Below are 247,095 nucleotides of genomic sequence, written 5' to 3' on the forward strand. Positions count from 1 at the left end.
TCCAAGCAAGAGAAATGATTGTAAAATGCGCGCGTTTTAAACATACAGGCTATGCTGTACATGTACGACGAAAACCTTTTGGTGCCTGTTGGGCGATGCCATACATGTAGGACGAAAACCCTAAAAGGGGTTAAGTATTATTTTTATCTGTAGAGTCTGTGTTCTCTCATCAGAATAAATATGAAAACATTCCATTGCAACATACTTTATACAATGTGGCACCATCTGTCAGCACCATTTGAATAAGAAAGTAGGTATGTTAAATTTTTTTTTTTCAGCCAGTGATCACTGCAGATAGCACGCATGTCTGATTTGTTCTTGAAGTTATACATACATATAAATAGCCAGTAAAACTGCCTTTCAGACTTGGCCAGGTACCCTAGCACCTGAATTGTTGCTCCCAATATTTCATTTGTGCTGTTAATAAATCGTGGTTTATAATGTGCAGCATAATGACTGAATCTTAACACCTCTAGCGCACAGAAGGGACAGGAACACACAGAAACAACGTGGACGCAGCGCTTCTGTGTGTTCCTGTCCCTTCGGTGCGCTATAGGTGTTAAGATGGATTACCAACATGCCCAAGCTCACGTTCGTTCAAGATATGATAGAAACTTTAAAATGTCATGAATACCAGGATGTTTTAACTATTTGATATTAATTATGAGATAGTGTAAACTGTTCGTAAATTGCTTGAAAACTATTAGAAAACTATTTGATATTCAATTCGGTCTTAAAAGCTACTCTATGCACACCCATACTTATTTCTTTCTTTTTTGATAAATTAGTTCTTGGGGCAAATGACACAGTGTATTAGTGAATTTTTTCGTTTTTCTCTAAGGTAAATGGAGGGAGGTAAAGGTAATGGTAAAGGAAGGGAGGTGGAGGGCACGTGCTTTGAAGCGCCCGCATCGTTTAATTCTTTACCACATGTGGGGCCCCGATTTGAAAACTGCGCTTTCAATGACACCAAAGCTTGAGTGCACGTGATCTTAGACGCTCCCCTGATGTGGGGTGCTAGTTAATTATGTTTTTTGAGGCGGGCGTTTCGAACTGACGCAAAATTGTTCCCAGTTAACGATGCTAGCACTAATTATACAATACGTTAGAGCATATACGATTGAATTTCAGGATTACCAGACATAAACCTACAAATTACAGTAAAAGAGTCACAAAGCTTTCGCTGTCAGGGGTCCTTTAAGGATTGCATTGCTAGACCAAACATCCTGGGAAGGGCAGAGCTCATCTTTTATATTTTCTGCAAGGAAATCGTTTATGAGCTGGGCATGTCTTCCCTAGTGAATGAAATAACCTGTCATATTGTCTGAGTGAACTTGGACTTGGCTACCCGTGTTTGCAGGTGTGTTCATTTAGTACAGTGTAACTTGATACTGGTGATATGCTTATCTTTGTTTGTGAATTGCGTGCACTGAAACATCATGATGATGGTTGCTTTTGCAAAGTCCTGTATACTTGGTGACATTTTCATCTTTCATTAACTGTGCCATGTTTGTTAAAATAAGGTTAAACTGGGATCACCTTGCTCAATTTGTTGCAGAAACTGACTGCGACCATTGGAGATCTTCTGCCAGGAGACACGAATGACACTGTTTTGTCACCTACATCACGGTGTGAGCTCGACTCACAGGATGTAAAGGATAACCTATTGCTGTTACACCTTGTCGAAAACTTTGCTGATTTACTGTCTGAAACTCTTTTACAAAATAAGCCTTCTCTCCTGGAATTTATTGTGGTAAGTAAGCTGCCTAATACGCACAGTTATATAAAAAGATAATCAGGGTTTCTCTCTCTTGCTATGCTCCTACAGGAAACATTAAATCGAGTTACCCAGCTATCAAAGAGTACCGAAATGAACAGTCTGGCCTTACAATCAACCCTATTCTGCCTTACACTTCTGAGCCTCCTGATCTCCACAGAAGACATGGTATGTGCCTGTTTACAATGTATATATGTGATTGGCAGGTACTAAATGGCCATATGGGTTTTCAGCACAAGGAAAATATTGGTTGGGGATTGGCATGCCCAAGGTGCACACTGTGTGGGATTCTGTAGTGGAAGGGTGTATATAATTTAGTTAGGGGTGGGAAAGGGGGGCTAGGGTTGATAGAAAATTGTTAACATAAAAAACTGTGATAGTTACATGTGCACAACCAACTTCTTGTATTTTGTTGCTTGCTCAAATTCAGCAAGCTTGGAAAGTCTGAAAGTATACCTGCACATATGTAACTCTTTGCAGTCCAAACCATTACCCCCTTTGCGACTGTTCTGGTCCGAAACTATTTCGGCAGTACTATTGGGCACCATGGAAAAAAAAAATTGCACAAGAAAAACTCAGGATATTTATTTTTGCTGTTTATTTTTATGCCCAAGTCTCATCAATATCTGTGCACCATGTGGATGTGCTCAGAATACACTCCTGGGTGCAGTTTTGTAGTATTGCTGCAAGCTTATATAACTGTATAGCATATATAGTATCAGTCATATAGTCAAAGCTGAAGCAGAAGTTATTTCAAAAGTATTTTACACATAGTGAGTAAATTTGGAAAATGGGACGAAGTTCTTGTACTATATGCATATTAAGAGTACATCTGGTGTGATGTAGAAGAAGGATTACGCTTAACTCTTGTACTGACAACTACATTTTCATTTTTTTTTTCTCTCAAGGCTGCAGGAAAAAATACAGAAGTGTGGCAACAGTGCTACAAGTGCCTGGCATCCTTGGCAGGCACCACAGCAGCACTGAGATCAGGAACTTAGCACACCAATTACAGGTGTCAGTAGCAAGCCAAGGGGTGACAGCAGCACCACAGAAGTTGAGTGCTACAAATAATGCTGGCTGCTCTGCGCCGCAGGTGGCAGATGACAAGCAAGCCAGAGCTGGACGTCAAAAGAAATTGGCTGCTATTGCAGCTGGATTTAACATTATGTCTCTTGATGACAGCCTTGGCTGTGAAGCAGAGGCTGCTGTAGCCTCTCAACAGCGGTTGGGAGAGGAAATTTCTGGGGTGGCGGCACAATCATCGGGAGTCCCATCAGCTTCTGGAAGCACAGAATTTGAGCAGTTATGGTGCGAGCTGCACGATGGAATGGCACCCATCCGAGGCCATGCTTTTATACAATTGCGCCGAAGGCTTCTAGAGGGTAGTGCAGTACTGTGGCAGCAGCGAGACAAGTTGCTTGAAGCTTGCCACTCGGGCATTCAAGATGAAGATTCATATGTCTATCTGAGTGCCATTCAAGCTCTGTCTGTTCTTGTTGAAAAAGACCTAGATCATCTACTTCGATGGCTGGCAGAGCAGCTCTCCTTGGAGCAGCTCTCAGTGGAGGCACGCCTCAACTTGGGAGAGGTCCTTTTGCGGGTCACTAAAAACTTTGGTGAGTGCTCACACCGCATGCTTTCAATTAGTACCTGGCAGTCTACCTTTTCTGATAGTCAAAGAAGTCTATCAGAAAAGGTAGCTGCTGAATGATTAATTGGCAAGGTTAGCCATTTTGCGAGGCAACAAACATATGTTTGCACATTTAATTGATTTTATTACCTCAAAGCCTCCTAATAAAAGGGGTACAACATAAGGGGTGGATATGTAAGTTATACATAACCATTAGTGAATACACATGCATTAGTGAAGTTGAGAGTTCAACAGAAACCCGTCTAGTCGGGATGAAACATGTTGAAAGAAAGATTGTATCTCGAGTCTCTCAAGATACAGTCTACAAGACACACTTAATCGCAATGATGGAAATCTTCCCTTGTCCTATGCACGGTGCTTGCGTCACGTGCTGAAACCTATATAGGAGACACTTCTTGTCGATTGGCCTCATTGTGAACAAGGCTTTCCATATGGAAACCGAAATTTCTTTTAAACTTTTATTTAGTTGATGTAGTTTCTTTCTTTCATCATATGCATTAGTGGCGCATGCACATGCGATACATGGATAATTATGTTGAATAGTGATCATAAGTATTGCAAGATGCAAACAGGCTATACATGCATTATAGACAGCTGTGAAAGAAATGAAGCAAATGGAGCAGACATATTTTCACACTTCTGAATGGCAGTTCTCTAGAAGATCCATAATATTTTCTGAAGTTTCTATAAACAGCAGTTTTGTCATATTTTTGTTGACAAAATAAACGTTTAGGTTACAATAATCCATTCACATGTGGTAAATCTAAAATTCTTACATATCAGATGTTACAAGTGGGAAAAGTGAGTGAACAAAATTCTGAGTTCTAGAAGGAGCAATAAAATTGTCATGAATACTGTCAAAATATAAGGTTAGCAAGGGAAAATAGAAATAGACATGATGGTATAGAGCGAACTGGGATGGTCATTCATGCGAGCTGGATGGCATCTTTTGGTGGCGTAAAACACATGGCAACTTTTCTGGAATCATGGTATGACAAGTGTAATGTCTGGTGAGACAGAAATGTCCTTCCAGGAAGGTTAAATTACATAAGCAACGGAGTCATTGCTGAGGCTGGTGACTGTGGCAGCAGCCATCATACCTGGCCGTACCTGATCATTATCTTCTACTGCTAGTTCGTGATATGAAGTTCTCTTAAAATTTTATGTCAGTTAAATTTGAGTGTGGTTCTCAACAGAATGCCTTGCTTAGCTAGGTGGAATATAAGTTGCCTCAGAATAATGTTGGAATTTTTTTGCTTTAAAATCGCAGAGACCATTAGAAGCCGTTGTCCCTCTCATGGTCAATATAAGTACTTCAAAAAACTGTTTTCTTGTAGGATAGGTAGAGGTTGCAGAGGAGGCTTGTGTTTTGATGTTTCTTTGTATGACTACAGTAAATTGTTCTGTGTTGCTACTTAATCTTGTACAATAAGTCGCACTGGCTTGTACATTTTAACTTTTGGTATGATTAGCAAATTGGGCAATGTAGCACTGTAGGTCTAGCGTGATGATATATGTGGTGATGACGCTGTCATTGTCTCTTTCCTTAAACATATGTGAAACTTGTTTTTGCTATATGGAATAAGTTGTTGCTCATGTGCTGTTTTTAAACAGAAACTTTTCTGCCCTCGTTGTTGTAGTGCATATACAGTAGAGTCTCATTAAACAGAACCTGAAGGTAGCAGATTATGTTCTATTCAACAGGGGTTCCATTTACTGAGAGATGAACAAGGGTGCAGACGAAGTACAAAACCAGTTGCATCAGAGGCAGTTGTTCCATTTAAGCAGGAATTTCGCTTAAGAGATTTCCCTGTACTGAGAGTCTACTGTATTTAAAAACTTACAGACATATATTTCTACTGTTATTCTTTCACATGGCAATGTGTTTGCTTTTTTTTTTCTTTTTTGTAGGTGACATCGCTCCAAAGTACAGGAACTTGCTGCTGAATAGCTTTTTGTGTGCTGTAAAGCACTCTGACCAAGTCATCAGATGCTCAGCAGTATCAAATCTGGGCGAATTGTGTGGAAAACTTGGTTATTCATTTGTGCCAATCACACAGGAGGTAAAGGCCGTTTGTGTATAGTACTTACTTTACTTTAAAAAAAACTAATTGGTTTTAACTTTTAACTACTTAAACTTGCATCTTTCCTTCTGCCAGATCCTTAATTGTCTTCGTGGCCTCACTAGGGATTCTGATGTCATGGTATGCCATGCTGCTGTTTTGGCTGTAGGACGTATTATTGAAGGAATGGGTCAAAAGATATTTCAAGTGAGTATTCCTAATGTGTGATATCCTCTAATTTAACTTGCAGCTGTGTCACTGTTCTCCTTCAACTGGTGCAGCTGAAATCCACAGAGATCTGAAATGAAAGAGAACTAATAATTTGTTTCCTGCATAAAGTTGCATATATGATACCCCATGTGTTATTGCAATCTCAGGGATTTCATTTTGCAAAGGAAAATCCAGCATTATGGGAATGGGCTGGTGCCTCAACAGTGGACAATATTTCATCACTCACTGGGTACCAAAAGCCGCTGTCTGACGTCTGGAGACGTTGCACGGTCTGCAAACTTTTTCATGAACAGTGCTTGCCATTCGAAATTCTGATCCCCTTCCAGGAGCAACAAGGCATTAGTGCTGCAGAAGAGTTTTGGGCAAGCAATATCTTCATTATCTCCAGGCCCCAATGACATTGCCGTCTTCTCTGACCGCTCCGTAGAATTTCGATTTACCAAGGATGAGCGTGAAGTGGTTCTCACTCTTTTCAGGCATTTGTCATATTGTGACTTGTGCAACTTGGGTGAGTAGGCATGTAGAGAACTGTTTATCTTCCCAACATATCCTGGCAGGATGGCCTGAAGAATAGAAGATGGGCCACTTTTTGGTCCCACTCCTGAAGCATGACAAATCTTTTTTTTTTCAATTTCTCATCGTACTGCCCAATAGCACTGGCCAGGTGTGTACAAAACATAATGGAAAGGGTGACACTAGCACATTTGGTCTAGTGTCTAGAAAGTTGCATCATTTACCCAGACTCCATGGCTGGTCTTCACTGAGATTGTTCATCAGTAGATGTGATCGATAATGTATCATACATATATAATATTTTCACAAGTGACATTGCAACTATCTTCTGCTGAATATGAACACATTTATAGCAATTTTGAAATCTTGGCTCCAGTAGCAATCCTTGTTCAAGCACTGTTGATCACTTCACGCCTCCATGGTGTGTATGATAACTACTTCACGAGGCCATTCTTGATCCTGTTCACATGGTTGGCCTTGGGGGTTATTTAGTTAGTAGTTCATTCCGAGTTAAATGTTGAACAATAGATGCTGTGCTAAGTCTTCAGTGTGCAGTGCCATTTAATGTAACATTGCTTTCCTTCAGTGAAATCAACTTAATGTACATGTACACAGAAACGCAACACTCTGCTAACCAACTAGTCTAATTGTTGGCATAAAGATAGACCCGTGATTAGAACGACGCTTGTACAAAAAGTAAGTGAGCTTTTGGTTATTGCTTTAAATGTGCTGCACTGTAAACGAACCGCGCATTCTTCATCGATAAAAAGCTATTCTTTGTATCCGAATCCACCAGGCCAGTGACATTGTAGGCACAAACGAACATCAAAATGTACGCAGTGCATGTGCTACGAAAATGTTGGATATTCATATATAGTACACACGTGCAGTAATATGTTCTCTTCCAATCATCGCCACACGTGACGGGATCTAAAATCGTGTTGACTAATAGCGTAAGAGTTTTGGTGATTGACGATAAATATTTACCGTCGTACTTGTTCAACGGCCACTTATAAAACTCCCCCAAAAATAAATAATTGCGATATTATGACCAAAAAAAAAAAAAAACGGCCAATAGCGGCCGTTCTTAGGTGCGCACCGTCCCGCTATCTAAGAAACCGTCCAGGCCGATCTAAAACCAGACAGTTGGCAACCCTATGAGGTCATTATATTTGAGTAAATACCTAAGGTGGCACAACCGCATGGTACTGCATTTACTGGGGCATTCCTTAAGGCAGATTACTAAACCTAATACTGTTGATCCTTGCACTCCATAATGTCAATATACGTAGACAACATTTGTCTTGTCTTTGAATGTGTCATGCCCTCAAATATGTGCAAGACTTCAAAATGTTTTACTCTGACAACTGTGTACAATAGTATTGAAAGTTGGGCTAGTTGGTACGGTAGCATGTTTGTGTACAGCGCGAGGATCGACGCAGAGAAAGAACAGAAGGGACACGGACAAGCGCTGACTCGCAACTGAAAAGATTTATCTGAAGAACGCATGGATGTAAAAGCAAAAAAAAAAAAAAAACATATCAACATTGCGCAGAAGTGTGAAAAAACAAATTGCAAGAGTAACATAGCGTATCACCTAATGGCACACGAGCTGAGAAGATAGGCGAACTTCTTGTCCGTAAGAGACAACGATGCCTCACTTATGCATGCATCACCCATTCGATTACTAATATGGAATGCCTCTATCACTTCTCTAGTTGTCTGGGAACTATGTTTTGACAATATCTCTGCATCGGCAAAGACAAGTGTGCAGCCACATGGGTTGCAATGCGATGCCAGATGTGAAGCGTTAGGATTTTTTAGACCCACTTACATGTGGGCGGTCATACATGGGCCAAAGCGGCCGATGCATTAATGTGCGCTTAAGAGAGCACAAAAATTTTAAATCCTAACGCTTCTCACCTGGCATCGCATTGCAACACGTGTGGCTGCACACCTGTCTTTGCCGATGCAGAGATATTGTCAAAACACAGTTCCCAGACAACTAGAGAAGTGATTGAGGCATTCCATAGTAACCGAATGGGTGACGCATGCGTAAGTGAGGCATCGTTGTCTCTTATGGACAAGGAGTTCACCTATCTTCTCAGCACACGTGCCGTTAGGTGATACACTATGTTACTCTTTCCATTTGTTTTTTCACACTTCTGCGCAATGTTGATACGTTTTTTTTGCTTTTAAGTCCATGTGTTCTTTAAATAAACCTTTTCAGTTGCGAGTCAGCGCTCGTCAATGTCCCTTCTGTTCTTTCTGTCTTCGTCGATCCTCGCGCTGTACACAAACATTCAACTGTGTACAGTACGGTACACTGTTAAAGGGAACACTCGAATGTGCACCTTTCAAATTGTTGGCCTCCTAACTACAAGTACGTGTGAAAGCATTGGTCGTTCACTGCACGAGTCTGTCGAGAGAATTCAGAACTGTCAACAACCAATATTCTTATGCAAATCGACGCCACTGTGATTTCGCAAAAGATCGAAATCCGGACATGCCCTGCACGCAAGTGTTCCCTTTAACAGTGGACCCGTTTGCACATTTGCATCCATGTCCTTGGAAGTTCTTCAGTCAAATTGATGCTGATGATGTTCACTAGCAAGCCATTGACATCTTATGCAGTTTCTATTTGTGAATAAAATGTTTACTGTGCTAGGAATCCCTGTTTTTTGGTAATAAGCTTTAATAAAGACCCCTCATAGAGCCCTCACATTTTATTAAACAGTGCCTGCACCGAGATCCTGGGCAGAAAAAAGTTAGGGAGATCAGTATATGCAATGTTGGACTTGTACAAGGCACTCTTGCTAAGCTTTTTAAGGTACAACTTGCTATGACAAAGGCTTGTGGAACTTTCAGGTACTTCAGGCTACTCAAGCTAAGGCTCTCTGAGTTTGTCTTGGTTTTACAAAATACACGCCGACAGCTGCAACTGTGTATTGCCTTCAATTACACTGGACAATCCACTACAATTTTGCATTACCCTGGAAGTGCTGAAAGTGTGCTTTAGGCACATTACCTGAGCCTCTTCTCATCATCCCGCCTCATTGCCTTCAGAAAAGCTGCAGACATATTTTTGCTACTATTTTTATTTCATGAGCCTTCCATCAGGTTGTAAAACGTGTGGAGGTGTTGCACAGAGCTTTCATTTGTGTGACATGTCAATTGCATCTTGCAGGTAATGCCCGATGAAGTGAAAGGCATCTATCGAGATCTAAAGCATTTGTACGCAACTACATCTGACAGTGTGACAAAAATACAGGCTCAGTTGGCTATTGAAAACCTCAACGCTGCAACACAGGAATTTTTACGCTCCCAACCTCGTATGGAAAAGCGTATTCAAATACTGGATTTGTGCAATCCCAGTGGAAGCTGATTAGGTATGTGCCTTGAATTAAGTTATTTTTGTGTGAATAAACTGCTCAGAATGAAAAGCCTATGTTCCTTTGTTATATTGATAAGAGGTCACATTGCTATTGTCTTTTGGATTCAGAATGTGTCATCTTATAATAATCACTGTTTTCTCATTGGCAATATAATACCATTCCTGCCTATCTTGCTGACCTTTGACTCGAAACTGGTGAAAAAAGTTCGCTACAACTGAAGGCAGTGAGCTGGAAGCATTTCTGTGCTTTTTGAGAATCAAGGTTGAAGCACGAGAAATCATACAGTGGGCTGAAGCACCAAGGGACAGGATTTTCAAATCGCCTGTAGAGAAGCGCAGAAGCAGTGTGGAAATAATGCCTTCTGCTGTAGCATTGCTCGCCATGAGCAAGGAAAGCACAGGATGTTTGTTTTGTTCCTCAAACTGCCACTAAACATGTAACCATGATGCAAAGATGTCAGTAGCAGATAAGAGAGAAATGCCAAGTGTGAAATGAATAAGCGTGAAAATAAATGTTTCTGGTGCAAAAAAAGGGGGCATATGTCAAGGGAATGCCATAAAGTCAAATGGCTCCAGTGTGCCCGTTGTAACGGGAGGCACCTGGTGACTGTGATTCTCATTTCAGAAGACAGTGTAGCATTGATGAACGGAGTGCACCTACTTCACCAATGTCTGAGCAAGCCACATTGTAATGTTTCCTTAGGCTCAGAAGAGAACCCTATGTGCACTGGAGGGTAACGCTTTCTCCTACAGACGGCACGAGCTTGGACAGAAGGACCACACAAAAGAACATTTGTCAGGCATCTCTTCGATGGTGGTAGCCAGAGGACTTTTATTCACCGCAGTCTATTGAAAAGACTGCATTTAAAAGTGCTTGAAAAAGAGAAATTTAAAATCTTTGCCTTCAGCAACAAGTCGGCTATAATACACACTAAAATGCGTCATGTCGAGCTCTGGGTCTGAAGCCAGTATGATGGAAAAAGGGTATGAGTAGAAGCTCCCTGCATTTGTGCAGATGCCATGGCTACTCCATTAAAGTCAGTTCTACTTAAACTTTTGAACTTTGACTTGCAAGTCGTAGACGCTGTGCAGGATGGTGAAGGTAAAAATATTGACCTTTTGATCAGTGCTGATCATTATTAGGAGATAGTCACAAGACCCACTGAGTGTCTGGCCTCCAAGCTGATGGCAGTAGAGATTGTATTCGGGTGGACAGTCCAGGGCCAGGTCAGCACAAGAAAGTCGACAGGAGTCTGTTCCTCTACTGCAAGTAGGTGTGAGCAACAATGCAAGTAGGAGTGAGCAAACAAACTGGCAAGGAAATATCAGCACAGCTCAGGTTTTGCTAGGAGCTCGAGCACATAGGTATCGAGGAACATGAACCAACACGCCACCAAGACTGTATCCTACAGCCTACAAAGAAACAGTCAAGTTTGAGCATGGTCGGTACAAATTGTTGTTCCCCTGGAGGCCAATGGTCAAGGAGCTTGACGACAACTATGAGTGCACCGCGGAGTGACTTAGACCCCAGAAAACGCACCTCTTGATCCTTGATCATGGAATACGATGCCTACATCTGAGAGTACCTCAAAAAGGGCTATGCAGAGCCTACCTACAGGTATTGCAGCACTATGAAAGGTCTGGTATGTGCCACGTCAAGCAGTTCTTTGTCACAAAAGCCAGACAGCAAAAGGGAGGATAGTATTCGATGCACCATCAAGCGCCGAAAATCTCCTCACTGAACAGTGTTTTGGAACAGGGAGGAACTTCCAGCTCTGATGACCTACTGGATGGCTTGAAATACAAAGTTTGACGGCAACCCGTCTGGCCAGAGAAATACATAGTGTAAACGCGAAAGGATACACCGACCAAAAAAGAACACAGTTTACTTGACGTTTCAGCCCCCCATACGGGAGCCTTGTTCACAATAAAAGCCATAAGGATGGCACAACGTATTTAAGTACGCCTAAGTATGTGCCGTGTGGGGGGCCGAAACGTCACGTAAACTGTGTTCTTTTTTGGTCGGTGTATATTTTCGCATTTACACTACTGGATGACTTGCGTGCCGTTCGGTGTCATGTCGAGCTCACATCTCTTGGCAGCATTGTTTCAACATCATCCTGAAGGCCAGCTGGAACAGTATGCCTAGATGGCGAGCATCCTGCATAGCCTTGGCAAGGGTAGAGTTCTGTGCCGAGTGTTCAGAGATGTATCCCAAGCAGGAATGCGGCTACACAACTGGATGCCGAGTGACCGTAATCTCGTCATCATAGAAAATGGGGATGTGGAAAGAAAGAATGCTGCCGCCACAAAGGCATTGGGATTGGGTTGGAATGCTCAGAGTGGCCACTGTGAATGCAACTTAACTTCACTCACATACTTCCTTTCTGCAAGAGCGGACCACAAGAGATTTGTATTACAAGTCTCAGCAAGAATTTTCAACCCCTTTTGGTTTATTGCTCCCACAACATTCTGTGTAAAGATATTGTTCCAGAGGTTGTGGGAAATGCTGTACATTTTCTGCGATACCAGCCCGAAGGCTTGCAGTGCTGTCTCGTATACCATATGGAAGTTTCAATTCAGGAAAATCAGTGTGAGCTTAATCATTGCCAATCCCGAGTGGCTCCTCTGAAAAATTTTGTTACCCTGATTAAAGCTCATGGGAGCCCTTATTGGTGCTTGACTGTGCCACTACATTACCAAGACCTTGATCCTGCACATCACTCCTAGTATTTTCTTAGGACTGATTCTACAGTGGCTATGTACTGGATCAGGGGAAACCAATTCTGATGGATCTTTATTGTGGAATGGGCAGCTTGGTGGGGCAGATTCTGGGTGTGCTTGGTGTAGTTGGTGAAGATAGCACTGCGCAAGGTGTTAGGTTGGAGCAGTTTAAAGAACTCGCAAATACTCTGTATGAAGTGAAGCAGGGGCGTAGCCAGAAATATTTTTCGGGGGGGGGGGGGGGGGGGGGGGTTCAACCATACTTTATGTATGTTCGTGCGTGCGTTTGTATGTGTGCGTGCCTATATACGCAAGCAAAACTGAAAAATTTCGGGGGGGGGGGGGGTTGAACCCCCCCCAACCCCACCCCTTGGCTACGCCCCTGAAGTGAAGTGACCAATACAGCTGCTCTATTTTCTAGAGGTCGCTGGACAGTGAGCTTAAGTGTATTTTCTCACATTTTGAAACACCACACGCTCTTCTTGGAATTGTTAATGAGCAGGACATAAACAACGACAAGAAGAGGAGCATCCCAGGGGACCGAGTTTTCGGGGTTGTAAACGCAGGAACCTGCAGTTTGAATGTGAGAGGCGGCGAGTGTTCAACACCTCGCCTCCGATGGACATTCACGGGAAGAGTGGAAAATGGCGTTATCGTTTTAATGACCCAGACGGCCCTCCCGTGAAGTGAAAGAAAATGGCGTGAAAGTGACAGGGACTTATATCTTCAATAAAGTCACCAGGCCTGCTGCCACCCGACACAATGAACCAGCAGTTCCCCCTCTGTTAGTGAAGTCGCACTTGCATGTGTGGGGTGCAACAAAAACTCTGTTAACTCTATTTGTGTTCTATTTTCTCTCCCTCACTTCCATACCTCCTTGTACAGAATGAATAAACTAGAGCGTTCTTGACGTGCTAGAAGTGAGTGGACGTGTCCTGTCTTCTTCCATCCACAAAAGTTTGTCTCTTATTCCACAGCTGTATTGAAAGACGAATTATAAAGGCTCTACGGACAGGTTGTGAGAATAGTGACCAGCCGTTATGACTTCACCATAAGAAGCTCACAGGTTACGTACCATTTGGGCTGGAAACAACTGCAGTTTCGTTGAACATTGCAAAAGCTTACGTTTCTGTTCAGTTTTCATAATGAGCAAATGGCAATAGAGAAAGATAGGTATATTAAGCAACCATTTTATGTATCAGCAAAGCATGACCATAGAAAAAATTGGGAAGTACAAGTGCCACCCTGATGTATTCAAGTTCTCATTCTTTACTCATACTATAAGTGTTTGGAGTGAGCTCCTTGTGGAGATAGTTTTGATGCCTCACTTCATCAGTACGATTGAGTCTTTTATGACGCAGGTCCATTTTTGTAGCGTTATCTACACTGGCCAAGGCAGAGCAGTTTCACATGGCAGTTTGAGAACCGTGCTGCGCATGCGCAAGGAGCAGTGACGTCACACGGCGCACCAGAGCCGCCGCCGCGCGCACCTCACCGGTCTGCACATTCCAGAGGAGTGACGTCATAGCCGTGGCAGATGCATTGGCGCAGGCACGTGCCCAGCTGTGCGCCTCCGTTGCGCAGTAGCCGCCTGACGCTGCACTGGAGCCGCTTGAGAGTGCCTATCATTTTGCGCGCATACGCAGACATATCAGTGGGGGTATACATATAGCGGCGAGGAGGAGGAAAGGAATAACGGAAGCGCAGGGAGGTTAGCCATTTGTCAGACCGGCTGGCTAGCGTTTTCCATTGTGGTATAGCCATGGAGAAGGAGAGCGCAAATGCTGCTAAGCGGCACAGAAAAGCGGAGAAGCTTGACAACCAGGAAAGCTAAGAATAAGCAGCTGAACCTTAGCTAACGCTACGTATATCCTGGCATAGCCGAGCTAAGCCACTGCAAATGTTTTACTGTACTGTATTTACGTTGATATTTCCGCTTTTCTTTATGCCCTTGTCCTCTTTCTTCTAAGATGCTTTCATATGCAGTAGGTTGTATTGCAGTGCAGTTGGCTCTGGCTGTCAGTGTTTGTACCCACTGCTTTCTTTTCTTTCTTTTTTTTTTCTTCTTTCAGACCCCCCCCCCTCGCAGCAATGCGTTCAGGCAATGTAGGTATCACTACCACATAAATAAAAATCGCAAATGGGCCATGGGCCATGAAGAAATAAAAAAATTAATGCGGTTTATTTACATTGCTGAACCAATCCAAGAAAATTAGCTGTATCCTCCACCTTGGTGGTATGTTGCACTGTGCTGCTGACTTGTGCACATGTGAAAGTTTTGGAAGGCAAAGGAAGAGACTGACTCCATAGAACACGGGAGACAGCAGCTGATATTTTTACATAAAAATCAGTTTAATTCTATACAGCTACATCAGGCATAGCTCAACAACCAACTTAAGCACTATTTCTAGTGTGTGTGACACCGTGTGTGATGCTTTGACACATCTGAGCATGACCTCACCTCTTCCTCCATGCTTTTATCATCATCCATGCCAAGTAAAAGCAAAGTGAAAAAAAAAAAACTCTTGAAATGGAGAGGTGCCTGAATGTTTGGAAATGTAAAAGTTCACAGTGATTATTAAATCATTATGAGGTTCATTTTTCACAAACTGCCCATTGCAATTTACTGATAGCACTGCAGAGACATATAACATAAAGCTTTGTTGTCAATATGTCGAAATATTATAAGACAGTACTTAATGCCTAGTATACAGCAGATGCAAATCAACGAAGTGGCAGGTCTTGAAGAAAAATGACAAAATCTACAGTGCTCTAGCACTTACAACCAAACACATCATTTCCTGTTCCACACAGTGTCTATCAATTAACCATAGTGTGAGCATATGTAGTGAGCATGCGGCATTATCAACAGGTGTACAATTAAGGGAACCTCGAGAACTACTCAAGCCCAAAACACATTTATATCCTATGGAGCACAGTGTCTAGAAAAATGCTAAAACAGGGTGTCTAACCAAGAATGATTAAAAAAACCATACCTGAAATGTAATTCTAGCTGGAACTTAATTAATGTGAACCTTTATTAGTATGTGCAGGGACTAGAGTTGAACTTGAACCGAAAAGATAACTCTTACCAGTTGGATACGAAATGGTTGATACAGGACCAGTCTTTTTATCATTAACAGGTTGTACAACACAATCCTACTTTTTGTGGGCCTTAGAGGATTGAGGTACCTTCCTGTGCCTCACCTCTCAGCTCGTGTGTTGGTATGGCTATTTGCGAGCTCTCCAGGAATCTCCACCCCAGTGCTTCCACAGTACTGCAGGGAACTATGTGCTGAGACAGAGTATAGTAAGCCGGGTGAAAATGAAACATGTATTTAGCAGACAGCTGTATACTAAGTAGCAGAAATGAAATATCTTTTTGGCCTTTAAGTATGAGAAACCATCGACTAAATGTTGCTGGAGTGAACATTTCAACAAGGGGGCTTGGCCCCGCCACGGTGGTCTAGTGGTTATGGCGCTCAACTGCTGACCCGAAGGTCGCGGGATCGAATCCCGGCCGCGGCAGCTGCATTTTCAATGGAGGCAAAAATGTTTGAGGCCCGTGTGCTTAGATTTAGGTGCACGTTAAAGAACCCCAGGTGGTCGAAATTTCCGGAGCCCTCCACTACGGCATCTCTCATAATCATATCGTGGTTTTGGGACGTTAAACCAAAGATATTATTAAACAAGGGGGCTTGTTTTCATAAGGGCAGTAAGAAAGAACAAAGAGCACTGTTCTTTCAAAAAGTACATAGAAACCATGAATGACAAAAATTTACAGGTAAGTAGGCACTGTTAAGGTATGATGCATGCTATTCTGAAAACACAGGAACTATGCCTGTACTGACTGTACTTCAAGAAAGGCTGAGAGGAGTTGGGGGGAGGGCAGGAGGATAACAAATAACCACATTCAGGATGACCAGTGCCTGTCTGTAGATAAAAAACACATAGACAACAGGCCTACAAAAATGAGTGCAAAGCAACCGATAGCTGTACCTGTGCATAGCTGGTGTGGACTCTTGTGCATGTAGCATGCATAATCACAGGCCTAGTCGCTCTGGTAAAGAATACCGGCATGAATGTACCAGACTATACACTGCTGCATTAAAAATGATTCTCTTTCCTTAATTTATTAACTGGGGCCACGTTGAAGATGCCCCTTGCATGTTCTTTTGGTTGCACTTCGTTGTCCTGTGGGTACGGGCTGCGTATGTTGCACAAACATGTGGGCCTCGAGCAGTGTTTTCCGTATATAATAAACATGTTTGCAGCAGACACCCTGCGACATGTGCAACATGTCCTTCACAAGTGGAATGCCATCTTGGCAACGTCAGATACAGTAAAACCTGGATTTAGCAAACTTGAAGGGGATTGCACAGCATATTTCGGTGTTCAATGCAACAAATGTGAAGGTAGGCAGGAATTCGATATGTATCTTCATTGTACAGCGCTCTATACTTTAGTGTTAACTACTCGATATTGGGATGAATCTAGTGTTGAACTGTACATTGTACATCATGAGTACATATGCCCATGTGTGGGGAAGTGTGTTTCTTCCTACTTTAGGCTCGCTGCCAGGCACTATATGGTGGCTTACTCAACTGAATTTTTAATAAAAATAAATTGTGTCAGAAAATGTGCATATTACATTTTTACATGAAGCAGAAGCTTTTTATTCATTCACTTGTGTAAGTACATATACACAGCAGCAAAATGTAGAAGAGGTGCTGCCAAGCTTAGGGCTTTGGGTACAGAGTAATTAGAAAAAGGTTGGGGGGGGGGCGGAGTGGGGAGAACAAATCGGGTAAATGCAAATGTAAAACAAAGTTGCTACCAATGAAACAAGTGAAATGAAATAAAGTAAAACATGCATAACAAATGATTGGACGTATAATAAAGCATAAAAGCACAAAATGACATACAGGTGAAGTGATGTAGAGTATATAGACATCATTAATATTTTTTTTAAAGCTGCCTGCCCTAGAATGGCTTTACGTTGGCTGGAACACAGCTCCAGAAGGTTTGCGTTGTGAAGTTGTGAACATAGAAATGAATTTTCGATTCTTCATTATAATTAGGACTATGAGAAGTTATTAGTTGCAAATCGAGTTTAATGGTGATTACAAGATTGTTCTTTCTCAAAAATCATTAAGAGAATGTTTAGGCGAAGTAAAGTGTAGGCGGAAATTGGCATGGTTTATTTAAATAGCTTATGAATTGCGAGAATGTGACAACATTACAAGAAAACACATGCGCTACATTGGGATGATGCGGACGGCGAACTGTTTACGTATTGTAAAAGAATGACAAACATGACAGCTTTGGATCGTTTCTTTAAGTACGCCATCGAGCCGGGGTACCGAGCGCAGACTCGCTTGCACGCAAATAAACTGAAATATGTGCGGCCAAGGTGAGAAGCCGGGCGATGTGCGAAGTCATGAGCTTTTCGTCTGCTTATGCAGACGACTACGTGTAGGTTGCTCTGATTGGCTACAATGCAGAAAGCCAAGTGCAGCCATGACTGCAGCCACAGCTGCACCACATTGCCTCTGCGGCCTCTGCCATTTCTAGGTCACTCTACTTATGCGCTTTTGCCTTTTACCTGCGTATAGTGAGAAAAATGTATTCTAGGTCACTCGAGCATGCACCGTACGACCACGGCAACTCGTGTCCCGCCTGCACGACCATAGGTAAACAAAGAAAAAAAGCCTTACTAAGTCGCATTTGCACGTTGTAAAAATTGCACCATATGGCACGCATTGCTATATTTTATTTGTGTTTCCAGGATGCAGTGAAACGGTAGTTTCATAGTGCAGCTAGTGGAAAGAGCATGATGCGCCAAAGCATCTACTCAGGCAACACTGGGTTCAGGTTGTCCAAGTTTCGTTTTTATCATGCGTACGATAGTTTGGTAACGTAGAGACGTAGATGTTGTTTGCCAGTGTTGAACTAAAATGATCAAGTACTCTTGATATTCAGAAGGCGTTGACATGTGTTAACGTTTTGCTTGTGATGCAGCCAAGTCAGGAGGCAGCTTGTGGACTACGCGGAATTCAATGGATAACAACAGGGCAGATTAAACAGAGCAAATCATGGGTGTGATCGAAGAGTGAGTACGGTTTCCATTATGAATGGGGCTTGCGCCTCTTGCAGAAAGAGGAAAACAAGGGGAAAATGTAGTTACGCCACGCAGTTGTTATTGTTCGATCGTGACATCAACTATTTGACACTGGCGCTGCCCTGTCACGCATGACGATTGTGTATCGTTTTCGTGTTTACTTTGCCAGAGTTCAGAGTTCGCAGTAGGAAACGTTTGTTGGCGTCGCCTGATATCATTTTGTTTGCAACCATTTAAATGTTTCATTTAACTTTAGACTATTTGCTCTTGCTAAAGTCACCTTTGTTGACAATGACAGAGAATGACAAGGCTCGCAATTCCATACGGCCAAAAGCTCACGACGCCTTGTGTATGATATACATTCGTTACGTAGTGCATCTATATCAGTACTGTAGGGTAATGACCCCCAGATAGGCGCAGTGCTTTGTAGTGGCACACCTGTGTCCGTGTTTAGTAATATGCTGCACCCGTGAGACTTTCTTGTGCATACAAGTATTTTCTTGACATATTTGCGTCTGTCTAGATCTTAATATTTTTCCAAGTTTGGCATTTTTGTGTGCTTTCCACAGTAATGACAAACACGTTGTGAGTATATTTAGCAGAAGTAACCTTTGACGGTTTCTGTTTGCAGAACACCAGATGAAGACAAATCCCCCGAGGTACAAGGTGTACTGTGGACATGCAATAGTCCCCTGTCATCCATATCCATCGGCAAATATACCGTGACATTCCTTAGTTTTGGCATTCACCACTGCCTTTTCCTTACCGATGATGGTGCAGTATTTGCCTTTGGGAAGAACAATTTTGGGCAGCTTGGCAGTGGAAACACTGTCGAATATTCAACAGTACCGTACCATGTTACTGGAGTGAAGCATACTGCTAAGGACATAGCGTGCGGACCAAACCACAGTGCAGCTCTTACGATTGATGGCACTGTCTACATGTGGGGACTAAATAACCAAGGACAATGCGGGTTTGTTGAGGACACTGTTCTTAGCCCAAGAAAAGTTGAGGTTGAGGAAGAACTTGGGAAGTGCAAAAATTGTGGTTGCACAGTTATTGCTCGTGCACGTTTCATCAGTGTTTCATGCGGACCTGTTCATACACTGGCTTTAACAAATAACCATAAAGTATTTGCTTGGGGTACTGGCCCCCAGCTTGGGCTTAATGCAGCTACAAAGAGTCTACCAAAGAGAATTGACTCTCTCAAGGAGAGAAAGGTTTTGTCAGTGGCATGTGGTGCAACACATAGTTTGGCTGTGACGGAAAACATCCCACCCGTTGCTGATAACAGTCCTGTCACATGCAGTAGTTGTGAGGTAAAATCAGCCACCTGCCCACTTGGTTTGCCTTGCGTAGTCCCAACACCTGTCCCTACACAAGATGAAACGGAAGCACTTCAACTAACAGAGGAAACTACAGACCGTGCAGCAGCTATAATGGGAAATCAGGGTTTGGTAGAAGGGTTGGACTCGCTAGGAATTTTGGCAGGTTCAACAAGTGTGTATACAGACAATTTACCCAGTGCTGACCTGCAAGTGCAAAGCCTACCTTGTCAGAACACTAATGGCCACAATGATAATGTCCAGATGTCGCTGATTTCTGAACCATCTGCGAATGCTGACATCACGAATAACGCTAAAGAAACTGCTGTGTCCACTGAAAAGGAGAAACAAGAAACTAATGCTGGCAACGGCCAAGAAGCTGTTCACGATGAATTTGAAGGGATAGAACTAAGAAGAGGGCAACTTCCCATGCAGCGCTTGAGGTCAGCATCTGTGCCTTCAAAGCGGACATCATCCATCCTCAACCCCGAACATGCTATGGAGTTCCTTGACAGACAGCTTGGTCACAAGCCACACTCGAAAGCACGACAGTCTCTGGCAGAGGACTCAGTCAGTGAACCTAGCAAGGGAATTTCTTCAAGTACCTCGTCAATTGCTGTGAAAAACATGTTCTCCCGTGTCACTTCGCTTTTTGTCGACCGCCTAAATTTCGTCTCTTTTGCACCTCAGGTCAGTACAGCGGGATCTCGTAGTGGCTCTGCTGAATCATTCGAGTTGGTTGAGCCTGATCAGATTTCGGACACTTGCCATTCTGAAAAGACGGAAGGCCATTTAGAGCGACCGAAAAGTGTCTCACGATCGTCGTACGACAGAGAAGTACAGTTGCCCAAGCAGAACATGATCACTCAAGTTTGGAGCTGGGGAAAAGGAGCCTATGGTCAGCTTGGACATGGTGATGACCTTGACAGGTAACACTTTTTACTTATGTGTGATGACCTGCTACATTTCAAGCTATGAATAATTGTACAGGGCACAGTTATGGCAAGCAAAGAGTTTGATGTTGATGGTTGGTATGATACAGTAGTGTTTCAGTACTGCAAAAGAAGCTTGCCTGTTCAGCCGTTTTGGCAACAAAAATAGAAATGTCTTGTATGTTATTGCTACTTGTCTAGATAAGGTGCTTTATGTAGCATCTTGTCTCCTCATAGAATATCGTTATGTGGAGGTTTGAAGCTTGGCTTGTTTTCTGAATAGTGCTAAAATTGTAGGGTGAACTTGTTGGCTAGTTGGCTGAACATATCGTAGGGGAGCAGCGCGAAAGACAAGGACAGAAAAGGCACACATACAACCACGCATAATGCTGACTGGCATACAGCACTACGCGTGGTTGTATGTGTGCCTTTTCTGTCCTTTTCTATCGCGCTGCTCCCCTATGACGCTCTAGTTGTAATTAAAAGCGTTCATGCAGCTTATTCTCAGTGTCATCTGAGTTCATTTGAACTTTATTTTAATGATACCTCCTTTAATACAAAATATTTTTGTTGCATATTTGTTATCTGCTGATATCGGTGGGGGAAAAAATTATTTTCTTCATTCTATCCAATATTGTGTTATATCCTAGGGTATAGGCAGAAAGTTTTTTTGCGGTGGGTCTGACCCTCCTTCATGAATGTTCGTGCGTGTGTTTGTATGCATGCACCTATACACAATGTAAAAATTATGGGGGGGGGGGGGGGCTGTTTGGTTTGAACCCCCCTTAAACCACAATCCTGGCTACACCGTGGTTATATCTATTTGTTATATCAAGGTTCTACTCTAGATGAAATGGGACATTCTATGAAGTGAGGCTCAGCACAAGTTAGGCTGTACTGATTAGCAAACTTACTTTAGGTCAGGGCAGTGTTCAGTCCTGTCTTGCGATAAAATGCTTCTAGTATCACACTAGTCAAGTAATGCTTTTTGCTAGTCTGGCATGTCTGCCATTTTACAGAGCTTGTAAGGTTCAACTATAAAAAGTTCTTATTTGTATTACTACAAAAGTGTACTGCAGCAGTCAGTCACTGGAAAAACTTTAACCTTCTTCATAATGTTTCTACGTTGCGAATTTCTTCAGATTTTTATTTACATTTTTAAAATACAATGTCTCGTGACAGAAGCTCGCATTTATTAGTCGTGCAACCAGAAATAAAGCTTAATGTGCTGTAAGCACATAAGTGTCATAGAGCATTTGCATCTAAAGCGGTTAGGATGTATAACATTTCATTCGGTTTACTTGTTCGTCGTGTACTGTGTGCCTGTTAACACTGCACTCTATGAGGTGGGTAAACATGGCATAAACAGTCTGGGGCAGAGGGCATCACTAAATATAATATTGCTGTCTTTGAAAGACTGCAGTGTGTTCATTGTAAAAAAGACCTTGCATTTGCATGAAGGAAAGCACTTTCCACAAGTGTCAAGTCTACATTGTGTTAAATGATGAAAAAAATTTTTTGCATTAATTTAATATTCTATTATTGGAATATTAGTTATCTTGTATGACACCTTGTATGTCTAGATATTCAAATATACAGTGATAAGCATTTTGCGATTGATGTGTAGGTGTTTAACAACTTAGTTGTTTGTTATAATTAATGTTAATTTTGGCTGTCTTTGCATCAGCCCTTATGTGTACGTTATTTTTTTTTGTAGTTATAGTAGTTTTTAAGAAGCCGCTCGCATGCCAGTTACATGTACTGGGCCTACCAGTTTTATATGCCACATGTTTGCGAAGAGATGCGGTCTGAAAAATAGCACGTCACAGAGTATTGTGCAAGACGAGAAATTATTCCTGGGACAAGCTGCTGCAGTATGCAATATATATATATATATATATATATATATATATATATATATATATATATATATATATATATATATATATATATATATATATATATATATATATATATATATATATATATATATATATTGACTGCAATGAATACGAAGCATAACTGCTTCACTTAATGTGGTGCGAATAGCTGAAATTTTTGTTGTGCTGATTTGGCTCTCTCTCTCTCTAACACTGGCGATCAGCAACTATACTGCAGTTTATTTAGAAGAAAAGAGAACCTCTGCCGATGTTACGTGTGATTCACACCTATGTTGTATTTTGATTTTTTTACACGAAGCAGCAAGGTACGCTGCATAATTATAACCAGCACTAAAGCACTGTGTTGGTGAGGAATTCATATTTTTTAGAAACATAGTGCAGAAATATAGCCTTCTGAGTTGGAAAAGGGACTTTCGTGTATGGTCATCTCAGAAGATACACCACATTCAAAGGCGCTGCTGCTGCTCTGCTGCTACTGCTACTGCTACTGCTACTACTACTACTACTACTACTACTACTACTACTACTACTACTACTACTACTACTACTACTACTACTATTCTACTGCTGCCAACAATCAACAGTGTCCCTTCGGCTGCATATCATTTCTATACTCTTGACCATATTGAAAGTTAGTCTGTCATGATCAAAGTATTACTTTTCAAAGTATGCAGAGTATGCAGGTTCTCATTCAGCCCCAAATAACCATTATTTGGCATGCACTGGTAATCAACTTAATTGTAATTCACTGTAATATCAACTGCAAAATTCAAAACGCCTAGAACATTTTAAAAAGTGTTATACCTGTGTGTGTGCATGTATGCATGCATGCATGTGTACACTCAAGTTGATGATAAAGAAAAAAAGATCTAGATTGTAACTTTATAGTGTTATATGTTTTGATTTTTGGTATTTTTCTCACTTGCATTTGCCATATTTTTTAGTTAATTTGTTCTGTGCAATCAATCCATACCAAGCCAGTGTTAGGTACTTACCTAAATGTAAGAGGAAGCTGCTAGGTGCAGCTATTACCTGCTATACTCTGACATCAACTATATATTGACAGCATTTTGCATTAAGACTGTTTCTGCCATTGTCCACCAAAGTATAGTACCTGTGACTTGTGGAATTGCCAGAGCAGGTGGAGATGACCTCTGAGTGGTGTGCCTCTCACATTCTTCAGAATGCAGCCCTGCCTTATGAAACACCTGAATGACTCCGGCGTGTTGAAAGTGAGTGCTGGCCATGGTCACTCACTGGCTCTCACCTGCAGCTTCAGCGTGTTCAGTTGGGGCTTGAATGATGTTTCACAGCTTGGCCACAATCCTATTGCCAAATGCATTTCCACTCCTAAACTGGTTGCTGTAAGTTTTGAATAATAACAGTAGACCATTGTTCCCTGCATGCAGGTGCTTGTATGTTTGCATGAGCTTTATTGGTGCTGTATCCTTGTGGAGACAACATAATAAAACAAATTTAATTTTTAAAACTCTAAAACCAAAAAAAGAAAATTCTACTTTATTATAGTCTGTTGAAACAATACTGTAAAACATATCTGAGCTTCTTGTGGATTTGCTGATTAAAAAGAATAGTTCTGAATTCATTATATTTTTATGTTTTATTTGGGAATTATATCTAATCAAGTGTTACTTGGGATATAACTGTGCTGTTTTTATGTAGAGACCATTTGAAGGGATGTTCGATGTTATGCTAACGACATCAGTGAAAAAGAATTATTTTTTTTTTGCATTTATTGTAAGGAGAAGTTTGAGGCTTGAAATGATGAGAAATGGTAGTACAGGAATGTTGCCGGAGCAAACATTTCGACGAGAGGATTTGTCTTCATTATGGCAGTTGCTTTCCTGATGAAGACAAGTCCACTTGTACAATATATGCTAAGCAGCACCCTGTCGCCTTAACTTTCTTTGAATGAAGTGTCCAGTGCCTCGCAACAGATTACTATTACAAATTTGATGCATTTATCAAAAGTCCATAATAATTCATGCCTGAAAATGCTGTCAAATTGCCACTAAGGTAGATACCTTGCTTGGGGAACAAGGCAGTTCATTTACTTGAAATTTTGGTGAATGTAGTCTACAATAGAAAACCAGTATGGGACATGTAGCAGCCTTTGTACAACAGCTCTGTTGAGTGTCGGGCAAGGTTTTTATGTGTTGTGGGAACCCCTTCAAGAGCCGACAGCTGTAGTTACTTATCCACACTTCCCCATTTCTTCTTTATTACAAACACTTTCATGTAGATTTGACTAACATTTGGAAATGTTCCAGTTGCATCAAGTGTGCACAGGGATTAACAGCATGTGACACAGAATGTTGATGGTGGGCAGGGCCATAATAAGGGAGGGGGGGGGGGGGGCTGAACCTCATTACACTGCAAACTTTTCTTGCTTTAACATAAATATTTACATGCCTTCATAATGACCACCAGATGCCAAGATATTTTAAAACTAAATTAAAGCAACTAATGGAAAAGAATTCTCTAGTTATTATATTTAAGCACTGTGCTCGATTCACACACAGAAATAAGGCCATATAAATCTTTCAAAATGGCAACCATTTTCAATGCAATGCCCCCGCCCCCCTGAACAGAATTTGTCTGTACGGCCCTGGTGGTGGGCCTCTCTTATTTTTTTTTCACTCATATGGGGTGCATATGTTGGTTATATCCCAGTAGCTAGATGCAGCAAATGGCCATGGCTACGAGTGGCACCGACTAACACTCCCAAATTTAAATGCACAGATATACCCGATAAAGTGGATGGGAGGACGACCGCCGCCATAGCTCAATTGGTAGAGCATCGGACATGTTATTCGAAGGTTGTAGGTTTGGTCCCTCTGGCGGCAAGTTGTCTTTTCATCCACTTTAATTTCTTGACATTTATATCATAATTACTACAAATAATGTTCCTTATAGTTTCCATGGCTTGATTGTCTGTTGGTTCTCATTAAGCTTGTGTCTAACAACATCATGGCTGTCACTTTGCCATTTGCCAGGTTGAGCCGATTTTGCATTGGTCTGTGTGTTGAAAGGGCATCCTTATTGCTATGACAGAGCTTTGCCCCTATTTACTAGAAAGTAAACTACCCTGCAGGGTTAGCCCCTACAAAGGACGAATACTTGTGATTCCTGCCACACATAGTGTATTTCCCTATCATATATGAATGATTTTCAGACCAAGCTTGTCTAACTTTTTGTGCAAAGATAATCCGTGTATTGTTTTCTACATGGCTTATGACCTCACTAACAATAGGGTTTGCAACGTGTGGACACATTAACGTGCACACTCAATATTTCCTAGCAAAGCAGGCCCATCAGAATCGAGGTCATCTTGGAGGAGTTTCTGGTGAAATAAGGCAGCTAACTTCTTTGTCATGGAAAAGAAAGAGTACAAAGGCAGGACAATAGCTTGGAGACTATGTATGCAGTTTCCCTGTCATCCTAGCATTCTTTGCCATTATAAATCAGTGGCTAGAGCTAGAACATGTGTCTACGTGCCAGCAGTTGAGTTCTTTGTGCTTCAGAATCGAACATGCTGTCTTAATGCTTTCTTTCTACTTCCTGAGAGATGTGTATCAGCTGTGGGCCTTTCCAAGACCAGTATTTTACAGCTCTATGTGCTTGTATTTAAGAAACTATACTGCATTTATGTGCTCTTTTTGGCAACAGTCAAGCTCAAGATTGCCTGCATACTGCAGTAAAGAATATCGTGCCTGTGCACGCTGTGCTTTTGCATAGGATTAAGTGCTTATGGGACAAACCTTGTATATTTATGTGTATAGTATGTAGAACGACCGTGTATTTTGACTTTATAAGGCATATTCACAAACTACTTGAATCTGTTAATGTATGACATGCTTTTGCTCATTTGGTCACTGATCTTTTTTTTTTGTTCTTGCAGCTAAAAGTAGAAAAATATATGCATACAGCTTCCCTATCTTTTTTTTATTCTTCTAAATGCATTTACATTATTAAAAGGCACTCTTTCAAGCTCATAAACTATGAGGAGATGGATGAAGTTTCAGGACTGAATTCTATCAAGCTTGGGTTTTATGTGTCAGTCATGTAGCACAAAAGCTGTAGTCACGTAGTGCTGGTGTTTGACAAAATTGGTGTAATTGGACGGAGAAAATGCTGGCAAACAAAGACAAATTCATGTCCTCATAGTAGTGGCTATGATACAGATTGAGATCTTGCTTAGGGCCAGCAGCAGCTTTAAAATTCAACTTAACTGCATTGAGGAACTAAGTTATGAGTATTTGTGGTTTAATGTTAGAATATGTTTGCGGCGATAAGTTGTTGTGTCTACTTTTTGCCACAGTGTGCCCTTGTATTTGGTAGTCAGTGTTTGTGCTGTCTGGTACTCTTTCTCTTTTGTTCTTGTCTGCATGCCTTACCTTCTTTCATGATGTATTCTTGCTAACTAGCTCAACTTCTTGTCATTCTGGAATATGTTTTCTCTGCCTTGTCTGTATCTAGCCTCATATTGATGCAACTGCAGATATTTGGTGGAAGTGAACCTCATATCTCCTTAAAATGTACTGATGGGCTAGTTGGTGAGCCATGATTCTCGAATAGGCAGCGCACAAAAGGCAACGAACACGTACACAAAAAAGATGCAAACACAAGCGCTGTACTGCAACTGGTGATTTATTGTCGAAAGTTGCAGTACAGCGCTTGTGTTTGCGTCTTTTTTGTGTACGTGTTCGTTGCCTTTTGTACGCTGCCTATTCGAGACTCATATCTCCATTTCACTTCAGTGTGCCTCAAAGAGTTGAGCTGTCTGTCACTTATGTTATGCATTTGTGTTCACGTTATTTAAAACTGCCTAGTTATTGCGGAGTGTAAAGACTGCAGATGCATATGTTTAATTAACTGTCTTCTAAAGGCACTATGCTATTTCAATACCAGTATTACACATACATTTCTCGTAACTCTTATGTGAAAGTACTTATCTTTCTGAAGTTGCTTTGTGTTTGTCCTTACACTTGTGTCAGTACTCTTCAGAGTGTAACTCGGACATGCTCTTGACATCTTCAACTATCATAGCTTGCAAATCTGGAAGTATAGGAACATTTAGTTTCATATGTCTCACTAAACTCTGTGAGTCTAGTAAAGTGGCTGCAACGCGTACTGATGACTACAAATTGCATTTTATAGATGATTTGACATTGTTTGCAAATTTTTTTTCTAAATCTTGGTAAGCCTATGTCATCAGTGCCTTCATTACTTTTACAGACATTGGCACATTTTTGGAAGTTTATTGTGACAAAAGCTGTGGCCTGCAGATCAAAAATAGCTTACATAGGGCGTGCAGTTGTGCGACTTCGTATCAGATAAACTTTAATATTGTCTAACAAGTTGGGTCTTTTTATGAGTTCTTTTCATGACTACTGCCAACATGGCTTTGCAGGCATATGCTGCAATCCATAGGTTTTGGATGGCTGGAAAGCAAGAAGCTTTTTGGGTCGCAAACATGTTTTTTGCAACTTTTCAAGGATCTTGTGAAATTGGCGATATTGTAAATATTGCATTAAAAATATAACGGTATTGCTCTTGATTTTTTAGATGCCCAGGAACGACCTGGTTTTTGACATTGCAGCTGGTCAAAGCCATTCTTTGTTTTTGGCTGATGGTGGTGGATCTTACCCTGTGATGTATGGTTGTGGACAACATCAGTAAGTGCCCTTGCAAAGTAATTTATTGTTCTCTATGTACAGCAAATTTAAGAACAGTATGTACGAGTTTTAAGTTCAGAAGCAAAATGTTGTGACACCCTTTTTTCTGTTTGTAATCAGTGAACATATGATCAGTCAATCCTTTTGGTATCTAGGGCTTTTATTATTTTAGTGAATCATTTTTCCTGCATAATTAGGCAGTGGGGAGCATTAAAATGGGACATTTTAATAAACACCGTACACACAAACAGCAAAGTGTATTAAGCTCGATAATTGAAAATGTACACAATGTTCAAATGTTTTTTTATAGTGTCTAAAACCTAAATAGACATTGCAAATCAGTTCTGCGGAATCCTGCAAGGTGGCGAAAGGGTTAAGAAAGGGAAAATAGACAACCACCAGTTTGTAGCATGAAGCCACAAGGAAATCCATACGGATTTCTCAGAAATAAAGCCTCTTAGTTGCCGAAAAATTCGTCCTGGTCCGGGGATCGAACCCGGGACCAACGCCTTTCCGGGGCGGTCGCTCTACCAACTGAGCTAACCAGGAAGCTAGCAATTGGCCACGCGAGAGCGAATTCGACATGTTTTATATAGACATGTTTTGTATAGTGTCTATTTGCTTTGTATTTGCCAAGTCATTTGTGAACCCACAATTTCAGTACATATTGCATATGTGGTACTCTACCGTTTGAGCTACAATGATGATCTTCCGCCCACTTTCTTTGTTGATATAATGCTGCATTTGTCATGCAGAGGTAGTGAGCTTGGCTCCCCTTCTCAACAATGTTGTCTTTCGTTCCACTTGCCTTCATCTTCATTGTAAAAAGGGACCCTGAAACGATTTGAACAGTTGTGTACAAACCAATTGAGCTGGTAGCGTGACTCCTTTGGACCAATAACAGACTAATTGAAGCACTTTGCGCAGAGGGCATAATTTATTATAAGGTTCAAACATGCACATATGCAGCAGTGGCACCACACCATGTTTTCAGTTGCCCCTGTGTTTGGGATGGGGCATTGTTTTGTGAATAATTGGCTTTTTTAGCATTGGTACTGGAGGAGAAAACATATGTGACCTAGTTTGCAGCAGCACTAGGTGTCTGGTTGATCTAGAGATCAACCAGACACCAGAGCTAACTTCCACGATCTTGTGTGTGCCGATGGATGGTCATGGAATCCAGAGCTTAGTCTTGACCGCTCAGCGAAGAAGTTGATGAGGGAAAGCATGTCTTAGGAGAGAGAAGGGTAATGTTTAATCACCAGTAGGTACCATGAGACAAGGTACTTTGCTTAAATTATGTTCTGAATGATTTACTCTAGCTGTAGCCTGGCTGTTCACATATTTTCAAAGAAATGTATTGGGGACCCCTTTGTTGAACATATTTAGATTACCACATATTCAGTTTTCATCTTTATTGCTTTTACTGTTCACTAGAAGAATGCTCATCTTCTTCTAAGCCTTTCCTAACTCAGTTATCTTTTGGAATCCTAAAAGCAGGGGGTAAATGATGTAGAAGTTTTTGTAAACGTAGAGACTACAGAAGTTCCATGTGTTTTGAATTCAAGGCATTCTTTCCCTCGTGTCAGGCACATTGCAGTAGGTAGGTGCGTTTCTGTCTTGCCTTGTCTAGTGGCTCTTGTAAAGAGAATTATGTGTTTAATGGCAGACTTCAGACTAGGGTCCCCCAGTGCTACCCATTAGGCCACAGAAACATGCATGCATGGCACAAGTGGATAATAACCTTATCGCTCTCCTTCACCACAAGCTAGTGCTTTAAAACAGTAATGTGTGTGTGTTGTGTCACATAGCACTATAATGTGATTATGTATAAAAAATGGGTGTGCTAGTATGCCCACGTTTCTCTTGTGGCAGCCGGCGCTTGAGATACTTTGTGATCATGCACTGCTTTTATCTTAAGCCAAGTTTATCCATTCCACTGGCTTCAAGACTGGTGCAGCTCATAGTGCCGCAGGTGGTAATACTATTACATAGACTTGTTTCAAATAGGTGACATTTAGCGGCTGTGTAGGATCAGTTATGATGAAATATGATAAATAAATGCTTAAAAAGTCTGCATATTTTGGAGCACTGAAATACTATGGCATTTTTCAAATGTCATTTTAAGAAAACACTTCTTCCTACAAGGAACTACTGAGATGAGGTCTAGTTATCCTAAATGGGGAAATGAGGAAACCTGTCTCGGCTGTCATGTGTAAAAACTTTGTTAAAAGTAAAGGCTAGCCATCTGACCTCTGGGTTTGGTCTCTGAACATACAGTGCTGTTACCTTGTTCATCATACTATCATCGTCATCCCTTTGGTTGCTATTGCTGTTGTCATCACACATGCGCTCATGTGGCACGTGCCATTGCTCAGTTTGCATGAATATGTTGCACCTTCTGGTAACATTTTGCAGAACCCCGAATTATGTTAGGTATCGGTAAATACTTCATGTAACATCAGATGCTTAAGTGTGCAGGATCTACGTAATTTTGTGCATAAACTGTGCGTGGACGTTGCTTAGTTATAGTTTATGAATGAATAGTATGCTTATACTGCATGTCTGTCGGCTTTTTCTAGGTGTGTGAGCTCACCATATGGATGCCAGAAGTCCAAGAAAGTCTTTCCGGTGATGGCATTGAAAAAGGTGTTTCTTCTCATGCTTTTAGACAGACACTGTTATTTCTTTACAATTATTTGCCACTTTTATATTTGACAATATTCTAGTTGCTCCTAACTACCCTTGAGCCCGTGCAGCGGGCTATTAGAATTAGAATAGAATTAGAATAGGACATACACACAGTACACACGCACACCTTCTGTCCGGTGGTGACCCACCCATGTGTGAAAAATGCGGCGCGCCACTTGCTGTCCTGCACATCCTGCTTCAATGCACGCATCTAGAAGATATTAGAGAAAAACATTTCCCATCATACCGCCAACATCTCCCACTTCACCCTTCAATGTTCTTAGGCAGGGAACCTATTTTTAAACAAGACTCGCTCTTTCGTTATTTCAAAGATATACATAGTTTCAATGTTATTTACCCTGGCAACCACAGCACAGCTTCTCCACAGAGGCCGCTGCTGCGGTAGTTATTTCAAAGAAAAGCACTGGCCTCCCTGCCTTTGGCCTCAAAGGCCTTGAGGAGGTATTCGTGCTCACGACGTACCCTCATTGTTTTATCATCACGACCTCTTGTTATTCATTCTCTGTGCACATGTTTCACGTCACTCCCATGATTTTATTACTTATGTTTTACCCGCCTTTAGCGCGAGGAATTTTAGGCTCCTATACAGCCACTTAACATAACCATTGTTCACTTTCCCTATCATGTCTTGGCGCTCGTTGGCCATCAATGGCCCTTGCGCCATTGAACAGCATATATTATTATTATTATTAGTTGCTCCTAACTCTGAGAAAAGTAGACATTTGCATGAACATCAAGAAACAGGGCAAGTGCAGCAGTTCTAAAATTTTTGTAGTTTAGCAGTGTCCAGATATGTTTTTTTAATAATCTTGTGTATGCATAAAATTTTTAATTAGTTTCTGAATCTTCAGTAGGCTTTCCAAATATTCCATAAATACTATGCTATTAGTGTACTGTGTGCAGTGTTACATTGAAACAACTCTAATTGGAATGAATTGTTTGGATTCGCAACAGCAACAAAACAAAAGCTTACAACAACACTTGCCTACTACTGAATCATTTTGACATATAAAACCAGAATGCATTGTGGAATAAGGTAGAAAAATATTTCTAGTAAAAAAAGTGTATTTAGAATAGAAGTAAACATACATGTGTGCACCCATCAGGAAAAACGCTGCTGTGTATGCGTATCATTTCAGAAAGTTGGAAGTTTGGCATGTGATCAAAGACCAAGGCAGCATTGGAAATTTGGCTTGCATAGGTTGTGCATTTCTAAATAGTTACTTGCAGGGGTGGCTGAATGAGCATTTCATGTGTCAACAGCACTCTTCGATGTGAGGTACAATGCTGGCAGGCTTGCAGGCTTTGATGCTTAGAATTACAATGAGTGATTAAAGACTGCTTTCTTTCATGATGTGAATGGTAAGTATAGTCACTGACGCGATCTTTTTTCAATGGCTTGCACTGCAGATGCTATAGTGTAGCGGGCAGCATAGGTCGGCAACAATTTTGGAACTCACTCAGACTCACTCAGGAAATATATTTTGCTGTGAGCCCTCACTCGGACTCAGATTCACCGAAATTTTCCTCAGTCGAACTCACTCGGACTCAGACTCACTAAACTTTTTCTCAACCAGACTCACTCGGACTCAAACTCACCAACATTTTGCTCAGCCGTACTCACTCAGACTCAGACTCACGGCTTGGCCTGAGTGCGCCTGAGTGAGTCGACTCATGAGTCCGCTGGCATTAAGTGAGCTATTCCGATCATGGTGTAAATGCTCTAGAATGCCAATATCTCAAATAATGGGTCTCTACGATACACCTTTGGGTCTTGTACCTTCAAATACTAGATTTCAGCGGTTTCAATCTAGTAAGGACGTTTTATGAAATATGCGACTCACACTACATATTTATATTAAGAAAGTCCCGTGAAAGAGTTGGGAGGCCATAGCACCTCCCCCCCCCCCCCACTTTACTCACGCCTCTGGTCAATAAACATTGAGGTGGTGGTGCATGAACGCTAGTGCATTGAATTGTGTGGGAATAAATCTGAGCATAAACGTAAGCTGATATAAGGCTGATAGTAATGCAGATAGCTGAGTGGATAGGATCATAGGTCGGCAATTAAAGGTGGAGCTCACTCTGATTCACTCATGAAATATATTTTGCATTTAGGGCTCACTTGGACTCACACTCACCAATACTTTCCTCAACCGGACTCACTCGGGCTCACACTCACCAAATATTACTCACTCGGACTCACTCAGACTCAGACTCACAGATCTATCTGAGTATGAGTGAGTGTGAGTGAGTCGACTCATGAGTGAGTTTGCCGACCTATGGTAGGCAGTAATGTAGTTGTGGATATAGATGCGCCTTAACTTTATGTGCTGGGAAATCATTGTTTCTCATTCATACTTTTGTAGCATTCTCGTGCATTAGTTTCTTACATGCCATCGAGTCATCATTGCCTGCTTTCATCTCCTTGTGTGTGCATGTTTGTGTCTTTGTTTTCTCATTGCTACACCATCTCATTGCCGTTTCCCTCTCTGGATGCATGGCAGCATACTGTTAGGTTTTAAACGTGCAGCTTTTGAGAGCTCTGAGCTTACTACCATGTAATGCAGCATACATTTTTTGTACTCAACTGTCATTGAAGTGCCTATGCTTTCAGATGGGCACAATCTGTTGTTGTCACTGAAATGGTTCTCGTTGTTCTGTGCGTGCTTTTGTATAGTGAGCTTTCTTGGCATATGTACTATCTGTTACGGAATAATGTCGTCTTTTGGGCTACCGTAAAATCCCGAGCAAGCCCTCGCCCCCCGCGGAGAAAGATAATCCGACAAGATTTGGAGGGGGCACCCTTGCTCAGTCACGGATCATAATTCAAGGTGGTGGCGGAAGAGCTGCGCCTGCTTTCAGTGAAATGCTTTATTGAATACGCATGCACTCACTGCCGTTAGTCGCCTTCGTCGGGCGAACGAAAACAGTGAATGAAACAGTGAAAATGGCAGGAAAGGAGGGGGGGGGAGTGTTAGCTCGGTCATTGGCACGTATTTCGAATCTCCCAAAAAAGGGAGTGGGGGCGCTTGCTTGGGATTTTACGGTAGTTGGTACAAGTTTGGAAAGGCCCAAGTAAGATGAAGACTGAAAAAAGAGCACTTGTTCGTGCCTTTCTTAGTACTTCTCTTATTTTGCACCTAAAACTTCTGGTCTGTTACTATTTTTCCTGCCTGTGCAGGCTGGACTGTGGCATATTTGTTGTTTACTGTTGAGGCACAGCGGTGTAACGGCTTGACTGTGCATAGTTGCAACTGCACTGTCTGCATATCACAACGTGCCAAGAGTTTTCTACTTTCCATTGCAGTTACAATAACCTGGACCATAGCTTCACTTATGTGAACTTTATTGCCTCATCTGTTCTTGTGTAATGACGCAGTTGGTTTTAGCAGTGAGGATTTTTGGGCGAGTTGTTGCGCATCTCAAGGATAATAGCAATGAGCACAAAGTTTAAGAGGGATGAGTGAGGACGCACAGCAAGTGCTTTGCTTTCTACTGATTTTCTTACAGTCACCCAGTGTCCTCCCTCGTGACCATTAAAATTTGTGTGCCTGTTGCTATTATCTGTGACATTGTTGGCATTGTTTGGATTTTCTGGATTTTTAGCATGCTATGATAAATGCTCAGCATGTCTCTTTTGTTACCATTATTACTGATTCACATTTTTTTCAGGGTGGGCTTGTTACTGGTGTATTTGCTGGTGGACCTTCTTCTGGTTGCCTGATTAACCTGAAGGAGACAGATGAAGTTCAAGCACTTTATGAGTTTGGGGCATCAGAGCGACGTTGCCTTAGCAACCTCTGTGCAGTGCAACACAAGGTTTTTCTCCATCTTGTGAAAGACGGTACTTGTTCGTTTCTATTTGCGTCAGTATTGTTATTCGAAGTAATTGACATCATTGGTGTTGTTAATTATGCTTTTATTGTGCGAATAAATATAGGCATATGCAGTATAAATACATATCTGGCTTTTGTGAGCTAATTAAGTCGAACTTTATGAAAGTGATTGGTCTTTCTAAGAGTATGATGACGTATGACTTGGTTTTTCTGAGGGAATGACAGTGTAACTACTCTGTTTACTCGAAAATAGGTCGAGCATGAATATGGGTTGATCCCTATATATTGTGCTCTAGGAGTAATTAAAAAAAATTATTTGAATATAGATGGACCCATATCTTTTGTAAAATGGAAAAATTGGAACATGACACACCTTCATTTACAATAAGCACGGCACACATACGCGTGCGTGTGTGTGTACAAAACTTATTACGTGCCAGTTTCCCGGGAGCTAAAGCATACCCTGGGAGGTCTGCATTTTCTCAACACTTGGTGACAACGGAGTAACGTACAGTGATTATGGTTCTGTGGATGACGCTGCTCTCATTTCCATGTTTTTATCAGTCGACAAAATATCTTGATTGAGTGTGCTGGCATGTGCAGCTACAGTGGTGGAGCCTTTCGGCAGCATTCATGGCGGTCTCCAAACGTTTTTATTTAATGCCATTCTTCCCATTTATTTTTGTGGGGTGTCAATTTACTGCAACTACTTATACATATGTGAAGTACCAGTGTAGGTGGCGCTGTTTGAGGAATGGCAGGCGCGACAGTGGAACTCCATCATCGGAGTACTTTTTCTAGCTTTGGTAACGTATATAGGTTGACCTTATGTGGTCACGAGTATAGGTCAATAACTAATTATAGTCGACATTTCCGAAAAAAAAGATAGACCTATATTCAATTCAATACAGTGTATTAATGAAAGTTGAGTTCATGTGGTTAATAACTTAATGTGTAAGCAGATTATTCAGCAACAATATATAGGCCTATGCATAAATGAACAAGAAAGCATATCGACACTAGTTCTTCTTTTGCACGAACAAAATGTATTTGTGAACTGCTGTTGTGAGAAGTGAATATGTGCTCTACAGAAACACATCCAACCAAATAAATATGTCGCAACTATTGGGATGTGTTTAAGGGGTATGCTTTATTATTTAAGTTAGGATGATGAAAACTTTGGTGATTATGTATTTTTGTGTGCTCTTTTTAAATATGAGCTCAATTTTTATGTATACCATACCATTAATTCTTAAATTAGCTATTAAAGGGGTACTGACACAAAATTTCGCGGCCGAGATAGCCTGTGGGATCAATTCCCGTGAACATGCGTATATCATCTGCGAAATATCAACAGCGAACATAGCTTGGAAGGTATTTTACATGAATTTTGAAGTTTGCGTGCGTGATCGAGCACCGCCCCCCCAAAAGTTACTCACGGTGACCCCCCTACTTCCCTCACAACACCACGCTGCAGTCACTACGAGTTATGATGATGTCATAGCCGCCATTTTTCTTTTTGCCCCATTTGCTCCAGCAGATTACTACACGGCGGCTGCTCGCGAGTCTGTGGCTGTGGCGCACGTGTTGGAAGTTTTGTGTTTGGCAACACTACTGTCCCGTTTCCTGTTCGAACGGACTTCTTGATGCATACCGTGCGGAAGTGCGTCACAGTTCTGTGTGCTGATGCGGTCGAGCGTTGCACACACTAGGTGGTGATAGTTGCACCCGATGGCTTGTCATTTTTGGAGCTCTCTCAAACTAAAACTGAGACTGGTCGGTAATGAGGAGCCTATAATTAATGATCTGTCGCACGCGGCAGCAAACGATGTGCTGTGTTAAGACTGACAGGCCCCAAGCAACACATTGCAGCAAAAAAACGCGAGGCCAAAATTTTTGTGTCAGTGCCCCTTTAAGGAAAACCTCAGTTAGATCCTGCTGAATTAAAGGTCATTGAATTCTACAGATGCCAAAGATTGCAACACGGGCAATTTTTGGGTTCTAGCTTTCCTAGAACAAAAGCTATAAAGCTTCAAAGTTCTCATTTGGATGATTGAGAAAGAGCAGTTTTCTTATTTTGCACTTTCGGATGCTGACCCACAAGTCACGGGTTCGATCCCGGCTCCAGTGGTCACATTTCGATGGAGGCAAAATGCTAGAGGCCTGTGTACTATGTGATGTCAGTGCACGTTAAAGAACACCAAATGTTCAAAATTTCCGGACACCTCCACTATGTCGTGTTTCATAATCAAATGATGGTTTTGGTGCGTATGAAATTTTAGATATTATTGTTATTATTATTATCACTAAACACCCAGCTTTTCAGCAAGACAGAAATGATCAAAATTGTGTTGGCCAAAGCTGAGAAAAGCTTCTCAGAAGATTGTAAGGTTATGATAAAGCCAAACAGGGAAAATAGCTAAGAACAAAACATCATTGGTTGCTGATGTGATATAAAAGGCTGTTATGGCTAAAACAATGATCTAGGATGCATAAAAATTAGTCTGGTTATGCATCAGTAATGGCAGAATAAAAAAAATAACATTTCCAAAAAATCGATTTTTTTTGGCAATTTTTGTTTTGAAAAGCAGCTTCACCCAGAGCAGCTTTATTTAATGTAACAAATTCATTGTTTATACTCTTTCTATAGAACATCTCTGCTTCAGCACACAATGCAGGTGTAGAAATAGTATGCATTTTCACAAGCATGTTTATGCTAACTGTGAAGTTAGTTTCCGTTGTTAGTTTTTAAATCTGTTTTATTCATTTGTGCAAGGTAAGTTTTCAGCAATGATGTTAAAAATTTGGCTGAAATGTACTTCGAAAAAATTTCTAACCAGTTATGCCGGTTTGTTTTTCTAATGTCGAGCAAAGCCTTGGTTACAAAATTGCTGCTGAGCATACACGTGCTCATCTACAAGGCTTCTGTAACTCACCTGCTTGAAATGTTTAATAAAGCTATTCTGCTTTATGTGTTCACAATCAGTGGAGGTTTCAGTGCTGCATATTGTTATGATTTTTGGTACACAGAGGTAATTGGTTATCATTACATGCTTCTTATCTCTCACTTGATCGCGGACATGATTCAGAATTTGCCGTGCTAGTGCTGCTCAAATTACACTGCATAGATAAGGTGTTCTGTAGGAAAGGAAAGCACTGTGGCTTTTAAGCTTCAGCAGCAAGTAGTGCATACGAGAATGACAGAAGTGCTACTATGATGAATCACTTGCAAAGTATGAAAAGGCAGAATTTGTAAGTCTAAGCCGCATTGTTGTGCACTTTGTAATAACGTCTGTGCATATGCCACTGGAAGAAAGACTAAATCAATGTATTGTGCCCAATCTACTAATTGTGTGAATGAAGTGTATGGAAAGATGAAAAGGAAATTGGGAGACAATGTTTAATACAATGTGAGAGAGTGTTGTTAAACCATGCACCATGCATGCTTCCTTTTTTTTTTTTTTGACGTTTACAATATATTAGAGACACAGTTGCATGGGCACGTGCAAGGGCCTGATTTTTTCTTGTGTTTATTACAATAGGAGTTAGTAGAAAGTAGTCAAAATTATGTCTAAATAGCTTTTTATAAAGTCTATTTCTCTTTGATAGGTTGCTGTTTACATGACCAGCTACTTAATTGTTTTAAACAAGGACAGCGTTGTGGAGTGTAGATGCCATAGTTAAATAAAATGGGCTGGAAACTCCCATGTTATAGATAATCTGCTGAAAGACGAGACTGAGGATGCTTGAGCTCGGTCTTCTGCGAGTGACTGTGCATTAGTGCTTCGATAGAGCCACCGGTCAATAGGAGTCAGCATCTTTACCTAATATTAATTACCTGATGTTAGCAGTAGTGGTCGAGGTGTGTCTTACATTTCAATGAATCGTTGTACTCTAAATGACATGTAACACTTTGCTTTTCCTTGTCCTCTTTCAGGGAACATAATTGCGGACATTCCAGATTATGCTTGCAAGCCTCTGAAAAGCATTATTAGTACCACAGAAATGGTTGTCTCACTCCTATCTGCAAATGCTTATGACTTGACCTTGCTTTTGCAAAGCCGCCATTTTTCTTGTGCCCTCTCAATCATGGAGAAGAAGGACACCTGGATTGATGTCTTTTGGTCTTACACTAAGGCAGTCACAGATTTTATGGCAGTCGGAGGCTTCGCATCACTGTCTAGAATGCTGGTGTGAGTGATTAGATCATTACTTTATGCTTTATAAAAATGTGTGCAGTCTTTTCCATTTTACTGCTCTGTGGACCTTCTTAATTGTTAACCAGACATGTAAGCACATTGGATACAGTATTTGCAGTTTTAGCGGACCTAGTACAGCTTTTATTTGGTGCAGCAGTTTTGCATTTCAGTATGTTTAGTGCTTATCATTTCGGCAAACTTTGCCATTGTTTTTAATAAGCACTACTGAATGAATTAGTCATTTGAGTATAAAAATTTAACAGCCACTGTAGTGAATGAGAGCACAGAGTAAATGTTTTTAATTATTGAGGAGCATTAATTCTATGCTTCTGTTGATATTGTTTAAAGGAATAAGAGTATTTTGTTCATATTTACATAAGAAAGGGAAGAGAGTAAAAGTGGAATCGAAGTTAATACACCACTAGGAGATTTAAACCGATATTTTCAATTGCATGTTATACCTCTGTGCGACCCATGTGCCTGTTGAGTATTTGTTTATATGCTTATGTTAATGAGCTTTTGGGGGAATAAATTAGTACTATCACTGACAATGGCAGTGTACTTTAATGGTCTTGGTAGCTACATCACTCCAAACTTTTATTCTGAATTTTTGTAATTGGTTTTTCACATCTGTTTAGTACTTAACCCTTTCCCTCTCGAAGACGAGCTGAGCTCGTCCACACAATTTGTACCTCTCCTACCGAAGATGAGCTGGGCTCATCCACGCTGAAAAAAGCGTTTGGGGGCAGTGCAATTAAGCTACCCTGATTCACTTTGCTGAGTTCTCTTTGGCTTGAACAGATGGTGCAAGAAAAAATTTAAAAATGGGCTGAAAGCATGCATTTTGGTCAAGAAAGGACTCGATTCTGGTAACCGGAATTAGAAAATGGTGTCCTCTGAGCACAAGCGGCACGCACATGCCGGCAGCAGCTCTTTTCAGAAAAAAAAAAAAAAGAAAACGCTTGTTTGCCAGGGTTTTGTGGCATGAATAATTTCAGTTATCCTGCGAGTGCAGCGGTGACTACAGAGAGCGGCATATTTTTTCTAAATCATCATATTCAGACGACAACTGCATCCCAGTGTATTGCCAGTGGATGCCGATAGAGGTAAAAAAACACCCCACCGACGCATCCACGGTTTTTTCCCACAGGCTCCCTTGTACCTGCGCATTATTTTTTTAATTTCAAAGAAACATTTTCTGCACCGAAGACGGGAGAGGTTAGGGCACTTTTCGTGGTGCGGTGCAGTGAAGCCAATCCTTTGCACATTTGCAACAAATTATTTTGCTTTTATGTTGCGAATAAAGCACCTTTAAATAGTTTTTTTATTTGTTTCAAGACACGTAGAATAAAATAGGTGAATAAAAAAATCAGTATTTTTGTATCGTTTTGGGCCAAAAAAACACGGTAGGGAAAGGGTTAAATAACAAATGTGTGTAGTTGTATGGCATGATAATTTCACATAGCATTTGTTGGAACTGTAACTCTGAATGAAGATATGCAAGCCTTCTGTGGCACAAGTAATTCATGCCACATCCCGTGCTCACAAAGCTACATGTGAGCTGCTAAGTCAATGGCACCAAATAGCTCGGCATGCATTTGTACCTTGGTGCCAAAAGGTACCAAGGCATGTCTCAGTAGCAATTAATAGTTTGTACAATGCAGGTATTTTCTTTGTATATTAACCCTTTACTGCCGGTTGTCGCGAATTCGCGACATACCGAAAGACGCCGATTAAGTAACACACGAAACGCGTTGATGCCTTCACCGGCGGCTGTCACGTATTTGCGGCGAAAGTAGCTTTCAGCACGAGACATCTAGCGCCATCGCATGTAAGGTATTGCACGCTGGAACCCAGTGTTGTGTATCAGTTGCCGGAGAGCGCGAAGCACGTGCAACAGTTCTCACTTCCTCGTTGTTTTCTGCCCGAGGGACGTAAGTTCCATCTCCTATAAAATTTTTTCGATGTGCACGCATACAAGAGGTTGCACACGACACGTTACGTTGTTTTGAAGTACATTATTTTCTGCACGATCGTCGCTTCTGTGGTACGTCGCGAATTCGCGACATCCGGCATTTGAGTCAGTCAGTGATGACTGCCGGTATGACAAGTTCATGATGGACTTCCGCTCATTTTATGGGAAAAAAAGGCTTCACACGCGCTTGCCACCTGAAGATGAAAGTGACGATAGCTGTCTCAATGACAGCGAAGGCGACGATGTCGATGTCAATCCTCATGCACAAGCACGAGTGTCTATCTATCGAGCAGTGAGGATGAAGACGAAGTTGTGGTAGACCAGCCAATAGTGCCTCTCTAAAACATGCTGTACGGTGAAAAAAAAACTGCCAAGAACAGCGGGGAATGCCACACTGGGAAACCGCTCATCCTCATTGTGACACTGTCCGAGCTCCCATTGAATAATTCAAGGAATTTTTTATGACACCTTCACGGAACACATCGTTCAACAGAGCAATCTGTTTGCGACGCAGAAAAATCCAAACAAAGGACTGGTTCTGTCTCGTGGTCAGCTAGATCTACTCCTCGGTGCCGTCACCTTCATGTGATTCTGTCAGCTCCCAAGAAGTCGGCTATACTGGGGGGCGGAGTCTAGGGCACACACTGTGGCCGACACGATGTCACGTGATTGGTAGGAGGCAATAAAGTCAAACTTGCATTTAACAACAATGACGGCACCTAGTTACGTCACCCTGAAGAGATCCGCTTCATTGATGCTGCGATGCCATACTTGCGTTGCATTGAACATATTGAGCTACTATTGGCTTAAGTGCCGGTTGTCGCGAATTCGCGACATACCTAAAAGTATGCATTAAAGTTGCATTTTCGATAATACAACTGCTCATTTAAGTTAAGGTTGCTATTTAAAGTTAAAAAATGGAAAACAAATTTTTTTCTTCGGCGCTTTCATAATTCAGGCATTAAAGGGTTAAGAGGTATGGTAAATGAAAACATGTAATTGCTTGTTTGGTAGTGGCACCTTCTGGCACAGAGCCGAAAGAACTTAGAATTTCACCTTGTCATGTGTTGGCTGCCGTAATTTGTAATCTCTTAGAAAAACAGATTACGTCTGCTTTCTTGATTAAAAAAATGGGGGAAAACTGTTACTTCTTGGGCACCTACTTTATGTAATGAATGAGGTCGACAAATACATTGATCAAGTTTTACGAGTCTAGCTGCAGGTTGAAAGGCGTGCAAGTCACTCAGCTATATTGTGCATACATTCTTCATTTGTGTCAGTCACACAGGCAGAGTTGTGAATCCTTCAATAAACGTATGAATCAGTTTAGTGGAAATGCATGCCATACAAAAAAATGCATTGGAGGAAAGCTGATATCTAGATTCAGTAATATGCATGCAGACCTATGAATAATACTTCTAACTTGAAATGACTGTTTTCCACAGTGCTAAATTCAAAGAACTGGAATCTCCTTTGTAAGTTTTTATTTTGTGATATATTACTATTAGATGTTGCATAAATCATCGTCAAACCAAAAGCAGCATTTTATACTCTATCTCAGTAGTTCCTTGCAGCACTGTGGAGGGTGTAGGACTTCTGAGTCAACAGAAAAGGTGAAAACACCTCATGATGTGTTCATTCATGCCACGTCATCTGCTCAGAGTCTCTTCATTGCCCTGTGGATACACATCCCCCTAGTGTGATGTTGCAACAAATGTTTTGGCACAGTAGCTATAAGCTGCATATACAAGAACATGACAGTGAGGCGTCAACTTATCTATACTTTCCCTCAGCTCTGCCTCGCAGCCTTCTTATCCAGCAGTAAGGGGTGAACGCCCCTCTAATTACATTCACATGTGTGGCATCGTCTGCTTGGTGTCTAGTTGGTGTTTGCTTTCCGACATCCAGACATATGTACTTGGGTGAAGTAGTGAATTAACAATGCAATGAAGAATGTGACTTCTAGTGCGTTCCGCATAGTCAATGCATGACCGATGCTGACACTGTGTTGCCATCTGTTAACAGTAAATCAAACCATTTTTATGGCTTGATGTTGCCTCAACAGGCCTAGCAGCGTCAAAACACGCAGCTCATCTCAATAACATTGTCAAAACATACCCGACACTTTGTCCTCTGCATGAGATGGCAAGAAGAAATGGCTGGTTTCGTCTCTTATTTCTTACTCTCAGAGAAATGGGCAAGTAATTAACGCAAATTCAGATATTAAGTTAATACTTGCATTTCTGTGCGTGCAGCTATGTTGCTCGATAACTAACAGTACGAGTGGTAATTCAAACAGTATATTAAAGTTATGTGACGTATATGCAAAGCACACCTAACATATTGCATATCCAAAGTGCGTTGGCGGGCTAGTTGGTTGTTCATGCTTAGTTTCTACAGCGCGACTGGACGCGGACGGAGAAGGAACACGCAAACACACACACAGCGCTGACTTTCAACTGGAATGTTGAAAGTCAGCGCTGTCAGCCAGTTGAAAGTCAGCGCTGTGTGTGTGTTTGCGTGTTCCTTCTCCGTCCGCGTCCAGTCGCGCTGTAGAAACTAAGCATATTGCATATCGTAACCTAGAATATACCAAACAAACTTGTAACTCTCAATCCTGCCAGTGACCAGGCAATTACAACTAAAACTGTGTTCTGCTACATCAGGATATGGCTTGCGTACATGTAGCTTCAGCAATGCTGCAAGTTACTTGCGAGATGGAGTATAGCATGCTGGTTAATAAGCAGCATTGCTGGCATGGGCTGTTGGTTTGGTGCATGTGGTTATCTTTATGGTTTGCATATGTCAGTCATGGGCCAAATCTAAGTTTTCTGCTCATTTTTGGCTACGTGTGGGGAACCTGCAAAAGCCTTTTCTTCATGCATGCCCTACTAAATGTTTGGCACCCCTGATCCTTTAGTTGATTTCTTCCTTTCTCATATTAATGTTATGAATGAATGAAAGATGAGCATTAAGATTATGTGATAAGCTTTTTAACTGAGCATGACTTCTTATTGCTGCTACACTAGAATGATGTATTTATCAGAAGAATGAAGTTCATAGCACGGTTTCGCTGGGATTTAACATTATGGATTAGACGAGATGTGGACCCTAAATGGCAGAGATCTGTTCTCTTTTTTGATGAATATTTGTAAGCAATGCAAGCTTGCATATCTAAGGAGGCACATGTTCCAGAAAGTGTTTGTGATAAGGCAGAGTAGACAGAAGGGCCAAAAGTGATGTCGATACTATAGTGACTTGTTAAGTTAGATTGAAAAGGTATTCCAAGTTACTTGTTTGTAACATCAAATGAAATATAAATACTAATCACAGCACACGTTTTCTGTCAGCAGGCAGTATAGTGCTAAGTTCACTAACTTCATTTTTAGATTGAGTGTCATTAATCTTTCATGCATCAATGACTTATATATATAGTGCTAAAAGACCATTGACAACAAAATTTTGTTTATGACTTTCTCGCTTTAATGGCTATGTCTGTGTTTAGTAATTATATAATCAAACTGCGCATATATAATTAGTACTGGCATCGTTCATTATGATCATTTTTATCAACACTTGAAAATGCATGCCAAAAATCATAAAGTAGCACTTCACTGCGGCGGTCGCAACCTACTGGACGCATAATTATATACTCTCAAACTTTGGTGATGTTGAGAAGCATGTTTGTTGGAATGGGGCCCTGCATGCACGAAGGAGTTAAACAATATGGTTTAGCTGAGTTAGCTTCATATACAGCAGATAGACTGTAAAGTTAGGAAGGGGTCTCAAATAGTCATATTTTAGTTATTTCTTGGTTAGTAGCAACATATCTGTGTGGGGTGCAGGGTTGATTTCGGTGCCTTCTTTTGATTATTCATGTTGCTACATGTTGCCCTAGCTGGCATTACAGTAGCCGAGGATTGACAAAATAATGTGTAGTGTGCATTATACACTATGTACTTTTTAAAAAATCTCTCCCATGTAGGCATTAATTCAATAATTATGGCGGACAGGGCATGAACTAGAATTGCTAAGAACGAAAGCAAGGTAGTGGCCATGAAGGAACGCGCCACTGTGGCTTATTGTGGGCAAGTTTATCGCAATAAGCATCTTCAGCTATGTGCTTGGCCGCACATGTGGCGTAGCACTATTCTAAGTGCACTGCCCACTTTTAAGTGCGCGGCGCAGACGCCAAGAAACAGCAAGCATAGCACTGTTGTTAGCGTACTGCGACAAACCAGACTCGGTGCTCCTCCATCCGCTGCCACCTTCTTGTGCAGGAACGCTAGAGCATCACGGAGACGCTGAGTGTGCTTCGCTTGCAGGAACATTTTGGTCACCATCTTGAATCTTGGGCAGTTCCGAGCACGAGCCCCCTCCCCAATGTTCCCTGCAATATTCCCACATCAAGGGGGCACTTGATCGGTATTGTACGGTAGTTAAGAAACAGTGCATTCGTGAACATCTAAGTCAAATATTATTCCTTCACATGCATCAGGGTGTCAATGGTCTAACTTAAAATGCCGCTTGCCCTTTCCTTCAACATCCAAAACTCTCAACACGTTTTTTTTCTAACTCTTACTTTAAGATAAACATGATAGCTAGTATGGATTTGAATTATTTGAAATGCCCTAATAAAGTGGTGCCTCCAGCATAAGAAAAGGCAAGGCAGTTTCATCACTGATGAGGTGGTCGTGTAGTTCATCAGCACTTCTCACCATCTGCCTACCGTGGTGAGCAAATAAACAAAGGGAACCAAAAGACTTGACCTTTTGTTAATTACAAATATAAGAAGCAAACCATGAGTGGCGCTGGCTGACACAGCCAAGGCTAGATCTAATACATATACTCAACTACACGAAGTAAACAAATGGCTGCAGCACTAGCTGAATGTAAGGCACCACACTCATAATGTGGAAGGTGTCTGTTTAGCTCCAACCTATGGCAAGTTGTCTTCTTTTTCATATTTATTCCCTCTTATTATTTTCGGTGTTTCAGTTAAAATTAACACTTAGTTTCCCCTATGCTTTCTTTGGCTTCAATGTTTGGTTGCTTGAACTGTTTCCTGTTTGATGTGTTTTGTTGGCAATTATTCTGATGGCAAAAGTCAGTTGTCTTTTTCGTACAATTATGGTCACTTGTCATGGTAGCGACATGATTTCGTGATTGTTTGATGCATGACTTGTCATCACTGTCTTGGAATGTTCTATGTGTATAAAAGATTACACCCTGTGGAATATGTGCTTATCATCTTGAATATTTGTTTTATTAGGTTTTCTCCAAATGCTCTGAGCCATTTTGCAAAGGATATTGTTGGTGACACAAGTCGGCTGAGCTCACAGAGTATTCTGCAGCAGCTATTCTGTCTTCCATTGAAAAGAATTGGCGAGTACACACGACTTTTCAGTAGACTGCTTGCCAGTATGGACCAACATGTGAGTCATACTTAGTTTTTGTCTGGTATTGCATTACTGTTTGTAGCATTCGTATGTTGCATACAATCTATATTCTTGAATAATAAAGGCGTCCCAAACAGCTTTTCAAGTAATTAACAAATGACCTCAGTATCGGAGTCTGTTGACTGATGAATCGATTGCCGCAGAAAGTTTACAAATACTATGTCAAGTATGAGCGTAGTGAATTGCCGCACGCCTTAAGCGCATTTTCTGTTATTTCGTCCTGATAAGGATGCTTGAAGCTATACAGGGAGGGATGATAAAGAGAAGAGAAGCCACGTCAGTGTGCGTCATGAAACGTGTTCGCTCACTTCTGGTGGGATTGTGATGCACGCCAGTGTTGCTACAGTATAATTTATTAGCACGCTATAGAGCACGGTGCCAGCACGTGGGAGCACTCCACGACAAAAAGCGCATGTTATTCAAGTGCTGCTCTTGATTTATGCCAGCTATTGGCCAATAGCAGCAGTCTGCTAAATGACGAAATAGAGCTGCCGCTGGCAGCTTCGAAGAGAGTGAGGAAGGGCGTCTGTACGATGTGGGAATCGAGTGCGCCCTCCCCTTTGGCGCCTCGTTCTCCAGCTAGCGCGTGTGTTGGCCCCGCGCGGCTCGAGCGCCGGGGACCGCCTGTCCTCATTGGCCGCCAGTGACAACCCCCTTCCCCCTTGAGCTCGCTTCTGTCTGGCGCGGGCTTGCCCGCGGGAGATGCACTCAGGCCGGCACGAGAGGTTGACGCGCTGCTCTGGCAGGCGGCTTCTCGTCAGTGCGCTCGACTGCTGCCCTTTGTGTGATGGTCGTAGCACCGCCGGCAAGCGTACTCGATCGGTCTTGCGGAGTTCCCTTTACGGCCTGCAAGCCCGTGACCGTCGTACTGTGCTGCATCTTGGGTTAATAAACCCGTGTTGTTTGTTGACATCCTGCCTCGAGTGCCTTTTCTGCGCCGTGCCGGAGAATCGACGAACCCGGCCGTAGCGTCTTTGTTCGCTGCGGCAGTGGAGAACGTCGCGTCCCTTGCCGGTCGCCTCGTAGGGTAAACGTCTCGCAAACCTATCTCTGGCGCGGAGAAAACTGCGTTCACCTCTCACAGAGGTCTGTACGAGTTTACCCGCATGCCTTTTGGCTGTTCAGGAGCTGCAGCTACGTTCCAGAGGCTGATTGACCGCATCCTCGGAGACGCTAAATGGCAGTTCGCCATGGCGTACCTGGATGACATCGTCATCTTCTCTCGAACGTTCGAGGAGCACCTCCGCCACTTGGAGGACGTCCTCGAAAGGTTGCGTGCCACCGGGTTGACCTTGAACCTGAAGAAAGCTCAAATAGCTGAGACTCGCATTTCGCTATTGGGCTTTACCATCGAGAGCGGTCGCGTTCTGCCGTGCGAGGAGAAGGTACTACGTGCCATTGTGGAGTACCCTACGCCGGCGAACATTCAGGGCCTGAGGCGCTTTTTGGGCATGGTGAACTACTACCGACAGTTCATCCCAAACTGCGCGGACCTCCAAGCGCCCTTGACCGCGCTGTTGAAAAAGTCGGCACGATGGAGCTGGGGGCCAGAGCAAGAGCGAGCCTTCAAGGCTCTATCTCAAGCTCTAGTGGCCACAGCCGATCTGAAGCTGCCCGACCTCAACAGGGAGTTCGTTGTCCAAGCGGACGCGAGCGACCTGGGTCTCGGAGCGGTGCTGCTTCAGGAGCACGACGGCGTCCTCCGGCCAGTCGCCTTTGCGAGCCGGTCACTTAACGCCGCCAAGCGCAACTACAGCGTGACTGAACGGGAATGTCTCGCTATAGTCTTTGCTCTCCGGAAGTTCGACTGCTATGTCGACGGTGTGCCATTCGTGGTGGAGACGGACCACATGGCACTCACCTGGCTTAAGCGCTTGCGCGAGCCCTCGGGCCGCCTCGCACGCTGGGCGTTGACCTTGCAGCGGTACAACTTTGTTGTGCGCTACCGGAAAGGGAGTTCGAACGTCGTGGCTGACGCCTTGTCGCGTGCCCCCGTTTTGGCGTCTGACACTTGTGTCCGCCACTCCCAAGAGCAGTCACACCAAGTAGACTCAGGGGCCCCTGGCTCCAATGGGTTGAAAGGCGCGAACCCCGACGGCGCAGTGGCTTTCAAGTCGACCGCCTCGGGTGAGGGCGCATACCTGGTAGACCCTGTCACGTCCGCCGGTATCGTCTTCAGCAGAGAGGACCTACTTAAGGCACAGCAGGACGATCCGTTTTGTCAGCAAATTGTTGACGGGCTCAAAGAGCTGAACTCCCAAGAGGAGCGGGGCGGTCAAGCCGCCGGGCGCAAACGGGCAGCTGGTATTGCTGTCGGCGCCGAGTGCCGGACGCAGACTGGTATTGCTGCGGGCACGTTGGATTCGTATCTGCTTGATGCTGATGGCGTTCTCCTGCGCTATGTCCCATCTGAAGAAGCTCCCCAGGAGTCTTTCAAGGTGGTGATACCCCGCAGTCTAAGGAAAGCCACCCTCGGCTATTTCCACGACTCGCGGTTGGCCGGACATGCGAGTGGCCTTAAGACTTTTCAAAAGTTGTGCCGCTCTGCTACCTGGCCTGGCATGAAGCGTGATGCCCTTCACTATGCCCGCTCATGCCGCGTGTGCCAATGCGTGAAGCCTCGTGGTGGCAAGCCTCCCGGGCTCATGCAGCCGATTGACAGCCAACAACCCTGGCAAGTCGCGGCCTGTGACATTATGGGACCTTTCCCAAGAAGCCGGAGAGGCCATGTTTTTCTCCTGGCTGTCACAGATCACTTCACGAAGTGGGTCGAGCTGTTTCCCCTTCGGAAGCTAACGGCACGCGCAATCTGGGACAAGTTGACCGAGGTCTTTACCCGCTTTGGCTTTCCGGCGGAGTTGATCACGGACAATGCGTCCTATTTCACGGCCAAGGTGTTTGTGGATGCATGTGCTGCCTTTGGCATTAAGCACCGCAAAACAACCACGTATCACCCACAGGCCAACCCGACTGAGCGGATAAACCGAAACCTCAAGCCCTTGCTGACAGCCTTTGCGCAGCAACACAGGGATTGGGATGCCTGTCTTAACGAGATAGGCTTCTCCTTGCGGTCCACGGTGAACCGTTCAACCGGGTACACGCCCGCTTTCCTCAACTTCGGGAGAGAGCTGCCTAACCCCATGGACCGTGTTCTGCGGGGCGGTAGCGGGGCGTCTGCCACGAACGCCGGCCCGTCTGGCTACGCGGCGGAACTGCGCTCACGGATGGACGCAGCCCTCGACCTAGCGCGTTCCAACCTGGCAAAAGCGCGAGCTGGACAGAAGGCTCAATACGACCGGTCGCATCGGGAAGTGCACTACGATGTCGGTGACCTCGTCCTCAGGCGTAATCACGTCTTGAGTGACGCCGCCAAAGGCATCTCTGCCTCCCTGTCGGCCAAGTGATTGGGCCCATACCGAGTGCAGACCAAAGTGTCACCTCTGGTGTACAAGCTGGCTGACTTCCAAGGGAGGCAAGTCGGCGGTCCAGTTAACGTCTCCGACCTCAAACCTTTCGTTGCCCGCAGCAACGACTTGGGAGGGGGGGAGGCGGTCGCCAAACCGCAGGAGAACCGTGAGAAGGCTGGCTCCAAGCCACGCCATCGGTACAACCTGCGGAAACGCACCTAAGCAACCTTTTTTTCCACTGACAGGTAGCTGGACTTTATTCCATACCAGGACAGTGAATGGAGAATAAGCGCTAAGGTGTGGCGGCACACGTCTGGAAGTGGTAGAAGGCCCTCTTGGCCGAAAATACCCTCTGACATGTTGTCCAAGCCATGACCTGGCAAGCGCCCCCTTTGTCGACAGCACTGTCAGGCAGGCACCCTTTTTGGCAAGCCGGCTATGCCGGGGGCACTCCTGTCTACTCCTGCGTCGCCCAGTCGTCTCCCTGCGCCTGGCTGTACCGTGCCACCATTAGCCACGCCTCGTACGTTCCCGGCTGCCAACCTCTCCAGACCGGTGAACTTCAAGCGGGCTGGCTGCCCGCCCTTGTGCAGTTTTGCCCCCGTTCCTCCTGGGTTGTGGACCTTCTCTCGGCAGTGAGCTCTCCCTGGTGGTGGAACTTTTGGTCTCTTGGTGGAACGTTTGGTGCGACCATGGCCGACTTATGGACTTGTACCTTCGGGAAGACGACACCCCCCTGTTGGACTTTGCCCCGTTGGCCAGCCCCCTTGCGGCTGAGCTGACCTTGCCACTTGGCCTCGGACGGCCTCTTTCACAGGCTGGCCTCGGTCTTTAGGAGGGGGGAATGTGGGAATCGAGCGCGCCCTCCCCTTTGGCGCCTCGTTCTCCAGCTAGCGCGTGTGCTGGCCCCGCGCGGCTCGAGCGCCGGGGACCGCCGTTAATCGGCAGCGCCAGGCCTCTTTGTCTGGTGCGAGCCATGCGTCGGCTTCCCGGTGCGCGGGCACGCGTCCGGGCATGCCTCGACATGCTCACATGCTCACGCCACCAAGCTAGCTTACGTCACTGCGCAACGCCTGTCCTCATTGGCCGCCAGTGACAACCCCCTTCCTCCTTGAGCTCGCTTCTGTCTGGCGCGGGCTTGCCCGCGGGAGATGCACTCAGGCCGGCACGAGAGGTTGACGTGCTGCTCTGGCAGGCGGCTTCTCGTCAGTGCGCTCGACTGCTGCCCTTTGTGTGATGGTCGTAGCGCCGCCGGCAAGCGTACTCGATCGGTCTTGCAGAGTTCCCTTTACGGCCTGCAAGCCCGTGACCGTCGTACTGTGCTGCATCTTGGGTTAATAAACCCGTGTTGTTTGTTGACATTCTGCCTCGAGTGCCTTTTCTGCGCCGTGCCGGAGAATCGATGAACCCGGCCGTAGCGTCTTTGTTCGCTGCGGCAGTGGAGAACGTCGCGTCCCTTGCCGGTCGCCTCGTAGGGTAAACGTCTCGCAAACCTATCTCCACAACGAAGAGAGGGCACTTTAAAAAGTGACAACTGTGCACTACGCTTGTAAGCTCTACCTGCTGTTCACGACTACAAAATTTGCATGAGCCGTTCATAGCATCGTTTCTTATTCATAGAATGTGTTCTTTCACCAAGCCAAAGGGGTTGTTCAGGATCTCTCTAAGTTTCTACCTCACACACCCGCTTACTTGTTCTAGTCAATTTAAGTTTTTATATATACAGTAAAACCTCGGTGATATGAATCACACAAGGTCACGAAAAATATATCATCTGAAATTCGTCTCACCGGAAAACTTGTAAAATTAGTATGCGACAAAAAAAAACTGCCGTATGTTTTCGTTTGTTTCTCAGAGCCACAGCAACATCATAGACAGACATAAATGATTGCAAGTAAAGTTTTTGGATGCAGCGATGATACTGGTACTCGCAAACCTACGGAACGTGTGCACATGTAGTTGAGGGACCAAATGTTGATTGCCACCCGCCACCCTTCTAAGGACCAAATGCGCTGTGACCCGTGACAGCAAGTAGCCCCTTTGTAATCTGTAATCTTAGTACGCTTTTTCGCATGACGCCAGAGTACTGCTGCGAAGGTGACTTAAAAAGTACTCCGCACACGATAGATGATGGCCAAGAAAGTTTAGTCACTACCCTTTGTTGTTATCTTCTTTTTACGGTGTGTTGGCGGTGTTTTTAGGGAGATTTATGACCGTACCCCAGGCCCGTAGCCAGGTATTTTTTTTTTGGGAGGGGGCCACTTGCTGATGGCCTTTACTTTTTTTTACAAAAACACCTATTTTTATTGTTTATTTTCAGTAAAATACACCCTCCATCAGAATTTCGAGGGGGGGAGGTGCGGGCCCATAGGGCACCCCCCCTGGCTACGGGCCTGCCGTACCCACACAATCGGGTGGTTTACTCAAAATTCGGGAGTCTCCCGGGCCAATCAGGAGAGTTGGCAGGCGTACCTGCACATCCCCAACAGTAGTGCATGTTGATGTGGTGAGGCCTAGCTCCTTCACCAAGCCTGTCTGCTTCCTCTTTCAGTCTTTGTTCACCGTTCATAGGATGTCTGATTGCGAGGACATTGCTTGGTTCAACGTGGCAGCATGTAGGAAGGAACAAAACTAAGAGGGAGCGTAACGTGACAACCTTGAAGCCCAGTCATAAAAAATTTAAGGGAGAAGTGCGCCCTGGTCACGTGATAGGCAAGTGCTACTGTTGGTCGGCTCCCTTTGGTAGTGCCTGCTGTGGGTGCTGTAGGGGCCTAAACCTACCCAGGAGGTACCGCACACTGGCCTGGAGAGGCGTGGTGTCAGAGAAGGTTGGCTTGCCAAGGCTAGTGGAATCACATGATGCTCTCACCTACTTTTTTCTTTCCTCCATGGGTGGCAGGCAGGTGTAAACACAGTACAACACTGTCTTGAGTACAGCAACATGCGTCTATGCGATGAAAAAAAAAAGAATGCGGCATCATTGCCATCTATAACCTAAAAGCAAAGGCGCATTAAGGCCTCCAAGATTTGCGCTCACCATCACGGAGGACGCGGTGCCCGCTGATGGGCCATGCTGAGAACCCGTCAAACCAGCAGTGGGACGTGCATGCCCACACTAGGGCTCCCGCGCCCACGTGGGGCTGCCGCTTTTTTCACGGCAGCGTGGTCAACACGTGTTAGTACCTGCATGGTAGCGTATGTTCGTATCAAACATTGCGGGGTGAAAGTTGGTTTGCAGCAACCATACTTTAACACATAGCAGACTAACGGGCCCTGGCCGGGACCACAGAAAAATTTGTATCACGCCAAAATTCGTATGAGCCGTAATCGTATCAGTGATATTGTAGTGTGTGTGTGTGTTGTGTGTGTGTTGCGTGTGTGTGTGAGAGAGAGAGAGACTGGATGAAAGGGAGAATGAGGCTTTAAGAAAACAAAGCAAGCAGCAGCTTCTCTTGTGAATTCGATAGCATGTACCACTGGGCAAAGTGAAACGCAAATTTGATGAAACCTCTGTTTCATTAAACACGGTGAAGTATGAGGTGCTTGTGAGGAAGCGCCTCAGTGGCAATGTCTTATGTGGGAAATTAACTTATTAATATGAATATTTTTCTATTTACAGACACAGCTTTGGAGTAACCTGCAATCCTGCTTAAATGACTGGTTGGCTTTGTATGATATCTCAACCAAAGAAATTAAATTGGCTGAGTCAACAAAATCATTTTGGGATTCTGTGAACCAGAAACTAGCTGTAAGCATTCCCTCTTGTTAATGATGTTTTTTACTACCTCAATTCTTGAAAAGGAGAGAGCATAATAAAATGTTTAAAGAAATGAGAAAAGTAGGTGGGAAAGGATTCATATGCTTGTGGTATGTCTTTCATGGCACTTATGACTCGACATCCTCGTTGTCTTGTATACCACATCTATGATAGCTCTTTAACCTATGCTGATGTGTAAATTCATCTTGTTACATGCAGTGTTTTAAGGTTTCACAGCTCATGTATGTTGCACAGTGCATCTCTTGATTGTTTTAGCATCTTTTCTGGCATTCTTTGAATGAAAAGGTCAGTGATATGAACTGGAGCAGTGTGGTGGTGCTTTGAGTACTGTGTGACAGCAGACCCAATAAATTTTTTTACATGTGTCTTAGTGACAGTAAGTACATAAGGGCCCACTAGCGAAGCATCGTAGAAAGCGCATTGTACTTCTTTGTGGTGCAACATTTTGTTTTTTTCTAACTGTCTTGTTCTTCTCTTACAGGATGTATACAGGGTGCCAGAGTGCCGAATGTTACGTGATAGCAAATCGTACCCGTTGCAGCTTGTCTCTGCTGGCCGCTTTGCGACACATCATTTTGTGCTGTTTCATGACAAGTTTGTTCACTCACATGTAAGTATTTCAACTGTCTTACTGTTATATGATAAGCTCCTCATTGATTAGTTGTTAAATTACTAAATTTTTATATTTTAAGCTTGGATTATCCAAAATGCATGAATATAAAGACTGGTGTTCAGCTAGGTGAGCCACACTTGTGTTGCAATAGCATTTGTAAAAGGAACTGTCCTCTCATGTCGAGTGCTGACACATGCTCTCGCCAGTTAAGATGCCAGTGCAAATTCCAGTGTAAGGTGCCTGTGCCTAGTAGCCTTGCTCCATGGCAGGTGATTTGGTTGTTATAGCACTTGTTCCAATCGAACGAGTGTTTCTATAAACTGTGAAAAAGCTACGAAAACATAGCTTGTTTGACTAAGTAGTTGGTAGAAGCTACTCAAGTAGTGTGCTTAAAGAATAAATGGAGTTTGATAGGGATTACCTAATTAGATTAATTACTGGTGGGGATTGAGTCACATCAGTAGAATATGCGTGATGCTGAAAGTATTGTAGGTCATACCTACATCTACCCCATGCATGGTTCTGCCTTAAAATTTTTTGAGATGATCATCTGGGCAGTTGGAAGTGAAGGAGGAACATGAGTTGTAGGAATAATCTGGATGTTATGGTCAAGCTCACTTATTGCTAAAGCAGATTTTTACTATTATTTACTTATAATAATGACAATAGCGCTTTGAAAACTTTGTGGAAAAGTACATACAATCGTTCTGGGCATACATCAAAAGGCAGCCTACTGGGACCTTTGATGCACTAAAATTTTGATATTTTGTTAGTTCAGACTTCAATGGGGGGTATGACAAAAAAAAGTTTCATGCTTTGTGGATGTCAAATTTTTTGATGGGTCCAAGAAGCAGTAAACAAATGGGAAATTTATTAACATGCCTTTGTTTATTATGGAAATTAATTTCCCTTGTTTTTTAATTTTGCATGAAACTGCACAAAAAATGCTGTGATCTTTCTATGTATACTGTAACCTATCTCACATCTGCACTAGCGCAGATTTTGTGACGTGCTGGTTAATGTATATGGTTCCTTTGCGATTCATCATATGAAAAGGCAAGAATTGTAGACTGTGGATAACCCACATGGTGTGAATGTCCTGGATATGAATGTTTAAGAGAGAGAGAGACAGAGAGGGGAAAAAGCAAAGGTAGGGAGGTTGACCCAGAGGCTGTTATGCCAGGCATGGGTATGCCAGCTTTGTGAACAGTTAAGTTAAGAAGACAAAGCTTGGAAAAGATCATTTGCTGTAGCGTAGTTATATTAAATTTTTCTACATTTTATAGATTTCAATTTGAAGGAAATCTTAAAATGGACGCTCCTCGCCTTTGTTTTGATGGGGCTGATTTGTTTTACTCATTTGATTATTGTTTTTGGTTATACAGTATAGTTTCTATTATAAACTGTATAATGTGCAGTTGGATCATAATTTTTATTTTTATTTATTTTTCTTTTAAATTTTGCTTCAGTTTGGTGGCTTTCAGAACTACAGCTTAGAGCTGGCCTGGGTGGAAGCAGACACAAAATCTGAGTAAGTTCTGGCACTCTGATGTCAAAAGAGTGTAAAGCTGTTTGAAAATTTTTAGCCATGACTGAAAATTTTATTTTTGCTTGTTTTGCTGTCTCTTACAAATCAGCAAACTTTTGTGCCATGTCAGGGCTCTGCAAGGTATCTTATTTTTCATAATGTATACCATTTTCATATACCGTTAAGTTTGACTTTTGCATTACTACTTGACATAAAATGTAGCTGCTGCACTCGTTGCCAGAACTGCATTGCTTTCTTAAGCACATAACGAATAGTGTACGTTAACGTAATTCCGAAGGGCTGGTGTCATTCAAGCCTTGAATGAATGAACTGCACATGTTATGAGTTGTTTAGAAAATACGAGGTGTGTTCAAAAAGAAACTGAACTTTTGAAATGGCTCGCTAACTGGCAGAGGGAGCGTGCTGCGGCCACCGAGCGCGAGTAGCATAGGGCTTAGACCACAAACTTCAATTTGCCGCATTTTGCTCTGACCGTTAATTGGCGAGCTACAGCCACTGAAATGTTCACATGCATACCTGCTCATTGGATTAGTAACAAAGGGCCAATGAAAGAGCTTGAAGAACAACGTTTGTGTGGGTGAAATTTTGCCACAAACTTCTCAAAGCTTGTCATAACAGATGGTGAGAAATGGGTTTATGGCTATGCTGTTGAAAGAAAGGTGCTGATGTCACAGTGGGTAAGCCATCCAAAAAAAAAAAGCACACAAGTCAGTCAAAGGTCAAGGCGATATTGGTTGTGTCTTTTTATCGCAAAGGCATTGTTATTAATGAGGAGTTTGTACCACATGGTCAGATGGTAAGCAGGGAAGTCTATTAGAAAATTCTAGCATGTTTTAGGGATGCCATGTGCAGTAAGAGACTTGAATTGTGGAAAAACCAGACCTTCATGTTCCATCATTGTGATACACTGGCTCGCACATCAGTCCTTGTCCACAGCTAATTAGCAGATCATCACACTCCCATTGCGCCCCATCCACTGCATCTAGGGACCTAGCCCCAGCCGATTTTTTCCCGTTTCCCAAGCTTAAAAGAGCATTGAAAGGATGTAGTATCGAAACCATTCAGGAGATTCAGGACAATGCAACAAGAGGCATTCACACCATCCCAGAAAGTGTGTTCCAGGATGCTTTCCATAAATTGAAGAAACGATGGGAATGGTGTATTACAAGTAGAGGGAACCTTGAGTGGGACAGTGCTTAGAATGTTGTACATTAAGCACTAAAGACGTTACAGCAAAAGTTCAGTTTCTTTTTGAACACATCTCGTATGTTGGTTGTCAGGCAGTCAGATTTATCAAAGATGTTCTCCGTGAGTAATTATTTCACATATCTCAGAGCATAAACAAGACTTGAGCTCTGCAAGTGCATTATATTACACTCATGCCATTTGCTGCCATTCTGTTGGAACTGGTTGCAGTGTATTAGGTTTCGATGTAAATGAACTCATAAAAAACATTCAAATTAGTTGTTTTCTTTAATCGTTGAGTTTTGTGCAGATTTTGTTCCCTCAAATTTGTATTGTGTAGATCTTTTGTTAGTTGTTGCTTGTGAGTATGGGACACTGTGGTGGCAACTCTAAAATCTCATTAAGTTTACACTGTTGATGAAAGTACCGATTGAACTTGAACCCTTTTTTCAATGCTGCAAGCCTTTTCCGTCAGTGCCTCACTAGGAATTTAATGTTTAACACTTGCGCTACACCATGAAGCACTATAAGACTGTGCGCATGCTTTTTAAAAAAGAAAGGAAAGCCTCTGTTGAATATGAGGCTTTCACAGCAGTCTGTAAGTTTCACTCTTGCTGGTTATTCTTTCTTTTTTTTTGTTGTTGTTGTTCTTATTGGAATAGATAACATTGTATATGTGAAGCCTTATGTTAAATTATTTCTATCTCGCACATTGCCTTGCTTGAATTTTGCTGTTTGTGTACATAACAGTAAGCATTTGATTCTGCTCTATTTATCAGGACCGTTTTTGCTATCACTACGCCTGAAGAAACACTTGCATTCAGTTGCCCTGTACCTTCTGAAAAGGCAAGTTTTTTTTATAATTGATAGCTTTTTTTGTCAGGAGTGTGAAATAGGCGGTCCTTTTGATTTTTCACATTAAAGAGACAAATAGTTGCAGCTGTATCAGTACGTTGCCCTCCTACAGTAAAAAAAAAAAAAAAAACTTTCTTGACGTGTTAAGATGAATGGTAAGCCAGAAAAGGTGGTTCCACTGCATTTAAGTTCCTACACCAGTTCACTGTGATGTCATAGGCTTTGGTGGCAGCTGCTAGACTTATTAAGTTCTTTATTGGTTGACATTGTTGACATAGTGCTGCAGTGGAGTCAAATACTTAACTGGAAAGTTTTGGGAACTTTTATTAAGCCAATGTGGCAAAAAAATAATTTAAAAATAGCTTGAAATTTGTTATGTCTGAAACGATGTACCTGTGATGAGGTTTCCGTGCAAGTTCAAGAAATATAACTTTGACTTTCATTATCTCTTCTAAAAATAAGCTTACGATAGTAAAATTGACAATGATAAAGTTTTCAAATAATAACTTACCTGTCTAAACTGATTTAGTTCTTTTCTTTAGTATCCCTTAGCATGATTGGTGAGAAAATCATTTATGTTGCTTGTGTATTTCTTCAAAATTGTGAAAATTTCTGGCTGTAGTTACCTTTGTCATGCTTTTTTTCTTTGCTAGCATGTTTAACTGATAGTATTATTCAATTCGACTTTGTAGAGCTTGTTTAGTTTCCATAACTTACTAACTTTTAACCTAACACTTTTAAAAACAGGGGGAACTTGTTTTGTAAAACTCCATTCTCTATTTCAAAGGCAGCATGCTCTTGTACATTTGAGAGTACACCATTAAAGTGCATACGAATGCCTGCATAATTTGAGAAACCTTGTGCTGTTTCTTTTTTTTTTTCATATTATATTACTTCAGAAAGATAATGCTGTTACTTATTTCTATCAGTGACTGATAATAAGCACCTTAGTTTGATGGTTGCTAATATGTTAGAAAATGAGAAAGGGACACTTACATTCACATTAACATGGTATTATTGTTTCTGCAGTGCAGTGCACCACAGTATTCAGACTGTATTTGTGCTATCGTAACTTAGCCATTGTTTTGTGAAACGTGGCCACTTTTGCAGACGGAATGGGTCTGTTGCCTAAACCAAGCTATTCGAAACTTGCTGAATAGTGACAAACGAGATAACCCTGTTCAGAGCTTGAGGAGTGGCCACTCGGACAAGAGGCTCACTCCTCCCATGATACGCCATGCTAGCTATGTCTTCAACAAGTTGCCTGTCTACAAGGATGCGACTTACAAAGGTTCTTGGCTCAAGGGACAATTACATGGGTCGTGAGTGTCCTTTTTGTGCACAAATATCCAGTGAAAACATTTTTTTTATGCTTTTTTAATTCAATCTCTATATTGTATGGAGGTACAGTGCGCGTCAAATGAAACCCGAACAGCGGCAAGCCTTTGCATGATATAGTGCGCGTCGTCCTGTAATCACCATTGACAGGCGCGTGCATCTGGTTTGACCGCACTGCTCATATGCGCGCCTGTCCATGGTGATAACTGGACGGAGCGCACTATACCACTGCGAAGGCTTGCCAGTGTTCGGGTTTCATTTGACGTGCACTGTACATAAATTAGCAAGATCTTGCAGCCATGCAGATTCCTCACTTTTTGTTGTTTACCATTTGGTGGGCAAAACATCTGAAACACTTTGTCTCTGCTTTATTTAAGTGACACATTTTTGATTGGTGTTTTTTTTCTTTTCTGGCATTTTTGTCAAAGTTAGATAACTGGCAGAATGCTAATTGGCATTAATTTATGGAAGTACAGCTTTGAGCCCTTTATGTACAAAAACACAGAAGGCCTTAAAAGAGGTACAAATAGGAATAAGGGCCCCTGACCGGCTGGCCAACATTTCGGTAGGGGGACCTATCCTTGTCAGAAGTCCCTCATCATCCTTGGCATATTAATTTTGAAAGTCAGTGAAGTTCCATTACTTCCCTGACTTTCATAGGTGCATTTTAGGTCGTTGTTGTCTGTGGCAACAGAATTGTTGTGCTGCTAAGTACGTGGGTGCTTTTCCTGGCATGGACGAAGGAAAACGTTAGGAGGGAGCATTATGCAATGCAATAGAAAGAAAGAAAGAAATGTACCAGGTCAGGCATACACATCCAAAGCTTCTCTTGCCTCCATTTTCTTTATAGGGGAAGCGCTGCTAATTTTTTTTTCTTTGACAAGCATTGTGCCTTGTCTTTCCATTTTTAGACTCTCAAATAAGTGCAGGTTTAATTTTGAAGTGGTCACAAAGTTTGGATGCAAAGATACCCTGGTCTTTCTAACACAGTTTATCTTTATTGCTTTCTAGCGGTGCTTCTGGTGTGACTAGTGGTTAAGGTTTTCGACTGCTAACCCGCAGGTCGTGGGATCGAATCCAGGCCGCAGTGGCCGCATTTTCACTGGAGGCGAAAGTGCTGAAGACCCGTGTACTTTAGATTTAGGCGCACGTTTAAGAACCCCAGGTGGTCAAAGTTTCCTGAGCCCTCCACTACGGCGTCTTTCATAATCATATCGTAGTTTTGGAACGTCAAACCCCAACAATTATTATTATTCTTGTGTGACGGCATGCAACCTTAACCTGAAACTTCGCATGAATATGCAATGCAACTTTATTTGTTTTGAAAATGCTTTTGCAGCAGATATAGCTGTGAAATAAATTAGTACAAGTCATTGTGTCTGCATTATAAATCTGTGCTCATAGCCGAAGTCTAAAGTCAAATTTTTTTAATATCTTTGCTATTGCATTTAATTGTTGCGGCATGGTCATGAGTAAAATTAAGCTGCTTTAACTGACAAAGAAAGGACTGTGGCATAAGCATGCAGGACCCTGCACCAAGGGCACCGCCATAGCCTGACGCATGCCCATTCTTTCTGTCTGTGGCACCTGTCACATGCACACAAAAAGAAAGCTCACTTGCACAAATTGTATGATTAATATCCAGTGTAGTGTGGTTTCGGCTTTATTTTACTGAATACACAATTCTATACAAAGGAACTACAGTCAAGCACTTTCCTAGGCTGGTGTCTAAAGCAGTTGTACACACAGTCAACTACAGTAAAACCTCGGTGATACGATCACGGCTCCTACGAATTTCTGGGTGATACGAATTTTTCTGTGGTCCCGGCCAAGGCCCATTAGCCTGCAATGTATTTGAGTACGGTTGTTGCGAACCGATTTGCACCCCGCAACGTTTGATACGAACGTACGCTAGCGCACAGGTACGAACAGGTGCGGCCCGCGCTGTCGCGGAACACGCGGCAGTCACGCGCGGGCGCGGGCATGCGCGACCATCAACGTTGCGTCGTTGCCTCCGAGATAGTGCGTGCGAATATTGGAGGCCTTTAGGCGCCTTCGCGTTTAGGTTACAGATGACGTTGTCGTCGCGCTTTTTTTTTTTTTTTTCGACGCGTTGACGCGTGCTCCTGTGCTGGAGGCAGCAGCGTCTTTGTACTGTGTTAACACGTGCCTGCCACGTCGATGCAAGCCATGTCCCCGCAATCAGACGTTCTAGGAAACAAGACTGAAACTTGGGCTGCGCGTCCGCCATGAAGTCCCATAAAAGGTGGACGAAGACCCAAAGAGACGAAGCGGACGGTCTTGAAGGAGCTTGGCCTACATCTATCGTGTGCAAAGCGCTTCTTAAGTCACTTTCGCCGCAGTACTTTGGTGTCATGCAAAAAAGCGTAATAAGATTAGGAAGGGGCTACTAGCGGTCTCGGGGCACAACACATCTGGTTCATTAATTACACACGCGCGCGTGCACCTTATATACGAGTACAAGTATGATCGTTGTCGTTTAAAAACTTTACTAGCAACCATTCAGAGCTGTGCATGACGTCGCTGCGGCCCTGAAAAACACTGAATCAAAACGTATGCCAACTTTCTTTTGTCGCATACTAATTTTATATGTTTTCTGGTGATACGAATTTCGGATGATACGAATATTTTTGGTAGCCCAGCGAGATTCGTATCACCGAGGTTTCACTGTATTCCAAAGGTCTTCATTGTCATTTTAGTTGAGATGTATGAGCTTCAATATGTTGCTTACAAAGTAATGAAAGTTATGAAGTTGGATTTTCTCCCTGTGGAGACGGTATGCCATGGCCCCTCTGCTCCCAGTGCACATGGCTTTTGGCTTTGGTGTGCACTTGAATAAATTAAAACCGAACATCAAATATTTGTGGGCTTCAGAGGCCCATATATGTGTGAATACTTTGAAATCCAATTGGGAACGTGGTTTTGGTGCGAAATTGAACGAAGAGGAGTTTCACTTTTATTTTCTTTGTCATGCCCTATGGCCACTGTAGCCTTCGCACCAATAAATCTTGCCAATAATAATTTTTTCTGCTAAAAGTGGCCTTTTTTTTTTTTCAATAAGCAAATGTTTTTTCAAATCAGTTCTGCTGGTTCCCGCAAGGTGGCGGAAGGGTTAAGAAAGGAAAATGTGCTTCGAGTTGTCGACGAATTCGCCCTCGCACTGCCAATGGCCAGCTTCCTGGTTAGCTCAATTGGTAGAGCAACCACCCCGAAGAGGCGTTGGTCCCGGGTTCGATCCCTGGACTGGGACGAATTTTTTGGCAACTGAGAAGCTTGCTTCCTGAGAAATATTGTGGATATCCTTGTGGCTTCGTGCTACAAGCGGGTGGTTGTCAATTTTCCTTTCTTAAAGAAATTTTTTGAGAGTTCTGCAAGAGCAGTAGCTCATAACAGCTATTATTCTTTACTTCACTTCTTTGTGTTATGTTCTTGCTGCTTATAGTGGCAGTGCAACTTCTGTAGCGGCAGAGCATCTTTGGCAAGTTATTCATGGGACTATGAAAAATAAATGTGAGTTTGGGGTACTATTTTAAGTAGTAAGCTAGGATTCTTTGGTACTTAACACTGGTATGACACAAGTGTGACGTAACTGGTTGGAAGATATAGTAGCCGGGAATGAATAATTCAGTACTGGCATACATGGCTTTATCGTTGTCCCCAATCATAATATAAATGGTTAGTGGCTTTTTAAAGGGGTCATGAAGCACCCCTTGGGCTTGTTGAAAAAACACATCCTGCGGAAAGCTGACACGGCTATGAACTGCTCTGCCAAATACTACAGTCGTGCGCGCCGCGTAAAGGCCACAAGCGGAGCGCGAAGTTGCCGTTTCCCCAGGCGCCCTCTTTTCAAACAGAGGCCGGTTCTCACTCTCGTCGGTGGGCGGGGCGTCTGGCAGTTTACGTCGCAAGAGACATAGCATGCTTATTGGCCGATAGCCGACATAAATCGAGAGCGGCGTTCGGATCAGATGCGCTTCTTGCCGCGGGGTGCCGCCACTTGCCGGCGCCGCACTCCTCAGTACACGGTAGCCGCACTCGCGCGAGCGAATCACAGCGGGAGAGCGATCGCGTTTCATGACGCGCGCAGACGTAACTTCTTTCCCCCATGCCATCCCTCCCTGTCTAGCTTCCAGTGCGCTCGTTGGCACGAGAAAAGAGAGAAAGCGCTCGGAGCGTGCGCCAAACCCCCGTAACTCCGCTGATTCTTGACGGATTCGAGAAATTTTTGCGGCAATCGATTCGGGAGGCAGTAAACTCCGATACTGAGGTCATTACATCATTATTTGGAAAAGGGGTTCATGACCTCTTTAAGAACATATGATTGTCTTTTTCTGGCATTCAGGTTTGGTTGATTGATCTGGTGTAGAGTATATGAATGCATTGGATTGAGCTCTGTTATATATGTGAGGCTTCCATTTACCTTATCTAGCATGTTGTGTGTGCTTGGCTTTTAGTGGAAAACTGACATGGCCTGACGGTCGCAAGTACACGGGCCGGTTCAAGAATAACTTGCAGCATGGTGAAGGTGAATACATTGTTCCTGGAAATGGAGGGGACACAGTGTTTCGGGGCACTTGGAAGAACGGAAAGCTTCATGGGCTCGGTAGTGCCAGGTTTGTCCGTTTCTTGTTTTTTGATGTGCGTTGAGTCTTGGTCAGCTGTATTGTTCTCTTATGAAAGACCTTTGCTTCACCTTTCCTTTTGCATCACTTGTATGTTAGCGATAACTGTATGAAATATTGGACTAGTTCAGATATTGGGCATAAAGTTATTCTGGTATGATTACCATGATAATATCCTATAATTGTTCTTTGCAGGTACGTTTAGTAGCCAGAAAACTGTCTTTCATAATTCTTTAAATAAAGTAACATATTTGAGTTACTAAATGGAATATTAAGGCACTAGTTGAGACGCACATAAGGAAGAACACACACACAGTGCCATATTATTAAGTTGAAGGATATGTGAGATTCAACAGCCTGAATAACTACCGTGAGAACCAACACGTCACACAAACCAAGCATAATGAAAGAACCAAAGTGCTTACAAGCTGTACGGGACATTAATTTTATGCTTTCATGCATAATCATAGTAAATCATAATTAGGAAAGAATGAAAAGTGTGCCACACTGAGCCATTGCTTTTAGTTATTTTTTATTGCTTTGGTTGCGATAGAAAGAATATAATGAATTGCTTTCAGGTACCCCAATGGTAACCTCTATGAGGGATTCTTCAAAGATGGTTTGAGAGATGGCCATGGCATCCTCAAGGAAGGCAGATTTCTGTCTTCTTCGAGCATATACATTGGCCAGTGGCTGCAGAACAAGCGCCATGGCTATGGAGTACTTGACAATGAAAAAGAAGGTATGTGCTCTTTTAAATGATTGTTTATGTGATTAAGATATTTTTAAGTAGTGCATTGTATAGAGAACTTAGTCGTGATCATGTCCATAGATTGCAGTTTGGCAGGTTTGGCAGGGGTAAATATGCTTACTCTTTGGCTGCGCTGCCGACATTGTGGATTGCCTTTTGTGCTGTAGGCTTTGGTGCTGTCGCATTAGGGTATCAGCACTGAAACTAGTGATTGCAAGAAATTCTATAGGAGTTAAGAATGCTGTTTGGGATAAGATGCTGGGTGTTTGCACTTGTCACATAGCAAAGACAACAAGTGTGGGTCCTTTTCACCTCAAAGCCACTTATTGCAATAACATTTGAGATTGTGTCTGTTTCCGTAGCTATGTCTACCAGTGATAATTTTAGATTTTCCCCATGGTGATTAATATTTGAGATTTAATGGTACAAGGGCCATTTCCCCATGATAATTTCATTTCAAATAGCTTATGGTCGTATGTTAGAAGTAAGGCCTCCAGACAAAGCCACTGATGGAGATAAATGGGCATAATTACACATTTTTTTTGCTATGTATGCATTTGAAACCATCACTTTTGAGTGGCACTGAAGGATTTGGTACGTGCTTTTTGTGGCATGAAACACCAAATAGATGACAATATTTTCTCTCCGTGCATTATTTTGCGAGAAGAACTTGCAGTAATTTAGGCAATCTAAAGATAATTTTAGTTCCAAGAAGGAATATATTCTTCCTCAAGACAGTCAGCGAAAGACCTTGTATGAGAGTGCACAAGAAGTGATGTCGAGGGCCCTAGAGAAAATCGTATCTGTGACGGTCCCCAAGAATCTGATGCTGGCTTGAGAGTGTACCATTGTAAAAGAGCTTCAGAAATGGAGAAACCTTCTTGAAATAAACCACTACGTGCCTATACACTCAAGTGTTCTTTTTCTGTGGCACTTGAAGCTCTAAAAATATAGTTCCTGTCTGGAATGGCTGCATAATGGTTAAGTGTCCATGGCTGCGAAGGGTCATTCTGACAGTAGGAGTGGTGAGTTAGGGTTGTGTAAAAAGGCTATTGACCAAAGCAGAAATTGCATCAGCATACACCTAATTAAATGCATGCAACACTGGTGCCGTGTTGTGGTATATCGGTTGGAAAGACTGGCTATCTGCATTGTGAGGCTGTGTTGTTGCCATGGCCAACTGATTTCGAAACTGAGTGGGGATTACAGGGTGCCAAAGTTTCTTTGCATAGTTTCACTGTTGTGTTTTGTGCATGGACGTACAAATATCTGAAATTTCAATTAGCAGTTTAATTAATGCTTCAATTATTAATAAAGTTAAACCTGGCTATAACAAACCTCCATGTAACGAATCCCTCGATATTACAAAGTTTTTCTATTCCCCACCTTTACTCCATAGAAGCACATGTATTTGCGACCTCTGTGTAACAAAGTGGCAGCGGGAGGCACCCTTGATATAACAAATTTTCGCCGCCAACAACCTAGGGATATTGCCCTGAATTTTGTCATTTTTGCACAAGCAGGAGCCGCATGCATCTTCTGCGGTTGCCCCACCGATGACGGAGTGCGAAGCAGCAGCGTCGCGCATGGTGCGCTTGAAGCCCCGGCGACTGCGATGCGAGAGTGAGCGCTCGTTTGTGCGTGCGGGTGTGCACGAGGCGTGCAGGCGCATGCACGGGCACATGCGGGCACCGCGGGCATATGCGCGGACGTGCCCTTCCTCCCATCGCTTCAAACCTCATCCAGCCGCTCGCGGGTGCCACCACGCTAACTACACCAGCTTTCTTAAAAGAAAAAAAATTGACTTTTGCGTTGGTGGCGCCACTTTTCAGTTGTTGCAGTAGTCTTTGAACTGCACTTTGTTAACGTGACATCAGGTGACGCCACTTAAAAAAAAATTCTTGCTCCGTGTCGTTACGCTTCGAGTTCACGCCGCATAAGGAGTTCACTCTTCATTTCTGACACCCTGCGCGCGTGCGTGGTTTCACTGTGCGTGCATGGAGCAGGCCTTGATGACGTGCAGCTTTGCGGGTCTTTTTTAATGCGGACAACTGTGTCATCACTCCCGAGGAGATGTCAGGTTAGGCGCTGGTGGAAACTGTCCGCAACCACGATGACAACGCCGGATCTTCGGAGGTTGACTCGTCATGCGCTTCGCCGTCTTACGCCGCGCCGTTGGTTCATGAGATCGTGGCCTCCGCGATTAGCTCCGCCAACGCGAATTGCAGAGGCCACGGCTAGACGATGACGGAGCAGCATTGTATTGATGTCCTATGAACGTTCAGTGTTGCCGTCCCTCACGAACAAGCAATAGAGCAAAATAACGCAGTTTTTTGCTGCTAAATAAATGTTCTGGGTGAGCTCTGCCTTTAGTCTCCCTTTTGTTTAATTTGTGCGTTTCTTTTCCAAATTTTCATGCTGAAACTGCATATAGCGAAAACCTGTTTGTAAGAAATTTTTGCGGGAATTTGTCAATTTCGTTATATCCAGGTTTAACTGTAGTATATTCAGTTCAAGTAATTGGATGTTTGGTGAATATTCAGGTATGGCCGTATGCATGAGGTTATTGCACTCATTAAAGCATGGCTGTGGTGGCCATCTACTGGCTCTCAGCTGCTGTTAAACCGAAATAATTGATGTACAGTCAGGCGCGATTTGAAGGTTATCAAACGAGCGTCGACCGGCCTAGCATTCCAGGGGCCTAGCGGCACATTTCGGAACAGTGAAAATCAAGATTATGCAGTCTTCTCTCCCTAGTTGGCTGTTCCATGCTATAACAATCGCCCCCAGGACGAACTCTACACCCTTTCTCTCTATTTTAAGCTTTCCATTCGTTGTGATCGAGCATATTCTTCACTGGCTCTTATTTCTGCGGACGACGACAAAATTGCTGAGAAAGGTCTGGTAAAGCTGATGCTTGGAACTGCTTCGTTTGAACGGATTGCTAAGTTGAACAAAATATATCGTGTTGTCATAAAAAGAAATAAATGAAAATGCGCCTTCCTCAGACGGGAGTGATTGCGGCGTAGGGAACAGCAAAAAGAGTGAGTGAAGCTTGCCTGATACCTCCCTCTATTATATTCTTGGAGTATTTTGAGAGTATTCTGGGACATGGCGCTGTTGTAGTTCTTGATTGACGCTCGCGCAATAGCCATCAAATCATGCTCGACTGTACTTCAGTTTTCCTCATATCTCTCTTATGTGGGAGATAATGTTACCTGCTGTTGCAGACATTGTTCCTGTACAGAGGGCATGGTAAATGAACAAGAATGTAGTGCAGTTTTTGTGCAGGACATCTTGCACTGACCTAACCATGGCTGCTTCATTTTAGTGATGCCTGTTTATTACCTTGATTTACGTAAAGTTTTGTTTCATTGATGGAGCTCAACATGCCTCTTCTACAAAGCTAATTCGATATCTGGTGCTGTTTATATCTTGTGACTTTGAATGTACAGCCACTATAACTCTATAAATTCAGGCTAAGCTTACTCACGTTAAGCTCAGACACTTTAGTGCAGTAGACAAGGCATGTTAGTATAACTGGTAACATAAGTACGGGCAAAAGGTTCTTATATATTCATCTTCTTTCTTCCTGCACTCTTGTTTTCCTCTGCTTCTTCATTAATACTAGCAAAAAAAAAAGCCAATTTAATGTTTGAGCCTTCTTTTTCCTTACATATATTCATTTTTGTTGAGTAATATAGTTTTTTTGTATTCAGAATCATCAAGAGCTTGTCACTTACATAGCACTTAAACACCTTATAGCAATCCTATTACATTAAGAGTAGAAAACGTCTTTATGATAGAATGTATGTTACACGTATCCTTCCCAAAGGCCTGAAGAATCGAGATGTGCATCGGTGAGTGAGGAAGGCAGGATTCCGTTGTGAACATACAGCACTGGTGTTGATTCATGTTCCTGTAACTCGGTTATTACTGCCCCATTAAAGAAGGAGCAGAGTGTTGTTTGAGAGTAAGAGCCAACTGTTAAATACTTAATTTCCAACCCAGTGTTCTTTAGTGAACCTACTGCATTGGAAAAGGTACCTTATTGTTCTGGTATATTCATGTGACATTCTGCAGGTGAGAAATACATGGGCATGTGGCAGGATGATTGTCGCCATGGCAATGGAATCATGGTCACCCTTGATGACATCTATTATGAGGGCAACTTTGTGAACAACAACCTCAGTGTATGTAACCTCTTTTGTTTGTTTGTTCGTGTGTGTGTGTGTGTGTGTGTGTGTGTGTGTGTGTGTGTCTGTCTGTCTGTCTTTCTGCCTCTCCTTCTACTTCTTGCATTTGGTGGCATTAGAATAAGGTGCACTGTACTATCGGCATCAAATGGAACCTGAACAGCGGCAAACCTTCGGAATGGTGTAGTGCGCGCCGCCCAGTTATCACCATGGACAGGCACGATATATGTGCAGTGCGGCCAACCTGGATGCGCACGCCTGTCAATGGTGATCTTGTGCACTATGCAATTGCAAAGGCTTGCCGCTATTTGGGTTTCATATGACGCCAATAGTACATCTTGCATGCTTTTGGGTTCGCTGCTCTTTCCACTGGGACCTCTGATTTGGTTTAGGCTTTTGTACTGTTATCTAGTACCCTATGACTTGGGATCTAAGATTTGGCTGTTCAAACCTGGCTGCTCCAACAGTACTATTCTTTACAGCTGCCCTTGGTAGTGGATGTAACGCATTGCTTCTCTTGAGTCATGCAGCAAGTGCAACACATAAAGTGATTTGAATAATCACTATGATTGCATTTAAAACTGTGCATATATAAATTTGCAGTATTCATCTACATGTAGAGAAAGGAAAAGAGTAAAACATTAATTTCCACGTATGGTTAGATAGTATTTTACATTTATTTATCAAGTTTTATTCCGATATTCACACATTTTTATAACTTATTATTTATGACTAATACAGTTGAAACTTGATTTAACAAAGTGATAACCACACTGGAATTATTTGCTTAAAATGGGAAGTTTGTAAAATCTAGAAAGGAAATTTTCTATTCTTCGTGATCGAAAATTGTAACGCAGCAATGCCAAAAAGCTACCATGGCATTATATTTGCGACGGTAGCTTTTGCTAGCTATGAATGGCTGCAGTGTGCAGCCTGGTCAAGATAGGGCTGTGAATAGGGCGCCTAAAAGTTTTGATGCACACGCTTGGAAAAAAAGAATGTGTGTGAATTGAATGAAATCGTGGCTTTTTAACTCGGTTATTTTAGGAAAAACTTTGTTAAATCGTGTTTGATGGCTGAGTTGCATTTGTTAATTCGGGTTGATGACAACACTCAACCCTATGGGTACCTTCCAAGGAATCGATCGTTAGATCAGGAACCTCATAAAATTGGATTCCTTTTGAGAGAGTTTTAACTATAGCTTTTACCATTGCTTCTTGGGACTAGTAGTATGCTAGTGCTTACAGTATAGTACTCCCTCTGAATTACACTTCAGTGGATCATTAAAAAATAATTGCACCGTTGAACTTCTTTGCTTCAAATTTTGCGTGCATATTTATGCAAAGGATGCTGAATGAGATATCTGTGTCTTTGAAATGTCAATGCTATAATGCCACAGCATGAGCTGAAATCCTTGGAAGATTTGCAGCATAGCACAAGTTTGCTAATCTTAGGAGATGTTGAAACCACCTCATTTTTAACACAAATGCAAATGCAGCCGCTGTTAGGTGATGCAAGCGGTGCTAGATGTGTAGTTTTTTTATACAAAATTGCGAAATCATGCCTATCGTGGTGTTGGGCAGTACAGTCTGTCATCAAAAATTAGGCTTTCATTAATAATTCTTTTTCTTGTATATTAATGAAGGTAAACTTGATTTTATTAGGGAATGAGTTTGTTTCATACAGTGTCTTTATGTAGTATGTGCTTTGCAATTTTATAAATTTCATTCAGTCATGCAAGAGGCTTTTTTCTGGTGAGGGCCTACTGTATTGTATCATGCATCAGTTTTACTATTTACAGGGTTATGGCACTATGATGTTTCAAGACAACACCGTCTTCAAAGGGGAACTTGGTGCTGGTGGTTCACTAAATGGAAAAGTAGGTTTTGAAAATTAGATTTTGTGCACTTTGAAAAAGTACTGTAATTTTCAGCGCAGAGAGACACAACATTGTTTCCACTTTTTTTTTTTTTTTCAGGGTGTCCTGAGTTTGTCGAATGGAGACACTATCCAAGGCAGCTTTTGCGGTGTGTGGAGTGAAGGCATCAAGATATCGGGCATATATCAAAAAGCAGTTGCTGACGAGCACAGTACTTCCGACGTTGATTCGCTCATTCATCGGGACAAGTGAGCATGTTGACCGTGCTTGCATAAATGTTGTAACTTCTGAAATTTTTCGTATGTGTACCACCATTTTCTTTTTGTGTGTCATTTTTTTTAATGTAACACAGTAGTGAGTTAAACGTGGCCGTGCAGAAATTGTAAGTATTGAATATGCTTATTGATAGATGCTTTTATGTCACCTCCAAGACCACGATGCATGTGGTGAGCAACTTGATAACATTACTAAAGTGGAGTTAATGTGTCTTGATTAAGCACTAAAGTGAAATGCCTGAATCAGTCGATTAGAAGGAAACATTAGTTAAAAACACTATTTTTTTAAATTGGCTATTAACAGGTGAGTTATTGAAGAAAATAAAGATCAAAGTTTGAGTTGGTAAAATTTCGCACTAAAACCACAGCATCAGTGTGTTGGTGGTTTGTCGCAGGTTTCACTGTATCTTTTAAGTATTTTTGTTTGGCCCATTGTGGCTTAGTAAAAGTTCTTGAAGCATGTAAAATTCAGTCTTTGGCTTTTTTAGAATAAAACATAGTCCATCTTTATCGATGATAAATTAGCTAGGCCGAAGTAGTTGCAGTCAAAATTCATGATGCCATGGCAAGCTGATGTGGGGACCTTACGGTGGCGTTGCCTTCCTCCTATCGCTTTTAAACCTTTGCGGCTTACCAAGCTTCCTCTTATATAGTAAGAATTTTTTTTTTTTTGCATTGTAGTGTTCTACTTCATACAGCTCAAATATTTCTGTTTTCTTTAGTATCCCTTCAGCAAGGTATTTATTGAGTCCACTGTAGTTTACGTACTGTTTCCTGTGTGAGGTAATGCATATTGCCACGCCCGCTTCTTCTTTTATTTTGATGTGTTCGAGTTTGACCAGCAAGGACGGTTATCAACGCTCGACGCTGGCCGCGAAGCAGTGTTCGAGAAGCTTCACGATTTTAGTAGATCGCTTTGTTAAGGTTGCGCGCCGCACGCGAATGTTCCAGCTTTGTCGAGAGATAACGCCGCCACCAGCGATATTGCTGGTAAGTTCCATAGCGCCTGTATAAAAGCCGACGTGCTTGACCGCTTGTCAGTTGATCGACGGACGACGCCCTGTTCGCCGCTATCATTGTACAGCGTGTATTGCTGTATTGCTAGTTCTCATTTTCCGGCCACAAGTTCGGCCAAATAAACAGTTTCATCCTGCAAACGCCGACTGCTGTCTTCGTCGACGTCAGGACCACGTGACATCTGGTGGAGGTGCTGCTTCATGATCCGGACGCCACCGCGGAGCGCCGACCCAAGCCCAAGCCGCGACGAGAGCGACGGCAAGGAAGTCCCGGATCGTCGAACAAGCCGCAGACAGAAGGGACTGCAGCCAGAGCACGGGCTCCTTCCCGAAAAACCCAGGCAGCCGCAGATCTCAACATTGACCACAGCGACGATGACCGACCACGTGCAGCCTGCGCCAATCCTTTTTCGCCAGCCCAAGGAGCCGCCAACCTTCCGCGGATCGTCGTTCGAAGACCCGGAAAGCTGGCTCGAAGCCTACGACCGAGTCGCCCTTTTCAATTCCTGGACCAGTGAAGACAAGCTACAGCATGTCTTCTTCGCCTTGGAGGACGCAGCTAGAACATGGTTCGAGAACCAAGAGCGAACCCTGACAACATGGGACGTTTTTCGCAGCAGGTTCCTGGCAACATTCACCAGCGTTGTCCGCAAGGAGAGGGCCGAGGCTCTGCTCGAAACCCGCGTGCAGCTGCCAAACGAAAACGTGGCACTCTTCACAGAAGAAATGACGAGACTGTTCCGCCACGCAGACCCTGAGATGCCCGAGGAGAAGAAAGTTCGCTTCCTCATGCGAGGAATCAAGCAGGAGCTGTTCGCGGGACTAATCAGAAACCCACCCAAGACCATCCAAGAATTCCTCGCGGAGGCAACAACAATCGAGAAGACGCTCGAGATGTGCATTCGGCAGTACAATCGCCGCGCATTCCAAGACAGCGCAGGAGCTCATGCCCTCGGCTCCGACGACTTGCGCGAAACGATCCGAGCCATCGTGCGAGAGGAGCTGCGCAAGCTCGCACCTTTTGCACAGCCCGAAGTGACGTCGATTGCGGACGTTGTACGCGAGGAAATCCAACAATCACTGGGTGTTCCTCAACCGGCACCGCCGCAGCTGCAAGTAATGAGCTATGCTGCTGCAGCCCGACGCAATGCCCCCCCTCCTCGCCCACGTCAAGACGCCGCGCCGCCCCAGCAGTTCCGCCGCCAGGCACCACCGCCGCCACCACCGACGCCATACCGCCCGCCAACCGGCCAGCGATACACGCCGAGGAAGACCGACGTTTGGCGCGCCCCCAACCATCGTCCACTCTGCTACCACTGCGGAGAAGCCGGCCACACCTACCGCTGCTGCCAGTATCGACGGATGGGACTGCGCGGATTCGCCATCGACGCGCCGCGTCCACAGCAGGGTGAACGACCACGTGACATCGCCGACTATCTGGCAGGAGCGCAGTGGACCCCCCGAGGACCTTCCCGATCGCCGTCGCCAGGCCGCTACGCCTCTCCCCAACGCCGCCAGTATACTGGCCCATTCCGGGGCCGGTCGCCTAGCCCGTATCCGGAAAGCTAAGGGCAGCAACCGATGGAGGTGCGGTTGCTGTACGACGAAACATCGAAGATCCTCCTCCGCCGCCGCCGACGACGCCACGACGAAACCTTGAAGACCCGACGCGAACCAGACAGAGCCCTGACGACGAAGCCTCGCGGACCGAAGTAGACCTTACGACGCAACGTGGAAACAGCGGAACAAACCGACGTAGCCGTGACCCGACGCCACGACCTAACTGCAACGCAAGACGACGAACTAGCGACCTCGACGTTCTTATCGACGGCCACAGCGTCACAGCCCTCGTCGACACCGGAGCCGACTATTCTGTCATCAGTGGACCGTTCGCCATGAAGCTGAAGAAAGTTAGGACAGCCTGGGAAGGCCCCGAAATCCGGACAGCTGGAGGTCACCTCGTAACGCCAGAGGGAATCTGCACAGCGAGACTCACCATTAACAACAGGATTTATCCCGCGAACTTCGTAATCCTGCCGCGTTGCTCGAGAGATGTCATCCTTGGTATGGACTTCTTAGGCCTTCATGGTGCAATCATCGACCTGAGGTCTAAGTCAATAACACTGTCCACGGAAAAGGCACTACCGCCGCACACTCCGCCAAGAAAGCACGCCTTGAATGTGCTGGAAGACCAGGTCACCATTCCACCTCGCTCCAGCGTCATCATTTCCGTCGGCACTCAGAAATCAGCAGACCTCGAAGGCGTTGTTGAAGGCGACCAACACCACTTGATTAACCGCAAGATTTGCGTCGCAAGAGGAGTAGCAGAGTTGCGGGCAGGGAAAGCAACAGTTATGCTCACGAATTTCAGCAACGAGTACAAGCACGTGAGCAAAGGCACGACGGTCGCCTACATCGAAGAAATCGTAGAAGCCAGCAATGCTTTCGGCCTCACCGATTCTCCCGAGCCTACTCCGACGAATAAAGCGCCGCAACCAGCTTTCGACATCAATCCCAGCCTTCAGAAGCACAAACAAGAACAGCTCAAAACCCTGCTCTTGCAATACAAGGACTGCTTTTCGTTGTCGTCAAGAATTAGGCAGACTCCCGTGGCAAAACATCGCATCATAACAGAGGAAAGCGCCAGACCACTCCGTCAGAGCCCGTACAGAGTTTCGACGTGAGAACGCGAGGCCGTGAAGAAACAGGTAGACGAAATGCTACGCGACGACATCATCCAGCCGTCAAAGAGTCCGTGGGCATCCCCGGTGGTGCTAGTGAAGAAGAAGGATGGGACTCTACGTTTTTGCGTCGATTATCGTCGCCTGAACAAAGTCACGAAGAAGGACGTGTATCCCCTTCCCCGGATAGACGACACCCTGGATCGATTACACAACGCAAAGTACTTTTTGTCGATGGACCTCAAGACCGGTTACTGGCAAATAGAAGTCGACGAGAGAGACTGAGAAAAGACTGCTTTTATAACACCAGACGGCCTGTTCGAGTTCAAGGTCATGCCCTTTGGTCTTTGCTCGGCACCTGCGACTTTTCAACGGGTTATGGACACAGTACTGGCCGGCTTGAAGTGGCAGACGTGCCTCGTGTACTTGGACGACGTCGTTGTGTTTTCCTCAAACTTCGACGAACACCTTCGGCGCCTTGAAGTTGTACTTCAAGCAATCAAGACCTCCGGACTCACCTTGAAGCCTGAAAAGTGCCGCTTCGCGTACGAGGAGCTCTTGTTCTTGGGTCACGTGATCAGCAAGGATGGTGTTCGCCCGGACCTGCGGAAAACAGCTGCCATCGCTGACTTCCCAACGCCCACCGACAAGAAGGCCGTACGCCGTTTTCTCGGCTTGTGCGCCTATTACAGACGTTTCGTCAAGGAATTTTCACGGATCGCCGAGCCACTGACGCAACTCACGAAGGCCAACGTCGAATTCAGGTGGGAAACGTCGCAAGTTCAAGCATTTCAAGAATTGAAACGACGCCTGCAGACGCCTCCCATACTTGCGCATTTCGACGAATACGCCGATACGGAAATCCACACCGACGCAAGCAGCGTAGGACTCGGCGCCGTCCTTGTGCAAAAGACCGACGGATTCGAAAGGGTCATCAGTTATGCTAGCCGGTCGCTATCAAAGGCAGAAATCAACTACTCCACAACAGAAAAGGAGTGCCTGGCCATCGTCTGGGCTACATCGAAGTTTCGCCCCTACCTCTACGGCCGGCCCTTCAAAGTTGTGAGCGACCACCACGCCTTGTGTTGGCTAGCTAACTTGAAGGACCCTTCAGGTCGCCTCGCACGGTGGAGCCTACGACTTCAAGAATTTGACATAACCGTCGTTACAAGTCCGGAAGAAAACACTCTGACGCTGACTGCCTGTCCCGCGCCCCCGTCGACCCACCGCCGCAGGACGACATGGAGGATGACTGCTTCTTGGGAACCATAAGTGCCGAAGACTTCGCCGAACGACAACGAGCGGACCCAGAACTCAGGGGCCTTGTGGAATACCTCGAGGGCAGGACCACCGTTGTTCCCAAGGCATTCACGCGAGGACTGACGTCGTTTTTCTTGCGCAACGGTGTTCTCCTTAAGAAGAACTTCTCGCCGCTTCGAGCCGATTCCCTTCTCGTAGTGCCCTCGACATTGCGACCAGAGGTCCTCCAGGCTCTGCATGACGACCCGACGTCTGGACACCTGGGTGTTTCTCGCACGCTCGCAAGAATACAGGAAAAGTACTACTGGCCGCGCCTTGTCGCCGACGTAACTCGCTACGTCAAGACCAGCCGGGACTGTCAGCGACGCAAGACACCGCCGACTAGGCCAGCCGGACTTCTGCAGCCTATCGAGCCACCTCAACGGCCGTTCCAGCAAATTGGGATGGACTTACTGGGGCCGTTCCCGACGTCCAATGCCGGAAACAAATGGATCGTCGTAGCTACCGACTACCTCACCCGCTACGCCGAGACAAGGGCCCTACCCAGAGGCAGTGCCGCCGAGGTAGCAAAGTTCTTCGTTGAGAACATCCTCCTGCGTCATGGCGCCCCAGAGGTCCTCATCACCGACAGAGGTACGGCGTTTACTGCTGACCTAACTCAGGCAATACTGAGATACAGCCAAACAAGCCACCGCCGGACCACAGCGTACCACCCACAGACCAATGGCCTCACCGAGCGGCTAAACAAGACCATTGCCGACATGCTGGCCATGTATGTCGACGTCGAACACAAGACGTGGGATGCCATCCTTCCGTATGTGACCTTCGCATACAACACGGCCATGCAAGAAACGACGCAAATGACGCCGTACAAGCTGGTCTACGGAAGGAGCCCGGCAACGACGCTCGACGCAATGCTACCAACCGCCACCGACGAAGACGATCTCGACGTTGCCGCCTATTTGCAACGCGCCGAAGAAGCTCGGCAGCTCGCCCGCCTGCGCATCAAGAACCAGCAGAGGGTCGACAGCCGTCACTATAATCTTCGACGACGTCACATGGAGTACCAACCCGGTGACCGTGTGTGGGTCTGGACGCCGATACGCCGACGTGGGCTCAGTGAAAAACTTCTTCGGCGATACTTCGGCCCATACAAGGTGCTTCGACGTCACGGCGCTCTTGACTACGAGGTCGTCCCGGACGGCATTACGAACTCCCAGCGACGCCGCGCACGACCTGAAGTCGTCCATGTCGTGCGCCTTAAGCCGTTTTTTGCACGTTAGCGAACCTGAGAACTCTACTTTTTCCTTTTTTATTGTAATTTATTTGTGTATGCACTTGTTTTTTCCTTTGCATGTTCTGTTGCAAGCATCGGGACGATGCTTTTTCAGAGGGGGGCAATGCCACGCCCGCTTCTTCTTTTATTTTGATGTGTTCGAGTTTGACCAGCAAGGACGGTTATCAACGCTCGACGCTGGCCGCGAAGCAGTGTTCGAGAAGCTTCACGATTTTAGTAGATCGCTTTGTTAAGGTTGCGCGCCGCACGCGAATGTTCCAGCTTTGTCGAGAGATAACGCCGCCACCAGCGATATTGCTGGTAAGTTCCATAGCGCCTGTATAAAAGCCGACGCGCTTGACCGCTTGTCAGTTGATCGACGGACGACGCCCTGTTCGCCGCTATCATTGTACAGCGTGTATTGCTGTATTGCTAGTTCTCATTTTCCGGCCACAAGTTCGGCCAAATAAACAGTTTCATCCTGCAAACGCCGACTGCTGTCTTCGTCGACGTCACGACCACGTGACAATATATCAAATTGTGCCTCATACCTCAGGAGTATACTTTTTTGTTGTTGTTTGCAGTAACAGTACTTAGAAGTTGTATGGGCAAAAAAGGGAAGCCTAAGCTTTTTTCTTTTCTTTTCTAATCAGCAAAGGATCTTTCTCGATGAGTGTGCCAGCGTCTGACAAGTGGAGGGACATCTTTGACCATTGCCGAGACATGCTTGGAATTCAGGGGGTCTCGGATGCTCAAGACAACAAGCATGCATGGGATGCCATTGCTATTGCCATCAGCAACAGAAAAAGGCAGAGCCACGTGAAAAAGCAGTATGACAGCATTTATTCAGCTTCTGTATTTGTTTTGCAACTCTTCCTTATTTAAAAAAAAGTTTTTTTGGGAGTTCTTTGCTAGCATGTGTTTGTGCTTTGAAACTGTACGCAGCCTTTCAGGTCATGGTTAGCATATTCTGCTCATATGCGAATATAAGAATATGCGAACAGGCGTAAGCTGTGACGAAGTTTGAAAACAGAAGTGCGAAATGTATTTGCTGGGTTTCTGCCTCATAGAAACGTCTAAATTAGCTTAAAGAGCCTTTATTATATGGTTATACACTCATGCTGTCAGCAGCAGTCATCATCAACATGACATTGTTTAAAGGGACACTAAAGGCAAATAATTTGTCAGAGTGAAAGCTCAATGTATGACAACGTCTAAAACAGCAATATTATCGACAGTAGTGCCCTACTTACCGAGAAATTAAGCTAAATGTATCACACGACGTGAGCCACGAGTGGGACATTTTGGAAATGATCCCGATGACGTGAGACCATCCGACTACAATTAATTACTAGTAATCAAACTAGCTGCAATAAAAAAGAACCTTCCGTGCATCAAGAAGTGTAATAAAATGCTGCTTGTTCGTTTCTGTTTGATTCATGGAAAAAAGAACCTCTTTGGCGTTGCCAAGGGGAACGGTGCATGTGGTTCAAAGGTTCTGTTTTCATTGAACTGCACTTCGCCTGGCGCCCGGCTTCGCTCACGCGGTCGCATCTCAGTGGTAGTTTCGGTATCGCGTACTGCTGCGTGTGTTTTACACGCTCGTGAAAGTCACTCTGACGGAAAGTTCAACAAAATGCCTCATGCATGTGACGTTGCCGGATGCCCGAATGGTGCACGCTGCCGCACAGTAAATAAAGACGGGCAACACTGGGCACAGCAACAGTGACGTCAGAAAAACCGCTTTCAGGTGGGTGGTCTGAAGTGCGCTAAACCGTGATTTGCGGACCACTAAAAATGCGGACTACTAAACCGTGATTTTATTTCGAATTAAGCACTTCCTTGGCACAAAAGTAGCACTACGAGGTTTCTGGACCGCTGTTTAAAAAATCAACATCGACTTAATATTTGCCTTGAGTGCCCCTTTAACAACGGTAACTATAAACTTTCCTAGTTTCCTTTTATATGGCTACGAAAGTCTCAGGCATGCTACATTTTTCTGTTTTAATATATAGTGTGCATTCGATTTCTACTTAGAAGCTCCTGTGTTAAGGGGGGACACTGCTCTTGAATTTTCAACGGCGAAGCTGTTCTTAGTCGAGGCTTTCATGTCCACTGATGGCGTAGCGCTGATCACGTGGCCTCGCGGTGTGGCGAGGGTGAGGCTCGGTAGGAAGGGGAGTGCTACGCCGTGCTGCGAGAGGCGAGGGCGGAGCTTCGGAGCAAACCAATGAGAGGCGCACCGACGGGGAGGATGTCGAGTCTCGGAGGAGGGGTGAACCTTTGAGAAACGCGCCAAGGTAGGGAGAGGGCAAAGCTCTGTGGATTATAAAGGAGCATGTCAGTGTCGGTGTTTAGGAGTTTGCACTTTCAGAACTGCTAAGATTTCTCGTTCTGCCGATGACAAAGCCACCCGACGTGAGCATCAGCAAGAACTGGCGAGGAAACGGGCACGACGTCGCCGGGCCGATCCTGATGTCTGTGCTAGAGAGGCCAAAGCTAAGCGCAAGCGGAGAAAATTAGACCCAGAGCTTCGAGCAAGAGATGCAATAAAACTATACTACCACATCAAAGCTTAACAAATATTGTTTAATAAAGAGCAGTGATACAACATATCTGAAAGACTTGAAAAACATAGAAATGTGATAGCCTGATGAAGGGAAGGCCACCAGCTTCGCTGTTTCATCAGTGTCCGCAAAGTGGAGCTGGCTGAATTTTTTATTCTTTTTATTGATCGATTTTGATGGAACTTGAAGAGTTTATGTATATATGTATGCCTATTTCAAATATACAATTATTTTTCTAGTATAATATGTAGTTTTTAAAATACAAAATATTTGAAGTGCCTTTTCAGGAGCAAGTTTTTTTCTAAACTGAGCAAGTTACAAAGTAAATCAGTATATCGCAATAATCTGGAATCAGAACTGTGTGCAGTGCAACAAAAATGCATGTTCTAAGCCTATTTGAACAAAAGTTATAGTATGCTGAACATTTGCGAACGAGTCAATTCCAAGCTGGTATTTCACTCGTGAATGTTCAACATACCATAACTTTTGTTCTAATGGGTTTAGAATATCTATTTTTGTTGCACTGCACACAGTTCTAATTCTAGATTATTGTGATATGCTGATTTACTTCGTATCTCACTCAGTTTAAAAAAAACCTTGCTCCCCAAAAGGCACACAAAATATTTTGTATTTTACAAACTACACATTATACTAGAAAAATAAATGCATATTTGATATCAGCACACAAATATACTTATACTTAGGAAGTTTTATCAAAATCGATCAATGAATTAAATAAAAATTGTAAGTGCCATGTCCCCCTTTAATGTCACTAGAAGGTTTATTGCCGTTTTCTACTTTCTGGTTTGAACACATAGACACTGGGTGCACATTAGATTCGAGGGCATCTTAAAATCGAGTAAGCATTTCTAAATGAAGTAGAGGTGAGTTTGGGAGTTTTTTATGTTCCTTCTTTAACTAGATGCTCCAGATTCTTACACAAGTTTTGCCATTTCTTCAAGGTTGAATTAATAGAGGTCAACTGTGTGTGTCTGTGTGCATGCACGCATGCTCACTTGTGCCTAACCTCCAAATTGTATAGCTAGACTAATTTGGTTTGCATAGAGGCTGTAGTTTGATTACAATTTTTTTTTTAAAGGTTGGCATTTTAAGTGGTGCAATAATATGGTATAAAACTGCTGCAAATCAATGTCCATGTAATAGCATAATGCAATCTTGATACTCTTAACTCTGGTTTCCATTGATATTTTTAGTTCATTTTGGTATTCTTTGCCTAACCTTAAACTGGTTTATGAGTTTATCAGAAAGTTAGGCTACAAAGTGTACATATGAAGCACTTTATTGATGTTAACTTTATGGTTATAGATTTGGACTGTTTTTTACAGCCTGCAGTCTGCTTAATAAGTAATGCTATCTTCAGCTGTTTCTCAAACAATATAATGAACTGGTTAAAGGCATATTTGATGCAGCATCACTGAGTAAAAGGTAGGGAACGAAGTAAAAAACCACAGGCTTGAGTTACTCTCAGTGTGGAGTTGCACTGCAACGAAAAAAATTTCTATCATTATATTAAATATGTGGTGACTGAGCGATGTTGGTGTTCTGCTGATTAGTATGTGGTTGTGAGTTGGATTCCAACCTGCAGCAGCTTCATTAAGATGGGTAGAAACCCAAGAATTGTCTTGTGCACTGATTTATGTGTATGTTAAGGAACCCCATGTGGTCAAAATTACCTAATAGACCTCCTCTCTGGCATCTGCATTGCTTTAGGACATTCAGACATTGAATTACATTCAAAGTAGTCCATTATTTCCTCAATTAAAAAAAAGTAATTGTGTTCACTTATATAGTTACCAAGAGATGACTTTATTATGGTAATTAAAGGGACACTAAAGGCAAATAGCAATTTATGTCAGAGTGAAAGCTCAATGTATGACAACGTCTAAAACGGCAGTATTATGAACAGCAGTGCCCTACTTACCAAGAAATTAAGCTAAATATATCACACGATGAGCGCCACGAGTGGGACATTTTGGAAGTGATCACGATGACGTGGGATAGTCTGAATACAATTAATCACTAGTAATCAAACTAGCTGCAATAAAAAAAGAACCTTCCGTGCATCAAGAAGTGTAATAAAATGCTGCTTGTTTGTTTCTTTTTGATTCATGGAAAAAGGAACCTCTTTGGTGTTGCCATGGAGAACGGCGCGTGTGGTTCAAAAGTTCCGTTTTCGCCGATCTGTGCTTTGCCCGGCGCCCTGCTTCGCTCACGCGGTCGCGGCTCAGTGGTAGTTTCGGTATCGCGTACTGCCGTGTGTGTTTTGCACGCTCATGAAAGTCGCTCTGATGGAAAGTTCGACAAAATACCGCATGCATGTGATGTTGCCGGATGCCTGAATGGTGCACGCCGCCAGTGCACGCCGCCACGCAGTAAAGGCGGGCAACGTTGGGCACGGCAACAGTGACGTGCGAAATACCGCTTCCAGGCGGGTGCTTTGAAGTGCGCTAACGCGATGTGGACCACTAAAACGTGATTTTATTTCAAAATAAGCACTTCCTTGGCATAAAAGTAGCACTACGAGGTTTCTGGACCGCTATTTCAACAATCAACGTCGACCTAATATTTGCCTTTAGTGTCCCTTTAAGGACCTTGTGAAATATTATTCCACAAAAACACTTGAAATATACAACTAACATTGTGATATCTAAAAAATGTCATTAATATTTAAATTACAGAGGGAAACCCTGCTGCGAAGAAAACCTTGACTATCTTGAGCGCATTCCTCAAACCAGCAAGAAGCATGGGTCATTGACTCTGGAGCGTTATGTTGAGATCAAGGACTATCTGACCAGTGCATTTGACTGTGTTCATCATCCTTTGGGCTATCTTTTAGATGGCTTGGTAGGTGTGTTCAGGTAAGGTGCACTCTGTTATCTTGTTTGTCTTTTATTTTTATTTTTTGTTGTCCACTGGGCTTTTATCTCTTTCCTATATTATTTAGTAATGATCACGCCTTTTATCTTCATGCTTATACTTGTTTCTTGGTGATGCATGTTTCTGTTGTGATCCTTTGTTGGTAGACTGACGTACTGTGGCATTGGTGTCCATCCTCGACTTCTTGTACATGCTGTGGAAGAAGTCAGATCATTCTGCCAGAGGCTGTACGAGTTGGTCAGGTAACTGAGGTTATTCCAAAGCAGCCATAATACTGATTAATAGATCATTTATCATTTTTCTCTTGTGTAGGTCATAATCCCATCTCATTCTATGGTGGTTTCTGTTCAAATTGCAGAATTCTTTTTCCTGACCTGCCTCAAGCAGATAAGCCCCTGGTTCTGACCTCCTTAGGGGATGTGGAATGCCCAGACGACTTCCTTGATGGTGCTGGGTGTGTTTATCTCTGTGTTACATCACATGTGTTTAACGTTTTCTCGTTTTTGGGCCAAACAAAAAAGTTCATGGAGGGGCTCGTTTTTAGTAGATACAACCATATAAAGCTAAGGAAAACATAGGGGGTGTTATTTGTAGCTTTTAATTTAGGTTTAGTTATTATGAGATAAAAGAAAATGCCTTTGTTGCCTTTATTATTTGTTAGCTTCACGTAGTTCGGTCTTACAAAAACGGGTTTCTCGATCAATCATGTTCTTTCATTCATTTGATACCTTTAAGTAGCATGCAGGGGTTTGTTGGTCAGCCATTTACTCATAAATTTCACTTACACTATGTGATGCCGTTGAGGAAAATTGCTACCATGGTCATGAGTGGTGCTGGCTAACCCTCACAGGGTTACACATACAGCAAATAGCCATGAGAGGGGACGGGGCAACAGCCGCTGCCAAAGCACAACTGGAACTAAATTGCACGTGCCCCCACTTTCAATAAGCTTAGTTCGTGGCGGCGGCAAGTTGTGTTTTACTTCCACTTTAATTTTCCTTCATTGCACAATTATACTACACTTCAGTTAACCCTTGCAGTGTAAAGTTATATGAAAAGAGCACAGAGCCATCCTGGAGCGAGTACACTGATGAAGGAGCTTGCTTATCACTGAAAAGAAGGTGCGCCATGGCGAAGACAAGGGAAGATGAAAAATAACCCCTACAAACATGACAGATGGCAACAGTACATAAAAGGTGTCACATCGCGGTGTCACATTGCGGCTTTTTGAATGGAGAATTACCTACTGTCGTGTAAAGTACAAACCATGCCCCGACCCACTTGTGCCTCCATTAGAGTGCATTCTGTGTAGCCGCTAAAGAAAATCTGGATGGAGTAAACCAAGGGAAAGGAGAAAATATGCTTCTGGAAAGATGCAACAAATGGTACAACCACCCCAGAGCTCGCAAACTTCATGTTACTTTGCCCAAATGGGTGAAGAGAGTGAAAAAAGAGAGAAAGGTTTATTGTGGCAGAGAAGCTGAGAGGTACCTGAATAAATTTTCTGGCCTGCTACTCAGCGTTATTAAAGGGGAGGGGGTGGTAAAGAGAGTAGAGAGAAGGTATTGATGATGACGAGGAGGAAGGTGGTGATGAATCAAAACCTTGAATGTCCAGAAGCTATTTACTGTCTCTTGTCGAGTTCTGTCTCGTGCAAAAGCTTGTTCAGCGCTTTCAAAATATCGTGCTGCTGACGACATACGGTTTATATCAATGGGGCTGAAAAGGTTAAAAACTACAAATAACACCCTCATATGCTTTCCTTGGCTTCATTATCTGTTGACTTCATAGATATTGTGCCTTGTGTCAATGGAAACACTAGTATTTAGGAAGCCAGCACATATGCTTTAAGAAACCAGTATTCATGTCATGCCACTGCATGTGCTGAGCACACATAGTGTAAGAACTGCATGCAGCAATACTTTTATTATTGCTTGTGTGCTGCAAAATAAACTGTATGTTGCACTTCAAAAAAAAAAGCTGCTGGTGCAGTGCAACTTTTTGGTACCAGTAGCTTAGTTTAACCTGCAAGATATGCTGCCACTGTACCTTGTAATGTTATGGCACATGCTGTGACGGTGAAATGGTTGCACATACATCATTGCAGTTCTAAAGCTGAAAAACGAGACGGTTTCAGCTCTTGAGGTAATCTCGAAGCCTTGGTTGAAGGTTGCCTAAAATGAGTGGGCTAGAATTGCTAAGTACTATTAGTGGGCTTTCAGCGCTATGCTGCACCAATGTATTCTCATTAATTATTGATATAATTAATAATTTTAAAATTCTCTTGACACTTGATATATTCAGCCTCAGCTGGATTTGCAAGGTGCTATATTACTGCCAGACTGTAACTGGCATACAGCAACTTGAATAACTAAGCTATGTAGATGTCTTGGTGGGTGTGCTTTAGAACTCTTCATCACCTTAGAATAAGAGTGTCTATCTTATGTCAAGTTGACAAGAGCCAGTTGTACTGTGGTGTGAACATAGTCTTTGGTATAATTGAGAAATGGGATCATTTGAAAGCTAGTAAAATAAAGGCAATTTAACGTAATTTTCTCGGTGTTGTGTATAGCACTTAATATTTTTGTATTGTGTATGTGGTACGAACGTCACTTGAAGTCATGCTCACAAACTTTCATTTTTTTGTACTCTCCAGAGAGTGCATCACGCCGAACACACTCATTCAACCAGTCCTTCTGCCTCGGCTTTACCCGTCACTTTCAACACTCTATGCTCTGAACAACGAACAAGAAGATCGGCACTACTGGGAGCGCCTGCTCAAATGGAACAAACAGTCTGACTTGGCCTTGATGACCTTTCTTGGGGTGGATGAGTATGTGCCTTTGGTCATATAAGCTGTCGATGCCAGCGTTCAAGGTAGTACTAGTACTAAGGGCCCTGAAGGTTAATGTAGCAGTGTTTAATGGGAGCACAGTACTGAAGTGACTGTTTACTTGGTGGGCCACAAAGTTGAAGGGGATCTGAAGCAACTTTTGTTATAGAATTTATCCCTGAAAGAATTGTTTAGATATTGGCTCTGGGAGACATTTTCACAAAAATCTTATTGTTGCATACTATGTATAAATTAGTTACACGAGGTTAAAAATGCTCCTCCTCTCGAGTCTTTGTGTACCTTAACTGATATTCTTAGTGGCTGTGTTGTGTCCTGCTTCCTTCAGTACTACATAATCTGGTGACATGAGCCTTGTGTAGTTATTGTTGGTTTGAACTGTGTACCTTCTCATGTCTCTTTCCGATAGTCATTTTCATTACTGTGGCAATGCTGGCCTCACCGAGGAGTTCATTGCTCACACCTTCCACATTGTGGACTTGCAGTGCCCACAGCAAGCTGTAGACAAAGCAAGTGCTCATTGTAGTGGAGAGCGATCAGTGCTGGATCAACAGTGTCTTGAGACAAAAATGAAAGTGCAGCCGCGGCAACCCTCAGCAAAATGAGCAGGGGCAGCCATGACCCACACCGTAAACTAACTTACAATTTTGTCAACAGTGCACCCTAAATTTCCAAGCGTTCCTTTGGACACATACAAGCTTAGCATGCATTAATGGTGAGAACGTATTGGCGTTCCCAGGCTGTGCATGTACTTTTATTCTGCGCCACCTTTACATATTTGGGAGGGCAGCAGCCTGTAATTTGTTGCTAGTTACAAAAATATTTTACATATACTGCAGATTCTTTATTGTGCTATGAGCTGCATTAAATGTTTTCATTGAATATTTGTTACTTCTGTGGGGGCCTGATACCTTTGAGCCTGTTAGAAGAGATGATGTCTTTGAACCATATGTGCTGCCAGACTTGATCTGATGTGCATTTGTTTGTTCAATGGATTGTGTCATTTCTTCTTTTTTGTGGTATTTCATATTTAACACTATGGTCGCATGCAAGTTAATTTTGTTAATGCTGTGCTCAGCCTAGTAGTTTCATTCTAATATTTTGAGCATCCCTGTTTATGCAGATAAAGCATTAAGCATATCTTGCTGTGTGCATCCTTTTTGTTCAGTTTTCTTCTGAGCATAGGTTGGCAAAAAAATTGCAGCTCACACAGACTCGCTCAAGAAATATTTTTTGCTCTGAGGGCTCACTCGGACTCAGACTCACCAAAATTTTCCTCAATCGGACTCACTCAGACTCAATAAGCTTTCTCACCCGGAATCACTGAGACTCAAACTCACCTGCATATTACTCAGCCGGACTCACTCAGACTCGCACTCACGGCTTCACCTGAGTCTGAGTGAGCCTGAGTGAGTCGACTCATTTTCGATCATGTTGTCAGTCCTTTTTAATGCCAATATCTCACATAATCAGTGCTCTACAATACGCATTCAGATCTTGCACCTTCAAATATGAGGTATTATATATCATATATCTTCATTATCATATATCGATCCAGTAAGGACATTTTTTATGAAATACGCGACTCACACGAGATATCTTTATGAAGAACTTCTCATGAAAGAGTTTGTGGGGGGACATGGCACTCCTTCCCTTACTCACGCCTCTGATTAATAAATATTGAAGTGGCGTATGAATGCTAGTGTGCTGAGATATGTGTGACTAGACTTGAGTATAAACGTAAGCTGATATAAGGCTGATAGTAATGCTGAAGATGAGTAGATAGGACCATAAGTCGGCAACAAAGTGTAGTTCACTCCCACTCACTCAAGAAATATATTTCGCGCTTAGGGCTCACTTGGACTCTGTAGTGTGCACGTATCTCACAGGAGTACAGCCACTAGCGTGGGTTCGGACTTAGCGAGGCACAGGGCCACGTCTGCCGTCGCCTCGCGTGAACTAGCGCGCCGCTGCACACGTACGTTCGAGCGCAAACAAGGTGCCGAGCATAGCGCGTCAAATACACAGTACTGCTCTCGAGATCCGCAACACTTTATTGCCTGCGGCAACACCACAAAACGCAGTACAACGCCCGCTCCCAAAGGTGGCGGGAGAAGCAAAACAGGCTTAACCACGCCACGGGCGAAAGTACAACACAAAGGGTGCTGCTAGCACGTCTCCGCGGACAAAGGGCTCACGGCAACACGCCGCTGAAGGAAATGGTCCCTCGCGACTATGCTGCATACTCTTACGATCTGCGACCACAGGGCCCGATCGCTCGAGCAAGGGCAAACTCCGCTCGCGTTGGCTTCGATAGGTACAGCTTCGGCGTAGTAAGACCACGCGCGAACACACCGCACCGCTCTTCAGCCTAGCGTTCGGAAAGGACAACGTAAGGTAAGCGCTCGCCGCTGGCGCAAGGCACCGTTAGCGAACTCCGTCCGAGCGAGCCTAAACAAAGGAGCCGACAGACGGGAAAGAAAATACGTGCTTACCCTACGAGGTCCTGAGAGAGTCTCTCCCTCCCGCCGCGCAAAACGTCTCGCGAGACGCGAGCCCGCGAGACTCGAACGCGGCGCCACCATCGAGATCCGGCACCGGGGTGAGGGTGGTTTACGTCACCCCGCTCGCCCAGCGCCGTAGGACGGCGGAGGAGGGGAGCGACGTGATCAGACATGACGATGGCAGAAATAGGCAAAAAAAAAACCCGCACAGTGGCGACAGGCAAGCCTCAATCCCCACAACTCAGACTCACCAATATTTTTGTCAACCGGATGCACTCGGACTCAGACTCACTAAAATTTTCAACCGGACTCACTCGGACTCAAACTCACCAATATATTACTCACCCGGAGTCACTCGGACTCACGGCCCAATCTGAGTCTAAGTGAGTCGACTCATGAGTGAGTTTGCCGACCTGTGCTTCTGAGTATCTCTACATTGTGTCAGTGAAACTGCTATATGAAGAATTAACTTCACTGCTTTTTTTCTCCATCCATTTATGTCTGCATTTGCTTGTCTGTCAGGACATGGTATACTTCAACAGGTCTGCAGAATGCCTCTACCCTCAAATGCAATAACATTCTACATAACAATCATGCACTGATATTTTTTCATATCTTTGTCCTTTTAGAAAGTTTATGAGCTTGAAGTTTCATGACAACGTTTTCACAATAGAAAGAAATGTGAGTATTTTAATTCTTTGAAAAATTGCATTAATATCCATGTGGTGCAATGTGATGTAGAAATTAATGTCTAGTTTTCTCTTATATTCAGCTTCAGCGTATGTCTAGCATCAAAGATGAATGCTTCACAAATGCTATTGAAGCACTGCAGCACATCAGGCAAGTGAATTTTTCTTGTAATGCTCTTATTTATTTAGGTTACTACTAGAGCTGTGCGAATAGCAAATTACTGGGTGCGAAGCGAATTCGAATAATAAAGATTGAGTGCGAATCGAATTGAATAATTTCGAATAATTTTCGAATATTTCTCAAACACTTTTCGAATAATTTGAAGTGAAATTGCAAAAAAAGTTGCAGAGAATCCCTAAGTATGTTCTTGTGAGATAGCAACATGAAAGTGTTTCTTTTCGCTAGGTTGATGAAGCGCTGGGTGGGTCATATTTCATAGTTGTCTTTCTTATCAAGAGTGAGGCAATGTAGAGGCCGAATTGTATTTATGTACATGATTTGGTGCAACCAAAGTGTTGCCGACAACACTTTACACGTGATAGGCAGAGATGCCATTTCCTCAGCCTCTCCTCCTCTTTCAACTGCTGTGGAAGGCCAACTGATGTGGCGGACAAGGGTGTGCTCCCTTCAAGTCCGGAGTTCCAAATCTGCCTCATAGACGTCGATATATAAGAACGTCTGAAATTTTGGATGCTAAAAAGCTTCGGCGTCCGATTTTTCGGACTTCCTGCCCAAATTTCAGGTCCAAAACAGCATTAATTGAGCCCCCAACTCTGCCACATCTTTCATCTCCATGTTGGAACCAGCATTTTCTTGAGTTAATACATTTGCGACTGTAGCGGAGCTTGAAAGGCAGCTTTGCCGCAATACGGGGGTGTGATGAGGTGAAGCATATTGAAAATCTAGGGACCACTTTTAAACGGACGTTGTCTCTTGGCTAAGTTCAACCGTAACGGACCTTGAAAGGCAGCTTTGCCGCAATACCGGGTGTGAGGAGGTGAAGCATATTGAAAATCTAGGGACCACTTCCAATCAGACGTTGACTGTCTCTTGCCCAAGTTCGGCCGTAACTGAGCTTGAAAGGCAGCTTTGCCGCAATACGGGGGTGTGATGAGATGAAGCATATTGAAAATCTAGGACCACTGTCAACCGGACTTTCTTGGCCAAGTTCGACCGTAACGGAGCTTGAAAGGCAGCTTTGCCGCAATACGAGAGTGTAATGAGGTGAAGCATATTGAAAATCTGAAGGGGTCACTTTCAACCGGATGTTGAGTGCATTTGTCTTTGGGAAGTTCGAATAGTTCGAATAGTAAAATTTCAGTGCGAATCGAATCGAATAGCAAACACTATTCGAAAAATATTCGAAATTTCGAATATTCGCACACCCCTAGTTACTACACTTTCATGTGTTATGGGAAGGTGTAGGTGTAGAGTGGGAGTAGAATGAGGACATACAGTTAGGATTAGGTCTTGAAGCCTTAGAAAACCAAGAACAAAAGTGAGCCCAATTGAGATGTTTGAGAATCTGTCAGGAAATTTCTCTATTTTTAATGTGTTGTTATACATGCAGCTGTTATTCTTCAATGGACTAGCCCTCAGTGTATATTTGGAGTTTCAATACAGTCGTCTGGCGAGAAATCCTATGGGTTGCAAGTGTTACTGTATGTTGCTGTAGCATAAAACTGTACCCTGGGGCAGCTCTGAAGGGGGGCTAGGTTGGTGGATGACACCCTACTGTTTTCCTCTTTCCACTTCCGCCACTGAGAGCTTGTGATTTTCTAAACAGCTGAGCTTGGCTATTACATGAGGATTTATTTTTTCTGAAATGTGCATTTTTATACCAACTATTGCTCTATTTCTGCTCAGTCGCATCAGTGGCTTTGCCAGGAAAGATAAGCATGATAAGAACTAGAACAACATCTAAATAAAGGCAACTATGTTTTATTTGAAACTCTAAACGAGGGCTTAAAATTGTTCAAGTTGTTTTCCTTCATCCCTGTGCTTCCTTCATCCATGGGGAAAGGATTCAAATAGACGTGTTTCTTTTCTTGTTCTTTGAATTTTATTATTTTAATGCAATAACTGTGTTAAAGAGCTCGTTTCGCAGAAATTCCGGTGTCAGCGCCATGCTTGCAGATATAGCATCTATTTTATGCTCTATAGAAAATTCGACAGCTATCAGCACTGAGAGGTACTACACGTTATCTTCTATGTGTAGTTTTGCTTTCTTTGTTGCTCTCGTGTCTAATTCTGAAAACATCATATAATTTTGATGATTTTTATGTATGTAAATTGAATAAGTGGTAGTATTGTGTTGATCATGCATAGACAGTATGGACAATATGCTTCGCTTTGTGGCAACATATGCATGCAGAGGTGATGTTACCAGTTATTATACAGGCTGTCCTAGCTATCACGCAGGACGATTTTAAAAAAGAGGAACGGCGTTGCGTGAAGCAAACCTACTGCATATTGTTCCTAGTACACTGGAGTACCCACTGCGATTTTTTTCATTAATGAGGTTTAATTAATTGGTCATAATTATATCTGTAATTCAACAAGTACTCACCTAATTGTCAAAATGTCAATGAGGCGTACGTAGGCATGTTCAAATACCATCTAACTGCTCTATTTTCAACAACATGCTAATTGCGCACTCATTTTTTTCTGGTTGATCAAGAAGGCCCGCGAAATATGAGAAGTGACACATGACTAGGCCGCTGCGCGCATCAGGAACCAGCGCCCTCAAAGAGTCTCACTATGAGTTACCCAGTATCAAGGAAAAGATGCAGAAAGAAAAAAATATGGATCGCCCCATCTGCCACTCCCCGACCGAAGAAACGCACCGCTTGGTTTTACAGTCAGGCCATAACCAGAACAGCGCTCCAACTGCGTTATCAATTAGAACAGTGGGCCATGAGATATGGATAATGATAGTGGCGTACTACAGAACGGAACGAATCGCAGCGAAATTGCGACGCATATTGCTGCTGCCTGATCTGTACCCTTGTCAAAATGCGGAACACTGTCTCTGGCAACAGACAACAGGCAAAGCGGTTATCTGCAGTAAGCTTATGTGAGGGCGCTGGTTTACATTGTGTGTGGGAGCGTAGTCACGTGTTATTTTTCATATTTCGCGGGCTCTCTTTATCAGCCGGAAAAAATGAGCACATAATTAGTACATTGTGGAAAATTGCACAGTTAGATGTCATTTGAACATGACTAGATATGCCTCAATGATATTTCCATAATTACGCGAGTACTTGTCTAGTTTAAACATAAGTATGACTAATTAATTAAACCTTGTTAAAGAAAAAGTTAGAACTGGCTACTTCAGTGTACTAGGAACAATATGCAGTAGGTTTGCACCGCGTAACGCCATTCCTCTTTTTTTTTAAATCATGCTGCGTGATAGCTGGGACACCCTGTATAAGCTTTTAGGGATGTCTGTGCACATCCTTATGTTGTGTGCAGCTGCTCATGATATCTAAATGTTCACCCAATGCTGATAGATAGAGCCGAACTTGTGTGCCGACATCTTCATTTTTGTCATTTCAGCACTGCATTTACAGCATTTGATAAGCTTCAGGCGATTCGACAGACGTTTGAAGAAATCAACAAGGCAAGTGACCACATGTATTTCCTTGATTAGATTGTGCTATCATAAGAGAGGTCAGTGAGATGCCTGATCCGTTTGTGCTGTGGGCTGTCTTCCCGTCACCACACACTGCAATTATGGCTTTTTGTATGTGGGGAAGGGAGTCGTGAATCTCATTGCCATGGCTTGCAAATTGTTACTTAACTAGAAGAAATTCCTGTTAGTGCTGTTTGTTTTTGTTCTGATAGCATCTCTAATAGCGTAAATATTTCTAGAAGTGCATAGTTATAAAAGGCAGGTGCGTAACATTTCTCTTTGGAAGAAGCAAGCCTATTCATAGCCTCGACTTCGCAAAAACATATAAAAAAAACATGCCCTGTGTGTGGAAAAAACGAACTGCATTCGCTGCCTTCTCAAAAAAGCTGCTGTTTTTTCTCTTTTTGTTCTTATTAATATAGTAAGTAATAATGAATGATTAACAGTCCAATAAGTGGCCTCAATGTTGATAAATAAAAAAATCGGTAATCAGTCCAATAAAAAGCTAAATAATTAGTAGTAATTGTCGGGGTTTTTATGTTCCAAAACCACGGTTTAATTATGAAGGACGTCATAATGGAGGGCTCCGGAAATTTTGACCACCAGGGGTTATTGGACGTGCACCCACGGTCCTCCAGCATTTCATCTCCATCGAAATGCGGCCAGGACTCGAACACGCGACCTTCGGGTCAGCAGTCGAGTATCGTAACCCCTAGACCACCGTGGTGTGTACCGTATATTCCCGCTTCTAAGTCAACTCCGATTATAAGTCGACCCCCCAAATTGCAACCCCTTCTAGAGGAAAAAAAAGTTGACTCCGAACACAGCCTCATGCTGCGGCCATAGCTCACCAATAAGTTTTTCAAAAGAGGGAGTGATGCAAGGAAACATTTATTTGCCCATGAAACATTGCTTACGACTCGTCGTCGCTTGAGAGAAGGACGCAGTCACGGTCATTGCCATCGTGTGAGCCGCTGCTGCTGCTCGCCATCGGAACGGGTGCCGATGGTACTGAGTCCGCACGTGGAAAATGCCGTGCGGACCATGTCGGTTGGCAGTTCATACCAGGCATCGTTGACCCATTTCTTGGATACTTTGAACTCGGTTTGCGGGATGCACATATCCTTCGCGACAGTACTTGCTTTTGCTTCAATATCATCGTAGCAAACACTTAGGCTCTTGCTTCTCTGGTCGTGAAACACTTAGGCTTTTGCTTCTCGTATCGTCCAGACTTCGGTCCGCGAAAGGAACGGCGTGTAGCAGCGCACGCGAATATCTTGGTCCTTGTTTTCTCCATTCCCTCACGCACTTTTCCGACACATCAAACTTGCGCCCTGCTTCAACGTTGCTTTCCGACTCTGCGTAGAGGATCGCTTGCCTCTTGAAAGCAGCGCTGTACTGTTGCCGGCGTAGCGGTGGCATCTTGGCGTCCGTTTGGCAGCGTCGCAAATCGCGCACACCACTGTGCGCAAGCGAAGCGAAATGCAGAAATGGTGAACAGGCGTGAGTGCAAAAAGACGCGAAGACACCCTGTGGGCGCATGTGACTGGTCATGTGGTTTGATTCCCCGCAAAGGGTTGCCAGCCCACACGGCGCTGCCAGCTTTTCTGTGGAATGCCGATGGTTTGTCAACGAATCGTTTCTATTGTATGAAAACAAAACTGCAGGGCACATCGCAAGGTAAATTCCTTTTTATTCATAGAGCATCGTTCGCACTCTATCAAAGGTTTGAAATGCTGCTTTAGAGACCGGGTTTCCCATGCAGTTCGCATTAATGCCGCGCGGCGGTGATTTTTAAATGCGCTCCGTAGTTTCGCCTCGAATTTTTTTTTTTCAGTACCTCTAAGTGTGCATCTGTATGTGGGGAGGGGGTGGGATGGACCTATATTCCGGTTTTTATAGTAACAAAGTAATACAGTTGTCAGAATGCCAAGCTTTGTCCCTTCATCAGTCCTTAATATTATGCAAAGACATGAACTCCTTGACATACAGCAGTAGCACGCTGGTGCACATGGGGCCTCTTCTGTAAATCTTATGGTTTGAAATTCTCACATTCTTTGGTCTGCATCACTTAAGGGTTGTATAGTGTTCAAAAGACATTTTCCGGGTGGGTAGTCGGCACATGTGTGTCGTCATCGTCGATGAGGGGCACGCCATGCTTTTCGGCAGCTACAGCACGACGTTAGGAGCGGATCGAGTGACACCTGAGGTAGGAACCCTGCAAGTTGTTCCCCCTCAAAAAAGGCGTGAATCCAGACCTCCAAGATTGTCTATAGGCACACAGCAGACAATTTCGGAGACCAAGAGCCACCAGTTTTGATTTCGGCCACTCTCCACTGAAGGCACTGTTCCGAACCAGAAAAGGTCTATTGCATGAAGCAGCACGAATGGCTTGCTTGCTTTCTCCTCCCTTGTTGAGAGCTTGTGAATTTTACTTGAAGTGACCCTTCAGGAATCTACTTATTTGTCCTCCATAGAGTTCTGCAGGAGAGCGAGATGTCACACACAGCACCAACTGCACAATAATTTGTGGCGTGTGCCTCTTGCTGCATATTTTGCATCTCAGCCCAATTGACATTCCTGCGCCATGCTCTGTGGTTGTTTAATGCAGTACATAGAGAGTGAATCCCAGTTCTTCCAGTAAAATGCCTCAGGATGAATGGCTTTAAAGGGATACTGAACAAAGCTATTGCAGCTGAGATTTTCAGCCCATTTGAAAGCTTGGGTGCTGAAATTGGTTAGCACAGCCTTGTTTTCAGGCCGAAACTAGAGGAAAATAATAAGTTTAATGCATTTTTCACAAACTGCTGCCCCTAGCAGCCGTGCCGACTTAATGTCTCCGGAAACAGGCGTGCCAACCATGCCAGACGTCACCCGCGTCTCGAACTACTCCGCTCCCACTATGGTTCCTAGAACCAGTATGGTAACAAACAATGCTCCCAGGTGGGGCATGTCGCCTTTGTGGAAGGGGGAGAGTTGGATGTAAAGGTGAGGTGGAGAAAGGGAAGTAGCAGGCAGGAAAGGACGCACCCTGCTACCACCGTGGTGACGCTTGAAATCACAGCCGTCGATGCACGGCTCTGCGCGCACTCGCGAGCAGCCACCGCGTGCTCACAATCCTCCAGAAGTACAGCCAGCTGTTCAAAAATATGTGAAATATACTCTGTTCATTGGAACAGTCGTGTCTTTCGAGTGGAATTTCAATGTTTTCATCATTTGTTTCTTATTTTTGTTCTGCATCACTTTAAGCAAGCAGAGGGCTACTCTTATGGCTAATCTTATGTACTACATAAGGTTAGCCACTGCTTCAATATTGACAAGAACACTGTGTGATAGGAATAAGGAAGGTAACAAAATGTGTGGCGAGGAATATAGGCTGGAAAAATTTGAGAGTGGCATGTATATTACCATTACAGAAAACTTGCATTTTGTCATCAGAGATATTAAAATGGCCATCTGAGTAGCGAGATTTTTACAGTGGAGTTGTTTACCTCTAGCCTCCTTATGGGCCGCTTAAGTTTGTGTCGGGGCACTCGTGGACGGGAATGGGGAGGAGGAAAAAGTGTGGCGACGATACTGCAGCAATGGAGACAAGCAGGGGAGAGGGGAAAGAGTATATACCATGTGCATCGCAGGTGCCAGTGCTGCTGCAGCAGCAGTTGTGGCGGATGCATCGGAGGTGCGGTGACGGTGGCGCTTGTGTCGGTGTAGTGTGGTGGTGCTGCTGGAATGCATGCGTTAGAGCTCTGCGAGATACCGAAGTGGTTCCTCCGACATTTCACCAACGAATTTGGTTTCATGTGCTACACAGACAAATCAAAACTGAAGACCATACACTGTTTACGCATTGACTTAGCGTTGGAGGAGAATGTGTCCTGTGTGAAGACTGAAATTCTCACCATGCATCATAGGGATCGTAAAGCATTGATCACCATCGTTTCAAAATTAAATAAATGTGTATAAATGGTTATGTGTATATGAGTGCTATGTATGCAAAACAATTATGATTTCGTCGTGCGGGCAGCCTAAGCAGCTTTGCTGGTAATTCGCCCCCATATGAATGTTCCTGTACCTGTACAGTCCTGTGCGTTTGATAAAATCTCAGAATGATTCTGGCTAGTAAACAGCCTAAAATTTCTGTTTGAAAACTTTTTACTTTAAAGCAGGCGAAGCATATAGGGAACTAAGAGGGCAGAGAGCTGGGCTGGTTGGTACTGGCTGACTTGAGACATTACGAAATAGCGCTCGTCCTGTTTGTTTCTTTGCCTCGTCTGTTGTCTTTTTGTGCGCTATTTCGTTACGTCTCAAGTCATATAGGGAAGCCTATAATCAATTGTCAATGCGTCTAAGCTCAGAAGTGTTAATCTGACATTGTTAATTGTGAGCACTTTCATTTAACGCTGTGCCAGCACAATCATGACAGCTGTGGCTTGGCTCATAAACAGAGGCAGTGAGGCGGGTGTGTTGTGGCTTCAAAAAAGTTCCAAAGAACTGGAAATACCTCTTTGCTAGGAAAACACTTGTGCCAGGCACCATGGCCTCTGTGTCTCAAACTTTGTCTTGCTGAATTTTTCAGTTATGATTCATATGTTTTGCCTGTTGCTGAAGTTTTAGTTATAAAGATAATGTAGCTTGATCCAAAGTTCTTTCATGCAGAAACTTATGCTAAGAAAACTTAAGATTGTTTATATGGCAGCTGACATACGGCTCGTTACTGTTATTGTTCTAGCATTACCAGCCCATCCAGATTTCGCTTTCAACTGACATATGGCTCGTTACTGTGTGGTGTGGATTAGACACATGGCAACATGACTGTTAGCACTCTACTATTACTACACCACCCAGAGTCCACCTGGATTTGTATGGTGTGGATTTTTTAGTGCGTGTACATCTGGCATCTGTCAGATTTTTTAAACACCCTAAGTACTGCAAAGTTGTCCAAGCAATTGAGTTGTCAAAAAAGAAGTGAATAAATGCCTTTTTGCTACTTTCAAGAGCTCAATGAGATGTGAAATAGCTCTGAAGGCCGGCCAGTATGCTTATTAGGCATCTTGGTGCTCGCATTGTGAGAATGGATATTGGGGGTGCATGCAATCACTGCGCAGTGTCTGAAAGATTGGGCGGTGAAATGTTTCAGCATACGATATTTCAGACTTCCTTGTGCATCAGCTCTGTGGAATATGTGACGGTGCCGTAAGGTGGTCCAAATTATCAGGCATGTCCGAAAAACCAGTTTCACTTAATGCCTCTTACTCTAGTCACAAGAAGTCTCATGAAAGGGGATAAGAACAGAGACAAGCACAATGTTCCATTGTTCTTTAGAACCTTATCGTGTATTCAAAGACTGGAGTTCTTTCAATTTTTTCTTCATCACATAAACGCTAAAGAGAAAAATGAGATTTTACCTGTTATTAGTAAATTACCCTTCTACTATAGCAAAAACACCACTCTTACTATGAGAATACACATGGTAAACTAGAAAGTGGAGGCACCATTTTCAAGCTTGTTATGAAATACGAGTAAATACGTAATTGATTTGGACGGAATTCTGTTTAGTCACCAATTGTGGAACATGGCAATTTTTACAACTAAAACGAAGCCAATACGGTGCAAATACGCAAAGAAACCTTGAACTGTCAACTTCATTTCGTTATCTATTAATCAACCTTATTATTTGATAAATGAAAGTAAAGTTTTAAAGAACAATTTGTCAGTTTAAACTGATCTAGTGCTTGTCTTTAGTGTTTCAAAAATTTGCTGCAGAGAGTTTAATGTGGCCTTGTTGACTTTAAAAAATTTCTTTTTTTTCGAACAGGAAGTTCAGAAAGGCCTGGGTGACTTTCTTTGGAACATGGATGATCTGTTTCCAGTCTTCCAGTATGTGGTTGTTCGTGCACGAATTCGCAATCTTGGCTCAGAAATTAATTTTGTGGATGATCTCATGGAGCGCCACTACCAGAATGGCGAGCTTGGCATAATGTTCACCACTGTTAAGGTAAGCAATGTTACATTACTCATGATGGGCTTATTCATATTTCAGGCTTTAAGTAATGGCCTTTTTTTGTGCTCTATATAATAAATAGTGCAAGCAAGTTTGGAGGTATTTTAAGTTAGTCTAATTATAGGAAAGGTGCAACCCAGAATGCATTTTTAAATTGACTGCGCTGTGTTTTTACCAACATAGAGATAGCTAACAAGTCAAGACGGTTGCTTAAGAATGTGAAGTTTTTACTGCATGTTTCGTTAAGGCGTGTTGTTTATGTGGACTAAGCAGGAGGGGCTACTCATAAATATAATAAGTAGGGGTGTGCGAATATTCGAAATTTCGAATATTTTTCGAATAGTGTTTGCTATTCGATTCACACTGGAATTTTACTATTCGAACTATTCGAACTTCCGAAAAACACGGTCAACGTCCGATTAAAAGTGGTCCCTAGATTTTCAGTATGCTTCACCTCATCACACCCCGATATTGCGGCAAAGCTGCCTTTCAAGCTCTGCTACGGTCGAAGTTTGCCATGACACAGTCAAGGTCCATTTGGAAGTGGTCCCTATATTTTCAATATGCTTCACCTCATCACAGCCCGGTATTGCGGCAAAGCTGCCTTTCCAGCTTTGCTATGGTCGCAAATGTATTAACTCAAGAAAACGCTGGTTCCAACATGGAGATGAAAAATGTGGCAGAGGTGGGGGCTCAATTAATGCTGTTTTGGACCTGAAATTTGGGCAGGAAGTCCGAAAAATCTGAAGCCGAAGCTCTTTAGCATCCAAAATTTCAGATGTTCTTATATATCGACGTCTACGAGGCAGATTTGGAACTCTGGACTTGAAGGGAGCACACCCTTGTCCGCTTGTCCGCCACATCAGTTGGGCTTCCACAGAAGTTGAAAGAGGAGAAGATGCTGAGGAAATGGCATCTTTGCCTATCACATGTAAAGTGTTGTCGGCAACACTTTGGTTGCACCAAATCATGTACATAAATACAATTCGGCCTCTACATTTCCTCATTCTTTCCTCATTCTCATTTCCTCATTCCTCATGTCCGATTGAAAGTGGTCCCTAACTTTTCAATATGCTTCACCTCATCACACACCGGTATTGCGGCAAAGCTGCCTTTCCAGCTCTGCTATGGTCGCAAATGTATTAACTCAAGAAAACGCTGGTTCCAACATGGAGATGAAAAATGTGGCAGAGGTGGGGGCTCAATTAATGCTGTTTTGGACCTGAAATTTGGGCAGGAAGTCCGAAAAATCGGAAGCCGAAGCTCTTTAGCATCCAAAATTTCAGATGTTCTTATATATCGACGTCTACGAGGCAGATTTGGAACTCCGGACTTGAAGGGAGCACACCCTTGTCCGCTTGTCCGCTACATCAGTTGGGCTTGCACAGAAGTTGAAAGAGGAGAAGAGGCTGAGGAAATGGCATCTTTGCCTATCACGTGTAAAGTGTTGTCAGCAGCACTTTGGTTGCACCAAATCATGTACATAAATACAATTCGGCCTCTACATTTCCTCATTCTTGATAAGACAACTATGAAACACCACCCCGACAGTGCTTCATCAACCTAGCGAAAAGAAACACTTTCATGTTGTTATCTCATAACAATATGCTTAGGTATCCTCTCTAACATTTTTCTGCAATTTCGCTTCGAAGTATTTGAAAAATATTCGATTCGATTCGCACTCACACTTCAATATTCGAATTCGCTTCGCACCCAAAATTTTGCTATTCGTACAGCTCTAATAATAAGCATAGTTCACATATTTAGCATATCAAATTATCCAACATGTGTGGAATGCTCAATTTGGTAATATGGGGCGAATAAGGAAATGAAAGAAATTTTGTAATATGAAGCAATAAAAAATGAAAGAGCAAGAAAAATAGTAGCTCTTAAATGTAGATTGCAGTAGTTATTGATTTCTTATTAGTACATCCTTTTGTTTTCTCATATTCCTTCACCAACGTGCAACATGTTTCTTTTCAGGCTTGCTATTTTCAGATACGTACAGAGAAACTGATTCAAGCCTAGAATCACCATGTCATGCCTTATCTTGTGCTTAACTGTTCTGCCTCTCCGTTTTGGCTGCTGGTTTTATGAAGATATATCCATGTTATATGTTAGGCAGTGGCAGTGTTTACCTATGTAAACTGTCTTTTTTTTTTTTTGCAGTTATGCTCTTTTTCTGTGTATATATGAAAGTTTATATTACTTTACCTGTTGCTTATTTACCACTACACTGGTGTTACATATATGTAACACTGCATTGGCTGCTATACTATAAATAGGTACAGTGTGTTTATTTACTGGTATCCTTGGCTGTTGTATCAATGGCTGTAATTTGTTAATGTTTACCATGTTTTGTTACATATCCTGGCCAGTAGTTCCAGTTACATTGTCGTAGTATATTTTTTTATGCTCAGTAATGCAGGTTATTGCATTTGAGATTATCTAGTTGTCCACCGGAGCTCTTAATGTTGCTGCATTTAATACATCTCTGTACCTGGAAATGATCACACAATTTTTTTTAGTATTCCTCATGATAATATGAAGAATGTTGAAGAGCTTTGTTAGATAAAGTTGTTCTGAATGCTTCCCACTGGGAAAGCATGCGGGCACTTTTGAGTGTTGCTGATGTTGTTACTTATAGTTAGTGTGTGTTTATAAGCTAGTCATTGATTTGCTATCTTTTGATGTGGAATTCACTGGTAATGACACTCAGGAGCAGCAGTTGTGGAAAGTATGATGTGGGCAAGTTTTAAGTTTCACTTATAAGCTGTAGCCTCATGCGGTTTGAAATACCTTACGAGTGCCTTAAATGATGTGGTTTCATGATAGTTGCTGTCATGTGATTTTGCATTTATGGGACAGTAAGCAGTTATGAAAAATATACTCTGGACAAGTTTGCAGTTGTCTAAAACAGCTTCAGATCATTCGAATATCCTTTGCAGAGGCTTAAATATTGTTCTTGGTGTTACTTAGTATATTGCATTTACAAAACCTACTTGCTTTTGTTGGTGGTTTGGTTCCAAAAAGTAATGCATCAAAGGCTTTTTTGCAAATGCACAAATTATAATCATGAAAATAGTGCAGCCTTTGTATAAAAATTCAACGCATTAGGTCTACCTTTTCTTTTCTTTTCTTTTTAGTACTAAGTTGACACTTCGTCATCTTACTGTGGTGAGATTACTTTAATATGATTCAATCATTTAATAGAGTCAATAAGGAGTTGCACAACAAAGTACGTTCTAATTTTAATGCATTAAACTGTGAAATTTTTGTGTACTGACAGGGTTTTGGAATGGTTATATAAGCATTAATTCATTCCTTTAATATTATGCTTTAAAAGGTTTCGACTGGAGCATCTGTTACTTTGAACATTGGTGAAACTTTAGTGTTGTAGCACGTGCAGCTGTTGGATCACGGTCACTTTGTGTTTGTAATTGCACTCTTTTCACCTTTAATACCTACTTATTTTCCCGGGCATGGAAAAAGTCACAGTTGGGTGTAGTGTTGCTAGTCCTACACTGTCATATATCTTTCTTGATGGCGGCAGATCAATATTCTTTTGTCTGTTGCAAGCAGCTGTAAAGTAATGTGGCTACTGAATTTAAACTCTTGGGGTTGTTCTGTAGGATCAGCAGCATATATCTTGTACTGTGTTAGTTCTGTCTAGCTCTCTATTTTAAAGCTCTTTTCCAGTTGATAGGTTTGCCATTTACTAGTGTTTTGCAATTTTTATGTAGCTTTCATGGTTGGGTTTTGACATGAAGAAGGAAAGAAAAGTAATCTGGCTCTTGCGGGTTTTGGGAACAAATGGCTGCCTTATTGTTTGCTTCAGTGAAAGAAATGCATGATGTGTACTGTTGGAGTGCTCATTTTATATGTGTAGCATGTTACATGGATAATTCTTTGGTTATTAATAAGTACTTTTATGGGTATACTTATATAATATGACATCTGAGTGAATTTTAAAGCCTTTTTGCCTGTGTGCCTGATAAATATGTTAAGTGTTACCTCTACTGAAATGTACTGTAGAAATTTGAATGCTTTTTCTATATTTTGTTTAGGTTTGAATGTTCAGTTTTACTGCAACCTTTTGCTCAAATTTTAATAGGAGTCTGTGTGCAAATTGTACAACATCGAGCATATTCTGTGCTTGAAATTTAGTACCACATTTTGTACAGGTTTTTATTGTTGGCGATGTAGTTAACACAGAATTTTCTGACCATACGCAGCTACTTGAGAACCAGTTGTAAAAATTCAGTTGCTTGCTTGGAGCAAATGTGAATGTTAAATAAGACAGTTTTGGTGAATAAGGCTAATAAACATGTGTAATTGCAAAATCACAATAAAATGATTGTTTTTTTTTGTATGAGAGCACTACTTTTGCTGATTAGAGAAGTGGTATATCTTCACGAAACTCAAAGGCAATTTTTGTTGTTGTTTGTTTTGCCATGGTTAGACGCCAAAGCAGCATTTCATATTTGTAGAAAGTAGCAATCTCCCTATGTTTCCAGTGGAACTGCTATTCTTTACCTAAATACAGAGGAAAGATACATTGTGTGGCGGGCTGCATGTTGATGCTGCTTCCTGTATTATCATGTGACCATGCAGTTGTGTGAATGCACAGCATAGTAAAAGTTGAAGGGGAAGCTGGAATTTCTTCATTATATCCATTACTTCATTATAAACATTTTCGCTTCATGTTGCCCTTATTGCTTAGTAAAAGGGATGTGCCACTCGGTGAAGAAATGGGCGTCCCAAAAGTGTCCTCGAAAGCACACTAATGGGCCCAAGGAAGTCGTTGCCACCATCATAGCTGAGTTGCAGACTGTTGATTGTGACACATCATTTATAGAAATGACAAAGCGCTGCCCAAAGGTACACTCAAGTTACTCTTGCCCAGAATTTTAAAGGAAGGCATCGAAGTCTCATGCATCTCTACACTGAGGTTGGTCTTTCCTTTTCAAACATTGGCATTCTGCACCCCAAACAACCATATCTACAGCAGAGGCTTATGCTATATTATCGGCTCTTAAATACATTAAAGAATTTAAAATGGCAAAAGAAATTATCTACACAGACCATTTAAGGATTGGAATAGTATTAAAGTGTTGCAAAAAGTACAAAAATCCTGCAATTGTATTACTTCGTTTTACTCCTATGCTCGAAGCAGCATGTTGTAGTACACCGAGTGCCAGGGCACAGAGGCACCGAAGGTAATATGCTGGTAGACTTGTTTGCACATCCATTGAGACAAAACGCTGGTATCTCTGATGGCCATGTTCTGAATATGAAACATCTATGCCAGGAACTCTGAGTCTACTGGCAGCAGTTATGGAATGCTGAGACTTGTAACAAACTCTCTAAGGAGCTGGCCGTCATCACCAAATCACACCACCCATAACGGCTGGCCATCAGTCGCCGAATCAAGACTAAATGTTTTGCTCTGTAGACTCGGAATAGGAAGCATATAGAGCACACACAGTTCTCTGCTAACTGGTGGTGAACCTCCAAACTGTGGTAGATGTGGTGAGAAGGAAGATATGGATGATTATCCATATCTTGCTGAATATCAACAAGCAGAAGCAGAAAGAAAATGCCACTTCCCCAGAGCTTACAGAGAACACATTTTTCTTCATCCAGTAACGTTCTTGGTAGGGATGGGTGAATAGTGAATTTGAGGTTCGAAGCGAATCCGAAGCGAATAGTGATTTGGTCGAATAATTTCGAATCGAATAGTTCAAATAGAATGTACCACATATTATTATGAAAAATGAGCATTTTTGTCGTGACCCTTGCACAATATTTTTAAGGATTGGAACTAGGTATGAGTGAATGTCACTTTTTTGGTTTGAAATCAAGTGGAAGCAAGCTTGAATATTATCAAGATTTGGATAGCAGTAGAGTGCAAGTTATAAGGGGTACAATACGTTACAATTTAAAAATTACTATTCTTAGCGCATATAAGCCCATATAGCTTTTAAACTTAAAAAAAATGCCCCCACCTCCCTGAAGGGAATCGTGAGGAAATGCGAATGCATTTCTTGCGCCGAGAGTACACGGCGTAGTAATTTTAGTGGCGTAAAGCTGGACACATCGACGCGCTCAAGTGTCTCTCTTTTGGGCGCCTCTTTCAACGAACGCTTCCTACGTGCGTTCGTATCACCTCAGGGGTGTTGCCACCGCCTTCAATGCAGCACAAACGCGTTTAGAACGCGCTGTTTTCAGGCTGTACCAAGGCAGCACAAACGCTACAAACGCGTTTCAAACGCACTGCATTGAGGCGGTGGCGCAGGGAGGAGAGACAGCGAACAGCGAGAGAAGGAGCGGCGAAGCACTGCACCTACCCTCTCCTACACTCTCTCCACACACGCGGGAGCTCCGCCGAGCTCCCGCGATGCGAGCGCCCTCACGCCAGAGCGCGCTCCTCCTCTCCACTCACTCTCCACTACTCCGCCCGCACCACCTGCTCCGGTTGCTAGGGGCGAGGATAAGCGCGCGCGCCCGCAGCTGTTGCTATGGAAGAGGGAGAGCGGAGAGGCGCGCGGACAACGCCGGACGCCTGACATAGCCCGACTAAGAAATGCATTCGCATTTAAAATATGTACACTTAACCTTGAAGTGTGGCTTTGCGGCAGGGCAGATTTCTCCTGGATGGTTAGTTTCACGGCACAGCAACCCGACGCTGCAGTGAAACCACCTTTACAGGGGGTTATGTGCGGTCAAATACATACATCGAAATTTCGAATAATATAAATTTCTGTCGAAGCGAATTCGAATATTTTAATAATCGTTCGAATATTCGAAACGTTCGAATATTCGCCCACCCCTAGTTCTTGGGCTTGGGACTACTAGTCAGCTTTAATGCAATCCAATTCAAAATTTTTGTAGGATGCTTTGTTGCACTTCATCTGCCTATGTGATTCATAGCATGGCCTCCCATTGGGGGGCGCCGCTGTGATTTTAGCATTTTGTGTAGCACGTGGCTTCAGGCCCTTGCATATAAAGGTTCCAGTGGGGCAATAATGCTGCTGACGTTAACAGATTTCAGTACCACCACTTCATTGCATTGCTTTTACATAGACAGCATACCTCATACCTTTAATACATATTTGCACATCTTACTGCATTCACCGTTCCATTCATCATTACACCATTGAAAATTCATGATCACACATCGAATTCGCGCTCGTTGGCCATTCGTGGTCCTTGCAATAGTAAAATGTTTTCTAATGAGCAGTCGTAAAGCAGACATTTTATTACTACAATAAAAGGAGTAGTGTTTCAGCTGGATTAGTTAATAAAAAGTTCGAAGCACTCTTCCTGTAATAATCCAGAATCATGCGCTGATCTAATTTCGCGGTAAAGTTCGAAGCACTCTATTCACATGTTCCTGTAATAATCCAGAATCATGCGCTGATCTAATTTCACAGTAAAGTTCGATATCATCAGCGCACACAAGATGACGTAATCTTTAATCGGCATGTACAAGCTGGAACTGGCACCATAAGTCAAGAGTTTACAGATAAGAAGTTCACAAGAAACGATGTCAAATGTATTTGAGAGTTTGCAATGTACTGTGGCTTACTGGCTCCAGTTAGCAACAGTGGGACGGCAGAATCAAGAAAAAGGGACACGAAGCGATGCTTTTTGATGTCGCTCGTACTGCCATCATTTTTCCATAAAGAATAAGATATCTTCGTGTGCGAAGGAAGACAGTGTGCGTAGGGACACTAAAGTCAAATGTTAAGTCGACGTTGATTGTTGAAATAGCGTTCCAGAACCCTCTTAGTGCTTGTTTCGTGCCAAGGAAATGCTTATTTTGAATGAAAGTCACGTTTTAGTGGCCCGCACAGCGTTAGCGCACTTCAAATCGCGCGCCTGAAAAGGCCTCTTTGCCCAACGTTGCCCGCCTTTACTGCCCGGCAGCCGACGCTGTTCGTCGAACTTTCCGTTGCATCTGCAATTTGCATATTTTTAAAACTGTGCAATAGGGAGTTTTCGAATAGGGCCCCCAAAAGTTTGGGGTCCCAAAGCCCTATGCGTGTGCTCGCTTTGGGATCACGCAGGAGCTAGGAGTTTTTGAATAGGATCTGCGGCGCTGTGGACGCAAAGCCTTTGGGGCAGGCTTTGGGTATAGTGCCTATACTTTGGGGCTCCCGCTAAATTCCAGAAATAGCGATCCCCAACGCAAAACCCAAACGCTGTTTGGGTCTCGCGCATGCGCAGTGGCCTCGACGCTATTTCTTTGGGGCCCCAAAACTATTGGAGGCCCTATTCGAAAACTCCCTAATATCGCCAACGCAAACCTTTGGCACGCTATTCGAAACTCTTCGAAGCATTGTTCAAGGCGTCAGACAAAGTAATGTGGGTATTGTTTAGCGCTAGTATACCACATGTGTCTCCTTTTATTGGATCAAATGTGAATGCATTTCAGAGCATCATACATGATACAATGGTGGCACCACAACTGCACTGATCATCCGAAAGGATCAGATGTTTTTGGTTTCTGAAGCCCCGTTTGAGCGAGAGCACGCGCCTTTAGCATCTTATCTGAACCTTTGTACGAAAACAGATGATGGAGTCAATGAAAGCGGCAAGAACACGTATGCACTTTTATAATCAAATTATTTATCTATTCCCTGCCTTCGTGGTAGGCTGTCAACGATCTGCATGTTCGAAACCGAAACTGAAAGAAAACGAGCGGCGCTATTGTACTTTTTGTTGTTGTCACCATGGTTGTCACCGTGAAATTCACGACGCGTTTGGAGCTTACACAAGGCTCATGTTTCATTTACAGCGCAATGTATTATTCAACACAATTGTTTTTTATTTTGGGATTTTCGTGAACTAAAAGTTTTGCCCATTTGAAATGATTACGTGACTATTTGACTCGCACAGCTAGCGCCAATGCAAATCTTCTCGTGTGTAGTGGCGCAATGTTGTCCCTCGTGGCAAAGGGGCTATCTTGCCGGTGCACAACTTCGTCTGCCTATTTTCCTCTCAGCGCAGCTCGCGGCATCCCTTCGCCACCAGTTTGCCGCCTACAAATGCGGCTCATCGTCTTATTGAAACTACTATGACGATAAATGCACTGCACTGCTTGCCTGGAACGTTTGAAGTCCACCTCACCGCTTTTTGCTCCTTCGTTTCTTAACCTCTGACATGCCCTCTGCATGCTTCTTCGCTCGTCTACTCCCGTCTTTATTTGCTTTCGCCCTCAGCGTTACCGAATCTCTCCAGGCCAATAATGGTAAGTTCGCCTGCTTTAACACGGTAATGTTTCTAGGCCACATAAGCTTATGAGCGTAATTGTTATGTGCTTCCGACGTGTGTTTGGTGCAGCGAGTGTCGTCGTTTGCCGAGAAGGACGATGGAGGGTCATGCAATAAGTTGCGTGTATTCGTGCTCGCTAGCCGCCACAGCCAACTGAAACTTCTATTGTCGTCCAGTTTCGCCGCATAAAATACGAAAACGTCGCTCCCAGCGCTGCTTTTAAGCTTCTCTCTCTCTCTTTATTTTTATGTGCAGGCACTAACTAAAATGAGCCATCAGAAAGTAGCGTGGTAATTAACGTAACATTCTAGGCCGCGCCTGTTGCATTTTACTTCAACAAAATATATGTATATACAAGCGCGCGCGCGCCCGCCCGTGCATGCCCACATTACACACGCGCGTACACACAGTCACACTCTCTCCTCCTTTGCGTGTTCGCACCGTCTAGCTTTGAGATTATGTTTGTTTGTTTTGCATTCACCGGTAATTTTCCCACAGGGGTGTGCAATAAGAGAAAATCGTTCAAAACCCCGCGCACAAGACGAAAACAACTTCGAGGAAAGTTGCCGTTACCTTGCTTGACCCCACCTTTTTCTGTCTTTTTTTTTTTTGTGTGTGAAAGGTGGAATGAAGTGGGGGGGGGGGAGGAGGAGGAGGAGGAGGATGATACAGAGATTGCAGTGAAATTTCTCGTGTAAGGAAAGGCTTTGACTGCCCAAAAGTGTACTTGTCGACGACAGGAGCGTTTTTAACTTTCGGCTGTAAAAAAAGTCAATGTGATAGAAAATAAATAAGGCTAATGCCTAATCTTTAGGGTAAGCTTAGTGATATTGATGTGACATAACCTTAATTTTGAGTTCACTCACTACCATGAAACTGCAGCATAGGAGCTCTGCTACTGATTTGTTTCTGTGCGCTTATCACGGTGGCCTTGGTATCATTCAAAAGCAGACGTAAAACGTGTGATAGTTCCTTGCCTTATATACAAAGCTATCCCAGGTGGTCTCAAATCGGTCCATTCCCATTGCCGTTTTACGATAGACTACATGCAGCGTTACTGCATTGAATAGATTGAATAAGGATTTTATTAGGCTGCTGAAGCATTTTATAAATGCATACCACACCATCTTTAAGCATTATTAAGTTGATCACTCACACCGTTTTAATTCTTTGAGTACAAACGGTGCGGCACTAAGTAGAGCAAGACTAAGAAAGGACACAAAACGACATGCATAACATTTCTTAGTCCTCGTCTATTTGATGCCATGCCTTTTGTGTTCAAGCAATGATCCAAGCAGCTCAGCAACACGTCCCATTTTAATTCTTCATGGCGAACTTCTGTGCATGCACATTTGTACACTAAGGATTCAATAACACCATTATTTCTGTAATGTTTCTAGCCTTCTTTTGCCATTTTTTACCAGGTGAATCTCCATGTAATGAATGGGGACGCTGTGCCCAGACATGCGTCCAGAATTGGAAAAATCGGTCTCTTGTTGAATGTGGTTGTGTTGAAGGCTTTCGCCTAGACTCCAATCGTGTTTCCTGTCTTCCAGTAGGTAAGGCACTCATAGCATAAGTATCTTTAATTACATGTGTAGCAATTGGCCAGTTTCTAGGACCTGTCGGTTTCATCTATCACTGTTTGCTTTTGTCATTGAGTGGGAAAGTTATGGAAGAACGCTTGCTTTGTCTTTAATATCACATGATTCTCTTGTACCATGCTCATGCTCTTCGAAACTAGAAGTAGTGAGTACTGACTGAGACGGGTTACGGCACTTTGTCAGACATTAAATTGCCTTTTTGTCAACACTGCCCCTTACATGTGTGATCAATGTGCAGTACGCTGTACTCTGTAACTGATTGATGATTGAATGCAGGATTCCTTAACTACCAATATTTGGTCAGTATAGCATTCATAGGGATGCTAAAGGCAAAAGTTAAGTGAATGCAGACTGTCAAGTTGCCATTTCAGAAGCCTTGCAGCACTCATCTCATGCCAAGGAAACTGCTTAGTCTTGAGAAAATTATGTTTCAAGGGTCCACATGCCCCTAGTGATATCCAAATCTCCTGCCTCCATGCGAGGAGTGACGTTGTTGCATGTGCAATTACGACCCTTTACTGCCTGAAAGCCGCCGCTAAGGCTGCCGCGGCGGCCGCATTTTCGGTGGAGGTGAAAATGCTTGAGGCCTGTGTACTCAGATTTAGGTGCACGTTAAAGGGATGACACCATTTTTCGAAGGCTAGTTTACTCTGCCATAAAAACCTCCTGTATGCAGAGACGGCTCTGAGCAAGTGTGAAGCTCAGCAAATGCTAAGATATTTTATCTTAATATTAAAGTCAATTTTTCCATGGCGCACCTACCGACATCGACACTAGCTTGACGTCGGGCTACAGTACTAATTCTGGTGACTTCACGCAACAGTCTGGCTAGTTGTGATGATGTCAGCTACCAAAAACTTCCAAGATGGCCGCATGTGCATCACTAAAACATTCAAAATAGCTTTTTGTGCATCATCAACGGAGCCATGATGCAGAGCGGCCGTGGAAACGTCGCTATATACTGTGCGAGCACGTGACGAGAAGCTCATACCGTGTTGCGAAGTCAGGGTAAACTGAAACTAGCTTTTAAATACATACTGTAATTACTTTTTCACGGTGCACTCGCACTTAGCACTACATTTTCTAGGCTCTTGAGGGCTTGGCCTTTCGCTTTACTTAGGAAAATAACTGAAAATTTTTGTGTCAGTACTCCTTTAAAGAACCCCAGGTGGTTGAAATTTCTGGAGCCTTCCACTACGGCGTCCATCATAATCATATCGTTATTTTGGGACGTTAAACCCCAACAATTATTTTTATTAGCTGGCGCTAAGGTTTCTTGTGTAAAACTCAAAAGTGCAGCGAGAAGCTGGACCGACGACATTGCATGGACATGGCATTCCCTCTGACTTGCAGTTAGAGCAAGTTCTGTGAGTGAGCAAAGACAGCATAGCACTATGCAATAACAAAGCCACTGAAACGATAGCGCACAGGCAACACAGAGCTTAGCAAAACCTTTTCAACCACTCGTATTGTTGTCAAGGGTCGAAAAGCTTTTTTTTTTTTTTCAAGAATCGAATAGCAGTTAACATGTAGCATTTTATCCCATCTTACAGTCTACTGCAGTGATCTCTTTATTGGAAGCGATTCAGTACAAGTGACAAAATTATACTGTGGAATTGCTACATCATTAGGCTAGTGCTAGAATGTCTCACTGGAATTGCAAGTCATGTCCTATATTCACCTTAATTTCTTTATTACTAGAGCACTGTTTTCGATAGCGACATTTTAGACATTCTTAAGCTTTAGTCTGTCACTGTAACCGGAATTATTTGCCTTTAGTGTCCCTTTGAAATCTAATGCCTTAGGTTCCCAGAGGATTTCATCAGTAAAACGATTACCTTGTGTTCACTGTTTCATATTGCTTTCATGTGAATGTTAATTTCAATGCTTGATTTTCTTGTCCCAAGTATGAACACTTAGATTTGTGTTTCAGCTTCTTCTTTCTGCTGGTAAGCATACCAAGGTTATAGTGTTGCTCTGTTCTGTAGTAAATTTTAAAAGTTTTAAGCGCTCTGTGGATGTGGGCTGAACTTGTTAAGCTTGCGGTCTACCAACCTGTATTTGTACTGTATGCCACCACTGGGCAATAGCGGCCAGTCCTATGATCATTAGCGTTTGGCATCACTCATTCAGTCATGCTTTCCTTTCCAAGCACATACTCTTTTTCTTTACTGTCAGTGCAAGGTGTTTCATCCCATCTCCTTCCTTTCAAAAATTCAGTAAAATTAAGACACAGTAAAACAATGCATTTATTTGGCATATATATGCAATAGCTCAGAAAAATACAGGTTACAAAAAAAGAGAGAAATTTGCAGATTCTCTGAAGCCAGAAGGAAAGGCCCCTGGGAAACTCCATACAACTCTGAGTTGTGCATTTTAAATACTAATGGCATTGGAATTAAAAACAAGGTCCAGAAGTTGGACCTGCTAGTATCTGACATATTTGATTGTGCTATTTACTGTAGATCAAAAGCATTGCGATATTGAGCTGCAGATTTGCATTTGAGCAGCTTCAAGTAGCCAACGTTCTGGACATACATTGCATTTAAGTACAGTGCACTTCATGATGTTTAGATGTAAATGAGATATCAGTTGAAAATAAACTGTCATGGTTAAAAGAGTGTTAGCTTCCATTGTTATTTGCTGACATAATTGGCTGTGATTTTTGTGTTTTTTGGTATTTGATCCAGCACTCATGAGATGTTGCAAAGCATCTTTTTAAGTTGACACTCGACCTCTAAAAAAATTGAGAAACTTCTTATTCAGTGTTTGTAGTCAAGTTTCAAAGCTTCAGATTGAAAGCATACACTGCTGAGCTTAATTTTTCATGAATGTCTAAGATTGAGAGTTTATATGTTTGATTGATTTGGACTCTGCTATGCTCTAAGGATGTGGTGTTGGTGCTGTTGCCAAGGTAGTTTTCAATGTTGCTATCCTGAAGGTTTTTATTGTATCAGTTTTTTTGCCTTTATGGTCTGCAAAATGGCTTTTTTTTATTTTTCATAAATCACTTACCTCCTCCAAGTATCCCTGGGCTTCCCAACTCCTATCAATATTTTCTCTTAGTTTTAAAAATTGAGTAGTGGGCATAAAAAAACCCTCTATACTCAAAGTTGACCTCTACTGTACCCATGTCAAGTGCAGTTTGCTTTGGTGATTTCATAGGGTTGTGTGTACAAAACAGGATATTCTTTCACTACCTAATATTTCTTTGTGCAGTTAGACTTTGGCTCCTGCACATTGTTGCGTATCGCAGAACTAATGGTATGAAATATCTACAGTACTGTTCAAAATAAGCATATATGGCTGATTGTGCCACTAGTGAAGTCTATTACTGTAGATAAGAACAACACTCCAAAAGCCAAAAATGGAGATAGGCTCCAATGTGCTGCCCTTAACTCTGTTTTTTGCTTTTATAATTTCTACTGTTTTTATGTAATTATCTGCTGTGCTCTGGCATTGACACTTGTGCCCATTTGTTGACTTTTTTTTTTCTTTCAGATCCATTAGCGTCATACCTTTTGATAACCACCAGTGCTGGTATTCAGCAGTCATTTGTGGAATCGAAGGGCGAGAGCCACTTCTTGTACAGTAGCAACACTCTTACTGTGGCTGTGGATTTCCTTTTGAACGGCCCCAAGACAACAGTATTTTGGAGTGACATAAACACGGATAAAATCAACGCAGGGGAAGTTGTGGAAGGAAGTGAGTGCTTTCATTGTTTATACCATATTCTACTTAAAGGGAGACTAAAGAGCAGCAGTAAGTCAGTATAGTGTATTCCAAAAAAGAAGAAAAAGCACATGTGCATTTGCTTTGAAGGAAACATTGAAAATTTTAAAGCCAAACTTCTCGTTCTTGAGTTTCATGCCAAAACCTCGTGAATTTGGCTTTATTTTCTTTATGTGGTTATTCTGATGCTGTCCAATTATGAACAGATTTGAAAAATTCTTACGGTAAATTGTAATAAAAATTTGCAATGGTGCCTGATAAGGGCCCCCTTAAGAGGCCGTGTTAAACAGTAACATTCAACGCATGCTGCACAAGCTAGTGAGCTGTAGTATCAACAGGCAGGCTTTATGGCCATTGGAGTCAGCTCGTAGTCAGGGAAAACTTTGGTTGTCTTACACGGGCTTTGCAGGATTGTCAAGGTACTGAAAAATAAAGCTGTTTGTACAGTTTGTTCATTTTGTATGATGCTTTATTTTTTTACTTATTGCATACTAATTTTTCACTTAAGAGCACGACATGCAAACATTCTTGTACTAAGATTTAGGTGCTAAGAGTAATGAAAATAAGCTTTAAAACTATATAAGAAACAATATTCATGCAGAGTTGCTCAGTTAACAGATTCTAAACACATGTCAGCATTTGCAGAATTCCTTGTGTAGGGTATTCTTTGCTTGTTCTTTCTCCTTTGTGCTTAATAGACAAGTTCTTATTTGGGCATCTTCATTAATTAAAAAGAAATGCATGGCACACCAGCCAAATGCTACCCATGAGGTCACAATCGCATAAATACTACTCATGTACCAGTGCCAACTAGCTCTTTGAGATGTTTGGTGCTTATGTTGAATGCAACTTTCTTACATTCTTCACTTCGTGTGGATACTATTGGTCTGAGGCTCTTGGTTAGTCTGTACCGTCTGCATGATTGGCCCACAATCTCCAGTCCCTTCCTTGTAGCAACCAACTCTACAGAGAAGTTGTGCAACATTGTACTGCGTTCATAATTGGCCCTCCTTGAACAAGTTTAAAGTTTATTCTCCGGAGTACAAATGCCATTGTAAATTTAAGATGAACCACATTAATTAGCACCTGCTGTGGTCAGTTATGCTTGCGTCACATACAAAGTTGTTTGCTGCCTTACACGAGCATGCTGGTCCACCTGGTAACTGGTCCTGGAACCTCAAGCAATACTGAATTTCAGCTATAATAAAGGGACATAAAAAAAGCACACACACAGCGCTGGCTTCAATGTTTTTTTTTTTATTCTGAAACCAAGGACATTTAAATAAACCAAATTTTAAAGAAGTCCAAAAAAATTAAACTGATGTGCGATCATGTCATGTCACTACGCCATTGATGACCAAAAACCGTAACTCTCTATTGAACAGTATCAATGATGTCATGCAAAGCCTGACGTATCCATGCGACTAATATCACTCGGTTTGAGAAGTCCTCTTGTCAACTAATTGCCATTCCTATGAACAACCCTCATGCGTCTAAGATTGCCTTAAATCTGGGCCACAGCTGTAGTGTTGGCCATCACTTGCCAGTCTCCTAACTTATATATATTGAGCTATTTAGTTGCTACAGTGTGAAGCGCAGGGTGTGTACGATGTTCCGCAATCCTACAGCAGGCATTAAATTGTACAAACTGTGCGCTTAGCTAGCCCCCCCCCCCCCCCCCCCCCCCCCCCCCGGCCCCGCCCGCCGTGCGTCACAGATGGAGGGCCCGGTGTACATGGTTCTTCTCTCTTGCTTCCTCCCTTTGTTTTTGTCATTGTGCTTTGTGGTGCATGACTTTGTCGCATTCGCCATGCGCTTATGTTGTCTTTAAGCCCAGAGATCTCGACGAAACACGCAAACAGCTCTTTACTCGCACCCTGCTGCTCTCCAGACACAGTATGTCGTTAACTTTTCGTCCTCTATCGTTCGCTCGCAACCCTTTGTTTCCTCGAGCACGTCCATGTTTTCCTTGCACGCGTTTTCCTGTAACATGGTGCTCCGTGAATGCAGTAAACGCCCTTCAAAACTGTAAAGCTAGGTTTCCTGAAAGGTGTATATTGCCAGATTAGCAACTACAAAGTGATATGTCTTTTTTGTCAAGAGCACGTGGCTGTAGTTTGTGGTATGCAACATACACTTGACTTGTGCTCATGCATTATCAAGGGTCAGTATATAGTCCTTGGAAATATCGCTCTTAATTTGAAAAATGGCCGCCTTCGCAAATTAAGGAGGAAGGCCGTTTGGGCAGCATCAGTAGAGTCATCAAACCGAGAAGCATCTAAGAATATTTGCTACTTGCAAAACTACTTCATTAAAACCTCCTCAGTCTTACTCATAACACTGTACTTGAAGCGTCCGTGTATGAGCATCTGCTGCGTGCGTTCCATCAGTAGCTGACTTTTGCTCTACAACTGAAGCCCTCCTGCTTTAGGCTCTTTCATTAGCTACCACTTAAATTATCCTTTTTTTTTTGCTTCAGTTTGTAATGCAATACTTCACACTAGCAAAAATTTTATCACTTGTCAAGACATAAGTGTGCGCTGGCGTGCAGTCTGAAGCAGAGCCAGTTAGCCAAAGTGCGTCTCACCACCTCCAAGGCTTGCCATAAGACGAGACTCTGATAATCTCAGTACCTTCTGCGGACCCGGTGTCTCCGTGTGTTTTAGCAGCCCTCAGATAACGCGAGATGCGTTAGCTACCTGTTTATTACGCTGTAAATAAGACCTAGCTCTGTCGTTTTTGCCTCAAGCGTGCAAGCTCATCATGCAGACGAATAGAGAAGCGGACTCCCGAGCGCTAACGCCAAGCACGAATGACAGAATTGCTGTTGGCATATAGACGACTTTTGTTTATACGAACGGACTCTGAAGGCTTCCGGCTTTCGCTGCTCAAATTGAGCAGGCAAGAAAGACTGGTGAGCCACAGTCTATGGCAAAACAGAAACCTACAGGTTTTCGATTATTTTCATGTGTTGGTAACCGCATATATAAAAATCAGTTGCCGTATAATGCACATAAAATTAAAGTTATCCGTACTTGAAGCATAATAAGCGTAGGAGCGTCGACTCGAATTGTTTTTTTTTTTCGTGTAGTCTGCTGTATTTACATGTTTTCTGCTTCTAAAAAGCCTGAGCAGAACTTTCGTGCGCGACACTGCTAGGATGCCTGCATTATCTATACGAGGAGCAATATCTATAGGATGCCTGTACAATGCCTGTTGTAAGCGTGCCGCTTACACGCTGACACTATGACAAATTAGGTCGTATCTGCCTTTCAAATGGTCAAGGTGTTGGTTTATCTGTGAACCTAAGTATCCTTCAAAAAATTATGTTAAAAAAATGTTCAGCTCGCGATAGGGCATTTACGAAGATTCGATGAGGTGTATTCCTACAAGTTCCAGACAGGCGCTTCATCTAAGACAGTGAGCCAGCCCGCGGGTTGCATCATCAGAAGAGCATGGAAAACGAAATGGAACATTGCGAAACACGCGCCTTAAATATTAGCACGGGCCCGCGTTTGTGTGCGAGTTTATTAAGGGAGACTAAGGGGAAAAAAAAGCAATTTGTGCTGAACTAGTAAATGTTGCCTGTTACAGAACCAAAACAGTCGTTTTTAACCGGGAGGAGGTGTTTGGTAAGCCAGAACAGACCGTTATAAGACAGCACTTAGAGTTGCTCTATCTTCAGCTGATACTGACGAAACCAGTTGAGACAAGCCGACTGATAAGATATAGCGGCGTCTGTTATGTACCAGAAGCGCGCCTTCATCGCAAGTAAGGATTACTTCAGTGCCGAGCAAGCTGCTTGTGTGGTCGCCGTCGACGACTGGGAAGACCATTTAATCAAATCACGCCCACGACAGGAAGGAACGCGAACGCTATAAAGCCCACGTGTAAAAAAGAAAAAAAAATTAGCCGATAGACTTTAGTTGTCTTGGCTGTGAAACTGGCTGTTTAACCAACAAGAAACCAAAGTTGTAAAGTAATAAAATCATTTTGCAATAAGTGTACTTACCTGAATATTAGGTATTACCAGCAAGAAATGCTGAACTGTTGTAAGAACGAAAGAAAGGGCATTGTTCGAGGGGCCTGATGCTTCCAAGCCGCGCGCTGTCACGAGATAGACGTCAGACTCTGGAGTTTCCAAGACGTGTGGCGCCACCTGTCGGAGAAGTATTGAGTAGTGCATAGACCGACTCCCTCGCACAGTTTGCTATGGGACCAGGTGCAACTAGCGAGCGCAAAACAACGATTGAGCTTAATATCGCGTGTGTTTGCGCATTTAACACTCAGAACGAAAGCTGTGAATTGCTCTGCGCTAGTCGGACGCGCCACCGAACCGTCGTGAAGTGCTTGCTGGATCACTCGCCGGAACGACGGCGAAAACAGCAGCAGACGAGACCCCTCCGCACGCTACGAAGAAACGCCGCAAAAGACGCACTGTTGCGTTGTGAATTGCCACGGACGTAAAAGACTGAATAACAACGTTCAGTTTTACCGATTTCCATAGTTGTCGTACGAAGAAGAAAGGCGAGAGCGCCGGATACGGGATGTTGGGAGCGTGTTGGGTAAGCGAAGTACCCACGTTCTCCACAGCCGGTCGCATGAGAAAGTGTGATAATGTTGCTCTGCTGTTGTTTTGCGTAGCCCTGATGGAGAACCGTAGTAACCTTGACTATGAAGCTCAGAAGAGGCTCTGACCGCGGTGCTTGTCGTGTAACACGAAGTGAGCAGCTAGAGGCAGACTGAAGACGCGTGATACGCACACCGCGACGAGTTGGTCGTCACAACACAGCATCGCGGACGTACGTTTTGAAGGATCAGAGTTCTGGTTCTAACTAGCTAACACGTGCGTCATACAAGTAAATCGCCAAATGTTGGTCGTGACCACCTTCAGGTTTGTTTCGCCCGTGTCCTCCGCGGTTGCCGTAGTTATCTCGGAGGCCACGGTTTTGCCTTTGGTTGTACCCCGCGAAAGTGGACACGCACGTATCCGCATTTGCAGTACGCACAAACGGAAGACGACCATCAAGAGACCATTTGAGGATGCGTAATAAAACAGTCCAATGCACAGGAAGCGAGAGATGAATTAACGGAGAATGCAACTGCAAAGGCGAAAGTCGCCGGGGCTATTCGTCCCTGATGAACGGAGTTTTATACCACTGATCGGAAGATGCATAGCTAAGTAAATTGATCGTGTATGTACTTCATCGCTATGGCATTACGTATATACCCGATTTTAACGCATTTAGGCGCTAGAGAACGGATGTCGGAGGGTTTGCCTCGAACTCGATGTCGTACGATGCTCGCTTGTACTTGCGAGCTGCAGCACGCCGGAATAACTAAAACTTATTTTGCACTGTATTCGCAGTTCGCTTTGATCAGCCTCCTTTTTTTCTGAAGCGTGGATTGGCGGAAGAAGCTTTCCAGGTCCTTGGTTTTCAGGAAACGGCGCCTCGACACCAACGAAAGACGAGGGATATATTGTGGCCTATGCACATTCGCTTGCGGACGGCTCTCTTTGCACTACCCAGTTAGTGCCAGGGCTGCGATGAGGGCGCTGGTGGCGGTGTTTTTCGCAGCGCCGCCTGGGCAGAGTCTGACGTCTATAACGAGGCTTAAGTGAAAGGGCAGAAACTTGTACAAATTGTTAGCAAACGTTGCCATTTGAAAGAAAGCATTTCCCATATCTCATATACGGGCCATTTCTGAAGGATGTTTGGTGCTAGAATTCCAACAACACATCGATACCGATCTCCAAAATCACTAAAATCTGGACGCAGATTCTGAAATATAGTTTTTGTTTCACGGTTATGTTGCAACACATGGTGATCACATGCGGTGCCTCACAAAAACAATGCTTAAGACCAGTTATGCCTGTGTAGCTCACGAACGTACTTAAGATGAAAAAAAGAAATGTGCGGCGAAAACAGTCATGTGCGGGCCGCGTGTCTGAGACCCCTGCTCTACATCGATAAGATGCGCTACGCGTTTCTTCAAAGAGGCTTTAATCGCAAGTAGTGCACAACGCAGCGCGTACGTCGCCCGACACTTGTCTCCTAACAGCTCGAACGACGTCCTAGAACTTCGCAGAAAGTACAGGAGGTACCACAAATGGTGGACAGTTCTATACTTTTTAGCTACCTTGTGCAAAATTGCTGCCATCTGTCGGAGGTTTGACGAAGCTATCGATTCGGCGCCATGTTGGAGGCTCGTGTCCGAATCACATTGCTGTCGCTGCTAACTTTTTGCTGGTATCTCCTTTGATAGCAAACGATCTGGGCATAAAAACGTCAGACAAGTGTGTAAGGGCCTGTACACGTTACCGGTATTATGGTTATTACGTTGACAGTTATTACGTGTAAAGAACTGCCTCATAACGAGAATGTACAAATTTGTCAACGAGTCACATATAGGCCTGCCGTCGTTGAGAATGAAGCTTTGGTCTAGCTTATAAATTTTGTCTGTCTGTTTTCAGTGTAACGAATAAAGCGTTCTAGCTATCAGAATACCATGCGTGTAGTGTAGGATAGTTGGGATGAGGCTTTAGCGCGCGACACGGCTAGGCACAGCGATGACGGTAAGAAAGTGCTGTTGACCCATTTCAAAGCATATTTCACAAGGGACAGCCTACGTCAACCAGTTGTATTGGGCATTTAATTTTAAATAAAACGCCCTCTTTTTTATTTTAGAAGCAAAAATATTTCGCTGCTGTAGCCACCGACGTACGTTAGGTATAGAATTGCCGCACGATTAAAATGTAAAAAAATTCCACTTCTGATGCACGTGAAAAGTGAACATGAAAAGTGTTAGTTGCTCCAAGAAATAGGTGTCGGTTAGCTGGCATTTTATTCAACATCCTTCCGACATGTGCTCGTACAGAACACGATACGCCAACACGAACACGATACGCCATATTCACGTTCACATCGTCGCTTTCGGGGCCTACGCGCCTTACAATTTCAACCCGTTTCCGCAAGGCAGTTTTGCATCGCCGACTGAACGCTTGCGAAACCACCTGAGCGCCTAACCAACGGTAGCGCACCTACGGTCGAGTGTAACACATTTGCAAGAACTGCATTTTTTCAATTTCATACGAAAAATGCCACACACAAGCACCCTTCAACATTTCATAGCACACAGGGGTGGATACAGGACTTTTTTCGAAGGAGGATCAACTTCCGGGAGAGCCGGATGTGGGCTCTTCTCGGGGTATAAATAAAAAAAAATTGAGGGGCGGTCAGGCCATCCGGGCCGCCCCTCTGAATTTGGCAGTGATATCACATGAAATGCTTGATAAATGCGCATAGTGAAGCAATACGCGCGCAAAGCATCCCACCAAATGCTCCCTTGTAAACTCCACAGTCGAAAACCAGCTACAAACACGCTCCAGCACAATCGGTCCCTTCGCTGAGAATCGATGACGCTCTCGGCCTACCTGCCTAACACCTAATTGTTATCTCAGTGTAATAAGAAAAGTAGCGGTGTCAACAGCAGCGCAGGCATGCGTGAGTAGCCGCGATGTAGCTTTGAAGCTCGTACACGAAGCCGCGGTTTGTCTGTGCCTGCAAGCACACGGCGCGAAAACTGTCTGGTTCCGGCATGACACGAAAACGTGTTCTCTGATGAGTGCCGATGCTGTCACATTAGCAGTGTTGGTCGTAAGCAGTAGCCGGAGCAACGGAACGATCTGCCGCTTCGCGTCGGCCGCGAGGAAATCTAATAACATGGAGGTTAGTTTCTTGTAAACCTGTCTTCAGCACCCCAATTTCCTCAATCTGAGCAACTCGGCACACGAAAATATGTCGGCATTGCCGTTCCTATCAGCCGCGACACGTCGATACGTACTCTCCGCGTGTGCACATGAGGAGCGCGCTTAGCGTTCAACATGGCGGAAATGCGCACCGCGGCGGCCGCTTGATGGCAGACCTTGCATAAGGTCTATATCATTGCGTATGGGGTTTCGCGTTTTCCGTTCTAGCCGAAACTTGCGCCGTACTCCGGCCTTTCCTATCGTTTTATCTGAACGGTTTCAAGCTTTTGTCGCTTTTCGTTCCTCTATAACGTTGTAGCGTAACAGTTTCAAACGTCTGTCGAAAGGTGTAGTACCTCTACACTGGTGTTGAGTATCTGTAGTACGTTCTCAAATTCTTCGACGCTTGTTTTGTCTACTTCCTACCTTGTTTCTCACGATGTCATGTCGCGTCGTTTGTCGGGGGTCGGGTATCGTAAGATACACAAGAAAAAGTGACCTACACATTAGCAATGTTGTCGTCACATTGGTACCAGTAGTGCTGAAGAGCGAAAGTAGGGTAAAATTACTGCCGACGAGGACTAGCGCTGTAATTTTGCTCAGCGCGTTACTTTCGTGATTCAACATTACCATCGAAAATTGCCGACTAGCCCAATAACTCACGTTTTGAAGCTTTGTTAGCTGTCGTTTTTCTTCGACATCGCGCCCTGCTCGTCAAAGGGGATCTTTTGGCCATACCATACACATTTGGAGATGTCAAACAGAATACGACGGACACATATTTCTTTAGACACCAGATTCAAATATTCAAATATTTCAAATATTCAGATATTGTATTCAAATATTTGTGCTTGTGTGATATATGTTTGTGCGTTGAAACCTTCAAGGCAACTAAAATACGCTTCGTGTGTTCTGATAATTTCGCGTTCACATATAATTTCATCTAAGCTATTGGAATATTGAGAATAATGCTAAATTCAACTCCGAATTTCGGAGAATTGCGGATTTACGGGAAATAAACTACGATGAATGCCGTATTTCCGCAAAAAAAAAAAATTAACCTCAACACCCTCCGAATTTCAAGAAAAATAAACTCCGAAAACGCGGAGCCCTACTCATAATCATATCGTGGTTTTGGCTCGTAAAACACCGGAAATTAATATTGTTTATGTAGCCTTCTTTTCTTTAGTGCACCATAATGTTCAAAATGGCCTTTGAACAGAAATTTGCGCATTATTCTGCGTGTATTATGAGATAAAAAAAGGTTCGTGCCGGCATGCGACACTACCTCTGCAGTAACGAGTGGACGACAGTCCCGTGGCGTACCCTCATTGCGTGGCGGCGCGCTTGAATGCTTTTGTACGCGCGAGCAAAGTGGACATACGCATAGGTGCGCGCAGAGGAGGAGGGGGGGGGGCAGGGAGGCGGCCGCCCCCCTTAGTCACCTAAGAGGAGGGGGGCGCAGAGTCTGCCCCATACATTGACTTAATAGGGAGGGGGGGCGCCACGATGAACCGCCACGATCCCCCCTGAAGGGGAACCCTGCGCATGCCTCTGGACATATGTTGTTTTTAACTGGAGTGTATTTATTGCCAAATTGAAAGGAATTCAAGTGGACAAAGAAAGCACCCTTTCCATCAATGGGATCCGAACCCACAGCCTTCCAATTACGTGCCCGATGCTCTACCACTTGAGCTACGACGGAATACGCGAATTTGCGAGTGAATGGCTGAGTTTCGCGTTCTCCCTAGCAGATACAAAAGGTCATCGACTTCTTTTGCCGTAAATGGGTGCCATCACTACATGAATAGCACTATTGGCATATGATATGCTGCCACTTTTTCACCAATGCCGGCATATAATCGCTATGTCGCGCTCACCTTTTAGTGTTCTTCATCTTCATCCCCATTGCGGATCGTAAGTTGCGATTACAAATGTTCAATTTGTTTTCCCGCGTATAATTGGGTACTTTGATCGGTAAGCATTCTGTTGCACTTATACACTCTAAGAAAAAATCGAGTGTTTGGGAAATATTTCTGCCACACAACAATAATCGTCATCCACCTCGCGTACTTTCGTCGGTCCCGGCACTACCCAGTCACGAACGGCGCGTGCGTTATCAGCGTGACATAGCATTCTTGATAGGAAAGTGACCAGAGCCGGGTTTTTCAAGAAAGGAAATGCGAGCATGACGATTATTGTTGGTGTGGCAGGAATACTCTCCAAATACTCGATTTTTTCTTAGAGTGTAAGGAAAAAAAAAAGGGGGGGGGGGCGTTAAAGGGACACTAAAGTGAAAAACGTTTGTCTCGTATTAGTAAATTACTTTTTCACGATAAAAAAACACCACGCTTACTGCGAGAAGATGCTTGGTAAGCGAGAAAACGCGCGAAAAGAAAATGCGGGTGGCGGCGCCACCTTGAAGTTCCCGCACCAGTCGCCGTGACGTCGTAGATTTTGACGGCGTCTGCTAGGGCCCACGCAGTTCCTAATCGGTAAAGTACATTCTCTTTTGTGGGAGCCAGAGACATAAGATGCCAAATTTTAGGAAATTTCGTTGAGGCAATGTGGCCAAAATACGAAAAACACTTTGAAATCCGTGACGTCACCATCGGAGATTTCGGCGGGATGTTTAAAGACTTTTGACATTGAGTTTCTCATCTATAATAATAAAGCTATGGTGGTGAAATTAATGACAGTAGAGTTTTTGGAGTATAGTTTATCAGTCTAAACTAATTTATTGTTTCACTTATATTATCCCTTTAAGATTGGTTGGCACTTCCATTACGGTTCTTCCGAGCGTCACCAGGTGCATCAACACACTCGTGCAAGGCGACGAGTTGTGTGATGCGTGTGTGTAACAGCAGTAAGGTGACGAGAATGGTACGACACCTATTTCCGGCGAAGAAACGTTACCTGTTCCGTTACGACAGGGAAACACCCCGATTGCGGTGCTATGTCACTCAATCTCAAAGCGCAAGCCGCCGCGAGGGAATAATAATGGATGAACGTGATCTAACTTTTATGGACCACTCGTTGCTGTGCTACGTGACGCACGTGTAGGGTGGCGGTAAGGTTATCAATAGACACGGCGCATAGACGCACGCGTTACTTTAATGGCCATACGCACGTCGTGGATATCTTTATATACGGTAGGTACTGTCGGCCGCAAAAGTTTGCGGGATCTGCAGCGCGTGGCGGAGTGACGGAAAACTGCATTGCTGCTTCACCTACCGTGATGCGGCGGGTGTTGAGGCTATCGGCCTCGGCGATTAGCGACGGCGCGTTTAGACAATGTGCCGTTGCCGGATCTAATCGCGGAGGCAGCGGCCGATAGCCTCAACACCCGCTGCGTCACGGTAGGTGACGCAGCAATGCAGTTTTCCGTCGCTCGGCCACGCGCTGCACATCCCGCAAACTTTTGCGGCCGACAGTACGTTCCACATGCCTAACGGATAGACAACGCAATGTTGGGGTGTCATCTAGTATTAGGAATCAAAGCACATCTAGTATTAGAAATCAAAGCAAATGGCTGAACTCGATAATTTGCAAAACAGATTAGACTAAGCGCAATTCGGTTTTCATTTGTTTTGCTGTCAGGCAGCCTTAGTGCCGTTTGAGTATAAGCCCGAAAGAAAAAAAAAAAAACGCGTAGCTATGAACACACACTCCCTGCATGAAATCTTACTGAGGATGCTGAAGTTTTTTTTTTTTTTTTTTTTAACGAACATATTGAGCCAATAGCAGTAGCATAGGTCCTTTGGATAATTAACAGCCCTACTTGAGCGGTCTGCGTAAAATGCGTGATTATTAAAATTTAAACCCGCACATTGCTACAGACGGCACGGCGCCGCCACAGCGAGCTTTCAGCTACTTGTTTTGGGTTGGACACTGTTTTGGGACGTCACTCGTGCTATGGACGAGGCAACCTGCGTTCTGCTGCGCCTGCGTTTTCGGCAGAGCGCTGCTGCTGGTGATCGCGTTTTCAAGTTGCAAAAAAACAAAAAACAAAAACAAAGCCACGTCATTTCACAAATCGGTACGCACCGTTCTTATGCCGCACAGTGCTGCATCAGTCTTGAGAAGATACACACTCAAATGAACCTGTGAAACTGCATATTCAAGGGAAATAAATGCACAGGCAAAACAAGCGCCAAGCTGTACGCAGGTTCAAATCGTCATTTGTTTTGCATCCCTTATTTTGATCATTGTCGTACGGCAGATCGAGTGGCCCTTGCGCATACAGAAATAAAGTTTATTCGACTTCTCACATATCGCCGCGTCCATTCAGTACCTTCTGGAAAGAGCACAACGAAACACCAGCTGATTTAAAAAAACCGTTGTGGTGCTGCACATACCGTGAGATGTAGTGATCGTGATTTCGTATCTGCACTGGTGCTGTCCGAGTATCCCACTTGCAGCCTGCGAGCCCGTGAGGAAGCCGCGTGACAGAACGGGTTCTGTATTGTAGATTCATCACATAAATGCACAAATGGCGATTGTATTTTTTATCATTACTAACTCGATTACTTTATTCTGATAAGCCTTTGTATTATCTATTGTACTTAGTCCTCGCCAAAACAAAGGCAATTTCTAATTGTTTTATAACAGTCGCTCATCCACTATATGATGACAAACATATAACAGCGCTCAAGCTACTTAACTTTTCCTTTTTATTTCAAACGCGTAAAGAGGCCATATTGCTCCAACATATATTCCAGCAGTCCGTTCTTTCCAGACATTGACTACTGTGTACAAATCCATTCTAATTGGTTACAAAAAAAAAAAAATCTCGCCCGTGTTGCTGTGGCAAAGCAGCACGAAATGTTACCATGCTGCTAGCCGAAACAGTATATATATTCCACAAATTTTAGCAATGTGGCTTTTATGTTGCTCTGAAATGGCATCGGAAAGAAATAAACAGAAGTCGTGTTTTCTTTCGCGCTGTTATATTTTTTTCTGAAACCGCAGGACTAGGAAAACAGCCCACCTCAGACTTGTGGAGACTTATGTGCAAAAATAGTGAAGTTAGCAAGCGCGAACGCGCCTTTCTTTTTTCACCCTTGTGCATTCGTGACAACTTGATGAGGGCTAGTCGGTTCATAATTATAGTCGAGAATAAAACAGCGTGACGAGAACAAGGACAACAAAGGAACGAAGCGCTTGTCCTGTCGTCTTCGTTCCTTTGTTGTCCTTGTTCTCGGTGAGATGTTTCGTCCTCTGCCTTTGCGCAGTTCACCCCAAAAATCGTTTACCAAGAAGCGCAGCTTAAAATTTGTTTACGGGGAGATTTTCGTGCCAAATTTGCATGATTTTCATGCCCGAGTTTGGCATGAAAATTCATGCCAACCCGGGTTTGGCGTGGAGGACTGGCGATATCTTCTCACTAGCAACGAGAAAGAAGACCAGCTAAGGGCTATCCAGAGAGCCCATGACATGGCCGAGGAGATGCATCTCCCCGTCCCGTCGTGGGTGCGGCCCGCCGATGTCGCCCCCTAAAGGAGGAGTGACCGTCGTCTCCGGATCAAAATAAAGTTCTTTGCCTGCCTGCCTACCATGAAAACTCGGGTTGGCATGAATTTGTCCGTGCTGGTTGTGTCATTTATAAACACTTCTCTCATGTGCACACACGTTTTTAAGCAGGGTGATTAAATTTACTTTTTTTGGCGTTTATTTTCATATCGAGGTTGTAGAAGTTGTCGTCATAAATGTTCTACTCGATCTTGGTGCCATTTCTTTTCACTGTTCTAAAAGCATGACGCACCAATTTATTTTCAAACTTTCATTTTCTCGACCATCTAGGCTTACCGTAGCCAAAAAGGGTGCCTTTCTTGGGCCAGTCTCTTAACAAACGTGCTCTACACCATCTCCACTGATATTGCGAGACCACGACCTGCAGTTAAATATTATGCTAGAGCAAGCACAGCTCGAGGTTAGCGCGCGAGCACGTTCACATGAGCACCGCGATCAAGAGCACGCGCACTGCTGCCCAGCACAGCGCTAGAGGAGAACGCGCGCACGAGCGCCTTGAAGAGTGCATGCGCGAGCAGAAAACGAGAGGGGGAGAGAAAGCACGCGCGTGCGTGCAGCGAGACAGAATGCACGCAGCCGCAATGTAAACAAACCTAAACAAACCGCCGGCGGAGCGCCGTGCGCGACCGCCTAACGAGGTTTCCGAAAAAGGGGCGCTTTTCAAAAAGGCGTGTTGGCAAAGCAAACGTGAGAAACTGGGTTTGTGGCAGCACCTGGTGGCGGAAAGATCAACTGAACGAACTCTGAATGTAGCCTTCTTTATCTACGGCACGCTGGCGGAGCCTAGACCGCTCGACAAGGAGAAATACCACACATACCTTTAATCGCTCGTAGCTCCCTTATACAAGGCGATTCGCCGTTTAAATTATGGCCTATAGTCGGATACAACGTGAGAAAAAAAATGACAGCTCCGCTCACAGGCATCGCTGCCCCTCCCACAGAGAATTTCATACCTCTTTCGATTTCCCCGGGAGATCCCTATTTGTGACCCGTCCTGTCCTGGACTGTACGGGCGCGGCCTATAGTTTCCCCATAAACAGCCCTAACTCCTCCTAAAAGGAAAATAACAAAGGACAGCTGTTCGAAAAAATTTTCTGGCCTTGAGGTACACTAACTGCTTGCCGCGAGACCCTCCCCTCTACCCACTGATGTAAAGGGAGGGGAGGCCGCCGCATTTGTGTGTGGCCTAGGTTATTTACCGTTCGGCATGTTTATCTTGACGAGGAACTCACGGTGACACAGTGCAGCGCACGCAGTTAGCCTTGCCGTCGTACAATGTTTTGCGGTGTAGGGTGCCACTTGTGGGGGGGGGGGGGGGGGGGGATTTCTTGGGTCATAGCACATTTTGCCCTACGCGCGTGTGTTTACTAACACCGGTATGATCGCTGGTGTCTATGCAGAGCTGTGAATGACGTTACTGCGACGGAGCTTGCATTTTTGCTTAGGTTGTAACAGTTTAAAAGTCGCCGGCTGTAAACCCCGCTCACCGCCGGCGACCGCCATTTTGCCATGACATGTGTGACGTCATGTGCTACGTGGAGCGGAACCGCCGTGCTACTGCTGCGCCGCGGTGAGATGGTTTCAGTGTTTAATTTCAATGGCAAGCGGAACAAAACTTAAATAGCTCGATTGCACGCGCAGCTGACCACGGAACAAAATCGTGCGCCGGAATTCGCGCGCTCGCATAGCAAGCAGCTTATTACATCACGGCTTGCGAGCGCGCCAATTTCGCCAGGCTCTCAGGCCGCCCACGTGTTTATAAAAATATTCAATTATAAATTGAGTGACCCACCAAATGCGCTAAAACTTGCAGGACGCTTGTGCTTCGCTTTCAAGAGTAGAACGCGATAGTGTAGTCGGACCGAGCAGCAACTGTGGACGTAGGCATCAGCAGACGGCTCGTATACCCTGCTACATGCTGTGTTCTCAATGCGAAGAGACATTGCGAAAAGCCAAAGTGCGGGTGCCCTCCGGCTCATATCTTTACTTGCATCTACCTCGAATTTTCGCTCACGGACAACGCTGCTTTTAGCGCACAACCACAGACGCCGCTTCTGACACCGGCACCGGAATTTCTGCGAAACGAACTCTTAAATGCTATTGCGTTAAAATTTCGCCACCTTGTTTGTGAACGCGCAAGGATTAACCCACACAATGCAGATTATGATCGAAAACTGGGTCTCATGGCCCCTTTAAATGAGCAAACGATTATGGCCGTCCCCATGGTATCCTTAATATTGAAAAGATATATTGTTTAAATGTTGCAACATTGCAAACAGATGTGTCGTAGAGGGTAAGCAGCACATGGTACACATTTCTGGCATTTGTATGGCGAAGTGCTGTGTGTTTGTGTGCGTGTGAGTGTAGGGGCAGAGTGTAGAAAGGACGAAAAGGGGCATAAAGTAAGTTGTTTATACGACTCGTATGAACACATTTTTCGTGCTTATGTGAGGAAGCCTTCTTTAAATGTGCATATTGTGAATAGCTGATTTGTCTGCTGGTGTGCGTTTGGCTACACAATTGTTTATTGTGGTGTCTCAGGATTGAAAGATGTGCGCTCCGTCGTAACGGGTGGCCTTGAGTCAGTGGAGGGCCTGGCCGTGGACTGGATTGCGTGCAATCTCTACTGGGTGGAGAGCAGGCACCAAGAAATAGAGGTTTCGAGGTGTGATGGTTCCATGCGGGCATCTGTAGTCGGCGATGTCCGCCGCCCTAGAGCCTTGGCGCTGGATCCGCGAGTAGGGTAAGTGATGCTTCTCGTCTTCCTCTCCCCCACCCAGTTTTCGTTTTTCAGTCCGCCTCGGTGGTACAGTGGTTCGGTGCTCGGCTGCTGACCCGATCTCGGCCGCGGCGCACGCATGCATGCACAAACATACATGAAGTATGGTTGAACCCCCTCTCCACGCCTCCCCCCCCCTTTTCGAAAAAAATTTCTGGCTACGCTACTGATTGAAGCGAAATACTAGCGACCCGCGTCCTGTGCAGTGTCAGTGCACGTTAAAGAACACCAGGGCAGATGGGCGAAATTTCCGGGGCCCTCCACTATAGCGTGCCTCATAATCTTATAATGGTGTTGGCATGTAAAACCCCAAATATTATTATTAGTTTTCGTTTTGCAAGCTAAGTACACTCCTATCCCACCCCCCCTTTTCTAATATCCTTCAAAATTCAAGACATGTAATACCCGACGGCCAGAGCAGGTCCTGAAGAATTGCCGTGTGAGAGGCGTAGCCAGGATTTTTATTTCAGGAGCTGTCCGACCCCACTGTCACTATTTGCGTGTGTACTGTATGTTTGTATGGGTACGTGTATATATACTCTGAAACATTTCGATCATACAGAGTAGCGCGACTACTTGCCACAAGAGCTGTGACGAACTGCAAAGCCCGGGAAAAATTCTTCCACGCTATGCCATCAAACACTGGCATTTTCAGTTGCAGTGGCTGGCTGGCCAGTGATTACTTCTCCCGCCCTCCCTGCCTGATCATTCACATATGTAGGCCAGATCTATCTAGCGCATTTCATGCATTAGGAAATCTGCCCCGGCCCTCCCTCACGCGCCCGCTTCCGCATAGGCACACTAGGTGGACTGTAGATAACGAAACTTTAGCCGCTGGAGCCGCCGGCCAATATTTTGTCAGATTTGTTATAAAAATTCTATTTATCCAGTCGTTTTCGCGCGTACTCTATGTCGAGATGGAACTACTTAGCCAGTGCTGAAATGACATTGACGAGCCTAATTAACAAAAAGCTCGTTAATTAACTTTAAAATTATTGACTGAAGGGCAGTTGTTTATATTAGAAATTTGTAGTTCATGCCAATTTACGGCATACCCATTTTTTTAGAAATCACGACAGTTGCCTGTGATTCGAAATATTCATTATCGAATTTTAAATATGAAATTGAAACTGATGGCGCCCGGTGTGCAGAAAACGCGGCCTTTCTGTTACGTATGACCGGAACTACATGTGACAAGGAAGTGACGAAATTTGAGTCGTGGCACGCCAAAGCAGAATGTAGTCGGGAAAATCTGCAAGCAATCTGAAACACACAAGTAGACAGCTTATTCTTTGGGTGCGATGTGTGGTGCTTATCTGTTTCTTTCTTAATCTATAAACAGGAGTGAAAAACTATTTCGCCTGTTTGCAACACAAAGCGCCGCAGTGGCTGCCCCTGAGCTTTATGCTTCACAGAGGAAGAAAAGGTTGATATTGCGGTTTTCTTGCGTATAAGTCGAACCCGTTTATAACGATCTCGAAAGTGCCGCGAAAACTTGTCGTTATATCAGTAGTTCGTTGTAAATGGACTCGCCCTCAAAAACATGCACTTAGCGACTAAGCCGCTTTCTTTTTCTCGGTGCATTTTTATTGAAACCCCTCCGGTGAGAAGTTAGGCGTTCTTTGTGCCCGCTTCTCTTCAGACCGTGCACGGGTGCGGCGAGTAGCCTGTTCGTTCAACGTGGCGAAGACAAGCATTTTGAAAGCAACGCGCACTCTACGTCTCCGCGATGCTCTGGCGGCCCTGCACGACAGGCGCGGCGCGCTTAGGTTGTCGCTGTAAGTGCATCGACGTTTCTCGGTGCCCGTGCCGCTCAACACCTGCGAGCTACTTTCGTTTATACGAAGCGACGCGCACTTTATCGCGCACGACGCGGCGGCGGCGAACTTGCGAACGGCAGCATCGCGCAATTGTACTGCTTGTATCGCCGTCAATCCGAACAGTGTACGCGACACGTGCAGCCGATTCGATGGCTGCAGATGACTGGCGATAATTCATAATGGCACGTTCATCGTTGGCCACCACATCGCCTTCGCTCTCTTCTGATGCTTATCCGTGAAAGAATCGCCTCAACGCGCGGAAGTCATAATCATGACCGACCGGTCTCTGCCGTTACCGAAAAGACGAAATACATTTTGCGTCACATTGTGGCGTCGGCGCAGTGAACTTATATGCGCGGAAAGGTTATCACGGTCATCGCTTATTGCAATTTATGGCTTCTTGCGTTCCAAGGCATAGGTTTATCGTAGGCGGTCGTAGCTGCAGAGAACGGCGCCAGAAAAGGTTGCCGTGCGAAAGCTGACCACAAGGCTTCATGCTGCCTCGTATTTCTTTCTTTTTTTTTTATTCGTCACTGCCATTCTGCCAATGAAGAAATCCCAGAAAAGTGAGCGACCTCGCTCGCAGCGTCCAAAATCGGCGTGCGGTGCTCGATCTAGGTTATCTTCGTCACGAGTAAACTGGAGCGAGGCACGCGCGAGCGCGCGCCTCTTATGCTTTAGAAGGCCTGCTTTAACTTTTTTTCGCTTCTTATACGCCTTACCGCGACCGTGTCTGAAGTGTTCGTTGTAAAAGTAGGAGGCTTTTAGAAAATGTTCGCTATATGTGGGCGCAATTTCAATGGGTAGCATAGGAAAGACGTCAGTGCACCGAAATATGGTCGTTATAACCGATAGATCGTTATAACTGGAATCGTTATAAGTGGGTTCGACTAGTTGGATTTACCCAGTTTCTGCGGCACATACCCGTTCATGATGATGATAGTTTTTTGGTTTGCCGTACCAGGAACGATTTGTTAAACAGCCTCTCTGTTAAAAAATAATGATTCTATGCATGGATGACCTAGCAAAGATGCTCTTTTGTTAGTAAGATGGTGTGTCAGCATGTTATGAAATTTAGAGTGGTCATTGCAATTAAGATGTGGTGGTATCAAGGATTGAACCCTACAGTGATAGCATGATGAAATAAGCGTTTATCGCTGATGTTCGTCCTTTGAGGCTCTTATAGTTTGACTGTGAGATAAATGGGAGGATTTTCTCTGGGGAGGGTTTAAAAGCACCTGTCTAGATTCTGCAGAGTAATCTAATGAAGCACAAATGCGATATCATTTGGCATGATTAAAGCATCGGAAAACAAAGAGTACTTCAGAGCAGTCATACTAATTTGCCTGGAATACGTATTGCAATGAGATAAACTGACGAACATGGCTTCACACAGCTCCCAAGTCGGTGGAGAGATATGTCTGTGATGGATACCAGACGGATGGTGCATAATCAAGCTTGGGCTGAACATATGTTGATTAGGATAGTTCCTTCATTTCAGAAAATGCTGTTTTCAGATTGTGGTGTAAGTAGCCAAGAGTGCACTATGCATGTTGCATCACGCCGGCTTATGCATCTTTGCATTTGTGCTTAAGTGTGTCACTCTCAGCGTAAGCACCAATCAACAATAAAAGCAGAGTGACCCAAGACAAGAAGATGCCACAAATGTATGAAGTCGTGACCAGCAGTACCCCTATTGGGATGTCGAACCCATCTACTTAAGTGGACTAGCAGTACCTCCATAGGGACGTAAAAACCCGTCAGTTATAAGAAGAATTATGAAATTTAGTTGAATAAAATTTTCTCAACTTTGATCAATTCCTTGATGCCCAGCTGTCAGATTTTCATTTGTCGAGCTTTCTATGTTTTCGGACAAAGTACTGCATTTTGTTTCTTGCGCTTTGCAGTTGTGCGCATGTTCTTGTTGCTGATATTAATTTATTAAGCTTTTCAAATTATTTGCATACTTTCTAAAAATTCGGCTTCATAATTTTACCTGATTAATAATTCCAACAATAACTTCGCGTGCACAGGTTCCTCTTTTGGACTGACTGGGATGATGAAAACCCACGAATTGAGCGAAGCTACCTGGATGGCAGCTCAAGAAAGGTGATAGTTAATGTGGAGGAGTACAGTAACCTGCCAGAATCTTTGCCCAATGGAATCACGCTGGATTATGCTGTCAAGAGAGTCTATTGGATTGACGCTGGGTAAGTTGAGAAATAACATGTCTGTGAAATAATTCTGTCTGCCTTGCAAAGGGTCCTGAATCTCTGTGAAGCCAACTTTCACTTTTTTGTCATGCATTCCTTCACTCATGATGTAAAATAAGTTCAAATTCAAATGGTTCTCGTAAGCTTCTTTTATTTTGTCTGTGTTCTATTAATCAGTTCAATGCACCCTTTTTGGGATCTCTCTGGAGTCTCCTTCACTTCTCACATTGGCATAGTGCAGTTTTATATCTGTGAGAAAATGTCATGAAAAAAAAACAAAAAAACTTGTATTCTCGAAATGAAACCTTTTTAGCTAAGAAGGAAGCTTAATTTTATTTTATTCGTTTTTAAAATTCTTTAACACACATACATGCATATATACAAGGTCAAATAAAATAGTGATCTGCACTCCTCTTTTCTAAAGAAAATGTTCACTACACATCTTTGTCTATGCAGTAAGTGCAGTGCAAGTATGGGATTGCTATATCCGTTGGTTTTTTTTTATTTGAAGCAATGCAAGAAACAATGGCTGCTCTGCTTTACATGCCATGGGTAGCTTAGCAGGTAAGGTGTCGCACTGTTAAAGTTGAGGATGTGAGTTTGAATCCCTGTTACAGCAGTCGCAGTTTGACGGAGACATAATGCACAAATACCCATGTACTTAGATTTGATGCTTTTAAAAAAAAAAGCCAAGTGGTCATAATGAATATGGAGTCCCTCATTACAGCATGCCTCATAATCGCATCGTGGTTTTGGCATGCAAGACCCCAGAAATGAAATATCTTATTAACTAATGGCTACTCCACTTCTCTGCATGAACGAAAGACGCACAGTCATCCATTTACTGCACTCTTGAAGGTGATCCTGGTGCCTTGAACAAGGCTATTCTAATTATTGATAAAGAAGACTTCAAAAACAAATCGAACTAGCATGCAGTGCTTTTTCTGTCCGGCTCAAAAATGAATTTGTGTATACTTTTGTCATTCTTTTGGCATGGAGACTTTCATCATGGTCGTCGCATAATGCGAAACAATTTATTTTTGTAATGCAGTATTGTTTAACATTAAACATTTTGTATCTCGGCATTCATGTTGTCTGATTGAAGTTGCACTTTTGAACTAGGTACACTGTATGAAATGTACAAATATATAGCGCTTGAACACTTACTAGCACATAATTCTTATCCTCAGTAACCTTCCTTTACTGCTTCATAACCTTCCTTTACTGCTTCATAAAATGTCACTGCATTTAAAATAGGAATGCATTGAGAGTGTGTATAGTAAGCTTATTTTTTCTTTTGGCCTTGTACGAAACAACTCCATTAATTTATTTTAGATGCTTGGGTGCTATGAGTGCAGCTTGTATAAATGCTTTTCCTCATTTATTTTAATTAACATGTCACTGTGCTATTAGATGCCAATCATTTTATTTTTGAAATTGCATTGTTATCCTCCTGTGCATAGAAAATGCATTCCTTTATCACAGTGTGTGTCACATAACATCAACTTCCATGTTCTGGCAAGAATTAATGTGTGTTACGAAGAGCTCCCATTTATTTGTGTTGTACATTTCAAGAATTGGCCTCCTTTTTGGAGATATTGTTGTTTTATGCACTAGCTAACATTTAACAAGTAGCTTTTTCCCCTTAAAGGGGCCCTCCAACACTCTTCAACGCCCCATTTTTTACTCGCGTAGACTGAAGTACGGACAAATTAGTGCAGCAAGAACGGCAGCGATAGCGGCACGCAGTCCGAAGTTATTCGATCTAGAAAATTCAAAATACAAGAAAAAAAATGCCTACCCTCAACTCTATTTTTGCGGGGTCACATGATCGCATTTCACTCGCCCTGTGACGTTTCAGAGAGCCCCAATGAAATGAGCTGAAAGCTCCTACGTAGGGGAAGCTTGTACACCATTGTTGCTTGTCCTTTCCAATGTATTGTCGACGTCGTTGCCATAGTAACAAATGTGGTGCCTGACGTCTGACTTGTCCGAACTTGGCCGGGCGCTGCTGCTTCGAAGTGAGGTTGGCGAGGCTTTCTCTGCTGTCCCTTATGGCGACATTCCATGTTGTTCCCTCCTCGCATTCTGAGGAGGGAATTTGTGGAGCGGCAAGGGCGGTGAAACATGGTCGCCCCTACACGGGTTGTTTGGTGAGCAGCCTGACGAAGTACAAGGTCATTCAACGAAGAGGACTACTTGCAACGCTTCAACAACAATCAAGAGCCTACCGCACGTGCGGAAAGAAACCGTTCGCAAACGTACAGATGCAAAAGGAGGGAAGAGGGAGAAGCGTTTCGTATGGACATGCGACCGGCGTAGGCAAAAAAAGCAGAGGCGAAATGGCAGCCAGCGCGTCTGTCGTGCTTTGGGGTTGTAGTGATCTTTTTTGTTGTGACGGCATCTATTTGAAGTTCATTGGAAAAGTACAGAAAACAAAAACGAAACCCAATAGTAATCTCAACTTTGATGCCACGCTGCGATCACCTCTAACACTACATTTATCCCATCATAGGCTGGCGTGCATAGTCTCCATTTCTGCCCGCAATAGTTCTGGCAAGCGCCACTACGCGCTGATGCGGTCCGCAGTGATGTAACGACTTTATTGCGTGATTAAAATACTAAAATATTTGATATCGGTGCTTAGACCTACGCTAAAATTATCCCTAGCCATCAGTCTACGCAACCCGCAAGTGAAAAATGGGGTGTTGAATAGTGTTCGAGGGCCCCTTTAATATAACTCTGCTCTGTACTGACGTTGTTCTTTTTGTCGTCTTCTTAGCAATAATAATAATAATAATAATAATAATAATAATAATAATAATAATAATAATAATAATAATAATAATAATAATAATAATAATAATAATTGTTTCAGCATGTGAAGCTTCAGGTATTATAATTAAGAATGGTGACAAAGGAGATAATAATAAAAGAGAATAATAAATCCCTCCAGCAGCATCACCATTTCTTGCCCGCTGCTGATTGCTGGCGCCTTTTTGACACTCTTCTTCAGGCTGCAACTTCTAGCATCCTTGTAGGGTTGCCCTGGCAATAAACATCTTCACATTATTATTATTATTATTATTATTATTATTATTATTATTATTATTATTATTATTATTATTATTATTATTATTATTATTATTATTTGCAGTGGGACCACACCATTTTTAGAGCTTTTGTATGTGAGGCTGTTTGAGCGAATTATAGAGGAGTTTAGGACAGTGCTAATTTACTAGGGTAACTACTGCACTGTAGTAACAAATGCCAGTCCATGGAAGTGGCTAGAGCACTGAGCCTTCAGGCACTTCATGCCCCACACATGGTGATTTTCAAGTTGGGGACATGCTTTGCCCATGGTGCCCCGCTACTTTTCGGTAGTACTTTCCCTTAGCTGGAATTATCATTAATAATGCAAGAGCGTGGTCCCAAGAACATAGTAGTGAACAAGCAGAATTTCATCAGTAGCTTTAATTGTGTGTTTCCAGGGAAGCTTTAGTTGCTTATGTTCACTTAAGTGTGCTGCATTAGGAGTGACTGTAAATGAAGCATTGCACTGGCACTTCCTGAGAACATGGCCATTCATGTCACATTGCTGCTCTTTGTTACGCGAAATCTTACAATGATGATTGTGCAGGCTTTTAATATTCTGTCTAAAATTCTGTTACAGGTCTGGGTCAATCCACACTGTTAAATATGATGGGACAGACCACAAGAAAATACTTCATTTGTCCACATTTTCCAAGCCTTTTTCGATGGATGTGTTTGGCGATTACTTTTATTGGACAGACATTACGTTTTCTAGTATATATAAGGCAAGTCCTTTCATCCGCACTTCATGCTTCGTAGTGCATGTTGGTGTTGATTTGCTGCTGAATGCATTCTCACAACAAATGTTTGTTAATTACCAGGCACATCGGTTTTCATTGAATGCAACTCAGAAGGTGGTTCTCCATTCCAGTAATACACTCTATCAGGCTGCTATTGTTCATCCTTCTAGACATCCCACATGTAAGTAAATCATATTGATTACGAACTTGGTAAAGCTGACTTATCATTCAGTGATTAGAACTTTCACCTTTTTTTTGTTCAAAGGACCCTATCATTTAGCGAGAAGTGATAATTATTTTGAACCTTGTATTCTAGTTTTTCTACTTTGTAACCATTTTATATTTTATGATTATGACTTGTTCAGTTGTACTGGCTGTGAACTTAGTGAAATGTTTTCTCTTAGACAACACAACAAATTATTGTGCCTACAACAATGGCTTCTGCAGTCACCTATGTGTTATGGGAGATGGTCGGCCTTTGTGTATGTGTCCATATGGCCTGCAACTTGGTCCTGACAAGCGGACTTGTAAAGGTAAAATAATGTACACAATTTATTGTAATCTGCAGATGGAGTGGCTGTATTGCCTCCGTAAAGTGCACAGTTCCCATGTCAGAGATTTTTGTAATTTTTTCTTATGTTGCAATTTCTTTTGATAGATCATGGACCACTGATTCTTTATCAAACGAAGAAGACAAATATTGTCTATTTCGCCTTCACCAGTGATCCGTCTCGGTGGATTTATCCTCCTGTGAAGCTACATGTAAGCTACATTATTTTAAGCACTAGCATTATTTCAAAAAAAGGGGGGGGGGGGAGTCTAGCAGTTGTGAAGGTTGGTGTATAAAATTTCCTTTTTTCACTTCCTGTCACTTGGCACGTTACTTGTACATGCCTCCCCAACACTTATTCTCTTTTTTTTCTTTGTGAATGCGTGCTAAAATGTGTGCATGGCATTGCTTTTGAGGTTGGGCCCTAATGAAAACTGCCTTCAACAAATGCTTGTTGATTTTTAAATTTTCTTGCAGGCAACTGCATTTGCCTTAACCTATGATAGCCGAAATGAAATTTTGTACTGGATTGAAGGGAGAACGATAAAAAGGCACATGCTCAAGACCTACACTACAGAAATATTTGCAAAATTTGGTAAGACCTTTTAAACTCTTCTGCTATTCCTGCAATACGCTTAAATGCAACTCAAAACAAAATGAGCACTGACTTAATGTTTATTAGCTCTTGATATTTTTTTTACTATCCTGACAGTACTGTACGCTGTGGTAACAGAGTAGTTTCTTGGCTGATATCAAGCAAATGAACATGACTGTGGCTGTAGAGGCTGTGCATTGGCTAATTTGCCTAACTGTAGTGATCATTTGTACAAAAGAGCTGGAACTGGTTTTTAATAAATTGTGAGCCCTCCATTTGTACTTTGTGTCTAGAGCGTAGCTGGAGTAAAGCTGATTACAAGGTTGTGGTGGTGTTATAGTATGTGATGGATATATTGCCTTTAAGATTGTTTCATACAATTTAAATATGATGCATCTATTAATGCACTTTGGCCATATATTTATGTGCTAACCTTTAACAGAATAGATGCAAAGCTTAACAGTTCTCATGCTTTAGAAGGCCTGTTTTAACTTTTGTTTCGCTTCGTATGCGCCATATTTTTATTGCGACTGTGTCTGAAGTGTTCATTGTAAAAGTAAGAGGCTTTGAAAAATGTTCACTATATGTGGCCACAGTTTCAATGGTTAGCATAGGAAAATCGTAAGTTCACCGAAATATGGTCGTTATAACCAGATCCTTATATCTGGGAGCGTATAAGTGAGTGATATGCATAATACAGGGATGCAACAGCTGCGCCAATTGCGCCAATTTGATACAATTCCTTATTTTTGCGCCAGGCTGAGCCAAAACCATGAAATTGGTTAAAATTGCGCCACGCTGTGCCAAAATGCTCGACCAGCTTAAATTTTTCTCAGTTGCCCAAATTTGAGCAAGAAATGGAGGCCGCATTGGTCATCTGCCGTGTGGGCATCGTCATCCGGCAATACAGACGCGCACACCCGAACCCTAACCCCTCGCGAAAGGAAAAAAAGTCAGTTTCACCGCAAGGATGAAGCAATGAATGCGATAGCAACAAATTGTAATGTTATACGAAGTGAGGCTGGCAGCAAACTCTTTTGTATCCGATCTCGCGTAACTCTACAAAACGTTGGTGTAAGATAATACGGCCGCTCCGGGGAAAGATGCTCTTTCTGCAAACTGCCTTTGCATTGAGAGCGCAGCACGTAGCAGGATATACGAGCCGCCCGCTGATGGCTGCCGAGATAGCGCGCGCGCCAGCGATCGCGACCGCGGCCTTAGAATCTGCTTCAGCCGCGTTCGTTGCCCGCATTCGCGCACTTTTACCCACGGTAGAACATACTATGCACAGGGATATGTTATCAATTTGGACTTTATACGAGAGATGATGGCAAAAACTCGTCGAGAGTGTTCATATTGTTGCTATCACAATAGAAAAGGACAGTAGTTCTCAAATTTCCTGATGCTTGTTTTATTGTGTGCAGAACGCTTTTTAAGCCACTTTTGCCGCAGTACACTGGTGTCCTGCGGAAAAGCATACTAAGATTTAGAAGGGGCTATTAGTACTAGCTGTCAAGGACACAGCACGTTTTGTTCCTTAGTTACTCATTCGTGCACGTGCGGTGTAATTACGAGTACTAGTATGATCGTTGACGTCTAAAACGTTATTGGCAATCATTTCGAGCTGCTGTGTATGGCGTTTCTGCGGCCTTGAGGAACAACAGACAAAAGCGTATGCCAGCTTTCTTTTTTTCGCTACCCCCACTTGCTCCTGCTTTACGAATCTCCCAAATTTCTAGGTTGCCAGGTTCGCAGGTCCACATTAGCATTTCCAGTGCCTGTCTAATTATTTGACAGGTCCTGCAAATGCTAATGTGGACTTATCATTGTTTGCACTGACTTAGTCATTGTTCGCACTGTGGGGTGGCTCAACACACTGCTTTTATTGAAATAGCAGTGTTCACGTGCACTGTGCACGAATTAGCTGATGTTGAATGGTTTTTACATATTTTTGTTTTCTTTTCTAAAAATAAGCCTTCTTTGTTATACTGCTCCAAATTTGGGATTTCAAGCTAAAAAATTCAGGTTTTTTTCTTCGTAACCTGCTCCAAATTTGGATTTTTGTGCTCCAAAAGCAACATTTTGCTGCTCCAAAAATTGCTCCAAATCCTATTTAGGCTGTTGCATCCCTGATAATACGGTGTTTAGAAATACATGCTGCATATCAGCAACTGATAATTTTTTTGCATTCAGGCTTGTTTTAAATTTCATGAACCTTTCAAGTCTACTAATGTCAGTTCTGTAGGGGTGTGCGAATATTCGAACATTCGAATGTTTTTCTAATAGTGTTTACTATTTGATTCGATTCACGCCAGAATTTTACTATTCAAAGTATTCGAAATTCTGGAAAATAAGTATAACAGTTTCATTAGCTAAAAGTCGAATCACAGCGCTTCTAAATTATGCGCTTAAATCCATTTCTCCTCACGAACTTTGACTTTTTGAAAAGGGTAACGGCCGTCACCAGACTGTGACGCTATTTTAGGGTAGCTCGACCAGTGCGCTCTTACTAGAAAGCGTGCAGCATAAAAGTGCAAAGTGCGTCATCTGCTTATACCGTACTTAATCTGGAAAAAGAAAAAGGAAAGCACGATGCACCCTTATAGAAAGTGAAATTTATTCTGCTGGCAGTTCCTTTCGTTCAGTGATTCAGTTTAGCTGGCTTTGAGGTCACTTGTGGAAACGCCTTGATCACATCGTTCTACACGGAGCTGCTTGAGAATGCCTGCAAGCTTTTCATCGAAGCCCCCATATTTTCCCATTATAGGCCCGTATAAACTTTTCCTGGTCGGCATGCAGCTGAAGGTCTCCTTCCTTCGTTTGCAGGACTCACGGACGCAGGTTTCTGGCACAATGAATATATGCAACGTAGCTGTCCTTAGCGTGCAAACTTTACTTTGATACAAGCTTTCATAATGAAAGGGGCACGCACCATTTCCACTTCACTGGGAACAAATTTGATGCAGACATACCATAGTCGATCACGAAATGAGCCTGAGTGGACTAGCTTTAAAATGCGTTCCATTGCCATTTTGTTATGGCGATGTCACTACATCTGCCTCTGACGGTTGCCTGTTGCTAATGTCACAAACATGGTTTCGGTTTCGTACTCGATCAACTCATTTTGCGAGACGTGCTTTCCGAATAATGTCTTGTCGAAGTCGGCCTGCGATGTCAAATTCGTCAGTATTACCCTAAAAATGGCGAAATATCAAGTTATCCAGGCTCGTATCAATACTGCACATTACGTCAGCTGCATCACTACGCATCAGCTAGCAACACAGTTTCATTTTCACACGGCAGACAGCACACTGCTGCTTCATCTACGGGTTACTGGGCATAAGGAATTGCCGCCTTCTCCCCCCGTTTTCGATTGTCTTCATGCTCAAGCAAAAAGTTAGGGGTTCCGCGGCACTCTGGAAAAGCCTTTGGGGTTCCCCAAGGGCAGAACGTTTGTGAACCCCTGCTCTAGCGGTTGTGCATGAGGAGGTGGCAGCGGACTGATGCAAAGCGTGTTTGTGTCGTCCTACAATAAAAGAGTACAGTACGCTTACAACGGCGCTGCTCTTGCAGTACCATGTGCATGCGTTTGGCGAGATAGTCAGTGCACCGAGGTTTCTTAGCACCTGTGCTGCACTCTTGAAGGTGGTCCCGTACAAAGTGGCAGCGAACGGTGGTGCAGTGCACTTTTGTTGTCTGTTAAAACCGTGCAGTACACTTGACGCTACGCTAACCGCGCAGCCGAGCATACTATATAACTAAAGGCGCTTATTGTGATGTTCTGACAAAGAGTAATACTGACCTACAGGCTCTAGGGAAGCTTGAAAAGCTAAATAAGCAGACGCACAAAAAGCCAAAGCAGTAATATGCTAAATCATATCACTGATTTTAAGCAAAAGCCTACTGCTATCTAACTATAATTTTTGTGTAATCAGTTTTTTTTTAATTTTTGATAAGTGTGATTCTTTTTCGTTCTTTTTTTTTTTTCAGATGTTTGAAGTGAATCTAGTTTCCAAACCCTTTTTCAACTATTTCATATGTTTTTTACACGTGCTAGATAGGTTGCGGGGTACGTAAAAGGGTAGTGTAGTTCATACTTCGCGATAATCTGTTAAAAAAACTTTCTCCAAAGGCTGTTTCAGTGTTACGTGTATTCTAAGCCAATTAATGTACTTGTCCCCTTAAGTTGATAAAAATTTGTTTTTCAAACTCCTAGGATGACAACTGCTCCAAATCAAGGTTCTTCTGCTCCAAAATCAAAATTTTGCTGCTCCAGAAACTGCTCCCAATTCAATTTCAGCCGTCTCACCCCTGCCATTGGCAAAGTTTTAAAAAGCCACCCCTTCCCCACCCATTTTTGGATGCCGTATACGGCTGAATTTTTGTGCAAATCGCAGGATGACAGGTGTGACACTGTATTGAGAAAGCTGTTCACATCCTTTCTCATTTATTCTGCCAGGGTCCTTGGTGAAGTTGACTGCACTATCGCTCGACTGCTTATCTGGCAACCTGTACGTAGGAAACTCTGTGCAGCTCAACAGCGAAATTCGCAGCCAGATCTCTGTGTGTGCAACAGGCGGACGGTACTGCAGCAATCTCATCTGGGATTCTGTGCGACATGTCAGTGGTCTTGCAGTGGACGCTGTGAACAGGTTGGTGGACCCTCTAGACAAATTCGCTTGCTGAGTACGCATCGTCGGTGACAGCCATAGAAGCTTTGGTGACCCACTTTTTGAAGAGACTGGTCTCATTCGGGTTTTTAATGATGGTACCTTCCTTAAAAACTTGATGCTTTGTGTGCCATGTGATGCTCAACAAGACTGAGTGTCTCATGAAAATGGAGGCAGTGATCAACAGTCGTTGAACAAGACAGGTTTTCTTCAACGACGTTCCTTGTTCAACCACCATTGATGCAGTGCTTGTGTGACAGGCACTGTGAATTAAAAGTAGCTGTTGTTGGCTCTTGTGTAGCAAGACACTGTCAAAGGGCTGGTCAGAGAAGTAATTTGCTGTAATAAATACACAAAGTGTGTGACTACTGTAAGTTTTCAGTGCCTTTGCTCTCCCTTCCAGTATGCCTGCAATAAAAAGTGGAAAGCATATTGTGCTAAAAAATGTTTTGTTGTTTTTTTGCTCCATCACTCCTCTGGATTATGCAGGAATATCATGGGCAGCAGGATGCAGTTATACAGATACAATATTACAGAATTTTGCTGTCATAATTTGTTTGAATAACTTTACGATATCTATAAGATTTTTTTATTTTGCTTGTAGACTTATTTTGTGGATGGAGCGAGAACGTGCAGCAGCTGACCAGGATTTAATGACAGTTAAAGCTGCACACCTGAACGGCTCTGTTACATGGACGTTGCATACATGGACCTGTCCCAAAAATGCTGCAATGAAAGGTACTTATCAGTATTGAAACTGCCCCTTACCTTTGTAAATTACTCACAGACCTGAATGCAACACCCCCTTACAAATAAACTAATGGCCAGCCGGCTGTTGCTAGCAGTGGCCATCTGGCTTCTACTTTTTGTAACAGGATTTACTGCTCATGGTAGCACATGGTCCTCAGGACATTTACTTATGTTTTGGCTTATGCTGCCATGATTTCCAGTATTTTCCTGAAGCACCTTGCATCATATTTGGTATCATGCTGTGAATATACTTTTTCTTTTCCCGAACTTGACTGCATCAGAATGAATAGAAGTATTGACGAACCTTATGGAGGAAATGTGAATTTTAATATAGGCAGAGTGGCTTTCACCATTGCTTTATGCTTATAAATTGCGTATATTCAAACATGACGCTATGTGCAAGTTTCATGTGGCATTTTGTTTCCTGGTAGGCAGTTGTTTTGGTTGTTTTTCATTTAATATTACAGATTGCTTGTAGCATTAAGTGTGGCTTATTCGGTGCAATATCACACTTTGTTCTTTTTTACAGGTTTTGATGTGAACCCTTTGCGAGAGGAAGTGTGCTGGAGTGATGCAAATAGAGGTGCCATTATGTGCGTCAGTTATGGCACTACAACCAATTTTTCTGAGATAGTCCTTGCCAGTGGTGGCAGCCAAGGCCACTTGCTTTTTACGGTTGACAAGGAGAAGTTGCTGTACAGCCCTGGAAATGGCAGCTTATACTCGGTCACCTATGGTTCCCGCAATGCTCCACACCTAGTTTGGAATGGCTCAGAGCCATTGGGCTACTTGAAGCATACTAGTGCTGACGACTTTCCTGAACATCGAAGTGAGTATGGTTATTAGTTTTTTTCAATAATCAAGTTTTCCCATTGTGCAATATGAAATATACTCAATGCAGCTGCTTCACAAGTGTGCAGCACACTCTCTTTTTGTTTGTGCATTGTTACAATGCAGATGACTTAGCTTTGGTAGGATTGGTAAGGCTGTTGTACTTACTGAAAGGAAACCATGTTGCACAAGACCCAAAACAAATGGTTATGTTGTGTGCAGCTGCACTGAACTGGAAAAACTAACTTCACTCAAATTGTTAGAAATGTAGTTTTTCATCTCGAGTGGTTCTTTGCTTGTGATCGGTCACATTATAAGTCGCATCTATCCTATAGTAACAATATGCATTCTAGAAAACTAATTGGTGTTTCCATATTTGTAAGTTGCAGTAAACATTCAGAGCTCTTCCACTACTGTGAAGATGGAAGCCAGCGGCTATGGCTGCATGTTCTGTGGCACCAACTTCACGTCGTTTTTGCGCCCATTCACGCTTTTGTGCACGTTGACGCTCCAATTCCCGCTGCTCCTCTGAGCGAACGACACGCATCCATCCCATTGAGAGTCCAAAGAGCAACTGCTGATAAAAGAGCTAGCACGATCTCTGCGTTATGAGACAGAGAGGCACAGCAATTATTATAATAATAATAATAATTTTTATTTCTGCCTCAAGAAATACATGGACAGGGGAGCTGCAGAAAAAGCTGTAATAGACAGCTTGACAGAGCCACAGCCCCTAAATACGAGGCAACAGCGAAGGCAGTTGAAAAGGCAGTTGAAAGCAAAAACCGTCGCATGTACAGAGCTTCATGTTACCAAAAAAAAAACCAAACAGGAAAAACAAAAAACAACAAAAACACTGCATACCAAAGCAGACAAGAAAATGAGCAGACAGTGTTATCTACACTTTCTACACACAGCATCAATTGCTTCCTCAAAGTAATAATAATATTAATTGTAATAACAATAATAACACATTCCGAAGATCATCATGTATCAAATAAGAGCACAAATAAAAATACAGATACAGAGGAAGGAGAGATACCGTATTTGAATTTTACGAAACCTAGAATATATGTGGGGGTACATCCTTATACATAGAACGAGGTTTTTTATGGGTACAGGTAAACAGGTCAATGTTTGCAGATGTGTACGCGTTTAGAAGGGAGGGAAGTGTATGTTGGAGGCGCTCTGTCCCGGTATTTATGCGTGCTGTTGGCACCAACCAGCTTTCGGGTTGCCTAATAAGGTAACTCGTTTTCTTTTCTTCCAAATTGGCGATATGTCAGATGTAATTTATATTACGTTTTGTTTCTACTTTAAAACGAACGCTTAGCCTGTATTGGTATAAATGGAAGATTTTGATTATGCCAGTCTCAAGAAATAGCTCTCTGCTGGGTGTCCCATAGTTCGCATTAAAGATATGACGAAGAAACTTCTTTTGCAAAATGTATATTTTCTAGAGACAGGACGATGATGCAGTGCCCCACACTAGCTGACAGTAATTAATGTAAGAATAAAATAAAGAGTTATAAAGGAGCAGTTTAATAGACTTAGGAAGAATGTATCTAATGGAACCGATTGCGCCAGTTATTCTGGCTAATTGTTTAACCCTTTGTATCCCGTGGCCAATCCAGCTGCGCAAGTAAATAATTTTTTGCGTATATGCAATTACAATACATACGAAAGTGGGAATAAACCAAAACATAGGAAGTTTTAGCTTTAGTTCTACAAGAAAACAAGTGTCCACATATGTGGACGCTGGGAACACCAGTTACACTGGGTCCATCATCCTTCTTCATCGTACATGGGAACTTTGCTTGCCGACGGCTCTGTTCCAACACAATAATCACTATCATCATCACTACTTACCATAATCAACGCCATCATCATCATCGTCATCATCATTATTATTATTATTATTATCATTATATTATTATTACTACTATTATTATTATTATTATTATTATCATCATCATCATCATCATCATCATAAAGGGTCACGTGGCCGATGGCTAACGGTTCTGATTCAACGCCTTCATCATCACCATCATTATCACCATTGAAGGCCCACCTGCTTGCCCACCGCTCTACTTCAACGTGTTCATCATCTTTATCGTGGTTCATCATCATTACCAGTGTGTTCATGGTTACGTTCAAACTGAATGCTTTCATCATCAGCAGTAGCATTTTTCATAAGGCATTTGTTTGTTGATGGCTCTACTTCAACGTGGTAATTATCGGTGCCCTCCAAATGGGATCATTCGCTTCTGCTAGTCAGCTCGAAAATTATAGCATGTATGTCTTCATCACTTAATCCACGTCCCGAATAAAGCAAATAAATTCTAAATAACTTCTACAGGGCGTGTTTAGCTATATCACTGATAATGTTTTGGGTAGAGCCGCACGGCAACGAAGCGGTTCTTACTACAATGCGGCGTTCTATCAGCTTTTTACACGAACTCGGTATGCCTGGTGTCCACAAACGTGGACGCCGCAGCGACAACTCAACTTGCAAAACTTTGGTCGCTCACAGTGCAACAAAAGTCACACGAAGACAAGATAAACCCTTCCTTTTCTCGAATAAATCTCAATAATATAAAAACTCTTACGAATTTAGAGTGAACCTATAAAAAATATGTAGGCATACACCTCAACAGGCGACTTGTGAAGAAAGCCATTGTTCTGTGCGCACTTACCGCTGTTTGTGCACAGAAGTGGACATATATAGATGTTTTTATGAAATTCTGAAGTAATGCCAACGTTTCAAATCGATTTTTAAGGCAATTCATTGGCTAGCCAGATCCCACTTTACTGATATGTTTTGCCCACATATGTGGACGCTGGGATACAAAGGGTTAATAACATGGTTCACATGGGCTGCCCATGACATATTTGATGAAAATATAACACCGAGACACTTGAACTGATCAACTATTTCTATTTCTTTGGAGTTATATATAATGCTATCATGCGAAGGAACCACTTTATTTCTCGGCCTGAAGATTACCACTTTTGTCTTTTTTTCATTGACACGCATATGATTATATTTTGACCATTTTTCTAGCGTGGTCATCGTGGTCAATTGGTGGGAAGTGCTGCCACTGAGTATCACGACAGTTGTGAAAGAGGCATCAGCGGTGGCGAGGGGGCAAGGGGCATCGAAAATTGTTCTGCACGTCATTTTGTCCACGGATGTGATCCACCAGAACCTAGCCATATACAGTTTTGCTGTCAAAGCAAAATCTATAGGTGAACAAAGTGGCAGAGTATTTTTTGTGGCCACTTGAAGAAACAAAAATTATATTATGGAAAGCAAAAAAATTCCAATAAGATATTCTGAGCAGGATTAATTGTTTACATGGGTTATTACCAAACAATGTAGAGAATGGGTGAATAGACCAGACAAGTTAATCGACCAGACGGGTAGGTTTTACAAGTGAGTGCTTGGGCAGCTTGGCGGTATGACTCCGATTCTTTCTCGACTGCGTTTTGCTCAGTACAAAAAATAAAGGTCAGTCTTTCCGGTGACTGTGCCATACAGTGTAACATTACAACCTCACGAGGCAAAAGTAGACTGCATTTCTGGCGAGAAATTTTTTTTTCCCCTTTGACTTCGCTTTGCAGTAACACAGCTGACAGCTATACTACTTTTGAATGTTTCTGGGGTGGTGGTGTTCTGTACTGTTTTTTTTTTTTAGTAGAGAGCTCTTGGAAATTTTCACTCTCAAAACCCAGAAGCTGCTGAATGTGTTCAGTTTTGAACTGCTTCTCTGAAACTGCAGCAGTACTAAGCACAGTAAAAGTGCCCTGTTTTGCATGATTTTTTTTTAAAGTGTTCTGGAGAGGAATACAACTGCTTAGTCTAACACTAGCGGACAAATGACAACTTTTTCTTCCACTTTCCATCGTAAATGCCGGGAGATTGCAAACCTGACAATGTATTGTGAACCTCTGACATGCTACTGATGCTCTTATCACAAAAATATGATGTTGATATCCAGTAATTCTAGGCTGTACATTCATTAAATTTTTTTTTGTAAGTGGCCAACGGCCGTGCAAATTTTGTTGCAATGCACATGCCTCAATTTACTAAAAAAATTGTATAAAAAATCACATCAAGAATCAGTTTTGTTGCAGAAACAAACAAAACCATTTTTTCCTGGCTACCCTACTGGATGAATAGTATTGGGTATCTTAGGAACAGTTCCTTCATGCTTTAATTGGCAATCAAAATAATTTATTTCTGGTGATCGATTTGACAGTTGTGGTAAAACACGTGTTCTTGATGCATTATTTCTGCATAAGGTTTAGTTGCATTGTGATGCATGGCATATGAATTGCATTCTCAAAAATTCATCTTTTCATGCATTTTAGCATTTTAAAAGTAATGAGTTTTGACTGGAAACTGTAAAAGTTCGTGTATTGTGCAGTAAATTCTTGTGTGGAAAAGAGGTGCACATACTGCCAATAGAAGATGCAAATGACATTGCTTTTCAGCCTCAAGACACCCGTGCCAGCAGTTGTTGGTGCCTTGCAAAGGAATCTGCCTCCCTGAAGAAAATGGCCACAGATGCTTGCCTGTTGGAGGTTCAGACACCCTTTTGGTGTTTCTCCAGAATCATAGGACTGTAGTTTACCCTGTTGGGTCAGATCCTACTGTGCCACCGCTACTCTTGCAAGCAGAATTCAGTGAGATGCCCCTAGATTCAATTCACGTTCTCTCTGCTGAAGAAGCAGTAGTGTTCTCGAGCCGTGAACGACTGTATCGGGCCCGCATTGATGGTTATAATGTTACTCCTGTGGCAACATTGAACAACACCAGAGTCACTGCACTGGCTGCTGATGCATCTTCAGGTGAGAATTTCTTCAGCTTTTTAACCTTGTGGATATTTTGTCTGGTGTTGTAGCTTTATGTTGTAATCAATTGATATTCGTTGTTGACTGCTTTTTAAGCACTGTAAACGGGTGGGACATACAGCTGTGCCAATTACACCAAAGTGTAACATTTACAACTTGCTGTGTCAGAACAGCACAATTGGTTAATAATTTGCCTGCCCTTTTCCAAACGTTAAACCCATACAAGAGAGGAGTTCACCATGGCGATAAAGTGGTCAGCAACATTCTTTGTTCAACCACAGTTTATCCTTTCAAATATGAAGCTCTGTAACCATGTGTCTGTGTTCAGGCCAGATTTAGCAGAAAGAGGTAACTATCTTTAACCTTAAGAATAGAGGAGGCACTGTTGTGCCATAGGCGTGATGTGCTGCCCAGGTGGTCTTGCTGAAGTGCTGGTTGACAATGCCCTCCATGCTGTGTTTATTGGTTTCATGTATTTATACAAAGAGGCAAGGCTCTGCTAAAGAATGCAAGGCATTGCAGTACTATATCTGCTTGTATGAGCAGGTCTACTGCAAATCAACTCGTAATGTACACTTCACAACTCCCAACTTTAGCCTCTTATCTTCACAATGCTGCAGTTGGCTAATCAGACTAATAAAATAATAAGCTGTTAACATTAGCACAAGGACTGAGTCTGACCTGTTCTGGTGTGAGTTAATGCTGGCTGCTGTTAAGCTGTTGACCACAAACATGTTCCGGTGGCAGATGCATGCTTCCTAACAGTGACCTTTGGTAAATTGTGCACTTGTCTGTTGCCTTTGCATTCATGTGCGGAACAATGCAGCCACAACTGTGCTGTTTGTCATTCATCTTTTGCAGCAACAAAATCTTTCACAATCTTTTAAACACCACTTTTGATCTGCCTACTTGCCCCTGTCTTCCTGCTGTAGGTGGCTGTCTGGGGCATGTCAGTCGGTTTTGCTTTGCTTGTCTAGTCTTCCTAGCAGTGCACAGTTTTTACCACTGTACGAGCTTTTGGTTAATTACCTGTCTTGCTTCACCCTCAGAAATGTTCAAAGTCCTGTAAATTCCTGTGCATGACACTTCCTCACCTATGGTTTTAAAGTCAGCTACATTTGTTCTTCTGCTTTTTGTGTGGTTAAGGAAAGACCGGTGCACATTACTGACAAGAAGAGACACAGGATTGTAGGTTTGACTCCTGGGCATGGCAGCCATATTTTGAAGAGGCTGAAATGCAAAAATGTCCATATACTTAGATTTAGATGGACGTTAAAGAACTCCAAGTGGTCAAAATTAATCTAAGCTTTTCCACTACGTTGTGCCTCATAATCATATCATGGTCTTGACCTGTTAAACTCTTGAATTTAACTTTTTCATATGGGCTACCCTTGGTGAGCACAGGTGTCTTTTCCGGTAGCTGAACACTCAAATAAATTAAGAAACAAAGAAAGCAAGCAAGACCAGCTGTACAGCCCGGTAACTGTGTAACTAAATGTGGTGAGCTGCAGCTTGTGCTACCCAGCAAACTTCATGGCTCGTCACCAGTGCAGCATCGCGTATTCAAAAGAGAAATACATGAGGCTTACTCTTTATACTCATGCCTACCCCTCCTGATACACCAACGCCTGTGAACACTGCAATGCATGGGGAAACCTGGCTTGTATTTTGTGGGCGTGTTTCAAACTTTCTGACGCCACGAAGTAAAATACCTACCATGGATCCACAGGAGACACTGACACACTGTTCTGACCCTGCCATCTAAGTGACAGCAGTGGCGTGGGCCACAGAGGCCGCCAGGGGCCAAGGACCTCCAGTTATGAGTCGAGGACTGTTTCTCGTATGTCTATGTCGTTTAGCTGGACTTCTCACAGTGTCTCTTGCCAAGATCATGTACGTTAGTGTTTAAAAGGAGCCTGTCGTAAACTCAATATTTTTATATGCACGCCTTCCTAAAGCATTCACTGGCGATCTACCGAGTTTTTGTACAAGAGGCTAGGAAAGTAATACTTCACTTTTTTTTCCAGGTCTTTTGTATAGAGCTGTGTTTAGCAGTCATGGTGCTCGGATTGAGTCTTTCTTCTTGAATGGAACTGGTGTCACCGTCCTGGTGGATACTGACCTTCACAGGGTCAATGCTTTAGCAATACACCCTTCTAGAAAGTGAGTTTACCTTCTGTGTAACCATGTGAACATTTTAGTGTGATTTTAATAAATGTTTTCACTCACTCACACATGTGCTGTTAAAATGCCTGTAAAATATAGATTGTGCTGTTATTAACATACAAGTTGTCAAAATAACATATGTGATTCGTCAAGAGTACCACCCTGTAATGCTGCCAGTATTGTGGGTATGATAATTTCAGAATTGTGGAGTGCCAAAACTCACTATGATCAGTTGCAAAAAACGCTGGGGCTTTGCTGCATGATCAAGTAATGATGTTTTATTGGAACTGCTGAAGTGTTATGGATAAAAATGCCACAGTGGCTTAAATGGTGCACTTCATATGTGTCACAAGGGTGCACGGTGTTGTTAATCTCCCAAATTCCAACTTGTAGCTGTCTTTCTAGAGTGTACCATACTATGTATGTTTTTAAGTTTGAGTTAAAAAAAAAAGACTTTGGCAGATAGTGCAGTGCTGCCACTTGAGCTATATTATTACTTGACAAATTGTTACCGGCTACTTAACAAAAATCTTTCAAATTTTTAGGTTAGGAACACATGTTCCCATTGTGCATTTGAAACCGACGAATTCTTGAGCATGTCCCAAGACCAGCACCAGTTTTGAGGTGTCTCAAAAGTGCTGCACAAAACACATAAATGTTCTATATAGTTTTTGACCCTTGATGAGGAAAGAAATATTTAAAATAATTGGCATGCCAGTGCATTTTGCTGCAGCTTGAATGAAGGTTATCTCAAACCTTGTTCTAATCTTGAGATGCCTACTAAATGCACATACCTCATGCACTGGTGATATTTAGCTATGTGTTGAAGTTAATGCTAGAAGGTTCTGAATGGCACGTTTAGAGCTACTAGAATTTTGATTTATTTAAAATTAAATCTATTGTACCTTGGTTGCCCAAGAGAAATGTTCATATCCAGCCCCAGGAAGCCTGATAATGTCTGAAGAGCTATTTTTTAGAGGTTTGTAGTCTTAAAGTAAAGAAGGGTTTGGTACAGTGCTTAAATATGACAGTGGCATCTATATTCACAATACTGATAAAACTGGAATCAAACGTAAAAGCAAACTTCAGTTCAATGCACAGCATTCTATCAACTGTAGGCTGAGGTGTAGTAGTCATGGCCTTATGAGTTTAATTGCATCTGGTGTAAGCAACTGTGATCGTTTGCAAAAAATGTTTTGCCATTATGGGAAGCTGCAGACCCAATTGTGCAGTGCAGCATGGCAGTTGCTACATGCAACTGCAGTGGTAGTTTTGCACTACAGGTAGCAGGTGATGACAGGAACACTGTGTAGAGACAAGAATAAATTATTTTAATACCTTATACTTTCAAATTCCGAGGCAGTAAAAGTTGCTTTCATTGTCTCATTTACAGACTTCTGTTTTGGAGTGATGCTGGTGAATGGCCGCGTATTGAACGCTTTGATTTAGAGACAAAGGAGCGGCAGACCATCGTTCACGAAGAGTTGTTTCAAGTGTCTGATCTGACGTTGGACTTGGAGCGTGATCTAGTGTACTGGTGCGATTTGGGCACGGCTCGCATTGAGCAAGCACACCTGGATGGCACTGGACGCACCAGAATAGGCCTCAACAAGGGTCCCAATCGCCACTATTCCCCAGTTTCTGTGGCAGTCTTCCAGTCTGTGCTTTTTTGGATTGATAGGTGAGCCAAACAGAATATAGCTTGTCCTATGAACAACTCAACTACCACATTGCCGTGCATGCAAGCACTTAAAGAGATCCTGAACCACCTCTCAGATTTGCACAAGTAGTAGATAGAACACATTGAACAGGTAGTAGATAGAAATCTGAATAATCTAGAAAAAATGTTGTCGTGTGGCATATTGAGTTCACAGATAGAGCGCAGACTTGACCTAAAATAGTCAAATTTTGGATACCGCAGTGGCATCATGGGGTGCAGACAAAAATCCTATGCAAATGCTTGACTGCACCTTCTACAGATACTTCGACTTTACAGGCAGTGAAGCAAAGGTACGAATTTGTATTATAGTATATTGCCACACCACGTGACAATATACGCAACAGCTGCCATTTTAATAACTGAATGTATAGAAAAAATAAGCCGCATTTATATGCAGTTATATGTCAGTGTAACAAACTTCAGTGTAATGAAATTTTCAGTATAACGAATTATTTGACTTTTTATAACTTTGTCCATAGAAGACCACATTTTTTATACCTCAGTATAACAAAAGCGTGATCATCTGTTTCAATATGAAAGTTTCACTGCCACCAGAAAGGAATGCTGAGCCAGTGAATTGAAACTTATACTGGTGCCATTGGTCTAATGGTTAAATTACAAGCAGTTTTAGTGAATGCATTTTTCAAATTGAGTGTCATACAATGGCTGCCAAAATGGAGCAATACCTTTTGTGGTAGCAGCTTCAAGGAAAGGGCGCATTTCAACGCTCTTTCCTGAAAAGCGTTGAAATGCGCCCTTTCCTCTGGAGTAGTGGGGAGGGAGAGCATGCAGGAAGCCTGGTGCATCGTACTGCACGCTACTCTACTTAAGTGAGCTAGACTATTCTAGGTCAGTGCAACTCTATGCAGCATAATCCTTATTGTCACCTGTGCCATATGCCAGCACCTGATTTGGTGTTTTTGTTGTCACCACGTGTCAAGTGACAAGCATGAGCAGTTGTAGAGGCGGCAGTACTAAATAGTACAAGAACATCTCACTTGCAGCTTACCTCAATTGGCATAAAGCAGGATGTTGCCATGAGGGGTGGTTCAGGACTCCTTCCTTTGAATACAAAATTAAAGGTGGTTCAGTGTTTAAAATGTGGGACATTGTGCACTCTCTTAGTCTAGGGGATCACCTGGTCTAAGGAATGTGGTAACGGTTTAATGCCTCGTACAAAAAACTGGTCAACTCTTTCCTATCATGCCATAACGAAAGTCCTGATTGCCAAAATTTGATTTTCAGGACATTTTGACAAAGCCGACCGCATGACTACACTTTTTTTTTTCTAATCACACTGGGTAGTTTTAGAAGTACTAATACAATTCTTTGTAGATGTGCAGTATGTTTAAATAAAACTTGTTTTTTCAGCACCTACTCGGGTGGCTCTTTGGTAATGTTTGTCAAAAACCGGCATCCTCAGACCTCAACATGGAGTCGGTTTCTTGGTCCAAATATGTCTCATCTGCAACTTTACAATAGGCACATGCTCCCATGTGAGTGGCTGATTTGTGAACAGCTTCCATGAGCTTAATATTTAAGCTTCCAAAAACTGAAATTATGTTAATTTATTTTTCAGATGTAAATGAGTCAAGGGATATGTACAGCTCTAACCTAAACCCTATGTCATGCCGTGGTTTCTGCTACAACGGTGGGACCTGTTTAGCCATTGAGGACGGCCCTGGTGGACCCACTTGCCAGTAAGTCACTTTTTTAATGCAAATGATGAAATTTTGTTAATGCAAAGGATGATCTTAATGAAATAAATTGTAGTAGTCTCCGATTGGCTACCATAAAACTAGCTGTTAATAGTATTGCATTAGACTAATGCGACAGAGAAGTAAACAGTAGTTCCGTTGTAAGGAAAGGCAGTATAGTGGAAAAAGACATGGATAATGTGTTGAATTTTTCTGTATTGTGTATAGAAACAATCTTCACTAGCAGTATTTTTCACAGCACAAGTGTAGATCTACGACTTGGGACCTTGTCATTAGGTCAGCGTGGAAGTACAAAGACTTTTTGTCTAGCATTTCTCCAGCACACTTGCATGTAAACTGTCCTTCAAGATCACTGAAAAGATAGGAGGGGAGTTGAAGAATGTAGTGCAACATGCCAGTTAAAAAGACTTTTCACCTCTTTATGAATTTATGAAGACATGTAGAGTACCTAGACTGAAAAAGTTTCATGAGTATGCTATAAAAGAGCAATAACGCAAAATTTTGAAGGAGATAACTTGAGAGATGGATTTCTGTGGAGACACACACACATTTGAAATAAACTTTATAGCATATGCTATGCAAGTGAGCACAAAATGGAGCACTTCGGGACGTAGACATCAACTGTCATTTAATGTAAGCAACTGACAGCCACGTATGTCATGAGTTCGTGTTGGCTGCAATGCTCTTTGTGTGTGCTCTCTGCTGCAGTTGTCAACACAGCACTCGCATGCATTGCCACACGCAACATGTGAGTCACTGTTTTGTGTGGTGTTGTGGCCAGCTGTGTTTACAAAAAAAAAAAACATCCCTGTCCCGCCTTTCTCAGTACTCTCTCAAACTGTATCTATGACCATGACTCTGCTATGACTAAGCGATATAAAAACATCTCCAAAGAAATTACCATTGTGCGCTTGAGCAAACATGCTATCCAGCCCTGATAAGTGAGTCATTAGCTACTTATTCCAACAGAAAAAACAACATACAAAGTTTTTGTGTTTGTACTTTTTTAAGAATAAATAGAATAGTGCATGTAGTATGAGCAGCTACTAATAGCTTGTGCCCATTATACACAATACCATAATTCTATAGGTTAGCCATTCTTGGTAAACAAAGTGATCTCTTAAAGAGATTAACAGAGAAATTGTTGAGAAAATCATGTCTCAGCCTACATGCTCACACTTTTTCTGCTTGTCTTGTTTAATGAGTTGCAACTGGAATAGGTAAAAGGGTGAACCAAAATTTGTCAGTTTACCATACTAGTACAACACATAATGTAAGGAGCACTTGTGAGGGCATAGAAAATGAAAGTACTACGTAGCTATGGCCAATACCATGTGTGTTCCTCTTAGCATCAGTGTGTTTGCACTGTCCCTAAAGCAGCGGCATTTTATTTTTGCAGAGCTTAGGTTGACTGATAGTTGTGTTGTTCAGCCATAATTTGCTGTTTAATAAACTGTGCAATGAAAACTGAATCAAAACGGCAAGTTGGGCGAGTTGGTAATTAAACATACTTTTTGTGATACGGGCAGCGCGACCTTGCGATCCGGATGGAGGACTAAAGGAACAGACCACCTCATCAGTGTCCGTTCCTTTAGTCCTCCATCACAAAAAGTATGCAGTAAAAACAGCACAGTAACTATATAGCAGTTATACAGTTTGTTCACAAATAACTAACATTGTCAAGCATTTGATTGTTGGTTATTTTTGCAGGTGTACTGCCAATTTTACAGGGCCACGGTGCCAGTTCTATGCAGCATACATCTACAACCCACCTTTCTCTGATGAGGAACCAGGTACAGCTGTTTTATTTTGCACTGCTTTTGTATGAGTTTTTGCATTTGAATATGAATGCCTTGCTGTTTTGGTTACATTGAAAGATTCAGGATATAGAGAGAGGCAGCTTATTGCTGGCAACATAACCTGAACCTAATGGTTAGGATTGAATGAAATTTTCTTAATTGACTTATGCATAACAAGTGTTCTACCCCTGGCTATGCTTGTGGTGCACATGTAGACAGCTTTTGTAGAGATATGTCTTCATATGCCTTTTCACAGTTCATCAGCTGTCAGAGTGATGCTCTGGCTTGTTATCAAAAGGATCAGCCAACCATCAGCAATGGACAATAAGTTACATAAAAATCGAGCAGAAGGCATTGCTACAAAAATTTTGGCCGCCTGTATCTTAACCAGTGTAGTGTTGTTGCTACAGATAAATGAAAGTACAGAGAATGCATGCACCAAACAAATCTTGATCTCTTGGCAACATGACAAAAGTCAACTTAGCTGTAACAGCTGAATCATTGCATATTTCATACGTCATTGTCCAGCTCTTCCTTTGTCGCATGCATTGGTGCATGCGTTGAGGGTGAACTTCATGACACTTGAAACTGTTTCGTTGCCTGAAACGGTTTTGCTTTCAACATGTAATCTAATAAACGCTGAATGTGTGCAAATGCAGCATTTGTTACTTAATGGCTTGGCTTATCCTGCTGGGTGGGTGCAGTCAACAACAATGTCAACTGGGCTTTGCTAGTTTAACTTAGGAGGCTCTAGGTATATGACTTACAACCATGCTGCGACATATCAAAACCAAAATATTACTGCTATTTCTTCTAGACTCAGTGGCAAAATTAGCCTGTGATGTCATGCAGTTGGAGTCCAAACGATGACGTGGCATGCCATATGGTGTCTGAAATTTCGCTCATCATTATACACTTAGTCGATGCAGACAGTGGCTGTGCCAAGGAGCTGTCCAAATAATCGAGGATACTTAAATTATTGGTCAGCAGTTGTAATGATTGAGATATTGCCAAAAGATGAGTTACCTGATCTAACACAAATTTGAACAACATTGGTACATTTATGCTTTTGCATGGAAAAATTGCTGTGACAGCGATTTCCTAGAGCTCTGCTGCACTTTACAGCACCTTGCAGACGGATATGTACACATTGCGCTGCTTAGGCGCTAAACAGCAATGTACTTTCAGTGATCTACAGCCACTTCCTCAGCCACCTTGATACATATTGAAGGCACAATGATTATGCCTTGTTCATCAAGAACATGCCTATCTAAGGTTATAGTTTTACTGACAGCTGCAGTTGGTTCTTGGAGCTGCATGAAGCATCGCCTGACCTTTGGGTACACATGTAACCGATTGCACTTTTGGCTGCTGACACAGCCATAGGGGATCATCAGTAGGCGTGGGCAAATGCTCGAGCGCTTTGAATATTCGAACTACTATTACGGTGTTAAAATTTGCTTCAAAATGAATTTAAGATTTCTGAAATTTCAAAGTATTCGAAGCGCACGAATAAACACATTTGCCCGCATGTAACCCACTGAAAAAGTGGTGTCACTGCAGTGCGGGACCACTAGGCCATGAAATCGCCTATCCTTCAACATTAAATGTTCATATTACCTGCACCCCGATTATATCTTTTTTTTTTTAAGTGTGTTATATATGGGCTTATATGTGCTAAGTATAGCAAAAACTTGCACCCTACTACTATTCAAATCCTGCTACTATTCATCCAGCTATTATTCCGTTTTGCTTCAAACCAAGAAAGTGTCATTTATAAAAACCTAGTTATAATTCTCAAAAATAATGTGCAAGATACTTGGGTCATGACAGAAATGCTAATTTTTCTTTATAATAGGCGATATGTACTATTCGAACTATTCGGTTTGAAATTATTTGACCAAATCACTATATTCGCTTTGAATCCCAAGTTTACTATTCACCCATCCCTAATCATCAGTCATCACAGCTGGTCATGTGATCAATGGATTGTCTGCAAAGTATATTGCCAACTTCAACGAATACTCAGTTTGTTCCATATCGCTATAACTTGCCAGCTGCATTATTTAAACACTGTTAAGCAGGTGCAGCTGCAGAATAGACCTTATGCAAAATTGCTGCCATCTCTCGGAGGTTTGATGAAGCTACAGATTCGGCACCATGTGGAAGGCTTGTGTCTGAATCGTATTGCTGTCGCTGCTATAACTTCTTGCTTGTATCTGCCTTGATAGTATGCAATCGGGGTATAAAACCGTCAGACGACTGTGTAAGGGACTGTACATATTATCGGCATTTCCTACTTATTACGTTGACAGTTATTACGTGTAAAGAACTGCCTCGCAACGAGAAGAATATACAAGTTTGTCACCGGGTCGCATGTAAGCCTGTCGTCGTTGAGAATGAAGCTTTGCACTGGGTTATAAATTTTGTCTGCCTGTTTTGAGTGCAGTGACTAAAGCATTGTTAGCTATCTGAGCATCATGCGTGCAGTGTAGGATGGTTGGGAGGAGGCTTTAGCGCGTGACACGGCTAGGCACAGCGATGACGGTAAGAAAGTGTTGTTGACCCATTTCAAAGCATATTTCATAAGGGATAGCCTATGTCAACCTGATGTGTTGTGCATCTAATTTGAAATAAAACGTTGCCCTCTTTTTTATTTTTGCTATAAAAATATTTCGCCGCTGTAGTCGCCGACGTATGTTACGTATAGAATTACCACACGATTAAAATCCCAAAAATTTGGGCGAAACTGATATGGGCTCTTCTTAGGGTAGAAGTTAAAAAAATAGTAAGGGGCGGTCATGAAATCCGGGCCCCCCTCTCAATTTGGCAGTGAGAGCACATGAAATGCTTGAAAAAGACGCATAGTGTAGCAATACGTGCGCGAGGCATTAGAAAATAAACTACAAACAACACACTCCAGTACATACGGTTCGTTTGCTGAGAATCGATGACACGCACAAGCTACCTGTCTAACATTAGCTGTTATCGCAATGTCATAAACGAAGTAACGTTGTCAGCAGCACCGCAGGCATGCGCGAGTAGCCGCGATGCGGCTTTGAAGCTCGTACACGAAGCGGGTTTGTCCGAGCCTGCAAGCACACGGTGCAAAATCTGTCTCGTTCCGGCATGACACAAAAGTGTTCCCTGATGAGTGCCGATGCTGTCACATACCGCATCTATTAAGAATGGCGAACATAAACACGACGTTAGTCGTAAGCAGTAGCCAGAGCAACAGAACGATCTGCTGCTTCACGTCGGCCGCCAGGAAAATCTGATAATATTGAAGTTAGTTTCCTGCAAACCTTTTTTTTCAGCATCCAAATTTCCTCAATCTGAGCAACACAGTGCACGAAAATATGTCTGCATTGCCGTTTATATCAGCCGCCACACGTTGATACGTACGCTCCGTGTGAGAGGAGGCACTGGTGTGTGCATACGCGGAGCCCGCTTAGCCTTCAACATGGCGGAAGTGCGCACAGCGGCCGGTAGATGGCAGCTGATTTTGCATATGGTCTATAATAAGTCAGAATAAGGCCTCTGTGTACTAAGAGAAGGCATATGCAACCCCACTGCTAACATTTAACATACTCTTTTTTTTTTTTAAGCTTCAAGTGTTATTTTAAAGGGGCACTAATAGCTTGCAAACCTATTTTTGTTATCTAAGAGAGGTGCCACACTTGTGATTTCTTTTCTTCTTAATTTTATTTCCTCCTCATTTATTATTTTTTTTGTGCTTCCCATATTCGTTACCTATTGCAGCACTTTTGTATATGAGCTCTGAAGAAAACTTGCCATAAAAAAGATGAAGTAAAAATATGAGGCAGTGCATCTCTCAAGCTATGGATATGCTTTAACTGGCCTTTTGGATTTGGATGCATTCTCTGTGTCAACGAAAGCGGTATAGTGAGGGGAGAACAAAGGAGCAGTTGTATTGGCAAGAGATGCTGTTGAGTGTAAAGCCCCTTACCGAGACTGCCATAAAAAAAATACTTTAAGCACGGCAGGAGGATCCTGCAGCTTCTTGCATGATCACATAGCATCAAGTTCAAGTATGTGTTTTATGCAATTGTATTTGTCTGTGAATAGGCATACTTTAGAAGAAGGTAGCCTTTCCTTTACGCACATCACCGTTTCTTTATAAAAAAAACTTCCTCTCTCTCTCTCTGTCGCTCCTTACAGCTGTGTTATTTATGGCCACTCCAGAGTGGGCAACTAATGAGCTTCTTGTTTATTGAGTGAAGTACTATTAGCCTAACCCATGCTTGCTAGAGTAAACTCAACAGCTCAACTTTTTCATTTTCACTAATTGTGCTTGAGTTTGTCAGCCTCGGGTTCCTACAAATTCGTGTAAGCAGACCAGACCCAGCTGTCGAATCCTTTAGAGCGTTGCTATTGAATTGAAATTTTATGTTTTTGACATAAATGAACTTCAGCTAATTGAGCCATAACTACCCATTTTGCAGCTGATGTGAAGATAATAGTGATTCCAGTGGCTGTGCTGCTTTCTGCATTCCTGCTGATGCTGGTGGTTGCTTGGGTGAAAAGGAGGCGCGCTTGGCAGTCCACTGCAGTCTCCCTCTCTTCTGAAGAGGCCAATCCAGCCTTAGCAGCACGCATGATTGATAGCCAGTATGAAACTTCTTTCTCTGATAATGTGGTGAGTTCCTTATTTGTTGTTTTTCAATTTCGCCTAAAAGTATGTTTAAAAAACAAGTGGGCTGCATTGCAAGGTATTTGTCTTAAAATTTCTATCCAGCACAGAATGCAAAATGAATTTAGATTAAAGGGACATTAAAGAGAAACAATGAATTGGTTTAGATTGATAAAGTGTGCTCGGAGAACTCTTGTGTAGTTTATTTCACCACCATAGGTTTATTATTAGAGGAGAAAACCAAGTTCAAAGTTTCATTTTTAAATTTCGCGCCGAACTTTGTAATTCGTGACGTAAAAGGTTTCAGAGCATTCAACGTATTTTGGCGCCACTGGCTCGATGAAATTTCCACAAACTCGTTATGTCAAGTCTCTGGCCCCCTCAGAGGATAATGTACTTCGATTTAACCGATTAGGAACTACGTAGGCCCAAGCTGTCACCGTCAAAAATATGTGACATCACGGCAAATGGTGCGGGAATTCCAAGGTGGCGTCGCCACCTTTATTTTCTTTTTGCGCATTTTCTCGCTTATTAAGCGTCTTCACGCAGAAAGCTTGGGGTTTTTGGTATCGTGGAAGACTACTTTACTAATGCGAGAAAAATCATTTTGCTCTTTAGTGTCCCTTTAAGCACATTTATTTCTACCATACCTAAAATTTGTGCAGCCTAAATAAGCAATATGTGAAAGAACTGATTCACCTAAATGTCTTTAAAGGGACAGGATAGGTGTTGCATCATTTTTCACCCATCTTGATGCCTTTATTCTTGGCAACTATTGGGTTTAAGAGAAATACATTGCTATTACCTCTACAGAACTTTTCTCTCTTTCTACTGCACCTAAATCTTTGTGCGAGTGTCTCTCCAGTTTGTTTTTTTTTACTCTGTGTGCCTGATTTCAAGGGATTAATAGGCAATAAATATCTTGTAGATGAAAAATTTTTCCGTTAAAGCTGATGGTACACGTAGTAATGTTTTCCACTACTTTAATGAAATTTTCTTCCTGCCACTATAATAGCCAAGATAAAGAAAGTTATGGAAAAGAATTGCTGAGAAAGTTGGCTTGAAAAATGACAAAAAAAAAGCTTTTTTTTAATGTTAATATAAATGCTTATTAGCAGGAAGGCACAAGGTTTGGTCGGGCTATAGGTAGCTCTGGTCTGCTACTCGGCATATCATTCATTGCTCCTTTTGTTCCCCGTCCCCCTTTCCCTATGCTTATAAAATGCACCAAAAGCAATATAATGTCCTAATTCAATAGACAAAAGCAGATTGCCAAACAGAGATTGAAACTCCCTCTAAATATGTAAAAATTAGGTGCTGCAACCTTTTTACTTCACTCAGCTGCAAATCTCTTCGGCTTAAAAAGGGGACATGGTCTGTCACCATTGAGGTTTCATTATATATATACAGGGTGTCTCAGCTATCATGCAGCAGAATTTAAAAAAAGAGGAATGGTGTTACGCGAAGCAAACGTACTGCATATTGCTCCTAGTACACTGGAGTAGCCACTGCTATTTTTTTCGTTAATGAGGCTTAATTAATTAGTCATAACTATATTTGTAACTCAACAAGTACTCACCTAATAGACCCTTTTCATAATTGTAAAGCTAGCTTTCCTGCCATGCAGTTTGCCCAAGTAATGGCGGCTAGTCACTTACTGCAAACAGCGTGTTCTAGCGCATTTTGCTTACGCTATGACGTGGAAAATGTAGACTCGGCTCTCTTGACATAAATACGCATAATAGACAAGCCTCAGCACGTGCAACTAGGACCTCGTCTCCACTCTAAGCAAGAGAGGTGCCGCCATTACTTGTTCAAATATGCAGCGCAGAGAAGCGCACTTGCGGATTATGAAAAGGGTCTATTGTCAAAATGTCAATGAGGCGTATGTAGGCATGTTCAAAGGACATCTAACTGCGTAATTTTTAACAACGTACTAATTACATGCTCAGTTTTTCCGGCTGATTAAGAAAGCCTGCGAAATATGAAAAATAACACGTGACTACGCTCCCACCCGCAAACGAAACCAACATCCCCAAATAAGCTGACTGCAAACAACCGCTTCGCCTGTTGTCCGTTGCAAGAGACAGCGTTCAGCGTTTTGGCAAGGGTACAGGTCGGGCACCAACGATATGCGTGCAATTTCACTGGGATTCATTCCGTTCAATAGTACGCTGCAATCATCCATATCTCACGGCCGACTGTTCTCATTGATAACGCGGCAGGTGTTCTGATTAGGGCCTCACTCTGTAAAACCAAGCGGTGCGTTTTTTTTTTCTTTCTGAATTTTTTCCTTGATACTGTCTACATCATAGGGAGCCTGTATGAGGGCACTGGTTCCCGACGTGCACAACAGTCTAGTCACGTGCCACTTTTCATATTTCGTTGGCTTTCTTGATCAAGCGGAAAAACTGAGCACGTAATTAGTACGTTGTTAAAAATTACCCAGTTAGATGTCCTTTGAACATGCCTACACACGCCTCATTGACATTTTGACAATTAGGTGAGTACTTGTTGAGTTACAAATATAATTATGACTAATTAATTAAACCTCATTAACGAAAAAAATAGCATTGCCTACTCCAGTGTACTAGGAACAATATGCTGTAGGTTTGATTCGCGTAACGCCGTTCCTCTTTTTTTAAATCGTGCTGCGTGATAGCTGGGACACCCTGTATATACACCCATAATTTTCACAGTTACACAAATACCATAATACCACGTCACGGTCATTACATAGAGGTCCCAAATTATAAGATTGCAATGTGACTTTCGATGACTATTACACATAATACAAACAGCAGTAGTGAGAACCTGTATAAAGCAGCAACAAAAAATGAATAGATGAGAAATACATTTTATAGAAACATAAAGCGACTACAGTACTTAAACGAGTTAATGATTCTTGTTCAAGAAGGTAATGTGCATTTCAAATAGGAACAAACAGAACCACTGCAAGAGAGCTGATGTCAACCCTTTCATAATGAACTTAATATTCATTCATGCACAACACACAATTGTCTACTCATCCTCACTATGGCTGCCACATGCTGCTTATGCTCTGTTCACCTAGCACATTCATGGATTACGTTGTTGTTTAAGCCATCCATGATTCATGGTGTTTTAGTAATTACTTGTTCGTTGGTATGTCATAACTTGCAATACATTGGTTGGAATTTCTTTCTCAGTTCTTTAACATCTCAATTGGAACTTTTTCTCCCAAATTTTGGGCTGCCAAGGTGGGGGGTGTGACCCTTAAGCAGTTGCAGCCCTTATGTGAGTCGATATATGTTATGTGTTAGGCTAATTTGCTTACAGCACCTAGGCCTTTTGGGAAGAGGGAATCAACTTAAATGCAGTGGAGACAAACCAAAGCCCAACCTTTTCATGAAGTGCTCAGGAAAAAAAAAAAAAGAGAATGACTCCTTCCTAAATTTTATGAAAATAAGCATTTTTATACGTTGCATACTCGGCTCTTGTACAGAATGTGCCATGGAAAAAACCCCTGTGCAAGCTGTCCTTTAATTAAGGAATTGCCCAACACATTTTCAGACACTTTTGAATAATGCCTAAGATAATGCTCATTTGTCCTCTGGACAAGTGAGCACCATCTTAGGTACTATCTGCCTCGTGTACCTTGCATAACCTTTTACAGTAAATCAGATAACGCAAATGTGAGTGGAGTTCAGACATCCCTTCTATATTCACACCTTGTGCAAGTATGTTGCCTCTCCATTCAGCCACGAAAAATAGGCTGTCCATGGATGCCCCCTCATGCATTCACTGTTCAAGGGCCCTTATAGGCAGTTTTGCCTTTCCTTTAACATAGTATGACAGCAGGAACAAGAAGGTAAAGCTCCTGTGTTGCGCTGCTGCTCCGACAGCACTGGACAACTACACCACATACTGTTCACATGCTCTCTTGCTTGTGGTCTGAGTAGCGTTATTGAAGAGGAACGTGAAACCCTTCAAGCCACAGTGTTAAGTTGTGCAAGTGAACAGTGCATAATCTTGTAGAAAATTCTCACCAAAACATTTCTTTCTTTTGTGCATTCTGGGCAGAGCTGGAATGGTAAGTTCAGACCTGGCTGCTTAATGTTTAAATTCAGAATATGGCATGGCCTTGTTCTTTGGTTACATTGTAGCCACTTCCTCGTAACTGATTCCTTTTAAATAATAGACATAAAGTTGTCGCATAGTGCCAGCAGTCATTAGACAGACCTTTCTTCTGTGTCTTTTTCTCTTACTTCCACCTCATGAAAGTTTGCATTTGGATGTTTCATTGTGGCCACCAGTCTCACCAAATTGAGACACAGTGAGCATTGTGCAAGTTGTCACTGTTCTTACTCTGGGGTACTGGAATGCCGCGGTTATACAGAATAGGATGAACGTGCACATGCACAAGTGTGTGCTTCTGTTCATGAGTGCAATACCTGTAGCTCCTGCAGCTAGGTAATACGTCCAGTAGTTAGGGGCGATTCCATTTCCAAGTGCACAGCGGTGCACTGTTAAAGGGAATGTCAGAGCAATGCTTAAAATGTACTGATGGGCTAGTTGATGAGCCATGATTCTCGAATAGGCAGCGCACAAAAGGCAACGAACACGTACACAAAAAAGACGCAAACACAAGCGCTGTAAACACAAGCGCAAACACAGCGCTTGTGTTTGCGTCTTTTTTGTGTACGTGTTCGTTGCCTTTTGTGCGCTGCCTATTCGAGAGTCAGAGCAATGCTCTCTCCAGCTGTGGCAGGTGCCTTCAGTGCTGTGGGTGTTGCTCAGTTTGCATGGTCTGTTACTGATTGCAACATCTGCTCGGATCATTATGAAGCAAGCTACTCATAAAATGCTGCAGTTTGCAGGCAACTGCCTGGCCAAACACTGATAGCCAGGAGAACATCAGACAAAGGTTACATTGTGATCTTTACCGTTCTAACTTGCAAGACAGTTATAACAAGCTGTACTATTTCAGGCCAGGCAGTGCCTAATTTATTTTTTAATGCTTTGCCCAGTTTGCCATTGCTATGCAGGAAAAATGAGTTCATGTGCCAGCATGCTCAAGGATCTTGTATGATGGCTGATGTGCCAATTGATAACACAGTGACATGAGATGACTATTGGGAAAAAAAAAAATTGTGGTTCCCTGGGAAATAACGAAACGTTAGATGTCAAAGAAATTTGTCTTAATGTAAGGCTGCACATAAGCACTGTCTGCCCTGCTGTGAAGCCACAACATTGCAAGGTGAAGTTTCCGTATAGGTAATTCACACCTTGACTTTACTGTACATTCTTTTTATTGTGCATGCTATACATGCAGAAATACAGTAAATGTGTGTGCTCTGCATTGCGACATACACGTACTTGTGCAATCTGGATGATACCAATCACACAGTTTATGGCTGAAACATTGTCCAGTTCCCGAAAATAATCGGTTAACTGTATTGGTCATTTTTGTTGCCATAACATATATATTTTGTGGCAATTGCAAGTGAAAATTCGATTAGCTATAATCAATACTACCACGTTGGATACCATACTTTCGCTTTTGTTAGAGCAGTAGAATATACTCCATTAAAACATGGGTAACCAAATTTTATATTTACTTCTTAATGTGCAATAATTAGTTATAACAAGTGTTGACGTATACGTTTTCATTTTCTGGTTGCCTGCAGTTGTTGATGGGGACTAACCTGGCTTTTGAAGACACCGAGCCAAGCCCTGGAAATGGCAACGTGTTCAATGGCCTTGAATCATTGCCCAGAAAGCCCTTGGCAACAATTTTAAAGGGCACATGGCAACATATAGTGTGATCATCCTCATTGCCATTGTGTTGTAGCATCAAAGTTTCTGGGCTGCAGCTTTTGGACTGCTGTTGCATTTCTACAAGCTTAAATGGTCGTTTCTTACTTCAGTGAATCATTTAGTATGGTTGCTTCATTAATTTGCCATTTTTTGCTGTTCCTTTTACAACGACAGAGTCACATACAAACAAGGTACATGAAAATGACAACGCTGTCGAAAGTTTTTATTTTTTTTTAAATGTGAGCAAGCGGTTTGCATATGGGACGTGTAACTGTCACTATGACCATGCCACCTTTTTTTTTTTCTGGCTGCGGCAAGATGAGGGGGAAAAGGCCATTAAGCCGATTTGGGGTTACAATGTGATTTTTCTGTATTCCAACGCATCTGTTGTTTTTAGCTGCTGTTACTAAAGGATAAGTGCAACAAGGCATATATTCCATAGCACAGCATATCAGAGTGAAAATGGGAGAGTGCAGGTGCAAAGCTAACTTTTCCAGTGGAGAAAGGCCATGTTCACGTTGACTTAAGGCAACCGTAAGAGCGAGGCAAGCTTGTTGTTAACGTGCCCCCACTCGAGAAGGTGATCTTTATATGAACGCTAAGCAGCGACCATCACTAATTGCCCTCTTTTCTACATGTGTCAGCGCTGGTCACTTTTTGTAATCTCTTCATACTGCATTTGATTTAAACCAGGCTTGTGCACGTACCAGGGTTGTTTGCTTTATGTATTGGTACTGGTGGGCCGAGGCAAGATGAAGATGCACATTAATATTCCATTCTGAATTCATACACTCGAAATCGGACTGCCAGGTGATGGCATGTATAAGCTGTGCACTTCGCAATTTTAAACTTGCCTAATAATATGACAGGTACTTATTTACAGGAGTTGACAGCAACACATTTCAGTTATTTTTAAGCCTGTATTCTGTCTAGAGAACAGCCCGGCATTACTTCATTTGAGGGAATGAAGTGCCTGTTAGAATGTGTACATCGATTGTGTGGACGCATGCACACTTTTCAGAGTGCGAAAGATGCACACAATTGCTCATAGCTCACTTGCACTGATGTAGATCTCACCCTTGTTTTGTGGCTTCACGCATAGGGTGCAAGCATATTCATCTTCTGCATTCTGAAAACGTGTGGGTTTCTGTAGATGGTGCAGCCATTCACGGACGACATACAACTTTACTGTTATGTACTTAAACATCTGTGTTGAGTAGACAGTATTTTTTAAATAGATTAGTTGCAAAGACAGAAGGCCAAAGCTAAGAATTTTGTGTACCTAACTGCCTGTGGAAAGTCTGAATTATATGTGCTTAAATCAGTTCATATTGTGAAAGCTTGTGCAGGATGTCCAAAATTATCCATATAAGCTATCTTTATGCATAATGGTGAAATAAGTGATAAGCTTTTATACAAGATTGCCTGCACAAAGAAATGTCAAGCAGTGCTAGAATTGAAAATTGTGTGGGTCACCCATGTGTACAGTTGCAATTTTAATTATTCCGGTGCATATACTAAGACACCTGTTATTATTTTTTAATTAAAATTTTATTTGCAGCTTATTAGAGATGTCTGTGGCAAGACATGAATGCAAGCAGTGATTAGGGTTTCTTGCCAAGTTTGTTGCTGCTCATGTGATGTGCATTATTAAGCAGTTCAAAAAAGCTGCAATTGCATTTAGTGGTAACAAGCATTTTGTGTTTTCTATGTTATGGAAGCAGCATGGTCATGTATAGCGTCTCCGAATTGGAGAAAACAAAAGCAGAAGAAACGAGAGTGCCAAGGCTTGTCATGACCAGCAAGAATCTGCATTTTAAGTGATGCAGCTAAAGGGTGAATTGTGGTGTCTCAACAATGTGTGAGAAATGAGGGCATTAATTCTGCCATGAATCTACTACCTGATATTTATTATTTACCAGCTTATGCCAGTCAATGTTTGGTCATTTTTGGGCAATTCAAGCCCTGACAAATGCGAACACTCATTCCAAGAAAGAATAGTGGATTTTGTGCTTTTGTCAGGCCTTGACAACTTGCATTTTTTGAGCTTTCATTTTTGTAGATCTGTTGTATACAAAATAGTGTTCCTCTAGTACCTTGTTTTATTCCTGCATCCCTGACCCTGCCTTTTCAGTTCCAAAATGTTGCAGAGATATGGCAAATCAGAGTTCTAGACATCTTTTTTGTTGTAGCTATTGTACTGGGAGCTTTATTGATTAGCTTGTTGTGTAATTTCAAATTATTTCCACAGAAATATACCCTCTGCAGAAAACACTGCTGTGCATGTTTCTTTATTCAAACGGCATACCAGCACTGTTACCCTTGATTTTGGAGCTGTCGATCAGCCCAAGGGCATATAAGGCCACGAGTGCAGCACTCTGCTCTGCATATTTCTTGTTCTTCTCTCTGCAAGGATGCATAAAGGCCGTAAGTAATACTTAAATCAAAGCACCTATACACAATCTTCCAGAGATGCAGCTAGTTGTGCAATTTAGAAATGTACACTAACTTTTTCAGAGCTAGGCTGTGAGGAGCCACTAGATGACCTGAAAAAGGAATGCATAGCTAATGTTGGTTTTCTATGCCTCCTTGGAAAGGTTATTGCTGATTAACAGTACAATTCTCAACGTTAAATATAAGCTGAATGTCCAATTGGAAGAAACACAGGTTCGCTTCGTGTTCAATGTGCTCCCTTTTAGAGAATAGGAATTCGAAATTTCACAATGCTGAACCGGTTTAGCACAGCAAATGTTATCTTCATGTTTTACTGTGCCATCGAATCATTCCAGGCAGCACTGCATGCATGCATTCACCAGGATTTGTATTTAACAAGCGCATAACACACCTGCAAGTTTTGTCACAAGAAATTCGTTGGTAGACTGAACACTGATCTATTTTCACATATGAATATTGGTCAAACTAACTAATACATGGCAAGCTTATGCAGCACTTTGACACGTCTATAAGTTGGCTTTTTTTTTTTTGCAACTCGTACAAATCATTTGTAAAACAGTATAAATTTGTACATGTGTTTAAGAAGTGAAATTTTCATGCCAGGTCAAACAAAATAATGTGAAGAGAAAAACTGCTGTCAAATATTCAATTTTAAAAAGTGAGCTTTGTTAACACAAAGGACGAAAAAAATACGGGACATAAGGCACTGCGCTCGTTGCCTTATGTCCTGTGCCTGTGTTAACGAAGTGCACTTTTGAAGATGAAACACCACCAACTAGCCCACCTTATAGCTCTCCTAAATGTCAAATATTGATTTAACCAAAATAAAATTAGCAGTCTTGAAGGGTCCATTTGTCAACAAAACTCTACGAAATTTCATGTGGCAGGATTACATCTGGTGCACGATTGCACTGAAATGAATGAGAAGTACAGTACTTTGTAGATGCATCTAGTGCAGAGTGCAGTGCTTGTCTAGTTGAAAACTACCTAATCCTGCACATGCCACTTTCAATCACCATGACATCTTCTATTTTGTAATTAATTTATCGCAGCATTATTTCGTACCAATAAATCCAGCTCATAATTGACCCTCTACAGCACCTCAGTGGATGTCTGAAAGCACTCCTAGCATTCAGCAGCACAGCCAGCACTGGGGGAAAGTGTGCCTAGGTTTAAACCAGTGTTCACTGATGTGAAAAGTGACACATTCTTATTGCCACCTTTCTCAAATTTAGATACGTTGTACTTTATTTCAATGTACATCGATGAATCGCTAAAGCTTTATGACGAGATCATAGGCAACTGCGCATGCAGTCGTACGACTCATATCTGAAAAGATTTCCCACCAGTGCTGAACTATGCATGCGTAAAATTATTTGTTCATACCACCACCCCGCTATCGGACTTGTCCAGCAAAGAAATTGCATGCACGTTTCTCATACAAAACTGGGAGCTAATAAGTGTGTGCTACATCCCACAGCTTGAGATATGGAAACTGCTTTACTCACAGGTACGTGCTCGAATACTTTTTTCGATCTACCAGCACAACAGAACGGAAACTTTTCTCCATAGACTCCTGCGAAAAAAAAAAAAATGACTAAGCACACAATCAATTTTCAAAAGTTTCAACTCACAGTTTTGTAGAATGGATGTGGATAATTATTTTTTCTTGTCCAGTTGATGAGCACAGTCTTTGGTAGGTTTGCCATTTCAAACATGTTTCTATAGTGTAGAAAGAGTTGAAGCAAATAAATATGACCATTACAATGCATTAATTTCGAGTGTACCTTACAAACTTTGCTTCCATTTGCCACACTTCATCATCTCCAATTTTGCACTTCTTCAGCACTGGCTCAGCATCGCTGTTGTTACTGAGCTCCCTCAGAGCCATTGCTCTTGCCTGGAGCTTGAGCTGTCGAGAAGCATGCTTGTCTTGCATGTTCCAGAGCACACTGTAAAATAATAAGTGACCATAAAGACTGCGGTTGTGCATAGCAGCAACTTGAATGTGCCATAATGTTGCACTGCAAAATACCATATTTCCTCCATTTGCTGACTGGCAAGAAGTGCTTTGCCTCTGTCACTTTCCTGAAGTGAGCCAAGCATCTGCTGAACGCAGTACTTTGTGTTTGTTGCCCTGTTGTCATATTCTATTGCCTGCGATAAAAAAAAAATTGTTTAAGTGGATCTTATACATTCTTCGTTCAGTATGGTAAACAATTATAGCAGCACTCTTACATAGGCGAGGTACTCTTCTATAACGTCATCGATTGGTTTCTTGCCTTCCTTTCTAAATATGGAGCAGTTGCTTTCTGCCTGACGAGCGAGCATTACAGAAGCAGCACCAGTGGTCTGGCGGAAACGCTCAATGTCTTCATAGCAGGCTATCTCTCCAGATCCACCGCTGCAAAGAGAACAATTCTTGTGTGTGCAAAAAACAAAACCTTTTTCCACACTAAGCTAGCCTGCAGGTACCAACTCTTTCTTACCTTGAAACTAGCAGGATGCTTACTGTCCAAAGAACACGTGAAGCATGCTTGTAGTGCTGCATCAGCTCTTAGTACCATTTGTGCTTCGACGTGTATTTCAAGGTTACGAAAAAGTTTGGAGCACGGTAGGTGTCTACTTCCCTACAATGCCTGTGTTCATACTCTAGTGGCTAATGGCGCTACCAGCATCTTCAAGAGATGCCAATAAGGTGACTGACAGTACATAACACGAACAGTGGTCATAATTCATAACAATCCATTTCATTTAGTTTTATCATTCGTCATGCTAAGTGCCCTATACCAACAATGAAAGTGTATGGATCAAGGAGCTCGTTTCTTCGTTAGACACAGCCTAATGAATTAAAGGAAGGCATAGGGTGCATTTTTAGCTTTTAACTGTAGCGTAGTAATGTGACAAATATAAATGAATTAAAGTGGACGAAAAAACTTGCCGTTGGTAGTGACCGAACCTAGAACTAATGCTCGACAAACTGAGCTACAATGGCGATCGTTCCCCCTTCCACTCTATTGGGTATCTCTGTGCGTGTAATCCTGAAAGTGTTAAGCCAGTGCCACTTGCCGCCAGTTTTTAGTTCAGTATTCATCTTTGGATGTCACCAAAAATAGCGATATGGGACACTGCTACAAGAAACACAAAACTCTACTGATGGTATATGCATTTAGAGTGGAGGAATTACTTTGCAATGATGGGAATGTTGACATGCTCAGCCAGAGCTTTAATGACAGCATTCCTGTTGGCATGCTGTGGTCGTTCCTCTTTTGTTCGTCCATGGACACCAATTGCTTTCACACCAGTTGATTCAATAAGTTTCCCAAGAGCAAGTGTGTCTTCAAGCTGTAAAAAGGAGCAGGTCAAAGGGTGGATTAGTCGTGATAGAAACCCAACAGTTTAAGTGATGCCAACAGCCACACACTGATATTTAAGAAAAAAATTGGGGAAAGGCAGCAGTTATTCAGTCAAATTCTGGCACTCAGTATTATCACAACAGTTTCGACATCTTGCATATATGCTTCATAACTATACCTTTTCAAGTACTCTAATCTTGCATGTTATAGGTAGTTCAGTGCTTTGGATAAGAGCTGTCAAGATGGCTTTCACCTTGTCAGTTTGTGTTAGCAGAGCTGCACCCATTCCACCCTGAAAAATGTAGGAAACATGTCAGTGCAATGGGGAACCGCAGCCGACAACAACGCTTCTCACAATGACAGGACCTTTATGGAGAATTCCTTAGGACAACCCATGTTCACGTCTATGCCAGCCACGTCTTTCTCACTGAAAAAGATAGATTCATACAATATGCATCAGCAATACAACTCAACAAGCAACAAACGAGGCTCAATGACCAGCCATGCCGTACAAGTGCTCAATGGGCAGGTTTGTAAATCTTCAGACAAATTCGGCAGCATCAAACCATCTGAACCAAATGTGGCCACTCTTGAATTTAAAGCTTAGAGGGGAAACTTAAACCACCATGGTGACATTCTGATGTCACAACAGTACTATGGGTTTAGTTTTTGACAATGGCAAACACACAGTGAGATGAGGACAGAATGCAAAAATGATAGAGCTGTGGTTGCATGCCTGAACATACAAGTCGGAAAAATTCACCCAAAGCCTCCCACTATGGCATCTCTCCTAGCCTTAAAGGTACACTAAAGGCAAATAACAATTTATGACAGAGTGAAAGCTCAATGTATGACAACTTCTAAAACGGCAATACTATCAACAGCAGTGCCCTACTTACCGAGAAATTAAGCTAAATATATCACATGATGAGCGCCACGAGTGGGACATTTTCGAAGTGATCCCGATGACGTATGAGAGTCTGCCTACAATAAATCACTAGTAATGAAACTAGCAGCAATAAAAAAAGAACCTTCCGTGCATCAAATGATGTAATAAAATGGTGTTGGTTCGTTTCCGTTTGATTCATGGAAAAAAGAACCTCTGTGGCGTTGCCATGGGGAACGGCGCAACGTAGTTCAAAGGTTCCGTTTTCGCCGAACTGCGCTTCGCTTGGCGCCCTGCTTCGCTCACGCGGTCGCATCTCAGTGGTAGTTTCGGGATCGCGTACTGCCGCGTGTGTTTTGTGCGCTCGTGAAAGTCGCTCTGACAGAAAGTTCGACAAAATGCCGCATGCAACGACGCCGGCACTACGAGCCCTCAGCAGCATATCGCGTTCATCGGGGCTCAAGTCGCTGAATTGGAGCCCAGCGTCGCGAGCCAATGTCTTGTTGTCAAGTTCTCCGTCCACATCCATTGCGGCGATTGCGGCAAGCTTCGATTGTTTCGATGGCCGTTGTTGCTGCTGTGGGTTCCGCTACTTTCGCTCTACTGCTACTAATGTCGGCGGCCGCGCAGTAAAGGCAGGCAACGTTGGGCACAGCAGCAGTGGCGTATGAAAGTCTGATTTCAGGCGGGTGATTTGAAGTGCACTAACGTGATGCAGACCACTAAAACACGATTTTATTTCAAAATAAGCACTTCCTTGGCATAAAAGTAGCACTATGAGGTTTCTGGACCGCTATTTCAACAATCAACGTCGACTTAATATTTGCCTTTAGTGTCCTTTTAATGTTAATTTTGAGCATCAAACAGGCACATGCGCACATACCAAAAATTTTTTTCTCCATCTCTATCCACATCTGTGCAAAATGCAGTCCACAAATATCAAGGATTCAAGTATGCAGTTTCATTGATTTGCCAATGCAGATCAAGTCAGTCAGTTCAAAATGGTCAGTTTCAGTCAGTCAGTTGCAAATTGTTTGAAAATTGCACCTTAGACTGTCTTGCACTTTTTAATGGCATTCATACAGTGTATCTGACCAAAACTGGCAGCTGGTGCAGAAACCTTGAACATTTCCAACTTGTGCTACCAGTCTAATGTTGCCTCAAAAAGCTAGCTGGGCACTGACTATGGCGTCACACTGCCAACGGATAGCAGAAAACTTCCCCAGCATTCTTATCTGCTGTCTGTTTGGCTGGTCATGCAAATATTACTTGACATTTTTTCAAGGTAACTATGGCAGTCAGATGCCAGTGGAATTAATAAGGTAAATACATTTAGTGCACACAAAACCAAAACAACCAAGTGCACCACAAAGCAAATATAAGAGGAAATACATATATTAATACAATGCAATTTACAGTGCCTGCTCGGAGAACTGAAGAAAGAAGTGTGCTCCATCCTTCACTGATTAGTGGGATGAATGAATGAAAGAAGTGACTTCTCAGTAATGAGGAACAGGGAAAATTAGACAGAACAGTTCTAAGAAAATGTTGCATGTTGGATGTTCATTGTAGTAGTAAGTATCCCTCAATTTAAGAAAAAAAAAAGTCAACAGTGCATCTTTTTGCCCAACCAGAAATAAATGAATACATACATAAGGTTACTTTTGTGTATCGCACACTGACGTACAAAAAAGGCAGAAGTTCAGGGGAAGATAGAAGCTTGAAGAGATGAAAAATTCGTTAACACAGGGCATTGCCAGAGCCAACGCTTCAACAAGTGGCCTTGTCAAAACGTTGGCTCCAGCGACACCCTGTGTTCACGCATTTTTCTTGACTGACATACTTAAACTGACGGCAACATACTCAGCTTTACATCTGAATGTTAACAGTGACACCCACCAAGACTGTGTTATTACCTGAAGCACATTCAGAAAAAGTTTCAATTATTTGTTAAATTAACAGGGGTTTCAGAAGAACAGTGTTTACAAGTACAGTGACATACAAGGTGTTTTAGAGAATGTATCTAAATATCTTACACAATACAGAAGACCAGATATTTGTGCACTTTCTTGTGGAATTACTTCGGTTACAGCAGCATCATTTTACAATGAGTCAGGGTAAAAACTTAAAAAAAAAAAACTGACTTTTAAACCAGAACATGGAGGTGCTTGAACTTAAAACAAGTTCTTTATGTGAAGTATCCATATTCGTTTTAAGATTTGCAGAAAGGCAACACTGTTAATTTCTAGATTAATTAAGTCTGGTTAATTTCAGACAGGAAACCGAAATGTTAATGCACGCAGTTGCTGTGAACTTCGCTAACACCCAGCGTGACATCATTGCTTCCCCCGCATTGGTAGGTGAGAATGAGCAAGTATCGTTCGCAACTATTCTAGCAGGCGCGATCTCGAGAAAGACAGCTGCTTGTTCATCCTTGCCCAGCAATACGAGGGAAACGATGTCACACCGGGTATGGTATTGCCCGAGTCCTTCAACAAAGGTATTGAAGGACTTTGGCATTACTGAAGGTTGCAGCAACTGTGCACTTTGACAATTAGACTTCCTGCATAGAATAACAGAGAGCTGAGCTAGTTGGTAAGTATTCATTCTAAAAAGACAGGGCGTGCAAACACGGACACAAGAAAGAAGTCAGGACACCACAAACGCCGACTAACAACTGAAGAGATGCACAACAGCTGAAAAGAAAGAAGGCACGAAAACTTATCTGCGCATGCCCATGCAACAGGCGAACCTATCAATCCAGCACGCGTGGTAGTCTACGTGGAAGATAACTGTTAAGGCATTTGATTTCATCTTTATGCAAGTTAATCAACGGTTGGCTCACGCATGCGCTACCACTATTCTCGATATGCCATGCTTCAATAATCAGGCGCGTTTCTTCATTTCTATGCCGGTACAACACTGTGCATTCATAGAATTTTGGCGTGCACTTACAATCTCGACAATGTAACGATAGATTAGAAGGTGAGCCTCCTGTTAGCAATAGGAAGAAACGTGTCGTAGGTATACCGTACATTCATCGCGTATCTCACAGGCTTAAGAAAGTAGGAACTAGATACGGCGTTAATGTTGTTTTCACGGCTGCCAATAAGCTAGGTAAGATTTGTGCCGCTGTGCAGAGGAAGAATGAGCGAGTAAAAGACAAGAAGCAGACCGATATTTGTTTCGTAAAACACACCAACAAATTCACTGATTGCCGTACGAGTGTGGTGTATAAGGTCCCTTTCAGCTGCGGCCGCTTCTACGTAGGACAGACGGGCCGATGCATCAACCAGAGATTGTTGGAACATAAGAGATCGCTAACAGGAGGCTCACCTTCTAATCTATCGTTACATTGTCGAGATTGTAAGTGCACGCCAAAATTCGATGAATGCGCAGTGTTGTACCGGCATAGAAATGAAGAAACGCGCCTGATGATTGAAGCATGGCATATTGAGAATAGTGGTAGCGCATGCGTGAGCCAACCGTCGATTAACTTGCATAAAGATGAAATCAAATGCCTTAGTTTTCGTGCCTTCTTTCTTTTCAGCCGTTGTGCGTCTCTTCAGTTGTTAGTCGGCGTTTGTGGTGTCCTGACTTCTTTCTTGTGTCCGTGTTTGCACGCCCTGTCTTTTTAGAATGAATACTTCCTGCATGAAACTGCATGAAACACTCTCTCGGTTTAGGCCCCCAATCATTTTTTGCAGTTTGTTGCTATCACTGCTGAAGAGCACAATGTTATTTGGGAACTATAAGTTACTGAGATAATGTATGTTAATCTTTATTCCTATTTCTTTCCAACCTACTTGTACCAATACCTCTAAGAATGCAGTGAACATTGGAAAGATTGTATCCTTGCCCCATTTTGCAATTGGCTTCCAAGCACTGCACAAATTGCCATTTTGATGCTGTCATTCAATTTGTCAGGCTGTCAACAGCTCAGTTGTCTGTGTCAATGACCTCAGTACTAGTGGTATGGTATTGAAAACTTGTTTCCGTGCAGCCTATTTGCATATTGCTCCTTTATTGTCAAGTAGTATATCAGACGCTTGTAGGCTATGTTAATCAGGTTTTCAGGTTTCAGTTGATGAAATAGCAATAATGTGTCAATGCATAAACACAGCATACTTGTGAATGATAACTGCTTTTGGTCCCTAAATTCAACTCTTAGCTATTGATGGCATGCAATACTTACACGAGCTTTGCAATTTGAACAGCGCGGTCAGGATTGCAGGTTCCCTGCAGAAATGCAAGCAAAGTTTCCATCAGAAACATACTAGTGGCTTTGCCACCGGTATCATAACTGGAACTACCACATGCTGGATTCAGTGAATGATTGTTAAAAGGTTAATACATGCAAACACGAGACATTCACTGGTATATCATCCCTACTGTCTCTGTCTGTGCCAGGGGCGTAGCCAGAAATTTTTTTCGGGGGGGGTTCAACCATACTTTATGTATGATCGTGCGTGTGTTTGTATGTGTGCGTGTATATAGACGCAAGCAAAACTGAAAAATTTCGGGGGGGGGGGGGTTGAACCCCCCCAACCCCCCCCTTGGCTACGCTCCTGGTCTGTGCATGAAATGATGATAGTACAAAGTACTCACAATTTGGAGAATGTTTCGGCCCTTTTCTTTCTCACACGTTCTGAAGACAATTTGGTGATCATCGTCAACAAAGTCTACGGTTCCGAGTACCTCTATAAAACGAAAGCAGAATCATTCTTTGGTGTGAGTGGCTTAAATAAGCAAAATACTGATGCATTACGTGGCATTAATCACAAGCTAGACAACTGTAGCTGCCATAGTACAGCCACGTTTACCTGTCACAACATAACACAACATCACGACATTTCTGTGCAACGTGCGCATATTGTGCAACTTAGCAAGAGTTGGCGCCTGCAAAAAGAAAGCAACATAAACATTTACAAATGCGGCATTAAACAACGATACTGCACGTTATTTTGCTTTCCAGTTGTACTCGCGTTATTAGGCGTTACGCTCAACACATACCGTGGAGTAGGGGCTGCACACGCTGCCTAAGTGAAAATGTCAAGCGTAGCAGATGCACTGAAGCATACTTACTATTCTCGATTCGCTGACACTTCAACAACCGGTAGTCAATGAGTTCCTGAACGATAAAACATGACATCGGTGAACTCACTACAAGCTGTTGTCTGTGTTAGACATGTACGGTTAAATGGAACAAATAATGGCATGAGTACGTAGTCAAAAAAAAAAAATGCCAACATTACCTCTGTGTAAACAAGGTCCGCTCCATAATGCAGAGCGAGAAGACGCATAGGCAAAGTGCCTATCCTGACCATGGGAGCAAGTATAATCTTGTTTCTATAATCAATGCTTGATGTCATGTCTGCTTCGCGTCAGTGTCAAAATTAGCTGTGCATTTAGAATGTACCAGTTCACAGAAAATCATAATACAAGGATTCGGCGCAATACGACGACAAATCGCAGATGTTCACACGGCACCACCGATACAACGACCAACCACGCTGCCAAGAAACCATCCACCTGAATCAACTGGATCAGAGACTGGATCGACGTGACTTGTCTTGCACAAACCGAAAGCACCTGGCCAAAATTCGTGAAGGATTTGCACATTTTTGCTGCATTTAACGACGTTAAGGAAAATAGTTAATACGCTGACATCATTTAAACAAATAAAAAATACTTTTTTTACGTGCAATCTAGTTTTGTAACAGCCGGCTTAATTAATGTCGCAGTGCGGCGCAGCGCCAGCCTGCCGTCGTCGTGTGGTCGTGTCGTGGATTTTTCGTAGCAGACGACAATGGCGCGCCTCGTTTTCTTTTCTGTTACTACTGTTCTAAGGACAATTATCCGCGAAGACTGTGGAAGCAATCGCAGTAATATGTACACATGATGTGTTGTTTAATGCGCGCATGACGGGAATTACTTTCTCTTCAGCTATCTCACACAGCTAGGTATCACAACCCCTTCGCGACACCCTAGCAACTACGTCTGTTATCGGCTAAAAACAACGAACTCGGTGATGTGGAAAGCGCTTCCGAGAAATAAACTTTTATACACTACTCTTCATGAAAGTTGCCTAGAATACAGTATAGTAAAACGGTGATGGTTGCACCTGAGCCCCCCCCCCCCCCCCCTCCCCCATGATTTGATATCAGCCGGATGTGTCACCATGTGTAGATAAGCCCTATGAGTCGCAGGAAGGCAATCTCGTTACACCGTTACACTGTGATACTGCGCTGCCGGCCCTCCGGAGAAAACGAATCGTAAGGGCGGAACCATAAAGCTTCTTGCAATATTTGGGCGGAACCCCGACTGGTGCAGCTATCCTGCGCCATGGAGGAAAGAAAGCTTATGCCTGCACGCCAAACGGCTACGACATGGTAGACTATTGCGCGCATTATGAGAAACTGTGGCGCAGGTCAAGAGACGCAGGTTATTTACAAACATGGAACAACACGTCTGAACGCGTGGCTCCATCTGTGCTCGTGTTGTGTAACGTGGTGAAGATCAATGGTAAAGGGTAGAGAGAGTGGGGGGAGTAGGAGGGTGTGTGTAGTAGCAGCGGCAGCGGCAGTAGCAGCAGCCGGGTGGCAGTGGCAGTGGCAGCAGTGGTAGGAAGTTGCGCGGTGGTTGACGGGTGAGTCTTTCACTGTTATTTCGCGGTTTTTCGCTTGTTTACAAATATTATGTATGGATTCGATATTAATTGTCAGCATGTAACGTGTCCAAGGCGTACTGAGGAAACTCGGCGCAACGTTAACTGTTGCAGACGGTGCACGATAGTCGACGGATGTGTTATTGCCAGTGTGTGTTTTATTTTTTACACCCGGCCACTGCTAACCACCACATCTGCATGCATTTATACGGCCTTCATGGCAGGCGTTCCTGAAGGAAACCTGAACAGCCTGGGCGCTGCTTGAACCACAGCCGCTGCGTGTGGGTTCCGCTCAGCCACCAAGCGAAGTCTGCATCAAGGATTTGGCGTAGAAGCTGCAGCCTTGTTACTTGACGCCTATCCAATGATGTCGGCATCAAAAGTAAGGCTGCCGCTTGTGAAATTTTACTAACCTTTGTTAAACGCCGTAAATGCACGCGGAAATTTTTACGAGTGTTCTGTGTGGGGCGTCTTTGACTGGGATAAAAGCTGTAGTGGTTTTCGCTGGGCCGTGCGCTGCTCTTCGCATACATTGAACGTGGCATCTAAACGTCGAAGTATGCAGCGCAAATGATTGAATTCGGAGAAAGGCAATAATGAATCTGAACCCCATGCGACGTCAACGTAAACAGCGTATACTTAGTGCTCTGGTTGTTTGCGCCGCGTGAAAAACGTCACGCAGGTGTTTTATGGCTCGTGAGCTTTATTACTTTTTTTTTTCTCACTCCCCCTCTTTAAAGGGGGTGTGATCAGTGAATGTAAATGCTTTAGAATTCGACGTGTGCAGACTTGTGCGTTAATTGTTTTTAATTTCAAAGCATGCTCTGAAATGGCATAGAAGCTGGCGGATCGATACTGTCATCGACTGCAGCTCTTTCTCGCGACAGTGATGCAGTAATAACTTTAGCGCGCATGCACAGATGTATTTAGATTTGTGCTTGTATTATACACACATAGTGCGACATGAAACTGACCTAGTGACAACTTATCGTTTGCGTTTTCACTACCGCAATAGTGAAAGCGAAGGCGGCTAGCTGACGTCGTACTTCGCGGATTTAGCAGCTGAGGCTGCAATTGCGTGTTCGCGTGGACAAATTCGACGTTTAATTAGAGTTGTAGTATGGCTCGTGCTTCGTCGTTTACATCTGCATTTGAGCATTAAACTGTTGTGTACGAAGATTATGGCAGCCACAGAGCTCGTTAGAAATCGTTCCATCTTATTCCGTTGTAGGAATTTGTGAGTGATTCATTCATCCTGCAGGTGCTCTTATTTGGTGAACATGCAAAAAACACAAGTATTTCAGAGGATACATGCCGTGTGAGCAGTGTTAAGCATTCCAGTGTCGTGCATGTAGTCATATCTGATTCAATGCCATATCATGGTTGTAATTTGGTGATAATTACGTAAGTTGCTGGGCTACTTTGACTGTTATGTATGTTATCCATTACACCGCAGGCCTTGTGGTATATATGGGCTCCATGCGTGTTGTCAGAAAATAAAAAAACAAACGAACAAATGTCAGTTGATTGTAAAATTTCCGAAAAAACGTTATGGAGTTTTTGCCTTAATATCTTAGTGTATTGTGGAACTTAGCATACGCTTACTACTGGGAGGACAAAGAGCACAAACCCGTTACGAACTGAACTAGCGGCGAAAGGCGGGGTAGTTGGCACATGTCTCAAGGAAGGAATTAACTGTGTTAACACTGTACAAAGAAAATAATCACTTGGTAGCAACGCCCATCCGCATGTTTTCTTTCCTCTGTCTCGTGTTTGCGCTCTTAATGCCTTCTTTGAGGCAAAGTGACTTTCGATAGGATGCAAGCAGTGTTTGGGACGCTAATAAGCAAGCTGATGTGCATACGTCTTTGCATTATACTAAGATGGTAAATACCTTCATGTTTGAATAAATATAACTTGTGCTTATACACGTACATGTGTATAAATGAATGTGCATAGTTTTATTTACCGAAGGAGCACCACTAATGCTCTGCAAGCTAAACAAATTTTTCTCCGGATAGTGCATGAGATATTGATTTATCAAGTAAGTTAACTTTCACTGGGACATATATTAGAACAATTCGTTCAACATGAAGTAGTGTACTGTTTAAAATACACAAAGAAGGGCAGAAAGAGAGGTAGAATAGAGTGCTGTTCTTGTTCAAAGTACTTATGAATCATATGTGTCTTCAACAAAACAAAATAGACAAACAGGAAGAAATATAGCTGCTGGGTTAGCTGGGTCGTATAATAATGGTATACTGAAAAGCACAGCTTGGAGGTTGGCCAAAGAAAAAGACACCATATACAGGACAAGCACTTGTCCGGTGTTTGGTAACTGTTTCCTTGTCAAAAAAAAAACAGTAAATGAACATCATTTATACAGTCATCCGTCGCATTTCATGGAAGTACCACAGCAGGTAAAAAATTCTGATGACAAATGAAAAGCAATGAATTCCTTTTCATGCTTGAAAGTTTCCAAAGGAATGTGCAAAACAGTAAATAGGAGTGAAATAGGCTTGCATGCTCAGGCACAAGGAAAAAATTGGTTGATTTCTAAAGTGCTGTATTGTTTGGCATACCACCTTTCCTTTTCTTTTTTTTTCTTTTTGAAGCAGTAAGTCTTTCAAGCTGGGCACTGCCTAAATTTGCAACTAAGGGATCTTCAAGGCTGGTACAACATAATGATTTTTTTCCACAATTTTTCTTTTTGCGATCAGCCAGTGTTACGAATAGTGCTCTTCCTTCATTATTGCCAGGATTGGCTAGTTTTGATCAGTAGGTAAGAAAGGAGTAAAATCTAGCGAAAAATATTGCTACATTATGCTGATCCAGTGGAGCTGTCAGCAACAGACTGCAACAGGGCAAGCATATAGGAAACTGTGTATGTTCCGAATTTTTTGACAGTGCACAAATAACTTCTTTACAGAAAATTCAAATGACTGGAGAGAATTGGTGGTTTCACAGATTAAATTAAATGAAGTCTTGTGCATTTGCAAGGGCACCTTTTCCGGTTATGACAGATGCTTTTCGTCAGAAAACATCTCATCGCATGTAGAATGATTTGCATGTGTGCTTCAAGAAGAAAAATCTTGCTCATGCACATTTTTATTACATAGGCTTTGCTGGCATTATTCTCATTGCATTTTCCTTCAAGTCTTCAAGGAGACTATATGAGCGCTATTCACATGTGGTTTATTTGAAACCAAGGCAAGTGGGCCCTGGTTTCTAAATGGTGACATTGCACTGTTACTGCTTCAGCTACAGTGCTCACCATGTTAAGATTACTGTTCTTAACAGTCAAGGTCAATATAGTGTTAAACTCTCTATGTTGACGCTGTAGCAGAAATATGAAAAGGAAATATTTTTGAGCCCAGCAGTTATAAATGCTTATGGCTAATTGCAAAGCAGGTGAAGGCAGCAGGTAGAAATATGAAAGGATAATTGTCAACCACCCATGTGGAGCACTTCGTGCTACATACAGGTGGTTGACTACGATCCCCTTTATACCCTTCTGCCACCTTATGGGATTCCACAGAACTCATTTGCAAGGTAGAAACATATTTCCCATATGAGCACTCAGATGGCCCTTCGGCAATCCTGCTGTGCTTTCGTGTCTGGCGCATCATAGCCATTGCTGCTTTTGCGCCATAAAACCCCACATAACTAACTAACCTGCTGTGCTTTCTCCAGATAGTCTGTGCAGTTTAAGTACACAGACTATCTGTTACAAATACCAGTGTCTAATTTGTTAATTACCACCCCTTATGTAACACCCCTCCAATGAACAAAAGGGTGATTTAAGGGCTTGTTTTTCTTTGTTAGACACAGCCTTTAATGAGAACCAACAGGCAGTCAAGCCAAGGAAAGTATATGGGACGTTGCAGTAATTATGATACAAATGTGAATAAATTAAAGTGGACAAAAAGACAACTTGCCGCCAGCAGGGACTGAACCTGCAACCTTCGAATAATGCGTCCAATTCCCTACCAATTGAGCTACGGCTGTGGTTGTCCTCCCGTCCACTTTATCGGGTATTTATTTCCTTAAAGACCCCTACAATGGGGTCTTTAAAGGGGCCATGACACCCAATTTTTGATCATAATCTGTGTTATATGGATTAATCCTTGTGCATTCACAAATAAGCTGGCGAAATTTTAGTGCATTGGGTCGAGCACTTAATTTATAATAGAGTATTTTTATTAGCACGCGAGCGGCCCGAAGGTCAGTCAACACTGGTGCACTCGCGAGCCGTGACGTAACAAGCAGCTAGCTGTGCAAGCGTTTGCATTGCGGCGAAAGATATTGCTCTGTGGTCAGCTGCAAGTGATATCGAGATATTTTAGCTTTTTTCAGCTTGGCACTGAAATTGAACGATTTGCAGCGGCTGAAACTTTGGTAGAAGGCGACGGCTCCGTTCCGTGCTGCACATGACGTCACACTCGCCATGGCGAAATGGCAGTCGCCGGCAGTGGGCGGTGTTTACAGCCGGTGACTTCTAGGGGCTTGTTTTGCACTGAAATATTCTTTTACGGCCCACTTTTGAAATCTGTATAGGCATAATAGACCCTCTACTTCTAGTTTTCGCTGAATACCACAAATCTTTGGGCGACCGTGTCATGGCCCCTTCAAGTAAATAACAGTGAAGTGTCGTAATACTGATCAATTCATATATGTGCATAATTGCAAAGACCATAATGCCACATTGCAGTACGTATTTGTGCTACTTTAATTTCTTAGCAACGTTGCTTGTTGGGCAAGTTGGAACGAGTCAGTCATAGCGTAGTTCAGCGCAAAAAACAGGCAACAGACGAGTGAGAGGACAAGGACACAGCGCATTTCTTCCAACTAAAGTTTATTGGATTGGGACGCATGTATATATACACGCAGGGAAAGCAAGAAAAGAAAAAAAACAGGAAGTAAAAACCGAAATGTGAAAAGAAGAAAAGTGCCGATAAGTCACACACGTGTGCCAACACCGCCCCCCTTCCCATTTCTTGTCTAGAAGGTTATATTGTGAAGAAGCGTAATTGACGGTAGCATGCTGAACTTTGAAGGTGATTAAAATTAGGCTGTGTTCAACAACTTCTTGGGGCTCATCTCAGCACAATAGCCTATTGACTAAGGGCAGTATCACAGGGTGGTTCTCTTTCAGATTCACAACCAGCGACAGCAACAGAGATGTTGACAAATTTCACAGATCGTTAATTGCAATCCTGCTATGCTCGTGTTTGGGAAAGTTATAGCTCTGCTTTTGGTAGGCAGGAGACAGCATATTTCTTTAGTTAAATGTCTTTTAGTAGACGTTCATGCAGTTCTGAACTTGTCTTTTTTTTTGTTGTTGTTGTTGTTGCCTGTCAAAGTCAAGGTGCCTTTGTGACTCAAGTTAAAATTTTTGTGATAAATATCTAAAAGAAATGAATGGATTATTCGGATAAAATAACTTAATTTATTGCTATTGCAGTATAAGAAATGAAGAGTTATCCTACGTACACAAGGCGTTCAGCTAGTTTTGCTGCCGGTGCGTAGCACCAAGGAAAAGGTTGTCTTGCAAAGTTATCCGCAAGTTCGCGCACTATTGTTACAGTAGTAGTGTCTCTATGAACAAAATTTACTAGAGAATTTTTAGTTTCATATTTCTATATTGTTCTAATAAAAACGAGGTTCACTCTATAAATTGCTTTACTGTACGACAATTCACCTTCCACTACTGCGACTTTTTCGAAAAAACAAAGTGCACATCTGCTGGTACAGTAAAAAAAATTTCCTCTCCTGTTTGTAGTGTTCTTGTGTGTGTGCACATGAAACATAGGATAAAGGTCAAGATTATCTAAGGGTATGTGACCTAAAGATGTTCGGATCCGTTTCCAGAGTTGCACAAGTGACAGAAATGTTGCTAGTACCAAAAAAAACATTTTTTTTTTCCAGCAAATGAAAGTGGACCGGTGTCCCACTGAGGAGATTTCGCTCTCCAACTGTGCAGCTGTAAACCCAGTGGATTTCTCGGAGGACAAAGTTCGGTAAGTGCATATACAGTATAGGTTCATTCTGCATCTTTTAAAGGTTTTGGCATTACTTATTTGCGTTTCATCTAGAAATGAGTGAAAATTGCATTAAATGTTTTGGATTTCTTGGTTTTATTACATGTCCACTTCACTTCTGGCTTTTCTCCTGTTCTTTTTATTCACCCTTGTATCAAGCTTTTTTAATCCTTACCTATGATTGCTTAATTCCTTGCATTTCATTCAACTGCAAATCCTAGATCTATGCTAATACCATAAACAAAGCTGCGTGATGTGAGTAATGCTGTTACCCTCACCAGCCAAAAAAGAAAAAAAAGCTTCCACATTGTTACTCAAGCTAGAGGTTGTTACTCAAGCTAGAGGCACCCTCTAGCTTTGTAGCGGCGTGCCACTCTTGGTCTTAGCAGGGCAAATTCCTAGCACGTTTGGGTATTTGCTGAAGCATAGCAGCACTGTGATGGTTAGTGCTGAACAACAATCTTCTAGCTACTCACTTGCAGTGGAATAGTATTATACTGCATGCCTGTTGCACATGCTTCCAATCTGCTGGTTGCTAGAAATGCTTTGTATGTTGCTGTTAATCTAAGTGTGCAAACACTAAAAAACTAACATATGTTCCTTTTTCAGGCATGTTGAAGTGACAACAACAAACCACAAGTTTGTATTCACTATCAAGACATCAGACAAGGTCAGGCCAGGCACCATGGGCTTCAGCTTGCCTATGGTGAGTGCACATTTAATGCTGACCTTCTCTGCTTTTATCCAGTCGCATTATATAGACCATTCAAGAGCACTCAGCATTGCCAGTTATCAAAAAACGGAACTGTGAGAGATGGAATGCATGGATTGGGAAGTATGTCAAGGGAGATGTATAATAGTCTTTTTCTTGCTGTTTTTTGTTTCCAAGCTCTCAACAAGACATGTAATATAGCTGTTGCTAGTGTTGTGTGCGAAACATTTTTATTTTATTAGTTTATTTTTATGAAGTGTTACTTTTTTGGTGGGATGTCTTTTGATTTCTTCTTTCTGCATGAAGTAGTCTGATGTTTTATATAAGAATGTTAACTAAAACTATTCTATACCCTGTGTGAGCGTACTAGTTGGATAACTGTATTGCACAATACAATGTCTTTCAACCCCCTCCCTCTCGTGCACTTTTTTCAGAGAAAATGGGCGGAGCTTTCTGTCAGCCAGACGGTTGATGTGCGTCCATACGTATTCGATCCGAACACTCAATACATCGCAAAAATTACTCTTGAAGCTGACTTCCTTGAAAAGAAAAAGTAAGTGCTGAATACAATTGCATAATTAGTTTTTCAGGCTTCAAAATATTAGTTTAACCCTTTCCAGACCGTTGAATAGTATAGTCATGAGATATTCTAACAAAATTACTGATAACGACTATACTCGTCAACAGAAATTGGCCCCACTGGGAACCAGTGACGACATACCTGCAGTAGTGTTTTTGAACGCTAGATGACCCCACTTGTCCACGTTTCTTCAATAGTTTATTCCTCCTCCTCCTCCTGTGTCTCGGCTTTCATTGCATTGCCGCCTCTGATACCGTGCATGCGGTATCATTTTATGCAATTAGAGAAATACACGTTATTTCATTGAAATAATGGTACCATTTTATTCAGTAAAAAAAAAAGCTGTACAAAGTGAGCGAAAGGGTTAAGGCCTTAATGTCACGAATGCCTTTGTTGCTTAAAGGCCAACTGCAGCGAAATTTTACTTTGACTGAACGGGCCATAATTGAGTACCTAGTTTTTTTTATTTATTTGAATATACTGCAGGCCCTTCATGGCCCATGCAGTAATGGGTAGATGAATACATGAAAATACATACATTGTCAAAAATTCATGGTGCAAATTTGATCTACTGAATGAGCTTCATGAATGAGTCAATCGCATTAAAACACACAATATCATTAGATAAGGTACTATTCGAGTGGGAGATAGCCAGCGGGAAAAAGGGAATGTTTGTGAGTGTTAACACGACCTAAAGGTTGGTGGATTGCTTTAGAATGATTTAGTCGCAATGAGTGTTTAGGCGGGTCTTGCAACAGTAGTTAACAGTATGAAGCAATGTTGGTAAAGATGCAGAGCTGATAATTTTTAGGGGTGTGCGAATATTCGAAATTTCGAATATTTTTCGAATAGTGTTTGCTATTCGATTCGATTCGCACTGAAATTTTACTATTCGAACTATTCGAACTTCCCAAAGACAAATGCAGTCAACGTCCGGTTAAAAGTGACCCCTTCAGATTTTCAATATGCTTCACCTCATTACACTCTCGTATTGCGGCAAAGCTGCCTTTCAAGCTCCGTTACGGTCGAACTTGGGCAAGAGACAGTCGACGTCTGATTGGAAGTGGTCCCTAGATTTTCAATATGCTTCACCTCCTCACACCCCCGTATTGCGGCAAAGCTGCCTTTCAAGGTCCGTTACGGTCGAACTTAGCCAAGAGACGGTCAACGTCCGTTTGGAAGTGGTCCCTAGATTTTCAATATGCTTCACCTCATCACACCCCGCTATTGCGGCAAAGCTGCCTTTCAAGCCCTGCTACGGTCGCAAATGTATTAACTCAAGAAAACGCTGGTTCCAATATAGAGATGAAAGATGTGGCAGAGTTGGGGGCTCAATTAATGCTGTTTTGGACCTGAAATTTGGGTAGGAAGTCCGAAAAATCGGACGCCGAAGCTTTTTAGCATCCAAAATTTCAGATGTTCTTATGTGTCGACATCTATAAAACGGATTTGGAACTCCGGACTTGAAGGGAGCACACCCTTGTCCGCCACATCAGTTGGCCTTCCACAGCAGTTGAAAGAGGAGGAGAGGCTGAGGAAATGGCATCTCTGCCTATCACGTGTAAAGTGTTGTCGGCAACACTTTGGTTGCACCAAATCATGTACATAAATACAATTCGGCCTCTACATTGCTTCACTCTTGATAAGAAAGACAACTATGAAATATGACCCCACCAGCGCTTCATCAACCTAGCGGAAAGAAACACTTTCATGTTGCGATCTCACAAGAACATACTTAGGGATTCTCTGCAACTTTTTCTGTAATTACACTTCGAATTATTCGAAAATTATTCGAAATTATTCGATTCGATTCGCACTCAATCTTTATTATTTGAATTCGCTTCGCACCCAAAATTTTGCTATTCGCACAGCTCTAATAATTTTCCTATTGACAACGTCTGATAACAACCAAGCAGTGTGCACATGCACCATGTGGTTGGTGAATATGATGCAAGTCCGAGACCATGCTTTCTTAGTATGCCATGGAGCCTTATCTGAAAGGTTATGGTGATGCTGATTGTCATTATTTCAGACAGGTGGTTATGGGGAGGTTTTTTCTTCGGTATTAAATAAGTATTAAACTTCAGCTGTTTGGAGAGAAACTGCATATGGTGCCCGTCCTGTCTTCATTTGGTCTGTCAGTTTTTCAATGCTGTTAACCCATTAAGTGTCGAATTTTTTTGCAAAAATTTTCCCAGATGGCCAAGTTACTTTATTGCGGATTTTGAATGCACGAAATGGGTAAAGTCGAGAAAAAATTGTAAAAAATAAATCGGGAACAGTATTTTGGTGTCAGCACCACTCAGAACTGCAAAATGTTCAATAGTATTTCAGGGCATGGTATTCCTTGAAACACTGGTCTATGCACAGCACCTTATCGCAGTCTGCACACATAAAATGCGTAGCCATTCTCCTCTTGGAGCGACGAATTTTGTTGGCACACACATGACATCTCTGCATGCGGCTGCCTTGAGCAAAGTAAACTTGGTAAACAAGGAGAGTGAGAATACCTCGTGAGTGTCGGTGATAAACAAGCTAAGAGTGGCGCCAATAAAGATAGAAATCAACTTCCTCCGCCCCTGCAAGGGAATGCCGATAAATATAAAAATCAAGTTTTGGGCGCCTCCATTGCGATCACGTGGCTAAACCGAAACCACGAAAGGGCATTACCCATCGACGTTGCCTCAGACCGCACGAGGTGCTGAAGCTAGAAATCAGTTCTGTTTATCTCCGCAACAAGGCAGCAAAATCATTTCAAAAGCTGTTTGTAAGTCCTAGGAGGTGGCAGCACCTCCCAGTGAGCATGCACCACCATTACGGCGCGAAATTTCGAACGGAGGGTTGAAAACTTACCCATACGGCAAAGACCTTGTGTGACAGAAAAGCGCCGCCGTACATGCATGGCAAAAACACTCAAAGGGTTAATATGTCAATTCAACCAAACCAACTAACCCAGTTTCTTCCTTAATGGGTGGAAACTTCATGAATCTGCTAACATTTGTCTCCATATGATGAAATCGACATTTCATTCTTAAAACCCTTAAAACTTAGACATGCAGGGCCACTAATTATGGATAAATAACATTTCTTGTGGTTAAAATTGTTCCAAAGGTTTTATGAACATTGTGAAGCCGTAACTTGCACAATGCCATAAAGCAGACAGCATTGCTGAGATCAACTCAAGGGAAACAGAGAGCAGTGCTGCATATACATACACCTGGGGGGCAGTATGCTTCCTTCTGCTTCTGAGTGTTTTGATTTTGCACTTTTTCCCAATGTCTGAAAGGCAAAACAATCACTAAACATTTTCTTTTGAAGGGATTGAGGCTTAGAGTTAGGCAGTGGACATTGACCATGATTACTTGGGAAGAGAAAAGAAAACAGCCAGAAGGCTGTGCACAGAAATATTGTGGTCTACTGGAGAAATAGTTCTCTAAAACTTGTAGGCAGTTTTACTGTTCAGCAGTGCTTTGATACTGAGAGAATATATATATAAGTACTGGTGTGCGAATATCAAATTTTCAGCTTCGAAGCAAATTCATATACAGTGAAACCTCGTTAATACGTACCTGCCGGGAACGCGGCATAACTACGCACTAAACGGTAGTACGCATTAAACACCAAGTACAAATTTGCATCTCCTAGCGTACGCCATCGCCGCCAGCAAATAAATAGAGTGCCACAGCAAATATTGCCTAAAGTACCCACCGCAAAGCCTTTTCTTCCTTTTTGCCAAAGTGGAGAAAACATCCTGGCACACTCGCACGACCGCCCGATAACGCGTAGTGGTGACGTCGAAGAGCATTTCGAAACTATTGCAGGGTCCGGGATACACGGTCAACGCAGTGACCGACATAGCGACAGAACGGACAGTGTCTGATTTCCGCGGTATATGTGTGTGCATCTAACCGCGATCTGCCACTAAACGAAAACTGACACAGTTCCAGTGAAACGCGGTACGGCCGCGTGGAGCCGATCGTCTCCCGGCTAGTTGCGTGCAGCGCGTCGCCTACTCGGCTCACGCCGTCACTACCGGGCCGCTTGCCGTGCCGCACGCGCGCATTTATCGTGGGAATGTTGTTCGTACCCACTTCGCTCCAGATCGTGCACAGATGCGGCGAGTAGCTTGTTCGGTTAACGCAGCGATGACGAGCTTCATGCAAGCGATGCGCACTCCGCGATGCTCTAGCGGTCCTGGCAGCGGACGGAGGCGCGTTGGGTGGTCGCCTAATAAAAAGCGTGCAGTATGGTTACAACCGCGCTACGCTTGCTGTATCGTACACGTGCGTTAGTGTGATAGCGTCAATGCAGCGAGGTTTCTCGGCGCCCGCGACCCGCAACGCTAACTACGCAACAGCGATCTGCTTTCGCTTCTACAAAGCGCTGCGCGCCTGATGACGGCTTGGTAGCGTTTGCTGTCAGGCTAGTTGGTACATGGCTGAAGTTCTTCGACCCTGCCCGAGCATTTGTGCCATTAATTCAACTTCAGCCTTGAAGACGGCCGCGCACAACGAAGCGGCAGCGATCGGCGGCCCAGCGCGTCAGGTTGTCGCCTAATAAAAGTGTGCAGTAGGCTTAAAAAGTAGCGCTGCGCCACACGCGTGCCCGAGCAGATAGCTGAAGATACTTATTGTGATAAGGTTGTCGGCGATAAGTCATGTCGGCGCGTTCGTCGGTGGCCGCCACCTCGCCTTCGTTCTTTCCCGATGCTTACCCGCAAAGGCGTCGCCGCAATCGCGCGGAAGTCGGAATCGGGGATCGACTGATCTGCGCTCTTCTCAAAAAGGCGGAAGACCTTTGGCGGCACATTCTGGCGTCGGGAAGTTGAGCGGCGCAGTAAAATTTTATGGCACAGAAAGTTATCGCGGTACGCAGGGTACGCACTAACCGGTAGGCATAGGGCGAACCACTACGGCTTAAGCGGTCAGCGAATGCATTGGGCTCTATGGGACTCGGTCGGGGATTCGTCGCAACTACGTTTTAACCGTTAGTACGTTTAAAGCGGGTACGTATTAACGAGGTTTGACTGTAATGAAAACCAAGTGCAAATTGAATATTTTTTTAACGCTGATGTGTTCATCTTGTCATCATAGTTTAATCCCCTAAGAATGATTCCTCAATTAAAAGGGCCAATGACAACTGATCGGCACGATGTTCATTTCAGGTTCATCTTAGGATTACCCAGAAGAATGCAGAGTTTCCTTATTTCAAGACATTTCTTTATAATTTTGCAATGGCTGCCCATTTGTTTCACTGGTTTCATAGCAATCTTGATTCTGGTTTATTTACTGATTGCCTCTTCATAGATTTTGCTAAAGTAGTTGATAGGGTCCATTATAAACTACTACTTCTTAAACTACACATCTGATACATTGACCCTATGATGTTTGAATGGATTCGTACCTTCCCGTCGTCTTGCACGCAGTTTGTTACTGCTAATGAAACTAATTCTCCCAAGGCTGTACTTAAATCTATTGTTCCTGAGTGGTCCATACTTGGACCATTATTATTCTTAATTTATATTAATGGTTTGCCTGATAACATATTAATGATTTGACTGCTCTTGAGGGTGACGCAAGCTTGAGTGAAAGGACCCCCCCTCACTGTTGACGAGCTCTGCCGCCTACTGGAATTCTGCCCGTCTAGCACGTACTTCTCCTACAAAGGAACGATTTTCAAGCAAAACAGTGGAGCCGCAATGGGAGCCTCTATCTCTGTCACAGTGGCAAACCTGACTATGGAGCATATAGAAGGGAAAGCACTTGGCTCTTTCTCGCTGCGACTCAAGGTCTTTCTTCGCTACATGGACGATTGTTTTTGTGTCATGAAGACATCTGAAATTGAAACCTTCAGACAGCACCTAAATTCCGTTCACCCAGCCACACAGTTCACGGTCGAGTATGAATGTGACCGCACTCTCCCCTTTCTCGGCGTCCAGGTGGCAAGAAAGGGCAGTGACTTGGAGTTCTCCGTTCAAAGGAAGCCGACGCACACCGGCTGATACCTTCAGTATGATTCCTCTCATCCCGCCACCTACAAGGCCTTTATTGTGACCACTTTACTTCAGAGAGCTGAAAAGATACGCTCCACTGACACGGAGCAGCGGAAAGAAGAGGCTTACGTAATTTCGCACCTCAGAAAAAACAGATATCCGAAAAACTTCATTTGATCCGTCACCCACCACGCAGAGCAAAAGGTTACGCAACTACCAGTTAGCATTAACGAACAGCTCTCCGAAACGGACAGCTTAACGGACACCTCCGGTCCCATACGTCCAGGGAGCCAGCGAGGCATCGGCCCGGATTTTCAAAAGTGTGCACATCGCACATGTGCCTTCATGCACGCTGGGCCGCTTCCTTCCCTGTCTGAAAGACTGGCCAACAATTGACAGGATGCCTGGCGTCGTATACAAAATTCCGTGTGCCGAGGGCCCCTCATCGTACATTTGTGAGACAAACTACCTTCCCGAATGAATTGGACAGCACGTCAATGACGCCCGGAAATTGGTAAAAGGGCACAGTGCCGTCACCAAACGCTTTGAGACGTTTGACCACAAAATGGACTTCAACGGAACGGCCATCCTGTAAAGTGAGACCAAGTGGAGGAGAAGATTACTGTTGGAGTCGTGGCATATTCGGCAAACTACTCAAAACATCAGTCGTTCCCTCGGAACCCTTGCCCCGGTGTATGCACATGGACTGCGCTCCGTGGCAGAGCATCGGGCCATTGACCACCACACGAGTGCCTGCAAGACACCGCTGCAGTCACCGCAGTCCCCCCCTGAAGAAGGCACCCAGCCGGTTCTGAAACGTCGGGTTTCTACGTGTTTATGTGACTTTGGTTGGAGATAAAATAAAAGTTTTCTAAGTTTACTTACCCAACCAGACAGACTTCTAATGTTTACAACTTCAAGTGAAATAAAAATTGCATACTTCCCTTCTTGCTGATTTCAATATTTCTTTTTGTTGGGAGCGGCCCGCAACGTGCTAGGGCGCGTTCCGAGGGACCGAAATAAAGTTTATTCATCCATCCATCCATGCAGTATATGACTTCATAAAAGACACTGTAAAGTCAGAGAAGATAAGCGGTGCGAGAAATACTCTGCATTTAGAGCGACACTGCAGGTTCAGCGAAGCTGTGCTTTGGGCCTGTAGGGTAGAATGAGGGAAATCTAAAGCAGTCTTGAAATCCCTTGCTGGTCAATGACACCTTCAGTCACATTTAATTTACTGCATAGTGAAAAGTTTCCTAAGTAGTAAGATAGTACATGTTCTCCACTAAAATGATGGAGGGTGATTCCACGTAAGATCGAACAATCGATAGCTGGTCGACCTCTCAAATTTATTTCAAAATTTTATATATTATTGCCTGATGAGTGGAAAGAAGAGATCCGCAATTTGTTTTGCCACCAAAAATTTTTTCGGAGCACAGGAAATCAATAATGACGAAGAGGTGGAGTGAAGCGCTCATCCGCTCTGCTGTTTTGGCCAACTTTCGTTCTGAATTGCACAAAATATATTAAAGTTAGGTAGCTGAAATTTCTTTAACTAAATATATGCATGTTTTTGCTTCTGCTCAGATATTTTTAGTTTTGATGTGTAGTGTAGATGTTTTTATAAAAAACCTCAAAATTGGCCCAGGGAACGTTTTCTTTATTTTGAAGGTCTTTATCTCAAAAAATCCTTGTAGCAGAGTGACAAAAATTGCGCATTACGTTCTTCGCTTGCTTATCTACCAAACTGCCGAATCTTGCATTTATGTAACGTTTCAGTAAAGAGATATGATCGGGCTAAGTTAAAGAAAACACCGGACAATGGAAACTTCTGACGACATTTAAAAAAAAAAACATTTTTTATATTTCTTAAACTTTGTCCACTTATTCTCCAGATCAGCTTTCATAATCATTGAAAACATGTTGCATAATGTCGTTGCACTAATAGTTACGACCCCTCCAATGAGACCCTTAGGCAAGGATTGGCAATTCCGACTTCTTGCCCAGCAAGTGTATAAAATGCAGGCAGGATTGAATTTCTTTTTATTAAAAGGCCAGCGGGTACCGAAAAAGGTGTCGCCGGCACTGAACACGTTAATTTTGAAATTATTTCGTCACTGCAGCAGCCATGAGCGCGGGGCTACCGAGCAGGCGCGCGCGCACCTGAGATGCTCGTTGTAAGAGACGGCGCAGTGAGAGCTCGTTTTCGCGTCCTCAGACCGATTGAGTTCGAAACAGCAATTTTATCCACCCTGTGTTCGCACCGCAGCTAGGCGCTGATAACAGGGCAGAGGTGGAAGCACGATGAAAACTCTATAATAGAGCAATGAGCACTCGCTTCACACACGCTGCTGCCAGAGAAACTGCGCTGCGCCAGTTGCGATCAGTGGAAAGCATTAACGTGGCGCTCCAGTGGCAAAGCAAAATATGGAATGTCAAAGGAAAGAAAAGTAAAACTATCGGTAACCGGATGCGCTTGCCTATCTTAGATGTCGGCAGCAGACGGCCTGAACTGGCCGCACGTTCAGAGCGCTGTTCACACTTCATTCGGCACGGATAGTTCTTGTGCTTTGCTCTTACTCTACTCCTCCTGTGCGTCTCATGGCGAGAAGTATAGCTCGGAATGAGTGTATTGTGGAGACTACCTTTTGAAGCACAAGAAGCTTAAAGGAGTACTGACACGAATTTTTAAAAATTTCGGATTGTTGCTCTAAATAAAAATACTGGTGTCGAGAAACCTAAAACGACTATTGTGGTGCCTGGGAATGCACGGTATATATTTTAATTAGCGCCACCTTAAAAAGACACTTTCGGTTTAGATATCGAGGGGGTGGCTTCTCAGTGTCGTTTCATAGCAGTGTGACGTCACGGAGATACAGAAACTCACGACGTACTAGCAGCAAATTCGTCATCTGCTCGTGGTGCACATAAACAACGATGAGTGAATTGTCGTCCTGTGACCCTGACAGTGATTTCTGCGATTTAGGCTGCATGCAGGACGCAGAACTCGCATACTCGGGGGAACTGTCTTGACTCGTCGGGATAATGTCTTTGCAGTGGACCTGGCTTGCAGATGCTCAGCGACGAAAACTTCAAAGTCAAATTAAAATATTTTATACGTGTTCTCAGACTCCAGTGTGTGGACAGCGTTGACACTGCATACCAACGAAGCAAAATATGTCCCTTTTGCGATGTCTCAAAATCGTGCCAGTACTCCTTTAATTATTGCAAAGAAGCCAGAATTTCGCAGAGTTACCGACCTAGGCACATACGCTTTGAAGGAACGTTTAACGCCCGAAAGATCAGTGACTGCCAGTGAGACGGACTACTTGTGCTATGCGTGCTTTTGCTACCATTGCAATGAAAGATCTTCACGGAACGCACAGTTTAATGATTACATTCTTATGCCCCCTGAAAAAGAAATCGACGTCATTAACCAGATCACTGCGACTACCGGTGCACGTGCGTTCAAGTCACCCGAGAGGTCGTGCTGTTTCGAACTGAGGACTGAGGTCTGAGGTTTCGAACTGAGGTCTGAGGACGCGAAAATGAGCTCTCACTGCGCCGTCTCTTACAACGAGCATCTCGGGTGCGCGCGCGCCTGCTCGGTAGCCCCGCGCTCGTGGCTGCTGCAGTGACGAAATAATTTCAAAATTAACGTGTTCAGTGCCGGCGACACCTTTTTCGGTACCCGCTGGCCTTTTAATAAAAAGAAATTCAATCCTGCCTGCATTTTATACACTTGCTGGGCAAGAAGTCGGAATTGCCAATCCTTGCCTAAGGGTCTCATTGGAGGGGTCGTAACTATTAGTGCAACGACATTATGCAACATGTTTTCAATGATTATGAAAGCTGATCTGGAGAATAAGTGGACAAAGTTTAAGAAATATAAAAAATGTTTTTTTTTTTTAAATGTCGTCAGAAGTTTCCATTGTCCGGTGTTTTCTTTAACTTAGCCCGATCATATCTCTTTACTGAAACGTTACATAAATGTAAGATTCGGCAGTTTGGTAGATAAGCATGCGAAGAACGTAATGCGCAATTTTTGTCGCTCTGCTACAAGGATTTTTTTAGATAAAGACCTTCAAAATAAAGAAGATAACGTTCCCTGGGCCAATTTTGAGGTTTTTTATAAAAACATCTACACTACACATCAAAACTAAAAATACCTGAGCAGAAGCAAAAACATGCATATATTTAGTTAAAGAAATTTCAGCTACCTAACTTTAATATATTTTGTGCAATTCAGAACGAAAGTTGGCCAAAACAGCAGAGCGGATGAGCGCTTCACTCCACCTCTTCGTCATTATTGATTTCCTGTGCTCCGAAAAAATTTTTGGTGGCAAAACAAATTGCGGATCTCTTCTTTCCACTCATCAGGCAATAATATTTAAAATTTTGAAATAAATTTGAGAGGTCGACCAGCCATCGATTGTTCGATCTTACGTGGAATCACCCTGGACCGCTCATACAGTGCCAAGTTAGTAAACCCATTCATTGACAGTGTACTTAAGAGCAGTACCATTTCATATCAAGAGAAAAGAATCCTGTAGTACTTGTCTTAAGTTTCGTAGCCTTTATTCTTTGTGAGGAAGAAGGATCTGTGTTGGCAAAAGCATATAATGCTGCAATCTACGAAATATATCATCCGAGGACGAAAGAAGGGAATTTTAAAGGCTTGTTTCTTTGTTTTAAACAACTTTAAAGGGACAATAAAGAGAAACAAAGAATCGGTTTAGATCGATAAATTGCGCTCTGAGAACTCTAATGTCGTTAATTTCGTCATCTTAGGTTTATTAATAGAGCAGGAAATCAAGTTCAAAGTTTCACTTTTATAATTTCTCACCTAAATCTCCCCACATGACGTCACGGATTTCAAAATGTACTTATCGTATTTTGGCGACATTGGCTCAACAAAATTACCCCAAACTTGGTATGTTAAGTCTATGGCCCCCTCGGAGGACAATGTACTTTATTTCTAGTGATGACGAACTACGTAGTCTCTAGTAGGCACCGTCAAAACATGTGATGTCACGGCGAATAGTGCGCAAACTTCAAGGTGGCGTCGCCACCCACATTTTGTTCTTGCGCGTTTTCTCGCTTACTGTCTTCTTGCAGCAAGCATGGCGTTCTTGGTATCGTGAAAGAGTATTTTACTAATATGAGAAAAATCGTGTTGCTCTTTAGTGTCCCTTTAATGAAAACCAACAGATAATGAAGCTAAGGAAAGTATAGGGGATGTTAATTGTACTGTTTTAACTGTACTGTAGTAATTATGATATAAATTTCAAGAAAGTGGACGAAAAGACAACTTTCCACTGGCAGGGACTGAACCTGCAACCTTCGAATAACTCGCTCGATGCTCTACCAATTGATCTACAGCGGCGGTCGTCCTCTCTTCCACTTCATCGGGTATTTACGTGCATGCAAACCTGGGAGTGTTAATCGGTGCTGCTCGTAGCCATGACAGCAAGTCTGGAACACTCTATTTTGCCAGCTGGCATCGTGTAGCAGTGATCTTTTTAACAAGCGGACAGCTGACCAATAAGCCCTCATATACCATAGAGTTTCCTACAATACTTACTAGAGGGAACTCTAGCGCTAGTGTCTATGGGAGCTGCAATGCATCGCGCTTCAGCCAGCATGGGAATCATGGGTAGTACACGGATTCGTCTAAACTTCGTTCTTTTGGCTCCGTTTGGCTCCGCGTCGCCTGCATCCGCTTTGTCACAAAACGAAGTTCAGCAAAAATCAGCAGTTTCACTTCACCACTTTAACTTCTTTGGGCTCACCGATTCAAATCTGGTCACGAAGTTCACAACGATCCATTCTTTTATCCGAAAGAAAACCAAAACATAGCAATAAACAAAGCCACAAGTGCGTTCGAAGCCCACAAGCTCGAAGACTAGGCAAATCCGTGTACTACCCATCATTCCCATGGAGGCTGAACGATCGCAGCGCCAGAGTTCCCTCTAGGTCATTTTAGGAAACTCTGTCATATACTACCTGAAGGCATCAAGTCTGCCGGAACGAGAACCTCGCTTTCATAGTGAGGGTCTAGTAGTGAGGCTTCATTATCTGTTGGTTTTCATTAAGGCTATATCATCTGAGGGTCATACAGGTTCCTGTTTGTAACACAGTTGCTCAGACACAAAAGCTGATCAGTTGTTTATTTTTTAACTAGCTAGAAAAGCCAGAAAGCAAACTGGCTGCCATGCATACCTGTCTGTCTGCTGTTGTCTAGTGCTTTCATCTACACATGGTGCTTAATAGCAGTGGCGTAGCCAAGGGGTGGCACACCGGGCCCGTGCCCGGCCCGTGCCCCCCCCCCCCCCAAAAAAAAAAAAAAATTCTGCCATGGGATACAGAGCACAAAATGACACTCGACCACACTTAAATTTGGTGCAACCAAAGTGTTGCCGACAACACTTCACACGTGATAGGCAAAGATGCCATTTCCTCAGCCTCTCCTTCTCTTTCAACTTCTGTGGAAGCCCAACTGATGTGGCGGACAAGGGTGTGCTCCCTTCAAGTCCGGAGTTCCAAATCTGCCTCATAGACGTCGATATATAAGAACATCTGAAATTTGGATGCTAAAAAGCTTCGGCTTCCGATTTTTCGGACTTCCTGCCCAAATTCATCTCCAAGTTGGAACCACATCTTTCATCTCAACGTTGGAACCAGCGTTTTCTGGAGTTAATACATTGGCGACCGTAGCGGAGCTTGAAGGCAGCTTTGCCGCAATACCGGGGTATGATGAGGTGAAGCATATTGAAAATCTAGGGACCACTTACAATTGACGTTGTCTCTTGGCTAAGTTCGACCGTAACGGAGCTTGAAAGGCAGCTTTGCCGCAATACGAGAGTGTAATGAGGTGAAGCATGTTGAACATCTGAAGGGGTCACTGTCAATCTGACGTTGACTGTGTCTGTGACTTGGCCAAGTTCGACCGTAACGGAGCTTGAAAGGCAGCTTTGCCGCAATACGAGAGTGTAATGAGGTGAAGCATATTGAAAATCTGAAGGGGTCACTTTCAATCGGACGTTGACTGTATTTGTTTTTGGGAAGTTCGAATAGTAAAATTCCAGTGCAAATCGAATCGAATAGCAAACACTATTCGAAAAATATTCGAAATTTCGAATATTCGCTCACCCCTAATTTTGACCAAACTCCATCTTCCAACAGCACCACAAAGGATCCATATGACACGGATAAGATGTCCATGGACTTTGTGCAGCAGTTTCCAAAGCAGGCTTTCACAGTTGGTCAAATGGTAAGGATGCTTTTTGCTTGTGCCTATCCAGTATTTGATTTACTTGGTTGAATCAAAGCATAAAGTGACTAAATTTGGCAAAAAAAATGTTGCTATGGTATAGTTATGCCTCCCCCCCCCCCCCCCCCCCCCCGTACACACACACACACGAGTGACCTCAGCACAGCACATATTTACACCAGATAAACATGAATACATGTGTTAACTATTGGTACATTCAGCTAGGCAGTGTCACGCTCTCACTCAGACTGCAGCAATGCGGAGCCACTCTCGATCAGAGACAGAACAGAGCAAGCATGTGTGAGCCAAACATGCAGCTGCACAGCAGAGCAATTGTAGGCTGAAGAATGTACATGTCACAGAGTTTTCCACTGCATACAAGGCACACGGGTGCACTGTGCATGCAGCAGTGGCTGACATCACGCCTAAACGAAAGATGGAGTCATGATCAGACCTTGGTTGCACCCAGAGGTTGGAGTTGCTCGTCAGAGCTGGAGGTCGGCGGTTTGAAAGAACCAGCCGAATGTACCACATGTTTCGTCAGTGGGATTTGAACTCTGGGCCTTCAGTAGCGAAGTTCAAGGTACTAACCACTTTGCCACAGGTGGATGCCTTATCGCCCCGCCACGGTGGTCTAGTGGTTATGGCGCTCAACTGCTGACCCGAAGGTCGCGGGATCGAATCCCGGCCGCGGCGACTGCATTTTCGATGAAGGCGAAAATGTTTGAGGCCCGTGTACTTAGATTTAGGTGCACGTTAAAGAACCCCAGGTGGTCGAAAGTTCCGGAGCCCTCCACTACGGCGTCTCTCATAATCATATCGTGGTTTTGGGACGTTAAACCCCAGATATTATATTATTATTAGGTGGATGCCTTATCAGGCAGAATCGGCCGCCTTTAAGATGCCTCATGCGTAAGCTAGCACATTCAATTAATTGGTGCTTTTTTCACAGTGCTGATGGAGTGTCATTGAGTTGCCATTATGCTGTGACAGTAGTAATTGATACCAGTCAATTTCTGCTGTAATTCTATTAGCATATGATAGAGTGGTTTTTATGGTTATTAGAGGCCCGCAATGTAGACTTGCGTGCTGCATATTTATTAAATTGCGGACTGCTAAGTGTTGGTTTAGTCGCAGCCAAAATTATTACTCTCATTAACATATATAGTGCCTGTGAGCCGTTCTTGCGGTGCAGCATTTTAAAATATTGTTTAGTTGGTTAGGTGTTTTGAATTGTTTGAAGCTGATGTTTAAGGTTTTGTATTTTTAAGCTTAGCGGTTAAAAAAGTGTGGGTGTAGGCCAGTTGGTTCATGAATAGGAAAACGACCTAAAAAAAAATACACGGGACGAAGAGACAACATGAACTGCTTCATGTTGCCTCTTTCTTTGTCCTATGTATTTTTTGTGGTCATTAGGCCTAATTAGTAGTTACTGTCTTGTGGCAATGTATTTGTTTGCTTTGTTGCAGCTGGCCTACCAGTTCTCTGATAAAAAGCTGTTGAAACTTGTCGTTAAAGAAATGGAAGGTGAGAACCAAACACATTTTTTGGAAACATCTCTTATTTAGCTTAGCATAATAATTGGCTGTCATTCTTCACATTTCCTTTGTCATTTATTATGAATTATATATAGGATTTTCATTGACAGAAGACTGCTTGCCTGAGCAGCATTGTCACCTTAATTACCAATAAACACTGCGTTTGATAGCAACATTAAATTGTCATCATAGTTTTGAGTGGGAGTTTTGTTTTTGAGGGGACGGTCTAGGCTCTGCATACAGTTCTGCTTGCAGCTATGTGTAATTTGCTGGAAAAAGCAGCACCGCGCTGTGATGGACAGCTTCCTGCTGTATTTTGCAATGAAATAATTTCACACTCATTACCTGAGAGGCTAACAGCAAATTGTTGGCTAGAATATGTTTGGAAGATTACTTATGTTTAAAATGGAAAATGTGTACATATAAAATAGAGCCTCTAGTAATGACTTCTGCATGAAGCTTCTCATCTTCTGAAATGAATTATAGGTGTGCAGTTGCCTCAGTCTTTTTTTTTATTGCAGTTGCAAGTTTGGATTACCTGAAAGGCGACGTCTCCAAGCCACAGTCAAAGCCTAAGACTGTAAGTTATATTACTCCATTATTTGTATAGATGTGTAATGGCAGGCTTTTGACTCTTGAAATTACAACGTTGTTGCTTTCTTCCTTTCTTTCCAGTCATGTGACACTCAAAATTTTGGCACTTGTCAGTTCCTTCATGCATGAAGTAGTTGGGCACAGCAGTTTTTTTTTTTTACTTTTAGGTTTGACATGTTTGTATTGCTTTCTAGTCTTGTGTTCTTAAAGTATGCGATTTGTAGTTGGTGTGCTATTTCTTCACATATTTTGAAATTTTCTATTATGTAAGTGCACATTTGCTTAAAGCAGCTCACACTTGCAGATAATTAAGAAAGGCTGTGAGCATTTAAATTCTCTAAAAAATAGCATGTTGAACAGTCTATACTGTAACCTTACGTAAAAAAAGAAGTTGCAGTGTTAAATCTTTCAGTATGCTGGAAGGCATAAGCTTTTGGTATATAGGCGTGACTGCTGTCTGTGTCATGTAGTTTTCATGAGGCGATTCAGCAAAGTATAACGTTTTTTTTTATATACGGTCTATGTTGTGTCCTAGGCAATTTACACCTTTACAAATTAATCTTTTTCAGACCCAGATTGGGTTGCTGCTGCCAGATGCTGCTGTTGTTTTTGAAAAGGCTGAGGGGTCTACATTGAGCCTTACTGGACATGCTAAAGGGTAAGTCTAAGTCTAAAGGGTTTGCTGTAGGGATATGCTGAAGGATAAGCAAGCAGCAGCATAAGACATTCCTTATTTTAGGTAGTCTCGGTAGCCTCCTTATACTGGTCCTCTATGGTGCTTTCTCCTATAATATGGCCCTGCAACACCCTTTAAGCATAATTAAGAAGTGCTGCCTATCTGTAGAGGAGGCTCATACGAACAAGTGGGCCGAATATTGTTGGACTGAAAGCAGCAGGGAATTCACGATGTTGTCTTGAAAACAGCAAAAAGTTGCTTGACTGCTTTTTCGTAACGTTGTCATCATCTATGTAGCAAGTGGACGCTAATGTGCCTAGGATGCATTGATTAATTTCTTGATCCCAAAAACTTTCTCAGTAATGCTGTTATTTTTAATATTGAGTTAAATCAACAAAATGTATGTCTGTGATGTCAAAAAGTTAAACATATTTCATCTTCACTATACCAGTCTTGATTTATGATCATCATACTAATATGTTTTCTCCATCTATGTGAGATGGCACCCGACACACTACATGTGTGCTCTTTCAGACACAACGTGCATGAGTAGGTCACTTGCTTCCCACTTAGACTGCAGTGACAGTACTCCCCACTGCACCTTGTTGTCTCCTGGACCACACATATGCTTGCCAGGCTGCGCTAGCTTTCTTCTGTGTGCTTTCCACCTGCTGTACCTTGCAAGCTGGCAGGCATCATTTCTTACTGAGCTCAATTGATAAGGTCAGAGTCCTTCAGAAAAAGCTATTAAAGGACCCTGAAGGCACTTTAAAATGCCCAATCCGAATTTGGTTGCTGTCTATCGGTCATGTCTCAAAGTTGATCCACGCCACATATGCGTGCAGCTAGGCAGCTTGTGTTCCAGTCCTATTGTGTACATGGTAAATGCTGTGCTATGTAGCTACGTGCAGCTTCCTCAGTGTAGTGCAGATACTGCAGTCACCACAGGGTGCTGCAGCAAACCCTCTTGCTGGCTGACAACCGTGTGCTCTTATTGGTCTCTGTGGGCGGGTGCGCCTACAGGTGCATGGTGATACGAGGCAACCAGGGGAGACAGAGTGTGCTTAGAGAATGCTGCACATATTTGCACTTGAAGTACAAGCCAATAAATTAAAAAAAAAACACAAAAAGAATCTCCAAGGGGATGACACACAGCAGCGTAGCTGCCAGTGCTGTAGTGGGGATGAATAAAGAGAGAAAATAGTAGAAAATAGTGAAGGGGTGCAATAACTGCCTGTAACTCTGTGTATAGTACTTCAAGGATGGATGGATGGAAAAAACTTTTTTTCGTATCCGGCGTGTTTTTGGACTGGGCTCCCACCTAGGTGTCGGCTAGAAGGTCTTGCCTCCTAGCGGCTTCCTCGGCCCGCTGGATTGCTCAGAGCTGAGCTGAGCAACGCGGCCCGCCAATGCGCGCGGAGGCTGTCGGTGGAGGCCGCGTTCTGATCACTGTGTATTAATCCCTAGCATTCCCATAGGATATGTTCTAAGGTAGCTTGTGCTTCACAATCTTTGCATTGATCAGATGTGTATAGTATATCTGGATATATAACATTTAGTAGGGCTAGATTCTTCTATGACCTGGTTTGTAACTGTCACCATTGGACAGACTGCGACCTATTGAGTTTAAGGTTAGGTAGTGGGTAAACGTGCCTGTGCAGTTTATAATGTTTAGTAATTTCATTGAATGTAGTCATTCGGTCCTCCCACTCCCACACATCAGGCGACTCTGACGAGGGATCAACATCTGTCATAGCCCGGAAAGTCAGCTGTGTATTGTGCAGCCTCGTTAGGGTTGACCTCTCTCCCATGGGGTTGGGTGTGTGGGCTGGGACCCATAGAATGTAGACGCATCTGTCATCTTGGGTTGTTTTGCCTGTTCTAAGAATACGCAGTACCTCAGGGGAGATAGTCGCAAAACTTTTGTGGCTGGAGATTTGGAAGGCAATTTAGCCCAGTAGTGAGGTAATTCTCTGATCACTTGGAAAAGTGTTTCAGAGCCCCTGGAAGTTTTTTTTTTTTTTTTTTTTCATTTCACATTTCAAGTGCTCTATCTCTTTTCTTTCGCCAGGAAAATGGTTCGTCAGTCTATCATCAATCCTGACTGGGATTTTAATAAAATGGGCATTGGAGGCTTGGACAAAGAATTCAGTGCTATATTCAGAAGAGCATTTGCCTCAAGAGTGTTTCCACCTGAAGTTATTGAACAGCTTGGTGAGTTTGGAGGAACCCTTTTGCCTTTGTGAAAATCAGTAATCATGCTAATGATAACAAGTTGGACTGTTTCTGTAATACTGAATTAGTCCACAAGTGTATAAGTGTCAATCCTGTCAGCATTTCGATGTAGGTTGTAGCAGAAGTTGACTGAGCACCCTTTTACTTTCTTATTGGCCATTCTGTTCAAACACTTCTAGCAAACTGCACAGCAGATCGAATACAAAGAAAGAACGGAAAAAGAGACAGACAAGCGCGGACTCGCAACTCATTTGTTGAGAAAGCCTAATTGACCTTAAATAGTGTCCAGCAAAGACGACGTGTCACCATCAACGTTTATCAGTGTACTAAAAACAAAGATTATGGATTCAGTCAGCTGCATGTTGAAGGCCGTGTAAATCAACAATAGCACGTAGAACGCAGACATGCATACTTCTTGTCCGACAGACTTATAGAGCGTTGGCTAATTCACCCCTCTCCCTTTCTCCTGATATGGAAAGTCTATTATCCTGCGGCCTATGTATCTGTTATCCCTGGAAGTGACGTTCGAAGCTCGCAACAGCACTCCCGACAGTGGGCTGGCAAATGCAAACTGCTATGGAAAATGCACTGCAGGAGTGCTGTTGCGAGCCGGTTTTTAATGACGCGACATCACTTCCAGGGATAGCAGATACATAGGCCGCAGGATAATAGAGGCTATCCATATCAAAAGAAAGGAAGAGGGGTGCGTTAACCAAACCTCTATAAGTCTGTCTGAGAAGGGGTATGCATATCTGCGTTCTACGTGCTACTGTTGATTTACATGGCCTTCCACATGCGCTGAATTGAATCCGTAATCTTTGTTTTTGGTACATTAATTAACATTGACGGTGGCACATTGTCTTTGCTGGGCACTATTTAGGGTCGGTTAGTTTTTTTTTCAATAAATCAGTTGTGAGTCTGTGCTCCTCTCTTTTTCCGTTCTTTCTTTCTGTCCTGTTTGCTGTGCAGTTTGCTAGAAGATGAACCCGTGCCAACTTGCCCAGCTATCAATGCCTGTTTAAAGGCCTTCTAAAGGCTCTCATGGGCATAAATACAAATTTATAAACATTTCCTATTTTCTCGTGGTTCTGTGTTTGCAGACCTGAAGCATGTCCGCGGCATCCTTTTGTATGGGCCACCTGGTACTGGAAAGACATTAATGGCTCGTCAGATTGGCAAAATGCTGAATGGACGAGAACCAAAGATAGTAAATGGACCTCAGATATTGAACAAATATGTTGGCGAATCTGAAGCGAACATTCGGCGCCTTTTTGAGGATGCAGAAGAGGAAGAAAAAAAGGTACACTCGCTGACTTCTGTACCCTTTTCATTTAGCTCGCTCACATTCGACTGTTTTTCCTTATGCTCTTCTTTTTCAGTTGGGTGCCAACAGTGGTCTTCATATCATAATTTTTGATGAAATTGATGCCATATGCAAGCAGCGAGGCTCTGTGGTAAGGCTTGTAGAAAATGCAATGAATACTGGCTTCGGATATTGAAGTTGTCTGCTTCACAAGCGTTACGTCTGTGTCCAGGCTGGAAACACAGGTGTTCATGACACTGTGGTGAACCAGCTGCTGTCCAAAATAGATGGTGTGGAATCATTGAACAACATTCTGGTGATTGGTATGACCAACCGTCGGGACATGATTGACGAAGCGCTGACACGACCAGGTCGCCTTGAGGTGCAAATGGAGATTGGACTCCCCGATGAGCATGGTCGCCTCCAGATTCTGAATATCCACACAGCACAAATGCGTAATCACCGCAAGATGGCTCCTGATGTGGACTTGGCTGAGCTGGCTGTCCTTACTAAAAACTTTTCGGGTGCTGAGCTAGAGGGCTTAGTACGTGCAGCACAGTCAACTGCTATGAACCGCCTTATCAAGGTGAGTCTACTCTGCTGGTCCAGTGCAGGTTAGGTTACCAATGAGGCTTTGTGTGCTCCCTTTGCTAATAGCTTCCTATTCTTCCTGCATTCCAAATTTGTGCTTTTATTTTTGCCATTGTTATTGCTAATACCAATAACTAATACTGGAAATGCTTCATAATATTCTGCAAATAATTGCATTTTTTGACAAAGCAGTGTAACAAAGTATTGACAAAGTAATATAATTTACGCGTACATGTGAGTCTATCTTTAAACGGAACATTCAGGCATCTCTCTCGCATCTTGTGAAGGCTGCAGTGTCTGGTGCCTGTAAAAGGTGCCGTCATTGCACTGTGCAGGGATGTAGAGAATAGCTAGTGTAACCTTCCTCTTGCCAGCTTCCACAAAAGCTGGGTGTTCTCTTTATTATTAATTTTCCTGTACCTTTGCTCTGAAATATTTGTCAAAATAAATGTTGTCACAAATGTTTTTTATTGGATAAGGATAACTGATTTCCATATGGTCCCAATCCAGGCAGGTAGCAAAGTGGAACTTGATCCAGAAGCCGCTGAGAAGCTTCTTGTTACTCGAGCCGACTTCATGAACGCACTGGAGAATGATGTGAAGCCGGTAAGTGTCAGTTGTTGGTTAACTAAGGCTTTTATGTGTTGCTTGGTTTAATTGTTAATCATGGCATTACAGGCATTTGGAACTAGTACAGAAGAGATTGAACAGCTTGTGTGCAAAGGTGTTACTACATGGGGACCACAGATAAGTGCCATACTGGAAGATGGGGATTTATTCATCCAGCAGGCACGATCTCCAGAGTCAAGAGGTCTGGTCACAATCCTCCTTGAAGGTGAGCACCTTTCATGCAATTTGCAAGTAAACTTTCTTTGTCATCCTTTTCAAACAAGATAAAAACAAGAAGTGCATAGCAAATGGTAAGTTTCTACATAGAAAATTAAGCATGAGAAATTCTTAAATGGGAGTGTATGAAAGATAATTTAAACTGACAAGTGACCTGTCTTACTTCTTTAGCCATTTCTCTAGTTGCTACTTGCTTTTTGGATTTGTATTTTGCATAACTGGCATTTTTGTGTGATGCAGATTATCATTCCCACCGACAAAAAGATTTAACATTTCATGCTTTAATTTCTTTATGTGTAGTGTAACAGACAGTGTAGCAGACAAGGATAAAGTGGCTCAGAAGATGAGTTGCAAATCTCTTTCAGCTGACCAAATCGTGTTATGTGCTAGGCCAATTATTGCATATTTTAGAGAATTTTCTTCCCTCATATCCGATGCTATAACTTTCTCAACCTCTATTGTTTTGCACAAAAGAAAGCATTCATTTCCCCTAAACCCATGGCTAACACCAGGGCTTCTCACTTGTTTATGAAAGAAAGACAACCTATACGGAAAATCAAAGAAAAAGCTTTTTAATCTGGCTTAAAAAGAATGGTGCAAAAAATACAGCAATACATTAACCCCAGTATTAAAAAAAACAAGGGAGGATTACTATGAACTATTAATAATTCAAGCCGGTAAGAATACAGGAAAGCAGTGGTATATACTTAAAGGGACACTAAAGAGAAACAATGAATTGGTTTAGATCGATAAAGTGTGCTCGGAGAACTCTTGGGTAGTTTATTTCACCACCATAGGTTTATTATTAGAGGAGAAAACCAAGTTCAAAGTTTAATTTTTAAATTTCGTGCCGAACTTTGTAATTCGTGACGTAAAAGACTTCAAAGAGCATTTAACATATTTTGGGTGCCACTGGCTCAACGAAAGTTCCACAAACTCGTTATGTCAAGTCTCTGGCCCTCTCAGAGGACAATGTACTTCGATTTAACCGATTAGGAACAACGTAGGCCCAAGCAGGCGCCGTCAAAAATATGTGATGTCACGGCAAATGGTGCGGGAATTCCAAGGTGGCATCGCCACCTGTATTTTCTTTTTGCGCGTTTTCTCGCTTATTAAGCGTCTTCGCGCAGAAAGCGTGGTGTTTTTGGTATCGTGGAAGACTACTTTACTAATGCGAGAAAAATCGTTTTGCTCTTTAGTGTCCCTTTAACTCATTTCTAAAGAAAACTAGATGTTCAGCTTTTTAATACTGAAATCTGGAGGCTTGTGTGAATATTCGAACACTTCGAATATTCGAACGAATATTACAGTACTCGAATTCGCTTCGACTCGAATTTAAATTATTGGAAATTTCGAAGGATTCGAATTAAACAAATAAATGTATATTAGTCCGCATGTAACCCCACTGTAAAGGTGGTTTCACTGCGGTGCAGGGGTGCCATGCAGTGAATACATCTTTCCAGGCAAAATCTGTACTGCCGCGAAGTCCGATTTCAAGGTTAAATGAACATATTACCCTTACATCGATTCACCATTTCTTAAGTTTAAGAACTTGTTATACTGGCTTATATTCATAGTCATAGTCATCTATTTATAGTCATATTACTTATGGGACCACTTCATGGGGAAATAAACATACAATGTTCACCTCTCATCCATTCAACATTTACAGAACATGGCTATTCGTATCAATGCGAATAGCCATGAACTATTAGTGATGATCATTACTAATAGTTCATTCTAATTGGATGCATTCACACTCCTACAGCACCACTCTATTCTACCCATTTCTTCTTTGTTTAAATATCATTTAAGTATTTTCTTTTTTAAATTGCTTCATAATCACCTTCCTTATGTACTTATTGATGGTAGGTTACGTACTAATGCTTTGCACACAATCTAATGGTTTGCACACAATCTCAATTTTCTGCTTCCTCACTGTAGCACGAACTATGGTAAAATGACTTCATTTTCGTCACTTAAAATTTGGAATGACCTCCAGTATCACTTAAACAGCTAACTTCTTTAAACACATTGAAGCATGAACTAAAACTTTTTATTATTTGTAAATAGTTTCTTTATGATAGCTTTGATAACTTGCATTTTGATCCTTTTTTGTTGTATAGATGATTTATGTTGCTTGCTTGATGTTTTTTTGATGTTATAGATGTTTCGTGTTGCTTTTTGATGTTTTTATGCTTCTTTTTCTTTAGATTTGTATTTTGTATTTGTTTTCTGTTTTTTCTGTACACCTTCTCTTTTTTTATTTTTAACCGAGGGTCCCGTTTGCAGTCATTGACTTTGGGACCCTCGTCTGCATATTTGTTTGTACCAATCATCGTAGGTTGAATTATTAATAAACTAAAACTGAAACTGATATGCTCTAAGGATAGTAAATTTTAAAACGTAACATATTTTACAGGTTATCACCTGCATTCTACCTAAAGTCAAAATTCTGCTACTATTCAGTTGCTTCCACTTCCTTTGAACCAAAAAGAATAACATTTGCACATGTCTTGTTTCAATTTAAAAGATATTGTGCAGGTTAGTTAAGTCATGACAATCATGCTCATTTTTTTTATAATATGTGATATATACTATTTAATTCGATTCGAAATTATTCGAACAAAATCACTATTCGCTTTGAATTCGCTTCGATCCTAAAATTTACTATTCGCAGAAGCCTAGAAATCTGTCATGACGGAAAGATCTTTTGCACTTCTGATGCCATTGCAAATGCCTCCAGCCAATATTTTTCTAGTCTCATAACACAATCCGGTCAATCACACATTAATGACAGTCATCGTTCGTTGCAATCTTTTTATCTTTTCCCAACCACTCCAACTGAGGTTTGCAACACAATCCTGAATCTTAAAACAACTAGCACAGGACTTCACAAGATATTCGCTAGACACATAAAGGACATTGCTGATGTCATCGCTTCTATTTTTGCCCAGATTGTCGACTCAATCTTTAAGCAGTCTATCTCTCCTCCTGAACTAAAGAAAAGCAAGGTACTAATAGCTGTTCATAAGAAAGGTGATAAATCAGTCATCATTAAATGTAGGCCCACAGCTGTTATTCCTTCTTCAGCAAAGTTGTTGAAAAAAAAGTCACAGCTTCGCCGCAAGGGCGAAGCAATGAATGCGATAGCAGGAAACTAATGCTATACGAAGTGAGGCTCGCCAATGGATACTCTCAGTTTGAACAGTGCTCCTGTTGCAAAGGCAGCCAAAGCAGCGAAGGAAACTAGAGTGCTTCAAGTGTCGAGCTGTGACACTTGATAGTTCGCGCTCATCTTCTGTTTGTTCGTTTAGCAGCGTCCCTTGAGCTCGAGTGACTTTCGTACGTTCCGTAGCATGAGTGCGGACATCACGGTGAAAGCGTGAAACATCCCTCTTCCCCTCAGCACGAGAAAACCGCGCGAGCAGACAGCGGAAGGGCAAGGTTTTCCCTGCGCAAATATAAGAAGAAGCAAGCGAGCTCGCTGACGACTTTTAAATCCGCCCGTCGCGCTCCTAGTGCCATCTCGCTCGTAATGAAGAAACGCTTATAAGCGCCTAGCGTCTCTGAGTCCGTCCAGTGGTAAAGGGTGTGTATATAACGCTCACCGTTAGCTACGTGGAGGACCTGCGTTTCGTGGCGTAGTGGTTAGCGCCACTCGCTGCGGAGCAAGAGGTCCCTGGTTCGATTCCGCGCTTCGGAAACATTTTTCTGAATTATTTTTCTTTGGGGCTTTTATATATATATACATACATACTTATACATATACGGTGCATGACGGCAGCGACGACGACGGCGACGGCAAAATTCAGCCGAGACTGTCCATATAATTGCTATCGCAATAATAATTTCCACACGTCTTACAAACTACCTTGAAAAATTGAAGCTCCAATCACCACATGAATTTGGATTTTGTCCGGGGTTTTTCACTAATCTTGCATTAGTTGTTCTTACTCAAAATATCAAACACAATTGATGACAGAAAGTTCTTTGGATCAGTCTTCATAGACTGCCTTTGTCTCGATCAGTCATGCTATTCTTTTGAACAAACTATCTTCTTGTGGTATAACTGGCCCGCTGTGAGAACTAATTTCTAGCTACTTACTTAACCCTGCTCAGGTAGTATCTATTTCAGGCATGCTCTCTGACACCAAAACTATCATCCCATAAGGATCTGTATTAAGATCTCTTTGACTCCTTACCTCAGTGATTCCACCCCTGCGCCAGCTGCGCCAAAGTGCGCCAAAATGGATTTACTGTGCCATCCTGATAATGTCGACGGAAATTGCGCCAAACTGTGCCAGAGTCACGGGTTTGAGAGCGTCTATCACCAGCAGTCGTACCGCTGCCACGTCAAAACATGTGCAGCTTGATCTTGGAGCCGGCAATGTCACAACCACGGACCAATAATTACCGTATTTACTCGCGTAATGAACCCACCTTTTTTTCAGAAAAGTCGGCGCCAGTTTTGGGGGAGGGTTCATTACGTGGGAGAAAAAAATTGCGGGAGTTATAAGAGCTGAAATTTCGCATGACGGTGTTAAAAAGCTTGCTACCCAACCGCTGTTGGCCTTGAAGTCAGTGGCAGGAATGCCTTGATTTCTGACCGTGGCCTGTGCGTGGTCATTTTGCGGGACACTGCACATCCCTCACTACGGAGCCTCTTAACATATTGCCGCGAGTCTTATATTTCATCAGTGTAAGCTTCACCCACAAAGACTGTGGGCAACGTGCTACGCAGGTCTCGCCGTGATGTGTAGGAAGCTTCGCGATTGTTTTGGAACAATCTGTTAAGATTGCGCGCCGCACGAGAATGTTCCAGCTTTGTCGAGAGATAACGCCGCCAACAGCGATATCGCTAGAAAGTTTGATAGCGCCTGTATAAAAGCCGACGCGCTTGACTGCTTGTCAGTTGATCGACGGACGACGCCCTGTTCGCCGCTATCATTGTACAGTATGTATTGCTGTAGTTCTAGTTCTCATTTTCCCGGCCACAAGTTCGGCCAAATAAACAGTTTCATTCTGCAAACGCCGACTGCTGTCTTCGTCGACGTCACGACCACGTGACATCTGGTGGAGGTGCTGCTTCATGATCCGGACGCCACCGCGGAGCGCTGACCCAAGCCCAAGCCGCGAAGAAGACGACTCTAAGGACAACCCGGATCCTTGAACCAGCCGCCGGCAGAAGGGACTACAACCAGAGTACGGGCTCCTTCCCGAAAACGCCAGGCAGCCGAAGACCGTCACATCGACCGCCGAGACGATGACTGACGCAGTGCCCCCTACGGCGATCGTGATGCAGCCACCCAGGGAGCCGCCGACGTTCCGTGGTTCGCCATGTGAAGACCCCGAGACTTGGCTCGAGACCTTCGAAAGGGTCTCAACATTTAATAACTGGAACTGCGAGGACAAGCTGCGCCACGTATACTTCTACCTAGAAGACGCCGCGAGGACGTGGTTCGAGAACCGAGAATTCGCCCTACAAACATGGGATCTTTTTCGGACGACGTTCCTAAGCACGTTCACGAGCGTGGTCCGCAAGGAACGGGCCGCGGCTATGCTGGAGACCCGTGTGCAGCTGCCCAACGAAAATATTGCCATCTACATGGAAGAGATGAATCGCCTGTTTCGACACGCCGACCCAAGTATGCCCGAAGAGAAGAAAGTGAGGTTTCTCATGCGGGGTGTCAAACAGGAACTCTTCGCTGGATTGATAAGGAACCCGCCGAAGACGGTCGCTGAATTTGCATCGGAGGCTTCCACGATCGAGAAAACGCTTGAGATGCGAACGCGGCAATACAACCGCAGCTTCTCGGCTACAAGCTACGTCGACGTTCAAGCCCTAGGGCCCGCCGACCTGCGTGAGACGATTCGAGCAATCGTGCAAGAGGAGTTGCGAAAAATTCTACCTCCGTCGCAACCTCAAGTAGAGTCCATCGCCGACGTCGTGCGCCAGGAGATCCAGCATTCACTCGGCGCGCCTCAGCTAGCAGAGCCGCAGCCGCAAGCTATTAGCTATGCTGCTGCAGCCCGCTGTCATGCTCCTTCTCCACGCCCCCGCCAAGACGCCACACCGCCGCAGTACCGTCGCCAGACGCCGCCGCCGCCACCGACGCCCTACCGACCACCTGTCGGACAGCGTAACGCCCCGAGGAAGACCGATGTCTGGCGTGCCCCCTACAACCGCCAGCTCTGCTACCACTGCGGAGAGGCTGGCCACACGTACCGCCGCTGCCACTACCGACAGATGGGACTACGCGGATTCGCTATCAACGCGCCGCGCCCGCAGCCAGGCGAACGGCCGCGCGACATCGACGACTACCTCACCGGAACACAGTGGCAAGAACGACGATCTTCCCGCTCGTCGTTGCCCGGCCGCTACATGTCACCGCACCGCCGGCCGTACACTGGCCCAAACCGGGGCCGGTCGCCTAGCCCGTATCCGGAAAACTAAGGGCAGCAACCGATGGAGGTGCGGTTGCTGTACGACGAACTACCGAAGATCCTCCGCCGCCGACGACGACGCCGTGACGAAACCTTCAGAACACGACGCGAACCAGACAGACCCCTGACGACGAAATCTCGCGGACTGAAGAAGACCCGACGACGCAAAATGGAAGCAGCGGAACACACCGACGCAGCCGTGACCCCACGCCACGCCCTAACTGCAACGCGAGACGACGAACTAGCGACCTCAACGTTCTTATCGACGGCCACAGCGTCACAGCTCTCGTCGACACCGGAGCCGACTATTCTGTCTTCAGTGGACCGTTCGCCACCAAGCTGAAGAAAGTAAAGACCGCTTGGAGTGGACCCGAAATCCGGACAGCTGGAGGCCACCTGATAACGCCGATTGGTGTCTGCACGGCGAGAGTCACCATCAATAACCGGACTTATCCTGCGAGCTTTGTAATCCTACAAAATTGCTCTAGGGATGTGATACTTGGAATGGACTTCCTAAGTGACCACGGCGCCGTCATCGACCTGAGGTCTGAGTCGATAACGCTAACCTCAGACAATGCGCTCCCACGCCACACGATGCCAGGGAACCATGCATTGAACGTGATAGAAGAGCAGGTGACCGTCCCGCCGCGCTCCAGCGTCATTATTTCCGTCTGCACCGAAAAACCTGCGAACATTGAAGGCGTCATCGAGGGCGATCAGCAACTACTCTTGAACCGTCAAATTTGCGTCGCAAGAGGTATAGCCGAACTGCGTGACGGTAAAGCAAAGGTAGGGCTGACAAATTTCAGCCACGAATATAGGCACCTCAACATTGGTACGACGGTCGCCTACATCGACGAATGTGTGGCCGCCAGCAATGCTTTTGCCCTCTTCGATGCTGCCGAACCTGCTTCAACGAATCGAGGTCCCGAACTAGATTTCAACGTCAACCGGAGCCTCCCGAAGGTCAAGCAAGACCAGCTGAAAACCCTGCTCCTGCAATACAAGGAGTGCTTCTCGTCGTCATCACGAATTCGACAAAGTCCGGTGGCGAAACACCGAATTATAACGGAGGAAAGTGTGAGGCCCCTCCGTCAGAGCCCCTACAGAGTTTCGACTCGAGAGCGCGACGCGATAACGAAACAAGTCGACGAGATGCTACGCGACAACATCATCCAGCAGTCCGAGAGTCCGTGGGCGTCACCCGTGGTGTTAGTGAAGAAAAAGGACGGGACACTGCGCTTCTGCGTTGATTATCGGCGCCTGAACAAAATCTCGAAGAAGGACGTGTACCCCCTCCCACGAATAGACGACACCCTGGATCGACTTCACAACGCGACGTACTTTTCGTCGATGGACCTCAAGACCGGCTACTGGCAAATCGAAGTCGACGAGAGAGACCGAGAAAAGACTGCCTTTATAACACCCGACGGCCTCTTTGAGTTCAAGGTCATGCCTTTCTGTCTTTGCTCGGCACCTGCGACGTTCCAGCGTGTCATGGACACCGTACTGGCCGGATTGAAGTGGCAGACGTGCCTTGTGTATTTGGACGACGTCGTCGTGTTTTCCTCGACCTTCGACGAGCATCTCCAGCGGCTTGAGGCAGTACTTCAAGCAATCAAGGCCTCTGGACTGACCCTGAAGCCAGAAAAGTGCCGATTCGCGTACGACGAGCTCTTGTTTCTGGGTCATGTGATCAGCAAGTCTGGAGTGCGCCCAGACCCGTGGAAAACAGCTGCCATCGCCGACTTTGCGCCACCCACCGACAGGAAGGCCGTGCGCCGATTTCTCGGCTTATGCGCCTATTACAGACGCTTCGTCAAAAACTTTTCACGTATCGCCGAACCACTGACGCTTCTCACGAAGAATAACGTGGAATTCAGGTGGGAAACGGCGCAAGTGCAAGCCTTTCAAGAACTTAAACGACGCCTGCAGACGCCACCCATACTTGCGCATTTCGACGATTGCGCCGATACGGAAATACACACCGACGCAAGCAGCGTAGGACTCGGTGCCGTCCTTATGCAAAAGACTGACGGGCTTGAAAGGGTTATCAGTTATGCTAGCCGGTCACTATCCAAGGCAGAAGCAAACTATTCCACAACAGAAAAGGAATGCCTTGCCATCCTCTGGGCTACATCAAAGTTTCGCCCCTACCTCTATGGCAGGCCCTTCAAAGTTGTCAGTGACCATCACGCCTTATGTTGGCTAGCTAACTTGAAGGACCCTTCAGGTCGTCTCACACGATGGAGTCTGGGGCTTCAAGAATTCGACATTACCGTCGTGTACAAGTCCGGACGAAAACACTCTGACGCCGACTGCCTGTCTCGTGCCCCCGTCGACGCGCCGCCGCAAGACGACGACGATGACTGCTTCCTCGGAACTATAAGCGCCGACGACTTCGCCGAAAGGCAACGGGCCGACGCGGAACTGGGGGGCCTTATTGAGTACCTCGAGTGCAAGACCGCCGTTGTTCCGAGGCTATTCAAGTGAGGACTGTCGTCGTTTTTCTTACGGAACGGCGTTCTCCTGAAAAAGAACTTCTCGCCACTGCGAACGGACTACCTTCTTGTCGTGCCCTCATCATTGCGACCAGAAGTCCTCCAGGCCCTACACGACGACCCGACGGCTGGACACCTCGGTGTTTCCCGCACGCTCGCCAGAATATAGGAAAAATACTACTGGCCACGCCTTGCTGCCGACGTCGCCCTCTACGTCAAGACTTGCTGAGATTGCCAGCGACGGAAGACACCGCCGACTAAGCCAGCGGGACTTCTGCAGCCAATCGAACCACCGCACCGGCCGTTCCAGCAAATCGGGATGGACCTACTGGGGCCGTTCCCGACGTCGACTTCCGGCAACAAGTGGATTGTTGTAGCGACTGACTACCTCACCCGCTACGCCGAGACAAAGGCCTTGCCCAAAGGCAGTGTCGCTGAGGTAGCCAAGTTCTTCGTGGAGAACATCGTCTTGCGTCATGGCGCCCCAGAGGTCCTTATCACAGACAGAGGTACCGCCTTTACTGCGGACCTAACTCAGGCGATCTTGAAGTACAGCGAGACGAGCCACCGCCGCACCACCGCCTACCACCCGCAGACCAATGGCCTCACCGAGCATCTAAATAAGACCATTGCCGACATGCTCGCCATGTACGTCGACGTTGAGCACAAGACGTGGGACGCCGTCCTTCCGTACGTGACCTTCGCTTACAACACGGCCGTCCAAGAAACGACGCAGATGACGCCGTACTAGTCGGTCTACGGAAGGAGCCCGGCGACGACGCTCGACGCCATGTTACCCAATGTCACTGACGAAGAAAATGTCGACGCCGCCGCTTACTTACAACGTGCCGAAGAAGCTCGACAGCTGGCCCGCCTGCGCATCAAGACCCAGCAGCACACCGACAGCCACCGCTACAATCTTCGACGACGCTTTGTCGAGTACCAGCCCGGCGACCGTGTCTGGGTCTGGACGCCAATACGACGACGCGGACTGAGCGAGAAGCTTCTTCGACGATACTTCGACCCGTACAGGGTACTTCGACGTCTCGGCGCACTCGACTACGAGGTTGTCCCCGACGGCATCGTGAACTCCCAGAGGCGCCGAGCTCGACCCGAGGTCGTGCATGTGGTGCGCCTTAAACCGTACTATACTCGTTAGCGCACCTGAGGACTCTAATGTTTGCTTTCTTTATTAGTTTTCTTCAGTATTGCATGTATTCATGTTCTGTTTTTAAGCATCGGGACGATGCTTTTTCAGAGGGGGGCATTGCCGCAAGTCTTATATTTCATCAGTGTAAGCTTCACCCACAAAGACTGTGGGCAACGCGCTACGCAGGTCTCGCCGTGATGTGTAGGAAGCTTCCCGATTGTTTTGGAACAATCTGTTAAGATTGCGCGCCGCATGAGAATGTTCCAGCTTTGTCGAGAGATAACGCCGCCAACAGCGATATCGCTAGAAAGTTCGATAGCGCCTGTATAAAAGCCGACGCGCTTGACTGCTTGTCAGTTGATCGACGGACGACGCCCTGTTCGCCGCTATCATTGTACAGCATGTATTGCTGTAGTTCTAGTTCTCATTTTCCCGGCCACAAGTTCGGCCAAATAAACAGTTTCATTCTGCAAACGCCGACTGCTGTCTTCGTCGATGTCACGACCACGTGATAATATTCAAGAACTCGTCTCTCAACAAGAGGAAACATTCCTTGATTTGGCTCGCGAAATGCGCGACGATCCTTTTTTTTTGTAGACCAAAGCTCTTCCTCTTGTTTTCTCCAGTTACGTACGCGCACCGGATCGATGCTGAAGTGTCGTCCAGCCGCACGATCTCCATGCTCCAGCACATGTTCGACCACCTTGAGTTTAAAAACCGGCTATGTAGCTAGCGTACCGAACCATCGCACCCCACGCGGCAGGTGTCCAACGAAGTTCACCACGATCGAGAAACCAGACAACATAGAAGCAGCGACAGCGCTATAAGCATGGCCTCCGAGGTTGTGTGCCAACAGCTTTCTCGAGAAACCTGGCAGCACGCAATCTCGGAGGCCATGCTTTAAGCAAGGAGGTTTCTTCTGCATTCGACAGTTGGCGCTCCGCCGCAAAAAGGCGCGACTCTTAAATTTTGACACGCGTCGTTCGCGCTCGTGCTACTGGCAACTGTTTAGCATGGTTGTTAAACTATGTTGTGACTCTTATTGCGTCGTTGTTTTGAGATATAATGGCGTGATTTAACGTTGTTTCGATTGTCAGCGGCGCTGGAAATCACACGGAAATAAATTGAACAGATACGCACAATAAAAAAAATATTTTTTTTTTCGAGGACCAAAGTGGGGGGTGGGTTCATTAGCGAGTAAATATGGTGTTCCGCTGAATAAACAGTGCTCATGTATGCGTTTCAAGTAAGCCACGGTACCATCATGCACATGCCGACGCAGCTTCTTTGTGCAAGTCGGCTCGATGACAAAACGCAATCTCTCCAGACACTCGTGACGTCTCGGCCAATCTGTAGTGAGAAAGTGTGCCACCGATTCTTCGGAGGACGTCGTCTGTTCCAGAAATGCTACTGATGGCTCATTTCAAGCTTTGCATGGCACGTAATTAAAGCTATGTTCACGAATAACTACACGAGTGCTGCTAAAATGTCTGTCACTTCTGCTTCTTGACATGGCGGAATGAAATACGGGAACGCTAGCACTAGATATATGAAACGGTGTCGTATTTTCCGCGCTTCACATCCATGGAAGGGCATGTGAACGGTGGGAACACGTTGATACTTTTCCTCAAACGTACTTTAGCCATGGATCTTCTTCGAGAAGAGCATTTTCATAATTCCTTTCCACCAGCACCTCCGGGTTTGTAATCACTATTTCGGTAAATACACCCTAAAAGGCCTGCCCTTTCGAGCTCGTGAATGCTAGGGTCCCACTTCAAATTTTTAGCTTGCTTTTTTAAAAATGTCATCTCATTAATAAAAGCATGCCCACTGGTCAGAGCAGCTGCAATTCTGTTTTAATATGCACAGCTGTCAGTAGCAGGCCCGTCGCTTACAGTCCTGGTGTCGGAAGGCCCACTGTGAAGCGGCTACGCCGTGTTACGCACCCGCCCCTCGCTTCCCAGGGTCAATAGCTGACGGTTAAAAAAGTCAGTTTTGCTGAAGGGCGCAGCAATGAATGCAATACCAACAAATTGTATTGTTATATGAAGTAACTCTTTTGGATCCGATCTCCTGTAACTCAACAAAATGCTCATTTAAGGGAATATGGCCACTCCAGGGGCCGAAGCGGTCTTCGTGCTGCCAGTTCTCTAAATGCGAAGTAAGCGTTCAGAGCAGCCAAGTTTATGAGCCATCTCCTGATGCCTCGAGATAACACGCACCAGTGACTGCGCCCTTTGAGCCACACAGCCCCCCACCCCCCTCCCCTGGCGTCTCTTTATGCTCCTTATGAAATATGGGCGGCGCGTTTCCTCTCTGTTTGAGGACCAATCGACTGCAGGCCTCGCACGCGGGATGATGTTATTGTATGTGCCCTCCGTGCGATGGAGACGGCCGGCTCATTTCATCTCTGCTTCAGTTTCATCTCCGCTTGGAAAATGGCGGCAATGGCGACGCCAAAAACCTGTCAAGAGTGTCCATATAATTGCTATGGAAATAAAAAGAAAGAAAATGAGCCATTCCACTCTGAGGTGGATGATCAGCGAAGCTGTTTAGCGCATGGCACAGATGTGACACGATTGAGGCCACTAACAACCCGGCCACATGAAGGCCAGGTTGTTAACGGCCAGGCAGTTAACATTCAATGCGCAATATTAATGCAAAAGCTCGAGATGATTCATCAAACATGAAAATTGGCCGTCGTCGGCTTCAGCACAAGTGATGCAGAAAATCATCACCACGTGATGACGTCATCACATGACATTGTCGCTTTGCGCTGCCTTCATGATCAGCGCATCAATTATGGAGGCAGTGCAAAACCAGGTGAGGTGCAGAACGCTTGCTATGTCTCCAATCCTGGAGGCAGTGTAAAACCACATTAGGTGCAGAAAGCTTTCAGAGGGGGGGCGGGGGAGGATCAATAAATATAGTGGGTAAGAAACGAAGGTGGATTTCGCCTTTGAGTCATTTTAGGCAAATGCATAAGGGACCATCGAATTTTTTTTTTTGCACTGCTCCCTAGATGGCACTAGGGGGTTTTTGGCGTGCAAATGGAATGCCCTAGCCATATACAGCTTCACTGTAAAAGGAAAACGAAGTTTGTGATATGTAGTCCCCTGTTGAACACACTTTCGGAAACTTTCGTGGAAGCTCTACTTGAAGCGGATCTCCATCTTCCAGGCAACCCAGTGCATGCGCAAACGATAGTCTGGAAGCACTGCGAGAATGCTCTTGCTACAGCACAGAGAGTCCTCAGAGAGAGGGGAGGGAGTGTCGGAGGAGGTCGTCTTTCTGAGGCTAGCCAAGTGACGTTGCGTTGCGCTCAGCAATGCAATCGATCAAGAAGAAAAGGAACCTGGCTTTTGCCTTCTAGTCTTAGTGGAGAGAGAGAGAATCTCTAGTGAAGTTCCCGAAGATGTTAGCCTGGTTTATTGCCTGGCTTTCTACTCCAGCTGTCGGGTGATGACTATGATATATATAATGATCACATAAGCACACAAATAATACGTACACTCACAAACACGCATATATACACAGGAGAGTCACTTATAATGCTTCGTTAAGTCCAGCGCTCCTCAAAAACACCAACAGCACTTTTGTGTTGAGCATCGCACAACCGCTGTCTTGCCACGGGCCGAGAAGGCGCCGCAGCTCCAAGTTCAAGCCGCGTTGCAAATGCAGTGCTGCCTTCAGAATTTTTCGTTCTGCGTCATAACGAGAACAGTCACAGAGGATGTGTTTTAAGTTTTCCTGAGTATTGCATGTGGTGCACATAGGCGTGTCTGACTGCATGATCTTGTGCTTGAAGAAATGCCCATGCGTCTGTTGCTCTGCGCACAATCAGCGTTCATGTTTGCCTGGTGCTATCTAGACTGTGCAAGTGACCAGTGCCTCATAATAAATCGTCCCACAATATGTGTAGTGGTTGCTGTGTTTCTCGTTTTTTAGTGTTTACTCTATTTGCTGAGTAGTTAATTATTGAGCAATAGTTCTGATGAAAATCTACGCATAATCTCCTTTCGGAGTTGCCTAAGTGATGTATTAGTGTAGAGTTTTATTGTAGATTGCATCCTTGGTTAAAGTGGAGAGTTGGGCATGTTGGTAAGTAATTGAGATACTGCAGTGCAAGAAACATGCGGCCGGAACAAAAATGACAGACTAGCGCTGAACTTGCAAGAACTTTTATTGGAAAAAAAATTGCACTTATATTTATGCTGCTAACACGGGCGTCATCAACTACACATGCGTAAATATGCCATCTCTTATGAGAAAGTTGTATGGATGGCACGCTCCTATGATTTCTTGAGTAATGAGTGTTTTCCTATTCCTTTTAATGACAGAAGTGTTGTATAGGTCGGGTGAGCAATCCTGACAGGTTATACAATGGCTAGCCCAAAATCTTATCAATCACGTGCATTTTTCACATTGTTAGCATGCTCTCTTAGCCTATCGTTGAAACATGTTTCTGTGTGGCCAACATACGCACTTCCGCACCTTAAAGGAATTTCGTACACCACCCCTTCTGCACATTCAACAAAGGGCTGCCTGTGCTTTGTGCCGCAGACCTGCTGCTTCCTTGCCTCCAGATTGGTCATTCTGAAGGGCTTACAGCCTCGATGATGCAGTGAATATGACTTATATCCTTCATCCTTCCCTAGAACATTGTTTTTGGACGGCATCGGCATGACACCTTTCTTCTTCTTTCTAGCGCTTGTCAGCACCTTGAACGGCCCCTGTGGCACACGCATCCCACAGCCACTGAAACACGTCTGGAATCAAATTTTTTCAAAGTTAGAATTTTACTGATGTGTCCAGTCCTCCATGTTGGCTTTACATCTTGCACTGCAGAAAGCTTTTATTCCACTACCATGGAATTCATGGCCTTTATAGAATGTGTTCTCCTTTTACATTTTTTTTTTTTGGTAGCCATATGCCAGGTTTAGTGTGCACATGCATATTGAACCTTGTTGGAAAAAGATGCCGAGAGGAGAGTATGAAAGGCTATTTCCATCGTCATGGTTTGTTGAAGCACCATAAGGTGAGCTATGTGGGCATGTACTAGGTTGTACATCATGATGCCATTGCTGCTTATGCACACCACAGTGAATAGGGCCGCAGTGGAGTTCCTTAGATGGGCCATTTCGATAAATACAAAATGGTAATAACATAACCTGTGGTGTAATATTTTTTTGTGCAGGTGCGCCAAATGCTGGCAAAACTGCACTGGCGGCAAAAATTGCACTCCGTTCAGAGTTTCCATTTATAAAGCTCTGTGGTCCTGATGGAATGGTGGGTTACACAGAGACTGCTAAATGCCAGCTTATCAAGAAGGTAAGCCATCTTACACTTTGACAATATAGTTTATATTTTCACTTTTTCTTATTACTGAAAATTAAAGCCCATAATTGTAGTAGAAAGTGCTATTTCATTAAATACGTTATCACCCAGTAAACTTTGTTTCATGGTCACTGATTGCTCACGCTAGGAAAGGTGTAGAGCTTCAAACCACCAAGATCTGGGGCAGTTCGCACTAACATTTTGTAAGAAGTATAATGGGTTCAGTATTGTTTTAAATGTTATTAACACTTTCGTGACCGTGGGAAAATCACTTGTTTTTGGGTAGTCCAGGAATAACCTTGGGGAGTCCAGTGTTATTTACATACATACAAAAATATGAGCACTAGTGCCTATCATGCCACCGCATGAAGCAGTTTCTCAATGCAGTGAAACAAAGGTTGGCTCACAGTGCATTGGCTTTTCAAAAATATGCATCAACGCATACTTATTTGCGTTTGCATGTCTCTCTGACGACTTCTGCGGTGAAAAACAACACGAAGAAGCCTCCACACGGCACTCCGGAGCGCTAGGTCAAGGTCCACTTCGCGCCGTCTTCGCGGAGAGAACTCCATTCTTTCTGCAGCCAGCACCAAATGCTCCCACCCAAATTAAGTTGACACCTTGCAAATAAAAGCTGCGACCTTTAGTATGCACCGGACACGTTTTCATCAACGCGCAGCAGCGATAAAACGGCCCAAGGAGAGAGCGAAGCTTACTGTCGGATACCTGCTGATGTTCTGGGGGCGGTTTGATGCACTATCGCCATCCGCACTGAAGTCTGATGAATCGAAGCCATCTGCCGTGTCTGTGCTGCTACCATCACCCAGAGGTTGACACTCGGATTCATCGGAATCCGTCAAAATTTGCCATTTTCGTGGAGCTCCTGTGAGCGATGTCAACGCCACAACTGAAACCATGAGTGCTCACCTCCCCGACTGCGAAGGACCTTTAAAAATCCCCCCGCGGTGGAAAAAAGGAACTCAAAAGCGAAACTGATAAAATACTGCCTCTTTTATCCTTTAAATGGTGTTACCTGTTCAGAAGCGCTCAGAGAACACCAAAAGAATTTGAAGTTATCGTTATCATACTAACGATGGGAATAGGCGTTATCACAAAAGTGTTAAGGCCCGTGTGCCCATGTTCACACGGCTGTCTCGAGTTCGACAGCCACTTCATAGACCAGTATTGTGATACTTCGATCAAAATGGAGGCCAAACGCAAGGTCTGCAAGGTCTGGCTGAAGCACTAGCTCATTCACGCTCAAAATTTGTGATTGGCACGCCTAGTACCACTTCAGGGATATATCTATAGGGTAGATGGCTCAAGTTTCTTCGCCGACGCCAGTGCTTGCCATTCCCCGACAGGAGAAAGCGAACTTAATCCACTATGTACGACCTCTCCGCTACCCTTGGTTCCCAATCTGCTGTGGCACGCACGCGTTGCACGCGGTGGCTTGTGTGTGTGTGTGTGTGTGTGTTCACTTAAGCTCCCCTCAAGGCTGTGCTTGCGAAGCTCGTGCTGCACGTGCGAGCACCTGCCACCGTTTTCACACACATCGCCATTTCCTGTGAGCCGTATGCTGAAACGATCACATAGTGAGGTGTCGCTTTGCCTGACGTAGAACCTCGCATGTCCAATGACTGGATGGACTACTTGCTCGCCATTCCTCAGTCAGCACACACTGAAAGCTGTATTTGGCGAAATTCACCAAGAGTGATCACATGTATTGTTCCTTTGTTCTGGTCGCTGGCGTTGTTCGCCATCTCGCCGTTGCTGCTGGCCACGGATTCATCTGTGCTTAGGTCACCGATTCCCGTCAATGACGGCGACAACTTGCCGTGGGTTGCCCGCCAATGCGGCAAGCGCGTGCTGAGAAGCGGCTGTATCTGACGACCGGTAGCAGCGATGGTTAGTAGCATGAGTCTCCAAGTGGCCGCTCAAGGGGCCGGGGCCTCGGACGCTGCGGCAAGACCCTTTCTCGCGGGCAGTGCATCGCCGGCGTCCAGGTCCGGTTCGGCAGCAGCACTGGCCAGTCTGTCGCGACTACGCGCTGCCACCTATCCTGCAGTGCCCGAACGGGCACCTGGTGTGCTCACCGTGCTTACAGAAACTCACCAGCTGCCCCACCTGCAGAGCTCCCAAAGGCAGCATCCAGAACCTGGCCATGGGGGAAGTGGCAAGCATGGTGATCTTCCTGTGAAAGTACTCGCACATGAGTTGCCGAGCACTGCTGGCCCACACTGATTAGCCCGAACACAAAGGGGCCTGAGAGTATACCTGTGCCCTTGGCCAAAAGGGCCGTGTGAGTGGCAGGGCTGTCTCGACCAAGTGATGCCACACCTTGTCCACTCGCACAAGTTCATCAGGATGCTCCGAGGTGAGGGCGTTGTGCTCGTGGTGACTGACCTTGAGCGCATCAACCTGCCCAGCTCGCTCAGCCGGGTAACGATGCTCTCTTGCTTCGGCCACTACTTCGTGCTGGTTCTGGAAAAGCGGGAAAGGTATGACGGCCAACAACAGTTCTTTGCCATGGTGCAGCTGATCGGATCGCGAAACGTGGCCGACAACTTCATCTGCCAGCTCGAGCTCATCAACCACAGGCGCTGGCTCACCTTGGTGGCCACGTCGCACAGCATCCACGAGGGCATCCAAGTGGCCATAACGAGCATTGACTCTCGTTTTCGACACCAGCTTTGCCGAGCTGTTCGCTGACGGCGATGACCTCAGCATCAGCGTCAACATCTCGCTGGCTTGAGCGGTGTTCCGTGTTCCGTGCCACGTGTGTGCTTTCGGCGTGGTGTGTGGCGACCGTTGTGTGATGTTGGCGGCCTGGAAAGGGATGTTGCGATGTATGCGGTGTTGGGCTAGGCGTTGTTACGCCTTCCGAGAAAATTCCATAGGTTTTGCTGTGGAGATGGACAATGTCTCTCCCGGTGATGCACCATTAACGAACTGCACAGCTTATTGTCACATCGTTTCACTGCGTGTCATTTTGCTTACCTGAACATGTCGCGTATGGCTGTGCCTGCACGAAATGTACAACTTGCTGCAATAAAGCCATGCTGCCATCCGGCACTGTTAATTGTGTGATGAGACCATAGACAACTGTTAAAACGCTGCGTGCTCCTTGTTTTGCTGTTTTGACAGAAGGCACCATTGTTTTGCATTTAATTATATTGTAATAAAATTGTTACTTTTGCTGTAAAATATTTGTGCAAATCATCCGTGGTTGATAGGAGCTGAAATAGAATGGCACATTGCAAGACTTCTTGTACTATAATACTTGTCTATTGACGAGCTGAAAATGTTTTTTCCAGGTGTTTGATGATGCCTACAAGTCTCAGCAAAGCTGCATATTGGTAGACAACATTGAACGCTTATTGGGTAAGCTATTAGTATAGCTGTCTTAAAGAGACATGAACTTTTGTTTTGCTAGGGTATTCCAAAAAAATCTACTTCATTGTTTTGAATCCCTAAACTACTTCCCTTGGTGCGATATTTGCATTTACAGATTATGGCCCCATTGGACCAAGGTATTCAAACCTGGTGCTGCAAGCACTTCTGGTTCTTCTGCAGAAGGATCCTCCAAAGGTATTATTTGCCGCTGTTGTAGTGGGGGGCGTAAATGTTAAAAAAGTTGCTTTGTCTGGCATTGGTTAGAGCTGTGGCCATAAATTAAATGTTTCTAGAAGTTAGTCTGTAACCATAGACTCTCTTGTGCTCCAAACTTAAGTGGACCATTTTTTATAGGAGTCCTGAACTACTTTTTTAATGTAATCCTCGAATGACCTCACTATCAAAGTTTGTCTCACGAATCGATTGCTGCAAAAATTTCTCGAATCCGTCAAGCATAATCAGAGTTGCAGGGATTTGTTGCACACTTTAAGCGCTTCCTTTCTTCTCTCGTCCCGACGAGCGCACTGGAAGCTACACAGGGAGGGCTACACAGGGAGCGCGCATAACGGAATGCGATTGCTCTCTCCCATCGGGATTCCTGTGTACTAGTATGGCTACTGTGTAATGTTCGCAGCCTATGGAACACGATGCCAGCACGTGGCGGCACCTCATGGCAAAAAGTGCATCTGATACAAATGCTGCTTTTGATTTATGTCAGCTATCGGCCAATAGCATGCTATCTGCTGTTTGACAACAAGCAGCCTGTGCTGGCAGCTCCTAAGAGAATGAGCACAGTCTTCCATATGAAAAGAGGGCACCTGAGAAATGGCAATTTCGCACTCCGCTTGTAAACTCTCCATGCTGCGCACAACTGTAAGATTTGGCTGAGCTGTTACAGCAGCGCCTGCTCTCCATGAGATCTGTTTTTTCACCAAGCACGAGGAGTGGTTCATGATCTCTTTAAGCTGTAAACATTATATGTAAAAGAACTGTAATGGCAAAGTTGGAACAACCATGATGTTATGAACATATTACGCTTTCTATGAAACGGGGCTGCAGTATGTTTTAATGGCTGGGTTTGTGCTGAACTGTGTATGATGTCCATGACATATAAATATGCTAAAGGTGCCTGTAGTTTGTAATATAGACGTGGACTTTTGTTACATATTTCTGAGAGAACTTGGTGTACACTGCATGGCACTGATTGTGAAGGTGCAAGTGTGTGCTGTCTCCATTGCAGGGCCGCAAGCTGCTTGTCCTCTGCACGAGCAGCCTGAAGGGAGTGCTGGATGAGATGGGTTTGAGCCCTTCATTCACAGCTGTTCTGCGGGTGCCAAACCTGTCCCTGCCCCAGCATGTCCTGGCTGTACTTGAGGATGTTGACTGCTTCTCAAAGGCCGAGCTCGACCAAATTGCCAAGCATCTGGAAGGCCGCAGGCTAGTGGCACTCTTTTTATCCATCCTCGGCTGGAAGATTATTGAGTAGGCCGCAGACACTCGTGTTGGGCACAAGGCTAGCTGTGTGCTGGCAGCACTGTCTTAGTAATTTGTAGTTTGTTGCACTGAATTGGGTGGTACATTAAACACAGCACACTATGCAGCCCTTTGATTGACAATTGCTCATATTGATTGCATCTCTAAAGGGCAACTCTCTGCATTGTGGTCACACCTGCCAAATTTCCCAAACGTGCTGAAAAGCTTGTGACTTTAGGTTTATGCTAAGATTTTGTTGGCATTGGGCTATTTTTTTTTTTGTCAGGATCTGGATAGGAATCAAGAAGCTCCTGGCATATGTAGACATGGCTCGTCAGGTAAGTAATCTTTCTGCACTCTTTTTGAAGTGTTGTGTCTTCTGTAATTTCAGGAATGCCTGTGTTATTAAAAGGCCCTGCAACACTTTTCTAACTAATCATCGAATGGCTTCATTAAAAGAGCTTATGCCTCGCGAATCGACTGCCGCAAAAATCTTTAGAATCTGTCAAGTACGAGTGGAGTTACAGGGATTTGTCGCACGCTTCAAGCACTCTCTCTCCTCTCATACCAACAAGCACGCTGAAAGCTGTGCAGGGGGAGGGGGGATGACAAGGGGGTAAGAAGATGCGTCCGTTCATCAGCATGCGTCATGACCTTGAGCACTTTCTTTTTTTTCTTCTTCGAACGCGCGGCTTACTTTCAGTGTGATTGTGAGCGCGCTCACGGGCACGTGGCGGCATCCCACGGGGCCTACGGTAACTACGCAGCTCACGATGCTCAAATCAGCCAACGGCCATGGACTTGGGGTTCATGGCGCGGTCATTTGAGTTTACGGCATCATTTTTCGAGAGAAGAGGGAACGATTTCTAGCTGACTTCGAGAATTAATTGTAAGTTCCAAGCCGCCTGCTGCACTGTAATGTTTGGTTCACATGTTTTCATTAGCCTCGACTGCCGACAGGCAGAGTTTTCTGACCATGTTGAAAAAGTGTTGCAGAGCCCCTTTAAGCTTGTGCAAATATTTGATGTTCTGAGTACAAAGCATAGTCCCTCTTTGCTATTCAACTTTAGAAATCGCTATTCAGAGTTGAATATTCATTTGTTTTATGGCATAACAGCTGTTGCAGTTTACAGCATTAGTGAGTGATTCAAGTGCAGAGGTTTTTCTGAACAGTTCTGCTGCACGAGAATTGCCGTTTTTTCTAATTAGCAAAAGCCGAATCAACGAGCTTTCACTGTACTGACCACACGCTCATGTGGTCTTTATTATTTTGTGGCCTACTGTACATATATCTGGAGTTCGGCATGAACTGAGAAAAGTAGTAACTATTCAAACTGTATGCCTTAAGGGCGGTGAATGTTTCCAGAACAGTCTGCTCTTCCGTGCACGTTATTTCAAATACAGAGGCATTAAATTAACCACACAGGATCGCATTGGACTGAGTGCCTGGGTAGAGAACAGTCAAAACTCAAGACATTTATTGTGAATGCCCATGTCTCTTTCAAGAGCATAGCACAGCATGTTAATTCAACTGTGGGAGGTCATTTGGGAATTCAGTGAATCCATGCAATGATGACACCAGACAGGGGCGGTGGCAGGATTTTTTTGCTCTGGGGGCAGCCATGACAAGCGAGTCCCTTCAAGGGGGGCAGGTAGGCAGGGAACTTAGCCGTTGCGTTATGACTGTTTGATCGGGGGCGGGGGGGGGGGGGGAGGAGGCCGTACTCCCCACTGGTGCCGCGCCTGACACCAGGGCTAGTCTGCATACGCTTGTGCAGAGGATGAAGGTTAGTGTCACTCATGTTTTGAGACCACAGTGTAAGTGAGGATAAAGTTTCTCGATAAAGTTTGTCATTCACAAGGCATGTGCAGGATTATTCATTAAAAGACAAAGCAAGAACATAACACTGCATGTGGTCATCTAACCTCTGGCAGTTATTAACCAGCTGAACTAGGTGGGTGAACAGGCATAACTGCCATTCCAAGCGTAGCAGAAAGATGGTTTTTCACTCCAGCTGTCGTGTAAAGCAGGGCATGTCATGTACTTGGAGTTAGGTGCACACTAAAAAAAAACCCAGTAGCCAAATAAACCTAAAGTTCCCCCAGTATGGTGTTCCTCATGTCCATTTGTTTCGTTCCCTTTCGATAAAATCAGATTTCTTTTGCCTACAAAACCCGTGGTGGTTTGGTGTTGCTCTTCTCAATAAGCTTAACTGAACCTTTGCCGGCCATTGCTACAAACAAATGCCAACTAAAAGCAATATCTGGATGTCTGCACACAAAGGGCACAAACAGTTATTTGAGACCTGTGCAACAACACGGTGTGGCCGACCAGTCTTATCACCCGCTGTGGCGGTCTAGTGGTTATGGTGCTTGACTGCTGACCCAAAGGTCTCTGGATCTAATTTTGGCCACATTTTTGATGGAGGCGAATATGCTGGGGGCCCATGTGCTTAGATTTAGGTGCACAGTAATGAACCCCATGTGGTCAAAAAGAGCCCTCCACTACAGCCTCTCTCTTAATCATATCGTGGTTTTGGGACGTAAAAACCCAACACTTGGTAGTTAGCCAGACCAGTCTTGTTGCAGACACCATATAATGTAATGCCCTTTGTGAGGCCCACCGTCCTACAGCAGTGTTTTTGCAAAGCTTCGCAGGTTTGTGAAGTTTATGCCTGCAGCACCCCAAAGGTCTGAGAATGGGGCATTTCACATTTACTTGGTACAATGGGTGTTGATATGTTGTGGAAGAATGATATAGTACTACAAGAGTATAGAAAACATTTAATTCAGACAACAGGGTGAGAACAAATAAACAAGTTAACAAAGAGGAATGCATGTGAAAAAAAAACGAAGAATAAATAACATGAACTAATACAAGAGCTTAAAAATGAGCATTGCGTAAGAAAATATGAAAGAAAATTATGGTGCAAGACAGAGCACCATGCAAGACACTTGTTACTGCTGAAGATAGCAAATTATTCATACCACGTGCACATTGGCCAGACTGGGCCTAATACGTAAATACGGTGCGTTGCAGCACACTCTTGACTAAGGATAATTAATGCAAAGAAACTGGACAGAAAAATTAAGTCCTTTACAGACCAGTAAATTATTCTTCAATTCGTAATTGTGTAGAGGTGTTGACTTGAAGGCTGGTCTTGGGGATGTTGACAATTGTGAGGTCGATAAAGGACATTTGCTGCACTAACTGTGGGAATCTGCTCCCATCGCTGACCTGAACTCGTGACGCTAGGTCTTGCCACACTAACTGCTGGCGTAAAGTTGGCCGTCTTCACAGCCGAAATTTTTTTGCTCCTTATCTGTTGGCATGGGCCATCACTTTCTCATTTATGCCTCCATCACCAAAAAGGTCACGCCTCGTTAGTGCAAGTGATGTATGCAAGGGTCAGCAAAAGAAAAGGGATGGGGGAATCAAACATGCACATATTGAGAATGGTAGCTAAAGAAAATAATGTCCATCAAGCGCACCTTTTTTGCCGCAATTCCTCCCTCTCTCAAAAGCAGGGCACAGGAGAAGGCCAGCTGTTTGTGATGCTCCTGCTCTTTATGTTATAGTGCCTCTTTTTTTCTGCATTTATTTAAAATAATGAATACTTCTAGCACTTATTGCTATAAATGGTGGACATCTGCATACTGATCAGGTTTAGTGACTTAAATGTGATCAGTTTGAAGAAAAGCCCTTAAAGCATTCACTGGCAAATAAATCCTTATCTCTCCCTCTCTCTTTTTGCTACTGGCAACCTGTTCTTACCGTAGCCTGTGCTTGATAGATATGCATACAATCAAAACTCATTAAACGGAAGTGAGAACTGACATGAACATATCATCGTTATATTCTATATTAGTTATTAGCATACATTTTTCTATGCTGATATTAAGAAACATTTTGAGTGTTTTGGGAGTGTTTTTAGGACTGTATTTTCACATTAAACAGTTAAACAGGTAGAGTGGAAATTATCACTGACAGAATGCTGTTGGTTCAGACCACTTCCCAATACAGAGTTACCAAGTTCATTTGCAAGCTTGAAGAAGAAGGAGCACTTGAGCTGAAGTGAAGCATTGCCTGTTCCAAGTGGTGGATGGACACCGGGCTCTGTCACCTCCATGGAGCTCTCCTCGCTCCAGCTTGCCCAGCTGTGGAACCTCATCCGGTGGTGGCCAGCTATTACTCTTTTTGCTGTTTTCATCCCATAGCTCCTAAGACGTGCATCATTCTTCCGCATTGCTTTGATATATCTTTATCTGTATGCAAGCTACAAATTGAAAATGAAAAAAAAATATATATATATATATATATACATTACAACAAAAGGTGATTCCGCTACAGATATTGTGATATTATTCTTGCATGAAAAAGGAAGATATCATTACTTTGTTATTTATGGTGTGTACTTGAACCAGTGAATGCTTGGTCTTTCTTTTTTCTTTTTTTAAATTCAGTTTCCCTAATTACCTTTTTCTTCTAGGATGTTGGTGTGTCCTGTGGGCAGTAAGACTTTCATTGCCTAAATGTAGTTTTTCACCGCTCTCATCTCACTCCCACTCTTTTTGTATTATGGTAGACAAGGGAAAAAAGTGTTCTGCCCATGACTGTGTATTTTGTCTTGAGTCCAGACAATCTGCTTTGACAAACCAACCTTTTACCTTAAATTTGTGGGGTTTTTTTTCCTCTGTCACGAAGAGCGTGAGTTCATGGGACTTCCATTTTAACTACTTGCATGAGACTTCATATACCTGAAGGTGTATGAAGTCTTTTTTTTTTTTAATAGTGTTGGTAAATATTTGACTGTTGTTTGAGAGTTTTGGACATAATTTCCTGTTGTCTTTGCTGCACTGTTAATAATGGGGATTTGAATTGTCCTGGGACACTGCCTGTCACATTGACAAGTTTTACAGTCAAGCTTCGCTATTTTGAACTTCAAGAAAATCATGAGTAATGTAGCATAGTGAAATCTTAATATATATCATTATAAGCAAATATATTATCTCAAAAGCCATCGAAATGCAAGTTGGTGCATGATTGCCAGACACAAAAACCCTGCTCTCTGACGCCTGTTTAATGCACTTTGCATTTGCAGCATAGGCAATGTATTCTCTGAGTAAACCAGTTTTCTGGTGTACCCATTGCCACAGCTAGTTGCCACCTAACAAAGGGGACATCCAGATGGAAACAGTGTTGTAAGAAAAAGTACTTTATTTCGCACGTCACTGTTACAAGCAGTCTTTGCTAAGGTACTCCGCATACTGCTACGTCTGAACACTTGGTACACCAATTGCTGAGGGCTGAGCACCTCTGAAAGAAGTCTGCTGCAATGAGAAGCGATTGTAGATACTGGAAGCAGTGTCATTACAATATAGCATGAAGATGTGTGAAATGCAACATATCAGATGTGTTGACAGATAGTTTTAAAAGGCTTTAAAGCTGCAACTTTGCAATTGTTTTTCAACAGTGTTCCTGCTGTTTGATGTCGGCAGTAATTAAAGATATTTGGCGTTCATATAAATGTGCTCAACCATATTTACTTGCTTGTTGAGTGGAACTTGGTTCTGGAGCGAAGTACAGTTCCAGATAATTGTTGTTGTTTCTAAGTTATTCCTTTGTTGTGACATTATTTTTGCAGAAGTATTAAGGTTAGTTGTGGTACTTAAGGCAAATGAGTACTTCTGCATGGTTACATTCCTCTCGTTTCTTGATATTAAAGCCAAAGCTTGGTATGATATTGGCAAGGATTTTGTCACTTGTTTTTATTGTGTGTCAAAGCATATATGTTTTTAAGTGATTACCTTGCATGGTTTTTCTTCTTCTGAAAAGTACACACAATTCTATATATGTTCACTTGCCAAATTTTTTCACTCATTTTTATTTCAAAATGTGCTTTCTCAGCAGTTTGCCAGTTTTGCTTGACCAATTTAAAAAGTAATTCTGCAGAATACTTTACCACCGATCACATGCAAATGAAAGCATTAGGGTTGCAGGACGGCAAAATAGTGACATGAATATAAACTGAGGTAATGTGTAAGGGCATTTACACCCCTTAGTTCTAATGCCTGTGTGCTATAGTGAAATCGAAATTGGTTTCTGTTTCACGTTCAGCACTTTCTGGCAGTCCTTGCTCCAGGTGCTGTTTACTTGCAGGCTTTTGTTCATCACAGAGGCATGTGCATGCATGCATTGTATGGTTTCAGATTAACTAAGTTCTTGCTTTTTAGGGGAAGATAGAATTCTCATTCAGAATGACTGCCCTAACACTTGCCTTCATTTTCATTGATTATGAATATATTGCCTTAGAAAAATCGTTATTGCCAGGCTTGAATGTGTACTAAGTGTACGTCCCCAACCCTACACACACACATCATTTCTTCTTGGTGGTACCAAGTGCTGGAACTAGCTTTTGGCTTAGCGTCGAAACTTGGGCTTGTTGGTGAAACATTCTAGGGGAATACTCCAATGTTAACTTTTGGAAGTTAAAGCATTAAATACTTGGGACAGCCGTCTATACTTAGAAACGCCTTGCCTAATAAAACATCAGTGACATTGTTTGCATCAAAGTTTTCATGTCACTATAACAACCTTTCCTTTATGTTGCCTTAATAAACCTGATTTTCACTTGCTCTAGTCCTTATAAAGTATAAAGTGTCTTCGTTCATAGAGTGAGTTTCCTTGCCTTTGTTTTACGTATTTTACTGAAGTAACGTCCCAGTCATCTTCAGCAGGTGCCTTTACGTAATTAGAGTTGCAGCACCTTGTAAACAAAGTGTCTGGAACATGAACAGGAAATGTGCTGCCTTTCCCTTTCCTCCTCCTTTTGTTTTGCTATTGTCAGCCACTAGTGGCTCTTGCTGCGGCAACTTGCAGAACACAGGGCAGGCAGTTCCTGAAAAACATCATGGATAATATGTTTGTTCAGCAAGCACTCGTGCAGAAGTAAGGCAGCTGCTGTTCATATAGGTAATGGTGTTGGTGGCCAGAGCCATGTGTCAAAATCTGTTCATAGTGTGAGGCAGGGCAGCTGCAAACAGAGAGCTAGCTAATTCCAGGCATATACCTGCAGTTAGGTGTTGGCTGTTGTGCAGGTACATTACAGAAGTTGGAGGTAAGGATTTTAGATCTTTGTTTGACATTGTGTTTAACTTGTACGGGATAACCTTGATCTTTTTAAGTTATCTTGATGGTTATCCTGCAAGCTCCTTCTTCCCCCTTTCCTTATTCAAACATATTTGTTTCACGAAGTTCTTGTTCTGTGTGTGCTAAGTAAAGATAAAGCCATTTTGCCAATTATGCAGTTATGTTGATTGTTCTCATGGCCAAGGAAGTATGTGCATGCTGCTAAGTAAAGTTATCACTTTCACACTTAATGTTGCCGCTGGGCTCTTGTAGACAAGCCTGACAAGCATAAACTGATGTTAGTGTGTTCACAGATCAGTTTCTCTCTTCAAGTGTTCGCTTCTTAATGAACCTTTTATGCTACATGCAATTCAAACATGTTTATGCATGAAACCTACTTGCTCATCTGCTGTAATGTCCATGTTTACTAGAATGCACCAGAGGTAAAATTGCTTTGAGTGAACTGTACTTTTTTAATACAGCTTTCCTAGTGCCTAATTTTTCTGTCTTGCTAGAATATCATGCTGGGCAGTCATGCTACTACTTCCTTCAGTAGAATGTTGTTGCATAGAGCTTTGAAATGCTAGCATTGTTAGTATGGGAAGGACATTTGATTGTGCTTCTGGTGTTCATCGATAGCAGCTTGTTATAGTTGCGTAGCTAGTTCTCAAATTTACTGTGTCACTGTGCCTCCGTCTGAGTAGCAGCAAATGTTTGCAGACGAGTTCCCGTGTGGGGTATGCTGCAAATTTTTGTCCTTGTAGGTCTTTCATTGTTGTAGTGGCAGTTTACCGACCTTCCATGCTTGTTATTGCTTGCGAAACAGGTGTTAGCCTTGTTTTACTATTTCCATATGCACATTGTGAATCACTGACCAGGCAACAAAATCAAATAAGAAAACTTTAGGCTGTTAGTTGACTACATAATGTTTCTGCTTTTAGTAATCATTTAGAAGTCTGTCACATAGTCTTGTTAAAAACTGTTGGCAGTAAATACGATATTGCTGAGGATGTGTACGGCACATTTATTTGTTGAAAAACATACTGTTCTTACATTTTTGGCTTGCATATCTATATCATTGCAGTTTGATTAGCCATCATGAGCACCAAAGGGACAGGTGGTGTTCTTTCTGTCCCTTCTTTTTTTTTCCCACTTTTTATACTTGTCTTCGGAGAAGCTGAAAACCTTGTTTGTCGAGATGAGTATCGAATTTTTTATTCATCCAAATACCGTGGCATATATCATACAAGCATTACTAGTCCTTACAAAAGCCGTTAGCCCTATTAAAAAGCAAACATTCATTTCCTTAAAATTAATTCTTGATGCAAAGAAATGTTTGCATCCTCCTGACGGTAGCGTAAGGTTCTTCAAACAGAAAGCTTAAAGCACTAAACAAGGCGCCACTACATTTCTAGGACAGTTGGTGTACAGCTAGCAGACATTCTGGAATGTGCACTAATAGAAGTAACTTGGCTGACTTTCAGAACAAGCATTTCCATGAAGACTTGTAGGTCAGTGTGCATGGAACATCATGTCACGTAAAACAAACTTTAAAGAAACGCACATTTAACTAATGCTAGTGGACTTGAGAAGGAAAAATTGTGATGTTTTTATGGTTGACATGCTTATTACAGGAAAGCACCTCTTTGGGCCAATGGGTTAACCGTGATAATTCATGCTTCACCAGGCAGTCTCTTAACACATGTATTTTGAGTGTCTTTCAGGGACAGCACTAAAACCTTTTAATCTAGAGGTGGATCAATCTTCTAACCATGTCACTTCTTCACATTCACTCGTTCCCTGTAAGCCTTTTGCAAAAAGAAGCATTCTTACAGTGCACATTTTGTAGTGTTCACCATTTGGTGATTTCTAAACAGCCACAATAATACAAAAACTTAGGTGTGTTACAGAGGGCCTGAGTGAGTGAAAAAAATGCTTAATGCTATGTTTCACCTAAAAAAAAAACTTTTTTTTCCAGTGAGCTCCTCTCCAAGGCATCCAAAACAAATTATGGGGCCCTTGAATTTGGCCACACCACTTGAGCAGTGGAAGGTGTTCAAAACCTAAGGGAAGTGTAAAGTGTCAAGTCTAAGAAAAGCTGAATCTGCCCCTAGGCGCTGTAGATGGTGCGTTGATTTTTTTTCTGCTGCACTGATAAAAGTGCCTTCATTTGAATTTGAACTCTTCAAGTTACATCACAAAATAGGTAACTGGTTGTGTTGATTATTAGGTGGCAAAACTGGATGGCTAAAATTCGATGTGGAGTGCAGTGGATATGGTTTTTCCTTCTGTATCATATTTTATCAGCAAGCAACGCACTATATTTTCTTAACTCTGATGCACGCTTTGGCATTTTTCACCATAAAGTGCAGGATTAGCCTCCATTTTTAATTATTTTTGGTACTGCACACCAGTATATTGGCGTTCAGAATTTTTCTTTTTAGAGTGTGCTCATTCGTGGATTGTCCAAACTTAATGCAAAAATTAAATGTTGGGTTTAGGGCATACCTGGACTGAATTGCCAAGCAATGCTCTGCTTAGGCTGCAGGTTTATTGCTATTGTACCAAGGTCAAGCCATCTTCAAGGCAAGAATGACATGTGGAACATGTGAAGTGCTGTTTTTAAAAAGATAGTAATGCCAAATAGTGCATGGGCTCCAGCTTGCCTTGTACATGCGTTTACCTCATGCATACCAGGAAGACCAGGAGCTTTTGCATGTGATAAAAGCTCTTGTTCCTTAATGGTTTTGCTATGACAATGAATGCCAATGTTGGGTGCAGATTGCAGACATCACATAGGTCACTAATGCATCATTCAGCCAGAGTGTTGCACAGCAATTTTGGTCTTGGTGGGCAGCTCGATCAGCACTCGCACGAACCACTGCGAGTTAATAGCATGCTGGCCGCTAATTGTTACCTGCATATATTTTATTTTTGTTGACTGCACCAAGATTTTGTGCAATCATACTTCAATATAAAACATACTTGCACTCTATTTCTATATGTAATGCTTCAAGAAGTCTTAATAAAACGAGTTCCAGTATGACCTCTTCAAGTGGCACACTGCTCAGTTCCTTTATGCAGTGTTTGGCCTTAGCTGTGGTTTATATTTAGTACCTTAGATTGCACTCTTTATCTGCACCCTGCAAGCAAGTGGAGGTGAATTCAATACCATGTAACAAGTTTCCTTGCTACATTGTTGGGTTGTCGGCTGCTCTCGGTTTTGTCTGCTTACGCCAGCAGCGCAGCAGGAATTTTTTTGGTAAACGGCAGAGTGCAAATTAAGCATGAGACAGAGTAGATCTTTTTTTCCAGAAGGGGCACACACTTTATTGTAAAATAGTCTCTATTGTGTGTAATTTTATGGTATGTGTCCTGTTGTAGACAAATTTTGACTGGAGAACATGCCTGGTGTGTCGCACCCTGGCTGACTGATACCGCAACACCCATGCTGTTTCATTTATTCCCGCATGTGGTGCCCTGATTGTCACTCGTAGACTGCGAAATTTGAGCACACGCGATCTTATTTCGCTCCACTGTGGTGGGACGCTACTTTATTGAGGTATTGGGTGGGCGTATTGACCTGATGCCAAAAACTGGTTATGATTAATGACCCTACTATTAATTATACATTGTCAGAACACTTAAACTTGAATTCCATGAACGCCAGACCTTTTTATTATAATGAACCAATAGACTCATTCAAGGGATATTGAACAAAACTTTTACAGCTGAGGTTTCCAGCCCAATTGAAATCTTGTTCTTAGGCAGAAACTGGCGGGAAATAATAAATTTATTGCGTTTTTCACCAACTACTGCGCCTAGTGGCTGCGGCGTATACTAGATGTGACGCCTAACCTGCCGGAAACGCGTGCCAACCATGCTCCCTGCATAATCCGCCTTTCAAGATGCCCTTCCCCTAGCGGAAAAGTCGCACAACGCTTGTTGACCTGCCCCTACCAAAACGGCAGAGGGCAGCACAAGAAAAATGAAAGGCGGATCGCTTACTCAACGACATCCGTGTCTCGACCCGCTCCGCTCCCCCTACTATTCTAGCCACCCTACCCCTACGGTCCTCCGAACCTGTACGAGCGGCAGCTCAGCGCCTCTGTGGAAGGGAGAGAGTGGGATGTAAAGGCGAGGTGGAGAAAGGAAGGTAGCAGGACAGGAAAGCACGCATCAGCGGCCCGCCTCTGCTGCTGCTGCTTCCGCCGCCGGCACGCTTGACGTCACGGGCGTCGGCGCGCAGCTCCGCACGCGCTGGCGTGCAGAACAAAATATTTCCGAAGCGCGCGGCCGGGGATTCGAACACACGACCTGTCGCTCCGCAGCGCGACGCGTTACACAAATCCGCCACGCAGCGTGCACTCTCCATCACACTATAACGGCCAGCAATTCATATACACCATTTACCGCTGGCGGTACGCAGAGCTCTGAGTTGCTTCAGCATACGACAGAAGCTTGTTTACTAAAACCCGCGAGATGACGCAAAAGGCACGCTTTAAAGATCTTCGCCGCGCTCGCCTTTCAGCGGAGTTCGGATGCGCGCCTCCGCCCTGTATTTTGACCTACAGGGCATGGTTGCTCGTGCTCGCGCGCTTACCTCTTGTGGAGGGAGGTTTGCACGTATTGTGTTTTTACCGCAACGTTTGCGTTGAAGCTATAGACCGCGCGAAGGTCACTTCACTTGCTGCAGCGGCCGGGTTTGCGAAAGGAGTGAGCTGCTAGCTAGATAAGAAAAAGTAGGGGCTGGTTGGTTGTGCATAGTCCACACTTTCAGCGTGCTGCTCAAACACAAAGAAGGACATACGAAAAGAACACATAGGTATACACAGGACAAGTGCGAATTAAGGCTCTGTTATACTCCGACGTTCGACGCGAGCACCCGGGAGGACGTTGCGTTTCGTCACGCCGAGCCGGCGACGCTACGCCAGGCGCAAATCTGTCTCCGCTACAGTCGAGCCGGCACGAACGCGCCGATGCGATCGCATCTAGAGGAGCGCATGCGCAGTAAAGCGAAGAACGCCCGCGCCACCTGTCAGGAACCGACGAAACAGCTCGCGAAGCACCACGGCCACCTGGATCGGGGCGCGCCCCGATCCAGGTGGCCGTGGAAGCACGTTCCTGTACATGCGAGTTCGGCGCGTCCGGCGCGAAATGCAGCAGGATCTATTCGGAGCCGAGCGACGCCCGAGCGCGTCAGCAGCCGTCGGCCGCGTCGCGACGCCGGACTATAGAGGGCTGTTTTTTGCTGACGTAACGTCGCCGTGACGCGCGCACGCGCGCGTCGACGTTACGCTGGAGTATATCAGAGCCTTTACTAACATCTGTCACAGTTAGTTCGCGCTAGTCTTTTGTATACCTGTGTGTTCTTTTGGTGCGTCCTTCGTGTTTGAGCAGCGCACTGCAAGTGTCGAGCTGCGAGCCTTTCTGCGTATGACATTTCAATTTGTTGCTATGGCATTCATTAATTGTTTCTTCGTTGTAGAGAAACTGAGTTTTTTTATTGTCACCACAAGGCTGTTACTTTTATCGTTTTAAAGGGCCCATAAACCAACAACAGACGCTCGCCTGCTCCTCTCCGTGCCTTTGCTCTACCGACAACAGCTGTCATGACGTCACCTGTATGAAAGGTGACGTCGCGAGCAAGAGACGCTGTCAGTGGGCGAACAAGAGCCTGTTTTCTGCTAGCAGATGCGCGCGCTTCTTGCGTTCCCACCTCGGACGCTGAGGAAGGGCACTCGGAAAGGCGGATAGATGAGGCGACGAACGCAGCCATCGAAGGAAAGAGTGAAACGAGCAAGCGCGTGCAACTCCGCCAGCGTTCGCAATAGACTCGTGAACAACTGCAAAGCCACAACTAAATTTCGACCTCTGGGTGGTTTAGGGGCCCTTTAAGAATAGTTATTCAGGACGCGTGAAGCGCTCGAGTCTCATTTTTGCAACAGCGCAAGAAACTTCTTTATCCTGCACGAAATGATTACTGAAGTGAACAATTTATGCTTGAATCTCAGCAATTTTTATTTTAAGTGCTCGTGTTGTACTTATATATTTACATTTTCTCCGAAGGGCTTTTGCATTTAGTCATTTAAATAAAAAGCCCCACCGTTGCTTTCACAGACGCGTGGCTACGTTTGGCTACTTTTCAAATTGGCTACGTTTCCCAATTTCCTGGCTATCTTTTTTTTTTCTTTTCGACCTGGCATTTTTTTGCACCTGTTAAAAATTTATGAAATAAGTACTGTCGGAATAGTCGCGTCTTTCAAATTATCTGCGCTGGTCTTGTCTACCACTACTATTGTCCCGTCCACAGCGCAGTTTTAACTCTGTGTCAATGTCATACCAAGTAACCTCCCAACGGACTTTACTCGAGTTCTTCTGAGTGGAATTTCGATGCTTTAGTCATTTTTTCACAAGTATGTTCAGCATCTCTTTCACGAAAAAAATAATGGTAGCTACTTCAGCGTGAATAATTACATATACTATATTAGGAGCTGGCTCGCCAGGTTCTTAAGCTGGGGCAAAGTCCGCGCCGTAAGCGTAATCTTAGTTCCAGAGGCGACCGCTACAGGCGCAGCTCGCGCGAAAGAGAAGTCTTCTTCCTCTTGTTCTTCGAGCGCCTTGATGATGATATTAACGCAGGCAAAACCACATATAGCATAGCCAACTGTGCATGCGCACGCTCGCGCGAAAGGGAAGTTTTCTTCCTCTTGTTCTTCGAGCGCCTGATGATATTAACGCAGGCAAAACCGCATATAGCATAGCCAACAAACAAGGCAAAATAAAATATGCGCAAACCTGAATATGTGCAATAAAGTGCAGTATTAATTAATGAAAAGAAAAGGTGCACCCATTGCTGCCTACATTATTAACGCAATTATTAAGCAGCTTTTAGAAATTAACGAAATTTCATTAAATGATGCAAATCTAATACTGGGAAGGCCGCCATGGACATAATTGTATTCATGCATAAAGTTGTGTGATTAATTTATAAAAAGTGCTGCTTGTAATACCATTAATACCATTACATACATAACACGCCTAGCATATGTATGGTTGTCCCACTGTATGCTACGTAAAACTTACTGTGCTTCTTCTGTAATGTTATTAGACATAGCTAAGCAAATTCCCATTGTACATCAAAAATCACATCAAACCGAGTGGGAATGAAGCAGTTCTCCCTCTCTCTCTCCGTGTGTGCATATATATATATATATATATATATATATATATATATATATATATATATATATATATATATATATATATACAGGGTGTCCCAGTTATCTTTAGCCAAGTGTTAAAAAATACAATATTAGAGGCAGGCGAGTGAAATGACTTGCAAATTGCTGACAGCCACCTTGCGCACTACAGGCAATTTTTTGTTTTGTAATTAACTAATTTGTTAATTAGGACGATTTAACTAAATTGCTAAATATTGACTTTAGGCAAGAAATGCTGCTTGCAAAGTTCGAGAGCGTCTTCACAAACCCCAATCGCATCATTTGCGACAAAGAAAGTCTCACGTATACCATTTTTTCCAAGCTGCAAAGAAAGCCCGCGAAATACAAAAAGAACCACGTGACTGGCGCGCTCGCGCGCCGTGAGGATGCTGCCCTCAGCCGTGGTTTGAGCGAACGAAATCAGCTGCGGCCGCGACTCGGCGTCTCCGTTGGAGCGGTAGGCCGATAAGTTAAAGGTGGTTTCTTGGCCCGCGCTCGCTACAACTTGCACCGTCACGCGCGCAGCTGGCTGGCAACGGGCCAAGAAACCACCGCCCACTTATAGGCCTACCGCTGCAACGGAGCCGGCGAGTCCCGGTTGCAGGTGATTTCGTTCGTTCAAACCTCGGCTGAGGGCAGCATTCTCGCGGCGCGCGAGCGCGCTAGTCACGTGGTTCTTTTTGTATTTCGCGGGCTTTCTTTACAGCTTGGAAAAAATGGTATACGTGAGACTTTCTTTATCGCAAATAATGCAGTTGGGGTTTTTGAGGACGCTCTCGAACTTTGCAAGCAGGATTTCTTGCCTAAAGTCAATATTTAGCAATTTAGTTAAATCGTCCTAATTAACAAATTAGTTAATTACAAAACAAAAAATTGCCTGTAGTGCGCAAGGTGGCTGTCAGCAATTTGCAAGTCATTTCACTCGCCTGCCTCTAATATTGTATTTTTTAACCCTTGGCTAAAGATAGCTGGGACACCCGGTATATATATATATATATATATATATATATATATATATATATATATATATATATATATGTGTGTGTGTGTGTGTGTATGTATGTATGTATGTGGGTCATTCACGCCAACTGTCCCAGCCGGGACAGCTCGACAAAAATCAATTTCTCTAGAAAAATTACGCACTTATAGACATTAGTTCTACAGTATTTTCCCAAAATATTTTGAGCGGCAGAAATTTTTCGGGCACGTGAGCGCTATTTGAACTTCTCGATGTGCGGTGGAAAACCAGGTACGAAAGAAAAATTCGCTATAAATGGACCGTTCCACGCATTCATTTGAAACTTGCTTTTTTGTGTTTTTGAAGCATCGCGCTTTTATTATAGGATAGTTGCTTAGAGTAGCTTTATATTTTTCACTCCTTAGCGCTTAGGTAAAATTGAGTAAATTGCAGCGTTTTCGGGAATTTTTTTACAAAAGACGATTGCAGACCAACTGCATCAATTATTTTTGAAGAACTCTCCATAAAACGTACTATCTCATAAAGTTCTTGTTTTGCCTGTGTGCGGCGCACAGACCCTAAAATAAAAGCGGGAACTTGTAAAAAACGCTGCGTTGGTTTATGTTCAGACGTCTGTAGCACCGTAAGGTGGTCCAAGAAAAAATAAGCAGAAAAGCGCATACGATTGAGAATCATAACTTCGTTCACAGAAAGTTTAATCGAAGTAGTTTTTGTTTTAGTCAAGAAAAAAATTTTTGAAGTTTAGTGCCACCATTGCATTATTTTGCAATGGGGGCAACACCAATCGACTGTATAATTACTGCATAAAAAAAAAGAGGTAGTGTATTCGTAGCACATGGTTTTCAGTTCCTTTTGTTAGTACTTTATCATGTATATTACATATCAAGGAGATAATAAACAGAGGCAAAAATATAACTATCATTGACTTAGATGCCAATGATAGTTATATTTTTGATAGTTATGCCAGAGTCCTTCAATATTGAAGGACTCTGGTTATGCCAATGATAGTTAATTTTGGCCGATACGCCCTGTGTATACACGCGCACATACAAACACGCATACAGTTGAAACTCGTTTCAACGAAGGGGTGGCTACGCTAGAATTATTTCGTTAAGGTGGGAAGTTCGTAAAATCGAGAAAGGTATTTCTCAGTCCTTCAATATCTAAATTTGTAACGTATACCGGCACCCGAAAGCTACTGCGGCATTTCATTTGCCACTAACACACTTCTGAAAGGTCCGATATAGAGCAGCCCGCCGACATGGAGCCTCCCACGACCGGGCGATACAGGCGAGGTCGCGTGACGCTACTACAAGCTGCCGATGTGAAAAGCTGCCGAGAAGAACGAATGCTGAGGTTGTGAGAGCAGACAGAGCAAGAAAGTTGTGAGAAGACGATCAATTCTGTCACATAAACAATTAAATAGCGAAAGCAACCATGTTTCTGTGGGAGCATTTATACAGGGACATCAAACCACCACCACTGCCCCTAGCGCCATTTGGTACGAGTCCGTTGTTCCTTGCATGGGCACGGCGTGCAGCCTCGTTATAATAAAACGTGTCGTGAGTAGGGCGTCTAGATATGGTGACACGAGAGCGTTACAGCGCACGCCAGATGAAAAACCTGTCTTATCCAAAATTAGAAGAAAAAAGACTGCATTTTTGCTTACTTAATTGTTTCCGGAAAAACTTCGTTAAGTGGGGCTTAGTGCCATGATAGCTTCATTAATTCGAGTTGGTGACAACATTGGATCTTATGGGTACCCGCCGGGGAATGGAAATTTCTTCGTTACATCGGGAAATTCGTAAAATCCGGTTTCGTTAGATCGAGTTTTAATTCGGGGGCGAGGAGTTATAGTCGCCTTATATCGGACGCGCCCCGCCTGCGTGCTATGAAGGATGACGCCGGCGCGCTCCCCAAAGATTTGGCTGTCGGCGCTCGATGAAAACACCTCATGGAAATCCTCCTGGACATTTCTGTAAATACTTTCGAAACGAGGAACTTTTTAGTCAAAATAATAATCTTGGACAAAAAGAAAGCACAGAATTGTTGTAATAATCTTGGACAAAAAGAAAGAACAGAACGCTACCTGCATGTTTAGATAATACGTAGTGAGCGCACATTGCTCGCTGTCGCCGCGGTAGGTATCCCCAAACCGGCTTCTTGCGTGGAAGGCAGGCAATCACTGAGGGCGAACTCTGTGACATATGTGCTCTTACAATGGGCTGCCTGTTTAAATGGACATACCAGAATGAAGCCTCAATTAAGCGATTGCTCGGCCGAAGCGTATGAGCATTTAACTGTATACACAAGCAACCGTTGTTGCGTGGACATTATCAAAGCTTTTCGGAAATAATTTCGCTAACACTTTGGGAACATTTTACGCCTATGGCGACTTGAGTGTGCCGTCGGGAAGATTAATATATATTTTTTTCTTATACGTTCTTGGACGTTTCATTATCATTATTTCTCAAGTGGCTTCGCACGCTGCCTCCTCAGCGAGCAATTTCCCGCTGCTTCTTTTTCTTAACCCAGTAAATTCATTGGTTTGGGCTCAGGCGAACATGAGGATATGTCGTGCCTTCTTTTTTAACATGTACTTTCTACCGTTCCCTTTCCGTTCTAGTGAACTTGCCAGTATCTAGCAATGACACGCCCACAGACCAACGCTACATGATTTCGCGACTGCTGTTGGAAGGAGTA

At 43.3% G+C, this 247,095-nt stretch overlaps 5 protein-coding genes and 1 non-coding gene across 9 annotated transcripts in view; 4 read left to right on the forward strand and 2 right to left on the reverse strand.

Moving 5' to 3' along the window:
• Positions 1 to 3,049, forward strand: part of LOC119378900 (transport and Golgi organization protein 6 homolog) — a 25,156-nt gene extending 22,107 nt beyond the window's left edge. Inside the window, exons 12-14 of the mRNA XM_037647963.2 lie at positions 1,559 to 1,753; positions 1,829 to 1,945; positions 2,686 to 3,049. Coding sequence (XP_037503891.1) covers positions 1,559 to 1,753; positions 1,829 to 1,945; positions 2,686 to 2,778 — 405 coding nt within the window. The 3' untranslated portion in view covers positions 2,779 to 3,049. The remainder of the gene's footprint in view (positions 1 to 1,558; positions 1,754 to 1,828; positions 1,946 to 2,685) is intronic.
• A 15,160-nt stretch (positions 3,050 to 18,209) lies between these two features.
• On the forward strand, positions 18,210 to 102,734 carry LOC119378901 (alsin). Of its 2 annotated transcripts, XM_049411681.1 has the most exons (29): positions 18,210 to 18,468; positions 19,109 to 20,731; positions 23,819 to 23,999; positions 28,222 to 28,331; positions 30,914 to 30,980; positions 34,719 to 34,890; positions 38,820 to 39,075; positions 42,502 to 42,531; positions 46,329 to 46,491; positions 53,542 to 53,670; positions 54,182 to 54,310; positions 55,783 to 55,844; positions 57,827 to 57,893; positions 59,013 to 59,224; positions 63,716 to 63,874; positions 64,462 to 64,625; positions 68,718 to 68,827; positions 70,632 to 70,709; positions 70,809 to 70,957; positions 77,871 to 78,047; positions 82,484 to 82,663; positions 82,829 to 82,924; positions 83,041 to 83,136; positions 85,339 to 85,515; positions 88,667 to 88,718; positions 88,810 to 88,877; positions 92,286 to 92,353; positions 98,181 to 98,356; positions 100,346 to 102,734. In XM_049411681.1, the coding sequence occupies exons 1-29, from the start codon at positions 18,452 to 18,454 to the stop codon at positions 100,388 to 100,390; spliced, it is 5,013 nt and encodes a 1,670-aa protein (XP_049267638.1). In that variant the 5' UTR covers positions 18,210 to 18,451; the 3' UTR covers positions 100,391 to 102,734. The 2 variants fall into 2 exon arrangements, with proteins under 2 accessions (XP_049267638.1, XP_049267641.1); XM_049411684.1 differs by lacking the exon at positions 42,502 to 42,531.
• Trnas-gga (transfer RNA serine (anticodon GGA)) lies at positions 28,807 to 28,880 on the reverse strand. Its single transcript has one exon. It is a non-coding gene; the product is annotated as a tRNA-Ser (tRNA).
• A 4,596-nt stretch (positions 102,735 to 107,330) lies between the features above and the next one.
• Positions 107,331 to 169,287, forward strand: LOC119378902 (prolow-density lipoprotein receptor-related protein 1). Of its 2 annotated transcripts, XR_005181074.2 has the most exons (22): positions 107,331 to 107,618; positions 109,066 to 109,200; positions 112,747 to 112,950; positions 128,801 to 129,002; positions 132,892 to 133,068; positions 136,745 to 136,889; positions 136,986 to 137,085; positions 137,309 to 137,437; positions 137,563 to 137,666; positions 137,932 to 138,049; positions 142,509 to 142,701; positions 143,324 to 143,457; positions 143,999 to 144,298; positions 148,798 to 149,154; positions 151,185 to 151,320; positions 152,717 to 153,004; positions 154,415 to 154,539; positions 154,623 to 154,743; positions 156,472 to 156,554; positions 161,027 to 161,220; positions 166,884 to 168,156; positions 168,231 to 169,287. XR_005181074.2 is itself a non-coding variant. In XM_037647967.2 (21 exons), the coding sequence occupies exons 1-21, from the start codon at positions 107,531 to 107,533 to the stop codon at positions 167,019 to 167,021; spliced, it is 3,471 nt and encodes a 1,156-aa protein (XP_037503895.1). In that variant the 5' UTR covers positions 107,331 to 107,530; the 3' UTR covers positions 167,022 to 169,287. The 2 variants fall into 2 exon arrangements, 1 of the variants encoding a protein (XP_037503895.1); XM_037647967.2 differs by having other exon boundaries at positions 166,884 to 169,287.
• A 3-nt stretch (positions 169,288 to 169,290) lies between these two features.
• LOC119378904 (tRNA-dihydrouridine(20) synthase [NAD(P)+]-like) lies at positions 169,291 to 179,258 on the reverse strand. Of its 2 annotated transcripts, XM_037647970.2 has the most exons (14): positions 178,965 to 179,258; positions 178,795 to 178,840; positions 178,318 to 178,409; positions 177,905 to 177,948; positions 173,190 to 173,250; positions 173,002 to 173,115; positions 172,655 to 172,812; positions 171,706 to 171,871; positions 171,503 to 171,624; positions 171,255 to 171,419; positions 171,102 to 171,189; positions 170,976 to 171,043; positions 169,523 to 169,559; positions 169,291 to 169,419 (listed from the first exon to the last, which is right to left on the reverse strand). In XM_037647970.2, exons 1-14 carry the CDS (start codon positions 179,079 to 179,081, stop codon positions 169,330 to 169,332), a joined length of 1,368 nt encoding a protein of 455 aa, XP_037503898.1. In that variant the 5' UTR covers positions 179,082 to 179,258; the 3' UTR covers positions 169,291 to 169,329. The 2 variants fall into 2 exon arrangements, with proteins under 2 accessions (XP_037503898.1, XP_037503899.1); XM_037647971.2 differs by lacking the exon at positions 169,523 to 169,559.
• A 962-nt stretch (positions 179,259 to 180,220) lies between these two features.
• Positions 180,221 to 237,206, forward strand: LOC119378905 (vesicle-fusing ATPase 1). Its single transcript, XM_037647973.2, has 21 exons — positions 180,221 to 180,358; positions 180,601 to 180,758; positions 186,305 to 186,396; positions 187,027 to 187,123; positions 187,564 to 187,682; positions 200,887 to 200,974; positions 202,444 to 202,501; positions 203,034 to 203,092; positions 203,676 to 203,764; positions 205,854 to 205,996; positions 207,118 to 207,317; positions 207,397 to 207,471; positions 207,553 to 207,906; positions 208,422 to 208,517; positions 208,590 to 208,746; positions 224,053 to 224,186; positions 227,510 to 227,576; positions 227,704 to 227,783; positions 228,829 to 229,025; positions 229,348 to 229,399; positions 233,069 to 237,206. The coding sequence occupies exons 2-21, from the start codon at positions 180,741 to 180,743 to the stop codon at positions 233,138 to 233,140; spliced, it is 2,247 nt and encodes a 748-aa protein (XP_037503901.1). The 5' UTR covers positions 180,221 to 180,358; positions 180,601 to 180,740; the 3' UTR covers positions 233,141 to 237,206.
• The last annotated feature ends 9,889 nt before the right edge of the window (positions 237,207 to 247,095 follow it).

The sequence above is a fragment of the Rhipicephalus sanguineus genome, chromosome 1 (assembly GCF_013339695.2).
Source record: "Rhipicephalus sanguineus isolate Rsan-2018 chromosome 1, BIME_Rsan_1.4, whole genome shotgun sequence".
In the NCBI taxonomy this organism is placed as follows: domain Eukaryota; kingdom Metazoa; phylum Arthropoda; class Arachnida; order Ixodida; family Ixodidae; genus Rhipicephalus; species Rhipicephalus sanguineus.

What these genes read in the sequence shown, in the direction of transcription:
- LOC119378901 (XM_049411681.1), top strand. An exon ending in ACAAGTTTGTTCACTCACAT is followed by an intron (nt 54,311 to 55,782) that starts GTAAGTATTTCA and finishes ATTTTGCTTCAG; the next exon opens with TTTGGTGGCTTTCAGAACTA. An exon ending in CAGAGCCACGTGAAAAAGCA is followed by an intron (nt 78,048 to 82,483) that starts GTATGACAGCAT and finishes TTTAAATTACAG; the next exon opens with AGGGAAACCCTGCTGCGAAG.
- LOC119378904 (XM_037647970.2), bottom strand. Translation starts at nt 179,081, where the DNA reads ATGACATCAAGCATTGATTATAGAAACAAGATTATACTTGCTCCCATG. An exon ending in AGATTAGAGTACTTGAAAAG is followed by an intron (nt 172,813 to 173,001) that starts GTATAGTTATGA and finishes TCCTTTTTACAG; the next exon opens with CTTGAAGACACACTTGCTCT. An exon ending in AACATTCCCATCATTGCAAA is followed by an intron (nt 171,872 to 172,654) that starts GTAATTCCTCCA and finishes TTCTCTTTGCAG; the next exon opens with CGGTGGATCTGGAGAGATAG.
- LOC119378902 (XM_037647967.2), top strand. Translation starts at nt 107,531, where the DNA reads ATGCCCTCTGCATGCTTCTTCGCTCGTCTACTCCCGTCTTTATTTGCT. An exon ending in GCGCTGGATCCGCGAGTAGG is followed by an intron (nt 129,003 to 132,891) that starts GTAAGTGATGCT and finishes TCGCGTGCACAG; the next exon opens with GTTCCTCTTTTGGACTGACT. An exon ending in GCAGTGGACGCTGTGAACAG is followed by an intron (nt 142,702 to 143,323) that starts GTTGGTGGACCC and finishes TTTTGCTTGTAG; the next exon opens with ACTTATTTTGTGGATGGAGC.
- LOC119378905 (XM_037647973.2), top strand. An exon ending in TGGGCTTCAGCTTGCCTATG is followed by an intron (nt 187,124 to 187,563) that starts GTGAGTGCACAT and finishes CACTTTTTTCAG; the next exon opens with AGAAAATGGGCGGAGCTTTC. An exon ending in CAGAAGAGGAAGAAAAAAAG is followed by an intron (nt 207,318 to 207,396) that starts GTACACTCGCTG and finishes CTTCTTTTTCAG; the next exon opens with TTGGGTGCCAACAGTGGTCT.